Raw genomic sequence first — 288,358 nt, 5'->3', positions numbered from 1 at the left:
CACCCACAGCACGCCAGGGGACACCCACAGCACATAAAGTAAGAAAAGGCTCTATGACCTAGAACAAGGGTAGGCAATTCTGGTCCTTGAGAGCCGGAGCCAGGTCAGGTTTTCAGGATATCCATAATAAATATGAATGAGATAAATTTGCATCTCAAGGAGGCAGTGCATGCAAATCCATCTCATACATATTCATTGTGGATATCCTGAAAACTTGATCTGGCTCTGGCTCTTGAGGACCGAAATTGCCTGCCCCTGGTCTAGAACATGGGGTACCTATATCTTCCATTGCCAGATCTCTCCCTCACTTCCCTCTTCAGTTCAAACACCAGATCCATTACTGGCCTTAGAACATAAGACCAAAAAAGCTGCCATACTGAGATAGACCAAAGGTCCATCAAGCCTAATATTCTGTTTCCAACAGTGGCCAACGCAGGCAAGATCCCAAGAAGAAAAACAGATTTTTATTCTAGCAATAAGCAGTGGCTTTCCCCCAAGTCCAACAAAGAAAAATGGGGAGACCTAATGATCCACAGTGAAAACAATCCACCGATGAAAACAAAAACTGTGGATACAGATGTTCTGGAGATATTTATTAAACACTTGGATTTTTATCACAGTATTTTTTATCATTGTACTTTTTTAATTGAATTTTTATGGTTTTATATGTTAGTATTTAATAAATTATCTCCAGAACATCTGTATCCACAGTTTTTGTTTTTGTTTTCCCCCAAGTCCAGCTTAATACTGGCCTATGGACTTACTTCTGTTTTAGGAAATTATCCAAACCTTTTTTAAACCCTGCTTTCACTGAATTCTTTGATAATGAATTCCAGAATTAATTACACATTGAGTGAAGAAACATTTTCTCCTATTTGTTTGAAATCTACCACTTACTACCTTGAAAAGAAGCCCCCTAGCCCTAGTATTTAAAAATTGGGGCCCTTTTACTAAGCTACACTAAAAAGTGGCCTGCACTATTTTTTAGCACACGGGTTACCCCATCCCCATGCACTGAGGCCAATTCTTGGGGTGGCTCTAAAATGGGCACATGCCATTTTTGAAATTACCATGTGGCCATTAGCGCATGAGCACTTACCGTTTGTAGGTGGTAAGGGCTGTTGTGCCAATCCTGTGTTAATCACCAATGTCCACATGCTAGCCGATTAGCACAGGGCACGCCAGCTCCCTGCCTCCAAGCATGCTCCCCACACTAAAAAGTAAAATGTATTTTTAGCATGTGGGTGGCACGCACTGAGCCCGCAGTCAGCGCATGGGTCCTGAGCACAGTCCGCTAGCACTGTTTTTAAACAGTGGTGAGCACACATTAGTGCTTACTACCACTTAGTAAAAGGGCCTCTGTGTAGTTTATGGGAACTATAGTACAGCTAGACAGTAATTCCCGTGAAGGTGCTTACTCCCTTCTTATCTAGGACAGTGCATCGCAAACTGTGTGCCATGGCACACTAGTATGCCCTGGCAGATTTCAGGTGGGCCGCGAGATGCTGGTGAGGAGGAGAGGCGCTGGCTGACAGCTTATAGGACATAAGAACATAAGCATTGCTTCCGCTGGGTCAGATCTGAGGTCCATCGTGCCCAGCAGCCAGCTCACGCGGCGGCCCAACAGGTCCAGAACCTGTGCAGTAATCCTCTATATATACCCTTCTATAAACTAAACTAAACTAAACCTTGGGTTTATATACCGCACCATCTCCATGAATGCGGAGCTCGGCACGGTTTACAGGAAGAAGGATGAGAGAGGAACTACAGTGGAGAGATTAAAGAGTTAGGTGTAAAGGGGGAAGGTGAGAGGCCTAAGAGGGGGGAAGTGTTACAGTTTTGAGAATAGCCAGGTTTTTAGGTGTTTGCGGAAGAGTTGGAGGGAGCTTGAGGTTCGGAGTGGGGAGGTGAGGTTATTCCAGATCTCAGTGATTCTAAAGGGGAGGGATGACCCAAGTTTGCCTGCATGGGAAATACCTTTTATGGAAGGGAAGGTTAGTTTAAAAATTTGGGAGGATCTGGAGGAAGTAGGGGTTGGGGAGTTTCAGGATAGAGGGATAACGGCAGGAAGGATGCCATGTAGGATCTTGTAGGCCAGACACGCACATTTGAAGTGGATTCTGGGGATTACTGGGAGCCAATGGAGCTTAGACAGGAGTGGTGAGACGTGATCAAATTTGCTTTTCGCGAAAACAAGCTTAGCTGCGGCGTTCTGAATCCGCTGAAGTCTGTGGAGGCTTTTCTTGGTTAGGCTGAGGTAGATAGAATTGCAATAATCTAATCTGGAGAGGATGATGGATTGTACTAGGACTGCGAAGTGTTTTTGGTGAAAATAGGGTCTGACTTTCCTTAGCATGTGAAGGCTGAAGAAGCATTTCTTCACCAGGGATTGGAGATGTTCGTTGAAGGATAGAGAAGAGTCTAAGGTGACACCCAGAACTTTGCTTGAGAACTCGAGCTGTAATGGGGGGCCGGAGGACAATGGGATGGAGGAAGGTAGATGGTCTAATTTTGGGCCGAGCCAAAGGAGTTTTGTTTTGGACTCGTTTAGTTTCATATGCATTGCGAATGCCCAGGATTGGAGGTTCTTTATGCATAAGGATATGTTCGTGGAGAGGTTAGTGAGGTTCGAGTCGGTCTCAAGGAGGACAAGGATGTCATCAGCGTAAGTGTAAAGAGTTTCAAGGGGGGATAGTTGGAGTAGTTTCAGGGAGGACATGTAAATGTTAAAGAGGATTGGGGAGAGGGGTGAGCCTTGTGGGACACCACAAGTCGGGGTCCAGGGGGAGGATGAGGTGCCGCTCATGTTAACCATGTAAGAGCGGGAGCGCAAGAATTTGGAGAACCAATCAAGAACTATGGAGCTAATGCCTATCTCGGAGAGTTGGAAAATTAGAATGTCGTGGTGGACAACGTCAAAAGCTGCGGAGAGGTCGAATTGTAGAAGGACAGCAAACTTGTTACGAGAATGCAGTTGCTGATTAGAGATTAGAGAGGCCTTCTATCCCCTTTTCCAGCAGGAAATTGTCCTATCCTTTCTTAAACCCTAGTACCGTACTCTGCCCTATTACGCCCTCTGGAAGCGCATTCCAGGTGTCCACCACACGTTGGGTAAAGAAGAACTTCCTAGCATTCATTTTGAATCTGTCCCCTTTCAACTTTTCTGAATGCCCTCACCAGCGCCTCTGCTCCTTCCCCTTACCTCTCCTTCTGCAGCACCCCCCCCCCCCCCTCACAGGCGGTAATGGGAGGCTCAGGGCCACAGCAAGGACATCCGTGCATTTCCGGGTGCCCTCCAGCCACAGCCCCTCACATTAGTGTGGCGAGCTTAAAAAGGTTTGCGACACGCTGATCTAGGAGCTGCCCTGTGCCATTCTGCAGGTCACTAAAACTGCAACTCCTATTGTTTGTCTCAAGAAGCTGTGTGGTGGTGCTTTTTGGGTACACGACTAAATATTTTACAAGGGAGCGATGAAAGGATTTTCACTTTTAAGTGATCTGGTTTATTTTGTTTAAATTGGGAAATACCTCGCACTGTCACACGCCGTACATACTATGTTACATGTTCTCTGAAATGTGCTTATGATAGCAGAGCATCAAAAAATGAACAAGTGACATATCCTGTGGACTGCGATTAGTACTGGCTCCCCAAATCCTCACCAAAGGTGGACCAGACGAGGGGTGCACGGTCTGTCCCACATGCTAAAGAAATAGGGTCTTCTCTGTGGTCTCTTGTCACCATCCAGCAGGTAACCCTTCTGACTAATACAGGCACATCGCTGTCTCACAGCTTCTCTTAGACAGCTTCACTCACACTGAAGAATTTGAGTATTGTCTTTGCCTAAAAATAATTTCCTGTGTTTCTGCACTGTGGAGCCTCCTACGAGTGTCAGAGCAGAACAAACGTCAATTTTAATATTCCAGCTAACTCATAAAAATGCACTTGAAAAAATTGCATCTTATTAAAGAATGAAAATGGTCCGTTATTCACAGAAATACTAAATAAACCGCAGAGAAGTGACATCGGGGTTGCAACAGTCTGACAGTTTTGGCATTGAGAAGCTCTTAAGTCAAGGAACAAAAGGCAACTGTAGCATTCCAACTGGGTAGAAGAAAGATAAGTCTTGTAAAGAAAAAAGTTAAAATTCTGACCTCTCCTTTGGAGCATTGAGACAAAGCAGCAGATTTCTGCATCTCAATGGCCACGAATTTGGAATTGGAGGTTAAGATGTACAGCATCAGCATCTATGAGACAGACTTGGTTTTTCTTATTACATAGATCTTTTTGGACCCCGGTTAGGTTGCAAAGGTTAGATAGTTCCAAATCTAATAGATGCTGGCATTGTCATCTTGATATAGGGACGTTGGATCATTTGCTATACTATTGTCCTTTGATATTCAAATTCTGGAAATCTATTTGGGGTCAAATTACTATGGTATTGGCAGTTCCTTTATCACTATCATATGATATAATATTATTTGGAACAATGTTATTAACTAAGAAACATATAAATGCAGCTGATAATGAAAAATTGGGATAACTTGAATTATAGTTCTTGGTAGGAGTCCTTATGTCAAATTTATAAGTTTGAAAACATTCATTCTATACAGAGAGGGCACCATAGTAAATTTAATAATAATAATAATAATAACAGTTTATATATTTAAGGAAATTTGGGGCCATTAACAAAATTTTGCAAGTTATGAAATATTAATAATATTTCAATTTGATTTAGGAAAGGTTGTTATACACATCCAGGAGGGGAGGGGGGGGAAGGGAGGTGGGATTTAATAACTGTATATTATTTGTTGGAATGGAGTGTAGGTTGAGATATTACTTGGTTGTTTATATGTTTACACTCTATATTTGAATTAAAAACAAATAAAGAATTTATAAAAAAAAATAAAATAAAATTCCGACCTCTCCTTTCTGAGCAATTTACCAAAAATTTTATTTATTTAGGTATTTATATACCGCCTATCAAGGTTATCTAGGTGATTTACAAACAGATAATGAAGTATTTTCCCTATCTGTCCCAGTGGGCTCAAAATCTATCTAACGTACCTGGGGCAATGGAGGATTGAGTGACTTGCCCAGGGTCACAAGAAGCAGTGCGGGGTTTGAACCCATAACTTCAGGGTGCCGAGGCTGTAGCTCTAACCACACTCTCATCACCTCTCACTTAGACTATAGCAATTCGCTTCTCTCAGGTCTTCCACTCAACCATCTCTCTGCCCTCCAATCCATGCAAAATACTCCTCAAGTCACTTCACTGGCTCCCCATCCATTTCCGAATACAGTTCAAACTCTTCTTACTGACCTACAAGTTTGCTCACTCTGCAGACCCTCAATATTTCTCTACACTTCTCTCCCCCTGTGCTCCCCCCTCCCCATGAACTCTGTTCATCGGGCAAGTCCCTCGTATCCATACCCTTCTCCTCCACTGCCATCTCCAGACTCTGTCTCTTCTATCTTGTGCCATATCCATGGAACAAACTGTCTCTGGCAATATTCAAATCCAAGCTAAAAGCCCACTTTTTCAATGCTGCCCAGTAACATAGTAAAGGGGGCAGACCGCCCCAGGTGCCATCTTGATAGAAGCACAGGCACCTCTCTGCCCCCTTATGCCACGCTCATGCCCTCCCGTCTGAAATCTCTTGCTAGTCATGGGGCCAGAAAGTGAAGGTACGTTAGATAGATTGTGAGCCCACCGGGACAGATAGGGAAAATGCTTGAGTACCTGATTGTAAAAACCACTTAAATAACCTTGATAGGCGGTATATAAAATCCGAATAAACTTGAAACTTGATGTCAGAGAGAAAGCCAACACCGACGTGAGCAGCAGGATTTCCCAATCGGAAAATCTGGACCCCCCCTAGACCCGCCCCCAGGCCTGCCCAGTTCCGCCCATCCCTGCCCTGTAATAACCTATTCCCGCCCCCCGCTGCCTGCTCTTGTCGTGCGCGGACTTCCTCTCTGCCCGATGCCGATTTGAGGAGGCTTTTCAAAACCCGGACAAAGTGCCAGGTTTTGAAAAGCCGTCCAGACCCCCTGATATGTCCTCAAAAGGAGGCCGTGTCCGGGAAAATCCGGAAATCTGGTAACCCTGAGCTCGCGTTGGTGAAGATTTAAAGAGGTATGGGGGGAATGAAGAGGGCGCGAGTATGGTGTGGGAGGTGAAGAAGAAAGTGCGGGGGGAGGGGGGGAAGAGAGGAGGGCATGGGGGGGGCGCTTCCTACCCTCACTATATGCCAGTGATGCTGCCTTCAACTCCTAACTCCCACACACCATAAATTACCCATCATTCTCTCTGCAAGAAACTCCCCAATCCCTGTATGTCCTATCTGTCTGCCCAATTAGATTGCAAACTCTTCTGAGTAGGGACCATTTATTACATGTTGATTGTACAGTGCAGTGTACGCTTTTCGGTGCTACAGAAATGATAACTAGTAGTAGTAGCTATAGAAAAACGCTTAGCAGGTTGGTCCTGGTATACATTGCAGTGCATACTCTTGTGGCACTGATGATCAGACTATACTGCCAGAATCAAGACTGCTCTCTGATCGATAGGATTAAATATCTAATATGCCATGATGGTCTGAGAACAGTGAGATTTATGCACTGACTTGTTTCTGAAGGACTTTTTGTTCATATCTTTAAAGGAACGAGTCCTGATGATATGTTTCAAATCATTTTTATTGAGCAAGCTAAAAAGCACCAATAACACAGAGAGAACCACAATATAAAACAAAAACGTGATTCGAGAACTAGAAAACCAGCAGCAGATCACTCACAAAAAGTTTTCAGGTATAGCAAGACCTTCATCCCCCCCCCCCCCACCCCATCCGAGCCAGAGCCAGAGAAGAATAACAAACAATATATAAAACTGGATGCCATTAAAAGATAGTCCGTGTTCTTATCTTTCATTAAGAAAGGCAGCAATGCAAGGGGCTTTTGGCCACAGCATATCCAGAGAAATAGGACACTTCCCTGCCTGCTTTTGAATCATTTTGGGTCAATCAAACTCCAGAAAGCTAAGGAGGTTGTAATGTATATTGTGGTTGCCAGCGCCCCCTAGGGTTGCTCAATGGAAGTGATACCATTCTTGAAACTCCCTAGTCCCTACCAATGTAATTTCTATTTTGCTGGTGTAACAAGTGCATTGATACTCCAGGGTAAGACACAGAGCTGGTGCAAAGGCAGTTGATGCCCTAGGTGTACCTTCAGCCTTACACCCCCCCCCCCCTAATGACTTTCACACCTTTTGCTGCAGTCCCCTCCCCCCCCCCCCATGATTTTGATAACTGAACTCGATGATTATCATCACACGGAAATCCTATAAAATGCAGATTCAAGAATGTGCTGATGGTTCTTTAAGTTTCTGTGGCTGTGAGGACTGATTGTTTTGCTTAGACTGCAGATGCTTTTTGCTATCCCCCAAGAAACCTCTGCCCTAAGAAGCTGCTGCCCTAGGTGGCTGCCTAGTCTTGCCTAAAGGTTGGGCCGGCTTTGATAAGACATTCTAATTTGTAGCCCTCACTTCCTCATTCCTTCAGATCTGTGCAGTGTTCTATATGGAGCCAGGCTTCCTGATGCCCTAAGAAACATGGTTCTTCTTACCGAAAAATATCTCAGGAGAAGCAAAATTCATTTAGTAGATGAGACAGACAAAGATCAAAATAGACCAGTTAGGGAATAAAGAACTTAGGGGTAGATATTCAGCCAGCAGTGGCCAGCGTTTTGAGTTTTTGGGGGGGTCGCTTCTGGCTTTATCCCTGTAAATTCAATGCCCAGGCACCAGCATTGAATATGCAAGTTCAGTATTTGGCTTAGTTAACTTTCCAAAACTCATAAAACTAAGAAACCTGCCTTCATAGACAAACTTCTCATCCCTCATGTTCCCTCCAGGGCTCTCAGATCTATTACCCAACACTTATTATTCTTGTTAAAGATTATTAGCACTCACCGCAAGGCAATATTTTCAATACCGGCCCTCCTCATTTGGAATTCTTTGCCCATTCACATTAATGAAGAGGAAAATGTAGACAAATTTAAAGGGGCATTAAAAATGTTTCCTCTTTAAAGACGCCTTTGAGCATTAATGCTCCCCATCCTATCCAAACTAGTAAGCCACCTTTTCCCCCTCTCTTCCTTCTGTATTTACCTATTTAGAACATAAGAATAGCCTTACTGGGTCAGACCAATGGTCCATCAAGCCCATTCTCACGGTGGCCAATCCAGGTCACTAGTACCTAGCCAAAACCCAAAGAGTAGCAACATTCCATGCTACTGATCCAGGGCAAGCAGCAGCTTCCCCCATGTTTTTCTTAACTGAGGACTGATCTAATTTATTGAAAATTTTTCTATTACCTTCATTATTGTTTTATATTATATTCTTTTAAACGTTGTTTACCGGCTCAAGTCCTTGCTGGAATGATCCGGTATATAAAATGGAAATTAGATTAGATTAGAATAACAGACTATGGACTTTTCCTCCAGGAACTTGTCCATACCTTTCTTAAAACCAGCTACGCTATCCGCTCTTACCACATCTTCTGGCAACTATTCTCTGAATGAAAAAATATTTCCTCCTATAGGTAGGGATTTTTTTGTCTATTAGTTGTATACTTAAAAAGTAAAAATTTTGACAAAAAATACCTATACAATTTGTTATTTATTTAAATATGTCATATGCCTTTTTCAAACCTGACCAGTTGGAAAGATTCCTGATAGATAGAGAGACGGATGTTCCAAACTAAAACTTAAAATAAGAAATTTACAGGCTTTTTTCTTTTTTTCCTGTTGGTTATGACCTATTTCTCTCCCTTGATGTGGACTCATATTACTTTAGAATACTATATGTAATATAAATTGTTATATTTAAATTTTTTTTAAAAAAAGAGTTCTTCTACTCGTATCACAGATATCTGATGTGATTCCACCTAACATTAAGCCAGTGGCGTAGTAAGGCGGGGGCGAGAGGGCGGTCCGCCCCAGACGCCATCTTGGTGGGGGAACTGGCATCCCTCCTCCTCTCCGCCTCTCTACCCCTCCCCATTTCCCCACTCCTCCCCCTTGTCATGCCCCCCTTCCCTTCTCTGTACCTTTAATTGGTCACTGCTGTGACCACCAACTTCAACGCGTTACTTGTGACAGTATCAGCTCTTCCACTGACATCGCTTCTGGGTGTGGCGCAAAGGAAGTGATGTCAGAGGGAGAGCCGCCTGGGTCACGAGGAGCACATTGAAGCTGTTACTTGTGGCAGTTAACAATGGGGGAAGGGAAGGGGGAGGCGCGCACATGGCAGGGAAGATAGGGAAAGGAGGGGGGGCAGATTGTTGCTACCTAATTGTGGACTCAAGGGAAGAAAAAAAAAATCATGCCATCCTGAAAAGAGAAAAGTGAAGGAGTGTTTGTTTGACAAAAGTCATATCTTAGGTGTTCTGAGGATCCTTTCTTTCCCACCTTTCCTGGGGCTTAGGGCAGGGGTCTCAAACTCCCTCCTTGAGGGCTGCAATCCTGTTGGGTTTTCAGGATTTCCCCAATGAATATGCATGAGATCTATGTGCATGCACTGCTTTCAATGCATATTCATTGAGGAAATCCTGAAAACCCAACTGGATTTCGGCCCTCAAGGAAGGACTTTGAGATCCCTGGTTTAGTGGGAGTGTCCAGGCATTGGGGAATGGTTCCCAAGATCAGGATTATTGGGAACAGAGATCCAGGGCTTTTTTTTTTGGGGGGGGGGAGGTTATTGATGTGCAAGAGAAGAATTCTTAGCACAATATTTCTGTCCAGGAAGTTGGAAAACAGACAGATTATGTGAGGACAGTGTCAGCTGAGGACAAGCTGATGTCAGATCAGAAGAGAGAAACAATCAAAGAAAGTAGATCCTCAGGCTCCTTAATCCAGAGTACGAACACCTGGAATACACTGGCTTGGAGGTTGGTGTTCTGTCTCTCTATTTTCTATGAGCTGGATTTGGACTTCTACCAAAGATCACACTGATTGATTTACCTTTGTTTCTACTGCTGTTCTTTCTGCTCTTTCAAGAAGTTAGCAGGAAAATCAATGAGGTCAATATGTAGCCGCACAGAAAACATGCAATTTGAAATGTCTAACTTAGGCAATTTCAAATTATACAGTACTTATAGTCAGTGGCACCACCCTGTAGGCGTACAGCTTAGGACTTTCATATTAGATATTTCAAGTTATACAGTGCCTGTTATTTGGGTAGCCCACCTAGACATTTCATGTAGACCTCTAAGAGGAAATTCCAGAAGAAGCGGTCTAGATTTGGGGAGTTAGAATGTATGTCAATGCCGGCGTTCTAGTCATTTGTGTTTATATGAACTCATGTGTGCATAGATGATCAGTTTCTGGCAAAGTATTAAGTATGCACCTCTGTTCAAGGATGTGTACTTTGCAAGTGGATGCTCACATGGGCAGTATGGGCTGGGTGGAGATGAAAATATGTTATAATCTTTAGCAATCTAGAATATATGACTAGCGTATTTGCTTCTGCCTAAAATTTAGATGTATATTTGACCTGTTGCACTAGAATTGTATAAAGAATAGTAGATGGGTGCTTTTCTTTATAGAATATGTATTTATTTATTCACCATGTTCTATACCGCTATAACTCATAAGACCATTGGGATGAAACAGATAAATTGACAATCACCCACTATAGAATCTGATGTTAAAATGATTACAAATAATATAATATAGCGCATCAGAAGAGAAGCTCTGGGACAGTCGCGCTGGACTTGTGAGAACGGTTACTACGTCTAGACACCTCAGAAAGAGAAAACTCTGAAAAGCACCCATGAAGGTGAGGGGCGGAGAGGGAGATGGGGAAGAGATGCCAGGATTTTTTTTTTTTTTTTGCCACCGGTGATCGTGAGAGAGCGAGCGTCGCGATCATGAGGAGGACTGTTGACCAGGAGGGGTGGGAAGGGGAACAACACGGCAGGTACTTTACTGCGGGGACGAGGCCATTCAAATGGGAACACATCACCCCCTTCTACCACCAATTGCACTGGCTACCCTTCGAATCCCGAGTCCTCTTCAAGTTCGCCTGCATCTGTTACAAGACAGTATTTGGTCTCTCACCAAAATACCTCTCCCCACATTTCAATATGTATTGCACCAACAAGAAATCCCGCAGAATCCAGTTGTTTACCTTCCCCTCCATAAAATCATGCCAGCTAAAAAGATTCATCGACAAAACCTTCGCCTTCCAGGCGGCCAAGCTGAACCCTTGGCTAGCCCAAATGATGCTAGAGGCCCCGACCTACCTAGACTTCAGAAAACTTCTCAAAACACACCTCTTCCGCGAACATGACCCTTAGTCCTTACTCCCCGCATACACTCCAACCCCCCCCCCCCACCCCCACCTTCCTCTCCCCCCCCTCTCCTGGTTTCCCACTCCCTCCTTTTTATCTCCTAACCCAACTATGATAAACCTGTGCTAAAACTACTTTGCCTCCTTCCGCGCTACCTGCAATTCCGACAAAATTTTTGAAAATCCGTGTTCAGACCGGATCCTAATGTAACGGATGTGAACCGCCTAGAACTCTTTGGGTATGGCGGGATATAAGAACCTAATAATAATAATAATAATAATAATTCACGCCTTATCCCCTTACCCGCGGCAACCAGGGTTTTTTTCCTCCCCATTCCTGCGGGTTTCCCGCAGCTACTTGTGGGTAACAGTCACCGTGTCATTCTCTATTTCCAAGCCATTTAAGCTAATTCCCCCCCCCACCTTAAAAAAAACAACAACGCGATAGCAGTTTTTAGCGCAGGGCAGCACACTGAATGCTCTGGGCTGCTCCAGATGCATATGAGCATCAGGAGCAGTGCAGAGTATTCAGCGCACCAGCCTGAACTAAAAATCACTATCACAGTTTTGTAAAAGGGGGGTGGGAGTATTTATTTACAACTTTTTTTGTACCATTTACAAAAAAACTAAACGGTTTACATCAATTAAAACATACATAAGATAGAAACATATCATATCATATCATAAAATCTACATAATTAAACAATTTCTTCTCTTCAACTAGTAAATCACTAATTACAATGGCAAACATGGTTAAGCAGATTCTTCTCTTCAAATGCCGACTAATAAAGCCTAAAAATGCCGTAACAAACAGCTGAGTTTTTAACTGTTTCTTAAACTGAAACCGATTTACACACAGTCGCAATTGGCCCACCCGAGCATTCCACATTTTAACACCAACAATACAGAAAGTCATTGCTCTAGTGTCTGCATAATGTCCCTACACCATTGGAATGACTAGTTTTTGATTTTCGGATCATATAGATTGGTTAGGCTTATAGAGTGCCACAACTTGTCGAAAGTACCATGGTGTTCGATGCTAGATAGACTAACATGCATGCATTAGCATGCACTAAAATGCTTAGCGCACCTTTGTAAAAGTGCCCTGTTTTTTTGCATCTAATTTTTAGTGCTTTTTATAGAATCTTCCTTTAGCTTTCCCTCTCTTCTTATTACACTGACTGGCAAACAAAAGATCTTTGAAGATGATTATTCCCAGGGCAAGTTACCTAGTCTTTTCCTCTTAATTGATGTGGTAAATATGTTTTTGTGCCTCAGATGATTTCATACCTCTCTTTGCACCATTTCTAAGGTCCTGATAATCTTCCAGTTTCTTTCAAATTGCCTCTCGTGGTTTCCTCTCCTCCCTGTAGAATACTGCATGCCATCTGGAAACAGACGTGCTCTATCTGCCTTTGCGTAGTCTCGGTTTTACATTCACTTTTCGCTGTGTTTCTTCTTTTATTTTCACAAATACTTTTTATCTTGACCCTGCCAGCTGTTTGCAGAAATCTCCCTAAGGTTATTTTTCCTGTCCCTGCTCTTGAGGATATTCAGTGCTGGCCCTGTAAAAAAATTAAAAAAACCCCAAAAACCTGCTGGACATTTGCAGCAACTCATAAATTTTCATAGCAATGAGAATCTTTGTGAATCTTTGCAAATGACTGTCAAAATCTAAACCTCAACCCTATTGCTTGGAGTTTGACAAGATCAGATCTGCATAGAGAAGGTGGAGCGGGCATACCTGGAGTTGTCTAGAAAGTCCAATATCTTCAGAAACATTGGCAGCACATTTATATTCTAGAGTTACTAACCAACTCTAGAATATAAATGACTATGGCATTGGGCTTTGAATTAGAGAATGACACAGTGACAGAATTTGTCATCGTTCCTGCCGCCATGGATAATGCGGGAAACTATCCCCATGTCATTCTTTCAAGAGAAGGGGAAGAATCAGAGAATGAATGGGCACAACCAGTGGTGTAGCAAGGGGGGGGGTGGACCCACGCCGGGCACTATCTTGGTAGGTCGTGGCACCCATCCTCCTCTCCACCCCCCCCTGCTCCTTCTCGAACCCCCCTGCCGCATGCCCCTTTTCTCATACCTCTTTAATTTTCCCGGCGTGAGCAGTATCACGAACTTGCTGCCCATGTCAATGTCGGCTCTCTCTGATGTCACTTCTGGGTCCTGCACCTAGGAAGTGATATCGGAGAGCTGACACAACTCAGGCAGCAAATTTGTGATGCTGCTTACATTGGGAAAATTAAAGAGGTATGGGGGAAGGGAACGCACGCAGAAAGGGGGGTCAGGAAGGAGCGTGGGGGTGGAGAAGAGGGTGGGGGAGGGGCACCGCTCACCCACTGGATGCAACCACGGACCCTCAAGCCTTGCATTGAAGGGTGCTGGTGTAGAAGGACTGAGGTTGACATAGTCGCTAAAGAACGAGAAGGGATGATTTCCCGCAGGTATCTGCAGGGACGGGGAACGGTGACAAATTCTGTCACAGTGTCATTGTCTATTTTGAATCTATAGCTGGTGCAAAGACACACCTCCAGCCTTGCACCTCTCCCTCCCCTAGCCCCTGAGATTTGGATCACCCGACTCAACAGCTGTGTTGATGACACACCACATTTTCCAGAACAAGCTTGTAACAACACATCACTAAACAAAGAAAGGATCGTTTTCAAAGCCATTTATGCTAATAACAATTTTCCTGAGTAGAAAGGATTTTTGAAAATTACCCAGAGAGCCTAAACTATGCATGGTTGGAAATGAAATAATAATCTTACTTTCCTATTAAGAAATATTAGGGGTGAGGAGGGAGGGGGGTTATGCCTTTAAATTATTATTTGATTGTAATTTGTTGGTTTTGGTCATTTGTATTACTCTTGCTTATCTTTATATTATATGAAAGGATGGGTGGGCGGGAGGGAAGATATATGCATTTATTATTTTCTTTGATGGAATTAAGTGCTGTTCATTTTGTATGTTGTTTGATTATATGTTGTACTTGGTGTTGGTTTTTAAAATGAATAAAGATATGGGGGGAAAAAAAAGAAATATGTACACAAAAAACAGAACATAAGAATTCCTATACTGGGTCAACTCAAAGGTCCCTCATGTCCAGTGTCTTCTTTCCAATGGTGACCAAGCTAGGGCACAGATACCTGGCAGCGGCTTTTCACAAGTCTGTTTCATAATGGTTTATGGACTTTTCTCCAGGAACTAGTCCAAACCTTTAAAAAAAAAACCCCAAAACAGATAACTGCTTTTACTACATCTCCCAGAGTGCATTGCAGAACGTAAACAATGGATTAACACTTTCCAAACCACACAGGATTTGTAGACCTCTATCATCTTCCCTCAATCATTTCTTTTTCGAGCAGAAGCATCCTAACCTCTTTTGCCCTTCCTCACAGGGGTTTCGGTCCATTCCCTTTACCAGTTTTGTTACACTTCTCTGCCCCTTTTACAGTTTCACTATATTATTTTTGAGACATGATGACCAGAATTGCATACGGTACTTGATGTGAAGTCTCACCATGGAAGAACACAAAGATATTATTACATTCTCCAGTTCATTTCCCTGTTCTTTCTTAATAATTCCTAACTCTATTTGCCTTTTTGACCGCCGCACACAATGAGCCAAGGATTCCAACATATTGTCCACAATGAGACCTGAACTCTTTTCCTGGGTGGAAGCTCAATAAGAAACCTAACATAATATAACATAACACCTATAGCTTAGATTATTTTTCACTACAAGGGGCCGCTGAAAAGTTCTTAGCCCAGCCAAGAAGAGAATGATGTGGAGCCATGAAATGTACAAGTTATTCCACACTTTTCTTGGTACTTTTCGTTTCAATGAGGCAACTGCATCTAGCAAATGGGCACAAGTATAGGGAAACCAAGCCATTGTGACATCACCAATGAGGTTAGCTCTTAGGCATTGCTAGAATGAGGCATTATGACATCACAATACGAGGAGCCACGAAGAAGTTCTCAGCCCAGCCAAGAAGAGAATGATGTGGAGCCATGAAACTTACAAGTTATTCCACACTTTTCTTTCATTTCAATATGAAATGAAAGCTGTCAAGAACAGTGTGGAGCAACTTGTAAGTTTCATGCCCCTGGTTCCTGTGGGGCATCCTTGAGGCAGCTGATCAGGCGAAACATGTTGGAAGAACTTAGTCCCAAGCCGACATCTCTGAACTAATATTCAGAGAAGTCAATTATTTGATATGGTAAAAATATATATATAGAACCAAGTGATAAGAGATATGAAGCAAGATGAGAAATTTGATATCTAAAATGGATCAATGAAAGTGCAGTGCAAACACTCCAAATGGTGCAAGAATAGCCGAATGGTGGCACATCTGAAGATCCAGTTAATAAATAATCTAATATAATAAAATGCTAGGCCGCGCATGCGCACTAAAAAAACGTGTTCCCTGATCTGTCGTGAACATGAGAGTGTGCATGCGCGGCCCCGGCTCTCACTGTGCATGGTTCTGCGTCCATCGCACTTATGCTCAAGCTGCCGCCACGGCTCCTCTCTCAAACTGCACCAGGATCGAGAGGAGCTGCGGCGGCGGCTTTCAACTAAAAAAAAATAAATAAATAATACACAGCTGGGGGTCGCCGCTCTCACCCGGCTCGCACGGTGCTGGCGGCCGGCGAACCCTAATTGCGGCGGCGGCTTTCAACTACAAAAACAAACAAACAAAAAATAAAAACAGCTGAGGGTAGCAGCTCTCACCCGGCTCTCATGGTGCGGCGACCGGCGAACCCTAATGAACATTGAATCAAAGGAAACAACCGGGGCTGCCTAAAGAAACAAAGTTAGGAGCTCTGGCGGCTGCCAATCCACTTCTAAAGCTCCCTCTCACCTACTCCCGCTACGGAACTCGCCTCCCTGCTTGCGCACATCTCCATCAAGGAAAAACAGCATTACCGACCGAAGTTTATTTTAAAGTTTAACGCCGCTGCGGCGGCTCCTCTCATCAGCCACACCTGCGTCGGAGAAGGCTTTCGACGCAGACAGCGATAGTGCGAGGAGCCGCCGCAGCGGCTTTAAACTTTAAAAATAAACTTTGGCCGGTAGTGCTGTTTTTCGTGATGGAGGTCTGCGTGAGCTCTCCCAGAGCCTGGCCCGCACCAAAACGCGCTCCTACGGCAGTAGGCTAGCGTGACTGCGCCTCTGGCCGAGAGCTACGTGGAGCACCGCTGTCCGGGACCCGACTCATTTGCCGCCCCCCCCCTCTTCCATTACCGCGGGCCCGACTGGCGATTTAAGCAGAGTGTCAGCACTCTTCACACGCTGCTTCGAGCCCTTCTACTGCCCTGATTTACTCTGGCACGTCCGGAGCAAATCAGGGCAGTAGAAGGGCCCGAAGCAGCGTGTGAAGACTGCTGACACTCTGCTTAAATCGCCAGTCGGGCCCGCGGTAAGGGAAGAGGGGGGGGCACCAAATGACTCAGGCCCGCGACTGTGGGAAGGGAAAGAAGGTAGAGGAAACGCTAATGCAGACACAGGGAACTGGTGTGGGGAGAGGGAATGCAGCTTTGCACAGACAGACAGAGGGAGGAAGGAAGACAGAAAGACAAGAAGAAAGACACAGGGGCAGGTGCACAGGGAACTGGTGTGGGGGGAGGGAATGCTGCTTTGGACAGACAGACAGGGGGAGGAAGGGACACAGAAAGACAAGAAGAAAGACACAGGGGCAGGTGCACAGGGAACTGGTGTGGGGGGAGGAAATGCTGCTTTGGACAGACAGATGGAGGGAGGGACACAGAAAGACAAGAAGAAAGACACAGGGGCAGGTGCGGGACAGCGGGAGTCGCGTCAGGAGGGGTGCGGGATGCCGCAGAGGGAACTTTTCCAATGGGTGCAACTGGGCGGCTGTCGGGAGCCTCTGATCACGGGCAGAGCAAGGTAAGTGTATCATAGGGATTAAGAAGGAGGAGGGGGGGAGAAAAAGGAACGGACGCCTACTGCTGGACAGGGGGAGAAGGAAAGAGGTGCTGATGGATGGGGTGTGTGTGAAGAAAAAGGAACGGAGGCCTAATGTTGGACAGGGGGAGAAGGAAGGTGCTGCTGGACAGGGGGGAGGTAAAACAAAGGGAGAAGGGCTGCTGCTGCATAAGGAGACCTGTGAAGGGGTGGTGGTGGACACAGGGGAGGTAAAAGGAAGGGAGAATGGACAGGGGGAGCAGGCAAGGGGTGGTGATGGACAGCCAAGGAAAAAGAAAGACAGAAAGAAAGAAAGCGGCTAAGGAGAGAGAGAGAGAGAAAGAAATAAAAAGAGACACACACACATATATTCTAGCACCCGTTATTGTAACGGGCTATAAGACTAGTGAATATATATAAATATATCTAATCTAATCTAATCCTTAGGTTTGTATACCGCATCATCTCTACGTTCGTAGAGCTCGACGCGGTTTACAGTAGGAGAAATAGGAAGGAACTACAACAGAGGGTTAGAGGTAGAAGTGTGAAGAAAATTTAGAGGACTTGGGATGCCAAGATATATGAGTTTCCTTGATCCCTAAGTTGGAGGGAGATTTACATTTTTTGAGAAAAGCCAAGTTTTCAGATGTTTGCGGAAAACTTAGAGAGAGCTCAAGTTCTGAAGAGGGGAGGTAAGGTTGTTCCAGAGCTCAGTGATTTTGAAGTGAAGGGAGGTCCCTAGCTTTCCTGTGTGGGAAATGCCTTTTAGCGAGGGGAAGGATAGTTTTAATTTGTGGGAGGATCTGGTGGTATTAGGGTTTGAGGAATTCCAAGAAAGAGGGATAAAGGGAGGGAGGATACCATATAGGATTTTGAAAGTTAAACAGGCGCATTTATAGTGGATCCTGGCGATTATCGGAAGCCAGTGGAGCTTGGCCAGGAGCGGGGAGACATGGTCAAATTTACTTTTAGCGAAGATGAGCTTGGCCACGGCATTCTGAATCCGTTGGAGTCTGTGGAGGTTTTTCTTAGTTAGGCTTAAGTAGATAGAGTTGCAATAGTCCAATCTGGAGAGGATGATAGATTGGACAATATCCAAAACAATAGGGAAGTGTAGAAACTACTAATCGCCAACCTCAAAAGGGTAAATGCTTATTGAATGAAATTGAAGTAGCACTCAATTAACTCAAACAAAGTTGAACAAACAATTTCGAAGTTCATTCAGAAGCTATGAATGAACTTTGAAATTATTTGTTCATCATTGTTTGAGTGAATTGAGTGCTACTTCAATTTCATTTAATAAGTATATAAATATATATGACAGGGTACACTTTGATAACATTCGTTTTCAAAACCTTCCGTGAAACGATTCCGTACTACATGAAAACTAAACTACAAATCTACTTCCCAAAGCGACCACTGAGGTCCCAAGGAGAAAAATGACTGACCATACCTCCGGGCCGCTCCCTCAAAACAACTGAAACAGCCCGCAAACGCTCCTACTCACATTTCATACCCAGACTTTGGCACACCATCCCCCCATCTGTTAGATCACTAGATGGACTTTGGAGCTCCAGGAGGGCCGTGAAAACCTTCCTCTTTACAAACCCATCGCCTTAAAGTCATGCACCCAGAAATGCCATTCAGTCAACGCACCTACGCCACCTAATCTCACCAGATGCTACTTAGTGCCTATGTTTTACTGTCATGTCTATATTGTAATTTATGTAAATTATGTCATCTCTGTCCTAAATTGATTATTATGGATGTACTTTGTAACCCGTTCTGGGCTCCTTTGGGAGGACGGGCTAAAAAATGGAATAAATAAAGTTCTATTATTGACATCTGTGGTACCAGAGAGTAGAGCCGATTTTAAGACTTAGTCAAATTATAAGGAACATTAGATCTATAAATTGAGAATGGTGACTCCTCTGAGTTTCAATGCAGAGATTGAGTGGATGTCACCGCTGTAATTGAGCATGCTGTGTTTTCTGTGAGATCATTTTGAGAGTATTATAAGATTTATATATGTAAACAGTGATTGATCTTGGTCTCCTATGTGAGACCAAGGGCTCCTTTTACGAAGCCGCATTAGCGGCTTTATCCCACGCAACTTTTTAGCACGCGCTAACCCCTGTGCTAGCCGAAAAACTACCACCTGCTCAAGAGGAGGCGGTAGCGGCTAGAGCAACCAGCAAATTAGCGCGCGCTATTACGTGCGTTATACCGCTAACGCAGCTTGGTAAAAGGAGTCCCAAGTATATGATAGAGCGTTGGTCTAGGGGTGTTAGTGATTGGTGGAAAGAGTCAAGTGGGAGGAGAGTTTAAAAACGAAAGGAATGAAAGTGTAACCGTATAAAATTTAAATAAGTAAGCACGTTAATAAATAAGTGAAAAGAAAATCACTTTATAAAATGACTAATGGCAAAGCTCGCATATAAATCACTGAGCTATGAAATAGTTAAACTATCACTATTGAAGTCCTTAAAATATAAGGAATTAAGTGGACGGAGAAACCCTGAGAAAAGTGGATGTGGGGTTAAAGCATTATCGTTGTGTTTTTGGATCTACAGAATAACAGGGATTGGACGGATTCCTGAGGGATAGGGGGATCGTGGGATACTGAGAGAGGTTCTGGGATGTAACACAGGTATAGAAAGCTAACCAGGAAATAAGTATAGAAATCCAACCAGGTCGTGGATGTGCAAGACCGGAGGGTTAGGACTTCGATGGGAAGATAGGACTCAATGGGAAACCAAGGTGGCAAGGGGGCCCCTTCTGGTGACTCAGACAGGCCGTGACCTGTTCGGGCCGCCGCGGGAGCGGACTGCTGGGCGGGATGGACCTATGGTCTGACCCGGCGGAGGCACTGCTTATGTTCTTATGTTCTTATGCCAGCTTATGCGCAGATGTGGGCTGACACTTTTGTTTTGCTCGGACATATGCCCACTACTTGCTGCACAGAACCATATGCGCAGGTGTCTGCTGTGCCTCCCTAATTAACATACAAGTTCTGGGCAGTGTAAATGCGCATTTAATTATCTTATCGTATCAGCAAGCAAGCTTAGGTGTGTGGCTCTAATGCAAGGCTTTCTATATTAACCCCTGGATTTGGGGAGTAGATTATATCTTTGTTCTGTTTACCCTAGTCTTACCTACCCCTACCCAGGGCAGGTTTAATTTGTCGAGGGCCCCCTGCCCTGCTTCACTCCACCATGCGCCCAGGCGGAAACAGGAAGCTGCGTCAGAGGGAAGCTTTGGGCAAGCAGCACCACTTGCAAGATTACAGTTCCCGTTGCCTTTCTTACCTGCGTTGCTTGCTTGTCTTACTTTCCATCGATTGGGGGGGAGCCGCGTTGCTGATTGGGGGGGGGGCGGGGGGGCCGCGTTGCCAATCGATGCCCTCCTTCATCGGATCCCCGTGATCATTTCGGGCCCTAGGCACGTGCCTACTGGGCCTATTGGTTAATCCTGCCCTGCCCCTCCCCCTTTCTCTGGGAGGAAAGGGTAGGGATGTTTTCTGCTCCTGAGATTTGAGGCACTTGACAACAGTGATCAGGGAAAAATAGGATTACCATATTTTGAAAAAGAAAACCCAGGCCACATAACCCTGCCCCATTCCGCCTCCAGCCTCTGCCTCCAGCCCCGCTCTGCACGTTCCGCCCCCCAGTCATGCCCCGTTCCACCCCCAGCAAGCCTCCTCTCTTCTACAACCAGCTCCAGCTGTGTCTGGAGGGCCTGGAGCATGCGCAGATGTGTGTGACATCATCCAAGCATGCTCAGGGGCCCTCTAAATGCGGCCGGGAACTTGTCAGGGCTTTCCAAAACCCGAACAAATGCTGGGTTTTGGAAAGTCCGTCCGGGCGCCCAGACAGTCCTCTAAATAGAGGACATGTCTGGGTTTTCCCAGACGCCTGGTAAGCCTAGGGAAGAACCGATCTGCTTATGCATAGCAAAGGCCCTAGTGTACTCCCCAAATTGCTTCACTTTGGGCAGTCCCCGAAGTCTACCTAATCAAAGCTTGACTGTTCAACAGGGCCTTACCCTAGATCAGTGTCAGTCCTTGAGGGCCACAACCCGGTTCGATCTTCAGGATTTCCATAATGAATATGCATGAGATCTATTTGCAAAGAAATATATAATATACTAGTCTTTAAGCCCGTTACATTAACGGGTGCTAGAACATATGTGTGTGTGTCTGTCTTTATTTCTTTCTCTCTCTCTCTCCTTAGCCGCTTTCTTTCTTTCTGCCTTTCTTTTTCCTTGGCTGTCCTCTGTTCCTTTTTCTTCACCCCCCCTGTCCATCAGCATCTCTTTCCTTCTCCCCCTGTCCAGCAGTAGGCATGCCTTCCTTTTTTATCACCCCTCCTCCTTCTTATCCCTATGATACTCTTACCTTGCTCTGTCCCTGATCAGAGGTTCCCAACAGCCGCCCTGTTGCACCCATTGGAAAAGTTCCCACTGCCGCATCCCGCACCCCTCCTGACGTGGCTCCCGCTGTCCTTTATGTCTGTCTCTGTCCCTTGCCCCCTTTGCCTGTCTGTCTTTCTGTGTATCTCCCTGCCCCTGTGTCTTTCTTCTTTCTCCCTCTGTCTGTCTGTCCAAACCAGCATTCCATCCCCCTCCATTTCCCTCCCCCCACAACAGTTCCCTGTGCACCTGCCCCTGTGTCTTTCTTATTTTCTTTGTGTTTCCCTTCCTCTCTCTGTCTGTCTGTCCAAAGCAGCATTCTCTCCCCCTCCATTTCCCTCCCCCCTCCACCCGTTCCCTGTGCAACAGCATTAGCGTTTCCTCTACCCCCCCCCTTTCCCTTCCCGCGGTCCGGACTACAAACGTGATGATTCCAGCAGCGCTTGCATCAGTCTCCACACGCTGCTTCGGGTCCTTCTACTGCCCTGATTTACTCTGGCACGTCCCTGATGACATCATCAGAGACACGGCAGAGCAAATCAGGGCAGTAGAAGGGCCCGAAGCAATGTGTGAAGACTGATGCACACGCTGCTGGAATCGCCATTCGGGCCCGTGGGAAGAAAAGGGGGTGGGTGTCAAAGGAGGAACGGAGATCGGCAGCGGCAGGAGGAACGGAGATCGTCATCTGGCTGCGGTCGGGCTTGTGTAGAGCAGGGAGGCTGTGACGTACAAAGCGAGTAGGTAGTGACGTAAAACCCGCGCATGCGCACTCGTATTTTCGCGATGGATCAGGGAACACGTTTTTTTAGTGCGCATGCGCGGCCTATCATTTTATTATATTAGATTAACTCTTTCACCAGCTCAGATTTTCATGGTCTTAACCAACAGAATGCAAATGCTTCAGTACGAGTCTGAATCCATTCCAGGTCCAATGTGTAAGAAATTATAACCCTTAAATATTGTTGCTGATTTTGATTTTTGGATTGTTGTTTTTTGGGGTTTTTTTTTAGCATTTATTATTTTAACAGCTGATAAACAAATGTCATTAGGGAGAGATTGATTAATTCAAGAAACTACTGTACATGGCTTTCAGTGAAGACTAGATAATGCAGCAGGAGAGAGCAACCGAAGCAATGGGGCTGCCATAGACCTGTTTATGCTAATAGGACTAGATAATGAATTGCTAGTAAGTGGCCTCTTTTAGGGAAAATTATTCAAGGGAGCAGGTGAGTATCTGCCACCATTAATCTTCCCAGCATGGTTGTGTGCTGCTGTACACAGAGAAAGGTAAAGAAACTGTGAATCATGTTTTGCTGATCAGTCATAGCTTGCATCTTGTGGCAGATATAGGATGAAGGGCACACGGAAGATAATTTATAGCAGGTTGACGAGTTTGAGAGGCCAAGAAGATGCCTATTTGGAAGCTATTTTATAAATTCACTAAACCTGTATGATTGCGATCCAAATTCATATCCCCCCAATAAATCAAACGCAGCCACGCGCACTGACAGCTGCTGAGAAACAGGCGTAAATGTGCACGGCTAAACTGTGCGATGAAGTTCATATTTCAGGGGAGTCAATATTCAGCCAGCGGTGGTGAGTGTTTTTGCTGACAGCCACCAGCGTTATCCCCAGATAGTCAATGCTGGGCCATGTCTGGACTTCGACACTTAACATCCAGTTTATGTGTAGCCAACTAACAAACAGCCAGCTAAGTCGATTTTCAGCACTTAACCTGCCATGGGTTGCCACACAAATATAGGACTGTGTTGTATGCTGTCCCATTTATGCCGTTGCTCTGGCCGCCGAGTATTCCCTCTAAGCTGAGCAGGAGTCCTCCACCCACAGTCTCACCAATAGAGGGTGCTGTTTTACTGTCACATTTTTCAATTGTGAGGGACAGGCAAGTTCTGCAGGACTCCAGGGAACATACCTGTCCTTAGCGACTGAAAATATTCCACCCCCTAGTGGTAGCAATGCAGCTGGAGGACACCTGCTCAGCTTAGAGGGAACAGACTGCATATAGTAGATATAGATATAGCAGAATTAGAAAAGGTGCAGAGAGGGGTGATGAAAATGATAAAGGGGATGGGATGACTTCCCTATGAGTCCCTCCAGATGCGGCCGGAGCTCGTCGGGGGCTTTCCAAAGCCCGGACAAATGCCGGGTTTTGAAAAGTCCGGCCGGGAGCCCGGACAGTCCTCTAAAAAGAGGACATGTCTGGGTTTTCCCGGACATCTGTTAAACCCCAGTTAGTCCATATCAAGGACCCGCTTACAGGTTTTTAGATTGAGCTTTTGTTTCTAGGTATTCAATTGGACTAACACAGCAACAGTGCTATTTGACTGCAGTCAATAAAATGTTAAGGTAGGATTTTTGGTGCGTGCTGAGCTAATGCAGATGCGTTCTGCAGCATGCTATACTGTATACAGGATAAATATATGGAGAGATTAGGGCGATGTCTCTGTAGAAAGGTAAGTTAATTACGAGATGCAGAGCCCCCTCTTATGACTGCAGCAATCCTTTGGCAAGCGTCCTTGGTAAACACCTCCGAGCCTGCAGCGAGCTGGGGCCTGGTTCAGAGAATAGGAAACAGATGTGAAAATGAACATTAACATAATATGCTTTCCTTCAGTCATTCACACTTAGCGAAGAATTCTCTTCCAAATTCATAAGAAATGACCTTTAAAGCAAATTTTTCTCCAGAAGCAAACACAGCAGCTTTTGGGTACTGATTGAAGCAAAAAGAAAACCTTGAAAAGGGACCAGGCTTTAAACATTCATCAGCATGGCGAATGTGTCATTTGAAACAGCTCAGTGACAATTTCCATTTTAACACCATTGAATATCCATAATAAGTTAAAATGTCCACATTAAACATTTCAAGCCACACCTGCTATTTGTGCAGCCCCACAGCATTTAAGACTAGGGTTACCAGATTTTGCAGCTGGAAAAAGAGGAAGCATGGCTCCGCCCTTTCTGCGCCCGGCCCCGCCCTGTTCCGCCTCCCAACCGCAGCCGCACGCTAACCTCGTCTCTTCAGTCCGAGTCTGGAATGCATCTGCGCATGTGCAGATGCGACGTGATAAATTAGACACCTAAGTGGTGCCATCCCAAACTCAGCCTCCTTTTTCTTTGATTGACTTTTAATGGTGCAGCAATTTGTCCCCTGGATTTTGCCGTATGTACTCGAATATAAACTGAGGTTAGAAATTTGGGTATGCGAGTATTGTAAGTAATGCCGAGTCTTGGAATGTCCGGCCAGTCCTCTAAAAAGAGGACATGTCCGAGTTTTCCCAGATGTCTGCTAACCCTACCCCTAACTGTATCTCCACCCTGGCATCCTGTTTGTCTGTCTGGTTTGTGCAGATTGTAAGCTCTTACGAGAAGGGACTGTCTCCTTTGTGACTCTGTACATCTTGTAGCGCTCAAGAAACAATTAATAGCAGTAGCAGATGTTCAGAGTCCAAACCTAAGTCAGAACCAGTTCAGATGAATAATAAGAGGACATAATTTGAGGTTGAGGGGTGGTAGATTCAGGGGCAATGTTAGGAAATTCTACTTTACGGAGAGGGTAGTGGATGCCTGGAATGCGCTCCCGAGAGAGGTGGTGGAGAGTAAAACTGTGACTGAGTTCAAAGAAGCGTGGGATGAACACAGAAGATTTAGAATCAGAAAATAATATTAAATATTGAACTAGGCCAGTTACTGGGCAGACTTGTACGGTCTGTGTCTGTGCATGGCCGTTTGGAGGAGGATGGGCAGGGGAGGGCTTCAATGGCTGGGAGGGTGTAGATGGGCTGGAGTAAGTCTTAACAGAGATTTCGGCAGTTGGAACCCAAGCACAGTACCGGGTAAAGCTTTGGATTCTTGCCCAGAAATAGCTAAGAAGAAAAAAATTTAAAAAAAAAAAAAAAAATTTAAATTGAATCAGGTTGGGCAGACTGGATGGACCATTCGGGTCTTTATCTGCCGTCATCTACTATGTTACTATGTTACTATATTACTATGGAATCTATTCATGTGTTCCTGTCCTTAGAACAGCCTGAGTTGGTTCCTTCCCATAGCCATATCCAGCAAAGGACAGTGCTTTGGGCACTGCTTCAGCTGCATGTTTAGCGTTCCAATCCTAAACCTGATCTGAATTTTCTGGGTTCTTTTGGATTTGCTTAACATGCCTCTGCCTTCTAGACATCATGTCTCAGATTTTTCTGGTTAGTCAGGTGGGAGCTGAACAGGAAGTTTTCTCATGATTTAAGTATGTCTCCCACCCAAACCATGACTGCTTTTAAGAATGTTACATCAATTATAGTGAAGCAAGTGTATAAATGTATGACTCACCCCCCTATTCAGATTTGCAAACCAAGTGGAAAATGGGACTCGGCATCCAGGGTTATGGTTCTGATTTTATTTAGCTTTGTTACAAGTTACTTCAGCTTATCTCCTGTCTCTTCTGTTAGAGTAAGGCTAGAAACAACTACAGCCCAGGCCTTCCCTTATATCTACCAGAGCTGCCAAGTTACCCAGCCCTAGGAGGGGGATTTTGGCCTGTCCTACTTTGCACTAATACCACAGTGCATGGTGAAATGTTCATCTCTGCTATTACCACTGAAATCAATACTGCAGGTATCAAAATGCATGATAACTGAGCTCTAAAAAAAACCCTGCAGAGTAGCCCAAAATCTCTCTCCTGGAACTGGATAACTTGGCAACTCTAAGCCTGCCACTTTATTTTGTCAAAAGATTGTCCGCTGTCATACATGCATGCTGCACAGTCGTATTTAACCCAAGGTGACACACTGGCTGCAATTGCATTGCCTTGTGTTTGTGGATGATCCTGCAGAGTAGGCCTGTTTATTTGTTCTCACAAAGCTTGGCCTGTGCTGTTCTCATGCTTAACAGCAGCCGGTGCTCTCCTGAATGCTATTAGCCCTGTTACGATCTTGCTTGGAAATGTGGGACGAAAAAGGGTAAAGGCAGTGTAGGCGACACCGTTTTATTGGGCTAACTCAACACCTCCGTGCCCATCTTCGGCTGACCTGCTGAAGACATCGTAGCTCTTGAAAGCTAGTCACAGAGGTACTGAGTTAGTTGAATAAAAAAATGAATCCCGACATTTTCCTGACTCTTAATTCTTCTGAATGCTGTTAGGGACTAACCAGCGTAGCAGGCATGAGCCTCAACCACCCACTGCTCCTCAGGCCTACAATCTTCTGCCTATTTGGACAGACTAGAGACAGCAGAGTGATGGAGCCCAGGTTCTCTGCCTGAGGACCACTTCCTCTAGAAACAGGAAGTTCTGCCCTAAGGAAGAGGAAACAAACAGCCACCGAGGCCCAGGTGTGATACGTAATCCTTGCTGTGTGGCATTGCTCTGCTCTGCCTAGCTCTTTCTTCTTGAGCTAGGGATCTATCCGTTCCTATAGCATCCCTGGGACAAACAGCAGCAGTTTTTCTGATTCACCTGAATAACACAATTGTCATGAAAAGAATCTATTCAAGAGATGCTCATGGATGACAAAAGACTTTCAGCACAGTTTGAATAAAGAGAGCAGAGCAAGGAGCAGGCAGAATCACCATAGACAACGCATTTCCACATGCTTATTTGAGATTTATTTGCTCCTGGAGGTTTTCATCCTGAGTATATTAGCAGAGTAACCATTCCCCTTAACTGTATCCATGGCACCCTGTTTGTCTGTCTTGTCTGTTAGATTGTAAGCTCTTTCGAGCAGGGACTGTCTTGTTCTCTCAGGGTTTCCGCAGCTGGCACTTTGTCCGGGTTATGAAAAGCCTCCTCAAATTGCGTCGGGCAGGGAGGAAATCTGCACATGTGCGGATGCCATGTGATGATGTCACATGCACATGTATGGCATCTGCGCATGCATGGATTTCCTCCCTGCCCGATAAAAGCAGGCAGCGGGGGTGGGGAGGGGGCAGGGCTAGGACAGGGCTGGGGGCAGGATTAGGGCATTACAGGGCAGGGAAGGGTAAAACTGGGCGGGTCTAGGGGGGGTCTGGATTTTCTAGTTGGACAATCTGGCAACCCTAGTATCTCAAAACCTATTGCTGATAGGAGAAAACTGGTGCCATTTTTGGAATCAGCAGGTCAAATATACCCAGAAACGGGTCTAACATTTAAGACACCAAAATGAGCGTTGGCCAGAGTTATGTCAGGGCACCATGGGTGGAGGCCCAAGAGGCACTGTGCTTCTCTGCTCCTGTACTACCCTGTCATGTCATTATTGCACCACTCAGTCCAGACTGGAAGGAGACAGATAGCAGGGGAATGATGCAAGGCTTTGGTAGGGAGGGGAGAGAAGTGAGCATCTACAGGGAAATTATAAAAACAGAAACCTTGAAATAAACCTCACACATGCTTTCACAGATCTGAAATCATGTGAGACTTTGATGCACAGGGCTCTTGATTTTACAGAGGCATATGGCTTCTTTTTTTTTTTTTTCCTTTATCTCCCAGTTAATTCTGATTGATTCAGTTTTTCATTTTTCACTGAGCGCTGATGAGAATGCTAACCAACTCTCCTCTGGCACTTCTGGACGTCCAGTTCCTCTCTACCCCATCTCTCTGCCTCTTCTGTATAGTAATAAGTATTCCACTGCTCAGAGTAATCTCTTCAAGAAGAACCCTGGAGATTGCAGGCTATTATTTAGTAGTAAAATATATATTACTAACTGTGGAAGGAAGGCTGTTTCTGGGAAGGGCTCTTTGCAATCTCTGCTGTAGGGTTATTGTATGCAGAGTCACTGCAAGAGCTTGCATAACGGAGGCGAGTGAGTACATGCTGGGTCATATACAAACTTTCCATGGGTTTAATTGGAAGGAAGTAGTTCACTTTATTAACAGGTTGATGAGTAAGTGATCCTTTGGTGTGTGTTGGAACCAGCTGGATTTTCGAAATCCCCCTTTTCCTTCTTGTATGTTCCCACATCTATGAGACAACAGCAAAGGCAGACAGTCCACTAGGGAATCCAACGTGGAGGACAAAACAACAGATAGACCAAATGAAGATGAATTACATTTATTGAAAACGCTCCTAGGAGCAGTGCCCAACGCATTTCGCCTGCGCAGCTCCAAATGCTCATAGGAGCTCAATGAGCGTAGTAAAATAAAACCGTTTCTTGATCATATGTCTCTTTAGCTATAACTGACAATATTATTATTGAGACTTAGCCAAAAGGAAAGATTTAGAAACTATAATGAGTTTTACCTCATGCAAAATTATCATTTCTTTAATAAGACATTAACTATATTTTCTGAAGCCCTCCAAGTACCTACAAATCCAAATTGTGGCTCTGCAAAGGGTGTGAGTTTGAGACCACTGCTCTAGAAGTTGCATGGTTCAAAGTTGCCCTTGCTTGAAATGTATTGGACCCATCAGATGGGCAACTCACACCCTGGTCCCAGTGCTCCAATAAACCATGTGGCTAGTTTCACCCCGTCAGGCTTCCTTTTCTTCCCTCATCCTCTCTTCCTACCTTTCTTCCTCGCTACTTCCTCTGTTTGGTTTTCTTCTCTCTTGTTTTCTCTTACCAGAGCTCTGACCTTTTCTTTGCTCTTTTGCTGTCTCTTGTCTGCACTTTCAATCTCGTTATTTTTCACTCTCTCTCTTCTTTCTGCATCTTCTTCTCGAGGTTTACAAAGGACACAATTCCCTGGAAAAAAAGAAGATATCTGAATATTTTAAAGAAAAATGAGCCCTTTGTAAGCAGCGGAACATGATGGCAAGTAAGAAAAATGCTTTATAAAGTAATAGCTCAACAGTCAGTAAAATAATGTTAGTCAAACTTCCTGTGATGGGATTTAAAGAAATGCTGTTGGATGGGGTTTTTTTTTTTCTGTTCACACTAAGACGTGCAAGTTGTCATTTCTGTATCTGAAAGCAGAGTCTAGAGTCAGTTTATTAGGGAGCAATTCTTTTTTTCTTTTTTTTTAAACAATTTATATTCTGTACTAGTCTTTAAGCCCGTTACATTAACGGGTGCTAGAATAGATGTGTCTGTCTGTCTGTGTTTCTTTATCTCTCTCTCCTTGGCCGCTGTCTGTATCGTTCTGTCTCCCCCTCCCCCCCCTGAGCAAAGCTGTCTGTCCCCAGCACACCTCCCCCCAAAGCAGCCCCCTTTCCCTATCTCTCCATGGCCCCTTCTGTTTCCCCCCAGCACACACCTTCCCCCAAAGCAGCCCCCTTTCCCTCTCCCTGTCTCTCCATGTCTCCCTCCCTCCCTCCCGCTGTCTGTCTGTCTGTCATTTTTCCCCATTTCCCTGTGCAGCAGCATTTCCATCCCACTTCCCTATGCAGCAGCAACAGCATTTCCCTCCTATCCCCCCCCTTTCCTGTGCAGAAACAGTAGCAGCATTTTCCCCCATCCCCCTTTCCCTTCTCTTACCTTCTCTTCCCTGCTCCGTTCGGCCCCTCCCCCTTCTTTTACTGCCTTGTCCTGCTCGATCTGGCCTGCTCCTGACCCTCCCACCACCGACAAACCTCGAGGCTCCAGCCGCGTAGGCAGCACTTTAAACATGCTGCTCTTCGGCCTTCTACTGCCGATTTCCTCTGCCGCGTCTGTCTCCGATGATGTCATCAGAGATGACGGCAGAGGAAATCGGCAGTAGAAGGGCAAAGCAGCGTGTTTATAATGCTGCCTACGCCGCTGGAGCCGGGAGGTTTGTGGAGGGCTGCTGGAGCCGCCTACGCCGCTGGAGCCAGGTTTGGAGAGCACAGTCGCGCGCCTTCAGCCCCCGCATGCACCCTGAGGTTTAGAATGTTGCCACAGAAGCACACCTCAGGGCGCCAGCGCTCACGAATTTTTAAGAGTGCATGCGCCTCTAGCTTTTTATTATTATTGATATCCTACAATTCTATGCAGGTTATAAATTATTCATGTCCTCAAGCATTTTTCCCTAACTGTCGTGGTGGGATCTCCCTCTGTCTAATGAACCTGGGGTAATGGGGATTGAAGGGCAAATTCTATAAGAAGCGCCCAAAAGTTAGGCGCCTAATTAGGCATTGTTCAATGCAATTCAATTAAAATTAGGTGCGGTTTAATGAATCACGCTGAGTGGAACCTATTTGGAGGTGCCTAAGAAATAGGCCAGCCCTAGGCACAACTAAAAGTGAGGTGCCTAGTAGCCTGTTCTCACGGTGGCCAATCCAGGTCCCTAGTGCCTGGCCAAAACCCAAGGTGTAGCAATATTCCATGCTACCAATTCAGGGCAAGCAGTGGCTTCCCCCATGTCTGTCTCAATAACAGACTATGGACTTTTCCTCCAGGATCTTGTCCAAACCTTTCTTAAAACCAGCTACGCTATCTGCTCTTACCACTTACTCTGGCAACGCGTTCCAGAGCTTAACTATTCTCTTGCGTGAAAAAATATTTCCTCCTATTGGTTTTAAGAGTATTTCCCTGTAACTTCATCGAGTGTCCCCTAGTCTTTGCAATTTTTGACGGAATGAAAAATTGATCCACTTGTACCCGTTCTACTCCACTCAGGATTTTGTAGACTCCAATCATATCTCCCCTCAGCCGTCTCTTTTCCAAGCTGATGAGCCCTAACCGTTTTAGTCTCTCCTCATACGAGAGGAGTTGCATCCCCTTTACCATCTTGGTCGCTCTTCTTTGAACCTTTTCTAGCGCCGCTATATCTTTCTTGAGATAAGGAGACCAGAATTGAATGCAATACTCTAGATAGAGTGGAATCCCGGGCAAAGCTGAGCTGACTGCAGGTCCATTCTTCCTTTGTTCTAGTTCTCCTTTCTCCTAGGACAAGCAGGATGAGTCAGCCACATATACTATCCTGCTGTCCACAGAGAACCTACGTTACAGGTAAGTAACTACACTTTCCCTGTCTAGTTTACTTTCCTGTTTTCTTCCCTTGTCTGTGCCTCACTTTCTTATTATTTTTTTTTTTTCTGTTCTCTTATGTAGGACAAGCAGACAAGCCAGAGTCATCTGAAAATGTCTATAAAATGCATCACCAAAGCCAAGATTCAATTTCCCTCTGACATAATAACAGAATTAGTCGCATAGTGGCATGCACGAATTACCAAGAAGCCTTTTCGCTGGGGAAGATAAAGCTGTGACTGATTCCATGGAAGGCTGGGCTGAGGACAGTAATAGAATAACAATAGAAAAGCAGAGGGTGACTGATAGTCCCTGACAGTCTGGGGAGAAAAGCATCCCCATGCCAAATATGGAAATTACTCAACTTCCTCTTGTCGCAAAGATGGCAGAGACTATAGGACAGTGCAAACAAGGCTTCCATGCTGCAGGGGGGCCCCAAACTTGCCTACACCTGGAGAAGATATAGGGCTCCTTTTACTAAGCCGCGCTAGTGGTTTTAGCGCATGCTTAGCGTGCGCAGAATTGCCACGTGCGCTAGACGCTAACACCAGCATTGAGCTGGCGTTAGTTCTAGCCACCTAGCGCAGGTTTAGCACGTGCTAAAATTCTGTGCTTGCTAAAAACACTATCGCAGAGCCCATAAATCTTCTAAATTTCTTTCTGGACCTGTTTAATGCCAGCCCTCAGAGCAGTTATTCACTGTCAGTCCTTAAGGACACAAATCAGTCAGGTTTTCAGGATATCCCTAATCAATACGCATGAGATAGATTTGCATGTACCCCATCTCCACTGTATGCAAATCTATCTCATGTATATTCTTTAGGGGTAGCCTGAAAACCGGACCCCTTTGGGCCCTCGAAGGTTAGGACTGAATACACTACTGTATGTAGTGAGTGATTCACCTCTGAATACCTCCTCCTTCTAACCTAAAACTATTCTATCATTTTCCGTAATATAGGAATATGGAAGGGTGCGGGTGTGATTACTGATGCTGGATATGCAGAAAGTGCAGGATCCTTAGCTGCTTCGGGTCTGACGAACGCTTCAATGGAGCTGGGAATTGGAGGGTGGGGTTACCGAACAGCTGGAGATGTGAAATGAAAACACCTCGACATTCCATGAAGTCCGTACAAGTCTTTGCAAGGCTGGAGCTGCAGGCCGAACCCCTTTGACTTCCACATGTGGGTTGAAGGGAGAGGCAAGTTACTAAGAGGAGAGGCAACAAAACTTGCAAACGTGTCAGGAAATGATGCTCAGCCTTTCCAACTGATTCATCTATGGAAGAGATTGGGGTGGAGGAAAGCAGGCTGCAGGTGGCTTCATGCATAGAAAATCTAACTCAGTTCTTTGTAGAAACTCTTTATCACTAATATTGTCATTTTGATGGTGCTAACAGCACTCCTCAACTTTTCAGCCTCTTGGTCTCTAGAAATGAAGAAATAAGGTTGAACAAATAAGTTACAGGTCATAGTGTTTTACTGGATTAGTGCAATGCAAGAAAAGGATCTGGGTGTCATTGTAGACAATACGATAAAACCTTCCCCCCCCCCCCATGTGTGGCAGCAGCCAAAAATGCAATTATGATGCAAGGAATTATTAAAAAAGGGATGGTTAACAAGACTAAGAATGTTATAATGCGGACCTCACCTGGAGTATTTTCAACTCTGGTCTCCTTATCTCAAGAAACATATAGCGGCACTAGAAAAGGTTCAAAGAAGAGTGACCATAATGATAAAGGGGTTGGAACTCCTCTCATATAAGGAAAGACTAAAAAGGTTAGGGCTCTTCAGCATGGAAAAAAGACAGCTGAAGGGGAGATATGACTGAAGTCCACAAAATCCTGGATGGAGTAGAACGGGTACAAGTGGATTGATTTTTCACTTCATCAAATATGACAAAGACTAGGGGACACTCGATGAAGGTACAGGGAAATACTTTTAAAACCAATAGGAGGAAATATTTTTTCACTCAGAGAATAGTTAAGCTCTGGAATGCTTTGCCAGAGGTTGTGCTAAGAGCGGATAGTGTAGCTGGTTTTAAGAAGGGTTTGGACAATTTCCTGGAGGAAAAGTCCATAGTCTGTTATTGAGAAAGACATTGCTTGCCCTGGATCAGTAGCATGGAATGTTGCTACTCTTTGGGTTTTTGGCAGGTACTAGTGATCTGGATTGGCCACCATGAAAAACGGGTTACTGGATTTGATGGACCTTTGGTCTGACCTAGTAAGGCTATTCTTATGTTCTTATGATTAGTTTTAGAGAGTTGTGCCCTCTTCTGCAGGTGAAGTCCGCACACAAGCATTAGTCTTTGTTGCAAGAAGTTGAACAGCGTCATAGGTTTCATCCTATCTCAAGAAGACATTGCGGCCCAAATTCTCAATAGTGCACACCATAGGTAGGTACTCTACTACCGCCTAACTTAATTGGTTTTAATCGTCTTAATTGGTGCACTGATTGATTATGCCAATGAAAACCAATTAAACTGCAATTTAAAAAAAAAAAAATTGGAGGCACCTAAGTGCGTTTTTTTTTCTCTTCTTATATGATTGTATAGGTCTTTCCTATATGTCATGGAGTTCCTTTCTTACCTCTTTTGAATATATATTTTAATTGTTAGCCACAGAAAACTGTTGTAAGCTTCTGCGGGATATCAAATTTTAATAAACAAAAAACACCTCCTAATAGGCCACCGATATCCCATCCACAGAGGCATTTTACAATGCCTAAATCCATCGTAACAATTCTATAAGTGAACTCAAGACAGATCACCAAAATACGAAATTTTTTCAGTGATAAGAAATACTGTTTTATGGGGTGTCAGAAAGACCTTTGAAGACAAACTTCAAAAGATTCTTGAGATCTTCATTCATCCCCTATGGCTTTATAAATAGTCCTTTAAATAATTATTATATAAATAAGATCATAACTTAGCTTTTTTCTGTTATTTCTTTTTAACTTCTTTTTTTCTTTTTTTCTATTGAATGAGTTGCATTGCTTTCTCTAGCGGTCAGCGCGTCGGCAGGGGAGCAATATATGCTGACCGCTAGAGAAAGCAATGCAACTCATTCAATAAAAAAAGAAAAAAAGAAGTTAAAAAGAAATAACAGAAAAAAGCTAAGTTATGATCTTATTTATATAATAATTATTTAAAGGACTATTTATAAAGCCATAGGGGATGAATGAAGATCTCAAGAATCTTTTGAAGTTTGTCTTCAAAGGTCTTTCTGACACCCCATAAAACAGTATTTCTTATCACTGAAAAAATTTCGTAAATCCATCGTATGCATGGCTAACGTTGGAAGTGGCATAAGGTGTCATAAAGCATCTCCGTGGATACAATTCTTACGGAAGATAGGTGCCAGAGACGTAGGCCTTTAAAACACCTGGTCTACTTTCCAGCGCCTATCTTCCACATAGCTCTGATTCTGTAAACGGTGCCATTGCATGAATGACATGGGATTGGCGGCCATTTTTAAGGCAGCTGCTGCTATCGGCATGTTTACAGAATCCAGGACTAAATGCTTGAGTGTTTGGAACGCCATTGGTAGATAACTACACCAAAGTGTGTGTGCTTAGCTATTAGCGAAGTATGTTAAATTTCTGTTATTTTCCACAATAAAGAGCAGATATTGAAGGTTCATTTAATAAAATACTACTAGACTTCTTGCATAAAATGTCTTTTTTATCATTATTTGATGGCAGGAGAATGTTTTCCTATTCTTTTGTGGTTGTAGCACTGTGTAGTAGGGGACAAATTTGTCCTCGTTCCCACAGGATCTCAATAGCCCCATCCCATCCCTGTCCTGCAAGCTCTACTTTAACCGCACAAGCCTAGAACACATGATTTTAAAGTGTTCAAGGCTTGTGCAGATGAGGACAGAGCTTGCAGGAATGGGGCAGGGACAGAGTTCATGGGGATGGGACGGGGATAAAGAGATCCCGCAGGGATGGGAAAAATTTTTGCCCGTGTCATTCTCTAGTAGGGTTCTAAGGAATTTGACCCTACTTGTTATAATAAGCATATTGGAGACTCTGTAGTATTATTTCTGTACTGATTCATTGTTCTTTTTCAATAAAACAGACAACATAAAATGTCTTTTTATCAATATATCATTTCTGAGTGTAAAACATAAAAGTTATACAGTAGCTATGATACCAAGAAATTTGCTCCGTTAAACAAAAATAATAGCAATTTTTAGGAAAATTGGAGCTTTAGGTAATCAGTGGCTTTGAAGCGCCCCAGGATGGGCTTTAAAAATTTTTTAAAAATTATTTTCTAATCATGCACAATGAAAATCTTGGGAAAAATTGCAATTTTCACAACCCTAAAGTATATTCACTCCACAGCTCCTCAATATCTCTCTTCTCTAATCTCTCCCTACAGTCCCCCCCACCCCCACCCATGAGTACTCCGCTCATAGGGTAAGTCTCTCTTATCTGTACCCTTCTCCTCTATGGCTAACTCATAAGAATAGCCTTACTGGGTCAGACCAATAGTCCATCAAGCCCAGTAGCCTGTTCTCACGTTGGCTAATCCAGGTCGCTTGTACCTGGCCAAAACCCAAGGAGTAGCAATATTCCATGCTACTGATCCAGGACAAGCAGAGGCTTCCCCCATGTCTTAATAACAGACTATGGACTTTTCCTCCAGGAATTTGTCCAAACCTTTCTTAAAACCAGCTACGCTATCCGCTTTTACCACAACTCTGTCCCTTCTATTTTGCTGCACTGTATGCCTGCAGCAAACTGCCTGACTCGCTATGTCAAGCGCAGTTTTTGGCAGTATTCAAATCCAACTTCTTTGAAGATGCTTTCAATTCCAAACTCCAACCCACCTGCTAAGCACCAATATCTGTCTTAGCACGCCCTCTGTAATTCCCCCACCTCAGCACTATTGTCCAGTTTGTCTGTCTTAACTAGATTGTAAGCTCTTTTGAGCAGGGACTGTCTCTTCCATGTTTTTGGTGTACAGCACTGCATATGTCTGGTAGCACTAGAGAAATGATAAGTCGTAGTAGAAGTTATGAAATACAACACAATTTTTACTTAGATGCCGCCAATACCTATGAAGTTCACAGCGGTTTACATAAATAATTATGAAGATACAAATTATTAAACAGATAAAATTTATCCAGATATCTTAACCCAACCCTTCCCCCTCCTCCTAGATAAATTCTCCCCCAAAATCTCTTCCTCCCCAAAACACCAACCAAGTATTCAGATCCCTGAAATGTAACGTAATCTTATTTGTACTCTAACTGTAATCTATTTGTTATACCACACAGTAATGTACAGTCAATTTAATATCCAATTTGCAAGTTCTTCTGGAATTAATCCAGGTACCTCTCCTCCCTTGTAACCAAAAAAAAACCCCAAAACCCCAAAACTGTTGTAAATTCACTGGAAATGTCCAGTTGGCTCTTTTGTAATCCGCCTTGAACTGCAAGGTATAGGCGGAATAGAAGTCTCTAATGTAATGTAATGTAATATAATGTAAGTATAACAATATTTAGGTATTATTAATAACAAATTCTTGAAATAGATTAGAGAATGACACGGTGACAAAATTCATCACCGTTCCCGTCCCCGCGGATAACCGCGTGAAACCATCTTCATGTCATTCTTTAAGGAAAGAGGGAAGAATCAGAGTATGAATGGCCACAACCACTGTCCCACAAGCTTTGCTTTGAAGAATGCTGGTGTAGAAGGACCGAGGTTGAAACAGACACTACAGAATGACAGTCTCTGGTATCCAGAGCAGATATTGTGATGTCATAATGCCTCATTCCACCAGTGCCTAAGAGCCAATCACATCAGTGATGTCACAATGGCTTCATTATCCTTGGCTCACATAAGAATCAGAGTATGAATGGCCACAACCACTGACCCGCAAGCTTTGCTTTGACGAATGCTGGGGTAGAAGGACTGAGGTTGAAACAGACACTACAGAATGACAGTCTCTGGTATCCAGAGCAGATATTGTGATGTCATAATGCCTCATTCCACCAGTGCCTAAGAGCCAATCACATCAGTGATGTCATAATAGCTTCATTATCCTTGGCTCACATAAGAATCAGAGTATGAATGGCCACAACCACTGACCCGCAAGCTTTGCTCAGAAGAATGCTGGTGTAGAAGGACTGAGGTTGAAATAGACACTAGAAAAGACATGGGATTATTTCCCGCGGTTATCTGCGGGGACAGGAACGGTGATGAATTTTGTCACCGTGTCATTCTCTAAAATAGATAGGTCTTTAGGTCATTTTTTAAAATCTTAAAATTAGATTGCTAGTTAATATTAGTCGGTAAAGTTTTCCAAAGTTTTGCTGCTTGATAAGCTCATGTGGAGTTAAAAGATCTATTGTATCTTACATTCTTAATGACTGGATACTGAAAAGTGTCATTATTTCTCAGATTCAGAGATGGATTATTGGAAAAATGAAAGAGTTTAGTCATAAAGCATGTCCGTTTATACCATACTAGCGCCTTCAATCTTGGCCCATCAGCTTTTGGTACATTAAAGCCCAACTTACTGGAATAACAGACTAAATCATTCCTCCTCAATCAGACACAGAAGAACCCATTCACTATTCTATTACCCACCATCCAAAAATATCAAACGAAAAAAACTTTATGACAACCTAATAGCCTCCAAAGCAGCAAAGTTGGACAAACAATTCACCACTCTGTTATCTTCATCCACAGATTACAAAACCTTCAAGAAAGAAATTAAAACCATACTCTTCAAAAAACACGTTAAACCTATCCAGCACATCAATCCTAACCCCCAACATCCAACACTCTATAAACCCTTAGTACTCTCTAATTTTTCTAGTTACCAAACATTATCTAAAACCCATAATTCTCCCTTAAAATTTTATCTCGTCATTTAATCTATTACTTCAAGTTGAAATGTAATTCTTGTTTTAGTTTGGATGTAATCCGCCTTGAACCGCAAGGTAATGGCGGAATAGAAATCACTAATGTAATGTAATGTAATTAAACCTTTTAATTCTCTCCATCCTGCCATACCTTGGGAAAAGATTGCATAGTATCGTGAGTAAATAATGTCAGATAAAGATCTGAACGGTCCATCCAGTCTGCCCATTAGTTATTCTCATTAGAAATACATGATTAAATTAACTTGCCTCATCCTTGATACTTCTGGGCCGTAGACTAAAGTCCACCTGGTGTTGTCCTAGGTTCCAACTGCTGAAGTTGCCATCTAAGCTCACTGCAGCCTATCCAACCATCCCGTTGTTTGCAGGATATCTACCGTAAAGTCTGGCCAGTAACGTCCTCATGTTCCAAGTTAGTGGAGTTCCCATTGATGCCTTCCCCAGCCCATCCTACACCAAATCACCACATATGGGACACAAACCGTACAAGTCTGTCCAATACCGGCCTCAGTTCTATATATTATTTGTTTGTTTTCTAGAGATCCTTTGTGTTTATCCCACGCTTTGGTTGAATTCCATCACCGTTTTCCTCAACCACCTCCCTCGGTAGGGCGTTCCAGCCATCCACCACCCTCTCCGTGAAAAAGAATTTCCTAATATTACTCCTAAGTCTTCCTCCCTGCAACCTCCGACTATTCTGTTGACTTCTAATCCAAGCCCGTATTGCAGGAACATAATGTCTCCCATCCTACACAGAGTACCTGCATTTCTCCACATGCTGCACTGATTCAGATAGCAGGAAGGAGGATTGCCTTTGAAAGGCCCATTAATCATTGCCAGCATTTCTGGAGACGGCAGACAGACAAAGAAATGCACAAACTCGGAGAAGAAAGAGCCCAATTGAGTCAGTTCCAGGCATTAATGCTCACTGTTTTCTAGTAGCACAGTATATTAAATTCAAGCTAAAAACTTGAGATCATTGTCTGGGGGTGAAGCCTCAGTACCTGTGTAATTTGGTGAATTTGTAGTTCAGATTGTTCAGTTTCAAAAAAATAAACAATAAAAATATGGAGGGAGGGGGGAGGGTGAATATATGTGAATGTCTAATATTAAAGCAAACAATGCCTCATAGGCAAGACATGACACCCACGGAGAACCACGAGGAAGGGATACAGTGCTTACATGAGGACACCCAAAAGGAAGGTACAGAACAGGGATGTCAAAGTCCCTCCTGGAGGGCCGCAATCCAGTCGGGTTTTCAGGATTTCCCCAATGAATATGCATGAGATCTATTTGCATGCACTGCTTTCATTGTATGCTAATAGATCTCATGCATATTCATTGGGGAAATCCTGAAAACCCGACTGGATTGCGGCCCTCCAGGAGGGACTTTGACACCCCTGTTATAGAACAGGAAGGTATCAGCTGTGAGCCCAAACCTGAGCACGGCCCCCCTAAGATGAGTGAGAGGAAAGGCAAGGCAAACGAAATACATTTTAAGCAAGGGCTTAAACTTTTCTAAAGAAGGTTTAGCGCTAATGTTCAGGAGACAATTCCCGAGTGCAGGGGCAGAAACACCAAAGATGGGATGTCAAGTAGTATCAAAATGGAAAAAGGTAGTGGGAAAAGCTTCCTGTTTTCAAAAAAATGGAGAGTAGTAGAGGGAAGGGGGGGGGGGTAAGAGGGATTAATAGGAAAGACCAGCTTATCCAGTGCTAATGCTGGGGCTACAAGGGGAAGAGAATCTCTCCCTGGTAATGTCTTTCTACGTTTGTTTATTGATGTGTAGTTTTCGGTAAGCTTTTCATTGTGTGAAGAAGAGAGACTAACCTGTAGGTAATCCTAGTTTAAACCACAGCAGCTGGGAAATGAAAAGGCCTCTACAGAAACATAGTCAACTGTTGGCAAGACCTGCTGCTTTTTTTTTTTTTATTCTTTTGTTGCTGGTCAGAATTGCAGCAGGATTTCCCAGATCCTCCTGTGATTATCTGTTCAGGTACTCTTCGGAATCCTTCAGGTGTGTACTGGGCCAGGAGTGGAAATATTCAAATGAAAGGGTGACCAAATCCTCTCTCTGGTGGTTCTGATGGCTGGAATCATTATTAGAAATAACTGTAGACCACTATTACTACTACGAATTATTTTTTATAGTGCTACAAGATGTACTCAAGCGTTTAAGAGACAGACCCTGCTCAGCAGAGCTTACAGACTATTCAAGATAGATAGCTGCAAAGCTGTGGCTTCAACAGATCTGACTTTTAGTTATGTACACAGAGAAATATTTGCATTGCTAATTCACAGCTGCAGAGATCCATGTTTCTCTGTGCGAACAAGTGGGTCAGTTTCAGGGCCCCTTTTTCGAGATCAAAGTGTTTGTTACCTTTCTAAACTGGGTTTTTCAAAGTGTGCTGCTCCACAGAAACTTACAAACATCCATCTATTAATGTTTTGGACTGGAGCTTTGAGATCTCAGCTTACACATCTTTAGATATCCTACTCACGGGGCCGACATGGAAATGGACCAAGCTGTCTGAACAACCGCCTAATCTGGAAAAACACATCCAGCCCAAGGAGAACTCAAACACACTTTACCCACCCACCCAATCAAAGGCATGCGAAGCAAAAAAATATATATATGACGGTCTACTAGCCACCAGAGCAGCAAAAATAGACCGCCACCTCTCAAATCTGCTGACCACGACGCCTAACTACAAAACATTCAGGAAAGAACTGAAAAGCATACTATTCAAGAAATGTGTCAAATGATCTAACCCAGTGGTTCTCAACCCTGTCCTGGAGGACCACCAGGCCAATCGGGTTTTCAGGCTAGCCCTAATGAATATGCATGAGAGAGATTTGCATATAATGGAACTGACAGGCAGGCAAATCTGCTCCATGCATATTCATTAGGGCTAGCCTGAAAACCCGATTGGCCTGGTGGTCCTACAGGACAGGGTTGGGAACCAATGATCTAACCAAACCGTATCGACCCTTCCCAGATCCCGACGCATACTATAGCTATCAACCTTGGAATCTCCCTGGGAATGCCCAGGTTAATTTCTTGTAAACCGCCTAGAACTGAAAGGTATTGGCGGGATGGAAGACACCAATGTAACGTAATATAATATGGACTCTGGGCAAACTCCTGTGAATAGGTTTCCCTCCAGCCCAGAGCCACCCCGCCCCCCACCCCCCTCTAGTTCAGCAGCACCCTTCCCCTCTTCGCCTCCCTGTCCAGCTGCACAGCTTCCTTACCCTCTTCCCAACCATGCTGTTTCCCAGGGAAAATGGTGGCATAAATGCATGGAGCAACCAGCAGTCCATTCCACTGATCACTTTGCCTTTTTTTCAGTAATTGGCCCTTAATTATGGAACTCTCTACCATTATCTCTAAGATTATGGAATTCTTTGGAAAAATTTAAACCATTTGATCGTAAAACATTTTTATTTTCAGATAATACATAAAAATAATAAATTTGGTTGAAAAAACACTGGAGGAATACTGCAGAATACAAGATTACCAAATTGTATTTACCATCCCCTCGTTTATAAAACAAATTGTATTTCAATTTTAACCTTGGGTTCTTGTATATGTGTTTTGTCTAACGACCTGTTTACTAACAATACTGTAGAATTTTAGATTGTAAAACGCCCAGAAGGATTACCAATGGTGAGGGATAGTAAGATTTTAATACACTTGGAAACTTATATATCCTGTAAGTATAGCAAATTATACATTTTAAAGTCCACACACACATACAGGCAGTCCCTGAATTACAGACGCCTGAGTTACGACTCGTACTTAAGAATGCAATTGTAGTTTCATTTGATTTCACTGAGCAGTATTTCCAGTGGCATAAACTCCTACACTTCTCCTGTAGCAGATTCAGGAATGATGCATGGCCACATTAAGAACAGTGTGTGGTTGTTCATGCTGTACCTTAGAGGGAACACTGGAGTTGGTCCTTTTGTCAACTGGGAGCAGAGGTAAGCATCAAGAATCTTAAAATCTACAAGTTCTGAGTTACATACAATTTTGACTTACAAATTTGACTTAAGAACAGCTTTAAAAACATAACTCATTCTTAACCCGGGGATTGCCTGTACGTATATACCGAGGCTAGTTTCCCAAAGCCATTTACCCAGGCAAATGGGCTAATTGAAAATTGCTTACCCTCCATTAGGGTTACCAGTTAGATGCAGATTCAGCTGACAGAGTGCATTCAGTCCTGGGTTTACCCTTTTGCATGCTGGGACTTGTAGTTCTGATTTTGCCGTTACATTTCCTAAATAAAGCAAGACTAAGTCCCAGAAGAGGGGTAAACCCAGGACTGGATCCACCCTGTTGGGCAAATCTGGATCCAGTGACAACCTTGCCCTTCTTGATGATTCCTTCAGTTTGTATGTCTATGAGAATCTATCGCTTTACATTGATTACAGCTGCCCTTTGCTGCTTTTTAGAACCTGTGTCATGGTAGAAACCTCTACCGTGGCTTAGTAAAAAAGGGCCAAAGATAGGACTGTTAACATGGCCTGGCTAAGTGCTGACTCCATCCCTGGAATGCCCCCAAAATAGCTGTTTTTCAGTTCGGTGCTAACTGTGTATTTTCAAGGGCACTACCCAATTATGTGCAGCTGAAAAGGGCTGGTTAGCCCCCAGTAGGCGATTTAACCAGCAAGGAGCTGTTTCTGGCCAGTTAAATTGCTTTGAATATTGACTGGGGCTGTTTAATACTGGCCAGTACATTCCTGGTTGTCCCGATCAAGGTCATTCCTTTTTAGTAGAGGTGCACCTCAGGCCTTTCTATTGCTATTTCTTAGCTACCCATTGGAAAGAGAAGAGGTCATGATTTTATGTGGTCCTTTCTTTGAAGCACCTGCTTGTCATCTGTACCATCTTTAATGGGCAAAGGTCAAAGGAGAAGGTGGCCTCTCGGGATTTGGTTAAGGTCCTCCTCTGTTATCAAGTTAAAAGAGTCCCATAAGTCTGTGTGTGGAAGTAGAGAATGACACGGGGCCAAATTTGTCCCTGTCCCGGCGGGATCTATCTCCATTCCCATCCCGTCCCTGCAAGTTCTGTCCTGTCAGCTATTAGGAGACTGGGTGAGACTGCCTGTAGATCCTGGCTGAGACAGGGGTCCATATCATTGCCTATTTTGCTTAACATCTACCTCGGACCAATAGCTGAACTGATTTGGTCAATGGGTTCTCAGTTCTACATCTACACAAATGACATGCAATTACTCATACCCATTGAACCAGATTTACGTACAGCTCTGAATAAAGTGATTGCCTGTCTAACGGTAATTTGAGAATGTTTCTGTGCTTAAGTGAAACACAGCTGCTATGGGTCCCTAGCACAAGCAGCCACATGCTTAACATCACAATCTCTTTTGGGAACGATGAACTCCCTATTGAAATACAGGCCAGGAACTATGGAGTATAGCTGGATCCTCCAAACCAAGTAGCACTCAGGAGCTGTCTCTCTCATCTGTGATAACTACACTGTCTCTCTCTGGACATAGAGAAGATATGTTTTGTTACAGTGGTTCAAGGCCATGATAACATCAAGGCTGGATTACTGTAACGCAGGGGTGTCAAAGTCCCTCCTCGAGGGCCACAATCCAGTCGGGTTTTCAGGATTTCCCCAATGAATATGCATGAGATCTATTAGCATACAATGAAAGCACTGCATGCAAATAGATCTCATGCATATTCATTGGGGAAATCCTGAAAACCCGACTGGATTGCGGCCCTCGAGGAGGGACTTTGACACCCCTGCTGTAACGCATTCTACATTGACAACAAAAGGTTTGCACCAGTCCCAGTAGATTCAGAATGCAAAAACGTCACTGACTATCAGTACAATACAGGGCTACATTTAAAATTCTGGGTGTTGGGGGGATGGATATTATCAGTATGGGCTACTGTTAAGATGTATTATTTTATTGTTAGCCCAGGTTATTAGTCACTAGATGTCATTGCATAGAATTGCATATACTAATTCATCCAAATATCTTAACCCCTCCTCTTTTACCTCCAGAAGATTCACCTACCTTCAGATAACCTTCCCCCAAATTACCCACCTTAACACCTTCCAATTAAACAAATACCATAAATAGATTGTAACCTACCCTCTCTAACTGAATTCCATATGTATTTTTCATACAGTTCTTCACTGTCTGTTTAATTTCCATCCTATAATTCACATAGAATTTTTCTTTTTTCAACCATCTTTATTTTCTCTTCTTTATTAATTTCCAGGTACTTTAGTTAGATTGTGAGCCTTTGGGACAGTAAGGGAATTTTTTAAGTACCTTCTTACTTCTCATTTATAATCTTAATGTATATTTTCTTCAAAACGCTTAGAACCTAACGGATGTAGCGGTATATAAGAAATAAATTACATTACATTACATTACATTACATCAAGGCTTCTCTTTCAATTTAGTGCTGCTTTTTAAGTTGGCAAAAAACCACAGAGCCGAGAAGATCGTCAGAATCTCAAGGGTGAAAAAGATCATATTCTGAGTCAACATCTTCAATTCATAATGCAAAACTTATCTGAGCATTATTGAATCCCTCACCAAGGCAGAACTTTTGAACAAATGGGATCGGTTATGAGGTGACGCTGTTGTAGCTTTTTTTTTTTTCAAATAATGCAAATATGGTTGTCTTGGGTGGCTATGGCCTAGATTCTGTAAAGTGCGCCTAACCCCATATAGATGCCAGATAGACGTCCCTACGATGTTATATATAAAAAGGTGGTTTTTTCTGATTTGTTATCATTATTTCAGGACTGTAAGCTTTAACATAATTAACTCAAAGTATACCATCATTTAAAAGGATAATAAAAACACAGTATGCCATGTTTAAAAGCCTATCTTAAGCCTAACATATGCCTAACTTAACTCCATTGAAATGAAGCAAAAACTACACTTAGACCAGCTTTTCCTACGCCTACATTTTCCACACTGTTTAGACGCTCTCTGTCGCCTAACTAGCATCTATGTGGTGCCTATCCTTAACCACACCCATGTTACGCCCAATGTCAACAAACTTAGACGCTACTATTCCCTAAATCTGCGCCGAAGTCCATCTAAGTTCCAATTAACGCTTGTTAAGACCCTTAAATCGATCAAGATCCACTTAAATTGGTCGCCTCAAGCACGCCTAAAGTTAGGCGCACTTTATAGAATGCCTAAGTGCCAAATTCTTGGTGCTGAGAATTGAATCAGTGGAAAACAAGCCATGGCGAGGAACAGGAAGTCCTGCCACCCAAATACTCATATTCAGAAAGAAGAGATTAGATAAGTGGGTGTCAGGTCAAAAGCGCGCCAGGACAAAGGTGCGCCCAGACAATTGAGCGCAGCGCGCGCCGCAGCGCCGCTCTAAATTACTGTTTTTAGCGCTCCGACGGGGGGTGTGTGGGGGGGAACCCCCCCATTTTACTTAATAGACATCGCGCCGTGTTGTGGGGGTGTTGTGGGGGGTTGTACTGTTCCCTCTAAGCTGAGCAGGTGTCCTCCAGCTGCATTGCTACCACTAGGGGGTGGAATATTTTCAGTCGCTAAGGACAGGTATGTTCCCTGGAGTCCTGCAGAACTTGCCTGTCCCTCACAATTGAAAAATGTGACAGTAAAACAGCACCCTCTATTGGTGAGACTGTGGGTGGAGGACTCCTGCTCAGCTTAGAGGGAACACTTTTACCCCCCACATTTTACTGAAAACTTCACTTTTTCCCTGTTTTTAGGGAAAAAGTTCAGTTTACAGTAAAATGTGGAGGGTTACAACCCCCCAAATCCCCCATAACGCCGGCGCGATGTCTATTAAGTAAACTGGGGGGGTTCCCCAACAAACCCCCCCCATCGGAGCCCCTAAAAACTGTAATTTAGAGCAGCGCGGCGGCGCGCGCTACGCTCAATTGTTGGCATGCGCTTTTGTCTTTCGCGCCGTTGTCTATGAACCGATAAGTGTCATGCTTCCCTGTACTTTATCCTAAAACAGTAAATCAGGCAAGAAAGAAATTCATCCAGAGTGGGTTAAATCTTCAGTTTCAGGGCCCTGAACAAGTTACCTTGCTCCATCAAACATTGACTCCCGAATGCAATTTCTTTTCTTTTTGTAAATATCAAAACATTTTTGCTATCCAGAACCTGACTGTAAATATGGGTGGCAGCCCTATGGAATGGACTCTGTGTAAGGCTGTTGGACAATTTTTTTCTCATGCCCTAAACTTTTCAAGAGAATGACCTCTTCGGTTACCTTCCATAAATTATCTAATTACAGTTATTACAATGGCCACTACTCCTGCAGGAACGGCTGCCGTCTGTTTTAAAGGGCTAGAGATGTCAGTGCCTAAAAGAGATTTTATAGCCGTTTCTGTGCCATTCAAAATTAATATACTTCTTAAGAGAGACATGCTGTTACAATTTAATGGCTTTTTAACAAGGTGAATGCCACAGATCTGAAAGATGCCATAAGGATTTCATTCATTCCATAGACAGAGAACGAAGACAAGCCATTATGAAGAACATCTATGGGAAAATTGATTAGCCAAAGTGTCAAATAGCCACCTAACAAATATGAGACAGTTATACGAGGACTTTGGGGGGGAAAAAACCCACTCCTTGGGTTGGAACAGTGTATATTCATTTGTCCTAGTGAGCATGAAGAGTGAAAAGTGTTTTTGAAAGCATTCATTAGCCATAGAATTTAATAGAAGAAAAAAAAAGAACCAAATATATGTTGTTGGTTAGTAGGAACGAATCTTTTCAACCTACCAAAGCACCTTCTTTGGCTCACTCACATCATCACAACACCAGGAAGAGGTGAGTATCCACTCTCCAAAGAAAGCTTTTGTTGGGATCAGAGCTATTTTAATGGTTTTATTAATAGAATTGTAAACTGGGGGGTGGGGAGGTTAATTGTTTATGCTATGATGTTAATAGATATTGTAGACCACTTTAATACTTTCTAATCATTAGCTGTATATCAAGTAATAAATTAAATCAAAATATGGTAACGATTGCTTTTCTTCAGGAAAGCAAGATGCAGCTCCGTTTCAGTTAGCACCTGCATCAGGAGCACAAACAGATATCCAGTTGTCTTGATCAAACTTATTTCCAAGGGATCAAATTAGTCTGTATTGCAATTATAATAGTGTGGTGCAGTGGTTAGAGTTACAGCCTCAGCCCCCTGAGATTGTGGGTTTCTCCAAGTTTCTTTTTTTTTTTTTTTTTTTTAATTCTTTATTCATTTTAAAAACTTTCTTCAAGTGTACAACGTATCATAATAAACACACTTAATCAGAGCACTTGCATATCTTATCATTATAATCTAAACATACATATGTAACCCTCTCCCCACCCTTCCTCAAATCTCTTCATTCATAATAAGAAACCTATATTTGTATCTCTCCCCCCTCCCATTACTATTTGTTGTATGACTAATAAAAAAAATGGCCTTTAATCATGACAAAAAGACGTTAATGGCTCCCAAATTTTAATAAAATGAAAACACCGGTATTTCCACTGATATTGGACACTACTATGGGTGGAGGAGGTGTACCTGAGGCCACATTTTGTTACATTTGAAATATATGAGAGTATGTTTAACAATTTGTAATTCTACGGAGGCGAACGCTGGATATTTTGGAGGTTGGGTAAAATATCGGAGAGTTGTGTTATATGATTCCCAACCATAAATGAAATAGATTTAAATAGTGCCATCTTTAGTGTGAGCGCACATGTCTGGGCACAGCCATTGAATAGCCAGGCTTATGTGGCCAGCTAACACATATATGATTAAGTGTAACATTCAGCATTTAACTGCATAAGGCGAACCGCGTAGAGATAGTAATGTGCTTTCCGTGGTCCTATTTATGCCGTTACCTTATGCAATCAAGCACTGAATATCAGCATTTAACCTCACAAGTGCCAACCCTGCCTCCGGACTTCTCACAAAATAGCTGGTTTAGATAGGGTTGCCAGATTTTCCAATTGGAAAATCCGGACCCCCCCCCCTAGACCCGCCCACAGACCCGCCCTTCCCCACCCTGTAGCGCCCTAATCCCGCCCTAGCCCCAACCCCCACTGCCTGCTTTGGTCGGTATCGGACTTCCTCCCTGCCCGACGCAATTTGAAGAGGCTTTTCAAAACCCGGACAAAGTGCTGGGTTTGGGGGAAAAGCCGTCCAGATCCCGGACATGTCCGGGGAAATCCAGACATCTGGTAACCCTAGGTTTAGGTGCTAACCAGGCATGTTCAGTGGAATCTGATGAAATGCCACCGAATATGTCCAAGTGATTTGCACGACTGGGAACCTCTCCATTTAAATCGCTTTGAATATCAACCCATGTTTTATTTCTGTTCAGTAACTTAATATGTAAAGGGACGGGACGGTTCGGGACTTTTTTCTGAGTGGCGATGAAGAATTAAGTGACTTGCCCAGAGTCACAAGGAGCTGCCGTGGGAATTGAACTCACAACCTCAGGGTGCTGAGCCAACCACTAGGCCACTCCTCCCCTGTATCAGCAGCAAGTATGCCTCCACTATTCCTTTGGTTTAGGCTTGCCATCCAGGCCTGAACTAAATAGATAACTAATTCATTCAGCAGCCCAACGTTGCCCCTGAACTGGTGCCCCTCTGGCCCCTAATTATACAAATGCCTGTCTGTTTAGTGATTTAAAAGGCACAATATTATCCACATAACTTCTAAAATTCTGTGAAGAAGCAAATTATACACTCTCTGCCTGCTGGTGAATGCATAGCTTGCTTTGAATATTGATTCAATTAATTGTCTCTTTAGTGGACCCCATAGTGTCACCTCTGATCATTGTCTGGGAAGCTCAGACTTAGACTCTTTTGCTTTCCGAGGTCAGAATTTCATTTCAGCCTATGATTTTTCGCTATTGTTTGCATGCACCACGGCCATCACATTTACATTTATCTTCTTGATGGTATAATTATCAGATTTCTTAAGGGATGGCAGAAAATCCATTAGTTCTACAAGTTATTAATGTCCGTCAGCTCCTGGGTGAATACAGTGGAACTCTACTTTAGACTATTTTTCTGATATGATGAACATTTTGCAGGAATGTTATTTCATTATGATGAATGAAACTCTTGCTGTGTAGAACAGGGGTTCTTAACCTGTGGTCTGTGGTCCATGGATGGGTTTCAGGGGGTTCGTGAGGGTCAGATAAAAATTAACATATTCACTATACAGCCCGGTAGCGTAAGCACGTTGGCCAAAAACACACCGAAAATCGCGCTCAGAACGTAACTGTTAGCGCTGTGAGGGGGTTGGGGGGGAGGCGTAAATCCCCACTACACTGAAAACTGCTGTTTTGGCAAGTTTTTTGGGTATTCATCAGTGTTTAATGTAGTGGGGAGGGTTCCTCCCCCCTTGTAGTGGGGAGGGTTCCTTCCCCCCCTCCCCCCCAACAGAAGCGTAAACACCTGTTAGTTTAGTGGGGAGTGTTCCCCCTTACCACCCCTCACAGCGCTAACAGTTACTGTTTTAATCTGGTGCGCATACGTCCTACGCGGGATTGTCTGCACGCTATTGTCAGCGTATTTTTGTCTGGCGTGGGAATGACTGGTCACCATACAGCCCGATACTGTTGATTTTTCTCGCAGATAACGAGAGAGTAGATTTACTAGTAGTAGTAGATCTGTTTTAATTTGCACAAGAGGATTGTATTTCATAATTATAATGAGCGGCCATTACCTTTTGCATATAAAGAAGTTTTTTTGGATTATTTACTTTAAAGTTTAATAATACTTTGTGTATATCTATATAATAAAACCGTAAGCGGCGCATGCGCAGTCTTATCAGCGTGCTTCCGTAATCCGTATGTCCGTGGCCGCCAAGACTGCAGCATGCCCCGCTCTTTCTACGGCCCCACGCGGCACTTCACTACATTTTCTCCAGAGCGGTTTGCCAAGATAGGGGAAGCTGAACAGCTCACTCCCGCCTCTGCTCGACTTCCTGTTCACAACCCCCCCCCCCCCCAAACAACCGCATAGGAAAAACTCACTCCCTGCTCTCCTGCCACGGCGTTTGCTTCCTCTACTCGGCACGGCGCTTTACCCGGCAGACATTGAATAAAAGGTTGCCTCCCCCTGCCGCTCTGAATACCTGACCGCCTAACTTTAAACCCGCGGCTGCAGCTGCTTTGAAGACCTGGCCTGGCCGCCTAACTTTAAAACCACGAGCTAAACAGGTATGTAGTTCTTCCTTTCACCTGAACTCGCCTGCTCCCAGTGGGCCAAGAGAGAGGGGGGAGTGGCTGCCGTGGTGATCTGGCCGACTCCCTGGTGACAGGAGCCGCGGCGGCACCTTTAAAGTGAAAAAATAACTGTGGCAAGGGAGCCGGCCAACTGGCAGTTCAAGTTGGAGCTTCAGTCTGGCCTGCTCCCTACCGTATTGTATTTTTTAGTTGAAAGAAGCGGCGGTGGCTCCTCTCACGATCCCCGCCTGGGTCAGACTTCCGACGCAGGTGGGGATCATGAGAGGAGCCACCGCCGCGTCTTTCAAATAAAAAAATACAATATGGCAAGGCGGGCAGGGAGCAGGTCAGACCAAAGCTCCAACTTGAACTGCCAGTTGGCCGGCTCCCTTGCCACAGTTATTTTTTCACTTTAAAGGTGCCGCCGCGGCTCCTGTCACCAGGGAGTCGGCCAGATCACCACGGCAGCCACTCCCCCCTCTCTCTTGGCCCACTGGGAGCAGGCGAGTGAAGCCCGGTACTTCCGGGTAGCTAAGGGGCGGAGCGCGGCGCGTGCTCAGGGTCCGGGTGGAGAAGCCGGTGCTACAGCCGCTTGCACACATTAGCACTGGCTAACGCAACCCGGGTAAGGGAGGTCAAGTTTGGGAGGATCGCCCAGACTTGGGACTGGCGTTCACCTTCGCCCAGAGGTTTGTCGGCGGTGGGAGGGTCAGGAGCAGGCCAGATCGAGCAGAGCAACGGCACTAAAAGAAGGGGGAGGGGCCAAACGGAGCAGGCCAGATCGTGGTAAGAGAAGGGAAAGGGGGGTGGGGGAAAATGCTGCTACTGCTATACAGGGACTTGGAGGGGAAGGGAAATACCGCTGCTGCTTCTGCACAAGAAAGGGGGGGATAGGAGGGAAATGCTGTTGCTGCTGCATAGGTAAGTGGGATGGAAATGCTGCTGCACAGGAAAATGGGGGAAAATGACAGACAGACAGCGGGAGGGAGGGAGACAGAAAGAAAGAAAGACACAGGGGCAGGGAGAGGAACAGAAAGACAGACAGAGAAAGGGGGCCATGGAGAGAGAAAGAGAGTCAGCGGAAGGGAGACAGACAGACATGTATTCTAGCACCCGTTAATGTAACGGGCTTAATGACTAGTCATATATATGTACGAAACAATCTAATCTCGATAAAGTATATTATATTCATTGCATGCAAAGTTGTATGTATGTGAATATTTCAGGGGAAGGGGGTCCATAGCTTTCTCCAGATTCTTAAAGGGGTCCATGATTCAAAAAAGGTTAAGAACCACTGCTGTAGAATCCTCAGGATTTTCAACTAGGTATGGTTTTGGAAGATCCACAGTCACTGTTCCCTCTAAGCTAAGCGGAAGTCCTCCATGCATAGTCCTGCCAGCAGAGGGTGCAGTTTCACCATCATATTTTCAATAGTGAACAACAGGCAAACTCTGCAGGACTCCAACAAATCTGCCTGTCCCTAGTGATGGAAGACACAATGTTGAAACACCATCCCGCAACGATAGGGTTACCAGATGTCTGGGAAAATCCGGACATGTCCTCTTTTTAGAAGACTGTCTGGTGCCCGGAGTGATTTCCAAAACCTGTCAATTTGTCTGGGTTTTGGAAGTCCCCGAAGTCTGGAGGGTGCCTGCGCATGCGTAGACGTCAACACAATGATATCATATGTATATGCATGACATCACCGCGTCAATGTCCACGCACGTGCGGATGCAGTCCTGAGCTCTGGGAGGTTTGTGTGGTGGCGGGGCTGAGGCAGAACGGGTTGGGACCAGGTGTCCTCTTTTTTATAGAGGAAATCTGGCAATGTCAATAATTCAGTTGGAGGACTCTCACCCAGCTTAGAGGGTAAAGTGCCCACGGTGAATATTTATTTATTTGGTTTTATATCCCATCCTCCCAGGGGAGCTCATAGAAACATAGAATATGACGCCAGAAAAAAGGGCCTTCAGCCCAAGTCTTCCCACACAAGAACCCTCCCCCCTAAGCACTTCCTCGAAGTGAACCCACATGTTTATCCCATCTTTTCTTAAAATCGAGCACGTTGCTGGCCTCAACTACCTGAAGTGGAAGATCATTCCAATGATTAACCACCCTTTCGGTGAAGAAATACTTCCTAATGTCACCATGAAATCTCCCACCCTTGATTTTTAACGGATGCCCTCTTGTTATCTTAGGTCCTGTAAGGAAAAAGATGTCTTCTTCCACCTCAGTACGGTCAGTAATATATTTGAACGTCTCTATCATGTCTCCCCTCTCTTTGCGTTCCTTGAGAGAGTATAGCTGCAACTTATCTCAGAATAGATTACAAGTTTACATATATATTAAAGTGTTTTTATACAAGGTGTTTGCAAACATGCCATGGCAGGACATTGTCTGACAAGGATGGTAAAACAGTTAACAGAGGTTGGTAGCTCCAGCAAACCACACTGCTCCTTGTGACCCTGAGCAAGTCACTTAATCCCCCCATTGCCCCAAGTAAATTAGATAGATTGTGAGCCCACCAGAACAAACATAAGAATAGCCTTACTGGGTCAGACCAATGGTCCATCAAGCCCAATGGCCTGTTCTCACAGTGGCTAATCCAGGTCCCTAGTACCTGGCCAAAACCCAAGGAGTAGCAATATTCCATGGTACCAATCTAGGGCAACCAGTGACTTTCCCCATAACAGACTATAGCAGTGGCTTTCCCCCTAACAGACTATGGACTTTTCCTCCAGGAACTTGTCGAAACCTTTCTTAAAACCAGCTATGCTATACGCTGTTACCACAACCTCTGGCAATGCGTTCCAGAGCTTAACTATTCTCTGAGTGAAAAATATTTCCTCCTATTGGTTTTAAAAGTATTTCCCTGTAACTTCATATAGTGTCCCCTAGTCTTTGTAATTTTGACGGAGTGAAAAATCGATCCACTTGTACCTGTTCTACTTCACTCAGGATTTTGTAAACTTCAATCATATCTCTCCTTAGCCGTCTCTTCTCCAAGCTAAAGAGCTCCTCTCTCCACCCTTGTCAGTCTATATCTCTCTGTCCCTTTCTCCCCATCCCCTAGCATCTTCTTATCCCAACTCTCTTTCTTCCTGCCCTGCCATCTCTTCTTCTTCTCTCTGCACCCCTCCCCCCCCCATGGTTCAACATTTCTCCCTCTCTTTTCTGTTCTTCTTCCCTACCCCCTTGATGCTGAATAAGACAGAACAAATAAAAGAGATACTGCATCTCTCTCTCCCTTCCTCCCCCAGACCTAACATTTCTCTCTCCCTTCCTCCCCCTGACCTAACATTTCTCCCTCATGATACCAACCCCGGGAGCACCCCTTTATGGTCTGCACCTGGGGCAGACACCCCCCCACCGGCATGCCCCCTCGGTACGACACTGGTTCCTTATTTAATTAATTTTAGTATTTTATATTTTATTGTAAGTCACTTTGACATTTTTTATAATGGTGGGATATCAAATATTTTAATAAACATAATCAGAGACTAGAAAATGACACGGGAACAAATTTGTCCTCGTCCCTGCGAGTTCTGTCCGTGCCCCATCTCTGCAAGCTTTGTCCTCATCTGCATGAGCCATGAACACTTTAAAATCATAAGTGTTCGAGGCTTGTACAGATGAGGACAGAGCCTGCAAGGATGGTACAGGGACAGAACTTGAGGGGATGGGATGAGGATGGAGATAGATCCCACAGGGACAAATTTGTCCCTGTATCATTCTCTATCAGAGACCTCAAATTGGTTCTTAGAAGAGAGACTGAATGCCCTACCTGTGCTATCGTATGCATGAAAAAGAACTGCAGAATCACTAATAAGCCAGCTAAAGAGCTTTGAGGCAAGAAATGGCTTTACAGCTTACAGTTATTAATAACCTATAATTGTCTATTAAAAATAATTTGAAGTATCCACTTTCATGATTGCCCGAAACCACATAAAGTCTGCCAGCAATGCCATGCCTATCACTGTACTCTGCTTGTGTTCTGAATCCTGAACCACTGGAAAGGTGGCTTCCCCCTACCCGATGCCATTCCCATACATGGCAGAGACTGAGTCTAACACTTGAAAGATAGAGAGATGAGGCAATCTGATCCAAAAATGGAGAACCTAACCAAAAACATTTGGGGGTCAGTTTTCCAAATGTTTTTTTTAGGTAAGGAAGCACAATGTTTGTCAGCATGAAAAGATGCTTTGAAAATTGCTCCAGCTTAGTCCAGGAAAAATATACTTGAGTACCTGAATAAACTCATGTAAACCGTTCTGAGCTCTTCTGGGAGAACGGTATAGCAAATTGAATAAATAAAAAAAGTGTGTGTGCTGTTTGTGAGAAAAAAAAATGGGAAGATTGTGGTCGGGGAGATAGGAAATCTACACTAGGGTTTTTGTTTTGAATGGAGGTGAAGAGTGCACTCGTGAGTGCAGAAACGCCACAATTTCCTGCCAGCCCACGAATTGTTGCAGGTATTTTAAGATTGCCCTGTCTTGTCTTATGTTACTCGTATTACTGTTGTTTAGCATTCCAAGGGTGCTATTAATCATATGCAGTATTGTACAGACTGGCCCTACTCTATGGTGCTTACGGACTAGTTGACTATTATTTTAATACAATCTTTGAACTGCTTCGTCATATTGAATGCTGTTTAATATTAATGTTCTTTCAAAGTTTCAAGCCGTAAACCTACAATAAGGACTCAAGAAGTATTGACGACATTAGGAAGCCTGAGGCGCCTCAAGCCCCTCCCAAGGGGTGGGGCCTGTGAAGTCTGGGCAAATCAGGGCCTTCCAGATATCCACTTATGTAAAGGGTTCCCATAATCATCAAACCTTACCCAAACACTAGAAACCAAGTGAATATTTTAAGTGTAGTGGGGGAGGAGGGACCCACCCTCAAAAAAGAGGGTGACTTCGTAATCTTCACAAAGACAAAATAGTATCCACCGTCAGAGTGCATTTGGCGGGTCACCTCTCATTCAGTGCACACATTTGTCTTGCATGAAATTGTCGGGGCGCTATTGTCGTGCACGCATTTGATGGGTCACCCCTTAAAGAATACCTCTAAGTGTCAGTTTATATAGTTTCCCTCATATTTCTAAAGGGCAGAAGAACATCTGCACCCCCCACCCCCTCCTTTGGTAAAAGCCTTCTCTTTTCAAGGAGACCTATCTGAATATATTTTTAACTCAGTCTAGGGGGGGGGTCAATATTCAGTGCTGGCAGCATGCACAAACCTAACTGGTTAAAATCCTGGAAGGTTAACTGGTTAAATCTTGTGCAGTCAGATTTAGGAGAGCTGTTTACATGGATGGAGTTGTTTATAAGAAGTTCCTAGACAGAATGTTATCATTCCAGGCAGCCAAACTGAACACATGGCTCGTAAAAACCCATTCTCGAGGCCACTTCTTACGCCGACTTCAGAAAATCACTGAAGACCCGTCTCTTTAACAAATTCTAATTCCTAATTCTTGCCCAATCTCCCTCAGCCATCCTCATCCCAATCCCCAATTCTCTTGATTTTAGATTAACTCATCCTTCTTCCCATTTGTATAGGTATTCCACCCAAATTGTTTTTCCCTTCACCCCAATCTCTGACTAGATACTTCCTTTTGATTGAAACCATCTTGGTTCTCTTCCATTTGCAATTTGTATCCCAGAAAGTACTTTTTCTGTTCCCCTTACATCTCATACACTCATTGTATGCATCTCGTTGTAAACATCTCTTACTTCTTGTTGTAAACATCTCTTACTCTCATTGTATGTAACTTGTTGTAAACCTCTTTGAACTTATGGTATAGCGGTATATAAGAAATAAAATTATTATTATTATTATTTACTAAAATGTAACTGAATGCCACACTAATGAGCACAGGCCCTGGCTTAATGCAAAAGATTTTTCAAAATCCTGCAGCAATCATATGACACATTTTCTTAGATCTGCACATATTGGCATATTAAATTAATTCAAAAATGTATATAAATATCATTTTCTGGTATTTCCTAAGTGCACAATTTATTTATTAGGCCCTTTTCCAGGGGAAAGATCTTAATAATTGTTGCTTGGAGGGGATAGCGGGGGGGGGGGGGGGGGGCGGAATATGGAAAGGACCTGAGGGATGAAGAGGGAGAGGATTTTCAGAAAAAAGGACATTGAGAAGGAATGGACAGAGAGATAGGGGGATTGAAGACTAAATGGGAGTGAAGAGAGAGAGAGTGAGAGAGGAGTGAAGGCGACCGAGAATAATGGAGCAGAGGGAGAAATGGAAGAAGCAGGGGAATGAGGAATGGAAGAAAAAGAGGGAATGCTAGAGAAGAAAAGGTGATCTGGGATCATGGAGCAGAAAAGAATGATCTCTCACATGCCACAGCTCTCCAGCCCCTCGGAGCCTCTTTGATCTCTTCACTCTCTCCCCGCCTCCCACCTCGAATCCCCTCTCACATCCCACAGTGTCACCTGTGATCGGCACATCCCTTGTTCCCTCACTCTGCCTACCTTCCCACACCTCTTTGGATCTTATCACTCTCTTCCTGTATCTGACCTCTAATTTCCGTCTTCCCCACAACCCCCCACCCTCTCCAATCCCCTCACTCACAGCCTGCACCCCCTCCAATGCTCTCTTTCTCAGGCACTTTCTCTCCATGCGCACATCCTACATGTTTCCTGAGTCCATTCCTGCACTTATACCCTCCTATAATCTCCTCGCTCATACTCCATGATCCCCTAATTCATTCCCTGCACCCCTGTACAGCTCCTTTGCACCACCTCCATCCACATAGTCCCCAAGTCATGTTCTTTCTTCACCCTCACTCCCTTACTGCCATTGCCACCACCACCACAAGTCCCTTTCTGATGCCAAAACTACCCCCTCCCCCACCCCCCTTGGTTAAGGGCTTGGAGGAGGTCATTAGACTACATTTTTCTTGTCCTCTGCCCAAAGAATGAACAATGCAACATTCAAGCACTGGGCAGGAGAAGAGGAGGAAGTGACCCATGCATTGTACCATCACTGTCCTCCTTCAAGCCCCCAGGTGGTGTAGAAGGATAGTAATAAGGGAGATGAGTGAGAACCGAGTAGGACTGTCTGCACTGCCACTGCCACTGCCACCACTGCCCACCAGCTTGACCCCCAAAGAACGTGATGATTCCACAGGGACTGGCTAATTCCTTGGCAAGTCAATGGAAAAGAGGGAATTCAAAGCGCAGTAGCGCAAAGCAGCAAAAAGCACGAAGGGCCCGATTGGAATGGAACATGTTTTACTGTCAGACCTGACATGGGCCGTGTTTCGGCAATCGCACCTGCTTCAGGAGTCACGTGTGTAAATGTTTCAAGCTCAGCTATTACTGATGAAGAAACAAGAAACCTATACCATGGCAAAATGATCACAAACAGCGTGTAGCTCAGATATCATACTCATGGCAAGGGTAGAGATCAGGACGGCAGCATCGCGGTAAACTGGTGCCCTGCTAATGGAATGAATTTCTGAAGCCTGCCCAGGCATGCCCAAACCCAGCTCAGTTCTTATCTATTATGCACACAGTGTAGCCGGACAGCAAGGAAAGTATTGAATCAGTTGTATGTGTGCTGTTAACAGCTGGCTTTAACTGCATAAAACTTGTGAACAATGATTCCTAATTGTGTAATCTATAAGCTTGAACAGAGGAGGTTTGTAGCTGCTACTACTACTACAAGTTTCAAGTTTCTTTATTTTTGATATACCGTCTATCAAAACAAATGTCCAGACGGTGTACAATATAAAAAGATTGTAAGGGACAATTAAAATAGGTAAATAAAAGCAATATTTTATCAAATATTAAAAATACTAGACGAATTCGGATTAACGTACATGAGACGGAAGGAAAGTAGGGGAGGGAAAGGTTGTTTAAAATACATCGAAGTAAAATTAATAAAAAAAGGACGGTAAATGGGGAGTGGCAAAAACATTAGGAGGGGAATCATTTCAAAAGAAGTATTAGATGTTTCAAAGCTTCACTTGAATCAAGGAATTAAGAGGCTGCAGCTAATACTAAAGAATAAAGGCATCTTTAAAGAGGAAGGTTTTAAGTTTGGCTTTAAATTTTTCAAGCGAGTTCTCTAATCAAACATCTAATGGGAGGGCATTCCACAGAGAGGGGGGCGGTAACTGAAAAGATATTATTTCTATAGCACTACCAGATGCATGCAGCACTGTACACACGAGGTGGGCCCTGCTCCAAAGAGCTTACAATCTAATTATGAAAGACACACTGGACCAAAATGGCGATAAGCTGTAGCTGTTTAATCATTCATATTTGTTATCATTTCTCATCCATCTGCATGAAGTCATTTACCCAAGATGGGTTAACCCCTTTCCCAAGTTTTCTCTCCCCTCTTCCCTTCCCTTCTTCACCCGCTTTTCTTCCACATCCAGGCAAAAGCACTCAGCCGAAATGCAAATTGTGCACCTCAGAACAAGATCTGGTTCTCCCTCTTCCCCGCCGCCCTCAGCCCGGCAGCTCAAAGCTCTTTTTCCGTGTTAACTCCTGTGTTCCAGAGCTAGATACGGAAGCTAAATGCTTTTGAGAAGTCAGTGAATGGAACAGGAGAAAGAATTAAATTCATACTCATAAATTTCAAATGTGCGCCGACTTGCACATCTCTTTCTGATGCTCTGTGTTCAGTGTCTGCTGTCTAGTTTTCTCTTTAAAAATTCCAGCTGAATTAAACAAGTCCTGGACCTCGCCTACAGGGAATACCTTTATTTATGAAGCCCCAGAAGCTTTTCAAGCATAGATGTTCTATGATAATGGTGCCTTGTTGAACATAGGCGTCTGTTCCAACGTCTCACTTGCTGAGAGCAGAGCTGCCAAGCAGAGGCAGGTTTTTTTTAAGAGGAAGTTTTCAGCTTGTGGCGCAGCGCGACATAGTGCAACTAAAGTTGTCAGCTGGATCCAGATTCACCCAACAGAGTTAATCCAGTCCTGGGTTTAACCCAATGTATGCAGGGACTTGTAGTTTTGCTTTACTTTAATTTAATTAATAATGGACTAATCCAAGGGGGGGGGGGAGTAATAATATGGTGACTATAGCTCATACATGATAGGATTAAGCAGGATATTTAAATGACACCTAAAAGGTTTAGTATGTACCTGTATATTTATAGAGGTTAATGATATAAATAAGTATAATGATTGGATATAGGGTTATTGTATTCTTAATTGTTGATTGCAAAATGATGCTGTGGAGTGGTCTACGTCACGAGGACAGTCCTACCAAGTACAGAAATGGACCTGGGTACCACAAAGATCGGGTAATACTGAAAACAAAATGTGGAACCAGTTCCTGGGCTTCCAAGAGTACAAAACTGTAAAGTCTATTAGCATAGGAACAATTCAAAAATATCACAAATATCCTAAAAATCAAATTGTGATATTTTTGAATTGTTCCTGTATTAATAGACTTTACAATTTTATACTCTTGGAAGCCCAGGAAATGGTTCCACATTTTGTTTTCATTCTTAATTGTTGAGTTAATCAAAGGATAGACTGAGGTAAATAATTTGTATGTGTATATGTACTATATAATGGACATTTTGTATGTAACACCATTACTAAGCTCTTTTGTCATAACTCCAGCAGGACAGTGTTCCTCCTTGTCTATAGTTCAAATAATGTAACTCATATACTGTATCATCATTACTGAAGTTAATATTCTTATGTCTATCAAAGCTGCTTATGTAAATTACTCTGAATTGACTTCATAGTCATTAGTTAGCGGTATAAAAGCTTTAAATATACAACAATGTAATAGGGTACAACCAGGACTAGATCAACCATGTCAGGTAAATTTGGATCCAGTTGGCGATTCTAAGTGCAACCCATTTTTCTCAATCTCCATGTCCTTCCATAAATGCACCTTGTTGACACTAGTGATAACAGGAATCAATGCAAAGGCCCAAATCAGCTATTTCCTCTACCTATGAGAGTCTCTTGCTTTAGACTCCCTCACACGGACGGGACAAATAAGGTAAGAAATGCTTGCCAAAAATATTGGATCAAGATTCAACCACCGTGCGATCAGCATTGGATTTAAAGATCAGTCATGGCGGCTGAAAACATATGGATACTCTATGCTTGTATCTAGATGATGATCAATATCAAATATCCAGATAGTGCTGCAATCATCAGCGAGATCCTTGCAGTGGCAATATGTAGGCTGTTATGCAGATACCTTATCTGGATTACATAGGATGCCTTCATGTGCTGACTTAGGTTATCCAAAACTGTTAAAAATATGGTCTATCCAGTCTGCCCATCCATGGCATCTACTCTCCCTTTGTTCTTTCTCAGAGATCTTATGTACTTGTCCCAAGCTTTCATGAATTCAGATTAAGGCCTAGATTCACTAAACTCACCAATCTGGATCGTTGTTGGGCGATTCATGGCTGAGTTTTGCCGAGCGACCGATTCAAAACAGATTCTGCATGCAAATGATCTGATTGGACGTACCCTGTAGAGTGATCAAGGCGCATGCGCAGATTAACCTTGTTGGTTGTAGATGCAATTTGCGCAGGCGCTTGGTCTTCGCACAAGCGAGTTCAAAATAAAGGGGGAGGGGTGGCTGCAGTTTACTTGCTGGCCCTATGAGTGGACATTTTAAAAGGAACGATTTCAATTTTTGTGCAGCCAGATTATGGAACGGAACATGGGCTCGCACTGCGCTTTATGCAGAATATATAAAAATTCTAAATTCTAAATTCTAAAATCCACTCTAAATTACTGTTCAGCTCAGAGGGAACAGTGATCGCCATCGCTTTCCTAGCAGTGGCCACCACAGTGTACATTAGAGAGTTGCACGGGGACAGAAATCCCACCCGTCCCCGTCACGATCCTCTCCATCCCCACCCAAGGAATTACCTCCATCCCCGCCCGTCCCCATAAAAAGCAGCAATTACTTCTGACAGGATCATCAATTCCACAGTTTCTTTTGCTGTTTTCCTTGTGAAATCTCTTTGATGGAACCCTTTTTTTGTTTTCTGTTCAGGTAATTGACTTATAAACCCCCTCTTTTACTAAGGCTGACGTGTCCATTATATTATATGGATGAACCCTGCTTCCAAAGCCTTCCATCCCCGTGGGAGTCCCGTGGGCCAGAGGGGGGTCCCCGTGGGAGTCCCGTGGGTTATGGGAGGATTCCCGCGGGATCCCCGGGATCCCCATTCCCGTGCAGACCTCTAGTGTACATTGCACCTGCCAAGCTTGCCATTGGCAAAGCTATTCCTGTTGGGCTTACACAGCTACAGTAATGTAGGACCTGCCTATACTGTGTAAGACATCTGCACTAGCTGTTTAGCCTAAGAGAAACCACTGTCTGTCCTCGGAAAAGCCCTGAATAAGTAGCTGAGAAGTGGACATATTCCGACTACTTTGACTTTCTCACTGAAGTATAGCCTTGATAAATCAGTCCTTGCCTTTCTTCTCCTTGACCCTTCAGGGTTGCTTTGGAACTTATCTGCTACTTTCTTCAGAAGCAGTTAAAATAAGTCTTCAGAGTATTAATCATTTTGACATTTTTTTTTCCCAGAGACTCTGCAGGAGTCAATAATCCATCTCTGCACGACATGGTTCTGTCCTCCAGGCCCAGGGTTCAGACGTAAAGGAGATTTATTACCCAAATAGAGCTCCTCTGTAAGTCATTATATTCATTCTTTTGCTACAGGGTGGGTACACAAAATACCAGTATTGAAATGGATCTACTAAGGTCAACCCAATGACTCAATGGCAGTGCTGAGGGGTCTGGGGTTGATCCTTGAGTCAGCAAAGGTTGGGGATACTGCATAGAAACATGATGGCAGATAAAGGCCAAATGGCCCATCCAGTCTGCCCATCTGCAGTAACCATTATCTCTTCCTCTCCCTATTGGCTAAGGCTTTTTACACCTGCATTGTGATGTCATAGAGCTTTATGATTATAGAAACATAGTAACATGATGGCAGATAAAGGACAAATGGCCCATCCAGTCTGTCCATCTGCAGTAACCATTATCTCTTCCACTCTCTAAGAGATCCCACGTGCCTATCTCAGGCTTTCTTGAAATCAGACACAGTCTCTGTCTTCACCACCTCTTTCGGGAGACTGTTCCATGCAGAGACAGTATTCACAGAACGAAGGGGTTGGGGATGGAGGGAATATTACAGTCAATCATCATGCAACAACAACACCTAATTCAGGGGTTGCCAACCTTGTTCTTCAAGGGCTGCAACCCAGTCAGATTTTCAGGATTTCCCCATTTAATATGCAATTCTAACAATTAGACTACATTTTTATTAAATTGACTCTCACTCATTTGAAACAGTAAATAATTTTTAAAAAAATCAAAGTTCTCATTTGCTCACTAGCAGTAATTTTCTCACTTTGGACAATGTGTTTTAATTGACTTTCTCTCATGGAACAGTAAATACTGCATGGTGTGTGGAAATGAAATGACTTCATCAGATCTCAAAGAAAGCATTAGGGGGGGAAGGGGTAAAACACGGACCTTACGGACCTCGCGGATCTAAAACCGCACGTCCTTAAAAATCCGAAGTCCGTGCATTGACAAGTCTGCCTTTGCTTTCCCTGCAGCTCAGCTCAGGCCCCCTCACGGATCTGAACTGCACGTCACATCCTTAAAAATCCGAGGTCCGCGCCACTTTTGAGGTCCCTGTCACTTTTAGTCTCTGGCTCTGACAGAGCTCTATGACAATTTAACTCTGACGGATCCTAGCATAGGGAGGGAAAAGCATTAGGATCTGTCAGAGTTAAATTGTCATAGAGCTCTGTCAGAGCCAGAGACTAAAAGTGGCAGGGACCTCAAAAGTGGCGCGGACCTCGGATTTTTAAGGATTTGACGTCAATGCATGGACCTTGGATTTTTAAGGACATGCGGTTTTAGATCCGCAAGGTCCGTGAGGTCCGCGTTTTACTCCTTCCCGCATTAGGGTGACCTTTATGGAGCAACGATTACAGTCCTATTCAAAAGTAACACAACAGTCTGCTAAGAGGGCAGGGAAGGACCATGGTTGGAACCCAAACTTCAGTGAGCCGCAGGGAGGCTAGAATATTTGTAAAACTGCCTCACTGACATTGCTGGATAAAACAGAATGAAACTGTTTCGGGGGGGGGGGGGGAAGCAAAATTAAAGATGGCAGCATCTGAAATGGTCTAACCATCAAAAGAAGTAGAGACCATCACTTTGACAGAGTTTGGGTAGCATGTATGAGAGTGTTGGGTTGTGTATATAAGGATTTATAAATGCATCTGCTCAAAGTGTATGACTCTCAAGTGAATAGACTGGATGGGGCCATTTTGATCTTTATCTGCTTCGAAAGTTGGTGGTTGTTTGGAACATTATGTGTGACATCGACTTCCCTCTCATAGAACAGGAGATGCTTGTATGGTACAGCATGTCACACATACAACCTCTCATGGAACAGTAATTATCTGTTAGTACAGTCTGTTCCATTGACTCCCTCTGTAGGAATAATAGATAGCTGTTTCGTACAGTCGGTGCTTTTTTTTTTTTTTTTGCTGCTGCTGCTGCTGCTCACATGCATGGTTGTCCTTAAAGAGTGGTGGGATGCACTAGTCAAGCCCCTCCGCTACAAATCCTTAAACAGAAACTTCATCTTGGCATTACATGGATAAAGCCTCACCAGATCCAGACTTAGAAATCTGCGGACCCAAAGTGAGCTTGCAGTTCCGAGAAGCCAGATTCTTTGCACCGTGCGACATGCATTTCTTACTGTACTGTGGAAAGTACAAAGGATACCAGAGATGCTGCTGCAAATTCAGACTGCCAACATACTCAGATCACCAAAGCAGACCTAAGGTGTGTGCTTTCCACCTTCCATGTCTGGACATGTCAGCTTCTGTAGCCCGTGTCTCTCATATTTTGCAGGGGCAGGGCTATTATGAGCTGGTTACGGCATGTTTTCTAGATTCTCCTGAGGCAGACCTGCAATGCCCTCACGTGGGACTCTGGGAGATGCTGCTTCTGTCTGGGGGGGGGGGGGTGGATATTCCCTATGTGTTTGTTTGGGGTGTGCCAAGCCTGGGCTGTTCCATTAGTACTTGGGGACCACGGGTCAATTTTAACAGGAAATAGAAAAGATGTCAATACTATACCAGCAAGTGCCCTTTGAAAAAAGAGACCCGGGTACAGCCTTCATTACAAGGAAGCTGAAAGAACTCGAAGATTTATTGCCCTGCCATTCTTAGTAGTTAGGAAATATATTCTTCTTGACTTGATTCAGGAGTCTCCATATTGATCTTAATCTCCTGAAATCTATAATGCTAGCGTACAACAAAAGAGAAAAGAAAACGGCCTGTATAGAGTCAAAGAAGAAGAGAAACAAATTTGTCGGACACTGCACATTCTCTTATTAGCAGCCTGAAGATGGCAGAATCCCTTTTTTTTATAATTCTTTATTCATTTTATAACTTACATCAAGTACATCAACATTGGTATTAACATTTTAACATAGATATGTAGCACTTGAAATTCTACAATTAATCTTATCAAATTAAATTTATCCCCTTCCCTCCTATCCTTTTATATTTCATAAAAACATTTTCCAATAATAAATACCCCCCTCCCTCTGCCCAATTTCCATTTGTACTAATCAGGGAAGAAAAATATATACTCATTCTTTACAATAATCTGATAATGGCCTCCACACATCCCTGTATACAATGTTAAGACACTTCCTGGGTATCGGCCGGACCATTGTAATCACCCACTATTGACTTTGGATGCATACTGCATACCTTAAAAAGTCTGCACTTGAAATGCTGCTGTGCGGACACCCTTACCACCCAAACCTCTTCCCCTGCTATATCATTTTACAGCAAGAAAAAGTTCAAAAGCATAAAGATGAGAAATGCTTCACCCCGAAATGCCATCAAAGCCTCGGCAGCTTTTATCACTCTGTGCTCCTGAATAATATAGGAGCACATAGAGTGTGGAGGAAAAGCACATTTTTAGACTGGTGGATAAATTTGATTTCTGGCTTTTTGTTTGTTCAGTGAACTCTGTGATCCATTAGAACTGCAGACTCATCTCCAGAGAACACCGAGACAGGTCTAGCCAATTGTTTGCTTGAGGGGGTTGGCATTTGTGGAACGGTGTGGTTCTCAGCGCTGCATCCCTTCAGTAAGGAACTGTGACAAGGTATCACTGTCAGGGTCTGCAGTGCCCGAGTTATCTTTTACCTGTCAGAAGGTGTGGAGGAGTAGTCTAATGCTCAGTGCGGCAACCTGAGGAACTGAGTTTGATGCCCACTGGAGCTTCTTGTGACAAGTCACTTAACCCTCCTTTGCACCCGGTTCAAAATAAGTACCTGAATCCAATATGTAAGCTTAGGGTTACCAGATCTTAGGTACGTAAAATCTGGACCCGTAGACCTGCCCCACTACTGAGCAACGGTGTCAGGTCAAAAGCGCGCCGGGACAAAGACGCGTGCAGACAACTGAGCACAGCGCGGAGTCGCGCGCCGAAGAAAATGATTGTTTTAAAGGGCTCCGATGGGGGGCGTGGGGGGGAACCCCCCCCACACTTTACTTTATACAGATCGCGCCGCATTGGGGGGGGTTTGGGGGTTGTAACCCCCCACATTTTACTGAAAACTTCACTTTTTCCCTAAAAAACAGGGAAACAGTTAAGTTTCCAATATAATGAGGGAGGTTACAATCCCCCAAACCCCCCACAATCTGTATTAAGTAAACTGGGGGGGGGTTCCCCAGCAAAAAACCCCGTCATAGCCCCTAAAAACACTCTTTTTCTTCGGCGCGTGCTTCCGTCTTGCGCTCAGTTGTCGTTGCGCGCCTTTGTCTTCGGCGGTTTTGTCTATAAACCCTGAACAACAATGCCAAATAAAGGGTTAATGTCAGTAAGACAATATTTCATCTTGGTGAAACTGCCTGAGGACAAGGTGAGAATTTCCAAGAGTGCAGTGAGCATGCTCTGCTCCAGTACTGCCTCATTTCCTCTTCTCTGTATCCCCTTTTACTAAGGTATGACAAGTAGAATAACTCTTCATGGAGACAGCAGCCCCAGGGGAGGGGGATGTGGGTGGGGCTAGCCTGTGAATTATATTGGTAGAGGCCACACTGGTGTACTATTGATTACCCCCTCCCCCGAAGCAATAAAAAGAAATTGACCCTATTCTCTCAACAAAAAAACACATAAGGAGCCCAAAACACTTGTGGAGAATCGATGTTCAAGTTCACTTTATTTTTGATGAATCGCCTATTTAAAACATTCTAAGCGATGTACAATTAAGAAAACAGATTATAAGAGAACATACAATCATATTAGTAATACATTAATAACAGCAAAATAAATATTTGTTAAATAATTACATAAAACAGAAAAGATCTCTATACATAATGTTAAAAACAAACATGAAAAGAGGGAAAGGGGGGAAACAAACATGAAAAGAGGGAAAGGGGGGAAAAAGTTACAAGTTTTTCTCTTAATGGAGGAAAAAACATATATTAAGGAAAAAAACAAAGGGAGGGGAAAAAGAAAAAAAAAAAAAAAAAAAAAGAGATTAATTAATCGATAAAGGCATCATTGAATAAGAAAGTTTTTAAAAGTTTTTTAAAAGAGACAAGATCTCTATCCTTTCTAATAAAAAGAGGCAGAGTGTTCCAGAGTTGAGGAGCTAAAACAAGAGAACATATCGTTTCTCCTTGTTCCCACAATTTTTAAAGAAGGGACCAATAATAACTCTTGTTGTGACGATCGAAGGGATCGATTTGAATGATATGGAATAATCATTCTGGATATAAATTGAGGGGTATTATATAGTAGGACCTTAAAGACTAGAAATGCTATGTCCAAGTTGATAGCTTTATTAGGGCAAATGATTAATCCACACAAATACATCCAGGGCCGGAACCTCTAGAAAATATGGACCCTACACGGTCCGTGTTTCGACACAATTGTCTTCTTCAGGGGTCCCTACTGGTCCTAAAATTAAACTTGTGGATTGAAACAAAAGATCTCTATATAAAACCGACACGCTCCAATTGACAGTGTCGTGCTCCAAGCTCCCAGGCTCAAGGCCATCAACTTGGACATTGATTCTCCACAAGTTTTTTGGTCTCGTGCTATGGATTACCACCATGTGCTGCCATGGTTCTGTCCTGAACCTCACCAGGGAGAGCTGGAGCTCCCTCTGGCACTGTGCTGTGCCTCTGGCTGACCTTTGCTGGTGGGAGCTGGGAAACCCCTCTGGCGTACCAGCTAGTTTTGGTTTTACCCAACCAGTCCAGATTTTATCTTATTGCATATAGGGACTTCTAGTTCTGATTTCCAAACTGGAGTCCCCAAGAAAAGCAAGACTACAAGTCCTGCATCCAGTAGGTCAAACCCAGGGCTGGAACAACTTTGTCAGGCGAATCTGGAGCCAGTTGGCAACCCTACACACTACTGGCACAGCTCTGGCTGCAGGACCTAGGGATGCCTCCCGGTACTTCTATTAATTTCATTGGAATATACATGTTGGCTGTTGCATGTGGATGGACAAACAGATGAACTGATCCTTGACATGGGTGACATTACATGATGTGAAATGTCTAAAAAGCTAAGGATTTTTCTTCCTTCCACAGGGAGGTGCTGTCACAAATACCCTGCAGGGGGAAACATCTTTTACAAAGCAGAGCTTGAGTTTTGATAGAAACCAATGACATAGTGGAATGGGGTGGGCTTTGGGGCTATGATCTAACCAATATTTTGCCTAACACAGTATCAGCAACTAGAAACCTTGAGGGTGAGGCCAGAAATTGGTTTGTTTGGCTCCTCCAACCAAAGGTGTTCTATTGCCCCTGGAAGCCAAGGAACTTTTATCTAGACTGCAGAAACTGTTAGAGCAACTTTGGCCTGAATCTGAATTAAAGAGATTTAAAGTATGTTTTCTTGCTATAAAGTGAGAGAGTCTCCTGAGAAGCTGTAGTGGACCTCTTGGGCCAAATCTCATTTACATGGTAATGAAAATTAATGGTGAGCAGATAGCAAGTGGTAAAAATACGACGGTGCTGTGTTATTCCCTCTCGGTGTGGAGCTCCTTCTCATTATGAGATCACAGTTACTAGATTTTAAAACTGCTGGTAATTTACTCACAGCTAATGCCCCCCTGGAGCATACCCAGTGATGCGGTGAGCACAAGGTCACTCTGCGGGGGGTAACCGAGACCACGGAACTGTTTTAAGGTTGAAATGGATTTTTCTGCTGGAGGGGAGAGTTCCGGAGCTGCAGGGAGAACAGTAAGACAGTTGTTATGAGGGAGCTAGGGCACAACAGGGGCTAATGGTGGCAGAAAGCCTAGATAGAGCTCGATGATCAGGGAATCCATGGGGACAGTAGAGCAGGTGACTGTGGGGGGGCCATGTAGAAATAATGAGTGATTTCCTTTCCTTTTATTTATAGGAAAAGCCTCTCACAAGTAGGACTGTTACGAAGAGTAGTAGTATAAATGTGCTTTAATGCTCCCTCCTCTGTGAACACAGGATCCACTAAAGGGCTGTATTCCAGAGAATGACACGGGGATAAATTTTTCCCCGTTCCCGTAGGAACATATTTTCCCCGTCCCTGCAAGTTTTGTCGTTGTTCCTGTCCCTGCCCCATTCCTTCCATAACCATACATGCCTCAAGCATTTATGAAATTACAGTGTTTGAAGCTTGTGCAGATGAGGGCGGAGCTTAGGCATTGGTGGAATGAGGCATTATGACATCACAATCCGAGCTCTAGAATGTTGCTACTTATGATTTTAAAATGTTTGAGGCTTGTGCAGATGAGGACGGAGCTTAGGCATTGGTGGAATGAGGCATTATGACATCACAATCTGAGCTCTAGAATGTTGCTACTTATGATTTTAAAGTGTTTGAGGCTTGTGCAGATGAGGACGGAGCTTAGGCATTGGTGGAATGAGGCATTATGACATCACAATCTGAGCTCTAGAATGTTGCTACTTATGATTTTAAAGTGTTTGAGGCTTGTGCAGACGAGGACAGAGCTTGCAGGAATGGGGCAGGGAGAGGAAAAGAACTCGCCAGGACGGGATGGGAAAACGAGTTCCCGTGGGGATGGAGAAAAATCTGTCCTCATGTCAATCTCTACTGCATACCTCCAATATCATATTCATATTAGAGGTGTGCCCAGGGATAGGGACCATGGGAAATCCTCTGTATTGGTGACAAAAGATTCATTTGTGCCTTGGATGGGGTGAGGATAGATCAAAACTGACAGGACAGGTGGAGATGGGAACTAAATTACATCCTGTGCTCCTTTCTAGTGTCAACTCAATGGAACAGTGAGAATGTTATGGACGTTGATATTTAAGAAAACAGCCTACATACCAGTATGTACTTACTTGTTTACTTAATATTTTTACTTACTTACTTAACATAAAGTGTTAATACCAGAATATGTTTTTCTTGATTTTACAAGATCACTCAAATGGGATAGGGATAGGGGATAGGAAAGAAAAGTGTGGGGGAGATGGTAGCAAAATGATGGGGAATGGGGATAGGGTGGAGATGAATCCAAACTGGGAGTGGGGTGCAGATGAACTAGGTGGTGAATGTCCTGATTCTAATATTGGGGTGCAGATGAATCCGAACTAACTGGGGATGGGGACCAGATGAAGTCCCCGTGTACACTTCATTCATATTGTAGTCAGAAAAATATGTGCATTCTTCCAAGTTTCCAAGTTTATTTACACTTTGATATACCAACCGTCAAACAAATATCTGGACGGTTTACAATTGCTAAAATTGGAGATTTTTTTTAAAAAAAGAAAAATGGGGCAATATAACAACAGGAAGAGGACAAAAATATGGACAAAACTGATATTGTAGTTCTTCCCTTTTTTCCCAATGTTTTCAGGCCATAAGTATGTTTGTTTAGTCGGTGTATGTCTAATTATTTAAAATGTTTGTCTCCCAGCTATTTTAAATTACTATGTACAAGGCTTTGTACCTTTGGATAAGCCTTTAATCACAATTTAAATAAACTATGAAACGATACAAAAGGTACTGGGGGAGGGGAAGATTCAAAATTACATCAAAGTTGAAATAAAGACAATAAAAGGGAGGTAAGGAGGGAGGGGAGAGAACGAATAGGCAGTGAAAGCATGTTAATGTTATCAGCACCACCCCCTCCCCACTGCCAACTCCTCCCCCTATGATAAATGGGCAGTGGCTTCAAGTATTAAGTAACCACCCTGTTGATGCCTGTCTCATTTTGGAGTCCACTTCTACACACCTACAGTGAAAGTTTGAATGGGTTTCTAATCCTGTGCCCTCCAATACCCTCAAGCTTCATGGGAGGGGGTTCTTTACGACTTCAGATCTCTCATCTCATCAGGGGGGGCAAGAGAGATGTTAAATTGCTCCTGCCCCCTGGTGCTGAGATTCAAAATGACATCAGTTGATCATGGATGGGGTAAGAGACGGAGAGCCATTGACTTAAAGATGATAGTGATTGGGGGAGGGGGTCTTGGAGGAACAAGAAAAATTGGGGGAGGAGAGTTTTTTTTTGGGGGGAGGGGCTTACTGCTCCTTTATCCAGCACAGTTCTCTGTTGACATATCAAAACATAAAGTGAAGCAATGTGGTAGGTGTGGAAAAAAATTTAAGGAAACAAAATAATACAAGGAACATAACAAAAGTGTTCCCTACATGCATCCTTTTTTAACAGGCAGGATTTTGGGATGTGCAGGGCTACAAGAATGAATAGATCATGCAAGCACTAGCCTCCCCACCCCCAGTAGCTGAGCAGAATGGACACAAACCTTCCTCTGGTTTTTAACTACATAATCTTGGGAACCGAATACAAATGCATTTTTTTTTTTTTTAATTAATTGATCATGAATAAACATTAAAATTAAAAATGGAAAAAATTATGATAACAGAGTCTAAGATGTCAGGACATAAAGTGGCTATAAGTAGCAGCAAATGGGGGGGTCACGTGATGGCTGGTTCCTGAGCGGACGTCTGCACACTGAGCTCCGCTCTGCTTCCCCCGACTTCCTCCCCTCCCGGCGCACTCCGGACCGGCACGGGCTCTTAAATATGCGGCGCAGCCGTTGCTAAGCAACGGGAACCGGCGGAGGGCTGCACTCGCGGCTTGCACGACCCAGCGGCGAAGTAAGCCGCCAGCAATTTCGCGGCCGACATGGTCCTTGGGGAGCCCGACGCACAAAATGGCGGGAGACCACGTGCTGGCTGGTGAGCTTGCACAATGAGAACCACTGAGAACTGCTCTGCCTCCCTTGTTTTTCACTGACTTCCTCTTCTCCCGGTGTGCCTCTGATCAGCTCTTGTTAGACTTCTGATAGATCCTTACTGGCACAGCTGTCGCTAGGCACCGGGACCGACCGGGGGCTGAGCACCACCGTAACTTGCACTCTTCAGCGGCGGAGTATGCCGCCAAAGGTTTCGCGGCCGACAAAGACCTCTGGGAGCCCGGCGAGTAAGATGGCGGAGACCCAAACGGACGCCGTGACGGCCCAATCCCCGGACGAGGTGATGCAGGTCTCCATGAGGCACCTTTCGCAGCTGCTTGATGAAAAACTGGCAAAGCTGCATGCCTCTATGGATGACCTTAAAGATACCCTGGTGGGGCAGGCTGCACAACTGCAACAAGTAGAGGAGCGACTATCGGCTCAAGAAGACAGGGCTGGAATAGCTGATGGCAGGCTTGCTTCTCTGGAGGCCCGGGTTTCCCAGCTGGAGGAGAAAGTGGAAGATCAGGAAAACCGGGCTCGCAGAAAGAATCTTAGATTTATTGGAATACCAGAGACTGTACCAGATTCTGAGCTTAAGCACTTGATTGAACAGTGGCTGCCCAAGGAGCTTGGCTTTCCGGACGCTGAGGGACCTGTGGTAGTGGAGCGTGTTCATCGGGTGGGGCACAGGCGTGATCCGGATGGTAGACCTCGAGCTGTGCTGGCCCGCTTCCACAATTATGCTGTTAAAGCCCGCTTACTTGATTTGTTTAAGCGGGCGCGACATCTGCTGTATGAGGGTGCTAAGCTACTGATCTTTCAGGATTTCTCTACTAAAGTGGCGGAGTTGAGAAGAACCTTCACGCCTTATTGCTCTCAACTGGTTTCCAGGGGAATCCGATTTGCCTTTCTCTACCCGGCTAAGGTGCGCTTGACCCATGAGAACCGCACCTTTACGGTATCTAAGGCGGAGGAGCTGAAGCGCTTCATCGAGAGTCTCCCTGCTCAGTGATGAACTTGTTCTTCAAGGGGCATCCCTGTCGGAGGATTTGGAGACTTTTGCTTTGGAAGTGAGCCTTCGGGCCTCCTATGCTTTCTCCTGGACTCCTCTAGGACGAAGACTATTCTTGCTTGTTTGGATTACCTTGCTGCCCTGGGGATGGAGCTTCTTGGCTTGGATTTGGTTGCGTTACTGCCGGATGCGTGCTGAGGGGCCTTTGGTGGTTTGCTGGCAAGATACTTGGGGAGAAGATGCTCCTACCCCTTTCAGCCGGCTTTTGAGCAGGACTGGACTTCTGATGACATTATTCTGAATCCCTTTTAGACCTGCCCAGGAGAGCTAGCTGCCTTGTTTTGTGTTAATCTGTGGGGCTGGCTGTCTTGGATCTCTTTTACTATTTTGTGCCCTTTGTGTTTGGTCTTTTTGTCCGGGGGCTGGGATGTTTTCCTGTCCTCTGTTCTCCACTGTTTTATCTTAGGCTGATTTGGGCATGGCTGCGACCGGTGCTTGTGGCGGGGGCTGCGTGGGGGGGGGGGCTGGGGGAGGGGGGGGAGTGTGAGCATCGGTGTTTGAGTGCGGTGGGTGTTGGTGGCATGGGGGTGTGGTCGCCAGTGTGGATGGGGAATAAGGTGGGGGGTTTGTTGGAGGGGAGGAGGGTGGGTTCTTTTGTCTGCAGGGGGGGGGTTTGTTTGAAGAAGTTGAATATTGAGTTGGTGGGTAGTTTGGGGTATGGGGTGCATCCTAGGAATCTGGCTCAGTCTGAACTTTTGTATGAGTGGACGGAGCGCCGGCTCGGCTGGGAGGCTGGTGCTGCCGTCCCGTATGATCTTTGGTCTTTTTTGTGTAGTTTGGGTATAGCTGGTTATTATGCCGGGGGTTAAGATTGCTAGCTTTAATGTAGATGGGTTACACTCTCCTGTTAAGCGTAGTAAGGTACTTCAGTACTGTAGGAAACTACAGGTGGATGTCTTGCTTCTTCAAGAGACACATCTCAACGCGTCTGAGCATGCTAAGCTCCGCAGGGATTGGGTGGGTGAATTTGTTTTTGCTTCCTTTAATAACAGACAGCGGGGTGTAGCTGTGCTTTTCCATAAGAAACATACCTGTACTATGCACAAAATGATTTCGGATTCTGAGGGTCGGTATGTAATTTGGGCAGGGGTGTTTCAGGGAACGAAATATGTTTTTTGCTCTATCTATGCCCCTAATGTGTATTCTCACCGTTTTTTCTCTGTATTAGTTGCTGCCCTTGCTCCCTTTTCTGAGTACCAACTGGTGCTCGGTGGGGATTTCAACATTACTGCTGACCCCCTAATTGACTGTAAACCTCCCAGGCCTCGCTTACATCAAGGGGAACACAAGGGGATCAACTTTGTTGCTTCGCAGTTGGGCCTTGTGGACCTTTGGCGCACGCTCCATCCAGACGAATCTGATTTTACTTTCTATTCACCAGTGCATAAAGCACACAGTAGATTGGATTATTTGCTAGTTGCCCCACCCCTTGTGTCCGGAGTCCGTAGAGTGACGATTGAGGATGGAGTACTCTCCGATCATCACATGGTCTGGATGGAGCTTCTTGATCACCAGGCGCCCCAGAGGACCTTGTCGGGCTGGAGAATGAATCCCACTTTGTATGAGGATAAAGATTTCCGCACTTTTTTGGCGAACCAATGGGATTCTTATCTCACCGATAACTCCTCTGCTGATGTTTCCGAGGTGATATACTGGGAGGCTAGTAAAGCTGTTCTAAGGGGTAAAATTATGGCTTACACCTCCCATAAGCGGAAGGCACAGGATAAGGCACTGCTGGATCTGTCCCGTCAGTTGGGTCAGGTGCGGGGGGAGTTGCATAGAAAGAGTTCCTCAGCCCTCAAGAGTCAATACGTGGAGCTGCGACGTCAAATTAATGATTTACTGGCACAGAGAGCCCTGCGGGATATTCAGATGTATAAATACCGTTTGCATAGGTGGGGCAACAAGGCAGGGAAATTGTTGGCCTCCTTGGTTAATCGCAGGGCCCGCAGGCGACATATTCCCAAAATCTGGGCTCCTGATGGCTCTGAGGCAACTTCGCCCGAGGCTATCCAACAGAGTTTTGTACAGTTTTATCGGGCTCTCTATGATCGGGGGAGCTGTGACACTGAGCAGAGAGCAGAGTTTTTTCGTGGCCTTCCCCTCCCTGAGTTGTCCCAGGACCAGAGGGATGCACTTAACGCTCCAGTGCAGGGCATTGAGATCCAGAGAGCTATACGGGCTTTAAAGCTTGCGAAAGCTCCTGGCCCGGATGGACTGGGCCCCGAATACTACAAATTACTGGGGGAGAGGATTATTGGTCCCTTTCAGGCTTTATGTCAGGCCATGTGTGAGGGGGGTTTGCCTCCGCATCGGCTTACTCACGCTCACATTGTTGTATTACCGAAACCTGGACGGGCGGAAGACCAGCTGGGGTCCTATCGGCCTATATCTCTGTTGAATCAAGATATTAAGCTCTTTGCGGCCATTATGGCTGCACGACTTGGCAAGGTCCTGCCCGGTCTGGTTCACCCGGACCAGGCTGGATTTGTCCCAGGGCGGTATTCTTCAGCTAATGTTTTGCGAGCCCTATCTGTACTTCAGAACCCGGCGCTGCTCCGGAGACACCAGGGTCAGGAGAATGCCCTTATTGTCAGCCTGGATGCGGAAAAGGCATTTGATAAAGTTCTCTGGGATTATCTATTCTGGATTTTACCACAGATGGGTATCATGGGGAGCTTTCTGGCCGGGGTTCGTTCACTATATGAGCAGCCGACTGCACAGATCTTGGTGAATGGGGCGCTCACCTCCTCCTTTTCCCTAGCTCGAGGCACGCGTCAGGGATGCCCGCTCTCTCCTATGCTGTTCGTACTGGCCCTTGAACCTCTAGCGATTAAGATCAGGCACACTACAAAATTGCGGGGTATACATCTGGGGACGCAAGAATTTAGAATCAATTTGTTTGCTGATGACATGCTTATATTTTTGGGGGATGTTATTACGGGAGTGCCTGCACTAATTCAGATTATCCAACAATTTGGCATGTTTTCCGGTTTGAGTATTAATTTTGAAAAGTCGGAAGCTTTGGCGGTTCACTCTCACTGTGTGGCTCACCATGACCCTTCTTTCCCATTAAAATGGTCTGGGGGCACGCTTAAATACCTGGGAGTGTTTCTGCATGCGGATCCTCGTGTGGTATATAGAAAAAATGTGCTTGACAAACTAGATGCGGTTGGAACGCTTTGCAAGCGGTGGATGGACTTTCCGATTTCTTTTCTTGGTCGCGTTGCTCTTTTTAAGATGGTCCTCTTGCCAAAGCTGCTCTATCCTTTGCAGATGGTGCCTCTATGGGTCACATGTAGAGATCTTAGGAAATATAAAGGCATTGTTTCCTCTTTCATATGGCGCTCTAAACGGGCGCGAATTGGTTACCCAAAGCTTATTAGAGAACGGTCTCAGGGAGGGGTAAATCTCCCGGATCTCCGACTCTATAATGTGGCGGCTTTGCTTCGCTGGGTGCACGAAATCTACACAGGGGAAACTAAGTTTGCCCCGAGGGGTTTTTGGTCCATGTTGGCGGACCCGGTATCCGTGTTTAATCTCTTGAGACCCGGGGCTGGCACTTGTGCTTCTTTGTTGCGACCTTTGCGGACTGCTTGGGGGTGGTGGCGCAGAGAAGTGGGGGGCTCGTCGGGCCCCTCCCCTTTCATGGAGTTCGTGGCTAATCCTGCTTTCCCTGCGGGTGCACATGTCTTCTTTGTGCGGGCTAGCCGATCCGGGTGCCGATTTGTTGGCCAGCTTGTGGAGCTGGGCTCGGGGCGACTGCCGGATTTTTTTGCATGTCAGGAGCACTGGGCGTGGACTGCAGGGTCCGTACTGTTCTATCTACAACTACGTAGTTATTGTTCTTCGCTTCGGCTGCCGTCCGGGAAGTTGCCCTCCTTTTCCTCGCTGGATAAGGCTTTCCTTTCCCTCTCCTTTGAATTTAACTCGCTCTCGGCTTGGTACAAACTGGGGAGAGATTGGAGGCCTGCTGAGGTTTTTCTGTCCCGAATGGCGGATGGCTGGAGCTCTGAGTTGGGTGAAGAGGTTACGGGTGCTGAGTTGTCACAATGCTTTGCGGATGGAGCGGGGGCGACTCCCAACGTTGCCTTACATGAAATTCATCTTAAGATCGTGCATAGGGCTTATATCACCCGCAGCGTTGGATACACTATGGGTCTGTGGCCTGATGCCTTTTGTACCAGGTGTCCTGCTCTCAAGGGGACGCTGGTGCATCATTTTTTGGAATGCTCTGTGGTGGGATCGCTGTGGGTACGTGCACTTCAAGAGGTGGAGGATGTTTTGGGGTGCTCCCTGGAATGGTCGTACAAGACTCTGCTGCTTGGTGTCACGGCTCCCCTAACTGAGGCTGGTATTTCTGCGCCTCTGCAACGCTTTGTGCTGGTGGCCCTAGGGCTCGTTAAGAAGCTAATTTTGCAACACTGGGTGGGTAGTGTGTGCCCTACGTTCCAACAATGGAGAGCTAGTATGTCCCAAATGGCGGTCTGGGAGCGGCAACGCAAGAAGGATGCCACTAGCTGGCAATCAGTGGCTTATGTGGAGTGCTGGGACTCGTTCTAAGCTGGGTTAGTTCCTTAGGATGCAAGGGGGGGGGGGACGGGGGGGGGGTTGGGGCGGGGGACGGGAGGGAGGTTTGTTTTCCTGTTGTTCTGTTTTAAACATGAAAATTGCGACCTTTCCTGAGACGGCTATATTTGACTGTATGATCTCTGGCCTAGCTGTATTGTATGCCTGATTATTGTATCTATGCTGTTATTATCTTTTGGCTTGGCTGCTGATTGTCCTTCTCGTGACTGGTTCATTCAATAAAAATATTTTCAAAAAAAAAATAAGTAGCAGCAAATGGGACTCTCTGAGCAGAACCCTCCATGCCAGTACGTGTGTTATCTTGAAATTTGAGGATAAGTCACACAATATTAGAATCAGGACATTCACCACCTAGTTCATAGCTGAATTCAGCTAGATGGCTTTCCTATCTCCCCCTAAGCATTGATGTGATGGAAATATAATAAATACCAGAATTCAAAAAGCCCATGGTGAGCACAGTGGGTTGCCAGCTGCAAAGAAATGAGAGGTAAGCCAGAGGCCGACTGGACTTCTGGCATAGCGACAGAAGTAACACCGGGTAGATTATATGGGTCTTCCCATCATGTCCTCTGTCCTATAAATCTACAGTTTATTAGAGGTTTTCAATCAGAAAATTTTCTTTCCAAATTGTTTCTCTGTCATTATTGGGAATGTTCGTTTTATTTGTTTCTTTTTTTTCCCCTTGTGTTGTGATGGGAGCAATGTCACTAACCCCCCCCCCTCCCCCCCACACACACTTTTACTAAGCCGTGAAAGAGGTTTCTACCACGGCCTGGAGTGCTAAATGCTCAAAGAATTCTTATGAGTGTCAGAGCATTTAGCGATCTGGGCTGCGGTAGAAACATCTATCGCAGCTTAGCAAAAGGAGGTGTAAATTGATAACCTCAATAATTGTTTTGTTTTTATTAATTAGGCGATAGGTGCCGATCCGATTCTATAGAGCTTAGGGGTGCCTAATACCTAAGTGGGCGTTTCAATGGGTGGAGCATGACTTAGGCGCTTCTAAGCGTGATTCTCCAAAAACACAGGTCACCCGAAATGTAGGCCTTTAAAACCCTCACCTACATTTCAGGTGCCTAAGTTTTTACATAAGCTCCGCTAGCCGCAATTCTGTGAACAGTGTCTAAGTGTGAATGACATGCAGCCGGCGCCATTTTTCTAGGTGCCGGCTGATGTAGGCAGCGTTTATAGAATCAGCTCCAAAGAGTACACATTATTGGGAAGGAGTGCGCAGTATTTGTAAAGAGCATATACTATTCACAGATGGCCTAAGCATCAGTTGCTCAAGGCCCAGCGCGAAGGAGGCAGATCTTCGGGCACCGGCATGTCCTGTGCGTTGGTGCCGGTGCCGGTGCCAAACGGGGGTAAGAAATATGATCGGGTGGGTGGGTGGATGCTTAGGGGATGCCGAATCGTGGTGGGGAGGGGGTGCAATGCGAGCGGGAGGGGTTGCTGGATCGCGGGGGGGGGGCGAAACAAGTGGGGGGATGGCGGATCACGCGGGGGGCCTTCATGAGCGGGGGGAGCAATGCCGGTTCTTGGGGGGGAAGCAGCGCCGCTGGCCTCGGGGGGGGGGGGGGGAACGTATCAAAGTTAGTTTCTATTATTTCCTATGGGGAAACTCGCTTTGATATACGAGTATTTTGGTTTACGAGCATGCTTCTGGAACGAATTATGCTCGTAAACCGTATTCACAAAAAGTGTGTGATCTTTGCAAATGGTGCATATTCTTTGAAAAGAGCACACTACTACTACTATTTAGCATTTCTATAGTGCTGAAAGGTATATGCAGCACTGTACATTTAACATTCAATAGACGGTCCCTGCTCAGAAGAGCTTGCAATATAATTTGGACAGACACAAAGGATATCTAAGGGTTGGTGTTTTTAGCAGAAGGAATGATGCGATGGGTAAAGGTAACTGATGGTGAGTGGGAATTAAGAGTAGAAAACAGTTTCAAAAAAGTGGGCTTTTAGCTTGGCTTTGAATGCTGCTAGAGAAGGAGCAAGATATATTGACTCTGGTAGCCTGTTCTAGGCATACGATGCAGCAAGAAAGAAGGGACGGAGTCTGGAGTTGGCAGTGGAGGAGAAAGGTACAGATAAGAGGGGCATTCCTGACAAACAGACTTAATGGGGGGAGCATAGGGGGAGATAAGTGAGGAGAGATGTTGAGGGACTACAGAGTGAATACACTTGTAAGTCAGAGGAACAAGAGGAGCTTGAACTGTATTTGAAAACAGACAGGGAGCCAATGAAGTGACTTGAGCAGAGGTAATGTGAGCATGGTGGCTTTCGCAGACCTGAGCAGAAGGCCTGAGAGAAGTACGTTGCAGTAGTCTAAGCGAGAGGTGATGAGAGCGTGGATAAGGGATTTGGTAGTGTGCTCAGAGAGGAGAGGTCGGATTTTGGTAGTATTATAGAGGAAGTGACAGGTTTTAGCAGTTTGTTGGACCTGAGCGGAGAAGGAGAGAGAGGAGCCAAAGATTACCCCGAGGTTGCGAGTAGACAAGACAGGGAGGATGAGAGTGTTATCTAGAAACATAGAAACATGATGGCAGATAAAGGCCAAATGGCCCATCTGTAGCATCCACTATTTCTTCCTCTCCCTATTGGCTAAGGCTCATTACACCTGCATTGTGATGTCATAGAGTTTATGGTTAGAGAAACATAGAAACATGATGGCAGATAAAGGCCAAATGGCCCATCTGTAGCATCCACTATTTCTTCCTCTCCCTATTGGCTAAGGCTCATTACACCTGCATTGTGATGTCATAGAGTTTTATGGTTAGAGAAACATAGAAACATGATGGCAGATAAAGGCCAAATGGCCCATCTGTAGCATCCACTATTTCTTCCTCTCCCTATTGGCTAAGGCTCATTACACCTGCATTGTGATGTCATAGAGTTTTATGGTTAGAGAAACATAGTAATATGATGGCAGATAAAGGCCAAATGGCCCATCCTGTCTGCCCATCTGTAGCATCCACTATTTCTTCCTCTCCCTATTGGTTAAGGCTCATTACACCTGCATTGTTATGTCATAGAGTTTTATGGTTAGAGAAACAGTAATACGATGGCAGATAAAGGCCAAATGGCCCATCCTGTCTGCCCATCTGTAGCATCCACTATTTCTTCCTCTCACTATTGGCTAAGGCTCATTACACCTGCATTGTGATGTCATAGAGCTTTATGGTTAGAGAAACATAGTAACATGATGGCAAATAAAGGCCTAATGGCCCATCCTGCCTGCCCATCTGTAGCATCCACTATTTCTTCCTCTCCCTATTGGCTAAGGCTCATTACACCTGCATTGTGATGTCATAGAGTTTTATGGTTAGAGAAACATAGTAATACGATGGCAAATAAAGGCCTATTGGCCCATCCAGCCTGTTCATCTGCAGTAACCTTTATCTCTTCCTCTATCTAAGAGATCCCTCGTGCCTATCCCAGGCTTTTGTGAAATCAGACACAGTTTCTGTCTCCACCACCTCTTTTGGGAGGCTATTCCACGTATCTACCACCTTTTCTGTATAAAGTATTTCCTTAGATTATTCCTGAGCCTATCACTTCTTAAGTTCATCCTATGCCCTCTCATTCCAGAGCTTCCTTTCAAATGAAAGAGACTCGACTCATGCGCATTTACATCACATAAGCCCCCCTTTTACTAAACCAAGATAGCGGTTATTAGCACAGAGGGCCGCGCTGAATGTTCCGTGCTGCTCCCGATGCTCATAGGAACTCCCGCCTTTCCTCCAAAGTATACAGATTGAGATTTTTAAATCTGTCCCCATACGCCTTATGATGAAGACCACACACCATTTTAGTAGCCTTCTTCTGGACCGATTCCATCCTTTGTATATCTTTTTGAAACTATTGATGGCACATGAAGAAACAAAATTTCATATTTTTGTTTGCCAGTGTCATAGGAAATAAGATTTTTTTTTTTTCTAATTATCTTTATTAACAACTGCAAAGGAACATATAACCAGGAGCAGAATAATCAGAAACATAAAACAGAGCAGCCAGAAAACAGCACGGGAGACTATGACAACAAATGTTGCTCAATACAAGAAACCCCATGGGTGGATGCCCATCACAATGACATTTTGAAATAGCAAACCCCTCCAGACAAACACACGCAAATCCCAAGCCCTCACCTCAGACCACAACAAGCACACCTCTAGACATCCAAACACCCCGATGCTCACCCCCACACACACACAAGTGCAGCTACCCGATGAAAAAGCAAAACAAAAAACAAACCGAAAGAGAGCATCAGCCCCCTCAAAAAGAAAAATCTGATTTTGAATGAATGCACATTTTTCTTCTATATTTCTATAGATTGTATAGGCTCTGTAGTGACCTATCTGCCAAATCCTCACATCATAGATTTTTGCCTGTTTTCTGAAAGAAGGGATTTCTGGGAGAGAGAAGCATGAAGAATTGCTGCTATTCAGAGTTGCAGCTGGGGAGTCAGAGAATAAAGGCTGGTGGGAAATAGAGGTGGGGGCTGCTAAGACCTAGAGATCAACCGATTTTCATCTGGTCTTCCTTATAAAGCCAAACCTGTCTTAACTTTTACCTAGAGCTGCTGGACAGACATTTTGCAAATGGAAAAAAGTAAAGGGCATCTTCTCTGTCACTACTTCTCTTTTCTCTTGGCCAGTGTTCCCTGCACCGAGGACCTCGACTCCGGGTCTAGAATGCTATAGATGGCTCAGTGTGAGGAAGGGGGCACGTGCAGCTTTCCTGAGAGAGGAGGAATTAAGGACAGAGGCTCTTTCCCCATTGTGCTCTCTGCACAGATGCTTTATTCAGCAATGAAACAGGATGCTTTTTCTCTCCCCACAGAACGCCTGTGACCTAAGCAAGCCAAGCAGCCTTATAATATCTTATTGTTCCTACAGAGAAAACACAGCAGATGGATATTATACTGATGCTAATAATATAATGCAGATTCAGAATGAGTGCTGGTTGAAAAACTGGGGGGAAATGTATTTTCAGGGGCGATTGTGGCGCTGTGTAAAGCAACCTGGGGATAGGCTGGGGCTCTTCTCTCTGGAAAAAAGGAGGCTCAGGGGAGATATGATAGAGACCTTCAAGATCATGAGGGGCATAGAGAGGGTGGATAGGGACAGATTCTTCAGGCTGAAGGGGACAACAGGTACGAGGGGGCATTCGGAGAAACTGAAGGGAGATAGGTTCAAAACAAATGCAAGGAAGTTTTTTTTCACCCAAAGGGTCGTGGACACTTGGAATGCGCTACCGGAGGAAGTGATCAGGCAGAGTACGGTACAAGGATTCAAACAGGGATTGAACATAAGAACATAAGAACATAAGAAGTTGCCTCCGCTGAGGCAGACCATAGGTCCATCCTGCTCAGCGGTCCGCTCCCGCGGCGGCCCATCAGGCCCATTGCCTGAGCAATGGTCTATACCTATCTGTACCCCCCAATCCCTTTTTCTTCTAGGAATCTATCCAAACCTTCTTTGAATCCATTTAGTGTATTCTTGTCCACAACAGCCTCTGGAAGCGCGTTCCATGTATCTACCACCCTCTGAGTGAAAAAGAACTTCCTAGCGTTTGTTCTAAACCTGTCCCCTTTCAATTTCCCCCAATGCCCCCTTGTACTTGTGGTGCCCCTTAATTTGAAAAATCTGTCTCTGTCTACTTTTTCTATGCCCTTCAGGATCTTGAAGGTTTCTATCATGTCTCCTCTAAGTCTTCGCTTCTCCAGGGAGAAAAGTCCCAACTGCTTCAATCTGTCGGTATATGGGAGATTTTCCATTCCCTTTATCAGATTGAACGGATTCCTGAGGGATAAAGGGATCGTGGGATACTGAGAGAGGTGCTGGGATGTAACACAGGTATAGAAAACTAACCAGGTAATAAGTATAGAAACCCAACCAGGTCGTGCATGTGCAAGACCGGAGGGTTAGGACTTCGATGGGAAGCTAGGACTTAAATGGGAAACCAGGGTGGCAAGGGGACCCCCTCTGGGGATTCAGACAGGTCTTGACCTGTTTGGGCCGCCGCAGGAGCGGACGGCTGGGCAGGATGGACCTGTGGTCTGACCCGGCGGAGGCACTGCTTATGTTCTTATGTTCTTAACCCTGAGGTTGTGGATTCAAACCCACGCTGCTCCTTGTGACCCTGGGCAAATCACTTAATCCCCACCCCCATTGCCCCAAGTATATTAGATAGAATGTGAGCCCATCAGGACAGACAGGGAAAAAATGCCTGAGTACCTGAATGAATTCATGTAAACCGTTCTGAGCTCCCCCTGGGAGAACCGTAGAGAAAATTAAATAAATAAGTTTTGCCCAAGCACTAGTGCCTTTTGGAGAAGTCCCAGCAGTCTGTCTGTATGTCTGTCCATATGCATGCGTTCTTTAATCCACCACGCATACACACACACCCCTTCCTGTGTGCTTTTACATGTATTTCATACCCAGTTCCCTTTCACATGCATGAGTTTGCAAATAGAGGAAAGGGGGCCGTGTCCCGTTATGTCACACAAGTGGGCATTTTGCTGCTTGTTTGGTTTCCTGTGCTTTGCTGGGCCTTTAAACCAGAGGCTCCCAACCCTGTCCTGGAAGACCACCGGGCCAGTCGTTTTTTTTTTTGGGACAGCCCTAATGAATATGTATGAGAGTGATTTGCATATAATGGCGGTGGCAGGCATGCAAATCTCTCTCATACATATTCATTAGGGCTTTCCCAAAAACTCGACTGGGCTGGTGGTCCTCCAGGCAGGGTTGGGAACCACTGCTTTAACCTGTGCGTTTTTGACCCTTATTTTCATTCCCCAGATTTGTTTCAGTTTGGACGTAAATGTCTCCTCTGCCCCCAGAAGGTCATGGATACGGATGAGCTACTTTTGTGGAATGTTCCTTAAACTTTGCTTGAAGGGCTTGATCGATACAGACATGGCAGGAGATGTTGCAGCGTTCATATTACAGAGATGTCTGTGTATGATAAATTATTCATTCTCCGGGTACAGCAGAAACGGATTCTCTGATTAAACTCCCAGCAGCAGCAGCCTGTGCTCTCTCTCCTCTGCCTAGTGAACCATGAGCACTGTTCATGGGATGCTTTTCCCGAGGTTTGCAGACTCGTGTCTAAATGTGCTTGAATGAGTGGGGCTGACGCACAGTGTTCTGTAAGCTAAACTGATCAATGGCAGAGCTGCACGTTGTAGGAGCTGCTTTGCAGTCATCCATCTTTGACACTTACACACTGCTGTCACCCCGCAAATGGGAAAACGGATGATGTGAAACAATCTGTCTTGGGCTTTTTAACGCCGTTTACAAATTGCTGTGGTGAATAACTTGTTGCCTGTATTTATCCGTTCTCAAATTGTCTCTTAGCTAAACTCATTCATCTCCATTCCCTGCCAGCTGGTACATACTTCAGGATCTCTTCCTAGCCTGGAACCACATGCGCTGCTTGCAAAGCGGAGACTGAAGAGGCCGGGGAACAGGGGATGAGGGGAAGTGATGGCGGAGGGAAAGGATGAGTTTCGAACGGAGCTCACTGTTTCATGCAGAGATATTCCTCTATGCCAAAAGGAAATATGCTGACTGATTGGATCCTGTGTTGGGCTGGGAAGCGGGACAGAATCAACGAGAATAGATATGTGAAGCTCTTCGTTTTAGTTTATTAGATTTATTCAAGTTTATTAGGATTTTTATATACCGCCTATCAAGGTTATCTAAGAGGTTTTACCAACCAGATATTCAAGTATTTTCCCTCATGTTCCACGACTTAACCATGGGAATGAACTAGAACTAAAGGGGTCTCATAATCGAAATGGAAATACGTCTAAAAACCGGCCTAAATCGGCACTTGGACGATCAGTAAGACAAGTGGTCCGGGTGCCGATAATCGAACTGGATTTTAGAGGCATTTAAAAACAACTTAGGCCTTTTCAGTGCTGCTGTATGCCCAGAGCTAAAAGGGGCATTTTAGGAAGAGTGGTGAGGGCGGGCTTTCGCTACAACCTTTTTGGCCACTTTAAGGTCATCACATACTATGGCACCCAAGTCCCGCTCCTCTTTTGTGCACAAAAGTTCTTTACTCCCTAAACTGTACCGTTCTCTCAGGTTTTTGCAGCCCAAATGCATGACCTTGCATTTCTTAGCATTAAATCGTAGCTGCCAAATTTCAGACCATTCATCCAGCTTCACTAAGTCCTTCCTCGTTTTTTTCACACCATCAGGCGTGTCTACTCTATGGCTGCAGCTTTTAAAAAATTTCCTCAAGACTGCATACATTTAAACTTTACTCAGACAGCAATAAGTTTCAGTGCTGTCCAAAGAAGCTTACCGGATTTCCCCATATATAGGCTGCGGCTTATACATCGATTTTGCAAACCGGCCTAGTGGGTGCAGCTTGCTTAAATGGAGCAGCCTATCTTACAATCATCATCCTCCCCCCCCTCCCCTATAGCTTTTAAAATCCCCCTTAAATTCCTCCCTCGTTGGTAAATACCTACCTCGCTGGACGGCTGCTGGCTGCCTCCTCCAATCTCATGGCCAGTGGTGCAGGGCAGGAGTGATCTTTTCGGCATCCAGCTTCCTGAATGGCTGCCATCAGGTTTTGAAAAGCCGTCCGGACCCCAGACATGTCCTCAAAAAGGAAGATATGGCCAGGGTAATCCTCCAGACATCTGGTAGCCCTAGGAAGACGAGATGAGGTTTGTGTGGGGGTGGGGCTGGAGTTGGAACAGGGTGGGGCCACGAGTCCTCTTCTTTGCATGAACAAATCTGGTAACTCTATGTGAAACCCTATTGTACAACCTCTGGAACCATGATTCAGGAGAGGCTGAGTTAGAAGATCATTTCAGGTAAGAAGACACGCACTTTCAAATCCTGAAGCTTTACTAAGTGGCATTTCTGAAGTCTGAGTAAGTAAGATGCACAAAAGATTTATCTATTGGATTAAGGGCCATGATTCCCAAAGCACCAAGTTAAACCCATACTAGAAGAAAAAATTTCAAGAAGGAGGAATTTGTGAAATCTGTGAAGTGTGAAATAGAATGAAGAAGTGGAACTCAGCACAGAATTTAAATCATTGAAATCCCAAATTGTGCCATGAAGCAGCTAGTAAATGTTTTGATTTTTATGTTTCCTAACCCAATGGAAGCTAAAGAGAATTATTTAAAAAAAAGGGTCAAAATACCTCTCTGAACATTTAGTAGAATCGGATGAAGTGGCATAAGGGAAACCCAGTAAAAATGCACAAAAGGTTTGAAAATAGGCCAATCAGATCTAGGTTTCCAGAGATATAAACAACGCCCCCCCAAAAAAAAAAATAAAAAAAAAATATATATATCTAATGCATTTCTAGGGGAGGAGTTCCATCTTCTGTAGCGTAGAAAAACTAATTGAATGGAATTAAACTTGGCATGTGGGGGGAGGGGACTGGTACAAAATACACACTGAATTTGAAAATGAGGGTGAGCCATGGGTTCTAGATAAATAAGCCTTCCCCCAAATGTAGTCCAATGGATTTCTATAAGAAAAGATCAGCTTCTGTAGCATAGAAACTTGGGAGTGAAATGTAGCTATCAGGGCAGGGCAGTTTAAAAGGAATTCCCTCTTCTTACAGCCTCCAAATTGCCCCACCTCAAAAGCATACCACCGTCAGAGATGCCCCACCCCCAATCGGCTTCTACAGCCCAAGGACTACCCCCCTTTGCAAATATCCCGTTCGCAAACTGTCCCTGCAGCCCAAAAGCTATCCCGTTGCCACTTCACCCTGCAAGCTGCTCCATCTCCAAACTCTACATCCTGCGACTGCCCTATCACCCTGCAAATGGCTAGACCTAGGGTTACCAGATTTTACAATTGTAAAATCCAAACCCATGGCCCTGCACCCCCAGGCCCACCCAGTTCTATCCAGCCCTGCCCCGTTCGCCCAAGTCACGCCATGTTCTGCCCTAGCCTCGCCCCCCTCAACCTGTTCTCATGCTCAGAGGGCATCTGGTATGACACGATGATGTCACACACATAGAAACATAGAAATAGACGGCAGATAAGGGCCATGGCCCATCTAGTCTGCCCACCCTAATGTCCCTCCCCTATCTTTGCCCTGTGAATAGATCCCATGTGCCGATCCCATTTGGCCTTAAAATCAGGCACGCTGCTGGCCTCAATCACCTGTATTGGAAGACTATTCCAGCGATCTTTTTCAGTGAAAAAGAATTTCCTGGTGTCACCTCGTAGTGTCCCGCCCCTGATTTTCCACGGATGCCCTCTTGTTGTAGTGGGACCCTTGAAAAAGAAGATATCTTCCTCTGCCTCGATGCGGCCCGTAAGATACTTGAACGTCTCGATCATGTCCCCCCTTTCTCTGCGCTCCTCGAGCGAGTATAGCTGTAATTTGTCAAGCCGTTCTTCATATGGAAGATCCTTGAGTCCCGAGACTATCCGGGTGGCCATTCTCTGCACCGACTCCAGTCTCAGCACATCCATGCGATAATGCGGCCTCCAGAATTGCACACAGTATTCCAGGTGGGGCCTCACCATGGATCTATACAATGGCATAATGACTTCCGCCTTACGGCTGACGAAACCCCTTCGTATGCAACCCATGATTTGTCTTGCCTTGGACAAAGCCTGCTCCACTTGATTGGCAGACTTCATGTCCTCACTGACGATTACCCCCAAGTCTCGTTCTGCTACCGTTTTTGCATGTACAGATGCCCTCCAGAGCTGGAATCTTTTCAAAACTCAGACAAAGTGCCAGGTTTTGAAAAGCTACCCGGATATATCCGGATGTCTGGTAACCCTAGTTACACCCTAACTCCCTCTTCACACTCAGCAAAGGAAAAATACACACACACAGCACATATGTACACACAGTGTTAATATTTCCATATCCCTTTATTTAATTTTTCTTTGTAATTCTTCGAAAACTACAAGAATTATACAGTTTTCTTATTGCTAACTATATGTACTGCCAAGTAGGATCTGTTATCATGGGCAGGATCAAACTAAACACATGGCAAGCCTTCCATATACTTTATAGTTAGGGGAAGGGGTGGAGCTGTAAGATGTGCTCAGGACTGGATGTAACATCACAGCCATAATAATCTGGCCGCAATGAATTGTACCATTCCAAGAGGGGACGGGACACAGGGAGGAAAGAGGTAGGATTGAATTTAGGAAGGGTTGGGGGGCATCACATTTTGGAGTTGTGGGGAGGCACTGCTCCCCTAAAATGCTGAATCATATAAAACAGGAGGAGAGGGGGAGGGTTGAGTCTCTGCGGTTTGGGGAGTGTTTGCCTGCAATTTGTGGGAGAAATTGAGCTGCATGATTGGTGGTGGGTGACCTCAGGGGGAGACGTGCTGGAACAGTGAAAACGAGAGTCACAGGGACCATGCACCGTGGTTGATTCAGCGCTGAACAGGCTGTGATGTGTGTGTGGGAGGGGGAGGGCACACTGTGGGGAAGGAATATGGGGGATGGCCTTGGAGGAAGAGCACATGGAGTGCTGATGTCGGATGCCAACACCTCCTTCCCTTGCTACACCATTCATAACTGACTAGCTAACTGATTAGCGCAGGAATGCCCTCTCTCTCCAGAGACGCCCCCCAAACTTTTTTTTAAATTATTTTTTTTAAAGCTTATGGTTAGCATGTGCACATTGACCCCCGGATTCTATATGGCGCTTTGAGATGCATACGCAAATTTAGACACATGCCCAATTCATTTGCACAACTTAATTAAATAATGAGCCAATTAGCGCTGATAATTGGCTTCTTAACAAACAATTATCAGTGTTAATTGGATTTAATTTATAATTATGCATGTAATTATGCACGGGATCCACACTTACTGTACTCACAGAATAAGGGGCATTTGCACCTAACTTTAGGTGCAAGGATTACCACCAAATTTCTGTTGGTGCAAATGGATCTGCCTAAAGTTATGAGGGGCCACTGAAAAGTTCTCAGGTCATCCGAGAAAAGAATGATCTGGAGCCATAAAGACACTTTTCACTTCAATGATATGAAATGAAAAGTGTCAAGGAAAGTGTGGAATAACTTGTACGTTTCATGGCTCCACATCATTCTCTTCTTGGCTGGGCTGAAAACTTCTCAGTGGCTCCTCGTATTGTGATGTCATAATGCCTCATTCCACCAGTGCCTAAGAGCCATCCTCATTGGTGATGTCACAATGGCTTGGTTTCCCTATACTTGTGCCCATTTGCTAGATGCATTTGCCCCATTGAAACGAAAAGTGTCAAGAATAGTGTGGAATAACTTGTACGTTTCATGGCTTCACCTCATTCTCTTCTTGGTTGGGCTAATATTTCAGCGGCCCCTCATAGGTATAGCTCTTTGGCATAAGCAATGGTGTAGTAAGGGGGTGGGGGAGGGGGGACGGTATGCCCCGGCACCCCTCCTCCCCTCACCAATTGCGCACCCCCTTCCCTGTACCTCTAGTTGTTCACTGCTGCGAATAACAACTTCAATGTGCTCCTTGCGACTGCATCATTCCTCCTGCTGATGTCACTTCCAGGTGCCCCACATAGGGAAGGAAGGGGGGCTTGCATGCAGCAGGGGGGATTGGGGAAGGAGCAGGGGAGGGCAGAGACGAGGCCTAGGGGCACTGGGCGCCTCTCACCCTCACTACACCACTGGGCCTAAATGCTATTCTATAAATTGGGTCTAACTTTAAGCACCATTTATAGAATAGCAATTAAGCACGATTTTTTTAAGCACCATATTTAGAATTCGGTCCTTGGCATTTAGTGCAGGATGCCTGAGCGCCATTTTAAGCTGCATTAGGCCCATTTTAGTGTCTATTGCAACTTTGCAAACAGGTTCCTAAGTTACTGGAATGGATGATTTTCTCCAAGAGTCTTTCTCTGTGAGTGAAGAGGACATCATTTTCCTCGTCCAAAAAGAGGTGCGTCTCTCGCTTTCTCTCTTAATGAGACACCACCTTCCTTTTCTCCCTCTTTCTTTGTGGGGAAGAGAGTGGGCAATTGATAAACTCCTCTGTTGAGTTTACAGAATGGAGGAGTAGCCTAATCATCAGAGTAAAGTGGTATCTCGGAATCCGAACGCCCCAGAACTTGAACAATTTGGAATCTGAACTTTTTTTTTTTCTTCATTTTTGTCCCGGAGTCTGAATGCTGCTTTGGAATCCGAACTGCAAGCAGTGCTCAGCCCAAAGCTTCCCCTCTGACGCAGCTTCCTGTTTCCGCCTGGGAGGGAAGCTTTGGGCTGAACACCACTTGCAGCTGCCGTTGCCGATCTTGCTGTCTTGCCGCTGGGGATCCCAATCTTGCTGCCTCTGCTTCTGGGGGTCCCGATCTTGCTGCCTCTGCTGCTGGGGGTCCCGATCTTGCTGTTTCTGCCAGGTAGGCCCGATCTTGCAGAGTTTGTGGAACCAAGGAACGGATTAATCCAGTTTCTATTCTTTTCAATGGGAAAAATTGTCTTGGAACGCAAATATTTTGGAACTCGAATGGGGTTCTGGAACGGATTAAGTTCGGATTCCAAGGTACCACTGTATCAGAAAATACTGTTAGAAAAATAAGGGTTCAAATCCTGCTTCTTCCACTAAGGATCCTTGGGCCGATCACTTTGACCAGGGATATTACTTATTTATCTGGAGGAGCTTGTGAAGAAAACTGTATCTGAATTCAAGAAAACTTGGGACAAGTACATTGGATCTCTAGTCTCTAAGGCAGAGGAAGGGATAGCAGGTGGCATGGATAGGCAGACTAGGAAGACCCATATGTAACTCACCTTGAGCTTGGATTCAGAAAAGACAAGTCAGTAAGTTCAATGCTTAGTACTTACTGGAAAAATAGAACTTCTTGGCCACTGTGGAATGAAAATAATATGCAGGTTTTTTTTCAATAAACGCTTTTATTTATTATGTAGTGAAGAAAAATGAAGAACACCAGTAAACACAGACAAAACTAATGAAATGTACAAGAAAGCACAACCAAAAACAACAACAAAAGAACACTATCCAAACCCCAGCGAAAATACAGCAAATATCAAGAAAGCCCCACAGTAAACATTGCATCCCCCCCTCCCCCCCGGGACAGATCCCCTGACACAAACCACAAACCAAGGTAGGTCTCCAAGCACAGAAAGAAAAGCAAGGAAAGGGCAAAAAAAAAGCAATAGAACAATCCCCAACCAGTCCCATTAAACCAAAGATCCCAAGAACCCATACACAACACCCAACTCAAACCCCACTATGGGACCCTACAATGAGCATTCCCGGAAGCGGCGCCAACACCCAACTCAAACCCCACTATGGGACCCTACAATGAGCACTCCCGGAAGCGGCGCCAAATAAACGCATACCAAATGCATCTTCTAATGTTCAGTTTTTGTCCTTGTGCTTTAGAAACACAGAAATGGGGATTTTGCAAAGAGCATAAAGACTCAAAAGGGAAAGTCAGTGACTTTATAGTACTGTTGCATGGTTGTAAGATTCTGTGCTGCCTTCTGCTGCTAACTTCTCTCACTTTGGGTTCCGCATCTTTAACCCTTGTCTGTCCAAGTTGGATTATAAGCGGCGTGCACCTTTCAGTACTATATAGATGATAAATAGTAATAGTACCAACCTGTCATGGATGTTATAGTCACAGTCTTTTCTTGAACTTGCTGAGATGGAGAGATAATAAATTGAAGCTCTAAATAAAAACAAAAATAAGCACACGGCTCCTTTAATTTTAGCATTAAACTAATTTTCATTCTAAAGCCCTTGCAACCAGTTTACAGAGGCGAATGCTGAACACTGATAGGCAATGGAAGGCTGGTATTGATTCTTTCAGATCTCTTCTTGTTTGCATGGATGACTCTGCCTTTAGGTATTTGTGTCTTGGAAATTAATCAAACATTTCTTTATTTATGGAGAGAACAGTAATGACATTCATTTCCACAAGCAATAAACTTTTTACTGGGGAAAACCAGCTCTTTCTAGGTAAAAGAATGAATGCAATGGTATTGTATAAGTGGAGACTTCTGTTGTCATTGTTTTGAGGCATTGCCAAGGGTAACATTTGGCTGGGAAGGAAAAGATGGAATATGAGGGGTGCTGAAAAGTTTTTGGCTCAACCAAGAAGAGAATGATGCGGATATGGTTCAATCAATGATCTCAAACAATGGACTAGATTCACTAACCCGTTTTTCCTGGGCGATCTGTGGCCAATCTTCTCAGGTCCGACGAATTCACAACTTGAAAACATTCAAATGAGGGTTGCTCGGAGGAACGCCCTCATCTGGCCTACACAGATGCTTCAAGACCCCCGTGAGCTGCGAGTTTAAAAAAAAAATTTTTTTTAACTTTTGTAGCCCAGTGAGCCCGTAGTTTTAACCCACTTTAAACCCGCGGGTTAAAACCACGGACTCGCACTGCAGGGAACGGCAAGAGCAGGAGCAGGCAGGACAGATGGGGCAGAGCAGGGTGGCATTCAGGGCGAGCAGACAGATGACAGATTGGGACAGAGCAGGGCAACATTCGGGGAGAGCAGGCAGGAGACAGATCAGGGCAGAGAGCAGGGCTTCTATGGAGCTGGAGAATTGGAAAGACGTTTTCGACTGGTCCCCAGGAGTCGCTTCTTGGGTTGATCGGCCAGCCCAGTCATTTTAAAATTTTAGTTGGTGAATCGCATCCCTGTCCTCTTTGCATGCGTTTCTCCTCATTTGCATGCACGGATACGAAGCGGATCACAGGAGATTTCAGTGAATAGTACAGGAGGGAAATCTGGTCGCAAAACCGATCGGTACATGATCGGTTTGCTTTGTGAACCTAGCCCAATGTCAAAATAGAATTTCATTTCTGCAAATTGGCACTTAACAAAATAAGATAACGCTCTTTTCAGCTACAGTGGCAAAATAACGCTCAGAATTTAGGAAGTTGGTTGTTTGAGCTGAGAACTTTTCAGCACCCCCCTCGTATACTTATCTATAATCAAACATGCAGCATGCATGCTTCTGATGGAAAAACAACCTGCAGAGATAGCAGGCACAAATCTCTGTGGGTAATTTTTCCAGGGAGAAAAAGCAAAGCAAAACCAATCTGGGTCGTTCATGCTTTGATTATTGATATAAACTTCATAGGTAAAAACTAACCATAGGATTCGTAAGAGCATGGTTAGTTTAATTACTTATCCCTAAAGACTTTATCGATGATTCCAAAGAAAAGGGGAGCAGATTGGGCTTTGCTTGGTTTACCCCATAAGGCAAGAATGTTTTTTAAAAAGGTGAACAAAAACATTTGAGTTGGGGTTTTTTTCTGTCTCTCTCTCTCTCTGATAACTGCTAGTGGATGAGTTGCTCATTTTTCTGACAATGCCTGGACATTCAGAGAATCCCCAAATAGATGAAATGATCAGACTTTCTGCAGAGATGATGTTCCCTCGGAGGGAGTGATCAGTCAACATGAGTTCTACTTAGTGCTAAGATTAAGAGACCTGCTAACAGTTTACCTTTCCTAACAGGACTTGTCAAATTCAAGATTTTTATCAAGCTCCTCACAACTCAGTTTCACCTCAGGGGTCTCTGAAGATTTCCAAGGTTTCAAAGTGAACTTTATTTTTGGATTATTCAAAAAGGACTTTTCCTCCTGTGCCTGTAGGAACAAAAAAGAACTGTTACCGCATACAATCTCTGCAATTTAGGACAGAGGAACATAAGAACATAAGAAGTTGCCTCCTCTGAGGCAGACCAGAGGTCCATCTCTCCCAGGGGTCCGCTCCCGCGGCGGCCCATCAGGCCTATTGCCTGATCAGTGGTCCCTGACTATTCCTATAACTTGCCTCTCACTCCTATCCCTATAACCTACCTCTACTCCTATCTGTACCCCTCAATCCCTTTGTCCTCTAGGAACCTATCCAAACCTTCTTTGAAGCCCTGCAACGTGCTCCTGCCTATCACAGCCTCCGGAAGTGCGTTCCATGTATCCACCACCTTCTGGGTGAAAAAGAACTTCCTAGCGTTTATCCTAAACCTGTCCCCTTTCAGTTTCTCTGAGTGCCCCCTTGTACTTGTGGTTCCCCATAATTTGAAAAATCTGTCCCTGTCTACTTTTTCTATGCCCTTCATGATCTTGAAGGTTTCTATCATGTCTCCCCTAAGTCTCCGCTTCTCCAGGGAGAACAGCTCCAGTTTTTTCAATCTGTCAGTATATGAGAGGTTTTCCATACCCTTTATTAGCTTAGTTGCTCTTCTCTGGACTCCCTCAAGTACTGCCATGTCCTTCTTGAGGTACGGCGACCAGTACTGGACACAGTATTCCAGACGCGGGCGCACCATTGCACGATACAGTGGCAGGATGATTTCCTTCGTCCTGGTCGTGATACCCTTCTTAATGATGCCCAACATATTGTTTGCTTTCCTTGAGGCTTGAGGATTGAGGAGCTTGGCAGGGCCAAAGAGGAGAGAATACTTTTTAGGAGGACCAATTAATTGGCTCTGCAGCACCTCCAGCACAGTGATGGATGATGGTGTTAGAACTTGGGTGTCAATAAGGAGAAGTACTGCACTTCATAGCCATCGGGAGATTGGCTGCTGTTCTCCCTTGCTGCTGATCAGCCCTGGATTAACCATTAAGCAAACAAGTGCTGTTTAGGGCACCAAAAGAGTATATTTCCTCCCTTACATATTGTGCCTTTGACTTTTTCATTGCCATCTGCCACACTCATTATCCTTGTTAACTTGTGCCATTTTGTAAAACAATGAAAATTACTGTTGATGTTACTGTTTTCAATCCACAATCATACAATATAAATATCACCAAAGTGCAAAAAAATGTGCATAATGGAGTATGAAAAATTGCTAGTATTTAACCTCAGGGTCTTCAGAAGGCCAGCTGGGTCATAAGAGGTCATAAGAGGTGTTACTGCTAAGCAAGCTAAGTACACGAGTTTTTACAGTATGATGAGCAAGGCATATATTTATATAAGAAATTCAATTTATGAATTGAAGAAATTAAGTATAAAGAAGAAAAAAATAAATGAAACAAAGTAATAATATTTAAACACTCATAAGGACAAACAGAAAAACCAACGGGACTAATGAGGAGTCCAGCCAGCCTCAGTCTTATGACCCAGCTGGCCTTCTGAAGACCCTAAGGTTAAATACTAGCAATTTTTCATACTCCATTATGCACATTTTTTTGCACTTTGGTGATATTTATTTTGTACACTCATTATCCCACATGAATTTCAATGTATTTCTAATCATTACAAATATATATGATGTTTTGTTTCATACAATATTGGAATTTGTTGCAGGAGAATGTGATGAAATCAGTTAGCTTAGCGGTGTTTTAAAAAGGTTTGGATAGTTTCCTAAAAGAGAAGTCCATAGGCTATTATTGAGATGGCTTGGGGAAATCCACTGTTTATTCCTAGGATAAGTAGCGTAAAATCAGTTTTACTACTTGGGATCTACCTAGGTACTAGGGGACCTGGATTGGCCACTGTTGGAAACAGGATACTGGGCTTGATGGACCTTCGGTCTGTCCCAGTGTGGCAATTCTTATGTTTTTATATGAGTCAACTATTGTGACATCACTGATGATGCTGGCTCTTAGGCATTGATAGAATGAGGCTTTATGACATCACAATCTCAGCTCTGGAATGTTGCTACTCTTCAGGTTTCTGCCAAGTACTTGGGACCTGGGTTGGCCACTGTTGGAAACAGGATACTGGGCTTGATGAACCTTCGGTCTGTCCCAGTGTGGCAATTCTTTTGTTCTTATATGAGTCAACTATTGTGACATCACTGATGATGCTGGCTCTTAGGCATTGATAGAATGAGGCTTTATGACATCACAATCTCAGCTCTGGAATGTTGCTACTCTTCAGGTTTCTGCCAAGTACTTGGGACCTGGGTTGGCCACTGTTGGAAACAGGATACTGGGCTTGATGGACCTTCGGTCTGTCCCACTATGGCAATTCTTATGTTCTTATATTTCTCAGCACTTACTGCACTTAATCTTAACATCTTGACAGTTAAGTAATGGAAGGCCCAGGGGCATCATTGTTGGGGCCCTGTCTGGTGTCTCAGCTTTCTCCGTGCTCTTGCTGGTTAAAACCAAAGAAAGTAACACTTGACACTATCTGGACTTTGCTTGAAGCTCTCTCTCAGGTATTCTCAGTTAGTTCCAACTGAATTTTTTTTAGAATCTAGAAAATTCTGTGGCAGCTAAAGTGGGTATGTTGAGGTAAACAGCACAGGTACAAGTGAAACAGGCTCTTAAGGGGGGATATTTAAATAGCTTAATTCTGGATTACCACCTTTACAGAAGATTTATTATATTCCTCTTCCTAAAGCCCAGCCTGCACCAGAAGCAAAATGTTTCTTTAAGGATGTCTCTACACCTAGGCAACGGAACACTGCTTTGTTTGTTGAGGGGGGAGTCCGTCCCAGGTGCAGCCTTAGGGGGGGTGCACAGCTGGATAGGTCCGGAAAATTCCTGGGCTGCGACGGCACTCAGCGGCATCGGCACCCCCACCACCCCCCCCCCCGCCGCCCGCGACAGCAATCAAGTTCGGCCTCCTTCTCCCGGCATCAGCAGAACTTCAGATCGGCAACAGTGCTCAGTCAAAAGCTTCCCCTGACTCAGCTTCCTGTTTCCGCCCAGGCAGTTCAGTCAGGGGAAGCTTTTGACTGAGCACCTGTTGCCGATCTGAAGTTCTGCTGATGCCGGGAAGAGGCCGAACTTGAGTGCTGTCGCGGGGCAGGGGGGGCGCCGATGCAGCTGAGTGCCATCACGGAGGGGGGTGGGGCGTCGATGCCGCTGAGTGCCATCACGGAGGGGTGGTGGGTGCTGATGCCGCTGAGTGCCGTCGCAGCCCAGGAATTTTCTGGACCTGTCTGGCTGTGCATCCCCCCTAAGGCTGCACCCGGGATGGAACGCCCCCCCTCCCCCGCCCCCCTTGGTACGCCACTGTATACAGTACATTAATTTCAAACTGTGTGACAAATAGTTGTGTGGATTATAGAAAAGTAAGCTACCGGTGACATTTCTAAAATTTGAATGCTGTTTTGTGGCTTGGTGAAGACTATCTGTGAATGAAGTGGCACGGCCCCTGAGGAAACTAAGCAGTGAAACGGTCGAGTAACCGTCGGGCTAAAGTTAAGTGCTTCTTCTCATATATAATTTTCTGGATGCACACAACTATTTGTACTTTTCGAAATGTGGGGAAGGCAATTGTCACTCAGTTGTGCAGATAAAGCAACATATTTTAATGTAGAAATGGAGAGTTTGGGAAGATAATTGGGGAGAAAAAACCAAAATGGCGATGGAGAAGGTCGCATAGTTGGAGGCTCCCCGCTCTAGGCTTTAAAGACTAAAGTTACCTGATTACCTTCTTTGAAATACCTTTTTCAGAGCATGCCGAAGAGAAGAGGGAGGCAGAGGACAGTTTTTCCCGCTTCAGCTGCTACTTCAACATCGCGGCAAACAGCAATCACCACCTTTGCTGTGCCTGTTACTCAGGGTGTATCTGCTGCCGGGGGTGGGCAGACCCCCGTCTTGGATGACGAGATTTCATTGAGCCCGGCAGGACCAGGAATCCCTCCACGGCCCAGAGGAATGCAGGATGATCCGACAGAGTGTTGGGAGTTTTTTCCCTGATGGCACTGCCGGTATCCCCTCTGACCCCGGAAGGACTAACACCGCAGAGGAGCGCCTCGCGGGAGACGCTCTTGCGTGTAGGTTCGGGCTCTCAGTTGGCATTGGGAGAGGTGGAAGACTCTCAGAATATGGAATTGAATTCAGCATCAGGATTTCCTATTATTCCACCCCTAAAGCCGCTTGTGAAGCCCGTTGTCATGGACATGGAGGCGCTCTGGGCAGCTATTGAAAATTTGCATCAGGTATGCTCCCTGTTTATTGTTCCTCTCATTGACTCCACAAAAAAATTAAAACTTTAGAGGAAAAACTACAGCAACATTCAGTTAGATTAGATCAAGCTGAAGAGTCAGTCTCTGAAGTTAAAAATCAATCTGGTCAACATTTAAGAGATAGGAATATGTTAATTAGGAAAATAGAAAATCTGGAGAATGCTAATCGGAATCTCAATTTGCGCCTCCTTAACTTTCCTGTCTCCAGATTGTATTCTCCTAAGGAAATGTTTCAATTATTTTTGACCTCAGTCTTGAAATATTCAGAGACAAATATGTCTCACTTCAGAAACTGTATTATCTTAACTTAAGCAAGGAAGAAGATAGTGGCTGAAGAACCAATTGGACTGGACATTACTGGATTCCTGGAATCTTCCCAGGTAGAAATTAATGCTAGAGACACACTGTTAGTGACATTTGTCTTTTTTCAAGACAAAGAAGCAATTCTTCGACTATTCTATAAAACTGAAAAAGCTGAGTTTTTTTGGCTCTAAGGTTGCTATATTTCCAGATGTTTCTAAATGGACAGAATCTCGACGAAATAAGTTTTTAACCTTTCATCAAGCAGTTTTGAATTTGGAGGCTGCCTTTCAACTACGTTTTCCATGTAAATGTTGTATTTCCTATCAAAGTAATTGTTATGTTTTTTATGAACCTGAACAATTACAATTTTTCCTGGAAGGCAAGGCAGTTTCCCAAAAAACGGATAGTGAACCCATTGCCCACGAACCTGATCGAACATAAATTTGATTTAATTAACAGTCTCCATATTTCCTTTTGCCTTTTCTAAGTTCCAACTTCCCTTGGTTGTGAAAGGTTTTTTCTCCCTCTTTTCTTTTTTATTTTTTGTGGACTGTATTGTTGTAACTAAGATATGGAAAAATTTGCTTTCAGGAGTTGTATTTTAATTTCTTTTTCAAAGTTTGTTTGCTTTGATGTAAATAAAAGACAATAAATAGAAAAAAAAAGAAAAGAAATTGAGAGTTTGAAAATTGTCCCTTCTCCCCTTCCCTCCCGCCATTGCAGATAAACTAAACTAAACTAAACCTTAGGTTTGTATACCGCGCCATCTCCACAAGCGTAGAGCTCGGCACGGTTTACAGGGTTAGGTTGAAAAGGAGCTACAATGAAGGGTTATAGGAAAGGAGTTAGGAAGATAAAGAGGGACAGGGTACCAAAGAGCGGGAGGTGTTAGATTTTTGAAAAGAGCCAAGTTTTCAGGTGTTTGCGGAAGGATTGAAGGGAGCTTGAAATTCTGAGCGGGGATGTGAGGTTGTTCCAGAGGTCTGTGGTTCTAAAGTGGAGGGATGTTCCTAGTTTTCCTACGCGAGATATACCTTTTGCAGAGGGGAATGATAGTTTCAGTTTTTGAGAGGATCTAGTGGAATTAGGGTTAGAGGAGTTCCAGAAGAGTGGGATAACGGGAGGGAGGATGCCATGTAGGATCTTGAAAGCTAAACAGGCACATTTAAAGAGGACTCTGGAGTGAACTGGGAGCCAGTGAAGTTTGGACAAGAGTGGGGAGACGTGGTCAAACTTGCCTTTAGCAAAAAATAAGCTTGGCCGCGGCGTTCTGGATTAGCTGAAGTCTATGGAGTCTTTTTTTAGTTAGGCTTAAATAGATGGAATTGCAATAATCCAGTCTAGAGAGGATGGTGGATTGAACAAGGACGACGAAGTGAGAATGATGAAAGTACGATCTCACTTTCCTCAGTATATGAAGACTAAAGAAGCATTTTTTTACCAAGAAGTTGAGGTGGTCATTGAAGGAGAGAGAGGAGTCTATGATGATGCCAGGACTTTGCTTGAGAACTCAAGCTGAAGAATGGAGCCGGAAGATAATGGGATGGAGGTGGTTAAATGACCTAATATTGGGCCGAGCCAAAGTAGTTTTGTTTTGGACTCGTTCAATTTCATTTGTACAGAATGTGCCCAGGATTGAAGGTTCATTATACATGCGGATATGTTCTCAGCAAGGTTAGTGAGGTTCGAGTCGGTCTCAAGGAGGATGAGGATATCGTCAGCATAGGTGTAGAGAGTTTCCAGGGGGGATAGATGAAGGAGTTTCAAAGAGGACATGTAAATATTGAAAAGGATAGGAGAGAGGGGTGAGCCTTGCGGGACTCCACATATCGGCTTCAAGGGAGGGGATGAAATCATGCAGATCCGTTACAGAACTGCCACTTTCACCTGAGCAAAAAAGGATGTAGTTAACTGGAAGGCAGGAACAAATGTGTGCGTGTACAAGAGCCCACTTTCCCATGGTTTGCCGGAATTTTTGGGCAGAAAGTCCTCAGGCAATTTCATTACAGCTCCCATGGGGCAATTTTCAACTTGTCCATGCTGGAACAAAATCCATTGATACTTTGACACTCGTCCTGACTTTGTACCCATTTTCAGAATGAAAGTACATATGCATACTCTCACTGTGAGGCATTTGCTCTTGCTTTTTCTCTGGGTACCTTTCCCATGGAAAATAATGGATATAGATGTGAAAATGCAATCTACACCCATAATTCCTCTTCTTCCTGGTCTAAATACAATAAAATGCTTTCTTTAAATGCCATTAAAAGAACATACATCATGAAACACCAGGTATACCTTTTAATCATATTAAGGGAGGGTAATTTTTAGAGGGCAAATATATGTGCATATATCACTATCTATCCATGTAAATGGCTTTGAACTTGACCTTTCCCTATAGCTTTAACCAGGATGCACAGAAACATTAATATTTATTTTTTTCTGATGTTCTGAGGGCTTCAGCTGCTTTGAGAGATAATTGTGACATATTTCATGGGGAAATGGAATGTAATTGAAAGGGTCTCTCTGTTATGAGGCAAGTCCTGACGAGAGCTTGGGAATGAATATTGGGTTGTCCCTACTTTGCATTCACATTTCAACACACCGCTGATACATTTGTGTATAAAACAATGTGAAAAGATTGGAATGCAGACATAGTGTTGCAGTATTCTTGGGTTTGTCAAAGAGTAATCTTTAAGGTAGCGGGGTGGAAAATTAGATTGATACCTTCAGAGCAAAATGACCAGCTTTATTGAACAAGAGGAAAGGCAAAAGGTTTGCAAAAGGAATGAGGCAATTTCCACCTTTTGCATGCAAAAATGTGCTTTGGCTCAGGGAGCATTCTGCTCTAGTTGACAGATTTAAGGATTGTCGGGGACAAAGGTTGACACCATTTGCCTTCTAAAATTAAATTTTAGGAATTTGCTACTCTTTTATTTTTTGGGGGGGAGGGATAGTATATGATTTTTTTTTCAATTGTAGCTCAAGGCAAATTACATTCAGATATTTTCCTGTCCCCAGAGGTCTTGCAATGTAAATTTGCATAAGAAGCAATGAAGGGTTAAGTAACTTGGCCAAGATAACATACCGCTATAGTGGGATTTGAATTAAGCTTGCACTTACTAGGGGATGCACTAAACTTACCTATCATCGCTAAACCAGTTTGACCGGTTTTGTGACTGATCGGATTCCTCGACCCGACGCACAAAACTGCTGTCCGTGTGTTTTTCTGAGCAATCACTCATTCTCCAATCCAAGCATGCAAATGAGGGGATTAGTATTGAAATGCCAAGAAAACTAGGTGAAGTGATCGATGCACAAAATGGCTTCTGCCAGCAGAAGAAATACCGATTGTGTTTGCCGATCCAAAAAAGAGCGATTGGTGAAGACACACTTTCCTTTAGTTCTGCAAAGCTGATGCTGAGAAGCTGGCGCAGTCGTCACCTGATAAGGGGGCCTTGTTTTGCTGAGGCTGCGTCGAGAGCTACGTTGCTTCAATCTAAATCCAAAATGGCACCTAAACCTAACAACGGATTCCACAGTTGGCAATTCGTTAATAGTAGGAGGTTTTGGTTTTCCTTGTCTATTATACTCCGTCTCCTACTGCCTCCAGTACTAATATATTGAAAGACTATGTGACCCATCTTCTCAATTGCCTCTTGGTATTTCGTGCTATGCAAGGTTTAACATTGTCACATTGCAATCAAATGTCTTTCTTGTGCTACCAACCTCTTCTCAATCATTCTTTCAAAGTTTTCAAGATTACAATGTAACATTTTGAGTGATCCTTCGATTGTTCTTTACAACTTCATCTACTTGTGTAACCCTCGTCCATTGCTATCATGGGTTGTCCTATTTGCTTTTGAGCCCTTTCTGCTTCACAACCTGTACATGTTTTGGCCCAGCAATGCAGAGTATTCGCATCCACACAATCGTCGCCAGAAACAACATGCATGCGGCGGTGAATTTCAATTGGAGAGATTCGTTAAACAGTCAGAAAGTCTATCGAGGCAGGTTGCATAGCAAAATAGCCTCTTCACACAGACACTTCTCGCCAAACGAGGCGAAGGCAGAGATTTCAGGAACAAGTGAATATGTGTTGTGCATCAGTGCTGCCGGCTGTTGGTGAATTATGGAAGCAGAGGCATTACTTTTCATTCAACACTCATATAAATGTCTAAGAATGACTTGCGATAATTTCATAAAGGCCAGAGAGAGAAGGCACAACAGAAAAAAAAACTGTGAAATAAGGGATTTTTTTTTTTTTTAAACCACATAACTTTGACAGAAATTTGCTCAGTGCATGTGTTTCCTATTAGAGAATAACATGGTGACAAAATTCATCACCGTTCCCGTCCCCGTGGATAACCGCGGGAAATAATCCCATGTCATTTTCTAGTGTCTGTTTCAACCTCAGTCCTTCTACACCAGCATTCTTCAAAGCAAAGCTTGCGGGTCAGTGGTTGTGGCCATTCATACTCTGATTCTTATGTGAGCCAAGGATAATGAAGCCATTGTGACATCACTGATGTGATTGGCTCTTAGGCACTGGTAGAATGAGGCATTATGACATCACAATATCTGCTCTGGATACCAGAGACTGTCATTCTGTAGTGTCTGTTTCAACCTCAGTCCTTCTACACCAGCATTCTTCAAAGCAAAGCTTGCGGGTCAGTGGTTGTGGCCATTCATACTCTGATTCTTTCCTCTCTCCTTAAAGAATGACATGAAGTTGATTTCCCGTGGTTATCCGCGAGGACGGGAATGGTGATGAATTTTGTCACCGTGTCATTCTCTATTTCCTATCTATATAACCCACAAAAGCATTTGTTATAATAAACTCTGTTAACTCTGTTAACCGGAACTCAAGTAACCAGAACTCTCAAGCAACCAGCAAAAAATAAATAAAATCAAAGAAATACTGTAATACTTTAAATAAAAATGAAAATCCATTTCTGGTGGAAATTTAAGTGTAAACTTGGTATGTCACACCTGAGTATACCCAAACTTTGTCTGGAACAGTTTATGGTATGGCATAGTATGGGGCATTGTATTAGTTAGGCCTATTTTTAATAGTAACTTTAAAGCAACCAGAAACTACATTTATCCAGCATCTACCAATCCCCATGGGTGTCACTGAGGGTCTACTGTCATATGACCAAATTGTTATAGCTTTGGTTATAGGGTTTGGGGTTCCATAAGTCCTTGCAGGATCCAATTAATGTGTATTATTAGACTGTTTTAATTTGTTCCTTGTTCTCTTGAGATAGGTATATGTTGATCTTGGTGACTCATAAATGTAACTAGTTAATTAAAGTGCAAACAAAAAACTTGGACACCTGACTCATCCAAATTTTGATCCAGAAGGGTCTGTCTCAAGGGGAAATCAAAATAACCTGTTTAATGGTTGCACTTAAGATTCTTGGATTTAATTATTCAGGTACTGAAGTTCCAAGCCTTGGAATCTATCTGTTGCACACTCATTTTCTTCCAGATGAAATTAGTGGCAAAGCTGCGTTGATTGATATATTTGTCATCTGTAGCTCTCTCTGCAGCTTTCATCAGAGCATCGAAAAGAATGACAGTCTGCAAAATCAGGGCCCAGTTCCCATCCATCTAACAATCCTTGCTGTTAAAAGGAATTGGATTTTGGTTTTACACATGTAATCTGAATGATATAGTATGGTTGTCATATCAGTCCACTAGAATTGAAGGTCAGCAGAACCTCTCCAGTACACGTTTGATTACTGCTACATCTGGAATAAGTGAGGAAAATAATTGGCCTAATATTCAAAGCCACTTATCTGGATGGGAGTATCTGGGGCAGGATTAAGCCTAGGCAAACTAGGCACATGCCTAAGGCCAAAAATTTGACAGAGGCACTCTCAGATGTCCTAATCTAATGGCTCCCAAATAATACAGATATTTTCCTGCTAATTAATCTGTAGGTCAAAAGAAGAGTGTTTGTACTGTATGTGTTTGTGTATGTATGGGATAGGGGGAGTAAGGGAGGGACCAGTATCACTGCTGCCCACAGAGGTCTCTCTATTCTCCCTATCCTATGCCCATTCTTTGCCAGTAGGCAGGGGGAGTCAGTGAGCAGCGCTTTTTACTGGCTGCTTCCTCCTCTGTTGGTTTCATTTCACTTAGAATCATTTGGAGTCCTGTTTGTGGGAATTTATAATGTACTAGTGTTTAAGGCTGTTAGATTAACGGGTGCTAGATGATCACCTCTCCTGCTTTTGAACCTGGGTAGGGGCAGATGCAGAGCCGGGGTGGGAGGGAGTGACGGTGGGAGAGCAATTTCAAAGCCTCGGCAGCGGCAGCTCCTTGACCAATCCGCGCTTACAGCGGCCCCACACTCGCGGTCTGGCTGGCTCCCCCACCAAAGCCCTTCGCAGCGGCAGCCCCTCCCGCATCCGTCCCCGCGTCCCAAGCCTCTCCGAAGGCCGGCTCCCACGAAAATGGTACCCCTCTGTCCAAAGCCGCCGCGGCAGCCTCCCTCAAGACACATTTCAAATCTGACATATTGTAATCACAAAACAGAAAATAAAATTATTTTTCTTACCTTTTGTTGTCTGGTCATTATTCATATCATGTAGGGGTCCCAGGCTATGGTTGGCTTTTGATAACTCGCTTGCCAGGGCCCCTTCTTTCTTCTTCCCTCCCTCCATCCCGGCAGCTGAAGACAGGCACCTCCCCCCAGTGGTCTGAGACAGGAGGGAGCATCCACAATGCGCAGATAGTGAGTTAGGAGAGGGGCTGAGGGCAAAGAGGGGCTCAACAGCGTACAACCACCTTTCCTTCCCTCCCTCCATCAGGTGCAGTGCAGCTCCACCAATGTTAAAAGGAGCCACGTCGAAATCGGAGCCCTGCCACTGCCGTAGCACTTTCCCCTCTGCCTTGGTCCTGCCCCTTCTCTGACATATGGGACCGCGGCAGAGGGAACGTGTTACGGTGGCGGCAGGGCTCCAATTTCAAAGCAGCTCCTTTTAACATAGGCAGAGCTGAACTGTACCTGATGGAGGAAGGGAAGGAACGATGGGGCAAATTTCGGCAACGGTAGGAATTGTTTGGCGGGCCAAATTTTTGTACCCTGTAGGCCACATTTGGCCCATGGACCAGAGTTTGACATGTCTGCTTTATGTCTAGTAAGTACACAGGGCCAGACGCAAGAGGAGCCGCCACCGCGATAAACCCCAGCAAGGGAGCCAGCGAGACCGCGAGTGCGGGGCCATTGCAAACATCTGACTTCTTCGGCTTCCCCCATTATCTGCACCGCCGTAGTCTCTTTTTTAATTTGGGGAAACCGCCATGCCATTGCTGGAGAGCAGGGAGTGTCGCACACTGAGAGCATGAAGTCCAGCTCTGGCGGTGAGTGGTAGGTGCTGGAAAGTAAAGCTGGGGACTCGCGCATGCGCATTCCTGCGGCCACGGAACTACTGATCATGGAAGCACGCAGATAGGAATGCGCATGCGCGAGTTAGCCTTTTATTATATAGGATTTATGTTATAATGGAGGGGGGGGAGGCAATGTGCTTGTTTGCAAGTGGATCGATTTTTCACTCCGTCAAAAATTACAAAGACTAGGGGACATTTGATGAAGTTACAGGGAAATACTTTTAAAACCAATAGGAGGAAATATTTTTTCACTCAGAGAATAGTTAAGCTCTGGGACGCGGTACCAGAGGATGTGGTTAGAGTGGATAGCGTAGCTGGTTTTAAGAAAGGTTTGGACAAGTTCCTGGAGGAAAAGTCCATAGTCTGTTATTGAGGAAGACATGGGGGACTGCTTGCCCTGTATTGGTAGCATGGAATGTCGCTACTCCTTGAGTTTTAGCCAGGTACTAGTGATCTGGATTGGCCACCTTGAGAACGGGCTACTGGGCTTGATGGACCATTGGTCTGACCAGTAAGGCTATTCGTATGTTCTTATCCTAGGGAACCTCAAAGGGTTAATCTTGCTATAGTAATACCTGCTTTTACTTATCTAGATGCTGCTGCTGAAAATTACTCAAGACCACCCCAGCACTACCTGGATAGGGCCAGGGTGGTTCATGAGTAGAGCAAAGATGGTCCCAAGACGTATCCAGTTAACAGTGATATTCAGCCCACTTACCAGATATCTATCTGGATAAAGGAAGGATCCAGATACCAGTGCTAAATATTTGAATTTATTTCAGCTATGGCTGCAAGCTTTAAAAAAAAAAAAAAAAAAAAAAAGACCCCCCCCCCCAACAACAAAACTTTGACTGCCCTAGCTGAATGCCGACTTGAATATCTCAAAGTCCCTTTGTGCATGTACCACTGCTATTTTAATTTCAAATGTCTTGCGTGCTCTGTTGCAGTTTTGCAGATCCCTTTTAGTATTCTGCTCAGAATGTAACTGATGCAATTGTCTGACCTAGAAAAAATGTTCCCCCCACAACAATGTCATCCTGTTCTGTGACGTGCAATCTTATGTGTGTGTAGGTTTATTCTGGTCTTTATCCTCTGACCCAGTTCGCTTGTGTAGCATTCCTTGTCACATTTTCTGCACTGGATAATATAATGTATACTATATCCCTTTGTGCTGAATATAGAATTCAGCTAGATATAATTTTGGAGGCAAAAAGCCCTGTGGTTACTATGGAAAGAATTTCTGCTCTCCAACATAAAGAATGTCTGAAACAATTATGTAAAAGGGATCCATATCTGCCTATCTGTCTGTAGATATAATTAATCTCCAAAAAAAAGACAAAGTCACCAAAAGAGAGCAAAATGGGAATACCCCAGTATAATTCAATGTTGTCGCTGTTGTTGAATCAAACACGATCCTCCGCTTCCAACCTGTCCACCTTGGGAGGCCCTGCTGGAAAGTAGAGCTGATATTGTGATGTCATAATGCCTCATTCCACCAATAAGAGCCAACCTGATCAGTGATGTTGCAATGGCTTGATTGCCCTATACTTGGCTCACCTTTATTACATAAAGCAGTGATTTCAATTTCTACAGACATTTCTTTTTTCTTAATAAAGGGAGGGGGCATCATTATTGTGGGCTACCATTAAAATGGGTTATTTTACTGTTAACTATAGTTATTAATAACTAGGTCTCATTGCATAAAATGGGAGCTGTGCTAACAAAGCACAAGTTAATGGTAAAATAACCCATCTTTGTGGTAGCCCATGTTGATAACTTCCTCCTTAAGTGCAAGGGTGGTCTGAGGGCGGAGTTAATGTGGAGCAAGGGAAATGCCTAGACTCCAAATAACTACCGTGTTTCCCTGAAAATAAGACCTACCCCAAAAATAAGACCTAGCATGTCTTATTATATGCCCTATCCCAAAAATAAGCCCTAGTTAGATTGACCCTGAAACCCCTCCTGAATGTCCCCGGCTCCATCCCTGGATTCACCAGCAGCAGCACTCCCACCCCCTTCCTACCTCCCCCCGCCAAACTCCCACTGATCATCCCATCTTTCCATCTCTCCCTCCCATCCAAACCCCACCAACCCTCCCACCACGAGACAACCGACATACCTGCCTCCTAACCGACATACCACCCTCCTAACAGCAGATGTCATCAGCAACACTGCATAGGGAAGGCCCCGGCGGGGAAGGCCATGAAGCAGCCTGTTTAGAGTGCTGCCGACACTGCTGTTAGGAGGGAGGTATGTCAGTTGTCTCATGGTGGGAGAGTTGGTGGGAGGGTTCGGATGGGAGAGAGAGATGGAAAGATGGGAGGGTCAGCAGGGATTCAGCTGCGTGGTGGGGGGGAGAAAGAAAGATGCTGCTCGAGGGTTCTACTGCATGGGGGGTGGGAGGGATAGAAGCTGTGCAAGGGTTCTGATGCATAGGGGATGAGAGGGAGGGATAGAAAGATGTTGCAGAGGGAAGTCACAAGGGGATGGGTGAGAGGGGAGGAAAGATGCTGTACATGTGGGGGAGAGAAAGGAAAGAGGGAGAATTGGGGTGGAGGAGAGGAAGGGAGAGATGATCATTGTAAATGAAAAAAAATAAGACATCCCCTGAAAATAGGTAAACCCTAGTATGTTTTTGGGCCCCAAAATTAATATGACACTCTTATTTGGGGGGAAACACGGTATTCAGGAAAGTGGGTAAGACAAAGCTTGTCCAGGTACCTATCCAGGTACGAGTTCAATAGTACCTGAATAATATCTGGCAGCCACTGAAGACCTGGATATTCAAGTCTAAAACAGACACAGAGGTCAATGCGTAAAATAACTCTTACTGCTAAGGGCTTATGTATGAGCGGTTTTGAGAGCTATTTCCTTAGCTGAATAGATCATTTCTAAGTGGAACATACTGTATGTTTTACAAAGTGAAGCAAACTGATAAAACACCTTCCAGATACAACAAGAATGCTTTAATGGGAAAAGAAATGAAGCAGGAAGGGAGCACTGGTTTCTACAGTAGGGGTAGCACTCAGTAAGAGGCACAGTGTGTGTTTTTGGTAAAAGGAGAATGAGGAAAGCAGAGAAAGAGACAGGGTGAGAAAACAGGAGATGAATGGAGAAGAGAGAAAATAGGGGGAAACAAGCCAGGAGAAGACAATTTATTCTCAAATGCATTTCATTTACATTTTGATAACAAAACTTGTGATTGATCATGAGGGTTCTGTGTAGAGCAAAATACTGGATGATTGAGGGAAGCCATAGATTGCAAGCTTGAACACTGGAATGAATTCTCTTTTTTTGCTGCTGCTGATAAGATGATTTCCACTAAATTCACACCTTCTGTACCCATAACAATCCTCAGGATGGTGTATATTTATATAATTCTTTGCACAATTTTTGGGATCTTACTGGCTGTGTTTTGTGGATGTGCTTTCCATGTTGCAAACACAAATACTGATATATCAACAAAGAAAAAAAGTATAGGCAATGTATATACACTTCTCCCTCCATATCTGGGTTCCATATCCGTGGATTCGCTTATTCGTGATTTTTCGGCTGCTGACTCTGCCCCCTAATTTTCATCACTGAACCCGGCATTTCACATTGGAAACCGCTGCTCCCGCTGGTTCCTGAAGGAAACCGCTGCTCCTGGCGTTGTATGGAGCAAATCGCAGGTCGGGTTATTCGTGGTTTATTTCAGGTTTATTTTACTGAAACCGCGAATAACATGAAAAAAGTTATTCATGGTTTTTCCGTATTCACGGCTATGTTCTGCCCGCACCCCCCACGAATACGGAGGGAGTCGTGTATAGGAATAAATTATCAATGACATATCAATAATGGATGAATGTAAACACGCATGCAGGATAGAAATATGCGTACGTGAACTGGCTGCCATACGGTGATAACTGACTTAACAGTGGTCTCACCTTGGATCTTTTCCAGATAAGCCCCGCCAGAAAATTAACCCCCGTCACCCCAAAAAAATTATAAAAAAGAGGCACGATCTGTAGAAAGTAAAGTGGGGGGGGGTCCCCCCACGCCTCCCTGTCGGAGCCCTTAAAAAAATGGTCGACAGTTTATCCCATTTTTTGATAATGTTAAGTTTCATATCCTCTTTTTTATAATCTTTTTTGGGTGCTCTGATGGGGGGGCATGGGGGGAACCCCCCACACACTTTACTTTATACACATTGCGCCGCGTTGTGTGGCCATTGTGCTGAGAACTTCACTGGTCAAGGTGGCGTGTGCTGGCAAAAGGTGGCAGGGCTTAACTTTTGGCGCGTCCACTTTTTCCATTAGTGGCGGGGCTTATCTGGAAAAGATCCAGACGGATCTTTTCCAGATAAGCCCAACCAAAAAGTTAACCCCCGCCACCCAAAAAAAATTATAAAAAATAGATGCGATCTGTAGAAAGTAAAGTGGGGGGGGTTTCCCCCCCCACGCCCCCCCCCCACGCCGGAGCCCTTAAAAAAATGGTCCACAGTTTCCATTTTCACTGATCAAGGTGGCATGCGCTGGCAAAAGGTGGCGGGGCTTAACTTTCGGCGCGTCCACTTTTTCCATTAGTGGCGGGTCTTATCTGGAAAAGATCCCTCACCTTTATGTCGTCACATATGATTTTTAGTTCTCTACCAAAATAGGTACCAATACCTTCAAATCAGGGGTCTCAAAGTCCCGCCTTGAGGTCCGCAATCCAGTCGGGTTTTCAGAATTTCTCCAATGAATATGCATGAGATCTATGTGCATGCACTGCTTTCAATATATATTCATTGGGGAAATCCTGAAAACCCTACTGGATTGCGGACCTCAAGGAGGGACTTTGAGATCCCTGGTCAAAAAGCCCCCCCCCCCTATAAAACAGACTAGAAGCCTAAGGAAGAGGTCAAGAAGGGGTGATGTTCTGTTGAATGAGAAGAAAGAGAAGGCAGCACACACAGAGAAAGAGACCACATTTTAAATTCCCCACATTTCATCAGCTGTATTTCAAAATCCCCTTGTCATATATCAACATTTCCCATATCTGTGCATGAAATAATTTTAAACTGATTTCAGCAACATCATTTCGTGTCACTGTTCATTTCATTTTAAGGCAAGAGAAATGCCTAAACTGCTCTTGAGAGGCTCTGCCCACAGAGACCATGAGCCCATGGAAAGCGCCATCAGCACCTCCCAAAGCACAGCGGCTCTGTAGTGCTGTTACGGAACTTGCAAAAACGCTCTAATGGCTTTGAATCCCGAAAGTGGCGCTGAGCCCAGAAAAGAAAGAGAGCCGCGAGCTCAGCACAAATCACTGAATACGCTAATGCAAAAAATATTCTGGTCTAGCCGAGTTTTTATTCTGCAATCTTGCAAAATGGCCAAGTCAAGTTTTCAACTTTCGGCAGCCCTCCTGGACCAAGGCCCGAACCCAATTTTCATAAACTTGCCTTTCTGGACTGGACGTTAAATAACAATATTGTAAACGTATTTTAAGATAATTCAGTCAAAGCAGTTGGATCAAGCAAACATTTTAAATATTTTACGAAGCTATATTTCATGAAGATTTTTTTTTTTACAGAAAAAGTGTCGGAAAATGCTTGAAAACATTCACTTCCTATAGAATTTATCACCTAGCCAACCTACCGCTATACTATCTCAGTGACTGGTGCGGTGGTGGTGGTGGTGTTGGTTCAGTCAAATGATAAAGACAGTTTATCCTCAAATCTCCAATATAACAAAGAAAGTAATTGCCAGCTGGCCTACTACCTGCTGGGAAATGTACTATATAGCGGTAGGGTACGGTCACGGTGCTGGAAAATATTCTCGACAAGGAGGAGCTGTTTATGGTGCTGAAATCAGTTGGTAAAAACCAATAACCCGGCAGCAGAGTTTGGGCTTGAGCCTACTTTTCTATTTAAAAAGCAAAGCATGAGTTTTATACTTCTCACACTTTGTTTTTATTTGTATTTGTATTTTTTTGTTGTTGTTGTTTATAGCGTTTTTTCCGCTTCTTTTTATTTTTTGCACTGGTTTACCTCATATTCTTTCTTTCCCTGTAACGTTCTTTATTGGTACTGCACAGACCTTTACCCAGTACAGACATTAACTATTCCGAGCACTGCTTTGCTGCTGCATGTACAGTTTTATGCTGTTTAATTACAGAACAGAGATTAGAAATAGTAAACCAAGAGAATGCCAGCTGTTTTACCACACAGAGCATTGCCATCCTAAGCGACTTGGAAAGGGGAGCAGTTACTGTTGAAGAAATCTTGCTGTAGGCTTTTCAACCATAGAGAAATGTTATCCAGCACTAGTCCTGTGTACAGTCAATGATAAGCCCTTTTGCAGAGATCCTTGATAGGGCTACTTCCCTATGTATTATCATGTAATAGTAGTCCAAACCGATCTCTGAGAAAGTCCATTTATTATGATGTTACAATTGGATTATGTGATCTATGATTTGTTGATAAGTTCTACTAGTGTCTTACTTATTTACACATAAATATTCTTTCTCAACATCATCTTCCAACTTTGAAAATGAGCTATCCTATCAGAATAAACGACAATTTTATCTATTTTTGATAGTTTAATGGTCAACCTTCACAAAAATCCGATGAGGTTCATCTGCCAGGACTTCCTGCTCCTGACTCCTTTGAGCCCATGCTTGTTCCTAATAATTATTCACTTTCTCTAGTCCTTTATTTGCACAACTGGTTCCCTAAAATAATAATAATAATAATTCCAGCAATTGTATTTGAAATGCTCTTGAAACATTTTATTATGGAAGTTGGTGTTTTGTTTTGTTTTGTTTTTAAAGTGTTTTATTATGGAACTGTACGATCACTGCCAATAAGAATTATCCCCACTTCTTCCTTCCCTTTTCCATACCCTGCACTTTCCCTTCTATGTTCCTTTTCCATTGGTCCCATTCCCTCTTTTATGGTCACTGCATCACTCACCCTCCTCCCCTTCCTTACTATTAACATCTTTTCTGTCCTCTGTTATATGTCAGATTAATTTTATCCATCAGGGCATGGAGGATGGAGAAAGGAGTGTGGAGCAACCTAGCACTTTTAAAATCAAAAGAGGTCCACCAAAGTAGAAATACAAACCTAAGTTTTCCGTTTTTCAAAGTTAAATTTCATGGGTATGGTTGAAGAACATAGATACACAGTAGAGAATGACACGGTGACAAAATTCATCATCGTTCCCGTCCCTGCGGATAACCGCGGGAAATAATCCCATGTCATTTTCTAGTGTCTATTTCAACCTCAGTCCTTCTACACCAGCATTCTTCAAAGCAAAGCTTGCGGGTCAGTGGTTGTGCCCAATTATACTCTGATTCTTCCCTCTTTCCTTAAAGAATGACATGAAGATGGTTTCCCGCGGTTATCCGCGGGGACGGGGACGGTGATGAATTTTGTCACCGTGTCATTCTCTAATACACAGGAGCTATTGATAGGCTGAGTTGCACTTCAAAAAGCAATTTAGGTGAAAGGAATCATGAAGCAATCATTTCTAATTTGATCTCAGAGAGAGTTGCAAGAGAAGGGGGTCACAAACACTTCTCTATTGGGGTTTGTCTGTTCAAAACCCCATGCTGACCTTCATTCATTCTTTCTAGAATTTTGAAGAAGAAAAAAAAAAAGTATGGTCAAAAGTTATTCAACCATGCACAGTCACAAGATTTGGATTAGGCCAGAGAAACCACATGAAGCAGTCTCATAATATGTCAAACCAACAAAAGACAAGAGGAGAAAACCCAAGTTTCCACAGAGGAAATGGCAAACCCAACCAAACAGAACTGTGGAAACAACAATGTTCTAGACCTTCGTGGGTTTTTTTTCTTCAAAAAACCTTTAAAACACTGTCCAAATTTGTATTAAACAGACCCAACACGGGCAGTGTTTCGGTAAAACACTTTCCTCAAGGGACCGATGAAGGAAAAAAGTCTTTGTAAATGTAAAATAGAATAGCTAACCAGTTAACATAAAAGTCTTAGTGCGTGCTAAGTACATGGACAACTCATGAAGGGTTTTAAAGGTTTTTGAAAAAAATAAAATGAAGGTCTGGAACAGTGTTTTTCAACCTTTTTACATCTATGGATCGGTATAAATAAAACAATTATTCTGTGGACCGGCGGTTGAAGAACACTGGACTAAGTCGTGGGCCAGACCCCGCCCATCTCTACCCATTGTCCACCACAGACCCCGCCCCCATAATAGTACTAATTGCACCTTGCGCGTCTCTTGCCTCATCTGGAAGCCTTCCCTCTGACATTGCAACATCAGAGAGAAGGCTTTCGGTTCAGGCGCAGGATGCCCGTAGGAGCCACTGCCCGTGGCTTTGTGCACTGAATCAGGGAGCTGGCTCGAAGATAACGCCGCATCGATCACACCGTGGACTAGCGGTTGAAGAACACTGTTTTGGGCCTGATGCATGTGCTGGCCCTGTGGACCGGCAGGAAATTTCTGTGGACCGGCACTGGTCCATGGACCGGTGGTTGAAGAACACTGGTCTAGAACATTGTTGTTTCCACTCATAATATGACATGCGTGTGAACTAAGGGCTTGTCCCCCATTTCAGTATTACATAACTATCCTCTGAAGCAGTTGTGCAGCTTACTCTGAAGGAAAATATTGAAAAGTTCATTATGATGAAGACCATAAAGTCAAGCAGCCTTGTATCATGATATTTAATGAATATATACATGTAACAGCCTAATCACAATAACAGGAGATTTCAATGCTGATATCAAAGACCCCCCCCCCCTATATAGGGAGACAAATGCAGGGCACCCTAGCCATTCAAGAGTGAATCATTTGTGTGCAGCAGCCTAGACTTTACTCAGTCCTCAGGCTCTAAGTCTCATGGGTCCCATTCTCAAATACATGGCCAGAGGTTGTTAAAACACTTACAATGCACCATCCTAAGATGGTTTTTTAATGCATCTTTTGACTATAATTGTGCATTGGAGGAGAGATGATGCGAGTACTGAAATCTGTACCAACCTAGATATTAAAGTGGTTTTCCTGGGGTCTGGTTGCCAAGACTGTCTAGTAGACACAACATCATTCTTGGCTGCCAAGAATGTCTTGGGTGAGATGCTTTGCCTTCAAAGCTGTTCTCCTGGATATACCTATAATAGGCTGGTGTGGTCATTGTAATAGAGAAAAACAGACCGACACGCTGTAAAGGCACAATCTGAATGAGTACTTTGAATGTGAAAAGAGAGCTTTGTGGCTTGCATGTGATGGGGCATGCAGCCAGGAGAAAGGATTTTGCAAATTCCTTAAATTCTGTTGTTGTGTTCAATCTTATATACTCGTACTACTTCTATCTATCATTTTTATGGCACTGAAAATCATATGCAGTGCTGTACATTTAACATGTAACAGATGGTCCCTGCTTAAAAGAGCTTACAATCTAATTTGGACAGACAGAACATACGGGGAGTTGGGGAGCTTCTTGCAGAGAATGATAGGATATACTACTGAATCCTCACAAATCAGAGTTCTAGACGGGTTCAATACTGTGTTCAATACTGGTCGCCGTACCTCAAGAAGGACATGGCGGTACTCGAGGGAGTGCAGAGGAGGGCGACTAAACTGATAAAAGGTATGGAAAATTTCTCATATGCTGACAGGTTAAAAACGCTGGGGCTGTTCTCCCTGGAGAAGAGGAGACTTAGAGGGGACATGATAGAAACCTTCAAAATCCTAAAGGGCATAGAGAAAGTGAATAAGGACAGATTCTTCAAACTGTGGGGAGCCACAAGCACTAGGGGTCACTCGGAGAAATTGAAAGGGGACAGGTTTAGAACAAATGCCAGGAAGTTCTTTTTTACCCAGAGGGTGGTGAACACATGGAACAAGCTTCCGGAGGAGGTGATAAGCCAGAACTCTGTACAGGGGTTCAAGGAAGGTTTGGATAGGTTCCTGGAGGACAAGGGGATAGAGGGGTACAGATAGAACTTGAGGTAGGTTATAGAAGTGGTCAGAAACCACTTCTCAGGTCGCGGATCTGATGGGCCACCGCGGGAGCGGACCGCTGAGAGGGATGGACCTCTGGTCTGACCCAGTGGAGGCAACTTCTTATGTTCTTAAAAGTACTATAAAGAAGTGCTGTGTAGGATAAAACATGTTACATAAGGTTATTCATAGAAACATAGAATATGACGGCAGAAAAGGTCCGACGGCCCAACAAGTCTGCCCAATCATGATCCCTTCCACCCTCGAGAAACTATCCTCTGTCATACCTCTGTAGCGACCCCACATGTTTGTCCCATCGTCTCTTGAAGTCGAGCATGCTACTAGACTCGACTACCTGACGTGGAAGACCATTCCATCTATCAATCACCCTCTCGGTAAAGAAGTATTTCCTGGTGTCCCCATGAAATCTTCCTCCCCTAAGTTTTAGCGGATGTCCTCTTGTCACCGTGGGACCCGTAAGAGTGAAGATTTCCTCCTCCTCCTCTTCATATCACCTGGAATTATCAACCTGTTACAGCAATATAGGGTAGCACAAGAAATAGGAGCTAATTCTTAACATAAAGTTGTACAGATTGAATAGGGTTATCCATCTAGGAGCTGATTCTTAACACTGTCTTTATTCCTGTTGTGTGCCAGCAAGAAAGAAATTGCTGATATGATGCTTCCCTGGAGGTAAGTTGTCAGGAAAAGCCTAGACAGCCTTAACGATATGGCTTTTAGATTCAGAAAATATTGGCATTTCAGGAAAAGTTTACAATTAGGGTCAGCTTTCGTTCCAATTGTGAAAAACACATTATTGGCATGCAGGACCTAATAGTAGAAAATTACAAGACGGAGAATTAGGATGTTAAAACATCAAAGCAAGTTTTACAAAGATGACTATTCAGGCCTATTATGGAAAATATGGTCCTGTCTCCTTTGTACAGTGATTTTTTATTTTATTTTTTTAACATGAGAATGTGCTGCTAAATGTTTGCAGAGAACTGAAGGGGCTTCACGTTTCTCTCGCTGCATGTGAAATAATCAAGGGGTTCTTTTACGAAGGTGCGCTAGCCGAGCTAGCGCATGCTAAATAACGCGTCCGTTATATTCTATGGACGCGTTGGCAGTTAGCATGCGCTAAATCGGCCAGTGCACCTTAGCAAAAGACCCAGAAAATGGTAGGGAGAGGGATGTGTTAGAAAGGTTTGACAATTATGATATAAGAGAGAGAGAAAGAGAATAAAAAGAAAAATGGCATTCACTCCAATCAGATACAACGAAGACTACGCAGCTTCCACGAGAGATCTTCCAGAGATATAGCATCTCAGGTAGGAGTCAATGCATTTAACTTTTAGAGGGCTGGAAGGCAAATAAAAAGTGTTAAGTTATTGGAACACGACGACATGATATGTTTTCAGTGATGGCACCGCAGCTTTGGAACGCCATGCCTCAGCATTTAAGAGAGGGTAAACTAGAGTGGCATAGAGTGATATGGGTAAGGGTAAATAAGATGCACATCAGAGAATGACACGGTGACAAAATTCATCACCGTTCCCATCCCCGCGGATAACCGCGGGAAATAATCCCATGTCATTTTCTAGTGTCTATTTCAACCTCAGTCCTTCTACACCAGCATTCTTCTGAGCAAAGCTTGCGGGTCAGTGGTTGTGGCCATTCATACTCTGATTCTTATATGAGCCAAGGATAATGAAGCCATTGTGACTTCACTGATGCGATTGGCTCTTAGGCACTGGTGGAATGAGGCATTATGACATCACAATATCTGCTCTGGAAACCAGAGACTGTCATTCTGTAGTGTCTGTTTCAACCTCAGTCCTTCTACACCAGCATTCTTCAAAGCAAAGCTTGCGGGTCAGTGGTTGTGGCCATTCATACTCTGATTCTTCCCTCTCTCCTTAAAGAATGACATGAAGATGGTTTCCCGCGGTTATCCGCGGGGACGGGAACGGTGATGAATTTTGTCACCGTGTCATTCTCTAATGCACATCTCCCTTGAGAAGCATACAGTGATTTGGGGACTAAAACTAGGCCAGGGTACACCTGGCGGGGCCTCCGCGTGTGCGGATCACCGGACTTGGTGGACCCAGGGTCTGATCCAGAGATGGCAATTCTTATGTTCTTAATATTTGCATGTCCTCTCCCTATAGGCTAAGGCTCTTTACACCTGCATTATGATGTCATAGAGCCTTATGGTTATATAAACATAGAAACATGATGGCAGCTAAAGGCCAAATGGACCATCCAGTATTCCCATCTGCAGCATCCACTATCTCCTCCTCTCCCTATTGGTTAAGGTTCTTAATATTTGCATGTCCTCTCCCTATAGGCTAAGGCTCTTTACACCTGCATTATGATGTCATAGAGCCTTATGGTTAAAGAAACATAGAAAGTGTAAATTAGATGCACATCTCCCTTGAGAAGCAAACAGTGATATGGGGACTAAAAGTATGCCAGGGTACACCTGGCGGGGCCTCCGCGTGTGCAGATCACCTGACTTGGTGGACCCAGGGTCTGATCCAGAGATGGCAATTCTTATGTTCTTATGCTTTTAATCTTTAAATTAGGTTTAAACCTTATATTAGTTTCTTTCTTTGATTGCACTCTTCCCTCCCTATGGTTCTCCTCTGTACTTTAAAACACTGAATTGCAGTTCTGTTCCCTCTTACCTTGTGTATTAGTCGGTCTGTAAGTCTATTTGTCTAGCCCATTATTCTAACTTTTAAATTGTATGGCTAAAAAACTAACGCCCGCTCAATGCAGGCGTTAGCGGCAAGCGCGGCAGGCGGTTTAACACACGGAATTACGCGCGTTAAACCCCTACCGCAGCTTGAGAAAAGGACCCCTAAATAAGCGATTCATCAAACTCAAATGAAACTTAAAACTTGAAACTACTGTAGGAGGAGGATGTTTGAGTTGCTGAGATGAGTTTCTTCATAAAGGTGATTAATAAAGCCCAACAAATAATGCATATGCCCAGGTCAGTCCTGTAATTTTTAACTTATGACAATCGCACTGCTTCATTCACACCAACAATCGCTTCTACCTTAAGAACGATAACAAAATATTGGAAGAAACTGCTTAGCTGCAGCTTTATTTAACAACTAGTATTTTAGCCCTTTACATTAACGGATGCTAGAATATATGTCTGTTTGACTTTATTTCTGTCTCTCTCTCTGTCCCGCTGTCTTTCTTTCTGTCTGTCTCTCTCCCTGGCCCCCTTTATCTGTCTGTCTTTCTGTGTCTCTCCCTGTCCCTGTGTCTTTCTTCTTTTCTTTCTGTCTCCCTTCCTCCCGTTGGTGCTAGAATATATTTCTTTCTGTTTCTCTCCCTACCCCTGTCTTTTTCTTTCTGTCTCTCTTCCTCCTGCTGTCTTTCTTTCTGTCTCTCTCCCTCCCTGGCCCCCTTTGTCTGTCTGTCTTTCTGTCTCTCTCCCTACCCCTGTCCCTGTGTCTTTCTTCCTATCTCCTTCTCTACTTCCCTGTGCAACAGCCGCAGCATTCCCTCTCCCTCCATTTCCCTGTGCATAATCATTTTTTTCCTCAGTCTAGCTTCTCCTGCCCCTCCATACACTCAGTACTTTAAACTTCGGCCCAGCCAGTAGGCCAACAGCCGCCACGGCCGACATCCTCCTCGGGGGGAAGAGAGAAAGAGAGAGAGAGATTTGCGTGCATGCGCACTCCTACCTGCGGTGCCCTACAGCTCACAGAAAATGGGAGCACGCAGGTGGGAGTGCGCATGCACGGCTTAGGGTTTTATTATATTAGATTCTTGAAATAGCAGTACAACAAACTTGCGCAAACTTAACCCTTCTTCCAGTTCAGCCTTGCAATAAATCTTTACTGTCAGCTAGCGACCCAGCTGCATTGTCAAAGTCATAGATGAATTCAATGGTCATACCACACAATATCCCCCTCCCATGAGACCTGTGGCATCACCTGGCCTCATCTACCCACGGCAGTATCACACACAAGTATTCCGTACCTCATAATTCCTTATAACACCTTTATCCCAAATGCCATGGCCTTTTGGAAGCATACTCCTTTTGCGCCTAAGCTTGTCACCACTCCTCTCCCCCCCCAATTAATCTCAGCTGTGGCCAGCAACACCTCTAAAAGGAAATTTGAACAAATCCTAAACCGTACTAAAGAACATATCAAGGCCAAATGTCTGATAAATGAATACCATCAGGACGGTACAGACCAGGACAGTCCGCTGTCAACAAATCATGCATCAGTATCAAACTCCCCGAAGACTCCACAGTTTTAGATACGTCAACATTAACATACCTCCTAAGGCGCTCCACACCCTTTACACTTCTAGCCTCCCTCCGCACCAAACGGGGAATAATATGGGACCACACCACCCTGGTACAAAGAAAAGAACACGACGATAAAATTAAATACCACATCATTTGCCAAATTAAAATCAGTCTCCTTAACCCGACACAAATCATTGCCTCCCAAATGTTCATAAATTACATCAGGGTAAGAAAAACGCTGAGCAGCATACAAAGTTGGTAGCAATTGGTCCCAGGGCATTCCATGAAGTCCCAGCCATTGGATGGTGATGCCGTCTTGAAAGGCCAAGATTGGACCCCCACCGCGATTCTGCTGCATGCTTCCCAGCCCAAAATATGAAGGATTACCCTCACAACCATATGCAGAGGTCCGCCAGTAAACTAGGAAGCACAGAAACTGCATAGCTCCAAAAATGGCCACTGAAAAAAACTATCCAGCCCCATAAATAGAGGAACATACCCTCTATGAAAAGGAAGGAGCCCCTCCCTGAACATACCCTGACAACAGCTTACGAACTAAAAAGTAGGATTAGGCCTACTCAATAACTTGAATACAAAAGCCACCCCTGCTACAGACTGAGTCACCAACCCATGAGACCACCCAGCCTCTTTTGCAAACAAAATAAAATTAATAACAGACTGTTCGTCAGAAGCAGAGAACAAACTTCCACCAAATTGCTGCAAAAACCACTAAAATAATAGCCATCCAGCGCTATACACTCTCCAAGCACTTATTGCTAAAGAATCCTTCAAGAGTGCTGCAAGGAGTCTCAGAATCTGGTCAACTCTGCACACACCAAACACCCTAAAAATAAATCCCAAAGCCCGAACTCTCCACCGGAGGCGGAGGCCACACGCATACACCATTAAAGCGTGACAAAAAGCTCTGCCATGGTTGAAAAATCTTCCCGCACTCCCCTAGGTGTGTGAATCCTAGTCTGACGTCGGTGCCGGGCAAAATAGTAGAGCCTATTATAACCAAACAGAATGAGAAAACATATACATATGCATGGATAAATGAGAGAAAGTCACCAGGGTTGTAGTCTAGGGAAATCTTGCCTCATCAATCTCCTGCATTCCTTTGAAGGGGCGAATGAACATGTGGATAAAGGTGAACCGGTTGATATTGTGTATTTATTTATTTAAAAATTTATATACCGCGTACAACTATGCGGTTTCCAAGTCACATACATAAAATCTTGTTTCCCTACAATTTCCACATATAACGTACACATGTCTGGACAACATCATATTGCAAATATATATTTTCAGTGGACCGGATCATAAAGATCACTAGCATTTATGGGTTAGCCTCAGCCCTACCACTCCACCGCTGTGCTATCTCATGACCGCGGGGATTTATGTGGTTACAAAGATAAAACGACATTGGTACATCGTACAGACTCACCAAATTTTACAACAATTCCCTAGGATGGCATACTCTAGACGCACCATGCTGGGACAGAAATGTAATTTCCAAAAATATGGGGTGGCACCTAGGAAAGATGGGGTTCAACACAGGAGATGTGGCAAATGTCAATGGTGTTCATCTACCATTGAAGGGAAATCATGGAAGGTCCCCGGGAGGGATATTATTTTGTGTTCTATGACTGACACGGACTGCACCTCACAAGATGTGATATATGTTATTGTGTGCCCATGTGATTTGTTATACATAGGGCAATCCGTGTCAGACTAACAGAACACAAATCACGGATTTTGAATGGAGTCACTAATGCCCCTCTGGTAGACCACTGGATTGCACATAACCATAAACTTGATGAGATTAAATGGCGGGTCATAAGCAGAGTGACTGGGAGGGATGGTGGGAAAGACCATAAAAAGCTGAATGAAAGTGAACAGAGATACATTTTTTCATTGAATACAGTTGAACCTCATGGATTGAATGGGGAGATTGAGTGGATTTCGGTGATTGGTTAATGGCTTAACCAATGAGCCCTGGGGGGGAGGGATTTGATTATGAATTATAGCTGAGAGTATATTAACCCCGGGGTCGGCCGCCGCCGCCATCTTTCTCTAGATACTGAACTTGAGTCGGATGACACGCGCGACCTCGGTAAGCACTAGTGTTGTTAAAATGAACGGGAATTGAAGAGATATTGTTCATATAAAGGAGGGGGGGGGGGTTAGATAAGAATGATGCTAACGGCCTCCTTTTTACTATACACAGCACCGGAGGGTGCGAAACATGCCATGTCGGGTCAGACTCCCAGGCGGTGGCTGATATAAGCTAAGTACATATACTATTACTTGCGTTAAATTAGAATTACAGAATATACTTTCCAAAATATTAAAAAATAAGGAATATAACATATTAAACTATAACATGGACAGCCAGTGATGAAGCGCCACATAAATCTCCCCGCGGTCACGAGATAGCACAGCGGTGGAGTGGTGGGGCTGAGGCTAACCCATAAATGCTAGTGATCTTTATGATCCAGTCCACTGAAAATATATATTTGCAATACGTACATTTGGGACTGGTAGAAGCTTACCAATAAGGTGTTTGCCATACAATTAGAAGGGCTTACAGTGGGCAACATCATAGACATCCCCCAATATAAAATATCAAAAAATCAAGGCAAAACCATATACACATCAAATCAAATGATAGCCACACCAATTCACATTAGGATGCAAAGTAAGTCTAATACCATCAATTCAGAAATACAACATGCTTTAAATCATACTTAAAAATCATATTTAAAAAAAGGTTTGGATAATTTCCTAAAATAGAAGTCCGTAGGCCGTTATTGAGATTGCTTGGGGAAATCCACGGAAACAAAAAAACAATCCAACTGGTCTGCAGTAAAAAAAACAGTCAGAACAAAGAAAGAAAAACTGCAGACAATACCCTGTACGGCATTACTGCTACGGCGACTAATTCGTTTTTTTTACACAGGACTAAGGGCTCCTTTTACGAAGCTGCGTTAGGGCTTTAACGCGTGGAATAGCGCTCGCTACATTGCCGCGCGTGCTAGACATTAACGCCAGCATTGAGCTGGCGTTAGTTATTCCACGTAGCGCACGGTAATTTCCTGCATGCGCTAAAAACGCTAGCACGCCTTAGTAAAAGGAGCCCCAAGTTTATTTTAGTTGCGGTTTTATGTGCTACCGTTCAAATTAGGGACCCCCCGATGAAGGCATGTCAACCGAAACACGGACCGTGTCGGGTCCCCTGGTTTGTAAAAAGGTGGTGATCGAGGCAAACAGCGTGCAAGAATTTAAGAGCAAATGGGATGCCCATGTGGGATCCCTTAGAGGGTTAAGCCAAGGGAACCTGTCACCAGGAGTGGGATCCCTAGGATAGTAGACTTGGGGGTGGGTCAGTAGAGTGGGCAGACCTGATGGGCTATGGCCCTTATCTGACGTCATCTTCTATGTTTCTATGTAACCGCAATTTATATTTGTTTTAATAAACTTAGGGGTCCTTTTACAAAGGCGCGGTAGCGGTTTAACACGGGGAATACCGCACGTTAAACCGCCTGCCACGCTAGTATCTAATGCCTCCATTGATGAGGCATTAGGATTTTAGGCTGCCGCGGGGGTTAGCGCATGATGACATGTCCGACGCACTAACCCCCATAGCGCGCCTTGATAAAAGGAGCCCTTAGCCTGCATCTTGCACTCTTGTCTGCAGTTTTTCTTTGTTTGTTGGGGAAATCCACTGCTTATTCCTAGGATAAGCAGTATAAAATCTATTTTACTACTTGGGATCTAGATAGGACCTGGGTTGGCTACTGTTGGGAACAGGATACTGGGCTTGATGGACCTTCAGTCTGTCCCAGAATAGCAATTCTTATGTTCTTATGATACAAGGTTCTTGATGTCAAGTGTATTATAGTAGTTCTTCACAAATATTCAAATGGTGCAGATAATGACAATCCATACAACGTACATCAATGAAATGTGGTGCGGACTCTACACGGTCCGTGTTTCGGCAGTTGAGCCTTCGCCATCTCGCTTCAATTTTCCCTTCTTGCGCATTGACACACCATTGTATGCTGTTATTGCATTACTAACCCCTTCTTCTACGAAACCGCGCTAGCGTTTTTTAGCGCAGAGAGCCACATTGAATGGTCCGCACTGCTCCTGACACTCATGGAGTTCCTATGAGCGTTGGAAGCAGCGCGGGCCATTCAGCGCGGCTCTCTGCGCTAAAAACAGCTAGTACGGTTTCGTAGAAGAGGAGGTAAGTATTGTGGTATTTGGCAACTGGACCCCTGAAGAAGGCATTCAAAGACGAAACACGGAAATTGTCGGGTCTGCACCACATTTCATTGACAGGTGTTGTATGGATTGACATTGTCTGCACCATTTTGAATATTTGTGAAGAATTACTATAATACATTTTTGACATCAAGAACCTCGTATTCATAGTTTTGTTTTTTTGGTTTCCCCTGTGTTTCTGTAGAATTTGTTTGTTTCTTTTGTTGTGGGATTTCACAAAGGACACCTAGCGATTGATTGATAACTGCAGGTGCTTAGGTACTGTTTATAAAATCTGGCTCTTAGCGCTCAATTTTTTTAGGTGCCAGTGTTTTGGTGGCATATACAGAATTTAGTCCAAATTGTCTGTGGTCGCTCCCCTTCTCCTTCCTACACACCTTTTTTGAGCCCTGCTATGTGTCTTTTTCAACACTTGGAAATAATCCCTTTTATGACATTTCTTATTCAGCCATATCTGAATAACCAGAGCTCAAAATTGACGGTGGTAATATGAAACTGCTTTGATTTTTCTTTGGCATATCTTTCAGAAAGGAGAATTTCTGTATCAATTAAGCTTTAAAGGAGGCTCAATTTATTCTAATAAAATGTTATTACCGATTTAAGTTTGAGCAATGCCTAAATCATTGGTAATATGCAAATGGCATATTTAACCAGTAATAGATGGCACACAGGAGGCCTGTACTCCGGAGATTCCTTTATAATGCTTCTCCTTAAATGGAGGCAGCACTGCTCAGATTATCTTCTAAGCTTCTGGGTGAATATTAATACATTTTATGATGTTAATGGTCCCCTAAGGCAGACAGATCAGGCTGAATACCCATTCTCCTAATTCTTAGGGTAAACAGAGCAATTTTGGGATTACAAGTACAGCTGATCTTTGGAAAATACTGTGGACTTTGAAGGAGAGAGAATCCCTAGGGTTTCAGGAGAGTCCAAGAAATGTTAATTATTCAGCTCCGGCTTTCTTTTCTGCAGTTGTGATTATGTTCAAATGAGATTATGTATATTTGTAATTGTGCAACATGCTCTCCTCTGCTGTAGGTGTGAATAAACATGTGGATAAAGGTGAACCAGTTGATTTAGTGTTTCTAGATTTTCAGAAAGCTTTTGACTAAGTTCCTCATGAGAGGCTCCTGAGAAAATTAAAGAGTCATGGGATAGGTGGCAAAGTTCAGTTGTAAATTAGGAATTGGTTATCGGATAGAAAACAAAGGGTAGGGTTAAATGGTCATTTTTCTCAATGGAGGAGAGTAAACAGTGGAGTGCCACAGGGTTCTGTGCTGGGACCAGTGCTATTTAATTTATTTATAAAAGATCTGGAAATTGGAACGATGAGTGAGGGAATTACATTTGCAGATGACACTAAACTGTTCAAAGTTGTTGAAACGCATGGGGATTGTGAAAAATTGCAGGCAGACCATAGGAAATCGGAAGACTGGGCAAATGTGGACAAATGCAAAGTGATGCAAATTGGGAAGAATAGCCCAAATCACAGTTACCAGATGTTAGGGTCCATCTTGGGAGTTTGCACCCAAGAAAAGGATCTGGGTGTCATTGTAGACAATGCAATGAAACCTTCCACCTAATGTGCGTCAGTGGCCAAGAAAGCAAACAGGGTGGTAGGAATTATATAAAATGGGATGGTTAACAAGACTAAGAATGTTTTAATGCCTCTGTATCGTTCCATGGTGTGACCTCACCTGGAGTATTACATTCAATTTTGGTCTCCTTATCTCAAGAAAGATATAGTGGCACTAGAAAAGGGTCAAAGAAGAGCAACTAAGATGATAAAGGGGATGCAACGCCTCTCATATGAAGAAAGACTAAAAGAGTTAGGGCTCTTCAGCTTGAAGAGACAGCTGTGGGGAGATTTGATGAAAGTCTACAAAATCCTGAGTGGAGTAGAACAGGTACAAGTGGATTGATTTTTCACTCCATCAAAAATTGCAAAGACTAGGGGGACACTTGATGAATTTGCAGGGAAATATTTTTAAAACCAATAGGAGGAAATATTTTTTCATTCAGAGAATAATTAAGCTCTGGAACGCATTGCCAGAGGTTGTGGTAAGAGCAGATGGCGTAGCTTGTTTTAAGAAGGGTTTGGACAATTTCCTGGAGGACAAGTCCATAGTCTATTATTGAGAAAGACATGGGGGAAGCCACTGCATGCCCTGGATCAGTAGCATGGAATGTTGCTATTCTTTGGGTTTTGGCCCGATACTAGTGACTAGCTACCATGAGAACGGCCTATTGAGCTTGATGGACCATTGGTCTGATCCAGTAAAGCTATTCTTATCTTCTTATGTAAATGATTAGCCTAGCTGGCAAAAACTAGAGTTCAAATCCCACTGCTGCTCTTTATGATCTTGGGCAAGTCATTAACCTTCCATTGACTCAGGTGTAATTCTCTGTCTGTCCCACTGATGAACTTCTCATTTCTTACTTGGTTTAAATGAGTCATGCCTTCTGGGAAAGGTGTTGAGATGGAAATGTGCAATGTGGAAAGGGTTTTGCTTTTACAACATGATATAAAATTCAGTATGGACAAATTATGATTAAGCTATGTTTTGTAAACCATTCTGAGCTCTCCTAGGAGAACGGTATAGAAAATTGAATGAATAAATAAATATTTGGCCAGAGTCTGCAGTATTAGCATTGGCCACACTGAATATGTATAATGAAGTAATCAGAGGCTGCAATACCAGTAGTGCCCACAAGATGTCAATATATTTTTTATTGCTTTCTCTTTTCCATTGATTTCAGTGGGATTTTAGTACACATCCCTAAATGAAATGAATACCAAAGAAGAGTTATTTTTTACAACCAGAGCAAAAATGGCTTTAGCACTGGTAAGATTTGCTTAAGGGCACACATAGGCCAATTTTTACAGCAGCTTTATAAAAAGAAAACCATAATTTGCTAGGTCTAGGTGCTGATGACTCTCTGTCAGTGACATTGCAAAAAAGCATATTTCTGATGCCTTTCTGTTATAACTGACATCTTTCCATAGGGTGTCCTTTTGGTATCCTGCCAAAAATTGTGCCTTAATAACTAATGCAAAATGAAATGCAATAAAACTGATTTTCTAAAGACCCATAATGATGATAATTTCCTGGCTATTTCATATGGGTAAAAAAACAAACAAACCCGTTTACATGCATAACATGGCATTTTTACCATTGTGAAGTCTTTGGCACTTAAAGGAGCTGCAATGTGTAACAGGAAGTGTACTTTTAACTATTGGGAAAATTATATAAGCTGATTAAACACACGTCTGTCTGTCCTCTGGGTAAAGCACATATAAGAACATAAGAATTGCCGCTGCTGGGTCAAACCAGTGGTCCATCGTAACCAGCAGTCTGCTCATGTGGCGGCTCTTAGGTCAAAGACCAGTCAGGTTTTCAGGATTTCCCTAATGAATATGCATGAGATCTATTAACATACAATGAAAGCAGTGCATGCAAATAGATCTCATGCATATTCATTGGGGAAATCCTGAAAACTCAACTGGATTGCGGCCCTCGAGGACCAACATTTGACACTCCTGGCTAATGCAATGTGACAACTTCCTCCTATACTTTGTTATGAATATCTTATGTCAATTTAAGCATCGCTGACAATAGCCCTTCAAGGCATTTATTCACACCTTCTACAGAAGAGAGAGCACAGCTGGGGGACAGAAACCCCAGCCCCTCCTTGAATAAAATCACTTCAGCTGCAGCAGCGATGAGATAAGGAAGAAAAGGTCATCAGAATTCTGTTCAAAGTGCACTGGAAGCCCAAAGCCCTAAATTATTCCCCTACAGTTAGGCACCAATAGTTTATAAGCAGTGTCTGGAAAAAAAAGAGACCCCAACATTTTTCCAAATAACCCCAAAACATCCTACTGCAGCAGAAACTTCTGCCTGAAATTCAAAACATTTCCAAGTACTTTAATTTTGAACAGGATGGCGCTCCAGCGCATCGAGCTTACAAAACAGTTGAGCTCTTAATTAACAAAATCCCAGAATTCATTCAGCCAATAGCTCAGTGGCCTTGAAGACTTTGGCCTAGATTCACTAAACTCACCAATCTGTGCAATCCGTGGGCGATCCGTGGCCGAGTCTTTCTGGGCGACCGATTCACTAAAGAGTCCCCATGCAAGCTAAGTGATCAGATGCACGCCCTACAGGGACCCCACGGATCGCTGCAGAGTGATCCAGACGCATGCGCAGACCATCCTCTTTGCCTATAGATGTAATCCGCGCAAGCACTTGCTCTCCACACAAGCTTGAGGTCAAAACTGCACTCGCTGGCCCCACGAGTGGACTTCAGGAATCGTTTCAATGGAATAGAACACGCTTTGCAGCCAGACTACAGAACAACACGGAACAGAACACGCCGTAGTGCAGCCCCATTTTAAACCCGCGGTTTAAACCCACGGGCTCACACTACGCTTTTTGCACAAGGGAGATATTTTATTTTGATGGTTTTATTTTTGATACTGGGATTTCAGTACTGCAAGGCTGAGATTTCAGGGTGGCAGAGAGCAGGACAGTCGGCAAGGACGTGAGTGACTGGTCCTCAGCAGTCGCTTCTTTTTGGATTGGCAAACCCAATCACTTTCCTTCTTCTGTTTAGTGAATCGCTGCCTTCCTACTTATGCAGGCAATTTCCCCTCATTTGCATGTGCGGATCAGATCGGGTCGGAGATTGATCGCACAGCTGTTTAGCGAATCGGGTCGGGGATATAATCTGGTCGGGAAACGATTGCAATACCATCGGTACAGGAATGGTAAGTTTAGTGAATCTAGGCCTTTGTGAATGTGTCACGGTTGAAGGAGGAAACTGCTGTCCAAGGAGAATCTCTGTTACAGGTAAGTAACTGTTTTATGCACAGCTGTCAGGGTGTATTGTTTTGTTTGGACTCTAGCTGCTTTTGGCTGCCTCCCTAGAAGCTGTTGCAGTAGGTGTTTATATAGTCTTGCCTAGTTGTGCCAGCCCTTAATCAGGGGTCATTGAAAGTTTTAAAAATCTGTGTTTATCAGTGTTTTTGCAGCCTGGATACTGTTGCTAGATACCTTTCCCAGTACAATCAAATAAATGTAATATATCGCTTAGGAATCTTTCTCAAATGACTGGAGGACACATACCAAGTCAAAGACAGGATGACAGAGTACTAGGAGAGAATGTGTTTTTCCCTTGTTATCAATAAACACCTTTTTTATTTTTTTTTCTCTTTTGTATAGGGTGGGGTGTTTTTATCAGTTATAATCTAAAATCAGAAGGCCTAATTAAGCATTCATAGAGCAATTAACATTTAAAGAAGACACTTGGGAGAGGCAGGATATTGCTCTTCAGAAAATTTATTGCAGGTACATATCCTACCACTGACATGTTCAAACTTTTGCTAATTCAACAACTTTTCTCTATGTCCCTTTCATATTATTAATTCTACTATACATAAACAACAGAAAAATATTTTTTTTGTTGCTGGATGAAACAAAACATTTTCCCCTCACTTTCATATCAGAAAGCTTTTGACAAATTCCATCATGATAAAGAAAGGAATCTCGAGTAGATCGGAGAAAGTTATAATGCCGCTTTATAGGGCAATGGTCAGACCACACTTGGAATACTGCGTCCAACATTGGTCTCCCTACCTAAAGAAGGATATAAAACTGCTGGAGAGGGTGCAGAGACGAGCAACAAAACTGGTGAAGGGTATGGAGAAACTGGAATACGAGGATAGACTTATAACACTAGGATTGTTCTCCCTTGAGAAACTGCGTGGGGATATGATCGAGACCTTCAAAATACTGAAAGGAATCGACAAAATAGAGCAGAGAAGATTATTTACATTGTCCAATTTGACACGGACTAGAGGACATGTAATGAAGCTAAGGGGAGACAGGTTCAGGACTAATGTCAGGAAGTTCTGCTTCACTCAGAGAGTGGTTGACACCTGGAATGCCCTCCCAGAGGAGATTATTGCGGAATCGACCGTCCTAGGCTTCAAGAGCAAACTAGATGCATATCTCCTTAAGAGAGGCATATAAAGATATGGTGGACTATAAATTACGCCAGGTGTACACCTGGCAGGGCCTCCGCGTGTGCGGATCGCCGGACTTGATGGACCGAAGGTCTGATCCGGAGATGGCAGTTCTTATGTTCTTATGTTCTTATGAGAGACTCCTGAGTAAATGGAAAAGCTCTACAATAAGAAGTTAAAAAGTAGACGACAGAGAATAGAGTTAAAAGGAAAATGTTCTCAATGAAGAAAGGTGAAAGGCAGAGTACCCCAGGGATCTGTATAGGGCCTATGTTTATTTGTTTTTAAAATATATTTAGAAATGTTCTGGAAATTAGAATACCCTATCACTGTGATATAATTTGTAGCCTGGTATGATAGTGTCCTATTGGTTTTCTTCCTTCCACCAGGTTGCAGAGACTAGGAACTCAATTTCCCCGCAAGCTTTGTCATCGTCACTGTCCCTGCCCCATTCCTGTAAGCTCTGCCTAACTGCACAAGCCTCAAATACTTATGATTTTAAAGTGTTTGAGGCTTATGCAGATGAGGACGGAGCTTAGGCATTGGTGGAATGAGGCATTATGACATCACAATCTGAGCTCTAGAATGTTGCTACTTATGATTTTAAAGTGTTTGAGGCTTGTGCAGATGAGGATAGAGCTTAGGCATTGGTGGAATGAGGCATTATGACATCACAATCCGAGCTCTAGAATGTTGCTACTTATGATTTAAAGTGTTTGAGGCTTGTGCAGATGAGGACGGAGCTTAGGCATTGGTGGAATGAGGCATTATGACATCACAATCTGAGCTCTAGAATGTTGCTACTTATGATTTTAAAGTGTTTGAGGCTTGTTGCAGGTGAGAACAGAGGTTGTAGGAATGGGGCAGCAACAGGAAAAGAACTCGCCGGGACGGGAAAAAATTTGTCCCTGTGTCATTCTCTAGCAGAGATACAACATAGGCATGCTTAGCACACAGTGCTTCTACTTATCCCTCAAATATAATAATCTACCTACAAACTCCCCCCCCCCACCGTTATGTGCAGATGTACATATATAACTATAGAGGGGGCACTCAGTTCAATAACCTGAGTAATTCAAGAACAGTACAATACAATAGTGCTGGAAAAAAAATTTATACATACATATATTTAAAATGATTGAATAATATTTTTCAAAATTAAATAATATGGTGCAATGTGCCTGCATTTTTGTGTGTCCGAGTTTGGCATGCAGACACTTACCATATTTTCACGCATATAACATGCGCGTTATACACGATTTTACAAACCATGCATAACCGTGCGCGTTACACGTGTGAGTGCGTTTTACAACTTTTTTTTTTCAATCCGATCGGCATCCCCTCTGCGAACCGGCATCCTCCCCCCCGCTTGCATCACCCCCCCTCCCCCACGATCCTACATCCCCCCCAGCACCGCAAAACATCTCTTACCCGATTGGGCACCGGCACCAGCACCAGCACCAATGCACAGGATGTGCCAGTGCCAGTGCCCAAAGATCCTCCCTCGTTGGTTTGGGCTGGGCTGGGCTGGGCGGTGCGGTGCGGGAGAGATCCTCCTTCTTCCTGCGCCGGGCTGGACTAGGCTTTGAGCACTTTGAACATGCGCAAATGCTCAAAGCCTAGTCCAGCCCGGCGCAGGAAGAAGGAGGATCTCTCCCGCACCGCACCGCCCAGCCCAGCCCAGCCCAAACCAACGAGGGAGGATCTTCGGGCACTGGCACTGGCACATCCTGTGCATTGGTGCTGGTGCCAGTGCCCAATCGGGTAAGAGATGTTTTGCGGTGCTGGGGGGATGTAGGATCGCGGGGGAGGGGGGTGATGCGAGCGGGGGGGGAGGAGGATGCCGGTTTGCAGGGGGATGTCGGATCGGATTGAAAAAAAAAGTTGTAAAACGCGGGTAAGCGAGCGGGGGGGAGGATGCTAGTTCGTAGTAGGCGGGAGGAGGTTTTTTTAACATAAATTTGTATTCCCCGCGCGCTATACCCGTGTGCGCGTTTTACACGGGTGCGCGGTATATGGGTGAAAATACGGTAACCCTATTATTCCATGTTTCCTGTTCTAACTGATGAAGCGCTGTGAAACTCTGCCGGAGTTGGAGAACAAAGGATTATTTGGAACAATATTTGCATAATTAAAGAAATTTGTGAACATTGTTTTTTGAATATTATTATCATGGTGTACGGTTGAGGTTTTGGAAAACCAGAGCCAGACTTTGTAGAGCACATCCCATCAGTTCCCGGATAAAAGATTCTTCAGATAAGTGATTGGGTTTTGGGGTTTTTTGGATTTTTTTGTAATCATCATTGACATTACTGACATTGTCTTAACTGCCTAGTATATTTCACCTGTACTTCGCCGTGGTATAATCTGGTGGTGTTATAATGTGTGATAATAATACTAAATTGGCAGATGCTGTGAACAAAATGATGTGATAATGGTTCCCAAAACAATTAGTCTTATTATTCACTTGTGACCTTTCAATTGGAGCACGGAGCACATTGCACAATATTTTTCAATTGTGAAATATTTTGAAATATTTTTTAATAATTTTAAATATATATTTAAAATTATTAAAAATATATACACACACATTGGGTGCTAGAAAGAGCCTCCTTTCCCTCTCCCCCCCTCCAGTTCCTCCCTGACTGTCTCTCCGTGGCCCCCTTCTGTCTCCCCCCCAAGCAAAGCTGTCTGCCTCCCAGCACACTCTCCCCCCCAAAGCAGCCTCCTTTCCCTCTCCTCCTCTAGTTCCTCCCTGACTGTCTCTCCGTGGCCCCCTTCTGTATCCCTCCCCAAGCAAAGCTGTCTGCCTCCCAGCACACCCCTCCACCAAAGCAGCCCCCTTTCCCTCTCCCCCTCCAGTTCATCTGCCCCAGCTCATCCTCTTCCCTTTGATCAAGGTCTCTCCCTACCCCTTAAGATGCATTATCTCTCACCTCCCAGTTCTGGCCCCCGTAATTTAGCATAGCTGCCTCATTACCTCTTCCCTCAGGTAAAAGATCGGCCCTCTCCCTTGCTTTTCCCTCGATTTCATACCCTCTTCTCCCCCTCCCCTTCCGCGGGTTGTGCGTCATCCTTACATTGTCCGCTCCCCACCGGTATGCAGGTCAGCGAGTCACCGGCAGAGCCAACAAAATACAGGCTGCTTCCGGGAAGCATGGAAGAGAGGCCGCTGCTATTCCTCCTCGCCTGCGGTGGCGACAGCGGTTTGTTTCGCAGTGAGTGAGGGCGGGAGGGGGGAAGCTCCAGAGTGTTCCCTGCCGCCGCATTCTAAAATAGAATCCGTCCACGGATCACACACCACAGTGGCAGGGAACACAAAACCCTAAGTGCGCATGCGCGCTTAGGGTTTTATTATATAGGATATATATAAATTCAGCACTATTATATTGTGGTATTTAATTGTGAGCGCTGTAGTTAGTAATACATTTCCCAAATGATTGAAGGGATAATTCAAGTACAGGTCATATTGCAGAGCTCTCAATTATCAGCCAAATGAACAGGCTAATTAAAATTTGCTCATATCATATCACATCATCTGCTCCCCGTCCATAACAATAGAAATAAAAGTGACAATGTGCATCAAATGCACGTACGGTGTTAATCAACGGGTCCAAAACAATCAAATCCCCTCCCTTAAATGGCTCTTTTTCCTACTTTGAAATGTACTTCTTATCTCCATCCCCATCGTTTCACTATATCTTTTTTGTCACAATGTTCATTACCCAGCCTAGAAGTTTGATAGGCGGTATATCAAATTTTAGTATAACTTGAAACTTGAAACCGTAAAAAAACCCCACAAAAAAACAACCATCAAAAATACAAAATCACACATTTCAAAAAGATGTAGATCAGGGCTGCCTAAGTCCGGTCCTCGAGATCTACTGGTAGGCCAGGTTTTTCAGGATATCCACGATGAATATGCATGGAGAGGGTGCAGAGGCGAGCCACCAAACTAGTCAAAGGTATGGAAAATTTGAGCTACAAAGAACGCCTGAGAAAACTGGGACTATTCACCCTCGAGAAGAGAAGATTGCGAGGGGATTTGATAGAGACTTTTTAAAATATTAAAAGGATTTGATAAAATAGACCAGGAAACAGCATTACTAACATTTTCGGAGGTGACACGGACACGGGGGTCATAGCCTGAAACTAAGTGGCAGCAGGTTTAGGACAAATGTTAGGAAGTTCTGTTTCACACAGCGAGTGGTTGGCGCTTGGAATGCTCTCCCGGAGGAGGTTGTGGCGGAGACTACTGTTCCGAGTTTCAAGCGCAAGTTGGATGCACGCCTTCTTGCAAATCATATTGAGGGATACGGGAAATCCGGGTCTCCAAAAAGGAGTACCTAACTGGGCCACCGCGTGCGCGGATCGCCGGACAAGATGGACCTCGGTCTGATCCGGTGAAGGCATTTCTTATGTTCTTATGAGAGATTTGCCTGCACTGCCTTCTTGGTATGCAAATCTCTCTCATGCATGTTCATTGTGGATACCCTGAAAACCTGGCCTGCCAGTAGATCTCGAGGACCGGACTTGGGCAGCCCTGATGTAGTTAGTGCTGTTGCAAATGTCACTCAGGGACAAATTCTATAAATGGATGCCTATAAACAACAACAACAACTTTATTCTTATATACCGCCAGACCTTGGCGGTTCTAGGCGGTTTACAATGAAAGAAAGCTGATCGTCAGCAAATTTGTACAAGTCATAAGAAATACATAAGAAAGGAAAGGAGAGACAGGGGAGATATGATTCAGACGTTCAAATACTTAAAGGGTATTAACGTAGAACAAAATCTTTTCCAGAGAAAGGAAAATGGTAAAACCAGAGGACATAATTTGAGGTTGAGGGGTGGTAGATTCAGGGGCAATGTTAGGAAATTCTACTTTACGGAGAGGGTGGTGGATGCCTGGAATGCGCTCCCGAGAGAGGTGGTGGAGAGGAAAACGGTGACTGAGTTCAAAGAAGCGTGGGATGAACACAGAGGATCTAGAATCAGAAAATAATATTAAAAATTGAACTAAGGCCAGTTACTGGGCAGACTTGTACGGTCTGTGTCTGTGCATGGCCGTTTGGAGGAGGATGGGCAGGGGAGGGCTTCAATGGCTGGGAGGGTGTAGATGGGCTGGAGTAAGTCTTAACAGAGATTTCGGCAGTTGGAACCCAAGCATAGTACCGGGTAAAGCTTTGGATTCTCGCCCAGAAATAGCTAAGAAGAAAAAAAAAAAAAAAAAAAAATTTAAATTGAATCAGGTTGGGCAGACTGGATGGACCATTCGGGTCTTTATCTGCCGTCATCTACTATAATTATAATTGATAAAAACCATAAAAAACTTAAGTTACAAATCTATCAAATAATTGTGTCTTTACTGATTTTTCTAAAAGAAACAACTGAAATAATTTTACCAGTCATTCACGGCAGAGAGTCGGGGCAGAGAGCAGGAGATGCAGTCGGAAAGGACGTGAGCAACCGGTCCCCAGAAGTCGCTCGTTTCTTGATCGGCCAGCCCAGGTGGTGTCCCAGTTTTGGTTTAGTGAATCGCTGCCTGTCTACATTGCATGCTGTTTCCCCTCATTTGTATATGCAGATTGGATCGGAGGATGATCGGCCATGAGGTTAGTGAATCGGGTCAGAGGAAAAAACGGGTCGCAAAGGGGTCACAAACCGATCGGTACACGATGGGTTTGCTTAGTGAATCTAGCCCTTAGTATGCCTTTGATAAAGCCTCGGCATTGAACCAAAACACCTCCGATGACCTAAAGCAATCTCAAAGCTCCTCTTCTCATTATGAGATGAATGTTTGGAATAAGCAAATGTGACTGTGGGGTTTGGGCTTTCAGACAAATGCAGAAAAGGAGGAAAAAAGCTTGCCAGGATGAGAAGGAAGGCAGAGCAGCTCAATGAAATCCTCCCAGAATCTGGCATCTGCCTCTTCCATCAGCCCATGCAACCAAACGGAGCAGGAATGGAAAACATCCTGATGTCCGCTCACTTGGGTCAAAAGCAGAGGAGTCCCATTTCTTTCATTTGAGCATTCTACTGTGCCACTGTATGTATTTCATTTCTCTATAAAAATGTAATTGACTGCCCCTTGAACTCAGAGAGCACCAAGGCAGTTATTCCTATTATAATTAAATCTGGCTTTCCAAGTTCTTTCACTGTTCTCTGTGTCACAGTGACATTTGCTGATTTTATTATGTATAACTGTGCTATATTACTACAATATACATTACCTGTGTCAAGCAGCACCTGTTGTCCACTGCCTTGAGTGGATTTCTTATTAAAGGCAATTAAGGGTGGAGGAAATGGAAGCAGCTGCTTTGAGAAGGCGAGGGATAGTTGAGACAGAGTAGTAGGTCAGTGATGGCCAGCAGCAAAGCCTGAATATTTTAATTTGCTATGTCCTCATTCTTATTTGCTGTACTGGGAGTTGAAAGTATGGCCTGTGTTATAATATTTCTGACAAAACCCAAAAAAAACTCTGTGGAGTGACGATGTTCCTAAATGGACTTTATTTGAAAGTGTCAAAGTTCCAAAGGTACACTGAAATCATCCTCATAAAATAATTCCATCCACATAAAAATAAATCATCCACATAAGAGCCTTAAAGGACCTAGTCCGCTAGGGATACAGGACCCAACACGGTCCGCGTTTCGACAAAAAGTCTTCTTCAGGGGGTCTCACTTCCGGCTCACCACACAATTGTTTCCCACGTATTCACCTTTTTAGGACCCCCAGGGACCCCTGAAGAAGACTTTTTGTCGAAACGCGGACTGTGTTGGGTCCTGTATCCCAAGTGGACTAGGTCCTTTAACGCTCTTATGTGGATGATTTATTTTTATGTGGATGATTTCAGTGTACCTTTCGAACTTTGACATTTTCAAATAAAGTCCATTTAGGAACATCGTCACTCCACAGAGTTATTTTTTGGTTTTCTCTGGATTTTCTTCTTTGTGGATATTTTGGGGTCAATTCATATTTCTGACTACACGTGCAAATTTTTCCTCCCGTTAATCATTCTTGTCACTGGAGTTCTTGCTTTATCTTATCTGTTTATATGCTTCACTTCTACTTGTCCCCTATGCTGTCTATTAAGATGTTTTAATGTATATTGTGTTGCGTTGTGAGTAGTTTACTGTGTCATAATGTATACTGATATTTGGATATTTTCCTGTTGTAGAGTGTGGCGCAGTGGTTAAAGCTACAGCCCCCTGGGGTTGTGGGTTCAAGCCCACGCTTCTCCTTGTCACCCTGGGCAAGTCACTTAGGCCCAAATTCTGTAACCAATGCCTAAAGCTAGGCTCCAATTTCAGAGGCGCCCAGCTAGACAGGCGCCTATCTAAATTGAACAGCAAGCTTAATTAAGCTTTTTAATCGGCACTGATTGAAACCTAGGCGCCTATCAAGAAAGCGCGATTCTGTAACAAGGCGCCTCTAAAAATTTAGGCGGCCTTCAAAATAATAGGCGCTATGCACGTTAGACGTGGGCTTGGCTACGTGTTAGGCACCTTCTTACAGAATCACCGCTCTTAAGCGTGCTTATGCGCTCAGCTAGGCGCTTACCTTTTAGTTGTGCCTAGAGCTGGCCTATTTCTTGGGCACCTCCAAAATAGGTTCCGCTCAGCCTGATTCATTCACTTATGAGCATGAATCATTAAACCCAATTGTACTTGAATCGCACTGAACAGTGCCTAATTAGGCGCCTACCTGTTGGGCTCTTATAGAATTTGCCCTTAAATCCTCTCCCCCCCCCCCCCATTGCCCCAGGTACATTAGATAGATTGTGAGCCCACAGCGAAAATATGCTGGAGTACCTGAATAAACTCATGTAAACCGTTTTGAGCTTTCCTGGGAGAACGGTATAGAAAACGGAATATATAATGTGTACTGATATTTGAATATTTTGCTGTTGTAATTGTATGTTGCGGTGTATTGCAAACTTTGTGCCCGGGTAGATTCTAGATGTGCCGCTTACAGAACATAAGAATTGCCGCTGCTGGGTCAGACCAGTGGTCCGTCGTGCCCAGCAGTTCGCTCACGTGGCGGCCCTCTGGTCAAAGACCAGCGCCCTAACTGAAACTAGCCCTACCTGCTTACGTTACGGTCATCAGTACACGGACGGCCCCAGCGAGAAGGCCGCGAAGCAGCCTGTGAGTGCTGCCGGCCCGACGTTCCTCTGCAGCAAGGTATTTATGGTCGCGGTCGGCGGGGGATCGGTTGGGAAGGAAGGATTTGAGGGTCATCGGCAGTTCGGCTGTATGGCGGGTGCTCAAGGGTTCTGCTGCACGAGGGATGGGAGGGAGGGAAGGATGGAAGATGGGCAAAGTGTTTTGCTGCACAGGGGGATGGGAGGGATGGAGGGAAAGAAAGATGCTGCAGATGGAAGGCACAAGGGGATGGGTGAGAGGGGAGGAAAGATGTTGCACATGTGGGGGAAAGGAAAGAGGAAGAACTGGGGTGAAGGAGGGGAAGGGAGAGATGATCATGTATATGAAAAAAAATAAGCCCTACCCAAAAATAAGACATAGTACCTTTATTGGGCCCCAAATAAATATAAGACACTGTCTTATTTTTGGGGAAACACAATATTTAAATGTGTAAATGCTTTTAAAATAGAGGTCAATGTGCAGTCAAGTAGTAAAGGGGGGAGGCAGGGCGGTCTGTCCCGCACGCCATCTTGGTGGGGGCACCAGCACCCGTCCCCCTCTCCGCCTCCCTCCCTCCCATATTTCTTCCCCGCCCTCCCACTACCGTGCGCATGTGCCCTTTCTTTTCCCCTGAACCTCTTTAACGTTTTCCAGCGTGAGCAGCAGCGTCAGTTCTTCCTCCGACGTCATTTCCTGGACTCACGCCTAGGAAGTTGCATCAGAGGAAGAGCCAAAGCTGGTGTGAGCAGCAGGTTAGGGTTGATGCTCGTGCCGGGAACATTAAAGAGATATGGGGAGGAGGGAAGGGAACAGGGGCACACACATGCAGCGGCGGGGGGGGGAAGGAAGAGCAGATGGGTTTGGCGGAGGAGAAGAGTGGGGGAGGAGGTGCGCCATTGCCCCAGGCACCTCTTACCCTCGCTACATCCTCCAGCCAAGTTCAGCCACTTTGGCTGCGGTTCAGGGATTCTAAATAACAGTGAAGTCACTCTTTTTTTGGGGGGGGGGGATGAGTCTTGCATAAAGTGCATGCCACATAATCTCAGTGATCTCCAGGTAACTTCATCTGAATTAAAGTAACTATTTGAATCAAGATCTTGCATAGCTTAAAGGAGTCACATAATTTTCATTGTCCCAGTGTTCCTGCTGCAACATGGAGTTATAAAATCCTGCCGAAATATTTAGCACACCAAGAGGAAGCAGATAGGAGAGATGGCATTATAGAAATGATTTTCAAATTGCCCACATATCAACAAAGCCCAAGCGCAATCTTAGCTGTGGATTTTGCACCAGTTTTCTAAGTGAAAATATACGTAGACTTTCACACTGAATATCGTTCAAGAACAACAGAATTTACTTGGGCTCTAATGTACGAATTTTTCCTGATTTAGCTCAAAAAAACCAGAGACGTAGAAAAGAATTCTTGGCCTTAAAACCAAGAGTTCTTGCTCTAGGGGCTACATTTCTTGTTAAATTTCCCTCAAAATGTTATGTGCTATTTCAAAATAAGAATTTTTTATTTTTTGAGCCCAAACAGTTATTAGAATTTATTACTTCTAAAGAAGGTGTGGTTACCATGACTAATTAGATATGACCTTCCACCTGGTTGTGAAATGGGTTATCTTATGTCATTACTCTAATGATCTAAATAGTTGATTTGAAATTTATTTCCTTTCTTGATCTCCAAATAATGTGGGCTAAATAAGAGTTAAATATTACTTGTCTATATCTTATTTTGTTAATTTTAATTTCTTCATCTCTGATCTGTATCAAGTTATCATTGTATACTTGTATTATTATAAAAATTTAATAAATAAAATAATTAAAAAAAAAAGAATCTGCACACAGTTGTACCTCCTTTTTCTGTGGTTGGTTGCCCAAGTAAATATGAAAATTCAAAAAGTGCACGTATTTTCAAACCTCCACCCCACTCACCTCCCTCTATTGTGGGTAAAATAATGCATGTGGTTGGGTCATTTTTGAAACTCCCCTTTGCCTGGGTAAAACACTGTTTTACCTGCAGACACGACTGAAAATTCCTTTCTCCTGAGTAATAAAATCAATCCTGACTTTGAAATAAATTCACCTCGCTACTGAAGAAAGATTAATAATCTGAAAAAGTGTAAAGGACACTTTTTCTATTAATATCCAGAGATGTATTTATGGTAACTGGTAGGAAAATGATAAATCAGGTTCCTTTGGAAGTCGACAGTCTGCTGGGTAACTCGGGAGCTTTAATTGCACCTTCTAGGGGGGAGGGGGGAGCTTCATCTCTTTCCTCCTCCCCAGCTGCTGCCAGGAGCTGCTTTCCTTGTTACCAATCACTCATGAAAGAAATCTGTGTGGGCTCCAAAGCATATCATGACAGCATCCAAAAAAGGACTGTGCCTCATTTTATGCCTACAATGGCTTACAGGGAAATTCTGTAAGTTGGGCTTAAGTGCAACTTAAGTGCAACTTTTTGCACATAGGGCCTGATTCTCTAGAGCGTGCCTACATTGTAGGCATACAGGCGCATGTAGGAGAATCGCGCCTATAGTTTTGTATAGGCATGTGAAATGTATGGCGGCATTTTGCTGGCTTACATTTCAGAAGCCTACCATGTGCATTCAGAGGTGCATAGCAATGCCTAAGCACGCTTAAGGCAACTTCCAGTGCAAGCCATGCCTCTGCCTGCCTTACGCGTGCTTAGGAATCCCTGTGCGCCTTTTTACGCCTGAGAGAGGCGCATTAGTGCAGCGCACCTAATTTTTTTTTTATGTGCTCTGCCATTGGTTAGTTAGGGGATAGCAGTGCACCTACTGCCATCTAACTTGGTGACAGGATAATCGCACGCCAGACACCAGCGCACCGACAATCGAGCACTGACAATTCGCCGCAAGAAAGAAGCGCGCTGCGGGAAAACTTAGTTTTAAAGAGCTCCGTCAGGGGGTATGGGGAGAAACCCCCCCACACACACTTTACTGCATAGTGTTCACGCTGCCATTGGGGGGGTGCAACCCCCCACAGTATAGAGAAAATGGAACTTTTCCCAAAAAAATTTGGAGAAAGTTCCGTTTTCACTATAATGGAGGGCTCCAACCCCCCAACCCCCCTCCCCCCAACAGCAGTGCGAACACTATACAGTAAAATGGGGGGGTTCCCCACTCACACCCCGGTTCGGAGCTCTTTAAAACTAAGTTTTCCCGCGGCGTGCTTCTTTCTTGCGCTGAACTGTCAGCGCTCGATTGTCGGCGCGCTGATGTCTCGCACGCGACTAACTATGAACCTCTAACTTTAGCACACGCTATAGAGAATCAGGCCCTCACTGTATTTATAAAATACAGTAATAGTATTTCTGCAGGTGATTGGGACCAATAACTGGCATTTACTATATTAAGTAGTAAGCGCTCTTTATAAAGTGTGCCTAAATCCCTTGGCATGCACATGCATGGGGTGGATCAGAGTTGTGTCATGGGTGTTTCACCGAGCAACATGAGAACTTATGGAATAATATAAGTTGTGCGTGTGGCATGGTACATTTAGGCATGCCCACTTATACCTGCCAATGAGTTGCCATAAGTAGCCATACCTTTAATTTTGTGCACAATGTATTGAGTGGTCTTCGTGATAAGGCGTATGGGGACAGACTTAAAGATCTCAATCTGTATACTCTGAAGGAAAGGCAGGAGAGGGGAGATATGATAGAGACGTTTAAATACCTACGTAATATAAATGTGCATGAGTCGAGCCTCTTTCATTTGAAAGGAATCTCTGCAATGAGAGGGTATAGGATGAAGTTAAGAGGTGATAGGCTCCGGAGTAATCTGAGGAAATATTTTTTTACAGAAAGGGTGGTAGATGCGTGGAACAGTCTCCTGGAAGAGGTGGTGGAGACAGAGACTGTCTGAATTCAAAAGGGCCTGGGATAGGCACGTGGAATCTCTTGGAGAGAGAAAGAGATAATGGTTACTGTGAATGGGCAGACTAGGTGGGCCATTTGGCCTTTATCTGCCGTCATGTTTCTATGTTTCAATATAACATAGTAATTGACAGCAGATAAAGACCTAAATCGTCCATCCAGTCTGCTCAGTAGGTGCATGCATTACAAATCCATGATTAAGTTCAATTATCTTTGTTCATTGATATTTCTGGGTTATAGGCTGTATAAGTCTGCCCAGTAATGTGCTTAGGTTCCAACTACTGGAGTTGATGTCGAAGCTTACTCCTGCCTCTCTGGACCATCTCAAATTACTGGAGTTCTTATCAAAGCCTTCCCCAGCCCATCCTAAGCCAAATAGCCATATACAGGACACAAATCGTTCAAGTCTGTCCAGTACCGGCCTTGTTTCTTCCAATTATACACTTCATTTTCTGATTAGAGATCAGTAGAATGGTTTTTGGCCAGGTACTAGTGGATTGGCCACTATGAAGACAGGCTACTGGGTTCGATGGACCATTGGTCTGGCCCAGCGAGGCTATTCTTAAGTTCTTATCTGTTCTGTGTTCATCCCACGATCTTTTGAATTCTGTCACTGTTTTCTTCTCCACCACCTCCCTCAGGAGGGCATTCCAGGCATCCACCACCCTCTCCATGAAAAATAATTTCCTAACATTTCCTAAGAATTTCCAAAGTCTGCCACCCCACAACTTCAGTTCATGCCCTCTAGTTCTACCATTTTCCTTTCTCCAGAAAAGATTTGGTTCTATATTAATACCTTTTAAGTATTTAAACGTCTATATCATATCTCCCCTGTTCCTCCTCTCCTCTATGCGTATACATATTCAGGTCTTCTTCATTTACGGTGCAAATTTATAGAATTATCACCTAAGGTCCTAAATACTCTGCCAAAAGAAGGAGTGACCTAGTAGTAACAACAATAGCCAGAGACCTATTCTCCCATTGACGCTCTTTGTGGTTGTGGTATGAGTCTCCTTTCTTGTGGGATAAACAGAAAGAATCCTTAAATGATAAAGAGGAAGTATATCCACTCAAAACAAATGGTCAATAAACTTTTTTGGACTTCAGAACTAAGAACATGAAGTGAAATTGCAGGGTGGTTGACTAAAGCATAATCAACAGGTGATTCCTTTCCATAGAGAGGATGGTGGATGCCTGGGGGGAGATGGTGGGGACAATAAAGGTGGGGGAATTTTTATTTTTATTTTTATTTTTTTTAATGTGCGGGATAAACACAGAGGATCATTATATAGAAAGAGGATGGAAGCAATGTGCAGCTTAAATAACCATAACAAGAAACAAGTACAACTCCGACCATCTTGCTGGGCAGACTGAATGCACCATAGAAAGGTCTTTTATCTGCCATCATGGTTTGCAAGAAAAAAGCATGAGGGACCGAGTAACCTGCTTGGAGCTGCAGTTACAAACCGAACCACTTTACTGGGCAGACTGCTGTCATTTACATAGAAACACAGAAAATGATAACAATGAAGGACCATATGGCTTATCCAGTCTGCTCATCTTTAGCATCGATCATCCCTTCCTGTCCCTTAAAGATTCTATGTGCTTGTCCCAAGCATTCTTGAATTCAGATATAGGGGGTCTGTCTACTAAGGTGTGCTAATGAATTTAGCACATGTTAAAAATGAGCACATGTTAAATACCCTGTATCCATTCTATTCCTAACATGCACTAAATTCATTAGTACACCTTTAGTAGACAGACTCAGTAACATAGCAAGGAAAGGAGGCACCCAGGGCACTGGCTTGTTACTAGCCGAGGTCTCCATGCAAGATGATGCATTTGTTGTATCCAACTGGTTTCTGCATTCCTGCAGAGAAGAGGTTTTTCGGCTGCTCCTGAAGCCATGTGAGCATCACTTCCTTTACTTCATCACGCTTTGTCTTTTGCTGTCCAGGTCACAGTGATTCACCCATGTCTTGTTGTTATAAGATTATTATTAAATGGATGGATTTATTAGAATGAAACTTCACCCATAAACTATATCATTCTCAAAGAGAGGAATATAATTTACTAGTCTTATAGCCCGTTACATTAACGGGTTCTAGAATATATGTGTGTGTGTCTCTCTTTATTTCTTTCTCTCTCTCTCTCTCCTTAGCCGCTTTCTTTCTTTCTTGGCTGTCCACCACCACCCCTTGCCTGTTCCCCCTGTCCATTCTCCCTTCCTTTTACCTACCCTGTCCTGCAGTTTTCCCCCCTGCTCTGGAGCACTGGGACACTGAATGGTACATCTTTATGTAAATACTTGAAACTTGATTTTTCATTCCCTGCAGCCCTCCCCTGTCTGTCCAGTCTAGTCTCTCTATTTTGTTCCCTTCAGCTATTCCCTTCCTTCTATCTTGCAGATTTCTCTCTACCTCTTTCTTCCTCTCCCTAGCCCACAGTCGTCACTTTGGTACTTCTCTGAAATATCCTGCTCGGATGCCGGTGGTACGGCTCCCCACCCGCCACACCCGCGCTCGGTCCTCCTTGTGGGGGGGGGGTGCAGCGGGGAACGCGGAAGTCATAAGGGCAGAGTGGGGGGGGGAAGAGAAGGCTCCGAACGGGAGAGCCAGCGTTGGTTTGCGTTTGTTCCTTTAGGCAGCATTAGGGTTTCGCCGGCCGCCAGCGGTAGACATAAAACTTTCGCCTCAAGCCGCCGCCTCAAGCTCCTCCCAGCAGCTGCCGCTTTAGCCTCGAGAGCAGGGAAGGGCGTGCATGCACACTTGTCTTGCGTAGCGTGAGGCCAGACCGTAAGCCGCGCATGCGCACTTCCTAGCTACAGCTCACGGAAAACAGACGCACACAAAGGAAGTGCGCATGCAAGCTTACCGTTTTATTATATTAGATAAAGAAAAATTAATGTGCCTGTTTCTAACTTAGCTCTGTAATATATATATTAAGTATAATATATATGAATATTTATTCAAGAACTAAGACTCAGAATATTTATAAACAAACTGAAAATTTATTTCTTTTAGAGCAGAATTAATGATTTTTAAAAAAAATCATTAAAATCAAGCAGGTAAAACAAGTAGGATCGTTAAGCAAGGAAAAATAATACCACACAAGACAAAATTTTGCTATGGTCAAATGATTAAAGTTACTCACAAATGCTGGTTGAAAAGTCCTTAGAAGACTGCATGGCCTAGTTGGAGAGTTAAGCACGTGGTTGCAGAGAGATGTTGCAGCTTGATCCAGGGTTGTGAGAGAGAAGGCGGAGCCTGGGTCTGGCTTTATAGATGTGGGTGGTTCCCAAGAGGCATCAGAATTCAGGGGCAGTCTCTGGCATTGCATCCAATTATAGAGCAGTCCAGTCTTTCCCTCGATGATGTCATGATTAATTTTTCTTGCAGACAGGGGGGGAGGGGGGTTATTTCCTTTACTGGCATACCCAGCCATGCTTTTGTTGATTAGCCTAAGCTGCATCTGGCCATGTCTTTGTCATGTATTTAACACTGTCTGAAGGTAAATGGCTCAGTCCTTTCAGAATCCTAGTTAGAAATCATTTTCACTTTAAGTCCATCGAATTAATATACTTTAACTCATAAAATCATATCATGCTTACATATTTTAACTCCAAGCAGAAATATAAAATCATATCATGCTTACATAGTCACCGGTGACAATTCTCTCAGTTCTTCATACCGTCTCAGGAACTGGGTTGCAACTTCCACACGCTATTGTATAGAAACATAAGGGCCATAGCCCATCAGGTCTGCCCACACTACTGACCCACCCCCAAGTCTATTATCCTAGGGATCCCACTCCTGGTGACAGGTTCCCTTGGCTGAACCCTCTAAGGGATCCCACATGGGCATCCCATTTGTATATCAATAAGCTGTTTGGGAACCCATCGTGCGCAGACTTTCCTGTATCCTAAGTCATCATGCATTACGGCAGCTGCAGCCAAATGAGACACCATTTTCTGTTGGTCTTCTCTAATCAAGGCATCCGCCTTGTCAAAGTGCTCTTGTGTGCGCAGTGTTGATAGGTGACCAGAACGACCTTCGTCACTTACACCTGTTCTTCCCGCTTTAAATCTATTTACTTACTCATAAACATTTCATTGATTTCTGGTGCTAGATCCATACTGAGTCAATATCCGACGGTGACTGACCACAGGTTTCACTTAGAGAATGACACGGTGACAAAATTCATCACCGTTCCCGTCCCCACGGATAACCGCAGGAAATAATTCCATGTCATTTTCTAGTGTCTATTTCAATCTCAAGCCTTCTACACCAGTATTCTTCAAAGCAAAGCTTGAGGGTTAATGGTTGTGGCCATTCATGCTCTGATTCTTATGTGAGCCAAGGATAATGAAGCCATTGTGACTTCACTGATGTGATTGGCTCTTAGGCACTGGTGGAATGAGGCATTATGACATCACAATATCTGCTCTGGATACCAGAGACTGTCATTCTGTAGTGTCTATTTCAACCTCGGTCCTTCTACGCCAGCATTCTTCAAAGCAAAGCTTGCGGGTCAGTGGTTGTGGCCATTCGTACTCTGATTCTTATGTGAGCCAAGGATAATGAAGCCATTGTGACATCACTGATGTGATTGGCTCTTAGGCACTGGTGGAATGAGGCATTATGACATCACAATATCTGCTCTGGATACCAGAGACTGTCATTCTGTAGTGTCTGTTTCAACCTCAGTCCTTCTACACCAGCATTCTTCAAAGCAAAGCTTAAGGGTCAGTGGTTGTGGCCATTCATACTCTGATTCTTCCTTCTTTCTTTAAAGAATGACATGAAGATGGTTTCCCGTGGTTATCCGCGGGGATGGGAACGGTGATGAATTTTGTCATCGTGTCATTCTCTAGTTTCATTCCCTTTGCCCAAAGAAAGCGTACTATTGCATATTGTTCTTTGATGATGGAATCTTGCAATGGAGCATCCGTGTTTCTGACCTTATGGTCTCCACACGACTAAAGGCCAAGTGTTGCACTGTGTGGGGATGTATGAGTACATATGTTGAATTTTGCTAGCTCTGTTCTGGTTATCATGTAATTTAACATTTTGCCTTTCATTTTTGATTCGCCCTCGTACCTGCACCAAACTTGTGGGTGGATGAGACATATTCTATAACACTGTGCATAAATTTGGGGAATGCCCATGCCCCTTGTCTGGCCATGCCCCCTTTTCAGATTCATGCACTAGAAATGAGGTGCAGTACTTTGTAGAGTGTGCCTACCAAATTGTGCACGTAATTTATAATTACTGCCAATTAACATCAATTATGAGGTATTAATTGCCAATTATTGGCACCAATTAGGCTCATTAAACAATTAAGTTGTGCATGCAAATCGCTCTGAAGGAAAGACAGAAGAGAAGGGATATGACAAGAGATGTTTAAATATCTCCATAGTGTTTGGAGGTGAATCTTTTTCAAATGAGGAAAACTCCGGAAGGAGAGGGCATAGGGTGACGTTAAGAGGTGATAGGCTCAGGAATAACGTAAGAAAATACTTCTTTACAGAAAGGGTGGTAGATGCATGGAATAGTCACCCGATGGAGGCAGGGCAGGATTAACCAATAGGCCAAATAGGCACGTGGCTAGGGCCCAAAATGGTCAGGGGGGCCCAATGAAGGAGGGCGTCAACACTGTTTTTTCCAAACGTCGATGGGCCCCTCCAGCATCAATCGGCAATGCGGGCCCCCCCCACCCCCCGATTGGCAATGTGGCCCCCCATTGACGGAAAGTAAGACAAGCAAGCAACGCGGGTAAGAAAGGCAACAGGAACTGTAATTGTGCAAGCGGTGCTGCTTGCCCAAAGCTTCCCTCTGACGCAGCTTCCTGTTTCCGCCTGGGCGCAAGATGGGGTGGGGCGGGGCAGGGGGCCCAGTGTACTTGTGTGCCTAGGGGCCCTCGACGAATTAATCCTGGCCTGGATGGAGGTGGTGGAAATGAAGACTATCTGAAATCAAAATAGCACGGGACAGGCATGTGGGATCTCTTAGGGAGAAGAGGAGATAGCGGATGTTGTGGATGGGCAGACTGGATGGGCCATTGGGCCTTTACCTGCAGTCATGTTTCTATGTTCTATCTACATTGGTAACAATGCACAGTAAGGTACCGTGCATTAAATGCAATACACAGTCCACAGCCATTCTGTACCCATAACCCGGCCATTACCTGCTCCATAATATGCTATGTGGCTACTGTGGCTATGCGCTAACTTCCTAATTCTAGAAAGTTGCATGGCCAAATTTGTGATTAGGGCGCACATTTGCTCAAACAAATTATAGAATAGGGTCAGCTGAGTGCATAACAATTTAAAAATGAGCTGATTGGCGTTAATGAGCATTAATCTCGCAAGGATGTGCTGAGACTGGAGTCGGTGCAGAGAATGGCCACCCGGATGGTCTCGGGACTCAAGGATCTTCCATATGAAGAACGGCTTGACAAATTACAGCTATACTCGCTCGAGGAGCGCAGAGAGAGGGGAGACATGATCGAGACGTTCAAGTATCTTACGGGCCGCATCGAGGCGGAGGAAGATATCTTCTTTTTCAAGGGTCCCACGACAACAAGAGGGCATCCGTGGAAAATCAGGGGCGGGAAACTGCGAGGTGACACCAGGAAATTCTTTTTCACTGAAAGAGTGGTTGATCGCTGGAACAGTCTTCCACTACAGGTGATTGAGGCCAGCAGCGTGCCTAATTTTAAGGCCAAATGGGATAGACACGTGGGATCTATTCACAGAGAAAGGTAGGGGAGGGTCATTAGGGTGGGCAGACTAGATGGGCCGTGGCCCTTATCTGCCATCTATTTCTATGTTTCTATGTTTAATGGGCCATATTGGCCTTATATGATGCTCATTGGTACCAGCTAGCAATTACGCACATAACTGCCCTTATATGTTCTACAAGTTGCACGCTCACATTCCAAAGTACACAGCTTCAAGGGCTGTGCGCGCTGGAGAGACATGGGCAGGTCAGGGGCATGTCAGGCAGTAATGCGCGTGGGATATAGAATACTAGGATTTATGTGTCTATTTACGGTTAAGTACATAAATGCAGACCGACACTACACAACTGCCATTAAAGAATCCACACAGCATTCTGGTGCTTAACTTTCACTGACCTTTTGAGAATTTACTTCTAACAGTGCACACTAAATTCACACACCAATTGCTTAACATACATCCAAAAAAGCCTAAAAATGGTCTTAGGGATATTTGGAGCATTGAGATTAAGCATCAGATTTCAGCTTCTCAATGGCCACAAATTTGGTCTTGGAGGATGAGATGTACAATGTCGGCATCTATGAGACAAACATGTTTTTTTCTTTTGGAGTATTTTGGACCCCGGATAGATTACAGAAGTTAAATAGTTCAAAGTCTAATAGATGCTGGCATTGTAACCTTGAAGTAGAGACTTTAGATCATCTTTTGTTTCACTGTCCCTATATTTTAGCCTTTTGGAATTCAATCTGGAATCAAGTAAATTGTTTATTGGAAAATTACGTAGCATTATCTTATGATACCGTAATATTTGGAATGTCGATGAGAAAAAAGAGCCAGATATCAGCGAATAACAATAAACTTTAATTGATAATGACAGGAGTCACCATTCAACATATTACTAGGAATTGGAAAGATCATAGTAGACTAAGTTATAAGTTTTGGTGGAATTCACTTTGTCACATATATAAAATGGAAAGATCATTAGCTATACAACATGGTAATTATAAGAATTTTATTAAAATTTGGGAGCCATTAATGAATTATTGTAATGATTAAATGCCATTTTTTTCTATTGAAAGATACACCATCTAATGCTGGGAGGGGGGAGGGTCACATTTTATTGTTTATCTCAGAAAAGAATATTGGGTAGGGGGGGTGGGATGAGGGTTAATTATAATTATACATATTATAAGATACAGTAATATGAGTTGCAAGTGTTGTACTTTTTAATGTTGTTTATTTAATGCCTGTACACGTGATGAAAGTTTGAAAATGAATAAAGAATTAAAAATAAATAAATAAATAAAAGAGCCTCTGTATCTCTTTATTTTCTAAGCATCAGGTACCCACTTAGGCTAAGCTCTTTAGAACGGGGGCTTTATTAATAAAATTTTGCATATCACCTCATGGATTAAAGATCATTCCAAGAGGTTAACAATGAAATTAAAATGCTCACTTACTGCGCCTGGATATTAATAATGCTATGAGCTACCTTTGAATTTTATTTGGAAAAGTGATTAAAAATACAGATTCTTGGCTGCTGTAACTGGGAAGAATCTGACAGGAAAAGCAATTTAATGGATAGTGAAAGTGAATAGCAATTTGAAAGAATATTAAAATTAGCTGCCTTATTGAAAAGTGTGGTATTTTAGCATACAGATAGGGAGAAATATAATTCCACACATTCAGTTTCAAATTAAAATATGTCATGCTTTTAAAATTAATCTGAGCAGGATTAAATCTATTTTCATATGCTGGTCATATGCACAGGAACAGATGGAGGATGGGCAGAGCGAGCCTCTGCCCCTCTCCCTCCCATTGTGGCTTCATGTGTGCCTGATAGGTTAACCCAGTCCTGGATTTACCCCACTGCATGTTGGACCTTGTATTTCTAATTTCCCTTTCGTATGCCATTAAAAAAGGCACAACGATGTGCAGAAGGGACAAACACCGTCCTAGGCAGCTGTCTGTTTAGTACACTTACCAGAGGGATCAGGTGTAGCGCATTTCAAAGACACTAGGTGGCACTAAATAGTTGTGTCTTTGTGGTGTGCCAGGGCGGCTCTGTACTCGCGTTTTGCACATCACCCGCTCACTAGCTCGCCGAAAGCTTTTCACACTCAGCCAGGCACAAGGGCTGCTGCTGCTGGAGCTCTCAACTTGCATTCACTATTATTTGTATTTTATTTATTGATTTTGGAAAAACATAGTTATATATAACTTGCATTCACTGTTGATTTCTCTAGTTAGCCCGCAATATGGATTTATGAATTGGACTGTCTGTTAGAGAGATGGAGGAAAAGGGAGAGAGGAGGAACCCAAAAAAAGTAAAGTGGGTGGATCGGGGGAAAAAAATGGGAGGAGGGGTTTTGGAAAGAAAAGCATTGATATCGAAATGTGAGCTTGTTATATTTGCTTTTTCCAAAGTAATACGAGCCTTTTTTTAAACTAACTTTGATCTAGATCTCTTTACTGGTCTTTACCACATCTGATCTCAAAATGTGTTACTATTCTCTACCGAGACCCGGGGGGTTTATAGTCTAATTGTATCTGAGGGAATAAAAGAAAGTGACTCTCCCAAAGTGTATCAGTCCTTGAGAATTAAGAGTGATGCATTAAAGTACAGTAGAATTTTCCCTATCCAAAGAGACATACAATCTAAGGCACTGGTCTCAAACTTTGCAGGGCCACATTTTGGATTTGTAGGTACTTGGAGGGCCTCAGAAAAAATAGTTAATGTTTTTTTTAAAGAAATGACAATTTTGCATGAGGTAAAACTCTTTATAGTTTATAAATCTTTCCTTTTGGCTAAGTCTTAATAATAATATTGTCATTTATAGCTAAAGAGACATTTGATCAAGAAACTGTTTTATTTTACTTTTGTGATTATGATAAACATGCCGAGGGCTTCAAAATAGCATCTGGTGGGCTGCGAGTTTGAGGCCACTAAATTAAGGAGAACGGTTAATCTGTTGGCTGGGTTGGAGGGCAGAGGGGAGAACAGGACAGTCAAGCCATTGTGACATCACTGATGAGGTTGGCTCTTATTGGTGGAATGAGGCATTATGACATCACAATCTTGGCTCTGCTTCCCAAAGACAAACAGGATGTCATGGATACAGTTAAGGAGTGGTCTCAAACTCAAACCCTTTGCAGGGCCACATTTTGAATTTGTAGGTACTTGGAGGGCCTCAGAAAAAAAAATAGTTAATGTCTTATTAAAGAAATGACAATTTTGCATGATGTAAAATTCTTTATAGTTTATAAATCTTTCCTTTTGGCTAAGTTTTAATAATAATACAGTGGTACCTCGGTTTACGAGTCCACCGGTTTGCGAGTGTTTTGCAAGACGAGCAAAACATTCGCAAACTTGGTGCCTCGTAAACCGAGCTTGCCTCGCTGTACGAGAGCCCCCCCCCTCGCGATCCGGCACCCCCCCCTGCCGCAACCTGAGATCCCCCATCCCACCCGAACCCTCTTCTTACTTCCAGTGTAGCCTCCGCATCGGCACCGGCACCGACCGGCACCAGCATGTCCTGTACGTTGGTGCCGGTGCCCGAAAATCTGCTTCCTGTGCCGGGCTTTGATATACGAGCATTTTGGATTACGAGCATGCTCCTGGAACGGATTATGCTCGTAATCCAAGGTACCACTGTATTGTCATTTATAACTAAAAAGACATATAATCAAGAAACTGTTTTATTTTACTTTTGTGATTATGATAAACATACCGAGGGCCTTAACCCTTTCAGGACCAAGGGACATATTTGTCCCATAACTTTAAAATCCTATCAATTTTGATTGGGATAGTCTACAGTTCTAAATTTGATATGTACGGATTCCATATGATACTGCCTTTATGTAAACAAACTGGTTCCGACATTCATTCATTAGCGTCGTTGCCAGATTGACGAGAAGATTCACTTGCCACACTGTCCATAAGCCAGAAGTGTGATTTTTTTTAAAAAAAATAATGATATTTCACAAAAAAAATCAATATTTTGGCATCTGCAAGCCCTTTTTACCATAAAAATGTCGTCAAAACCACAAAAATTGGCCTACGATCCTTATGGTCCTGAAAGGGTTAAAATAGTAGCTGGTGGGCCGCATGTGCCCCCCCCTCCCCTGGGCCACAAGTTTGAGACCTCTGATCTAAGGCAGGGGTGTCCAACCTTTTGGCTTCCCTGGGCTGCATTGGCTGAAAAAGATGTTTCTGGAGCCGCACAAACATGCAAATGCTGCAGCAAGACAGAGGAGGGAGCCGGCAAGATGGTAAACACCCAGGGGCAGCAGAGGAAAACACCGCATCGCCCTCGACCGGGGCCGCACAAAATACTTCACGGGTCCGCATGTGGTCCTTGGGCCGCAGGTTGGACACTCCTGATCTAAGGCATTAGGAGGCCTGCCTGGGTTTTAGAGCTCCTTTTACGAAGCCGCAGTAGCGGCTTCAGCGCGTATAACTTTTCATCACGCGCTAACCCAAAAACTACCACCTGCTCAAGAGGCGGCGGTAGCGGCTAGCGCGGCCGGCGGTATTACGTGCGTTAAACTGCTACCGAGCCTTCGTAAAAGGAACCCTTGGTCTATTCGCCTTCTTTTTGCGTCTTGGTAGCAGTGATCCAATCTCTCCTCATCTCCCACCACCCTTTTCCTTCTCCCATCCTTCGTCACGGGTATCTTTCCAGTAAAGCCACAGCTAGATTAAATCCTCATGTTCCAGATGTGCTCGTCTCCGCCTTCTTGGAACGACCTCGGTTGTTCATCTGATGACCCGCGTGATTTTAATTCTTGCTGCCAATACCTCTACCACTGAGAGGTTAGAAATTGGGGGCCAATTACTCTTGAAAGAAGGGGGCGGGGTGAGGTTTAATTTATCAGTTTAATTACTGGCTCTTTCTGGAATAAAAATAAAACATGTAGACTTCCAGACTGTCACCTCAGATTCATTTATCTCAGTTTAGTAAACTTCTGTTCATCCATGTCTCCCCCTCCCCCATCAAAAAAGGCCATCTAGGTCTCTCTTCTTGTGCTGTCCCCCTGCCCTAAAACTGACTTTGAAATGTGGTGAAGGGGTAAAACGCGGACCTCGCGGACCTGACGGACCTCGCGGATCTAAACCCGCACGTCCTTAAAAATCTGAGGTCCGTGCCGCTTGTAGTTAGTTTCTGACTCTGACAGACCTCGGTGACAATTTAGCGCTGACGGATCCACCTCAGCATAGGGAGGGGAAAGTATTAGGATCCGTCAGCGCTACAATGTCATCAAGGTCTGTCAGAGCCGCGGACCTCAGATTTTTTAATTTACTGGGGCTGCAGGAAACCGGTTTAAAGGATTCGTTTTAGAGCCACTCCAGCACTAGTCTCTGGCTCTGACAGACCTCGGTGACATTTTAGCGCTGACGGATCCTATTATTATTATTATTATTAGGATTTTTTTTATATATACCGCCTATCAAGGTTATCTAAGCGGTTTTTACAATCAGGTACTCAAGCATTTTTCCCTCTCTGTCCCGGTGGGCTCACAATCTATCTAACGTACCTGGGGCTATGGAGGATTAAGTGACTTGCCCAGGGTCACAAGGAGCAGCGCGGGGTTTGAACCCACAACCCCAGGGGGCTGAGGCTGTAGATCCAACCACTGCGCCACACACTCCTCAATACTGTTCCCTCCCTATGCTGAGACGGATCCGTCAGCACTAAATTGTCACCGAGGTCTGTCAGAGCCAGAAACTAACTACAGGCGGCACGGACCTCAGATTTTTAAGGACGTGCGGGTTTAGATCCGCGAGGTCCGCGTTTTACCCCTTCCCCAAAAAACACAGTTCTATATAAAGTTCAACATCCATTTCATAGATAACAACTACCAACTTTTGTTCCCTTCTGCAGCATACCCCAATCATTACTAACTTTTAAAAAGTGGAAAAAGTCAGAGCCCCCCCCCCCCCCGCCAACGTAGAAGGAGGAGTGATTTTTGGGGGTCTCACGTTTATGTTTTCTTTTCTTTGCCAGTAGTAAGATTTGAATTTAGGTCTGATTATTGATCCTTCTACATCCAGGCTCAAGGTGAGATGCATTAAAGCACAGTAGAATTGTCCCTATCCAAAGGGGCATACAATCTAAGTTGCGCATCCAAGAGGAGGTTAAGTGACAAGGTCACAAGGAGGTCAGTGAGAAAAAGCTGAATTTGAATCCTGGGGTTCTCGCTTTCAGTCCGCGACTCTAACCATGGGGGCATCTCTCTGCCACAATACTACCATCCAGACTAATTGCCCGGGAGGGCTTTGCTGGTGAAAGGATTAGGTTCAGGTTATCAGAGCTTCTAATAGAAGACCTACATTGCAGCGTTCTTCCTTCAGGCAATCCAGGAAGTGAGGTGGGGGAGGGGGGCACTAACAGAGCACTAAGCTGGCAGCAGCTGGGTACGACAGGGTGAGGTGGCAGCGTTTCTCACAGAACTGGGTGCAGCAGGGTGAGGCACCAGGGACTTTTTTTTTCCCCTCCCTCACACAGAGCTCTAGTACTGCAGTGCTTCATCCCTAGCTTAATATTTTGCTGTTTGGGCTTTACATTACATTACATTAGAGACTTCTATTCCGCCTGTACCTTGCAGTTCTAAGCGGATTACAATTGAAGATGGCTGGACATTTCCAGGAAGTTACAAATTTTAAGGAAAGATACATAGAGATGCTAGAGTAAGAGATTCAGGGATCTCAAAGTCCCTCCTTGAGGGCCGCAATCCAGTCGGGTTTTCAGGATTTCCCCAATGAATATGCATTGAAAGCAGTGTATGTAATAATAATAATAATTTTATTCATATATACCACCATACCCGGCGAGTTCTAGGCGGTTTACATCAGTTAGCATAGGATCCGCGTTGACAGCAGATTTACAACGATTTATCAGCTAAATAACAAATTTTAACCGAACTTGATGAAGGAGGGGGGGAGATTGGGGGAGGTCGGGAATAGATCTCATGCATATTCATTGAGGAAATCCTGAAAACCCGACTGGATTGCGGCCCTCAATGAGGGACTTTGAGACCCCCTGGACATAGTGGAGGCTAAGAGGGTGAATTTAAGGAAGGGGGGACATTTGAGGAAACTTGTAGGGAGGGAGGAGATTAGGGTTGGTTATATGGTGGGGTATGCAGGGAGGGGGGACAAGATAGTTTCTTTGAATAACAGAGCTTTTGGGGCTAGTTAACCGTATTTCTTTTCCAGTAACTTGTTCGAGTCAGTGTTGACACAGCACTGAAAGCCAAACTCCCAGTCCCAGCTTCTCATTGCTTCGCTGTTGAGGGACGAATTAAAAAAAAAAAAACAAAAAAAAAACCCGATGAACTTCTTTTTTTTTTTTTTTTTTTGTAATAAGAATATTGTCCCCGTAACGCTCCTGTGAAACCATGTGATAAGCAAGGAGTGAGCTCATGCAACCGCAGCTGGAGCCAGGCCAGAGTCAGCTCAACCTGCCTGGAAGCTGCTTGGGACGGGGGAAGGAAAGGGTTAAGGCTGAGAGCCCTCCCTCCCCCTCCCCCCGCCTCTGACCTCACAGCGCGGCGGCTGAGAGCTCGGCTCCGGCTTTCAGTGGACTAGAGCAAGGGGGGCCGAGAAGAGTGCGAGATCCCGGCCTCTGAGCAGCCAGCGCTGGGAGCTGGGCACCCCCGGAGCCCCCGCCAGAGCCTCCGAGCACGAGCCCGGCGCCTGCCGCTGCGGCACCGGGGCTCGAGCCGGACTCAGCCGGGCTCGCAGGGCCGGAACAAGGGGGAGCCGTGCACGTTGCGGGGATTTAACCCCCCCCCTCCCCCGAGGAGAGGATTTGAGATTCCCGGGGAAAAAGGATCAGCCGCCCCCCGAGAGAGGACCTGCGATCCGTGGGAGAAAGGATCTGGGGGTCCCCCGGGAGAGGATCGGGAAAGTCCCTGGACAGAGGAGCTGAGCTCTCCCGGCCCTGGATCTCTGGATTTGCCCCTGCTCCGGTGAGCGGGGCTGCGCTTTGGCGTTTGCTGGCTTTCTGCTTCGGGCGTTGGACGATTGCCGCTAGGAGTCGCCCAGCTGGATTTTCTGGTGCCTACGGGACCGATGGCTTTGGGACGGGGGGCATCCTGTCCGTCTCGGACCGGCACATGCTGGACTCTGGCCCTCTGCCTGCTGGCTGGATCCTTGCCCGGTGAGTACTTTCTGCCCTGCTCTGGAGGTGGTGGTTCCAGTGCAGAAGAGCTGAGCCCAAGGCAGGTGTGAGCTTCACCGTGTTTTAACAGGTGTGCACCTTTTTTTTTTTTTACTGTATGCATCCTCTTCTGCTGTCAGAGCAGAGCTTTGCCTCCTGGAACCGGGTAACAGTATGTAAAATGAAAGAACTTCTTCCAGCAGGGGTTTAATATATGCTTTTAGTTCAGCAAGTGCCTGGCAGCCTCTGTACCCATCTTAACTCCTGCAGAATGGGCTGGGGAGGGGGGGGGGGGGAGGGGAGAATCTGAAAGCGGGAAGAGCCTGGTGAGCAAATTGCATTTCAGTTCTGTGCCCCTCGCAGAAGGACGTTGGGGTGGGAGTTTTCAGGTGGCAGGGCTTGAGGTGGTTTTGAACCCCGGCCTCTGTGCCCTGAGGCAAAGAGGCTTTTCTAGAATATGCGAGTATTCATGTGCTATAAAGTTGGCTGCAGTTCCTCTCCAGCATGCAGAGGGTTAATGCAGTTCCGGGAGCTGTCAGTTTAACATTCAAATAGGGGAGAGAGTGGAATCATTGTGCTGCTGAATGAAGGAGGAAAGGGGAGGGGGGAGCCTGAACTCTCTGCGCTGTTCGGGATTAACTCTCTGCCACCTGACCTCTTCTTTCCCACTTAGCCCCCCTCGTCTGAGGTAAATACCCTGCAGACCTGTTGGAGGCAGTAGAGAGTCAGGGGGTATTTGAGTCAGAGCCAGACAGAGAGGAATAAGGAGAGGCAGAAGAAAAGCTGAAGGGTATGGGGGGGGGAGAGAAAAGTGGACACATAATTAAGAGAAACCCCGGTACAGTTTGGAGAAAAAGGGGGCACAGGTTAAGGTGCGGGATAGACAGGGGTGGCCTGAAAGAGCCGATCTCTTACTTCCAGATATTGGGCTCATCTGCGGCATCCAGAAAACCACTAAAAATTTTCACTTCGAAGCCCCTAGACCAGGGGTGTCAAAGTCCCTCCTCGAGGGCCGCAATCCAGTCGGATTTTCAGGATTTTCCCCACTGAATATGCGTGAGATCTATTTGCGTGCACTGCTCTCATTGTATGCTAATAAGATCTCATGCATATTCAGTGGGGAAATCCTGAAAACCCGACTGGATGGCGGCCCTCGAGGATAGGGCTTCGACACCCCTGCCCAAGACCGGCTCACAGCACTGCGCTGTGAATCTTAGGTTCCACTGACTAAGCCAAAAAAAAGCGTGGCATAAAAGCCAGTCCTGGCCCCGCAGAATAAACCCCAGTCCCAGGCACTGAATCCCTTTTCTGGGGTGAAGTCGCTAGTGCTGCAGTGCTGAGCCAGAGAACAGCGGGGAGACTGGGCTGCAGGAGGCATGTGAATGGGACACCTACGCTTGGCACGGCTCCAGCGCGCTCAGTTACCGAGCCGAAAGCAGAGGTCCCAGTGCTTATATTACATTTCACACTTATGCCGCTTCCCCCTCCCCCTTCCCAGTCTGCTGGGGATTTCCAGTGGAAAACAAGCTCTTCCTCGGTTCCCTCAGCATCAAGGGTCCCCCTTCCTCATTTCATCCATCCTGTTGCAGAAGCTGTTACTTTGTCAACATACCTGCAAAATTGATCCTAATCTTATGGATGTGATGGATCCTCGATGCCCCATCTATCTAAATGGGCCTCTTGGTGTGTGAATCGCCTTGAACCTGTACTGGATTAAGTGCAGTGCAGAAATTCAGATTAGATTTGGAATTAGATATACTGGACAGGACAAGTGACATATGTCCCTTTTTACTGAACCTAGGAAAACCTGGACTTACCTGCTGCAAGTCTGGTCCAGTGTTTTCCTTTGTGTTCGTAATCAGTCCTCCTTTCTGATACGAGCGGTGTCGGGTCAAAAGCGTGCCGGGACAAAGGCGTGCCCAGACAATTGAGCGCAGCGTGCGCCGCCGCGCCGCTATAAATTACTGTTTTTAGTGCTCCGACGGGGGGGGGGCGGGGGGGAACCCCCCCACTTTACTTAATAGACATCGTGCCGCGTTGTGGGGGCGTTGTGGGGGGTGTGGGTCACTTTTTCCCTGTTTTTAGGGAAAAAGTTCAGTTTACAGTAAAATGTGGGGGGTTACAACCCCCCAAACCCCCCATAACGCCATAATGTCTATTAAGTAAACTGGGGGGGTTCCCCAAGAAAACCCCCCGTCGGAGCCCCTAAAAACTGTAATTTAGAGCGGCGCAGCGGTGTGCGCTGCGCTCAATTGTCAGCGCGCACTTTTGTCTTTCGCGCCGTTGTCTATGAACCGATACGAGCTGTTGGTCCCGGGCTTCCAGCATAGTGTTGTGTGTGTGTGTGCGTTATGTGGGAGCGTTTGCAAACAGGTTCTGTTACTGCAGCTGCATCTGTTCTTCTCCGTGCCTGTTCCTTCTATCTATTTCTGTGCTTTCATGCCTATCTACCCATTTATTTATTTAATTTTCCACACTGTTCTCAACAGGGGAGCTCAGAATGGTTTACATGAATTTATCCCTCTCTGTCCTGGTAGGCTCACAATCTATCTAATGTACCTGGGGCAATGGGGGGGATTAAGTGACTTGCCCAGGGTCACAAGGAGCAGCATGAATTTGAACCCACAACCTCAGGGTGCTGAGGCTGTAGCTTTAACCACTGTGATACTCTAGAAATCAAAATGTAGTAAAAGTGAGCAAAGTATAGGACAATCAAGCCATTGTGACATCACTGCTGAGGCTGGCTCTTAGGCATTGGTGGAATGAGGCATTATGATGTCACAATACCAGCTCTGGTTATCAGAGGCTGAACCTTTTCACACTATTTATTCATTCAGTTTTCTATACCATTGTCCCAGTGGGCTCACAATCTATCTAATGTACCTGAGGCAATGGGGGGATTAAGTGACTTGCCAAGGGTCAGAAGGAGCAGTGTGGGTTTGAACCCACAACCTTAAGGTACTGAGGCTGTAGCTTTAATCACTGCACCACACTAGAAATCAAAATGTAGCCAAGTATAGGACAGTCAAGTCATTGTGACATCCCTGATGAGGTTGGCTCTTAGGCATTGGTGGAATGAGGCATTATGACATCACAATACCAGCTCTGGTTATCAGAGGCTGAAACTTGTCACACTATTTACTTATTCAATTTTCTATACTGTTCTCCCAGGGGAGCTCAGAACAGTTTACATGAATTTATTCAGGTACTCAAGCATTTTTCCCTGTCTGTCCTGGCGAGCTCACGATCTGGGACAATGGAGGGATTAAGTGACTTGCCCAGGGTCACAAGGAGCAGTGTGGGTGCTGAGGCAGTAGCTTTAATCCCTGCACCATACTCCCCCCCCCCCCCCACACACACACCTCGTTCTTGGGTTTAATTCATTAGCATCTGTATTTCTAAAACTACCTTTCCACTTTTAGCCGAGGGCATGTTACAACATTTTTCCAAGAGCTTCCACTCTTAAGTGGGCACCAGTGGTTGGAAAGCATACCTGCTCGCTATCTCTCTCTCACACGCACTATTTTGTCAGAGCAATTTTGATTTCATTAGGACACTTAGCGAGCAGACAGCGTTAGCCCTGTTGTTCTGAGAAAAGTTAAGGAAGGGCCTGTGGCCGAACTTTGACAGGGCATTGATCACGGTTTGGGGTCTGCATGGCCACAAGATGTTCCTAGGGGAGCACAGAGCAGAGAAAGGTTTGCTGGCGGTGCTACACTATCGATCCAGAAGTGAACAGCAGAAACCACAAAATTGGCAGCAAGGAGGCATCCATTTCTCCAAAGGCAGCGTCTGGGTACCTTTTGCACATTAGGGTCTGGTCATACTAGAGTTCCGATAGCTTACTGTTCGTTTGGGGCGCCAGGAGGTCAGCGATATCCAGACTAGTAGAGAAAGTAGCATAGCGGTTAGAGCAAGCGTCACACAAATTTTGTCGAGCCGCAGCACAGTAAACGTAGTGGCTGTGGCTCGAGGCATCCGGAAGCGCACCGACATCGACGCATTGACATCATGTCAATGCATGCGCGAAGGCCCTCCAGACGGGCCCTGAACCGCCAGTGTGTGTGTGTGTGTGTTTGGGGGGGGGGAGGGGTGACGGCGTGGAGAGAAGGAGAGGCGCTGGTGCCGGCTGATTGCCTCGCGGTGAGAGGCACGTCAGCCAATGCTGGCTCTTCTCCTCCCCCTCAGCGTCTCGCGGCACACCTCAAATCTCGGGAGACGCACCAGTGTGCCGTGACACACAGTTTGCGATACACTGGGTTAGAGCGTGGGATGAGAGCCAGGGAAACCGAGTTCAAATCCTACTCCCATTCTTTGCGATAGGAACATAACCCCCTCCTTTACTAACAGATAGCGCGGGTTTTAGCGTCGGCAGCGGCTAACTGCTCCGACGCTTATAGTAATTCTATGAGCGTTGGAGCAGTTACCATCGCTGCTGGCGCTAAAACCCACGCTACGCATTAGTAAAGAAGGCGGATAGTAAGTGACAGCTGCCCTAGCATTACATTTCATGATTAAATTCAAGTGTTTTTCTTTTTTTTTTCTTTGTTATTTCTGGGCTATAGACCTTAGAAGTCCGCCCGGTACTATCCTTAAGTTCCAACGACTGGCATTGCTGTTGAATCTCACTCCAGCCTATCCAAACCAAACACGAGGACAGATATAAGGCCACTTAGCCCATCCAGACTGCCCATCCACAGCTGCCATTATCTCCTCCTCTCCCTAAGAGATCCCACGTGCAAGTCCGACGCTTTCTTAAATTCAGACATAGTCTTTGTCTCTGCCACCTCTATGGGGAGACTATTCCATGCATCTACTACCCTTTCTGTAAAGCATTTCCTTAGATTACTCCTGAGCCTATCACCTCTTAAGCTCATTCTATGCCCGCTCACTCAGGAGTGTCCTTTAAATTGAGACTCGCCTCATGCGTATTTATGCCACATAGATACATAAATGTGTCTATCTTATCTCCCCTCTCTCGCCTTTCCTCCAAAGTATTGGGGATCTTTAAGCTTATACCTTATGACAAAGACCACCGACCATTTTAGTAGCCTTCCTCTGGACCAATTCCATCCTGTTTGTATTTTTTTTGAAGGTGTGGTTTCCAGAATTGTACACAATATTCTAAATGAGGTATTACCAGAGTCTTATATAGGGGCATCAATACCTCCTTTTTCTTACTGGCCATTCCTCTTCCTATGTACCCAAGCATCCTTTTAGTTTTCGCGGTCACCTTTTCTACCTGTTTGGCCACTTTAAAATCATCACATACTATCATACCCAAGTCTCGCTCCTCTTTCTTGCACGAAAGTTCTTCACCCCGTAAACTGTAGTTCCCTCGGTTTTTTTTGGTTCACAGTCATAAACGCACAGGTCAAAGGAGTGCCGACATTTGAGAGCAGACAATTGAGCGTAAGAAGCTAGTGCGCCGCCGTAAAAGCTAATTTTAAAGGGCTTCGACGGGGGGTGTAAGGAGGGAACCCCCCATGTTTACTTAATAGCGTTCACGCTGCCATTGGGGGTGGTTTTGGGGGGTTGTAACCCCCCATTATAGAGGAAACTTAACTTTTTACCTATTTTTTAGGGGAAAAGTTAAGTTTTCTGTATAATGGGGGTTACACCCCAAACGCAGCGCGAACATTATTAAGTAAAGTGGGGGGTTCCCCCATACCCCCTGTCGGAGCCCTTTAAAATAAGCTTTTACGGCGGCGCGCTGGAGTCTTGCGCTCAGTTGTCTGCTCTCAAATGTCGGCGCGCCTTTGTCCCGCGTGCTTTTGTCCCGTCACTATTTTTTTGCATGACCTTGCATTTCTTAGCTTAAAAATTTTAGCTGCCAAATTTCAGACCATTCCTCAAGCTTCACGAAGAACATAAGAAGCACCATCTCCGGATCAGACCTTCGGTCCATCTAGTCCGGCGATCCCCACATGCGGAGGCCCTTCCAGGCGTACACCTGGCGTAATTTTTAGTCGCCCATATCCTTCTATGTCTCTCGTAAGGAGATGTGCATCTAGTTTGCTTTTGAATCCTAGGATGGTCGATTCCGCAATAACCTCCTCTGGGAGAACATCCCAGGTGTCAACCACTCTCTGCGTGAAGCAGGACTTCCTGATATTTGTCCTGGACTTGTCCCCCCTTAGCTTCAGTCCATGTTCTCTTGTCCGTGTCACAATCTCAGCTCTGGAATGTTGCTACTCTTTGGGTTCTGGAATCTTGCTATTCTTTGAGATTCTGCCTGGAATCTTGATACTGTTTGGGGTTCTAGAATCTTTTGTTACTCTTCGGGATTCTGGAATGTTGCTACTCCATTGTAACATCACTGATGAGGTTGGCTCTGAGGCACTGTAGAATGAGGCATTATAAGAACATAAGAACTGCCATCTCCGGATCAGACCTTCAGTCCATCAAGTGCGGCGATCCACACACACGGAGGCCCAGCCAGAGATACACCTGGCATAATTTTAGTCACCCGTATCCCTCTATGCCTCTCGTAAGGAGATGTGCATCTAGTTTGCTTTTAAATCCTAGAACGGTCGATTCCGCAATAACCTCCTCTGGGAGAGCATTCCAGGAGTCTACCACTCGTTGCATGAAGCAGAACTTCCTGATATTTGTCCTGGACTTGTCCCCCCTTAGCTTCAGTACATGTCCTCTTGTCCATGTCACGATCTCAGCTCTGGAATGTTGCTATTCTTTGGGATTTTCTGGAATCTTTTGTTACTCTTTTGGATTCTGGAATGTTGCTACTCCATTGTAACATCACTGATGAGGTTGGCTCTACTGTGGAATGAGGCAACATAAGAAGCGCCATCTCCAGATCAGAGCTTCGGTCCATCAAGTCCGGCGATCCACACACGCGGAGGCCCAGCCAGGTGTACACCTGGCGTAATTTTTAGTCACCCATATCCTTCTATGCCTCTCGTAAGGAGATGTGCATCTAGTTTGCTTTTGAATCCTAGGACGGTCGATTCCGCAATAACCTCCTCTGGAAGAGCATCCCAGGTGTCAACCACTGTCTGCGTGAAGCAGAACTTCCTGATATTTGTCCTGAACTTGTCCCCCCTTAGCTTCATTCCGCGTCCTCTTGTCTGTGTCAAATTGGCCAATGTAAATAATTTTTTCTGCTCTACTTTGTCGATTCCTTTCAGTACTTTGAAGGTCTCGATCATATTCCCTCGCAGTCTCCTTTTCTCAAGGGAGAACAATCCCAGTCTCTTAAGTCGATCCTCGTATTCCAGTTTCTCCATCCCTTCTACTAGTTTCATTGCTCGTCTCGGAACCCTCTCCAGCAGTTTTATATCCTTCACTAGGTCCTTCCTCATGTTTTCCACACCTTCAGAGGTATCTATTCCATTGCAGATTTTGCTATTTTCTCCAAAGAGACAAATCTTACTAGTCAGCCCTTCAGCAATATCACTTACAAAAATGTTAAAAAGAACAGGCCCAAGAACCGAACTTTGAGGCACACCACTGGTAACATCCCTTTCTTCAGAGCGATCTCCCATGACTACTACCTTCTATCACTATCCACTTACCCAGTTCCTGACCCAACCCATCACTTTGGGACCCATTCCAAGGGCACTCAGTTTATTTATTAGATGCCTGTGTGGAACACTGTCAAAGGCTTTGCTAAAATCTATCTACACCACATCTAGCACTCTTTCTGTCTAATTCTCTGGTCACCCAGTCAAAGAAATTGATCAGATTTGTCTGACAAAACCTGCCTCTAGTAAATCCATGTTACTTCAGGACCTGTAATCCACCATATTCCAGAAACTGCAGTTTTCTGTGGTACGTTCCTCAGGTGAAAACATGAAAGGTAATTCTGTAACTGCATGCGAGTGAGTGCATGCACTTTGCTCACACAAGTGGCGCTTGAATGGGCATTTATGCATGCAAGTGCACTCCATGCTATCCTATAAGGTAACATGTAAGGGCAAGGGGGGCATACGTGTGAGTACAGCACAGACGGAAACATAGAAACATGATGGCAGATAACGGCCAAATGGCCCATCCAGTCTACCCATCCACAATAACCTTTATCTCTTCCTCTCTTCCTTTATCTCTTCCTATCCCAGGCTTTCTTGAATTCAGACACAGTCTCTGTCTCCACCACCTCCGGGAGACTGTTCCACACATCTACCACCCTTTCTGTAATCAGTATTTCCTCAGATTACTCCTGAGCCTGTCACCTCTTAACTTCATCTTATGTCCTCTAATTCCAGAGCTTCCTTTCAAATGAAAGAGACTTGACTCATTTACGCCACATAGATGTTTAAACGTCTCTATCATATCTCCCCTCTCCCGCCATTCCTCCAAAGTATACTTATTGAAATCTTTAAGTCTGTCCTTATGACGAAGACCACACACCATTTTAGTAGCCTTCCTCTGGACTGACTCCATCCTTTTTTATATCTTTTTGAAGATGTGGTCTCCAGAATTGTACGCAATATTCTAAATGAAGTCTCACGAGAGTCTTATTCAGGGGCATCAATACCGCCTTTTTGATGCCCCTGTATCTCCTACTTACCTTTATAGACTGCTAGAATTTATACGTGCTTAAGCGTGCCAACTTACAACAAACATAGGTTTATCAAGTTTATCAATCAAGTTTATTTGAGTATTTGATTAAACGCTTATCCTAAGGTACAAAGTGTTGTACAATAAATTTATAGGATTTCAAGGAGACAAACACTTTTAATTGATTAGACGTACATAACTTCTCAAGACTAAAGAGACATTGGGAATGAAGGGAGAACTACAATTTTTATATAGGAAAAGTACATGAAAGGGAAACACAATAGGGAGAGGGGGAGTTAAAATTTGCTGGACTTGTTTCGAATATTCAGTTAAAGGCGTCTTTGAAAAGGAAACATTTTAAATTGCTTTTAAAACTTCTGCAGATTACATTCAGATCTTAAATATATAGGAAGAGAATTCCAGATCATTGGGGCAGTCACTGAAAAGATGAAGGTACGACGAGTACCAATTAATCTCAAAGAAGGAAATTAATCTAAAAACTTTCCTGTTTAAAGATGCTTTTACCCTCTGAATGGAATAGTCACAGTGCAGTAGACCCTTTATCAAAAATAATAAAAAAAAAGATACCCTTCCTAATGTTTTTTCCCTTTATTGTTTCCCTCTTTTTAAAATTATTAATATTGTAACCTTATCCCCTCATCCCTCCACATCCAGTTATGTCTGTTGGTTTGTAGGTCTAACTCCTTTTTCGATTTGTTATTATCATTCTTTTGTATTTTAATGTATGTATAAATTTGGATTTTAATGTAATTCGCTTAGTATTTCACATATAAGCGATTCATCAAATTTCTAATTAAACTTAAAACTTGAAACTTGAAGGAACATTAAGGGTGTGCTGTGAAGTTGATCTAAGGGCTCTCGGGGGATCGTTTGGAATCAAAAGTGTATCGACGAATGCTGGGGCGTTGGTTTGTAGAGTTTTAAAAGCCAAAAGAGCAATTTTATATGTTATCCTGTCTATGACAGGTAACCAGTGGCTTTTTGTAATAGTGGGGTAACATGGTCATATTTATTGGAGCCAGATATGAGCTTGATAGCTGTGTTTTGGATTAATTGAAGACGTTTTATATCTTTTAGACATATCCCTTTTAATAGGTCTGGTGTAAGTGAATGTTCTAAATAGAAGCGTGCCAAAGCCAACTTATGCTCTATAACAAAATCTTGGCACCAAGTTCCAGTTATAGAATTTGGCACTCGGCACAGAATCAAAAGCGCCTCACTTGAGGTGCCAAACCGTAGAATTGCCCTTTTATATTGTAAGCCCCTCAGGGGAAGGAACCTACTCTACCTGAATGTAACTCACCTTGAACTTTTCAGAAAGGGGTGAGCTAAATCCAAGCCAGACTAAAGATACTCCACATCTGTGGCATTCCAAGGTTCATTTACAGCTGCTTACCAAAGTAACACAGAAAAATTGAAAAATGAAGGCAGACAAAGATCATGTGGCCTAACTAGTCTGTCTATCCATACCATCTACTATCCTTTCCTCTCCCTTAGAGATCCAATGTACTTCTCCCAAGCTTTCCAGAATTCAGATACATTTTTCGTCTCTACCACCTCCACCTTCCCGTGAAAAAAGTATTTTCTGAGGTTACTTTTGAGTCTATCCCCTTTCACCTTCATCCTATGTCCCCTCATTCTAGAGTTTTCTTTCAATTGAAAGAGACTCACCTCAGGCGCATTTATGCCGCATAGGTATTTATAAGTCACTATCACATGTCCCGTCTCCCTCCTTTCCTCCAAAGTATCCAATCTATCCAAAGTATGAGATCTTTAAGTCTGTCCCTATAAGCTATGTGATGAAGACCACCGACCATTTTGGTAGCTGTCCTCTGGACCAACTCCATCCTGTTTATATCTTTTTGAAGGTGTGGTCTCTAGAATTGTACACAATATTCTAAATGAGGTCTCAACAGACTCTTATACAAGGGCACCAATACCTCCGTTTTCCTACTGGCCATTCCTCTTCCTATGTGCCCAAGCATCCTTCTAGCTTACGCTGTCACCTTTTCTGTATGTTTGACCACCTTAAGATCATCACATATGATCACACCCAAGTCTACTCCTTTTTTATGCAAAAAGGTTCTTCAACCCCTAAAAAGGATCAGTTTTGGAGACATCTCAAAACTGAATGAATTTACCCTGCAGTGAAAGAGAACATAAGAATAGCCTTACTGGGGAGGAAGTGACGTCATGCTACTGAATGGCTGCCTGAATTGAGAGCTTTTCAGCCAACCAAAGTGTGCATCTGGTGTGTTCAGGCCAGTTTTCCATTCCTAAGCATGGCAGCGAAGAAAAAGCTTGACAAATTTAGGTTTCTGGCAGGAGACGATGATCGGGCAGAAGGCGCTGCAGGAGGGCCTCAGACAAGTGCTCCAAGAAAAAAAAAATGGCGCCGGTGCTTTCGGAGTCGGACGAGGAGGAGACGAGTGCCGACTCTTTGGCAGAGCAGGAGATTACACCCTTAATTCCGCGGGCCTGGTTTAAAGATATTAAAAATGAACTTGTTGGAGTTCGCACAGATCTGAAGGCTACCATGGCGGAAATTCGAGTGGAGGTCACGGAATTGGGTGGAAGGGTGGCGGCTACGGAGGAACATGTATCGGAACTCACTCAAGATGTTATCAAGACGCGGGCAGCTCTGGCTCAGACTGATACCACGGTACAGGCTTTGCAACTTCAGGTGGAAGACCTAGAAAACCGATCCCGTCGCTGCAATTTACGATTAAAGGTGTACTTGATAGTGAGGACTGTAAGGACTGTGCAGCCCTGGTTCAGGACATATGCGCAGCACTGCTATTGGAATCGGGGAGATCGGCTCCTGAGCAAATTGTCCTGGTCCGGGCTCATAGAAGTTTAGGGCCTGCACGTAGTTCCGGCCCCCAAAGATATAATGGCATGCTTTGCTGATTTTGCCCTCAAAGAATCTATATTGCAGGCGGCCCGACGTAAACAAGACTTTACATGGAAGAATCTTAGAGTGGGTATATTTCAAGACTTGTCTTGGGCCACTTTACAGAAGCGTCGGAATTTCAGGGAGGTAACACAGCTACTTCATGCAGAGGGACATAGATACAAATGGCTTTTCCCATTTGGAGTTTGGATTACCAGTAATGGCAAGTCCGGAAAGATCCAAGAAGTAGAAGAGGCGTGGGCCGTATTGAAGGAGCTGGGATGTAAGAATATACTTAACATGCCGGGACTGGCACCCAAAGTGGCAGAAAAGATATCAATGGGTTTATGGACCACTGTCACACGTTCCGGCGCTAAGCAAATGCGTGGTACTACCTGACTTGTCATGACGATACTGGATTCTGAATCTGAATGGTGGTACCTGTATATGTAGTGTGCTTGATGTATACAACTTATGCTCTTGGACAGTGTTTGGGACTTATACTTTTCAGTGTTCTTTCTGTTCTCTTTGGATTTTTTTATGACTGATGGGTGGAGGGCGGGACGGGGATAATGGGTACTTATTGGTGAATGGTAAGGAGCTTCGGGGGGGGGAGTTTATTTATTTATTTATTTTGGTAGGGATTGGGTTGGCTCTTGGTTGGGGGGTTTTTTGGTGGCCTTCGGGAGGGACTTCACTTCTTCTTTCTGGCTGACCGGAGAGTGGATCAGTCAGCGGTTGGGGGGGGGGGCGGGGGATGGGAAAGGGAGGGGGAGGGAACATGGGGGACAGAGGGTGCAAGCTGGTGGGGGAAGGTGCGGGAGAAAGAAAACTATTGATTGGTTCTTGGAATGTCAATGGGCTTAACAATCCAGGGAAGAGAAGTATCGCGTATAGAGAATTACAGCGGTTGCATTGGGATATTTGTCTTTTACAGGAGACTCACTTGAGGCCGAGAGATGAGCGGCTATTACGCTATGCCCAATTTAACATGGCATGGACACATCAAGTTAATAGTCCTCAGAGGGTCGGGGGATTGGTGATTTTGATGCGTACAGGATTGGGGGCGGTGATAGAACAAGTATATAAGGATCCTGAAGGGAGATGTTTGGGCTATAAAGGGGTGTTTGAAAGGGAATTTGTTTACAGTAATAAATGTATATGGGCCTAATTCGTCACAAGCGGCCTTTTATTCTGGTCTGACTGGGCTGAGTGATTTTGTAAAGGGGGCCAATCCTCTCCACACGACGTCAATTCTAATGTCGGGGAGGAAGTTCCAGGCCAGGCAATCCTGTGTGACCCCTCCAGAGCAGCTCCAAGCCAAGGGAAGTTTGAATCCCTCAGGATAGCCTATATCAGTGATTCCCAACCCTGTCCTGGAGGAACACCAGGCCAATCGGGTTTTCAGGCTAGCCCTAATGAATATGCATGAGAGAGATTTGCATATGATGGAAGTGATAGGCATGCAAATTTGCTTCATGCATATTCATTAGGGCTAGCCTGAAAACTCAATTGGCCTGGTGTTCCTCCAGGACAGGGTTGGGAACCACTGGCCTATATCATTCAGTCAAGGAGGATGCCAAGCATGCCAGGGGCAGTGCCTCTTCTCATGGAAAGTGGCTAGAACAGATGCACTTTGAATAACAACTATTAAAGGCATTAACACCTAATGCATACAGAGCTTCTCAGAGTGAGAGGCCCGTCTTCTCAGCTCCAGGTGGAGATTCATAACACAGTATTTAAGAAAAATCTTACAAGGCTTTAGTGGAATAGAATAGTCTTAAGGCTTTAATTCCATCTCAGTGTTAGCACAGCCGCAGTGCCACTAAACATCTGTACAGTAGTTTGCTAAAACTTGCAGGGATTTATTTGTCGTCTTTGTAGCCTGTAATTCCTTTTATTTAACCAGCAAAAAGAATTAGCTGTAGTGGGTGAGTTACATGAGCCTCCGAGACCACACAGATCTCTGAAATCAGGTGTCCTACATCATCTGTGGGGAATTTCTCTAGCTCCAATACCTGTCCAGATCTAGACCTCCCCACTCCGGACATTTGCAGTGTGGCCTCCGGCAGGACATCTCTAACATTTGGATTCAGGTGTAGGCTCACAGCTGGGTTGGAAGGGAGGGGAATGAGAGAGTTTTAGGGTCCTGCAGCTAGATGTAATGTGAATAATATGTAAATACATTCCTGTATAGAGCAAAACGTATTTCAGGGGAAGAAAGTTCAAATGCAAAATCATATGAAATAGAAAACATTGCAGAGAAGCAAGGGTGTAGACAACTGAAGGAGTTTTATTTGTAATTAGAAGAGACAAACAGAATAGAGATGTGCAGGCTGAGAAAACGCTGTGGGGAGACTGAGGATAAGAGGGGATGGATGGCCAGTCTGGGATAATAGTGCCCAGAATAAGACTGGGAGAACTACGGTACTCCATTAAAATAGGTGGGGGACACTGCCTATGATATTAAGATGGAGGGGGGTGGAATAAGCCAATAATAAGGGGAGATTTGCTGAGATAAGCGGCAGATTCTGGATCAGTATAATGGTGGGATCCCAAACCAGAACTACAGTGGAGGATAATGAGTTTCTTAACCTGGGGAAATAAAAAGAAGGAGAACTCAACCAAACAGAAGAGATATAAAGTGATGGTCACCCAACCCATCATAATAAGTGGTGATAGGGAGAGGGACCTGGCTCAGAATAATAAGGAGGCAAATTGGGTTAATAGAGGTAAAGGCTGACTTAACCCAGAAAAATGGGAGAGGGGGAATGGCACACAGTTGTGTTGTCTTCCAAAAGATAAGGCCAGGGCCAGGGGTAGGCAATTCCGTTCCTCGAGAGCCGGAGCCAGGTCAGGCTTTCAGGATATCCGCAATAAATACGCATGAGATAGATTTGCATCTCAAGGAGGCAGTGCATGCAGATCCATCTCGCCCATATTCATTGTGGATATTCTGAAAACCTAACCTGGCTCCGGCTCTCAAGGAACGGAATTGCCTACCCCTGGCCTGGGGGAGGGGGGGCTGTCCTGAATAATCTGAGAAAAAAAGACAAAGTGTTCTTATCCCTGTATCAAGCCTTGTGTAAGTCTCTTAGCTGCATTACAGGTCCACCGTCCAGGGCTGCGGTTTTTGTATTCTGGTTGATGTCTCTTCTCATACAGGAGAAGACCTGTGATTCCTGTGGCCCAGGAACCACAGGTCATGACAACAAGAGGCTTCAGTTGCTAAGAGAAGGATGAGATCTGTGCTATGACAAGCAATAAGGGGTTTATGGTTCCTCTGATTAAGGACTGGTTTTACTACTCTGTGATCAGTTTGATGCCAGTGACAGGGGAATAATTTACAGTTCACCTTGTCAAGGTGAGATTCGTGCTGTGACAAGGCGTAGGGTCTGTGGTTCCTGTGATCAGGGAGTGGCTTCACTATTTTTTTTCCGATTAGGTTGATGTCGGTGACAGGGAAGGTTTACAGTTCACCTAGGCACCGTGCGATCGGTGCTTTTCATCTCCGCCTGCGATGCTCTCCACTTTGGCCTGCACCTGTTCCCCGGCTTTCATTTGGGAGAGGCGGTTTCTTTCCCAGACTCATCACTCATGGTCCTGTTTCTCTTTAAGTGGATTCTGGCTCGTTGAGACCATCTGTTTCATTTGTGCTGTTGCCATGGTGAGGAAATGGCTTGAGACCGAGCTGCAGTGGGAAGCGACTCGGGGAAGATGGAGAAAGAAAGGTCCTCACCCAGCAAACAAAGCAAGTTCAGCTTCCTGTGGGAGGGAGGGAAGGACTTTTTCATCCAGTCCCCCCTCCCTCCTCTGGGTCTCCCTTGTTCCCCTCATGCCTTCCTCCACCCCGCAGAGAGCTGTCAGAACCACCAAACCTCAGAGCATCTCCTTTCTCATTTCCCTGCTTTGCATCTCTCTCTCCCTTTTTGCCTCTTGCCCTCTCTTCCTCTTCTAATGAACCAGTCAAGCTCCAGCAACCACACTTTCAGATACAACTATCTAAAGGTAGGGAAATTTTCAAAAGTATCCACATTGGTGCCTGTGTGGCTACTTTTTACCTGTGGCTTTTGTACCAATTCCAAACAGCCTGTTCAGCTTGGCATTTTCTTTTGAAAGTAGCCACCTAGATTTAACATAAGAACATAAGAATTGCCGCTGCTGGGTCAGACCAGTGGTCCATCGCGCCAAACAGACTGCTCACGCAGCGGCCCCCAGGTCAAAGACCAGTGCCCTAACCGAGACCAGCCTCACCTGCGTACATTCCGGTTCAGCAGAAACTTGTCTAGCCTTGTCTTGAATCCCTAGAGGGTGTTTTCCCCTATAACAGACTCTGGAAGAGCATTCCAGTTCTCCACCATTCTCTGGGTGAAGAACTTCCTTAGGTTTGTACGGAATCTATCCCCTTTTAACTTTAGAGAGTGCCCTCTCGTTCTCCCCACCTTGGAGAGGGTGAACAACCTGTCCTTATCTACTAAATCTATTCCCTTCATTATCTTGAATGTTTCGATTATGTCCCCTCTCAGTCTCCTCTTTTCAAGGGAGAAGAGGCCCAGCTTCTCTAATCTCTTGCTGTACGGCAACTCTCCAACCCCTTAGCCATTTTAGTCACTCTTCTCTGGACCCTTTCGAGTAGTACCGTGTCCTTCTTCATGTACAGCGACCAGTGCTGGACGCAGTATTCCAAGTGAGGGTGTACAGCGGTACAGCGGCATGATAACCTTTGAAAATGCAGAACTGTGCACATTATTGTATATGCATATACCCTCGGAAAAGGATGGGCAGGTTTCAGGCAGTAAGTTTACTGGGTTAAATAACTTTGATATTGCTCTGATAAAAGTGAAATCAAACTGGAATTACTTTATTACCATATAACATTGTTCTGTGCTTCCACCTACTCATTCACCTCAGAAGAGAGAGAGAGAGAGATACACAGACACACACGTAAAGGAAGAGAGGGTAAAAGCACATGGGGTGGATTCTGCAAAGAGCGCCAATTCTGTAATGTCAAAGGCTTGTTAAATGCTGGCACCAAAAGTTGGCAGTTCACGTAATTGATAGTGGTCTACAATTTCCATGTGCAACTGCAAGCCACGCCCCTGGCCTGCCCATGGGCGTGACTATTTGTAGTTGCGTACTACAGCATGTAGGCAATATGGGGTAGATATTGAGATCGCGGGAGGGAGGCTGGCTCATTGCCACAGTTGGCGCTGATCGCTGATTTTCAATGCCAGGCCATTTCTAGTGAACTGGCATTGAATATCCAGCCTATCTTTGGCTGTCTCAAACTTAGCAGCTAAGTCAATTTTAAGAGCTGGCTGGCTAAGTTCTAATGGGCAAAGATAGCCCTGCTTTTTGCATGACCCAATTTGTCCACTAAACTTGGCTAGTCAGCTCTCGTACGATGTAGCCATTGAATGTTAGCGGTTAGCTGGTCAAACACTATTTAATTGGATAGGAGCCATTCCTGACCAGTTAAAGAGCGCTGAATATCAGGCGATATGTTTATAGAATAACACAGCAGTTCCCAAACTATGCGCCCTGGTGTGCTGCCGTGAACTCAACAGGGGTGATGAAGCATAAACCCCTCCAAAATTGTGGCTGGCTGGTGAAGATGCCCAGGACCCCTTGAGCTGAAGAGGTCCGCTGTCCGAGGCCTGTCCTCCGTGCCGCCTGAGCCCTGAGGAAGTGGCGCTCGCGCGCGTGCTCAGTACAACTGAAGTGAGCATGCGCGGGAGTGCCGGCTTCAGCGACGCCCTGGCAGTGCCCTAGAACAGGGGTAGGCAATTCCGGTCCTCGAGAGCCGGAGCCGGGTCAGGTTTTCAGGATATCCACAATGAATGTGCATGAGATAGATTTGCATCTCAAGGAGGCAGTGCATGCAGATCTATCTCATACATATTCATGGTGGAGATCCTGAAAACCTGACCTGGCTCCGGCTCTCGAGGACCGGAATTGCCTACCCCTGAACTAGAATATAAGTGTGTGCATTCATATCACTGCCTGCACTTTACAACTGCCGTTATTAAGAACCAAGTGTGATATTGTCACCTATAGTATGTGTGAAAATGACTTTAGAAAAATTACTTCCAGAGGGACCAGGGTATTCATCTTTCCCTCATTAGCATTTTCTGTTTTTTTTTTTTTGTTTTTTTTTACTAGGAAAAGAGACCTTCACAAGGTTTATTAACCTTATTGCAAAAGAACAGGGCAAACAAAAGGCAGGTTCTGTAGTGTGTCTAAGAATTCACAGCAGGCAAAAATGTTTGATTAGCACAAGAGAGACGAGATAGAAAAGAATTTCAGAGCAATTTGTAGCAGTGCTTTTCTCTCTGTGTGTCTCACGTTTTTGAGGTGTTTTGTTTTTTTCCCCCATGTGAGAGTATTTCATAATTTTTCATGGAAAAATAGAGGGCCAGCATTAGGAGGTGACAACCAGGCACTTGCCTAGAGTCCCCATGTCACAAAGGAGTCCAAGTCTACCGCAATCTGAAGGATGCACAGCTTGAAGGGAGGGGGGGGTTCCTCTTCCTCAGTTTCTGCCCCGAGCCTCTGCATCTCTTAACACCTGCCCTGGAAAAACATTATTTAACCTTCATATTCTGAGACTCCAGTAAATACACCTACGGTGCATTCCGAAAATCAATTAAAACCGTTCTATTTGACAAATGGTTCAAAGACAACCCCGCGAAAGCCAAAGGCGCGCGCCGACAACTGAGCGCAAGATGGAGGCGCATGCCGAAGAAAATTACAGTTTTTAGGGGCTCCGACGGGGTGTTTTGTTGGGGAGCCCCCCCAGTTTACTTAATAGATATCGCGCCGGCGTTGTAGGGGGTTTGGGGGGTTGTAACCCTGCACATTTTACTGTAAACTTAACTTTTTCCCTAAAAACATGGAAAAAGTGAAGTTTTCAGTAAAATGTGGGGGGGTTATAACCCCCCACACCCCCCACAACGCGGCGCGATCTCTATTAAGTAAAGTGGGGGGGGTTCCCCCCCACGCCCCCCCCCGTCGGAGCCGTAAAAACAGTAATTTTTGCGGCGCGCGCCTCCGCGCTGCGCTCAATTGTCTGGGCGCGCCTTTGTCCCGGCGCGCTTCTGACCTGACACCTTGACAAATTCATCTCCTAAACAGATGCCCTTCACTCACTATGATATTTCCCCTTTACCAACCTTGATATAATTTCTTATGTAACTCCTATTTCTTACGTTACATTTCTCTTCTTGCATTCTGTAATTCGCTGATTGTCCAGCCTTCTCTCAGTGTGAACCGCCTAGAAGTCTTTCGACTATGGCGATATAGAAAAATAAAGTTATTATTATTATTATTATTTTCTATTCTAACCATGCAGTGATGCTTGGAAGATAATTCTCTAACTTGGTACTTACACTTATGTACCATTTACGCATGTTAGAGACACTAAAACTGGCAAATATTTATTTATTAACCACCTCTATAAAGAGATTCACCCAAGGCAGTGTACAGCAGGTATAATTCAACATAAAACTTACAATTTTGTTAATAGCAGTAGCAAAAAGACCAAATATAAACAGCAATACAATGTATGAGGTAAAGTCAAAATCAGTAAATTGCAACTTATAATAGGACAGTTAAAATATATATACTTATTAACAACATTGAAATTCAAATTAGAGAGATATAATATATACTAAAAGGGAGACATAATACTTATGAAGCATTTAATACACACGAATCAGAACATTCAGTAACATAGGGCACCTTTTACAAAGGTTCGCTAGCGTTTTTAGCGCACGCACCAGATTAGCGTGTGCTATAGTGCTGAAAAACTACTGCCTGCTCAAGAGGAGGCGGTAGCGGCTAGCCCGCGCGGCATTGTGGCGCGCGCTATTCTGCGCGTTAAGGCCCTAACGCACCTTTGTAAAAGGAGCCCGTAGATATAATGCTTAGTGACATCACTGGACGGTGGCTTCCCTCCCCTGCCCTTATCTTCGCCCCACCCGCTCCTTTCCCAATCTCGCCTTCTGCGCACGCCCCTTCCTTTATACCTCTAGTTCAGGGGTAGGGAACTCCGGTCCTCGAGAGCCGTATTCCAGTCGGGTTTTCAGGATTTCCCCCAATGAATATGCATTGAAAGCAGTGCATGCAAATAGATCTCATGTATATTCATTGGGGAAATCCTGAAAACCCGATTGGAATACGGCTCTCAAGGACCGGAGTTCCCTACCCCTGCTTTAGTTGAAGATGTTGCTCGCGGTTCGTTGGCTCTCCCTGTAACATCACCTTCTGTGCGCGGCACCCGGAAGTGATGTCGGCGGGAGAGCCGCCGAGGTCGCGAAGAGCACGATGACCACCGTGAACAACAACTTCAATCAGAGGTATGGGGGAAGGGAAGGAGGGGTGCGTGCATCGAGGGGAGGAATGAGAAGAGGAGGAGGGATGCCGGCACCCGCATTCCCCCCAACATGGTGCCCAGGACAGACCACCTCCCTTGCCCCACCTCCACTTACTATGCCACGGATAATGCTAATGTTTCTATAATACAGCTTACCCTAGAGCTGAGGGGTCAAATGCACATAATATTTGGGGACAAGATGGGTGGTACAGAGTGCGTTGGGATAAACAGATGGGAGGCTAAACTCATAGCAATTAACGGTACTTTAAAAAAAATAATAATTTATATTCCACATATCCTACAATTCTATGCGGATTACAAATTATTCAGGTACTCGAGCATTATTTCCTAACTGTCCCGGCGGGCTCCCACTCTTATCTAATGTACCGGGCAAATGGGGATTAAGTGACTTGCCCAGGGTCACAAGGAGCGTGCGGGATTTGAACCCACAACCTCAGGGTCACAACGAGAGGTGCGGGATTTGAATCCACAACCTGAGGGTGCTGAGGTTGTAGCTCTAACCGCTGCACCACACATTCCCACCTTTGTGAGCACACTAGGTGCCATTACATAGGATGGTACTTGAACACTATAGTGTGTAAGTGCAAGAGGGTGTGTGTGTGAGCAGAGCTTTGGTGGGCCATGGGGATGTTTCCAAACAGAAAATGACACGGGATCAAATTTGTCCCCGCCCATTGCCGGGATCTCAATAACCCCGTCTCCACGAGTTCTGTCTCTGTCCCATCCCTGCAAGCTCTGCCTTAACTGCACAAGCCTCAAATACTTATGATTTTAAAGTGTTTGAGGCTTGTGCAGATGAGGACGGAGCTTAGGCATTGGTGGAATGAGGCATTATGACATCACAATCTGAGCTCTAGAATGTTGCTACGTATGATTTTAAAGTGTTTGAGGCTTCTGCAGATGAAGACGGAGCTTAGGCATTGGTGGAATGAAGCATTATGACATCACAATCTGAGCTCTAGAATGTTGCTACGTATGATTTTAAAGTGTTTGAGGCTTGTGCAGATGAGGACGGAGCTTAGGCATTGGTGGAATGAGGCATTATGACATCACAATCTGAGCTCTAGAATGTTGCTACGTATGATTTTAAAGTGTTTAAGGCTTGTGCAGATGAGGACAGAGCTTGCAGGAATGGGATGGGGATAGAGAGAGCCTGCAGGGACGGTGAAAATTTGTCCCTAAGTCAGTCTCTACAAGTACAGCTTATACACATAGGGGGTGGGGGGAGTCAATATTCAAAGTAATTTAACTGACCAGAAATGGCTCCTGGCTGGTTAAATTGCCAGTTTGGGGCTAACTGGTCATTTTCAGCGGCATTTAACCATTTAGATTTGCTGAAAATGACCACTTGGCGCCTAAAGCATAACCAACTCGTTTGGAGGCATTCCAGAAGTGGAGTCAGCACTTGGCCAGATAAGTGGCGATATTGAGCCGTAAGCCAGCCAGGTTAACCACTTCAGTAGGATCGCACAGAAGTCAGCCTTGTTTTTAATGCTGGATATTGACTTTAACCAGCGATGTTTTCACTGGCTCCTTAAACCTGGAAACCTAATACCGGAGATTAGACATGGCCTGGCATTGACTTTCCAGGTGTTACCGGCTGAATATCGACCCCCATAACTTATAGAATACTATAAGTTACATCTATTAGACATGCCTATTTATATGCCTCTCATTGGCCTGGTGTAAATTGTAGCACATACGTTTTTGGCACATCTGTTTGGGCTTACTGTATTATTTTATAACTAGTCTTTAAGCCTGTTACATTAATGGGTGCTAGAATCCCTCTCCCTAACTGTCTCTCCATGGCCCTCTTCTGTCTTCCCCCTCCCCCCCCCGAGCAAAGCTGTCTGTCCCCAGCACACCTATCCCCAAAGTAGCCCTCTTTCCCTCTCCCTATCTCTCCATGGCCCCTTCTGTCTCCTCTCAGAGCAAAGCTGTCCCCAGCACACCTCCCCCCCCCAAAGCAGCCCCCTTTCCCTCTCCCTATCCATGGCCCCTTCTGTCTCCCCCCAGCACACCCCTCCCCCCAAAGCAGCCACCTTTCCCTTTCCCTCTCCCCCTGGCTCCCGGTATTGATCCCCTTCTTACCCTCCCCTCCATCCCGGCGTCTTCTGGCCTGCTCCTCTTCAAAGCAGCCTGCGATCGTGGTGGCCGGCTTTAGCGAACCTCGCAGGCTGCTCTCCAACTCGGTAGCACGTTCCCTCTGACGCGATCCTGTGCGTCAGAGGGAGCGTGCTACTGAGGTTGGAGAGCGGCCTGCGAGGTTCTTTAAAAGCCGGCCACGATCGCAGGCTGCTCTGAAGAGGATCGGCGGCGGCGAGTGAGGTGACACGGCGAGGACGCGGGCAGGCAGCGAGTGAGAGGCAGCGGTGAGTGAGGGCGGGCAGTGACGCGCCGAGGCAGGGAGAGAGCACAGTCACGCGCCTTCAGCCCCCGCATGCGCCGTGAGGTTAGAATGTTGCCACAGAAGCACACCTCACGGCGCCACACCGCACGAATTTTCGAGAGCGCATGTGCGCTCTAGCATTTTATTATATATGATGGCAGCTTGCTTAAATGGAGACACATTGTATCACATGATTCTTCTTTTAAATCTTTTTATCTATACAAGTCTATAATAATAACATGAAGTAAATACACAAACTGAAAAAGAGAGAGAGACATCGCCGGCATTAAACACTATCGCACATTGAGACACTAACCCAAATGTTACTGGTATGAACCCCAAATACTTGTACTGTATGTCTTCCTAAGTTGCCTTTAAGAACCTGTGTTACTTGTTCCATGTCGGCTGCTTTGGGTACGTTCTGCTCCCAAAACTCTACTTGAGGACTGATTTCCAGCAAAAGGCTAGAGTAATCCTTGAAGCACAGATCAGATGATTTTAATTAGCTGCTGGTGATGGTTCTGTACAATGTCTGCGTCGGCAAACACAGCCCTGGAGATAAACGGGAGTTTTGTTCCAGCAGTTGCGGGTTAGTTCTGCCTTTTCTTTTGTTTTTGTTTTTTTTAAATTAGTGGATCAAAACTTGAATGTAACACTCCCACCACATCCCGGGACTCCGTGTTGCTTTTCTTTGTATCTTTCTCTTCACATTGCCTTATGCAGGGGTGGAAATATTTTTTCAAAACTTAGGTGCCAGCTCAAAATTTTTAGGAGCTGAGGAAATGTTTTCCTTTGCTTTCAGATTTTTTTTTTTTTTTTTTCTTGTTCTTTTTCTCTGGCTGTTTTGTTCTTCCCTTTTGGTCTGCTTTTGATTTCTTTTCTTTTTTTACCTTTATGGGGTTTTTTTTTGTATGTTTTGTCCTCCTCTCTTTCCATTCTGCTTCTACATACGCTTTCTCCACCTCGCCTCATGTTTCATGTTTATTAAAATTTGATGCATATGCTTATAACATAGTTTCAAAGCGAATTACAAATGTAAAAAAAGGAGGTAACAAAAACAATTTTGCACATATATTTACCAAGACAAACAGACTTACAGACAACGATAGGATAGTGGGTGGAGCTACATAATTTTTAGAAAAAAAAGCAACGTTGAAGGATCACATAATGGGAGGGGGCTAAAAAGCAGGAACAGAATGCTAAAAACAGGAAGTCTGCAGAGATGCCTGAATGGCTGCCGTCAGTTCTTGCGGAACTCACGAAAACTGACGGCAGCCATTCAGGCAGCTGCACGGGACCAGGCAGGAGCGTGAATAGCTCACGCATACTTTGTGCGCCGCTCTGCTGCAAGAGAAGAGGACTCAGAGGCAGCCGTCTAGTGAGGAAGGGACAGGAGCACGGAAAGCTCCTAGCGATACAGCGCTGGACCGCCAGAATTTTAAAAAAGGTACCGGGGTGGGCTGCCTGCCTCCTGTATGTTTTACAGACCGAGGCTTTACTGAGCTGTTACTGCACAGATAGCAAAAGAATTTGGGACCTTTTTTCTAAAGTACATTTGATATTTAACACGCTTTTGGTTTTTTTTTAACTAGGCGGTGTCGGAGGCGGCTGGGTATTTTTTTTCCTTTTCATTTTCTTTGAAGAACCTCCCCCCCACCCCCCCTTTTCCTCGGTCGCAATGGACCCGATCTGTTTACCTGTCGCCCGGCCCCTCTGTCAAATTTAAGAACCCATTGTGGCCCACGAGTCAAAAAGTTTGCCCACTGGTCTAGGCGCTGCCGATCTAGCTGCCTAATGGCACTTAGCCTAGGCATTGCTTATAAAATCATGCCCAAAGAGCCAAGGGCTGAGCTAGAGGCCTGCTGAATTTTAAAGTAACCTTTAATTAGCCTTTTCATTCTTTTTTTTCATCTTGTCCAGAGATTCTGCTCCTTGAAATCTGTTCTTCTCGCCACATTATGCTGTTATTTATTTTCTGCACAGAAAGTGCCATTCTGGGACCTATTAATGCTCCATGGAGCTCTGCATCTTTCCCTGACCTTAGCAGGGCCCAGATTGCTTGAGGTTCTGGGCAGATCCAAATTGTGGGATCCGTTCTCTGTTGTTTACTCCCAGAAGTAAGAGGAGGTAAACCTAACATCTGTCTGCCTGATAATTGTTACTCATCTGCATGAAGCAGGAAGGATGGGAACTAAACATTTAATTATTTATTTATTTATTAGGAATGTTTACCATCTTTCTGAAGGAATTCACTTCAGGTGGTGTACAGCAAGATTTTGAGTGTTTCAGCTCCGAAGAGCAATGTAAGGCCTGAACGGGATAGGGGGTAGTAACCTCACTGGATTGGCCATACTACTGTGTTACTCTGTTAATAACAAGCTACACTACCTCCATTTTCCTAGAAGCTATTTATAAAAATATGCCAGGTGAGAGAAGATTTGCAGGTCACTGCTGTTCAGTAGATAGAGTTATTCGGAGCTGTGAGTTACAGTCGCAGATCAGAAAAACTTCTTGTTCTACTAACAAATAGAATAATAATAACTGTGCTTTTAACTTGTTCCTTCTGAGGATTGATTGCATGTAATGTGGGGGCAGACTGAATGGATTGTACAGGTCATTAGTTGTTATGTTAGAAACTGGGGTTTTTTTGTGTTTTTTTTAAATCTTTATTGATTTTCAAACTTTGACAGTGCAATACAATTAATTGAACATAAAATACTGCATAAAACGCATTATTAACCACACAAGTAATACGTAAAAAAATCATTTTCTGCCATCCTCCTCCCAATAATTAATACAATAAGACATAAGATGTGATTACAATATTATTTAAATCCTCAAAATACATTTCCCTCCCCCCACCCTGGATGTGTAAGGAAATCTAAGAAAAGGAAAGATACATGACCCTTATTGCGAGGTAACAAACATATTCAATGGGCTCCACACTTTATTAAATGAGCTACTAAACCCCATACGTTCCACATTCCGCATTCATTCTCTCATATTTATATGTGGTACACACATTTGCCCACCAAAATGTGTAATTTATTTTGTCCTGGCTCTTCCAGTTATGTGTGACCATTTGGATGGCTGTTCCCGTCATGATCGAGAAAAGACGGCTTTTATATTTATCCAAAGTAAGCTTAACGTGTAGAATATGTTAGAAACTGTTGTCCTATTTAGGACATCTGAAGAATCAGCTTGTAGCTGTCCATATTGCATGGAGATCCAAATCCCGTTTTTAAAGCCAGGATGTGGATGTCTAAAACTGCAGAAGGTCCATATGACAAGGGTGTGTGGTCTGGCTATGTTTTGGGTGGGACTAGGAAAAGGCCAACAGATGGACAACTCTACTTGCAGAAGATGGACATCTGTATTTAGACCTAGTACTTGGCATGTCCAGGTTACTGAAAGGTGCTCCAACGAAGTGGTTCACCATTGGAGGGAGCAAGGAAAATTACTGTAGGTAATTTTTTTTGCCCCCAGCTGCAAAAGAAAATTACAAACAGTTATAATGGAATTTGAACCAGGCGTAGCGAGGGAGATTGGTACCCAGGGCGGTGGCGCGTGGCATAGCTGCGCCATGCGTCCCTCGACTCTTCTCTGCGACCAAGAAGTGGCATCAGAAGGGAGCCGAGGCCAGTACGAGCAGCGAGTGGAAGATGCTTATGCCAGTGAACATTTAAAGAGGTACACGGCCCTCCTGACGCCCTTCCCCCACAAAGATGGGGCTCGTGGTGATCTGCCCCCCGGCCCTCCTACTCTAATTATTAGGGTACTTTACATGGAGAGCAGACATCCATGGCCCTTGTTTTGCCTCATTCATAGTCTGGACATTTTAGTTTCCTAAAATGGCTGTTCAAGCTGGATATAGCCACACTTGGTCTACCATTTCTCATGTAACAATTAATAGGTGTATCCATTATGCCAGTTTTATAAGGAGGCCAATGCCATACTAATGTTTTTAGCCATTGAAAACACTTGGCTAACAAACTGGCACTTCTGAAGGCCTTAGAAAAATAAATAAAAAAAGAAAGAATGTAAATAAGAACATAAGAACATAAGCAGTGCCTCTGCCGGGTCAGACCACAGGTCCATCCTGCCCAGCAGTCCGCTCCCGCGGTGGCCCAAACAGGTCAAGACCTGTCTGAATCATCAGAAGGGGCTCCCTTGCCACCTTGGTTTCCCATTTAAGTCCTGCCTTCCTATCGAAGTCCTAGCCCTCCGGTCTTGCACATGCACGACCTGGTTGGTTTATACTCATTACCTGGTTAACTTCCTATACTTGTGTTACATCCCAGCTCCTCCCTCAGTATCCCACGATCCCTTTATCCCTCAGAAATCCGTCCAATCCCTGTTTGAATCCCTGTACCGTACTCTGCCTGATCACTTCCTCCGGTAGCTCATTCCAAGTGTCCACGACCCTTTGTGTGAAAAAAAATTTCCTTGCATTTGTTTTGAACCTGTCTCCCTTCAGTTTCTCCGAATGCCCCCTCGTACTTGTTGTCCCCTTCAGTCTGAAGAATCTGTCCCTATCCACCCTCTCTATGCCCCTCATGATCTTGAAGGTCTCTATCATATCTCCCCTGAGCTTCCTTTTCTCCAGAGAGAAGAGCCCCAGCCTATCCAGCCTCTCGGCGTATGAGCAGTGTTCCAGCCCTCTTACCAATTTCGTTGCTCTCCTTTGGACTCTCTCAAGTACCGCCATGTCCTTCTTGAGGTGTGGCGACCAATACTGAACGCAGTATTCTAGATGTGGACGCACCATCGCTCGATACAATGGCATGATGACTTCCCGTGATCTGGTTACTATGCCCTTCTTTATGATTCCCAGCATCCTGTTGGCTTTTTTCGAGGCTGCTGCGCACTGTGCAGATGGCTTCAGTGATGCATCCACCAGCACACCCAAGTCTCTCTCGAGTCTGCTGTCTCCCAACAATATCCCCCCCAATTTGTAGTTGAACAACGGGTTCTTTTTCCCTATATGCATGACCTTGCATTTGTCCACGTTGAAGCGCATTTGCCATTTGTTTGCCCAGTCTTCCAGCTTGTCCAGGTCCCTTTGCATGTCCTCACACTCCTCCCTGGTCCTAACTCTGCCGCACAGTTTGGTATCGTCTGCGAATTTTATAACCTCACATTTTGCCTCCTTTTCCAGGTCATTGATGAATATGTTAAAGAGTAAAGGCCCCAGCACCGATCCCTGTGGCACACCGCTCGTGACTCCCCGCCAGTCAGAATATTGACCCTTTACTCCAACCCTCTGCAGTCTACCCGACAACCAGTGCTTGATCCATCTGTGCACATCCCCTCCCACCCCGTGGTTCCACAGCTTCTTAAGTAGCCTTTCATGTGGCACCTTGTCGAAAGCCTTTTGAAAGTCGAGGTAAATGATGTCTATGGGCTCCCCATTGTCCACCCGAATGCTTATTCCCTCAAAGAAGTACAGAAGGTTCGTTAGGCACGACCTTCCCTTACAGAATCCATGCTGGCTTGTTCTCAGTAGGCCATTCCTCTCGATGTGCTCGCAAATGTCGTCCTTGATCATAGCTTCCACCATCTTCCCTATAATTGAAGTCAGGCTCACCGGCCTGTAGTTCCCAGGGTCACCCCTCGATCCCTTCTTGAAGATGGGTGTGACATTTGCCAATTTCCAGTCCTCTGGTACCTCACCAGTTTTCAAGGATAGGTTGCAAACATGTTGGATTGTGCCCGCTATTTCCTGTCTTAGTTCTTTCAGAACCCTTGGGTGGATCCCGTCCGGGCCTGGTGATTTGCCACATTTTAACCTGTCTATCTGTTTGAGGACATCCTCCCTACTTACCTCTATGTGCTCTAATTTTTCAGCCTGTTCCCCACTCATGAGCTCCTCTGAGTCTGGTATATTAGATGTGTCTTCGCTCGTGAAGACCGACGAGAAGAACGTGTTCAACCTCTCAGCTACCTCTTTTTCCTCCTTAATCACTCCCTTCCTGTCCCCATCGTCCAACGGCCCTACCTCCTCTCTCGCTGGTCGTTTCCCCTTAACGTAACTGAAGAATGCCTTGAAGTTTTTCGCCTCCCTGGCCAGCCCCTCTTCGTACTTCCCCTTTGCTTGTCTAACCTCCCGATGGCATTCCTTTTGGCATTTCCTATGCGCCTGGTGATTTTCCTCTGTTGGGTCCTTTTTCCATCTCCGGAAGGATACTTTTTTGTCCTTTATCGCCCTCATTACTTCTATTGACATCCAAACCGGGTCCTTTGATCGCTTGTTCTTGCTGTTGTTAACTTCAGTATCTTACTCTTGACTGCAAGATATACTGTTTTGTAAAGGCAATCAAAGGGAGCCCTCAGTTTATACATATACTTATAAAGAAAAGATTTTGATGACCATCATACAACTCGCTTCTCCTTAACAATACAGGGAAAGCCGGGAGATATCATCACAGTCCAGTTAAACAGTGTCTTAATTATTCACTCAACATAAATAACAACCCTAATATAATTGTGATTGAGGCTGTGAAGAAAATAGTTGTTTTTTTTTGTTGTTGTTGTTGTTTTTTTGCTGGGTCCAAGTTTATTTAGAATTTCTTTTTTTTTTTTTTTTAATTCTTTATTCATTTTAAAACTTTCATCAAGTGTACAAATATTATATAATAAACACATTTAGCATTGAGCACTTGAACATCTTATCATTATATCTTATAAATAAAAATTTACCCCTCATCCCACCCTCCCTCAAAACCCTCTATTCATTATAAGATCATATAATTTGAATCCCACCCCCCACCCAATACTGAATGATGTGTAATTAATAGAAAAATGGCATTTAATCATGACTGAAAGATGTTAATGGCTCCCATATTTTAATAAAATTTTTATAATTTCCATTCTCTACCGCTATTGATCTTTCCATTCTATATATGTGACATACTGAGTTCCACCAAAAATTAAAATTAAGCCTACTGTGATCCTTCCAGTTATTAGTAATATGTTGGATGGCAACTCCAGTCAAAATCATTAAAAGTTGTTTTTTTTTAAAAATGATTCTTGAATTCATATTAGGGGGTGCTGAAAAGTTTTTTGCCCAACCAACTTCTTAAATTCTGACCATTATTTTGCCGCTGTAGCTGAAAAGAGTGTTATCTTATTTTGTGAAGTGCCAATTTGCAGAAACAAAATTCTCTGTTCTGACATTGTTTTAGATCAGTGTCTCGCCAACTTCCAGAAGCCGCGGCACACTGAACCCGGTGCCTAGGCTGGAGGGCATCTGGAAATGCGCGGATATCGATGCAATCATGTCACGCGTGTGTGTGATGTCATCATGTTGACTTCTGTGCATGGGAGAAGGTCCTCCAGACAGGGCCTTGAGCTGCCGGTGGGGGGGGAGGGGAGGGGGGAGGGGGGGGCTGCTACAAAAAGAAAAGCACATAGAAAAAAAGAGGCATTGACGAGGAGGAGAGGTGCCAGTGCCAGCTGACTGCCTACAGAATGTGCCTCTCTCCGCAAGAGCCACTTCCTATAGGCAGTCAATTGACCCCTCTTCTCCTCGCCGACGTCTCACGGCACACCTGGAATCTGCACAGTTTGTGATATACTGTTTTAGATAATTGATTGAACCATATTCACATCATTCTCTTCTTGGTTGGGCTCAGAACTTTTCAGTAGAGAATGACACGGGACAAATTTTTCCCCGTCCCCGCGGGAACTCATTTTCCTGTCCTGTCCCTGTGAGTTCTTTTCCTGCCTCTGCCCCATTCTTGCAAGCTCTGTCCTCATCTGCACAAGCCTCAACCACTTTAAAATCATAAGTAGCAACATTCTAGAGCTCAGATTGTGATGTCATAATGCCTCATTCCACCAATGCCTAAGCTCCGTCCTCATCTGCACAAGCCTCAAACACTTTAAAATCATAAGTAGCAACATTCTAGAGCTCCGATTGTGATGTCATAATGCCTCATTCCGCCAATGCCTAAGCTCTGTCCTCATCTGCGCAAGCCTCAAACACTTTAAAATCATAAGTAGCAACATTCTAGAGCTCCGATTGTGATGTCATAATGCCTCATTCCGCCAATGCCTAAGCTCCGTCCTCATCTGCACAAGCCTCAAACACTTTAAAATCATAAGTAGCAACATTTTAGGGCTCAGATTGTGATGTCATCATAATGCCTCATTCCACCAATGCCTAAGCTCCGTCCTCATCTGCACAAGCCTCTAAAATCATAAGCGCTCAAGGCTGGTGCGGTTAAAGCAGAGCTTGCAGGAATGGGACTGGGACAGTGAGAAAACTCGCGGGGACGGGACGGGGAAATTGAGTTCCTGCCGAGAGGGGGACAAATTTATCCCCATGTCATTCTCTACTTTTCAACACCCCCTCCCTCGTCTATTTTTTGAAATTTTTTTTTCACACTTAACAATCACCGTTGTCCATCTAGGTCAGCGGTCTCAAACTCGCAGCCCTCCAGGGACTATTTGGCGGCCCACGGTTTGTCCTCTCCACTTCACAAGTTTTCCAATTGTGGAGAAGACAATCGCGTACAGACTGCGACTGCTGTATTGGACTTGCGCCTCTCTGGAGGGAATTTCGGCAAATGGCTCACGGCTCGCCTAAAGCAGGGGTCCCCAATCTGCTTCCCTTCTCTTCTCACTGCCCTCCCCCAAGCCACCACAATCGGGGAACAGGCCAGCGCCGAGGTCTTAGCGCTCCCTGCTTATCTTCCCCAGCTCGGAGCCGACCAACTCTCGCCTCCCAATGTCAATTCTAACGTCGGAGAGGAAGTTCCGGGCCAGCCAATCACTGCTTGGCTGGCTCGGAACTTCCTCTCGGATGGCAGAATTGACGTCGGGTGTTGAGAATTGGTCAGCCCCGCGATGAGGAAGATAAGCAGGGAGAGCTAAGACCTCGGTGCTGGCCTGTTCCCCTATTGCGGCGGTGGTGGCCTGTTCCCCAATGGTGGTGGCTTGGGGGAGGGCAGGGTGAAATAAAGAAAAAAAGGGGGTGACAAGGAGACAGAAAGAAAGAAGGGAGATGGGACACAGACAGAAAGGGGCATGGAGAGAGAAAGACAGAAAGAAAGAAAGAAAGGGCATGGAGAAAGAAAGAAAGGGGTCAAGGAGAGAGAGAGAAAGACAGACATATAGAAAGAAAGGGGACAAGGAGAGAGAGAGAGAAAGAAGGGGGGCAGGGTGAAAGAAATAAAAAGTTGGGGGAGGGAAGAAGACAGATGCCAGATCAGGGGAAAGGAAGGAAGGAAGGAGGGAGGGAGAGAAAGGAAAGAAAGAGATGTCAGACCATGGAAATAGGGACGGAAGAAGAGAGAGATAGAAGGGAAGGTAAGACACGGAAACGTAGATTTTGAAAAGAAAGCAGAAAAATTGAATATTAAGTTAATACCATAGATGGATGCAAGGCAAGAAGGCCCTGGAAACATAGTTAAAAGCACAGAAAAATAAAGTCACCAGCCAACAAAGGTAGGGAAAATGATTTTATTTTCAATATAGTGATTGAAATGTGTCAGTTTTGAGAAAGGAAAGATATTAAACTTTAAATGTGAGGGCTGCAGAAAAAATAGGGTACTTGGAGGGCCGCAGAAAAAATAGTTAATGACAATTTTGCATAAGGTAAAACTCTTTATAGTTTATAAATCTTTCCTTTAACTGTTAAAGGAAAGATTTATAAACTATAAAGAGTTTTACCTCATGCAAAGTTGTCATTTCTTTAATAAGACATTAACTATTTTTTCTGTGGCCCTTCAAGTACCTAAAAATCCAAATTGTGGCCCCACTAAGGGTTTGAGTTTGAGACCACTGATCTAAGTGAATGGCTTGCAGATGCTGCCTGTACAGATGCATCGTCCACACAGACACACCACCTAGCTGTAACTAAGCAATTCTGGTTACTGCAGCTCAAGAAAAGCTAGCGCAGAATTAGAAAAGGTACAGAGCAGTGATGTAGCCATGGGCACCCTGGAAACCTGGGGCCTCCCTTCTCAGTTGTAACACCATAGCTATGGCTAGTGGAGATCCCCATGCCCCACCAGCAGGAAGTCCTCCTTTGGTGGCCAGAAGCTCCCCAATGCTCCTAGTTGGCAGCAGTTTCCATGGGCCACCACCACAGTGGTTCCCCTCATACATGCTCATTTTATGTATATTTGTGGGGGTGAGGTGGTGGACCAGGGAGAGTGTCACCAAAAGAGGCCTTTTCAACTGGCAGGGTTTGAAGGTCTCCATCATCTTAGGTATTTAATGGTTGAGGTGGAAGTCGTGGGGTTGGGCGAGGGAGGGACAAGAGTAGGGTTTAGGGATAGAGTGTGGGAGAATGGGGAAAGGTTTGTATCTCCCTCGCTTACTTTGGTCTCAGGCCCCTCCCCCCCTCTCCCCAAACCTGAAGGTCTAACTGTGTCACTGGTAAAGAGAAAGGTGCCCAAAATGATAATAGAATGGAATGACTCCTTATGAAGAAAGGCTAATGAGGTCAGGGCTCTTCAGCTTGATGTGACAAAGTTCTATAAAATCCTGAATGGAGTAAAACAGCTAAATGCAAAATGATTGCTTATTCTTCAGAAAATACAAAGTCAAAGGAACACAATAGAAGTGATATACGGTACAGTGAAAACAAATAGGAGAAAATATTTTTTTCACTTAACACATTATAAAGCTGTAGAATTGGCTGCCAGAGGACGTGGTATAAGCTGGGCTTAAAAAATGCTTTTGACAAGTTCAAGGAGTTAAAGCCCCTGAGCTGTTATTAATGTAGACCTGGGGAAATCACTGCTTATCCCTTGGGAAATGGGGAGGGGGAGGGGGAGGGGAGGAGGCGACATAGCACCTGTCTGCTCTTCTGGAATCCTGCCCAGGTATCTGCGACATGGATTGGACAATGCAGGAAACGAGATACTGTGCTTTAAGGACCTTTGCTCTGACCCAGAATGGCAATTCTTATGCTTTTAGGGGGGTTTTTTTGGGTTGTTTTTTTTTTTTTTTTTAGCAGCTTGGACAGTCAAGCACTGAATCCCATTCCAGTCTTCTTCCATCTCTGTCCACTCTGTTCCCGATCCCTCTTTCCTCTTTGTACTCTTTCTGGCTTTCCACCCACTGCTGGGTACATACTTGCATTTCAGACCTTTCTCTACTCCACGCAGACAATGCTTTTTACTTGGAAAGGAAACATAACTTCAAAAACACCATTCATATTAGACAACTCTCCTCTTGAATCCGTATCCCAAATGAAAATTCTTGGAGTAATTATAGACGTGGATCTCTCATTTCATAGCCATATTAGCGAAACAGTTAAATCCTGTTTTTTCAGACTACGGCTTCTGCGTTCGATTTCCACCTTTTTAGACCCCAAATCAATTAATATTTTGGTTCATTCTCTAATTATCTCAAAATTAGACTACTGTAATTCCCTCTTAATTAACATAACCCAGAAAGAAAAGAGACGGCTTCAAATTATCCAAAACACCGCAATTAAATTAATTCACAAAGCAAAAAAATACGATCATGTTACCCCTTTATTTATCAAATCACATTGGCTCCCCATCTCTCACCGAATCACTTTCAAAACCATATTTTTGGTTTATAAAACATTAATCTTTAATGAACCCCAATTTATATCAAAAACGATTGTCCCATACAACCCTTCTCGCTCTTTAAGATCATCCTCGTCAAATCTGCTTTCAGTTCCATCGTTAAGAATAATCGGCACTAGACGAAATGATATGTTCTCAGTGGTGGCCCCTTCACTGTGGAACTCTCTTCCAAATTTTATTAAAAATGAAAAAGATCTCATCTCTTTTAAAAAATTTCTAAAAACTTATTTATTTCAAGACGCATTTGATTTATGATATGACCTATCTAGATTTTTATATCCTTCTAATATTTTCTTCTCGCCTCACCCTATTTATACCTAATGTATTTTCCGTTTTATGTAAATTTTAACAAACAATGTAATTGTAACTTTCCCCCTCCTTCCTACTTATTCATGTTTGTCCAAATTGTTTTGTCAATTGTTTAACTCATATAAACTATATGTATTACCACAATCTGTTGGTTTTTAAATTGTACATCGCTTAGATATTGTAATAAGCGATACATCAAATGTAAATAAACTTGAAACTTGAAACTTGACTTGCAGTTTCTGCAGCTGCCCCTCTCGCCCACGTCTCATTACGATCCTGCACACACACATACATCAAGTTTCAAGTTTATTAGGATTTTATATACCACCTATCAAGGTTATCTAAGTGGTTTTTACAATCAGGTACTCAAGCATTTTCCCTCTCTGTCCCGGTGGGCTCACAATCTATCTAACGTACCTGGAGCTATGGAGGATTAAGTGACTTGCGCAAGGTCACAAGGAGCAGCGCGGGGTTTGAACCCACAACCCCAGGGTGCTGAGGCTGTAGATCCAACCACTGCGCCACACACTCCTCCATGCTGGTTGCCCAACGCTTGGAATGGATTACAGGAAGAAAGTTGGAAGATCTGCAACAATTCTTGGAGCGGATTTCTTGCCAGAAATCCGTGACCAGATCGGAGTAAAATCCAAGGCTAGCATGTTACGTGTGGTGTGGCAGTCCCGCCATTAAAACTTGAAAAAGTACTTTGAACTAGATGAATTGTTTACAGAGCAGAAACGATGGTCATTGCCATAACTAAATTAGGTGAGGGTAGCATAGTACGCTGTGCAAAGTTTAGGGCAAAAGGAAGTGGCTCTCCTCCCCTTGCGTCACACCCACAAAGAGGTCCAGACTAGAGAATGACACGGGGACAAATTGTTCCCCATCCCCGCAGGAACTCGTTTTCCACGTCCCATCCCGGCTAGTTTTGTCGCTATCCCTGTCCCATTCCTGTAAGCTCTGCCTTAACCGCAGAAGTCTCAAACACTTATGATTTAAAGTGTTTGAGGCTTGTACAGATGAGGACGGAGCTTAGGCATTGGTGGAATGAGGCATTATGACATCACAATCTGAGCTCTAGAATGTTGCTACTTATGATTTTAAAATGTTTGAGGCTTGTGCAGATGAGGATGGAGCTTAGGCATTGGTGGGATGAGGCATTATGACATCACAATCTGAGCTCTAGAATGTTGCTACTTATGATTTTAAAGTGTTTAAGGCTTGTGCAAATGAGGACGGAGCTTAGGCATTGGTGGAATGAGGCATTATGACATCACAATCTGAGCTCTAGAATGTTGCTACTTATGATTTTAAAGTGTTTGAGGCTTGTGCAGATGAGGACAGAGCTTAGGCATTGGTGGGATGAGGCATTATGACATCACAATCTGAGCTCTAGAATGTTGCTACTTATGATTTTAAAGTGTTTGAGGCTTGTGCAGATGAGGATGGAGCTTAGGCATTGGTGGGATGAGGCATTATGACATCACAATCTGAGCTCTAGAATGTTGCTACTTATGATTTTAAAGTGTTTAAGGCTTGTGCAAATGAGGACGGAGCTTAGGCATTGGTGGAATGAGGCATTATGACATCACAATCTGAGCTCTAGAATGTTGCTACTTATGATTTTAAAGTGTTTGAGGCTTGTGCAGATGAGGACAGAGCTTAGGCATTGGCGGAATGAGGCATTATGACATCACAATCTGAGCTCTAGAATGTTGCTACTTATGATTTTAAAATGTTTGAGGCTTGTGCAGATGAGGATGGAGCTTAGGCATTGGTGGGATGAGGCATTATGACATCACAATCTGAGCTCTAGAATGTTGCTACTTATGATTTTAAAGTGTTTAAGGCTTGTGCAAATGAGGACGGAGCTTAGGCATTGGTGGAATGAGGCATTATGACATCACAATCTGAGCTCTAGAATGTTGCTACTTATGATTTTAAAGTGTTTGAGGCTTGTGCAGATGAGGACGAAGCTTACAGTAATGGGGCAGGGGCAGGAAAAGAACTTGCTGGGATAGGAAAATGAGTTCCCATGGGGACAGGGAAAAATTTGTCCCTGTGTCATTCTCTAGTCCAGACACATCAGCACACGTTCATATATACTGTATATATAGACACCAGATCACTTGAATCTTGATATATTCTGTACATGCACACAGAGACACAGCAAAACACACACATAACAGTATTTCCACATTCATGAAAACAGACGTATATACAGTCATTCAACCACACACATAGAATAAGACAGAATGACAGAAAATGCATAAGAGAAACCTCACCTTGTGACAAAGAATACAAGCACCAGTCAGCCTTTTTGCCCCAACATAAATGGTATGATCTAATTTTTTTTTTAAAGGCGGCGGAACCATGATGTTTCTTCACTGACCTGAAGTAGGAAGCAGACCTCTCAAATGCCAATCAGAGGTATTAGTTGAGTCCAGTAACAAAGCATCAGCTTGTTTCTTGACACTTATTTCTAAACGCCAATATGAAAAACGATGTGTAAGACATTTTCTTAAAAGACAGAACCGATATATTTTCTTGAGAAGCATTTTTATGAGCTGGGCTTTGTCCTGTTCTATGGCTTAATCCGTAGCTTCTACAGAGTCTGGTGAACAGATCCTTCTTCAGGCAGCAGCTAGGAGTGTTGACTCTAGGAAACAGCAGTTCACATCCATCCTGGTTGAGGGCTTACTGTCCTTCACACCTTCCTTTTTCCATGCTAGTAAAACTGGTATGGGATTCAGACATGGTAAAACAAGCCCACTCATAGGTCTTTATCTTTATAAGGGTCCATCACAGAGTTAGATAATAATATTTGCCTTCCATTTTCAGTCTTAACAAACTACACTTCCCCCTCCCTACTCATGGTTCCGACGTTCGCGGTTTCGCTTATTCGCGATTGTTTTTCCCCAGCCCCTCCCCCCCCCCCGAGAAACTGGAAAAAACCAGCCCCAGGACTTGGATCGGGGCGAGGAGGGAGGGGATTGGAGGCAGAGGGGGGCCTCATCACAATAACAGACCGGTTTAACTTCGCGGCGATGTGAGAGAAACGAAGAGCACCAAGGAGCCTGACCCTGGGGAGAGCAGTCGGGGCCCGCACAGACTTAAACACACGCACGCAAGCAGGCTCCAGCCGCTCCCCGGCCTTTCCCGACACAGGCTTCCCGGACTAGGTCCTATGAACTCGGAGAGGAACGATCTCCGCTCTCAGCGTCCTATAACCCCGGCTATCAACCCCCTCCCCCCCCGGGCAAGCGCCTCTTACCTGCAACCTCCTGCCACCGCCGCAGCCTCTTCGCTCCTCCAGCCCGACACCGAAGCAGGGAAAGAGGAGACCGAAGCACCCGCACTGGCTCCCCCCCCCTCCGCAAACACGCAACACGCACGGAGGGAGGCGATCGGAGGCGGAGACCCCAGGTAAGGTCTGGAGGTGGGTCAGAGCCGGCACAAAGTCATCACATCGACATCCGCGCATTTCCAGGTGCCCTCCAGACACAGCCGGGAGTTTACTGTGCCGCCCAGTAAAAAAAAAGTTTGCAGGACACTGCCCTAGTGGATGTACACTTAAGAACATACGTGCTAGTAGAATGCTCAGGGTATTCTCTAATGTATACTTGCGCACATGCCTTATAAGGGGGCATTCGCTGGGGAGGAGAAAAGGGTGAAGCATAGGCAGGGCTACAATCGACAGGCATAATTTACAGAATACGGTTAAGTTGCCTGCAAACCTACCACATTGAACCTCGGCGTAGACATGGTGTAAGGACAGGCGCTTAACTTTAGGCAAACTGATGTGGGATTTTGCTAGGATTCTATAACGGAATTTGGGTGCTCATTATTGAATAGGCCTCACTGTACCACATCGGGGCACACAGTTATAGGATGGCATGTCTGGCATTCAGTGGGACCTGGGCAGGAAGTCCAAGGTATACCTTCCCTCATCCCGCACCCGCTGGGTCCTCCAAATGCTGCAGTGGCAGAGACAACAGTAAAGGCTGCTTGTCTGGCCAGCCGGGCCTTTCCTCTGCTGCGACCCGCTCACAGGAAGTCACATCAGAGAGGTGGGACGTAGCCAGACAGACAGGCAACCTTTAGCACTAGGTCTGCTACTGTAGTGTTTGGAAGACCCAGTGGGCGGGTAAGTAGCTGGGCGTGGGAGAGAGGTGCCAGACTCGGTCAGGCAGAAGGAAGGCAGCCCCTACCAGTGGGTGGCCCTGGACATTTCGCCAGGCTCACTGAATGGTAGCTACGCCCGTAGCCCCTGTATGATGATGAGTGAGTCAAACAGAGTCCATATTTTGAGCTTTGAATGGGTTTGCTGTTACTAGTGAGACAGTGAACTTGTTTGAGTTACCGTATTGTTCTCCCAAAGGTGATGGTCCTCACAAGCAGTTCCACATTTGAGGACTTTTCACTGGAGAAGGGCAGGTGCTGGGGATGCTGCCTTTCCCCTTGGTCATTGGACCACAGACCTTACTTACCCCATTTCAGGGTATGCTGGCATGTTTTCAGGAGCTTAGCATTATATTTGCTGTCCATGATGATATCCTGCTTTTATCTGTAATCCTTTTGAACTGTTTGATAAAGATTCAGGGCTGAAATCAATTTGGAAGGATGTGAAGCGTGACCTGTTTGCTGAAACCTCTGGGCAGGTTGGGTTGGACCTTTTCCACCGAAGTGGGTCACAAGTCATGCCAAATAATATGGGGTTATTCTAGAAGATCTGGGGAGTTTGTGTGGCTTTAAAGTTAAACCAGCAGCTGCCTAACAGCTGACAAGATGAAAGATACTCCCCTTGACACTGTATGATGAGTGCTTGCAATTCAAAATGGCTATTTTACTTAATTTTGCTGTAAAGAAAAATGTCTCCTTAAGTACTTATCTACAAGATTTTTACAGAAGAGGTTGTTTATAATTTTTTGGTTGGTTCCATCTAAAATGACATAGGTGACTCATATAAAACAGATATGCCAAGTTAGCCAGTTCCAGCAAAGAGACTTTTGACCAATCCTAGTTCTGACCTTACACCCCAAAGGAGTGTGGGATTTATAGTCCCTGATTCTACCCAATGAATTTCATGCTGCAGGTTCCATCTGTCATGGTAGGGGTGTCGGAGAGCATGGACTGGTCTGAAACCTTCCCTCCTAGAGCTGGATAACTTGGCAACTCTGAGAAAGTGGATGTTAGAGTTGGTTGCTAGTGCTTACTAGCACTTTAATCTCCGCTCCTGACGAAGATACCAAAACGGGGCTCTGTCAAGTGGTGATACAAACCTTGATGGGATTTAGCTAAGTATTTCTCCGTAACGGTTATAGTTTCTTCATGACTTTTTACTACCAGCACAATGCACTTTAATGGTTCTTATAAAGTTTTTGATGAACTTCAGATGAATTTTTTAATTAACTTTTGATGAATTTTGATACCGGGGATTAAAACGTTGTTAATGTTTTTTCACCTAGTTTGATTTTATGCCTATATTTTGGTTTTTCTCATTTGCCAATTGCGTTTTGTATATTCAGAGTTGGTTGCTGCCATGAGCTGTTAGTTTTTATAGTTTGGGTAGGATTTCTTTTGTTCAATCACATACAAATCTGGAAATAAAATAAAAAGTCAAAAGCAAAGGACGAACCAGTAGCCATGCCATGAAATGTTCTGTTTCATGTTTGGTTTTCTTTGTTTGCCAATAAGGGAGACATTAAAAAATTCATATGTATTGGATCACAGACAGACCAAGAAATGGACTATGCCCAAAATGAGAGTAAACATAGAAACATAGAAGATGACGGCAGATAAGGGCCCACTCTACTGACCCACCCCCAAGCCTACTATCTTAGGGATCCCACACCTGATGGCAGGTTTCCTTAGTTTAACCCTCTAAGGGATCCCATATGGGCATCCCATTTGCTCTTAAATTCTTGCATGCTGTTTGCCTCGACAACCGTCACCGGGAGCTCGTTCCAAGGATTGACCACTCTCTCGGTGAAGAAATATTTCTTGGTGTCGCCATGAAATTTCCCGCCCCTGAGTTTGAGCGGATGACCTCTTGTGGCCGAGGGTCCCTTGAGAAAGAGAATCTCTTCTTCCATCTCGATGCGGCCAGTGATATACTTAAACGTCTCGATCATGTCTCCTCTCTCCCTACGTTCCTCGAGTGAGTAGAGCCGCAAAGTTTTCAGCCTTTCCTCGTACGTGAGATCCTTGAGCCCCGAGACCATCCTGGTGGCCATCCGTTGCACCGACTCTATTCTCAGCACATCTTTTCGGTAGTGTGGCCTCCAGAATTGCACACAGTATTCCAAATGAGGTCTCACCATGGTTCTGTACAATGGCATTATGACTTCAGGCTTCCTGCTGATGAAATTCCTGCGGATGCAGCCTAACAACTGTCTTGCCTTAGATGAAGCCTTCTCCACATGATCAGCAGTTTTCATGTCTGAGCTGATGATCACTCCCAAGTCTCGTTCTTTTGAAGTTCTAGCTATGATCTCACCATTTAAGGTGTAGGTTCTGCACGGATTTCTGCTGCCGAGGTGCATGATCTTGCATTTCTTAGCGTTGAAGCCCAGCTGCCATGTCGAGGACCAAAGCTCCAACAAATGTAGATCCTGCGTCATACTATCGGGTGAAGGGTGAATTGCCGTCGCTCACTATATTGCTATTCACCCAACAGTATGACGCAGGATCTACATTTGTTGGAGCTTTGGTCCTCGACATGGCAGCTGGGTTTCAACGCTAAGAAATGCAAGATCATGCACCATCTGTGCCAGCCAGTCTTGTTTCAAGTTTCAAATTTATTATGGTTTACTATACCGCTTTAATACCAACGCGGTTTACAATATAAAACAATTTTAAAACAAACAAAAATAGTTGAAAACAAGGGAAAGGACATATATATGTGAATTTGAATTGTCACGACATGGCACAAGAGGAAAAAAAAAGGAGAGGGTTTACAATTTATAACATAAAACATTGAAAAGGTAATGGGAAGAACGATATGGAGAGGGGGAAGACTTAGGTGATCCATTTATCTAAATCTCAAAAGCATCTTTAAAGAGAAAAGTTTTAAGATTAATTTTAAAATGATTTGAGTCAGTTTCCAGTCTTAATGCTAAGGGGAGGCTCATTCCACAGAGTGGGAGCGACTACAGAATAAATGGTTTTGCGAGTTGTGTCATAAACTAACTGACGAACAGATGGAACCGTAAGAAGACGTTGCTGAGATGATTGTAAAATCCGCGAGGTTTTGAACGGGATTAGAAGTCTGCCGATAAATGAAGGAGAGTGATTGGCCTGAACATTGAACGTAAGAAAGAGACTTTTAAATGTGATTCTATGGGAGACGGGCAACCAGTGGGCCTTTTTCGAAAGAGTTGTGACGTGCCCAGATACAGAGACTGCAAGTTACCCAGTTCCAAGCTGGAGATTTTGGGACACTGCTGGATTTCTGACCGCCCGTCCTCTTGAATTGTGAGACTTGCAGTACCGCTTTCAATGGGCAGGTTCCGGCACTACGAAATTTCCACACATCATTGTGATGTAAGTACAAAAACAAGACTGTTCCAAAATCTCCAGCCTGAACCTGAGGGCCAGATTCTCAAAACTTAAGGTTGACTTTAACGCGGTCGCTAAACCGGTTCCAGCCGGTTTAGCCTGCAGGCATTATAGCGGCGGATTATCAAAACGTCTTATTGCGGTGTTTTGCGAGCTTTCTAGCAGTCTCTGACACTGCCATGAGCATTCTCCAGGCGCAGCGCCGGCTTTTGGCGACAAGAATTCAGTGACTGGTCCGGTGGGGGGTGCTGGTACAGTGCCAGCACTGTGAAAGTGCATATCATGGTGTGTGTTTTGATTGTGGCTAATGAAACAAAATAGAAATTACATGATTCACATAAATTATAGTCTTTTTTTTTTAAGGGGGAGTGGTTAAAGTACACTTCTTGAGCGTGTATATTATAGCCGTGTCTTATAAATTATAGTAGTTTTTGTAGGAGAAAAGGCATGTCTTATGCATGCTTGTTAAAAGCCAATGTTGCAACTCCTCTCCACCCCCAACAACCCCCACCCACCCTGTCAGAAGGCCACCTGGTGATCCAGTGGGCCTCCCTACCCCCACTCCCACCTAGCTATGGCCCCCAAACCCCCCCCTCCCCCATACTCGTGAAGACCGGCAGGAGGGATGGCCACTCCCTCCTTCCAGCAGGCCCACCTCTTCAAAATGGCGGGCTTTCCCCTTCCTGGTGCCATCCATTATGGAGGAATTTTATCAGTGCCCTGATCTTAACAAGCAGAGGATGTTAAGATCTTTATCATTGCCCTGAGTGGTGTCAGGTCAAAAGCGCGCCGGGACAAAGGCGCGCGCAGACAATTGAGCGCAGCGCGGAGGTGCGCGCCGCACAAAATTACTGTTTTTACGGCTCCGACGGGGGGGGGGGGCGTGGGGGGAACCCCCCCCCCACTTTACTTAATAGAGATTGCGCCGCGTTGTGGGGAGTGTGGGGGGTTGTAACCCCCCACATTTTACTGAAAACTTAACTTTTTCCCTGTTTTTAGGGAAAAAGTTAAGTTTACAGTAAAATATGGAGGGTTACAACCCCCCAAACCCCCCACAACGCCGGTGCGATCTCTATTAAGTAAACTGGGGGGGGGGATCCCCAACAAAAACCCCCGTCGGAGCCCCTAAAAACTGTAATTTTCTTCGGCGCGCGCCTTTGTCTTTCGCCCACTTGTCTATGAACCGCCCTGAGTCAGTGTGCAGAAAATGTCCTGATATGGCAATGTCGCGCAAACCTTCTGGCCGGCGGCACACTAAATCCAGTGCCCCGGCCAGAAGGCACCCGGAAGTGTGCGGACATCGACGTGATGTTATCTCGTCGATGTCCAAGCATGCGCGGAGGCCCATCTAGCTGCCGTGCCTCTCGCCAGGCAGCCGGCGTGGACGACTGTCCTCCTTGCCAGTGTGTCGCGGCACACCAGAAATCTCAGGAGGCACGCAGTTTGTAATACGCTGTGATATGGGGTTCCTTTAGAAGGGGGGAACTTAAATTAGTGACTCGTATTGGGCAAGGAATGTCCTGACCTCGGATTCCTGTTAAGGAAGTTCAATTTCTTTCATGCGTTTTCTTTCGTTGGTGTGAATTTGCTCTTCTCATGCTTGAATCATCCAACGTGATTAATGTAGCACATTCAAGTTTATTTTTCCATAAACAACTTCCCGGGAAGGGTGTTTCAACTGACAGCACAAAATGGCAGATAATTTTGCCAGCACAGTTGCTGCCTTAATCCACAGTCAGAGAACACTATAATTGAGATGTCTCCTGACAGCATCATGTCTGAATCTTGCCTTGTAAAGTGATGGCCTGACTTGGGGGAGGGCATATTGTCTGCTACCCCCAGCAGCACATCAGTCAGATCTGCAGAGTGTAGGAGGGATGTGGTCTTCATTAATTTGTCTTGATTAACTTCTTGTAGCAGCTTTCCACCGTGTTGCTTTTACAGAGAGATTGATGTCGGCCGCAGATGAGAGGAGAGGCAGCAGTTCTAAGCATCTGTCTTGCGGCCCATAATAAGTAAGCTGGTGTTTTGGTCCTGTTCCTGAGGGCAGGAGGACACATCATGGTTATTATTAGTTGGAGCAAATTCAATAGAGACGCCAGAGCTTGACAGACTGCAGAAGCAGAATGGCCTTTTTGCTGTACAGCTCATCCCTCCAGAGGAGGACTGAGGAACCTGGGAAGGGTGTGTGTGGGAAACTTGTGCCACTGCTAAGTGTGTGTGTGTATGAAAGGGGAGGGACAGGGCAGAGAAAAGCTTGCTCTACTTATACTGTACGTGTTCAGTGGTGAGACAATTTGTGTATGCACGTGCATATATGTGGAGGGGGAGCAAGAGTGGACGTCTTTATTGCTGCAGCCTGTGCTGTGTGTGAGAAAGAAGCTTGCACTGCTGCTGCTTGTGCTGCCTCTACTCTGTGATGAGGCTGTGGTTGTGTGCAGGAAATAGAGAATGGCGCGGGGACAAATTTTTCCCCATCCCCGTGGGAACTTATTTTCCGTCCCATCCCAGCGAGTTCTTTTCCTGTCCCTGCAAGCTCCGTCCTCATCTGCACAAGCCTGAAACACTTTAAAATCATAAGTAGCAACATTCTAGACTCAGATTGTGATGTCATAATGCCTCATTCCACCAATGCCTAAGCTGCGTCCTCGTCTGCACAAGCCCCAAACACTTTAAAATCATAAGTAGCAACATTCTAGACTCAGATTGTGATGTCATAATGCCTCATTCCACCAATGCCTAAGCTGCGTCCTCGTCTGCACAAGCCCCAAACACTTTAAAATCATAAGTAGCAACATTCTAGACTCAGATTGTGATGTCATAATGCCTCATTCCACCAATGCCTAAGCTGCGTCCTCGTCTGCACAAGCCCCAAACACTTTAAAATCATAAGTAGCAACATTCTAGACTCAGATTGTGATGTCATAATGCCTCATTCCACCAATGCCTAAGCTGCGTCCTCGTCTGCACAAGCCCCAAACACTTTAAAATCATAAGTAGCAACATTCTAGACTCAGATTGTGATGTCATAATGCCTCATTCCACCAATGCCTAAGCTGCGTCCTCGTCTGCACAAGCCCCAAACACTTTAAAATCATAAGTAGCAACATTCTAGACTCAGATTGTGATGTCATAATGCCTCATTCCACCAATGCCTAAGCTGCGTCCTCGTCTGCACAAGCCCCAAACACTTTAAAATCATAAGTAGCAACATTCTAGACTCAGATTGTGATGTCATAATGCCTCATTCCACCAATGCCTAAGCTGCGTCCTCGTCTGCACAAGCCCCAAACACTTTAAAATCATAAGTAGCAACATTCTAGACTCAGATTGTGATGTCATAATGCCTCATTCCACCAATGCCTAAGCTGCGTCCTCGTCTGCACAAGCCCCAAACACTTTAAAATCATAAGTAGCAACATTCTAGACTCAGATTGTGATGTCATAATGCCTCATTCCACCAATGCCTAAGCTGCGTCCTCGTCTGCACAAGCCCCAAACACTTTAAAATCATAAGTAGCAACATTCTAGACTCAGATTGTGATGTCATAATGCCTCATTCCACCAATGCCTAAGCTGCGTCCTCGTCTGCACAAGCCCCAAACACTTTAAAATCATAAGTAGCAACATTCTAGAGCTCAGATTGTGATGTCATAATGCCTCATTCCACCAATGCCTAAGCTCCGTCCTCATCTGCACAAGCCCCAAACACTTTAAAATCATAAGTGTCCGAGGCTTGTGTGGTTAAGGCAGAGCTTACAGGAATGGGACAGGGAGAACGACAAAACTCACGGGGACTGGGAAATTGACTTCCTGCGGGAATGGGGACAAATTTCTCCATATGTCATTCTCTAGTAGGAAGCCTGGGCTAGCATTGCCTATACTGCTCCCTTTTTCCAACACTTCCCCTCTCCCTCCACGCCCTCTCTCTTTTCTTCCCCTCTCTCCACCTTCCTTTCACCCCTTTCAAGCCCCCCATCGATGTCTCTCCCTCTGTCTCCATATTTCCTTTGCTATTTCAATATTGTCTCCATGCCCACCTTACTGCACCAGTGACAACAGGAGTGGGACAGTGCTGAGAATATGCAATGCTGCATGACACACCCAGGACTTAACTCTAAGACAAAGGGAATGCCAAATTACAACAGAAGGTTGTTCTAGGGCTGTCAGTTTACCATGCCCCAATGTCTGTGGTAGAGTTCCAGGTCTGTGGATATCTATAATAAGACTGTGATTAACATAAGAACATAAGCATTGCCCCTGCCGGGTCAGACCAGGGGTCCTTCGTGCCCGGCAGTCTGCTCCCGCAGCGGCCCCCCAGGTTCATGGCCTGTAAGTGCTTCTAACCTAAAACGTTCATACCCTATTCGCCTAATGTCCTGTAAGTAACCCTCTATCTGTACCCTGCAATCCCCTTCGCTTCCAGGAAATCATCCAGTCCCTTTTTGAACTCCAGGATTGTACTCTGTCCTATCACCTCTCCTGGAAGCGCGTTCCAGGTATCCACCACCCACTGAGTGAAGAAAAACTTATTTGCATTCGTTTTGAATCTGTCTCCTCTCAGTTTTTCTGAATGACTTCTTGATTTTGTTGTCCCCGCTAGTCTAAAGAATCTGTCCCTCTCCATCTTCTCTACGCCTTTCATGATTTTATAAGTCTCTATCATGTCCCCTCTCAGTTTCCGCTTTTCCAGGGTAAAGAGCCCCAGCTTGTCCAACCTTTCAGCATATGAAAGGTTCTCCATGCCCTTCATCGTCCTTGTTGCTCTCCTCTGGACCCTCTCGAGTATCGCCATGTCCTTCTTAAGGTACGGCAACCAATATTGGACACAGTACTCCAGATGTGGGCGCACCATTGCTCGATACAGTGGCAGGATAAGTTCCTTCGTTCTGATAGTGATGCCTTTTTTGATAATGCCCAACATTCTGTTCGCTTTCTTTGAGGCCGCTGCACATTGTGCCGCCGGCTTCATTGTTTTATCCACCAATACCCCCAGGTCTTTTTCTAGGTTGCCTTCCCCCAGTATCCTCCCTCCCATTGTATAGCTGTACATGGGGTTCCCCTTCCCTATGTGTGGTAAAGTTGGGGTCTTTGGTATGCTGGGAAGTCTGTGCTATAGTTGAAGATCTGTGATACTCTTGAGAGCAGAGCCTGTGCTAGGGCTGGAAGTCTGTGGTAGGACTGGAGGTCTGTCGTACTCTTGATAATCTGTGGTAAGGTTCATGGTTTTCACAAGAGCTTGTGGTAGAGGAACTTCTGTGGTAGGACTGGAGGTCTGTCGTACTCTTGATAATCTGTGGTAAGGCTTAAGGTTTATGGTTCATGGTTTTCACAAGAGCTTGTGGTAGAGGAACTTCTGTGGTAGGACTGGAGGTCTGTCGTACTCTTGATAATCTGTGGTAAGGCTTAAGGTTTATGGTTCATGGTTTTCACAAGAGCTTGTGGCAGAGGAACTTCTGTGGTAGGACTGGAGGTCTGTCGTACTCTTGATAATCTGTGGTAAGGCTTAAGGTTATGGTTCATGGTTTTCACAAGAGCTTGTTGCAGAGGAACTTCTGTGGTAGGACTGGAGGTGTGTCGTACTCTTGATAATCTGTGGTAAGGTTTATGGTTCATGGTTTTCACAAGAGCTTGTGGCAGAGGAACTTCTGTGGTAGGACTGGAGGTCTGTGTTGCTCTTGGAAATCTGTGGTAAGATTGAAGGTTTGTGGTAATGCTGGAGGATCTATGGTATTCTAGAGAAATTCCAGCATTATACTTACTAAGTATTATTAGAGCTGATGTAAAGTGAGCAGCTGCCATAGACTGAGGGAACTGAAGCCCTTTGCTGCGCTTTGTAAACGCTTAATTTTTTCCAGCTTGTGCAAGAACCGGAAAAAAGGGGAGGGACTGTTCTGTCCTAGCTGGAAGCAATTCCTGAACCCCTCTCTCTAGTCTTGCTGCTGTGGGTGAGACTACATTCCTTAACAAGCTTCAGCAAGGCCAGTCATTGCCTCAGCCACTTTACCATCCTCTGCATTTCCTTTGGAACCTTACCCATCTCCCCCCATTCCTCACGTACACATATATACAGTCAAAGCAGTACACAGGCAGTGTATGTGGCACACTGTTATACAGGCAATTTCATTAAAAAATTTATATACCGCCTAGGCAGTTTACAAAACAACATACACAATAAAAATTAGCATAAATGCCCGCACAGTACATCTAGTATGCATACATGCACAGTCAATTGCTTACATACCAGAAGCACACATGTACATGCAGACCGATTTACATATGCACGCATATGCATGCAGACATATTCATGAGCTCAATAGTTTGGATGTGGACACTCCTCTGCTGTTTCCAGCATAGCTGACTACAGGCAAGTTTGCAAAGGCAAGTTGGAGCAGGAAGAGGCTTTTTTACTGGTTGGGCAACCCGGTGGTTGTGTTGTATAGAGTAGAAAAGGAGGCTGGGCCGGGGGAGGCTACCCCTCCCTAAGTGGGACCAGGAAGGAGAAAAGGAGGGGACCACAGGTCTAAACCTGTCTGTGAGACTGAGAGATATACAAAGGGAAAGAGAGCTTGGAAAGAAAGGAAGGAGAGAGCTTATGAACTGTGTTCTGCCTCTGGCCACATTCAATCCCTCCTTTAAAAAAACCCTCCTTGTTGAAGCTGCTTTTAAGTCTTAAACCCGGCCTATTTCCGAACAGAGCTCTGTAGATTTTCACCAGGTATTGTGCAATACATAGATTCCCTTCAGTCTTATTTGCCTTTTGTTTGTGCCTCTTGACAGTAAGCTCTATAGAGAAGGGACTCTCGCCCTGTGTGCCAGAGCAAAGTGTAGTGTCTTGCCAGTAATGCAACAGAGAAATGAACGATAGCAGGGAGATGCAAACACGAGTAGGGAAAGCGAGAAGAGAGAGAGGGAGAGACTGGGGCACTGCCACGGGGCAGTGCGAGTGGCCTCCTATCAGTGGGTTTGAGACAAGGGATATTGGCTCTTAGTTCAGCCTCCTTCAGCAGCCCCAACACTCTCCCTTTTCTGCTCGCACCCCTCCCTTCTTCCTCTTTCCGTGTTCCAGACATTCTGTCCTCTGGCAGTCGAAAGCTCCTGAAACATTTCAAATTTTAATATGTTGCCATTAATTGCCTTAGTAATTATGCATACGAGGAGAAAGCTATGTTCCTAGCCTTGCTGAGGGTGACTAGCTGTGTTTCTAAGTGGTAATGTCCCAATGGAGGCTCTTGTTTTGGAAGGCTCAAGATGGGACTCGGAGTGACAGGGAAAAGGTTGAAATGCACACGCTGCAGTCTAGCGCTTTCACTGCCACTGATGCACGCTACAATTTTCTTCCCCATAGCCCTTCCTTAGCGCAGGTCTATTTGTCCTGTTTGTCTGTTTTAATTAGATTGTACGTTCTATTGAGCAGGGAAGGTCTCTTAAATGTTAATGTACAGCGAAGCATACGTCTGGCAGCACGATAGACATGATTAAGTAGTAGCAATAGTAGGTCTTGAGATGTTCTCTGTTGTAATCCATCGGATCGATATTCAACGACTTCTGGCTGGTTAAAATGCTTGTTTGGGACTAATCGGCCATATTCAGCAGCCCTTAACTGGACAGTGCAGCTGAAAATGTCAGATCCAGCTATTTTGGGACTATTCCGGGGGGGGGGGGCAGAGTCGGCACATGGCTGGCTAAGCGTCCACAATCAGCACTTAACCTGCCACGGTAACTGCCTAAATAGGATCATATTGCAAAAGTCAGTCCTATCTTTATTTATTTAATTTCCTATAGTGTTCTCCCAGGGGAGCTCAGAATGGTTTACATGAATTTATTCAGGTACTCAAGCATTTTTCTCTGTCTGTCCCGGCGGGCTCACAATCTATCTAATGTCCCTGGGGCAATGGGGGGGATTAAGTGACTTGCCCAGGGTCACAAGGAGCAGCGTGGGTTTGAACCCACAACCTCAGGGTGCTGAGGCTGTAGCTTTAACTGTGATACTCTAGAAATCAAAATGTGGTAAAAGTGAGCAAAGTATAGGACAATCAAGCCATTGTGACATCACTGCTGAGGTTGGCTCTTAGGCATGGGTGGAATGAGGCATTATGACATCACAATACCAGCTCTGGTTATCAGAGGCTGAAACTTGTCACACTATTTACTTATTCAATTCTCTATACTGTTCTCCCAGGAAAACTCAGAATGGTTTACATGAATTTATTCAGGTACTCAAGCATTTCTCCCTCTCTGTCCCGGTGGGCTCACAATCTATCTAATGTCCCTGGGGCAATGGGGGGATTAAGTGACTTGCCCAGGATCACAAGGAGCAGCGTGGGTTTGAACCCACAACCTCAGGGTGCTGAGGCTGTAGCTTTAACCACTGTGCCACACTCTCTACTTGCCACACTCTCTCAGTTCATCATAGCCAGTTAAATGCCAAATATTGCCCTTCACCGGCTCCGTTTTCACTGGCTCCGTAAACTCGGAAACTCGGTGCCGGAGCCGTGGCGGTCAGCAAAATGCTGACTCTTCGTGGGCTGAATGTTAGGCCCGGTGTATGCTAGTCTTCCCACTGCCACATTATCCAGTGCACCTAGCAGTGTGCTGACACAGCTGACCATTAACGTGAAGCTGAGGAGAGTTTGAGCTGCTTTCTGGGATTTTCCACGAGGATCAGAACCATTTCTGAAGGGCGCTAAGCTCCAGCTGGACTCATGGATTAACATCCGATCCTGCTGCTGTATGTTGTCTTCAGTTTTCCAAAGGCAAAATTGCTTGTTCATCCAATCATTTAGTTTAGTAAACACTATGGGGCTCATAATCGAAACTTAAATACGTCTCAAAACCTACCCAAGTCAACACGATATAAAAGACAGTTTGTCCAAGGGCCGATAATCAAAATGGCTTCTTGGACGCATCCAGGGACATTTTAGGCCTCTGAAGCCCGCTGTGCGCCCAGAGCTGAAAAGGGACATTTTTGGAAGTTAGGGTGGGACACGGGGAGGATGGGGGCCGACCTAGACTTAGGGTTCCTTTTATCAAGCCGCGCTAGCGGTTTAATGCGCATAATAGCGCGCGTTAAACCGTCGGCCGCGCTAGCCGCTACCACCTCCTCTTGAGCAGGTGATAGTTTTTGGCCAGCGCGGGGGTTAGCGCGTGATGAAAAGTCGCGCGCGTTAACCCCGCTAGCGCAGCTTGATAAAAGGAGCCCTTAGTCGTTCTGCAGGGATAATCGAATGTTTGATGAGACTGCCTAGACGAAACTTTGACGTTGTGAGTCAGGCGATGTAAACACAGGTACAAATGCCCCAAAGGTATCAAAAGTGACCAGATAACCACTGCAGAGACCAAATAAAGACCCCCCCCAAACACTCCCCACCTGGCATAGGAAAGCCTAGCTAGAGCTGCACAAAAGTGGCTTAACCCTTTCAGGACCAAGGGACATATTTGTCCCATAACTTTAAAATCCTATAAATTTTGATTGGGATAGTCTACAGTTCTAAATTTGATATGTACGGATTCCATATGATACTGCCTTTATGTAAACAAACTGGTTCCGACATTCATTCATTAGCGTCGTTGCCAGATTGACGAGAAGATTCACTTGCCACACTGTCCATAAGCCAGAAGTGTGATTTTTTTTAAAAAAAATAATGATATTTCACAAAAAAAATCAATTTTTTGGCATCTGCAAGCCCTTTTTACCATAAAAATGTCGTCAAAACCACAAAAATTGGCCTACAATCCTTATGGTCCTGAAAGGGTTAACTAGTCTGGGGGGTGGGCTAGTGAACCCTAGAGAGGAGGACCCAGGCTCATAAGCCACCCAAAAACCCCAAAACCCTAATGTACTGCCATATAGGTGGCACCTGCAGCCATAAGGGCTATTGGAGAGTTGTGATGAGATGTATTTGTGAATTTCACAGCAGTGCCCTGTAAGGTGACCCACTGCTCTGTTGTCATGTCTGGGTGGCCAGTCCATCATAATACTGGCCCCTCGCGTGTTCAAAAGGTCTTGGTCTGGGTGTTTGAAACTTGGACAAAGTTTTGGTTGAGAATGTGGTATGAAGATAGACGTAGTGGCGGTCTGGACGTACAGATAGACAATTTTCGAAAAACAGAATAGTTTAGACATACTTTTCGAGAATGGACATTTTACCGGTGCAACTTTGGGCGACTTAATCTAAATTGGACTTAAGACATATCTTTCCATGTGCTGTTTATTCCCTAATCTTCTGTTTGATTCTAATTTCCTATTATTTTAAACATTGTTTCCTCATTTCTATTGCTTTTAGGTATAGTTTGCATCTGCCTAACTTTCAAGATCCTCCACGGCATCCTTCCTCCATTAATTCCACTTTCTTGGAATTCCTCAAATCTTAATACCACCAGACCTACCCAAAAATCAAAATTATCCTTCCCCTCACTAAAAGGCATTTCCCACCCAGGAAAACTGGGGACTTCCCTCCCCTTCAGATTCATCAAGCTCTGGAACAACCTTACCTCCCCTCTTTGGAACCTGAGTGCTCTCCAACCCTTCCGTAAACATCTGAAAACCTGGCTTTTCTCAAAAACCTAACACTCCCTCCTCTTCTGACATCCTAGCCCTCTAATCATTCTTCTTTCTCCGATCCTCACCCAACCCTTCCTTGGAGTTCCTTTCTCATTACAATTCCTGTAAACCGTATCGAGCTCCACAAATATGGAGATGGCGCGGTATACAAACCCAAGATTTAGTTTAGTTTAGTTTAGTTTGTCGTGTTTATCATACCCTGAATTTTGTAAATCGCCCTGGCATATGATTGTGTAATGTCGATATAACAAATGTTCAATAAATAAGTTTTCAACGTTTCAAGCCTTTGTGCAAAAGAAGAACAGAATAGAACCTTCTTGCACCATTTCATGGTGATAATTATGGTTTGTCTTTGTACAGTACATCTTTCAGGGCAGCTACCTCTGGGTAACAAGTCACTGCCTTCTGCTTGCACAAGGAGGGAAGAACCATGCCATTCCCAATGATATGAATGGTGGTGGTGCTAGGGGACTTCTGTATTACAGCAGCTTCCTGATCACATTCTCTTGTTTTACCATCATCAATGTCCAGTTGATTAAATTACTTGATGGACCATCCACCCCGGAGGTGGCTGTATACATCGCTATAGTGCTGTAATTCCAAGATACTTCAATTTGTAGTGTGAACATAAGGTGTTATATCACAATGTAGATTTTGTGATTAGGCAGGAAAGCAGATGGACAGCAGCTCGGGGGTGGGGGGGGTGGGGGGGAGGTACCAAGTGTCTGCCTTAGCTGAGACTACACTGTCTTTGCTGAATCAATTAATTAGGAACAAATCAGAGGGTTTAATTAAAAATGCTTCTGAAATTGAAAGTGGGGGAAAGGAGGGGCATGCACTTATCTGGGAGCCTGTCAGAAGGCCCTACAAATAAAACACAGTTATCCAATTTACATATGTAAATGAGTACTGATTGGAGTGCAGGATTAAAGAAACCCTGAAGCCTTCCTGGAGCACCTCATATTTCCTCTTCTACATCAGTCGGCCGTGGCGCAGGCTAAAATCTGTAGAATGAGCGCGGAGCAGATGTGGTCATATGCTGTTTGTGAGGATGAAAGGACAGATGTGAATGTGTTTGAGAAGACAGGGCAATGCTGTTTGGAGGGGGGCTGGACAAATATGGTATTGTGTTGTGTTTAGGTAAGCTTGTAAACTGGGTCCAGAGTCACTCAACAGGGTTGATCCAGGCCTGGTTTTCTCCCTATTGCATGCAGGGACTCGTAGTTCAGATTTTCCCTTTGTATTCCCTAAGAAAAGCGAGAATGTCCACAGTCAACGCTGACCGTGGGAGTTATCCAGGCTGCCTCCTCGTGGCTGAATATCATCAGGCCCAGTTGTATTTAGCAGAACAGTACAGATGAAGCTCTGTGTTTGGGATAACAGAACAGATTTGGTCCATTGTTGTATCTGTGGGTTAAAATTGGTGTTGCATTTGTGTTTGAGGGACAGGGTAGTTGTCCTGTGCTGTGTTGGTGTACTTGTAGCAGGTGGACATTTCTTTTTTTTAGCATTTCAAACATTATTCACAAGACAAACCCTCTTGTTACCAGAAACTCAGATATGAACTATCATATAGGAAAAGAAAGAAAGGGGAAGTTCAAAAGTAAGCCCCCCCCCCCTCAGAATATAAATGAAGCAACAAAGTTATCTCTTCATCAGACCACTCTTAATAGGGAGTGGTCAAAGATAGAGAAAGCACTCACTTATATTCAATTTGACTAATCAAAGGGAAAGGCCTAATGTGAAAAAACCGTTCACTACTATAGGATACCCCCACGAAGTCGTGGTTCAGAGTTCGCGGATTTTTCCTCCACAATTTTTTAATGACTTTTTTCTTGGCGATTAAATAATTTTAACGCTAATTTATTTAGAACAGTATAATTTACTAATTTTGCAACATAGATATTAACGTAAATTCAGCTAAATTTCCATATACAGTAAAGGTTTGGAAGTAGCCAATCGGGAGGTTTTGAAAGTAGGCCTTTTTTGGACCACATCCAATATTTGTGGTTTTTCACAATTCGCGGGTCCTCTAAGAACATAACCCTTGCGAATTTCAGGTGTCGACTATATTCTAATTCCAATTTTGCTCTTCAAACAGTTTTCTTTAGTTCAAGAGTCAAGGAAATGTGTGAACATTTCTAATAATGAGAAAATATTTCACTTTTTTCAAGGAAGGGAGATGTCTTTTCAACAAAAAATAAAGTCATTCTTTAAAATGCTGGTCCCAACAAGGATCCCTGTTTCGACTTATAGGAAACACCTTTATCAGGGGACACTTATACTTGAAAGACTCTGGAAACAAAAATCACGTGTGCAGTCGAGCAGCCCACGTGATTTGTTTCCAGCGTCTTTCAAATATGTGTCCCCCCGAGGAAGGCGTTTCCTATATGCCGAAACAGGGATCCTTGTTGCCACCACTGTTTTAAATAAAGACTTTATTTTTGGTTGAAAAGACACCTCCCTTCCCTGAAAAAAGTGAAATATTTTCTCAATATTAGAAATGTTCACACATTTCCTGGAACCTTGAACTAAAGAAAACTGTTTGAAGAGCAAAATTGGAATTAGAATATAGTCGACCCCTGAAATTCGCAAGGGTTATGCTCTTAGAGTACCTGCAAATTGTGAAAAACCATGAACATTGGATGTGGTTCAAAAAAATGCCTACTTTCAAACCTCCCGATTGGCTACTTCCAAACCTTTACTGTATATGGAAATTTTGCTGAATTTACGTTAATATTTATGTTACAAAATTAGTAAATTATAATGTTCTAAATAAATTAGCGTTAAAATTATATATCGCCAAGAAAAAAGTCATTAAAAATTGTGGAGGAAAAATCCGCAAACTGTCTGTACTCTAAGGCGAGGTGTTCGTCTGTCTTTTTGTTTACTTTTTTCAGGGAGACATAACTGGTGATGAGTTCAGCACTTCAGCCCCAGCCATTTTTGAAAACGGTGCTCCCATGTGGTCCTATGTTGTGCTGGAGAAAATAATAGCATTGGCCCCGCGCTGTGTTTGCTGGATAGGATAACTGTGATGTGATAAAGAGCTAGGTTGGCTGCGATTCTAGAAACTAGATACTAACATTTGTGCACCCATTATGCATTTATAGTATATGCATATAAGCCACTATGCCACCTCAGTTCTATTCTGCAAATTCCTGCTTCACTTATAACATAAGATAATTCTTTATTTATATACCACGCATATGCCTTTGAGTTCATGGTGGTGTACAAAAGAATACAAGAAGGAGAAATTATTAACATTAAAACTAGTTAAACCATGAGGAAGTACAGCACACAAAATCTGTGCGAAGGTGCCTGGAAAGTAATGAAGAGAACTTTGTACAAATAAGAGAAAAAAAGAGCAGACAGTATTAAGTTCAAATTAAAAGAAAGAGAAGAGAATAAGAGCAGGAAGAGAATCAGAGTGTAGGGGAAAAATATATATATTTGCAGTGTTCCCAAGGGCAGAGCTTGGGCGGGGCTCCCACTTAAGCACATAACTTGAGCGTAAGTTAAATGTGTCCCTGCCGCAGTAAGGCTCTGTGCCTATATGTTTGGCACACCACTACCGGCTCACACCAATGTTCTATAATGGATCCCGAGGTTCCTTTAAAAATTACACTCCTGCCATGTGCCTTTGGGATGCCTAAACGGAGACATCCAATTATAGAATTGCACCTTTATTGTATATATGGTCAAAATATTTGTGTCTCTTCTTTTGATTGGGACATGGGACAGATATGTCACTTGTCAGAATGGGACGACTCATTGCAGCCGGTTCATCACAGGATGTTTCATTGCAGCTGCGCTGAGAAACAGCTGCGCTGAATCGTCCCATTTAGCTGGGCAGCAATGGAAGGCTGGTGGCCCAAAGCCGAGGGGTTGCAGCACCCAGGACTGCACAAAAACCCCAGTCACCGGGAGAGGTGCCAAGGAACTGCCAGGAACAACTTGAGCAGGACGGCGCAAGAGGTCCGTTGACCCATCTGGCCCTGCCCCACAGGAGCAGAGCAGAACGGCAGACAGGAGGTGGTAATGGGAGAGGACAAGTTGGGCGAGGACGCTGGGGTGCCAACAGCTGAAGGCTCAGATTAGAAGGAGAGGAGGAGGGCATAATTGGGGGGAATTGCTCCCCAAAACTAATCGTTAAGCTCTAGATTGAATAGGACGATCATCGTGGCCAGCTTATTGCGTTGAAACACCTGCGATAAATCATCCTAGACCCTCCCAAATTGAGTCTGTGGGTCACACAGAGAAAGTTCTGCTTTTCAGCCATGGGGCTCGACGGATGTGGTTCTTTGCTGTGTCTGAGTATGCAGAAATCATATTTATTGACAGAGGATTGTGCGGTGTTGAATAGCACAGGAGGACGAGAGGGCAGGCTAGAACCTGTCTAGCGAGCTGACTTGTCCTGCCCAAAATCATGCAGGTCTGGACCAGAGCAGGTAGGGTGTGGCAAAGCTCATTACTGAACAGCTGCCAGGTGAAGCAGCAGTGGTCACCGCTCAGGGAATGAGGGGGAAACTGTGAATAATAGTCAAGTCAAAGAAGTGGGGAAAGAGAACAAGGAAGGGGAGAGGGCAAGAAAGAGGCAAAAGATATGAAACTCTGTGTGAGAGCGAAAAGAATAAATAAGACAGACATGAAAAATCAGAGAGCGAGCGAGGGAGCAATGGAGCTATCACTCAGGTCTGATTCATCAAGGTCTTTTTCCATAGACAGCAAATAGGAGAAAAGCCTTCACAAATCAAGTGCTCAATGTATGACTTCGGCAGCATATGTAACAGGCACAAATTGTCATGCCAAAAAAAATTCATGAGTTATGAGAATGATAGAAAGGATGAGAGAGAGAGCAGAAAATACCGAAAGAGATAGATTACAAAGAACAAAGAAGGCAGAGAGGAAAGAAACAGATATTTACAAATTAATGTAAGTGAGGGAGCAGGGAATTCTGGGACCATCTGCATTGGGGGGTCTTTACACATAGGCCAATGTTCCTTTTCACGCATCTAGGAAAGGAGGCTGTGCTCATCGAAGCCAGGATGTCTTTTACCAACTTCCTGAGGAAGGGACATGTTAAGGCCTGTCATGACCCCTGATGTCAGGAATGAATTAGGGGAGCTTATGGTCCACCTCCTCTTCACTCTTCTCCTGTCCTCATCCTCCTCTCCCCAGGGCCGACTCTGGGGGGGATGCAGGGCTTTGGTTGAATTCATAGAGCTGGCCTCGCATGTGCTTGACTGAGCCAGTATGTGGCGTGAAAACTTTCTACCAGGAGCGATGCTGTGTGGCAGCATAGGGGGCCCCCAGAACAAACAACCTGATTTTTCCCCCCCCCTCTCTGGGCCCCCTTCTCCCTGCACAGGGATGGTGCTAGTTATGGAAGGGGGCCCCAGGGCTCGCAGTGCGGGCGATACAGGGGCAGCGCTGGGCTCACTGTGCCTTCCTCAGCACCCAGGCACTAGGATAGCTGTCACTGCCTGGCCGCCGCTGTGAACTGTGGCAATTTTCACAGGAGGGCGCAAATGAATGACAGCGTACGTAAAAATGATTTTATGGCCCTGAGGTATCATTGCGATGGAGCAGTAACCAATTATTTATTTATTTAATTAGTTTTCTATCCCGTTTTCCCCAAGGAGCTCAGAACTGGTTACAGGCTAGACCAGACATGGACAACTCCAGTCCTCAAGGGCCGGAATCCAATCAGGTTTTCAGGATTTCCCCAATGAATATCCATGAGATCTATTTGCATGCACTGCTTTCAATGCATATTCATTGGGGAAATCCTGAAAACCCGATTGGATTCTGGCCCTTGAGGACTGGAGTTGCCCATGTCTGGGTTAGACATACATAAAATAGGCTGCAATATGACAGTTACCGTTCAATTTTACGATACAAGGTTGTGTCCTACTTCGATACACACTAGGGGTCTAATACCAATAAACATAATATACAGGATACAATTTGCCATAGTTATCCTTAACAGTGTAAGTTTTTCAATACAAGCAACACACACTAGGGCAGGGGTGTCAAAGTCCCTCCTCGAGAGCCGCGATCCAGTCGGGTTTTCAGGATTTCCCCAATGAATATGCATGAGATCTGTTTGCATGCACTGCTTTCATTGTATGCTAATAGATCTTATGCATATTAATTGGGGAAATCCTGAAAACCCGACTGAATTGCGGCCCTCGAGGAGGGACTTTGACACCCCTGCACTAGGGAGCTAATTAAAGGAGTTCACATTGAGACTGGAGGGCTGTAAAAGGGGATAAGGGAGGCGTAGCCTAATAGTGCAGTGGGCTGAAAGGACCTGCGGACGTGGGTTTGATTCGCACTGTGAACCTCCCTTGCCCCAGGTACAAATCTTAGATTGTGAGCTCACTAGGGGCAGAAAAAGAACCTTCATATAATACATTTAAACTATTATGGTTGTGCTGTATATCAAATCCAGTACGCTTTATAGGTTTCGCAGCTGACGTTTCATCTCCACAGTCCTAGTGTGCACAGAAGTGGCTTTTCTTCATGCTATTTCATATAACTGTAGGGTTACCAGATGGCACTTTGTCCGGGTTTTGAAAAGCTTCCAACAAATCGCCGTCAGGCAGGAGGGCATCCGCGCTTGATGTCAAGCGCTGGTGCCCTCTTGCCCGACAACAGCGGGGAGCAGGGCTGGGGCAGGACTGGGGGGGGGGGGATGGGTTGAACTGGGCGGACCTGGGTGTGGGTCTAGGGTAGGGATCTCAAAGTCCCACCTTGAGGGCCGCAATCCAGTCGGGTTTTCAGGATTTCCCCAATGAATATGCATTGAAAGCAGTGCATGCACATAGGATCTCATGCATATTCATTGGGGAAATCCTGAAAACCCGACTGGATTGCGGCCCTCAAGGAGGGACTTTGAGACCCCTGGTCTAGGGGGTCCAGATTTTCTATTTGGAAAATCTGGTAACCATATATAAATGGTAATTCTATAAAGTGTGTTTGGGGGGGAGGGGGGGCTGTTTTTAGGCTCCAAGAAGGCACTTATTAGGAGCCTATTCTTAAAGGTAAGTAGGCACATGGTATCTGAAAAAAAACAGGTCCCCTTACATAGTTTCGAGCTAAATGCTGAGCTACCGACCCTATTACTATGGGCAGTTCGGCATCTAACTTGCGCTGCTCGGCAGCGCAGCTTGAAAAAAGAGGGGGGGAGGATTGTTGGCAAATGCATTGCACTGTACGCCTTATTTTGTTTCAGAAATTTAATGGCAACTTTTATCTTCTTCACTAAACGCCGTTTTGCTAAAACAGATCTTAGTGGTCACTTCCTGAATGGCATCACATTGAAAACAGGAATCATCCTGCCATAACACTTGTCAGTGGGAAGTGGTGGAGAGGAAAACGGCGCTGGAATTCACAAAGAGCGTGGGATAAAAATAGAGGATCTCTAATTAGAAAATGAAGGATGTAAAGTAAGGAACTAAGGCCGGTATTGGACAGACCTGCATGGTCTATGTTCAATATATGATGATTCGGTGTAGGGTGGGCTGGAGTGGGCATCAATGTGAACCCCACTAATATGGAACAGGAGGATGTTACTGACCAGACTTTACGGTAGATGTCCTGCAAACAACGGGATGGTTGGGTAGGCTGGAGTGAGCTTGGTCGGCAACTTCAGCATTTGGAACCTAGGACAGTCTACGGCCCAGAAATATCAAAGAAGAGACAAATTAATCTAATCATGTATTCTTTAATAGGTATAACTTATGGGCAGACTGGATGGACCGTTCAGGGCTTTATCTGCCGTCATTTACTATGTTACTAAATAGTAATAATTTTTAAAATAATAGTACATTTGTGTTTGTTTGTTTTTTGGAGGGAGGAATGTTGGGGCCTTGTTTTGTTCCAGACACCGCAGCAGCCATAGAGCTGGGGTAAATACTCACACTTAGATCGCTAAGATATGTGCAAAAATTATAGTATACTATCATTTACACACATAGTTGTGTGCCTCAGTCATTCTCCACTCAGACTCCACATTTAGCGCTGTTTTATAGAATATTGGCATAAAAGCACACATACACACGTGTGCTGGTCTTCTAATTATTTATGAGCATTTTAGTTGCCTAAACATTGGGGTTCCCTTATACAATTGCCCCATAGAGGGCAATTCCGTAACTGGGTGGCTACAACTAGGGGCCAGAAGGGCTCCTGATAGGAGCCTGTTCCTTTACAAAATAATGGCGTAACTGCTTAAATATACTGTACACTTAAAATTAGGAGCTGCCACTTTCACTAGCCAAAGAGTCGGCGTGTTAATGCCTAAATGCTAAAGGGCATAGAACAATACTTAAAGAAGAGCGTACAAATTGGAATTGAGATGTCCAGGTTGGGATGTCTCAAGTTCCGCTAATATTTTAGAACACATTCTGCCGATGTGGAGGCCTGTTTTAAAATTCATGCAGAAATGGACAGGAGCGGCCATTTTAGAAATCTAAATGTCTAAAAAATTATCAACAAGTCAAAATGGGCACAAAACCATTAATGGTATGAAACAGCTACATAAAAGTTTATGTGCCGGAACATAAATGGTTATATCAGCCATTTTAGAAATGTTTATGTTTTCTGAAGCTATTGCAGCGTTCAGTAGCCTTTTTAAGATCTAGTTTTTTTAGGGGGGGGAGGTAGGACATCAAGAAAATCAGACACCGTCAATCGTCCAGTGCAGCACTGTTCAATGTGAGCACTTTTCTGAAACGTAGACATCCTGGGTCTAAATCCCCATGGCATCTTTCTGAACATAAAGGTGCATGTTCATTCTGAAATACAGATTTATCTTTTATGTCCGTCTAGAACCTGCCCCATTGCCAGATGCATGTATTTCAATTTTAGACATGTATATCCGAGCTTTGTAAAATTAGGATTCATATGTTTTGCCAATATAAACATCTCAATGTTCATTTGTACACATCTAAAACCCAAATAGCGTTGCTAGAATATTATAAATGACATGAATAAATTTGATTCCTGCCCATATGTTGCCTAGACTTTGCCTATGTGTCTGACCTCTTGCGAATATGCACTATGGCCCGGATTCTCATCGGCAGCCATCTAAAAAGCAGCTGGGATGCGATTCACAACACCAAATTTCCGATCCGACTGGGCTGGCCGATCACCTGAAGAAGTGACTGCTGGGGACCAGTCGAAAACGTCTTTCCAACTGCAAGCCCTGCTCCCTGCCCTGCAATCTCTCCTGCCTGCTCGCCCCGAATGCTGCCCTGCTCTGCCTCAATCTTCCCCGAATCTCTCCTGCTGCATCGCCATTCTCTTTCCCTTCCCTGAAGCTCTCCTGCCGCATCGCTGTTCTCCTGCCCTTCCCCGAAGCTCTGCTTCCCTTCCCCGCCCAGCGAGCCCGTGGTTTTAACCCGTGGGTGTAAAGCGGGTTAAAACCACGGACTCACAGGGCTAAAAACTAACCCAAAAAAGTTTTCAAGTTAAAAAAAAAAAAGGTCACGTCTCAGACGGGCATGCGCAGACCATCTACAGATGATCTGCGCATGCGCGGGGGATCGCTATAAAGCGATTTCTGCAGGCAGATGGGGGCGTTCCTCCGATCGCCCCCATCTGCATAGTTTTCGTTCCTGAATTCATCGGACCTGCCCGGATCGGGCCCGATCGGTCAGGTTAGTGAATCCTAGCCAGAGTGACTTGAGAAGAAGGATAACAGGAGCATAGTGACATTGGTGGAATATAAGCCATGCAGCACAATTCTGAACAGATTGAAGGAAAGAGAGATGTTTTAGTGGAAGACCTATGAAAAGCAGGTTGAAGCAATCTAGGCGAGAGGTGATGAGAGTGTTAGCTCCGAATAGATAATTTAACCAACCAGGAGCCAGTTAAAAGATAGACAGCAGAAAGTAGGGTTAAACGGTCAATATTCTCAGTGGAGAAGGGTAAATAGTGGGGTTTCCTATTTTTAGACTAGCACAAGGGACTGGCTATGTTGAATTGTGGGGGAGGGGGAAGATGCTGGATAGTACCAAGGATAGGGATTGGGAGCGGAAAAGAGCAAAAGAAATGTTTGGAGGAGTCAGGAGATGCTGCAATGGGATTAATTTTCTTAATCACGATTAAATGCATTAATTTCGGAGTTAACTGCCATTAACTTGCAACCTTAATTATAAAGTGTGGTAGAAAGCACTAAGGGGGAACTTCATCAGTGGGCGCTAAGCGATTTAGCATGTGCTAAACACTAGCCCCCTCTTCTACGAAACCACGCAAGCGTTTTTTTTGCACAGAGAGCCGCGCTGAATGGCCTGCGCTGCTCCCGACGCTCATTGAATCCCTTTGAGCTTCGGGAGCAGCACGGGCCATTCAGCGTGGCTTCCCGCCCTAGAAACCGCTAGAGTGGGTTCGTAGAAGAGGGGGGTAAAACACCCATAGGAATATAATGGGTGCCCTACGACTTAACGTGTGCTAAATCACTTATTGCCCATTGATGAATTCCCCTCTAAATTTTTTAAGGCACACTAATGAGACAGATGTGTTTTCGAGTGCACAGTTCTTCTGTACAGGACATGCAGCGAGTTGAAAATGATATTACTGTGCACGTTTTCATTTCTCAGACCAAAGCCCATCCTATTTCCCCTGTGGATAAAAGCATACATTCTGTCAAACTGCACTCATAGTTTATTTCCTTCTTGTGTTTAAGATTTATTTACCACATTTGAAGAAATTCACCTTAGGTAGTATACAGCTGAACACGGACAATTTACAATTCCCTCGTAAAGTGACAATGTGACTGTACTGAAACACTCAGATATCAGCATAGTGCACAGTTAGAACACATAGTAAAAACTTGGAAATAGTTATATTAAATCAAAATAAATACAGTGCTCCCATGAAATTTGCGGGGGTTCCGTTCCAGGAACCCCCCCGCAAAGTTTGAAAAACCACGAATACGGTTAAGAGGCAGGAGAGGGCAGCTGGGGCGCTGGCAGGTGCAAAATCACTCGTGGTATGCTCCGACCGCCTCTTCCTGTTACTACAATCAGGCTACACCAATCAGGAGTTGCTTTGACATGCAGCTTCCTGATTGGCGTAGCCTGAATTTAGTAAAGGAAGAGGCGGTTAGAGAATACCGCAAATTAGTGAGTCTGCGATTCGCGAACCGCAAATTCACGGGGGAAGACTGTAATCATTTTGACTGGAGTTTCTGTTTTTAGGTGCTTATTTGTAGGTATTTAGGATGATTTTGAGGGCTAAGCTCCTAAAGTTGTACTCCTAAGTTAGGTTCTTAAATTTTTGTCCTGTTTTCAGTCAAACAGAGGAGCCTATGTTTTCAGCTGGAAGTTCCGCTTATTTGGGGGACTTAAAATTTAGATATTTCATTCATTTGCTTAGATTTATGAGCCTAGTGCTGAAAATCAGTGCTAACCTAAAATTGGAAGCCCTTCTTATGTGGCACAGTGTCAGCTTAGGGCACATTAAAACCAATAAAACATTCATATAATAGAGGCATGATAGAACATCAAAACAATAAGGGAATATGCAGAGGTGGAGCATATAGACAGACAAGACGGACCGCTGGGCAGGATGGACCTCTGGTCTGACCCAGTGGAGGCAACTTCTTATGTTCTTATGTTCTTAAGTTAGGGTATAACAAAGGAGTTGAGACAGATCACTACTTTGGATGAATTTCTTCTAAAAGGCTTTAAATAAATAACTGTAAGTGACTAGCTTGAAAGAATAAATTGCACATGCATTTGGAGAAGATGCATACACCTATCTCAGATGTGATCGTATATGATGATCTTAAGGTGACCAAACAGATTGGAAAGGCAACAGCAAAATCTAGAAAGATGTTTGAGTGCATAGGAAGAAGAAGGACCAGTAGGAAAAAGGATGCCCCTGTATAAGACTCTGATGAGACCTCATTTAGAATATTGTGTACAATTCTGGAGATCACACCTTCAAAAAGATATAAACAGGATGGAGTCGGTCCAGAGGAAGGTTACTAAAACGATAAAGAGTAAAGGGGATGGGACTTAATATAACACTTTATCAAAGCGGTTTATAATGGGGCATTGAAATGTTAAGTGAGTTGCCCAGAGTCACAAGGAGCTGCAGGGGGAATCGAATTCACAACCTCAGGGTGCTGGGGCAGCTGCTCTAACCACTAGGCCACTCCTCCACTTGTCTTCATCATAAAGCTTATAGGGACAGACTTAAAGTTCTCAGTTTGGAGGTAAGGCGGGAGAAGGGAGATATGATAAAGATGTTTAAATACCTACTTGGCACAAATATGCATGAGGCAATTCTCTTTCAATTGAAAGGAAATTCTGGAATGAGGGGGCATAGGATGAAGGTGAAAGGGGAAAGATTCAGAAGTAACCTCACAAAATACTTTTTCAAAGAAAGGGTGGTGAATGTATGAATGACCTCCCAGTGGAGGTGGTAGAGACAAAATTGAATCTGAATTCAAGAAAGTTTGGATCAAGTATGTTGGATCTCTAAGGGAGAGGAGGGGGATGGTAGACCCTATGGTTAGGTAGATTAGATAAGCCATATGATCTTCATCTGCCTTCATTTTTCTATATTTCTAAGTTAGCATGCATTTGATTTTTATTTATTTGATTTATTTCCCAAACCTTATCTACTGCCGTTGACCCCGGAAGGGTATAGCATAGCAGTTTACAAATGCAAATCAAATGGTAAGCACAAGTAAGTAGGAGAGACAAGAAGGTGAGAGCAAAACAAAACCAGAAGAGAACTTAGGGAAGAAACAAAATTTATTTATTTAGATTTTTATCCCGTCCTCCCAGTAGCTCAGAACGGTTTGCAAGTAAACATTCACAATGGAGTGAATTGGACATGCAAGATTATAAAGTAGATTTAAATACTTGGACAAACAAGACTGTGCAACAGTTTAGATATCGGGACTATACAGCAAATTAAGAACAGTAGTTTAAATATAAGTAGTTTAGTTTAGATACAAGTTATTTGAGTATAGGCTGAGAGTGGACTATACAGAAATTTAGGCAGAAGATTAGAATGGAGAAAGAAGGGGTTTAAGGGGGTTGGGTGTAGACTGAGGGTGACCTTTAGTTGAAGAGGAGGGTCTTTACCATATCCTGGAATGTCATTAGTGAGTTCTGTAGTCTGAGTTGAGGGGGGAGTTGGTTCCAGAGTTGGGGAATGAAGTGGCTGTAGAAGTGTTTGCGGGCGGTTTCTGAGAGGAGGGAACTTCCGGGGGAATGCATAGGCGTATAGTGTGCAAATACAGAAGGAGAGATCAGCCAAAAGGCAAGCTAAAGAGCCAGGTATTAACCTCTTTTTAAAATATAGGCATGGATTGTTCATTTTGGATGTGAAGGTGCAGTGAATTTTAGAAGGAGGTCCCAGATATGAAAAGTGTTGCCACAAAAGATCTCAAAACTGATCCTGGAAGGAGTGACGAATGATTAAACAACTGGGAAGTGCAAAGGACAAGGGAGGGTGCATAAGGAAAGATAAGAAATGGTTCACGATGCACCAACAGTAGGGTCTTGAACTTCATCTGGGCAGAAACAGTGAGCTAGTGTTCTCTAGTCAAAAGAAGGAGACACATGATTGTCATGCCAAGCTTTCTAAATAAGTTTGACAGAAGTAGATTGAAAAAGCTATAGACGTGTCAAAGAAATGAGTAGAAGACCATTGTAAAGTGCATTACAGTAATCGATGTGCGGCATCTCAAGAAGGATAAGGACCATCTGGAGTAAGGAAAGGACCAAGGAAGGTTTGAGAACTTAGCAAAATCAGAAAAAGAAAGGAATAAAAACAAGTGCAAATCAAACAGCACAAATAAAACAGTACAAAGAGCTGGATTCTGTAACTGGTGCCAACGTCGGTGGCCACCAAAAAAGCGGCTGCCAATCATGTGTCACCTACATGATAGCGCCAGTTACAGAATCATGCCTAAATTCAGCCAAGATAGGTAGCTAAAATGTAGGCCCGGAAAACCCAGGCCTACATTTCAACCGCCTATCTATGCCACTGAGGGATTCTAAAGTCAGGCCACAACAACCATAAACTGATTGCGGCAGGGGAAATTATCCCTGATCAGCTGAGCCGGCAGTGCTCCTTGAAGCTGCGGCATTGGGGAGTCCTGCTAGTTCAGCTGATCGGGAGGGATGGGGGGAGAGAAATACCCCTGCTGCGATTAGCTGAGCAGCTGCAGGAGGGATGCACACTCCCTCCTGCCAGAACCCCCGAAACACCCCCCCCCAACCACGAAAAGCAGGAGGGATGCCCACTCCCTCCTGCCTGCAGGCCCCCCTCCCTCCCTGAACCCATGACCCACCCCAACTGCATAGTGTGGCTTAGGAGAGAAAGCATATGTGCAGGAAGAAGCAGGCAAAGTAAGATCAGAAAGTGACCAGTCCAGGCCAAGGGAAGTATAGAAACAGGAAGAGGGAAAAGGGGCCCTGCACACAAGTGAAGACCGGGTTCAAGGTATGGCTCTAAGAATGAGTGGGAGCCAGAAGGTGCTGAAAAAAATCCATGTCAACCCCAGTGTATATAACTAGCTAGTCAACTGCTTCACCCATTAAAGGCTTTGGAGAACAGCTAGACATTCACCTGTCTAGCCCTTCTGGAAATGAGTTCCAGAATGTGGGGTTTGCCCCTGAGAAGGCTTCCTGTCAGGAATCATGTTGCGTGATTTCCTTTGTCATGGTCTGGTTAGGGATGCTCTTAGAGAGGACCTTAAGGACCCAGAAGTTGCCTAATGGGAAACCATGTTCTTCAGCTGCTGTGATCCATTTACTTTGACCTTGAAGATTACATTACATTACAGATTTCTATTCCGCCATTACCTTTCGGTTCAAAGCGGATTACAAAAAGAGTTATGGAAGAAGGGTTACAACGTTAGATCAGAGAAGGTTTCCAAGAGAGGGAAAAGTAGGATCTGGGGTTAGGGAGGGGATGGTAAGAGGGGGGTTAAGCTTTATTAAGGGATTTCTTGAAGAGTATAGTTTTTATTTCCTTTCTGAACATCTTGTAGTCTGGGGTTGTTGTCAATAGGTTGGAGACTTGGTTGTCTATCTTCGCTGCCTGAGTGGCCAGTAGTCCGTTGTATAGTTTTTTTCGTTTTACAGTGATGTTTTAAAATTGGCCTGTAGTGTACTTGTAGAAAGTGAATTTTTTTGTAGGATCAATGTGACACAGTCATGTGGCTGCAGCTCTTTGAGGCACCTAGTCCATGTCAATCACACTTGGATGCCCGTTACAGAATCGTGTCTAACTAACCCCCCCCTTTTATGAAGCCTGGTTAGCCTTTTTAATTTGCCGGCAGCAGATAAAAGGCAGGGTAAAAGCCCCGATGCTCATAGAATTCCTATGAACGTCGGAACTTTTACTGCAGCAACCGGTGACAAAAAACTCTTAATGCGGCTTCATAAAAAGGGTGAGGAGGGTGGCAGTAAAACTTAGATGCCTACATTGTAGGCCAGGGTTTTAATAGCCTACATTATAGTTGCCTACGTACTTTAGAGAATTGTGCCTAATACTCAAAACACACCTCTTCCAACGCCACGACACTTAAAGGCCCCCTCCCCAAAGAATCCCCACCCCCCCTTTTCTATCATCTCACCCCCCCGACCCACCTTATCCTTCTCCCCAATTTCATCTTCTTCGCTGCCTACATCCCTGCTCTTTTTAACACCTAACTCTATGCAATTCTGTTCAATTATTACTTAACTGCATATAACTATGTTTAATTAATGTGAACCGCATGTAACGATGCATGTAATTTTATTTCATTAATGTAAATCTGTTCAACTAATTCTTAACCGCATGTAATCCATGTTTAACTAATGTGAACCGCCTAGAACTCACTGGGTATGGCGGTATACAAGAATAAAGTTATTATTATTATTATTATTATTATTAATAGTGTCTGTCCTTCTCTGCCCCTAAACATGCCTATTTTGGAGTTAGGCACCTAGCTTATGTAGAATCACGCCTAAGAAGATAGGTGCTTATCACCCAATTATATATTTTTTTCAATTATGAGCTTATTAAAGCCCATATACTGCCCATATACTAATTAAATTAGGTTCTTAACTTAGGCACCTATTTATAAAATTTCCCTTAAAGTACTTAGGGCTCCTTTTATGAAGGTGCGCTAGGGCCTCAACGCGCGGTATAACGTGCGTTAAATTGCCACACACGCTAGCCGCTACCGCCTCCTTTTGAGCAGGCGGTAGATTTTCGGCTAGCGCACCCTAATCTGCTGTGTGCGATAAAACCGCCCTTAGTATGCCTGTGTGCTTTGAAAAGGAGCCTCTAAGTCTCTTTTTGCCACTAGTTAGTAAAAACATTGACTGATTCTGAATTTTTAAAATATTTTATTAATTTATGCAGATTCCTTTTGGCATGTGTTATTGAACAGACAATTATAAATAAATGCTTTACCACATTTAGACTTTGCAGGGCTAAATTTGAAAGCCTTTTCTATATGTAAAACCTAGTTTATACACAGAAGAGATCCTTTTAAAATTGCCTGACTGCATGTATGCATAACAAGTACACGCAGACAGCATGTACCTTCGTTTACAAGATTTTGTAAGCATGTAGACACATAAGAAGTAATTCTAGGTACGTGGTACTGTTGGAAACAGGATACTGGGCTTGACGGACCTTCAGTCTGTCCCAGTATGGCAATTCTTATATACAGTGTTCCCCTGTGAATTCGTGGTTCGTGAATCGCAGATTCAGTAATTCGCGGCTTGCTCCGACTGCCTCTTCCGGTACTAAAAAGTCAGGCTCCTGATTGGTGTAGCTTGACTTTGGTAACAGGAACAGGCGGTTGGAGCGTACCGCGAATGATTTTCTGCACCCGCCGGCACCCCAGCTGCCCTCTCCTGCCTTTTGACAGATGCAAAACCGCATTCGCAGTTTTTTTTTTAAAATTCGCGGGTGTTCCTGGAATGGAACCCCTTTGAATTTGAGGGGAGTATTGTACTGTGTACCTATAAAAAGGTGCCAGAGGACACCTATTAGGAGTCCTATAAGGGAACATAGGTTCCTACCTTCCTTTAAAAATTACATTACATTACATTACAGATTTCTATTCCGCCATTACCTTTCAGTTCAAAGCGAATTACAAAAAGAGTTATGGAAGAAGAGTTACAACGTTAGATCAGAGAAGGTTTCCAAGAGAGGGAAAAGTAGGATCTGGGGTTAGGGAGGGGATGGTAAGGGGTTAAGCATTTATAGCAGTGTATCGTGACCAGGAAGTGATGTCAATAGGGAGCCAACCCAAATACACCCAAAAAGGCAAGTGAGATGTCTCAGTCCAACCAAATATGCTACATTTATTAGTCCATAAAACAGTCCAATGAAGAGACACGTTCTCTTCTATTTTGGTCCCAACTAGGATCCCAGTTTCGGCAAATGCCTCTTTCAGGGGGACTAGTAAGGTACTAAAACAACATAGAAATAATATTCGAATACATAACATTTAAAGTGACATAAAAGCAATATATATATGGTATATAACATATAATAAAAATAATTTTCATCTAAAAAGAGATATAAAATATGAGCACAAATTGCAAAAATAAGCATTAAAAAAAAAATACAACAAAGGCTAAAAGATGTATGTACCCAAGCTAAAAACTATATACAATTATAGGGAGCCAACACCAGTGCGAGCAGCAAGCAGAAAATGCTGCTTGAGCCGGCAAACATTTAAAGAGGTATGCGGGGAAGGGGGAGGGGGGGCGTACCCTCATGGCACTCGGGACAGTCCGCCACCTCTACCTTTCCTACACCACTGCTTTCTAAGCTGAAGAGGCAATGAATTCCACCGTCTCGTCATCACGAACTGAAATGTAACCGAATGAACAGATTTGTACCTAATGCCCCTGATTCTCTATACGTTGGCACTGACAAATGCGATGCCTAGTGCAATTTTATAAAAGTTAGGTCCACTGTATGGTATCATGCTTAGTGCAACCTAAGTGGCGTTAGGTATCGCTAGGCATCCTAACGTTTTGGTGCCCTGTATTTATGCCAGGGTTTTCTTGGCCTAAATGTGTGTGCCTAACTCTGAAACACACCCAAATTCCACCCCCTAATTGCACCCACTTATAGGCAGGTGCTTTGGAATAGGTGTCTAACTTTCAATTAAGTCCAATTAAAATCAGTTTTGAGGTGTTAAGTGCCAGTCATCTCTACTATTAACTGGTTAATACCTAAGTTCTGTTGGAGCTCACTTCCATTGCTCAGTCCGCCTCTTTTGAAAATAGCTTAGAACCAAAAGGCTTTTGAGATATATAAATAAAAATTTATGTTTTCAGCACTGATTTAGCCTATTAATCAAATAAATTAAGCACCTAACTTTAAGCAGACTTTACAGAATTTGAGGGTCAGTTTTTAAGACTGGGAAATGTGAATTGCAAATAGCAACCTAGATGCGCAAATGTAGGCATAGAAACATAGAAAAAGCGGCAGAAAAGGGCTATAGCCCATCAAGTCTGCCCATCCCAAGTATCCCCCCCCCCTGAATTTACTCCCTTAAAGATCCCACGTGAGTATCCCATTTTCTCTTAAAATCCGTCACGCTGCTGGCCTTTATCACCTGGAGTGGGAGTCTGTTCCAATGATCTACCACTCTTTCGGTAAAGAAGTACTTCCTGGAGTCGCCATGAAACTTCCCTCCCCTGATTTTCAGCGGATGCCCTCTGGTGGTCGAGGGTCCCATGAGCCAGAAGATATCATCTTCTGACTCGATGCGTCCCGTGATGTACTTATACGTTTCAATCATATCTCCCCGTTCTCTTCTTTCCTCAAGTGAGTACAGCCGCAATTTCTTTAGTCTTTCTTCATACGTGAGATCCTTGAGCCCCATGACCATCCTGGTGGCCGTTCGCTGAACCGACTCGATCCTCAGCATGTCCTTTCGGTAGTGTGGGTTCATAGTGGGTTCATAGTCAAAAGCGCGCGCCGACAAAGGTGCGCCAAGATAACTGAGCGCAAGGCGGAAGCCCGCACCGAAGAAAAACAGTGTTTTAAGGGGCTCCGACGGGGGGTGTTGGTGGGGAACCCCCCCAATTTATTGAATATAGATCGCGCCGGCGTTGTGGGGGATTTGGGGGGTTGTAACCCCCCTCATTATACTGGAAACTGAACTTTTTCCCTGTTTTTTAGGGAAAAAGTGAAGTTTTCAGTATAATGTGGGGGGTTACAACTCCCCACAACACCGGGGCTATCTGTATTCAGTAAAGTGGGGGGGTTCCCCCCACATACCCCCCGTCGGAGCCCCTTAAAACACTGTTTTTCTTCGGCGCGGGCTTCCGCCTTGCGCTCAGTTGTCTCTGCGCGCTTTTGACCTGTCACCGGCATAATGTTATAGAATAACTCCCCTCCCCCCAGCTACCAAGGTGTGCATTAAAAATGCCTGTTGGATTTAGCTGAGAGGTGCCCCCCTAACTAGCGATGGGTTCAGCTCATTTTTTTTATTCTTCCAGGTCTTTCCTCTTATTTTCTGTTTCACATACGATTCATTCTAATCAGATTTTTAATGCACATTAGACTTTCTAATGTGCACAGATGAATTGTTTATACATTAATGCATGGGTTAACGTGTATTGCATTCATTTTGCACTAAAATGTTTAAGACATATTAACAAATGCAGGCTAATGAATGCACATCCAAATCCCTGGAATAATTAGCTGATCTGGTCTCTGAAGATGAAGGCTGGTTACTGGATTTCTGTGCAATTGGCAAATAAGCAGCCATCAAATAAAGTGTGTTAGAACATAAAGGCAGAAACCTTTTTTCCTTTCAGTTAATGACATGTTTCTGTTATTACAACAGAAGCAGTTATGTGAACTCTAAAAGTATTTGATCAACATTCTTAATGACATAGTGTTACTGCTGATCAAGAAGAAGCATTTTCCAAATCTAGGAGCACATCCCTTGGATCTCATTTCATTTAGTGGGAACTAAAGGAGGTGAAGTCGCTTTGCAGATTTCAGATCTGGTTGGAAAGAGCTACGTGAGCCGTTGAATAGAAACATAGAAACAGGATGGCAGATAAAAGCCAAATGTCAGTTAGAGAAATGGGCGGAGAAATGGCAGATGAAGTTTAATGTGGAGAAATGCAAAGTAATGCATTTAGGCAGAAAGAATTAAGGAACACGAGTATAGAATGTCAGGTGCCACTCTGGGTAAGAGCGAACAAGAAAAGGACCTGGGTGTACTGATAGATAGGACCCTGAAACCATCAGTACAATGTGTGGTGGCGGCAAAGAAAGCAAATAGAGTGTTTGGCATGATAAAGAAGGGAATCACGAGTAGATCAGAGAGGGTCATAATGCCGCTTTATAGAGCAATGGTCAGACCCCACTTGGAATACTGCGTCCAACATTGGTCTCCCAACCTAAAGAAGGATATAAAACTGCTGGAGAGGGTGCAGAGACGAGCAACAAAACTAGTAAAAGGAATGGAGAAACTGGAATATGAGGATCGACTTAAGAGACTGGGATTGTTCTCCCTGAAGAAAAGGAGACTGTGAGGGGATATGATCGAGACCTTCAAAATACTGAAAGGAATCGACAAAATAGAGCAGAAAAAACTATTGACATTGTCCAATTTGACACGGACAAGAGGACACGGAATGAAGCTAAGTGGGGACAAGTTCAGGACAAATATCAGGAAGTTCTGCTTCATGCAGAGAGTGGTTGACACCTGGAATGCTCTCCCAGAGGAGGTTATTGCGGAATCGACCGTCCTAGGATTCAAAAGCAAACTAGATGCACATCTCCTTACGAGAAGCATAGAAGGATATGGGTGACTAAAAATTACGCCGGAGTAGATGGACCGAAGGTCTGATCCGGAGATGGCGCTTCTTATGTTCTTATGGCCCATCTGCAGCATCCACTATCTCCTCCTCTCCCTATTGGCTAGGGCTCTTAACATTTGCATCTCCTCTTCCTGTAGGCTAAGGCTCTTTATACCTGCATTGTGATGTCATAGAGCTTTATGGTTATAGAAACATAGTAACATGATGGCAGATAAAGGCCAAATTGCCCATCTAGTCAGCCTATCCGCAGTAACCATTATCTCGACTCGTGCGCATTTACATTACATAGGTATTTAAATGTCTCTATCATATCTCCCCTCTCCTGCCTTTCCTCCAAAGTATACAGATTGAGATCTTTAAGTCTGTCCCTATACTCCTTATGTATTTCTCTTCTGAGCAATTGCTCACACTAGGTTTGCCTGAGGAAGTTTTCCACACAAGAAGAAAGATAAGGAGAAAAGATAAGAGAGGGCAGAAGACAGAATGGGAGGAGAGAGAAGAAAATATATGGAAGAGAACAGAAAAAGAGGAGGAAGAGAGAAAAAGGGGAACAAGCAGAGGCTTACTCCATGGAAGCATTAGTTTTATTCCTGCATTTTCAAGGCTCCTCTCTCTCTTGATTTTATATAAACAAACTAAGAGTTGCCATACTGGGATAGACTGAAGATCCATTAAGCCTAGAATACTGTCTCCAACAGTGGCCAATCCAGGATCACAAGTACCTGGTAAGATTCCAAGAGTAACAAAGATTTTATGCTGTTTATCCTAAGAATAAGTAGTGGATTTTCCCGAGTCCGTCTTAATAATGGCTTATGGACGTTTAGGAAATTATCCAAACTTTTTAAAACCCTTCTAAGCTAAATGTTTTCACCACATTCTCTAGCAATAAGAACATAAGAATTGCCACTGCTGGGTCAGACCAGTGGTCCAGTTTTTAATCATACAATGAGTGAAGAAATATTTTCTCTGGTTTGTTTTAAATTTACGACTTAGTAAATTCATTGCATGCCCTCTAGTCCTAGCATTTTGGGAGAAAGTAAACAAGCGATTCATATCTACCTGTTCCACTCCACTCAGTACTGTTGATACAAAAATGGCACATGCCCCAAATCTGACAGAGAAAAGAAAGTCTGCACCCAAAAAATAAGAAAAACTCTATATAATCTTTGGGGAAACGAGAAAGAGAATCTATAGCAGAAAACTATATAGTGTCCTGCCAACAGGCCAGAGATATAACCCAATTAGAGACAATCCTGAACATAGGCAGAACCCAAAAATGTCTTCAGGATATTTCACAGAATTATCTGGTGAATCTGTCACAGAGGATATATTCAAGGTGGCTCACATAGGGAGATTTAAAAGAGGTTTGGTCAGGTTTCTGGAAGAAATGCACAGTATGTAAAATCTTACCCAGTAGACTACTACTTCTACTATGAGGAGGTGCTGAAAAGTGCTCAGCCCAACCAAGTAGAGAATGATGTGGATATGGTTCAGTCACTGATTGGCACTTAACAAAATAAGAAAACACCTCTTTTCAGCTATAGTGGCAAAATAACGCTCAGAATTCAGGAAGATGGTTGGTTGGGCTAAGAACTTTTCAGTACCCCCGTCATATGTAATAAAAGTGAGCCAAGTCTAGGACAGTGAAGCCGTTGCGACATCACTGAGGAGGTTGGCTCTTATTGGTGGAATGAGGCATTATGACATCACAATCTCAGCTCTGGAATGTTGCTATGAGGGGGTGCTGAAAAGTGCTCAGCCCAACCAAGAAGAGAATGATGTGGATATGGTTCAGTCACTGATTGGCACTTAACAAAATAAGAAAACACCTCTTTTCAGCTATAGTGGCAAAATAACGCTCAGAATTCAGGAAGATGGTTGGTTGGGCTAAGAACTTTTCAGTACCCCCGTCATATGTAATAAAAGTGAGCCAAGTCTAGGACAGTGAAGCCGTTGCGACATCACTGAGGAGGTTGGCTCTTATTGGTGGAATGAGGCATTATGACATCACAATCTCAGCTCTGGAATGTTGCTATGAGGGGGTGCTGAAAAGTGCTCAGCCTAACCAAGAAGAGAATGACGTGGATATGGTTCGATCAATGATCTGAAACAATGTCAAAACAGATTGGCACTTAACAAAATAAGATAACACTTCTTTTCAGCTATAGTGGCAAAATAACGCTCAGAATTCAGGAAAATGATTGGTTGGGCTGATGACCTTTCATCACCTCCTCATACTACTACTACTACTGATCATTCCTATAATGTTGCTTGACACAGCACTGTGTGGCGCAGGGGTTAGAGCTACAGCCTCAGCACCCTGAGGTTGTGGGTTCAAATCCCTCGCTGCTCCTTGTGACCCTGGGCAAGTCACTTAATCCCCTCATTGCCCCAGGTACACTAGATAGAGTTTGAGCCCACCGGGACAGATAGGGAAATATGATAAAGGACCTGAATGTGAAACCACGTAGGATATAAGTGGTATATAAATGATTAAATGAATAAATATAAGAGACAATCCTTGCTCAATAGAGTTTACAATCAAATTAAAATTTCTCACAGAGGGAATGATAAAACAGACATGGGTACTTTACAAGTTAGTGGGAGTTAAGAGTTAAAAGCAGCCTCAAAAAAAGTGGGCTTTTAGCCTAAATTTAAATACTGCCAGAGACGGAGGTTGACATACCGACTCAAGCAGTCTGTTCCAGGCATGTGGTGCAGCAAGACAGAAGGGATGGAGTCTGGAACTGACAGTAGAAGAGAAGGGTACAGAAAAGACAGACATGGGGGTGCCTTTTACTAAGGTGTGCTAGCGTTTTTACCGCATGCTGTAGATTAGGGCGTGCTGCCCCCTGCCCTATGCGTGAAAACTAACGCCAGCTCAATGGTGGATATTGGGTTGGGATTGATTGTGCTGGATAGATTTTATGTGTTTTTTGAAGAGTATGGTTTTAATGTCTCTCCTGAAGGCTTTGTAGTCTGTAGTCGAAGATAACAGGGTGGTGATTTGTCTGTCCAGTTTAGCTGCTTTGGAGGCTATTAGGTTATCATAAAGTTTTTTTCATTTGACATCTTTGGATGATGGGTGGGTGAATAGTGAGTGGAATCATCCTTAGAAATGGGTTATGGGATCAAATGTTTGGAATTTCTGAGCTACTTATGACCCAGACTGGCCTGTATCAGAGAGAGGATGCTGGGCTCTATGGACTTTGGTCTGTCTTCTTGTATTCTATACCCGTATATATTTTTATTTTATTCCTAAGCCACTTTGAGGAATAAATTCTCATATGGCTTTTATCTGAGTTAGATAGCCCTGATTGAAAATTGTCCCTTCTCTTCCCATTAGTGCTAAAAGTAACATAGAAACCTAAAGTATGACGGCAGAAAAGGGCCGTCGGCCCAACAAGTCTGCCCACTCAAAGAACCCTCCCCCTAACTTGCACAAACTATGCCCAAACTTTCAGAACTCACGTACTTTTAGCCAGTTTCTAGAGATATTCAGTCAGTCTGGTTTTCAGGAGATCCAAAATGAATATGCATGCGTATCTTTATTGTAAACCGTTTCTATCCCATGTACTGTCAAATATATCTTTATTGTAAACCACTTCGAACTTCACAGTATAGCGGTATATAAGAAATAAATTATTATTATTATGATATAATGAGGCAGTGCATGCAGATCTGCTTCATGCATGTTCATGTGGGGATATCCTCCATCACCAACCTACTGACAGCATCAACTGACCTCAAGGCTTTCCGCAAAGAAATCAAGACCCTACTATTCAAGAAATTCACCCAAACGTCCTAATCCCTTCCTTTTCCCCTCTCTCCCCCTCTTAGAATCTACTCATCAAAATTGCTTTAGACCTTACGCCTTAATTGTAATTTGTATTTATCTTCCTGGAAATGTCCAGTTATCGTTCTGATGTAATCCGCTTAGAACTGAAAGGTACAGGCGGAATATAAGCCAGTTATGTAATGTAATGTAATATCCTGAAATTTAGACTGCCTGGGTCCATTAAAACCATACTCTTCAAAAAACACATAAAACCTATCCAGCACAACCAATCCCAACCCAATATCCAACACCCTTAGATCTCTCTAATACTCTTTTATCTACCAAACGTTATCTAAAACCCATAATTTCACCCTATTCTTATCTCCTAAAGACCTCCACTCCACATCGCTTATTCTATTCCTGAGCCACTTCAGTCTTGTATATTCAGTGCCAGGGCCCAGATGGAAATCAACACTGAATATTCAGCCAGAGTCAGGTAGCATTTAAGGAAATATTGACTGCCACCAGCTGAATATCGCCCCCCCCCCCCCCCCATGTCGTTTGCTTCCATTCCTCTGTCTTCAGAAATTACAGGAGTACTCAGCACTCTTTATCTGCATACATTGGAGGCAGTTTTTCAAGATCGAAAGATCCGGAAGTACTGTGAAACATAATAGCTGTTAAAAACTGGCCTGTCCAATGACAATTTTGAAATTTCTCGCTCGACAACTAGATTCAACAAGACAGAAAATTCCCCCTCCCCCCCAACCAATATAGTGGTGACATTTAACTGATGAATTACGAGATGTAGTATGGAGAAAGAAATGCATGCACGTTACACAGGGCTGGAAAACCCCCTGGGAGCAAAGGTCACTTGGGCGCCTAAAATTTGCCATCTGAAGCCAAAAATCTAGAAACCAAAATGTCGAATGCATAAGTGTTTTCCAATATTGACTCAGACATCTGTCTGTAATTTTTAATACATAAATTATTATTTATTGCAGCTTATGCAGTTTCAAAATGAGCAAACTTAATCGGAAGGTGAAAAAACTGTGGACACCTTTTCAGTCGGTGCTTCATAACACCTCCTTTGGCAGAAATAACAGCTTGCAAATGTTTCCTGTAGCCAGCTAAGAGTCTTTCAGTTCTCTCTTTTGGAATTTTTTTCCCTCCTCTTTCTAGCAGAGCTCTCGTAACTCGGAAATATTGCTAGGTCTCTTTTCATGTACTGTATGTTTGAGATATCCTCACAGATGTTCAATAATATTCAATGCTGGGGATACTGAAGGGCATTCCAAAACCTCAAGCTTTCTTTTCTGAAAGTATTTTGTGGTTGATTTTTGTGGTGTGTTTTGGATTGTTTGTCTTCCTGAAATACCAACCCGTTTTCAGCTTTAAATGATTCACTGGCTGTGGGAACTCAGTCTCTAGAGAATATATTTATATTTAATTAAATTCATTCTCCCTTCTGCCTGGCTACCAGAGAACCCCAAAACATACCATGTTTAATGGCTGGCAAGGAATTCTGTTGTTTAAATGCTTCACTCTTTTTTTTTTGTTTCCAACTGTATCTTGCATGGTTGTGGATTAAACAGCCCCAATGTTTATCAGTCTAAAGCACTTTGTGCCCAAATGTTTCAAGCTTACCAAGGTTTTCCTTTGCATACCTTTCAATTCTCCCATGTAGATGGTTGTATAATCAACACAGACTACTCCAGTGTTAGCTAAACTTTCCAGAAGGCCATTTGCAGAGATCTGTGGTCCTGTCTTGCAAATCTGACCAATTTTAGAGTACTTCTCTCAGAGTTTTTTGTTGTTGTTGTTGTTTTTTTGGTTTTCCAGATATTGCCTTGACATAACAATTCCATGTAACTTCCATTTCCTAATAATATTTCTAATGATCAAAATTGCTAGCTGGAAACATTTAGAGATTTTTTTTGTAGTTTTCCCTGCTTTGACAGGAAGAATTATCTTCATTTTCAAGTGCTGGCAGCTGCTTAGAAATAACCCTTGGTTGTTCAAAAGTATTCAGAACAGTCACTATCCGAGATGTTAGAAAAAACTGGAATGTTCTACTATGGAATACTCTTCACCTGAAGACCTAACAAGTCAATAAGCTTTATAAGCCCTATTAACAATAAAAAAAAAAAGTTTAGCAACCACGTTAAAAGCAACCTTAAGTTTTGAGAATCTGGCCCTGACGTTTAGGTGTCGATATTCACAAATTGATTTAAACAGGTAGGAGAAGCTCCTGGCTGTTTAAATCACCTGTCTGGTGCTGACTAAGAATTTTCAGGGGTGTTTAACCTGATAGCGCCACTGAAAATGCCCAGTTAGCCCCCAAGTTGAAAACTTTGTACCCTCATCACGCCCTTTCCCTCTCTCACACCCTCTACCATCTCTCTCTGACCCTGTTTCACCCCTTTGGCCATCTTTTCCTTTCAGGTCCCCTTTGTCCTTCCCCAAGCCAATATGTCTTTCTTCTACCCCCTCCATCCTTCCTGAAGTCCCGTGTCCAGTAGCACCCCTTCCCTGCTCCCCCCCTCCCCCCCACACACACCTGTCCAGGAGTAACAGCATCCATAATCCAGCAGTTCACGTTCACCCTTTTTTTAATATCCATTCTATTCACGATTTTCACCAATTGCTATATATGTAAACCCCCCCCCCCACCTCAAATCCACCGCATTCATGTTTGCCACTACCAACTCCTTCTTTTTTTTCCCCCTTAGGAACCTTTCAGTCATGGCGCCACAGCCTACTGTCCACTGTAGCCGGCTCATGTCCGCATGCCGTATCCATTGAAACCTGCTCCCTCCTTCCCTGTCTGGTGCTGACTAAGAATTTTCAGGGGTGTTTAACCTGATAGTGCCACTAAAAATGCCCAGTTAGCCCCCAAGTTGAAAACAGCTATTTTGGGTGCATTCCAATGGTGGTCAGAACCCAGCTGGATAAGTGTCGATTTTCATCACTGGCTAAGATTCCGTAACCAAATAAATAGGACTGCATAAAGGAAAGGCCCGTCTTTATGCAATTCTTCATAGCTGGTTAAGTTTTGTCTGGTTCTATATGCCCAAATGTTCAATTCCAAAGCCTGGAAATGACCCTGCACTGAATATTCAAGGATAAAGCCACTGGCAGTCAGCAAAACACTGACCACCGCCAGCTGAATTTTGGATCCTTAGGCCCATATTTTATAAATGGCACCTTAATTTAGGTTCTGGTAGGCGCCCTACTGGCACCTAAGTTAAGTCCAAAACACCGTTTAAAACTGGACTTAAGAGAAATTACAAGGCGCCAGAATCACACCTCCGGAGGCACCTACTGGTGCCCGATACCACTGTCGGCGTGGCTAACGCTGGAAGTATTAAACCATCAAAAACAAAATGGCCACCTTTATATCTATAGTATTGTCACACTTGTTCCTCAGAATGCCACACAATAAAGTAGTGTGGTAGCCGTCCTCACAGGAACTGAATGCAGTGTGAATTTTTAGTTGAATATTAAATATTAGATACTTTCTTTTATATTATACTAATAATTTATAAAGTGCTAGTGCCAGTACTTTGTTTAAAAGGACTAACATAGTTGTAAACTAGTTGTGAACTAGCAAATGCATGTTTGTTACTTAGCTTTTGCTTCAGAACGGGTTTGCCTCGGTCCTCACCGACGCGTTTCAAGATTTCATCAGGGTCAGGGACAGAACAAGCAGAACGGTTCAGAGCTTTAGCAAAACGCTAATTCCCTGCATATTTGCCGAGGCAGACCCGTTCTGAAGCAAAAGCTAAGTAGCAAACATGCATTTGCTAGTTCACAACTAGTTTACAACTATGTTAGTCCTTTTAAACAAAGTACTGGCACTAGCACTTTATAAATTATTAGTATAATATAAAAGAAAGTATCTAATATTTAATATTCAACTAAAAAATCACACTGCATTCAGTTCCTGTGAGGACGGCTACCACACTACTTTATTGTGTGGCATTCTGAGGAACAAGTGTGGCAATACTATAGATATAAAGGTGGCCATTTTGTTTTTGATGGTTTAATACATTCAAAACTTTTGTGCTTATACTGAGCTTGTAACGCTGGAAGTGGCATTAGACGCTGGTAAGCACCGCCGGAGGCACAATTCACATCAAAGGCAGGCGCCAGAAATGTAGACCTTGGAAACCCTGGCCTACATTTCTGGCACCTATCTTTGTGATTCCTTAAACAGCGCCACTTGCATGATTGACACGCGATCCGCGGCTCCTTTTAAGGCAGCCATCGATAACGGCGCCATTTAGAGAATCCAGGCCTTAGTGACCGCCACTACCAAATATAAGCTCATCATTATTTGTGGATTTTCAATACACTATCCAAATAGCACCACTGAAAATCTCCACGGGGGAATTCTATATATGGTGACAAACATTGGGTACCACTTCTGTTCCGAGGAAGTGTTTTTTATGGGAATGAAAAGAGGGAAAAGACCCTCTAGGGTTACCATATGGCTCCAGAAAAAGGAAATTCTCCGACAGAGTTCTGAAAGGCTATATTACTGTATCCTGTAACTGGCCCTGAAGCAACAGACAGACTAGCGGTCCGCAAAACGCCGGCCGCGTCAGCCCTGGCTTTGGTTCCGGGACGTGGAACAACCCCAGCCCTGGCCCAGATAGCCAGACTATTGAAAAAACAAAAAGAAAAAGAAACAGAATACTGAAGGTAAGTAATGTTCTGTTAGCTTTTTTCAAACCATTGAAGCGGTCTGTAGTTAAAAATACACAAGATTAGTTAATAGTCACAAGTTAATATCAAGAAAAGTTCAAAAATGATATGATAAAAAAAAATTAAATAGTAAGAGCATAGTGAGCAGGTTTTTGGCCAGTGATTGAAGTACAGAGTAGCTATATGCATGGCATCTAAGCTGACAGTGCAAATCGATGTGACAACAAAAGCGTAGTACTCCTTGATTCTGAGGCCTTTTTCCTGCATAGTAACTACTTAGTAATTATTCAGTAACTAGATTTGAAAAAACATGTTCAAAAAATACGATTAATAACAGTCGGTATAGACCTCTTCATTGAAGTGTTTTATTTGACAGTTTTTGTATATTGATTATTAGTACCACTTAGTTAGGATTTTCCAGAAAAAGGAGGATAGATTGAGACATCCGGATTTTACTTCCAAGTACAAGGGGTGTGGAGAGGTTCTTCCAGTGAATTTCACCAGGTGTTAGCTAGTTATATGGTATAAACTGAACCAAATAGGTGAAGACCTTCAATTAGTGTTCAATATCAACCAATCCGTAGATAAACAAACTAAGTAGAACACTAAAAACACTCCTTGGTGCACAATGAAGTTCAAATCGGAGGAAAAAAGACCTCAAAGAACCCTTGGAGTCAAGTCAATAGAGTGACACCAGTTTAGGGTTTAGGGTACTATCATAGGTCAAAACCTCTGTTTGAATTCACCAATTTTTTAGGAAAATTTTTGTAATTATTTTTTATGATATGTTTTTGTATCAGTTTAGTAAATCCACCTATATTGACCTATGATAGTACCCCAAACCCTAAACTGGTGTCTCTCTATTGACTTGACCCCAAGGGTTCTTTGAGGTCTTTTTTCCTCTGATTTGAACTTTATTGAGCACCATAGAGTGTTTGTAATGTTCTGCTTAGTTTGTTTAGCTAGTTATATGCACATTCGTTGTAGATATTCTGTAAATCTGATCAACTGGGTGTGTCTTGAGGCCAGGGCTGAGAACCACTTGTTTAGAAATCTGTCATCTGAAGGAAAGACATCTCATGCTAGTGTAAATATCTCCAGGGCAGAAACAGGGAAAGGTGGGGGAGGGTAACAGGAGCAGGTGAGTCAGTCCTGGTTTTATGCCTGTCAGGAAATTTCTCAATATAGGATAACATGAGCTAGATTCCCTTGTTTTTTCTTGACATCAGAGCGTGGTGGTCCATGGGGGAGGGGGGAAGAAAAGAAAGGGAATGACTCACATTATGTATCAATGATTTTGTTCAGTGACAAACATCAAGAAACTTGCTATACAGCTACCCTCTTAACTGAGAGAGATTCGGGGCCATGTGTATTTCTAACAACCACCATTTACCTCAAAATGCACCCTAAATCGAACATTCAAGGGTCTTATTGGACACTGCAAGGCCACCCACACATCACACATACACCCACAGTCTGAAAAAAAGTGGAGAAAAAGCCTCAGTTAAGCTTCATATGGCTAAAAAAAAAACTCCACTTATGTGTCTTCACTATATCAAAAACAGTGGTGAAAAAATGAGGTACAATAGCAGCCCCCCAAAAAACACCTCACATCCAGCACGCCAAAATCTCACATACAAACATTGTGTGAAAAAAGATTGCAGTGCAGAGGCACAGTCAGAAATATTGCAACTTTTTTCACACAATGTTTGTATGTGAGATTTTGGCGTGCTGGATGTGAGGTGTTTTTTGGGGGGGCTGCTATTGTACCTCATTTTTTCACCACTGTTTTTGATATACACTTCCCCTCCCCATTCGCGGTTCCTGCACTCGCGGGTTCATATAATCGCAATTTTTTTCTGGGGAGGGGGAAAATTTAAAAAAGTCTTAATGTAAAAAAAAATCCATCGTTTTTTTTCTCCCTGCCGCCTTCCCGGCCTTACCTGGTGGTCTAGAGGGTTTTAGGGGCAGGAGCGATCTTCCTACGTTCCTGCCCCGTGCAGATCGCCATGAGGAAATGGCTGCTGGGAGTTCCCGCAGCCTCTCGAGACTACGTCGGGAACTCCCTACAGCCATTTCCTGATGGCAATCTGCACGGGGCAGGAGCGTAGGAAGATCGCTCCTGCCCCAAAAACCCTCTAGACCACCAGGTAAGGCCGGGAAGGCGGCAGGGAGGTGGGGGTGGGTCAGAGCCGGATAATCATGGTTTTTCGGCATTCGCGGTCCGGCTCTGTCCGTATCCCCCACGAATGACGAGGGAGAAGTGTAGTGAAAACACATAAGTGGAGTTTTTTAGCCATATGAAGCTTAACTGAGGCTTTTTCTCCACTTTTTTTCTGTCTTCTTTTTTTCAGACTGAGGGTGTATGGGTGATGTGTGGGTGGCCTTGCAGTGTCCCATAAGACCCTTGAATGTTCAATTTAGGGTGCATTTTGAGGTAAATGGTGATTGTTTGTGTCCCTATCCTTAGTTAGTTTGAAGTAGGATTTCTAACAACCCCATAATGGTGTATTCTTACACCTTCAGGGCAAATTTCAGTAGTAGAAGCAGGGACTACATTGGGATATGAGGTTGAAACCCAGGACTGGTCAAAAGTCTTTCTCTTCAACCTGGGTGATTAGGCATCTCTGCATTCAAAGACTACACAGTTATCATTCTGAGGGTGTGTTCACATGTGAGCTTCACATGCATGTTTTACATGTGTGTGTCTATGCCCATATATTTGAGTGCAGGCTACTTTTGTTTGTGTGCATGTGGGTATTCGTGAAGGCCTCCAAACTCAAACCATGTCAGTGCCGATTCCCAGATCAGCAAACACTCCTTTGTCAATGATGAACCTCAAAGGGGAAAAGCCTGACAAACTGCCAGTGCACCTGGTACTGCGGTGGGCCAGGGAAGGTGTCTGCCTGCTCGGGACCTAGGATTAAATGCAGGTCACAGGGCTGGTAATGTTTGCTTTGTGTGGTGATGGGTGACTCATTTCCACGTTGCCGCTTGCTGCGGCTCATTTCTGCAAACTCAGGAGATAAAGTCTCAGTTGTTTTCTCAATGAAGTCGTCGTGCCTTTGTCTGCTTTTGTCTCCCAGAGGAAGCAGAAAAGGGGCTGTTGCCTACCCGAAGCTTTACAGGAACCTGCCTCTCGTTCTCTCTTTTCCCTTCAGGAGCCAGGAGACATGTTTTTGGGATGTATGAGAAGTACTGGGGGCTGGGGGGGGAAGTCTCAATACTTTTAGCCTGGATAAGGGATGGATAGACAGTGTGACTTCCTTGAGTGCCAAGGTGGTGGTGTTGGTGGTGGGGGGTGAGGTATGCTTTTCTTTTAAGTCAATCTGTGAGCAAGAATACCACCTTTTTGTAGTTTTAATAATAACAATAACACAAGCACACTCAAAGCAGTTTTACATACAGGTACTGCAGCATTTTCCCTATCTGTCCTGGTGGGCTCACAATCTATCAATGGGTGACTTGCCTAGGGTCACAAGGAGCAGTGTGGGGTTTGGAACCCAGAACCTCATGGTGCTGAGACTGTAGCTCTAACCACTTTGCCACACTCTCCTCCAATACAGTATCAGAAATGAGCCAAGTATAGAGCGGTGAAGCCATTGTGACATCACTACTGAGGTTGGCTTTTATTGGTTGAATGAGGCATTATGATATCAGGGAAAGAGACTGGGAGGGACTTGTATACCACCTTTTTGTAGTTTTACAACCACACTTAAAGCAGTTTACATACTGGTACTTCAAGAATTTTCCCTATCTGTCCCAGCGGGCTCACACTCTATCTAATGTACCTGGGGCAGTGGAGGATTAAGTGACTTGCCCAGGTTCACAAAGAGCAGCGTGGGGTTTGAACCCACAACCTCAATGCTGAGACTGTAGCTCTAACCACTACGCCACACTCTCCTCAAGTGGGTAGATGATGAATTTGGGCACTTATGCAGTTGAATGCCACCCCCACCCTACCGATCACCCACAAAATAGCCAGCTTTGGGCCCGATATTCAGCCAACAGTGATCAAAATCGCCAGCATTAAACCTGAAAAGTCAGTGCTGGGCCATGTCTGGACTCCAGCATAGAAATTCTGGGTATAAGGAACCAGCTAAAACAGGGGTGCCGACACGTTTTGGGCTTGCAAGCTACTTTTAAAATGACCAAGTCAAAATGATCTACCAACAATAAAATAAAAAAAAAACCCACAAATCGCACCGTACGCAGAGAAAATGTTAATTATCATTCCTATTCCGGGGTTTTTTCAAAGAGGTCAAGGCAGATGACTCTATGCACTGTCACCTCAGTAACAACCATACAAAAATAAACAAATATACTCCCCTCCCTTTTTACTAAACCACAATAGCAGTTTTTAGCGCAGGGAGCTGCGCTGAATGCCCAGCGCTGCTCTCGACGCTCATAGGCTCCCTGCGCTAAAAAACACTTGCGGTTTAGTAAAAGGGGGCCATAGTGCAAAATATAGACAGCAGATATAAATTCAGACACATTTTGATCACTAAATTTAAAATAAAATCATTTTTCCTACCTTTATTGTCTGGTGATTTCATGAGTCTCTGGTTGCACTTTCTTCTTCTGACTGTGCATCCAATCTTTCTTCCCTGCTTTCAGCCTGAATGCTTCCATCTTCTCCAGCCCTCATTCCCTCCCCCAACTTTTTATTCCTCTCTCCCTGCCCTTTCTTTCTTTCTCTTTTAATGCCCCCTTTCTTTTTTTCTGTTTCCCTTCTTTCCTTCTGTCTCCCTGCCTGCCCCCTTTCTTTCTTTTTTCATGCCCTCCCCCAATCCACTGCCGCCGCCATCGGGGATCAGACCCCCAAGCCGCCACTGCCATCGGGGAACAAGCTGCAAAGCTGCCGCTGCCCCAAGCTCTCCCTGTGTCGAGCCGACCAGCATTGCTCTCCCCGACATCAATTCTGCCGTTGGAGAGGAAGTTCCGGCCCAGCCAGACTGCAATTGGCTGGCCTGAACTTCCTCTCAGACGGCAGAATTGACGTCGGGGAGAAGAAGGCTGATCGGCTGGGTAGATCGCCAAGGCAAAGTGAGTCTATCATGGAGCCCGGGATGGGCTCCGCGATCAACTCACTTTGCCTTGGCGATCTACCGGTCGATCGCGATCGACCTATTGGGCACCCCTGAGCTAAAACATAGTCGCTTAAGTGCAATATTCGGCACTTAACTGGTAATGGAGAACTGCGTAAAGATAGGACCGCATTTTAGGTGGTCCTATGTATGTGATCATCTTAACCAGTTAAGTTCAAATATCGGCACTTAATTAGCTAAGAGCTGACTCCATCCCTGGAATGCCCCCAGAATAGCTGGTTTCGGCATGAGCACTAAATGGGCAGTTTAGTGCCGCAGAAAATGCCCCAGAAAGGTGATTTAAATGGTCAGGAGTTTCTCAGCTCTTTAAATTGAATTTTGGGTCCTTTGAGCTTGGCTGTCTCTAGTGATAGACAGCAGCAGTAACCAATTAAGTGCCTCTAAAAATGACCACTTAGCCCCACACAAGCCATTTAACCAGCCAGCAGCTTTTATAGGGGCCAGTTAAATTGCTTCAAATGTTTCCTTAGTTTCCACCTGTGTACAAGCAAAGAACCTTTCTTTCTTCCTGCCACATTCGGTGAATCCTCCGTGACATCACCTCGTCAGCTTTGGAGCTTCAGCATGTGCGTCATGAAGGGCCATCATTTGGAAATTACCCTCTAACTGTGTGGCATACCCCTGAACCTGACACCCCTTTCCCCACATCCTGCCCCCAGTGATCAACCCCACCGGAGACTGCAGCTGTGGAGAGCATTGTAAGATTTCAAGGTGGGGGAGGGGGGGAGCTCTGTCAGGATTGTCAAGTTAAGGGACAAGGAGAGAGGAATTTGATTATTTGTCCCCCCCCCCCACCACCATTTTGATATGTACTAGTGTTGCTCCGTGCTCAGCTGAGCTTGCTGGAACTGCCATGGCCTCCGCCCCACTGCTTTCTCAGAAAGGGTGGGGGTGACAGCTGTGCTGTATTGTGCAGGAGCTGCTCTTACTTGGCCGGTTTGGTGGGAACCTGTCGTGTTTGCAGAAGGATTTGCTGTTGGGTGGAAGCTGCCTGGAGAGCTGGATTGTAGAGGCTTTGTGCTTTCTGGCAGAGGTTTGGCTTCTGTGGTTTCTGGCGAATGTTATTTGGAACCGATGGGAGTGAAAGGGTAAATCAGGAGTCAATGCAGTGCCTGCAGCCAGATGAGTTTCTTCTGTCCCGGGATGTCACATACTGTATACCATGTGATAGCCTGGTCAGGTTCTGGTGTTGCTACAAATTATGCATTTTGCTGGTGACTGCAATACATTATTTTGGCACTGGTCTGTTGTTGGTCTGGGGCAGTGTTTTGCAAACTTTTTCAAGCCGGGGTTACACTAAATCTAGTGTCCCTGGGAAGTGCGCTGGCGTCAGCGAGATAACATCACACCCAGGTGTGGCATCAGCATGCCACTGTCAGCGCACGTGCAAAGGCCCTTCAAACGGGCCTTGCGCCGAGAGAAGGACCTGCGCTGGAGAGAAGGGCCAGCAGAGAAGAGGTGCCGCGTCGGGAGATTGCTTACAGGACGCGCCTCTCTTCGCGAGAGGCACGTCCTGTAGACAGTAGGCGCCGGCACCTCTCCTCTTCCCCAGTATACCGAGGCACACCTGAAATCTCAGGAGGCACAGTTTGTGATACACGGGTCTGGGGTCTCCTGACATTGCTTTAGTGCATGTGCTTTTCTGTCAGCCCCGCTATGAGCTTTCTGCTGGCACTTGTGTCTGTCTCCAGTCTGGCTTCAGATATTGCCACTTTTAGCCACATTACCCTGAGTTTTCTAGCCCTAGCCCACTGGTCTTACAGAGTAGCCATTCTGCTGACAAACACTTCCTGCATCTTTCAGCGAAGCACGTTGACTGATGCTGCCCCTCCCTCTGAATTCTGTGGTCACTCAGGGACCTACACAGAAAGGCTCATAGTAGAGCCACGCGCAGATGTCCGAGTTCCTGGCTTCTACTGCTAGCGCAATACCGTGCTATGCAGAATTTTATGAATGGGAGATTTGTGGCTAATTGGGAGGGGGGGGAGAGGAGCTGCCAGATGCATGTGTCAAAATGTTTCGTTGTAAGTGCAGGTTCTTGTGCACATGTCCAAAAGAAAACACCAGTACACATTGGCACCTCTTCTTCCTTGCTTGAATCTGAACTTCACAAAAATTTACGTTCAAGTACATTTTGCAGTATACCCCCACAAATTCACGGTTCGGACTTAGCGAACTCAGTCATTCGAGGTTTTTTTCCGTGTGTGCTTTTAAACTAGAATGACTCCAGAGAAAGTCCCGGGGCTTACAGGAGACACAGACTAACAGCCAATGACAGACCGAAAAGTGTGCCAAAATTCTTTCCGGCTCGGTTTCCTGTGCTTAGCAGGATGAGGAAGTGAGAAATTCCAAACCCCCCCCCCCCTCACACACACACACACACACACACACACAAACACACTGTTCTGCAGCCCTCTCCCCCCTCCGATCCCCGCATCCAATACAGTAGAGCATTCGCAGTTTTTTTTTAATTCGCAGGTGCTCCAGGAACGTAACCCCCGTGAATTTGGGGGGATTACCGTACAGGAGCAGGTGTCAATGTGTGCTTTCACTTTTGATATTACTCAGATAGGGAAGGGATTTTTTTACCCTCTGGAAGCTTCGTTCTATCAGGGTTTACTCTGATACCTCATCGTTCAGACTTTTAGTGCAATCCATGATTCTTAGTCAACTTGATTATTGAAACACTAATATTTTAGCCCGTTACATTTCTTTATTTCTGTCTCTCTCTCCCTCCTGCTGTCTTTGTTTCTGTCTGTCTCTCTCCCTGGCCCTCTTTGTCTGTCTGTCTTTCTGTGTCTCTCCCTGCCCCTGTGTCTTTCTTCTTTTCTTTCTGTCTGCCTTCCTCCCGCTGTCTGTCTTTCTTTCCCCCCCACTTCCCTGTGCAACAGCCACAGCAGCATTCCCTCCCCCTCCATGTCCCTGTGCAGCAGCATTTCCCCCCACCTTACTTCCCTGTATAGCAGCATTTCGATCCCCCCCCACTTCCCTGTGCAGCAGCCACAGAAGCAGCATTCCCTCCCCCCACACCACTTCCCTGTGCAGCAGTAGCGTTTCCCTTACCCCCCTTCCCTTCCCGCGGTCCCGACAACCCTGATTTACTCTGGCACGTCCCTGATGACATCATCAGAAACGCAGCAGAGCAAATCAGGGCAGTAGAAGGCCCCGAAGCAGCGTGTGTAGAGTGCTGCACACGCTGCTGGAATCGGCAGGTTTGGAGTCAGGACCGCGAAGAACGTAGCGGCTGAAGTGTTTTGTTGGCGCTTCCCTTCCCGCTAGGTGTCACCGCGGCTCCTCTTGATCCCCGCCAGCGTCGGAAGCCTTCTCCGACGCTGGTGCGGCTTGTGAGAGGAGCCGAATATTGTGGAGAGCAGGGAGTCCAGCGCTGGCGGCCAGTCCTGCCGGCGAGTGTAGGTCGGTGCTTGGAAGAAGTAAGGCTGGGGACTCGCGCATGCGCACTCCTGTGGCCACAGACCTGCGGATCATGGAAGCACGCAGTTAAGAGTGCGCATGCGCGGCTAGGGTTTCATTATATAGGATTATTTACCTGACAATCTCTCAAAGAAATACGCAGCGACTGCGTACGGTTCAAAATGCTGCTGTCAGACTGATCTTTGGGTTAAAAGAAGTTTGACCATATAACACCTTTCTTTCATGAGTTACACTGGTTGCCAGTAGAGGCATGGGTGAAGTTACTTTTGCTACAAGCTTCTGTTTGGACTTACCCCTAAATATTTAACTGATCTCTTCTTTCTCACCACTAATAAACATAAGAGACGCTCACATTTGAACTTTATCTTCCCGCTTGTAAAAGGTTGTAAACTCAAAAAAAATCACTTTTATTTGAACTTTATCTTCCCGCCTGTAAAAGGCTGTAAACTCAAAAAAAATCGCTTGCGTTTGAACTTTATCTTCCCGTCTGTAAAAGGCTGTAAACTCAAAAAAAAAAAAAAACCTCCCGCCAACATTTATTGTCCTATCAGGCAGCTTCATGGGATAAGTACTTAGATCAAATGATTGTGACTGCTAACACTTACTTATGTTTTTAAATGCCCCCTAAATTATGTTTGCTAAGTACCTGGGTATCTAATTCTGTTCATTCAATTGTGCATTTTATCTTTTGTAAACCGCATAGAGCTTCACGGTCCTGCGTTATATAAGCTGATTGTTATGTTATGTACTCTCCTTCAGGTTGGAAAAACAGACAAAACTGGCAGTTAAATCTCAAAAATTGGCATGAAATCCTCTCCATGAACCCTTGAACACAGCTATGGACCTAGTGAAAAAATCAAAAACCTCTGTCTACCTCTCTGCATTGTTGTGGAATTCTCAGTGCAAACAGAAAGCAAAAATGGGCTGATAAATAGGGACCAAGATGATTTTTATAGGAATGACCCAACTCGGCCCATGTTTCGGTGGTAAATCTGCATCACGGGTCTACAGAGCTGAAGCTAAACTAAAAAAAAGAGGATGCATGACCCGCCCCTGCTACTACCAAAGTGCCCTTCCCCGCTTCTGCTTCTCACTAATCTCACCCCTACCTCTCCTCCAGGACAGCCTCTATCTATCTCTCTCCAGCCCCCCACCTGAGTCTCCCCTGTGTCTCGATGTACCTCCTCAGCGCTGCAATTTCAAACTTCAGGCAGCCAACAACCAGCAGCATTAGCAACACGATCCTGCCGCCGTCAACCTGCCCAGGAAGCCCTCACTCTTCAGCGTCCCACCTACACGGGAACAGGAAGTCACTGTAGAGTGAAGGCTTCACAGGGCAGGCTGACGGCAGCAGGATCATATTGCTAACACTGCCGGTTGTTGGCTGCCCGAAGTTTGGAAATTGTAACACTGGAAGAGATATGTGGGCATGGGAACAGCCAACAGGAGAGCCGTATTTATTTTCAAGGTGGGGGCTGGACTCGAAAGAGGGAGTCTAGACCCTGGGCAAACTCCCCCCCAGTCTAGGAAATCATCCGGACATCTGGTTAGTCCTCTAAAAAGAGGACAAGTCCAGGTAAATCCAGGTAAGACCAGATAACCCCAGGTGAAACATCCCTTTTTCCATCTGACTATAATTGGCAGATGGTGAAACGGCCGCTTTATGTAACTTGATGTTGAATGAGGGCAACAGTGCCAAGTAAGTGGCATTTGGAAATGCAGATCTCCCATAACAACCTTAGAAACTCATGTTGCTTCTGAGCAACAATGCCAAATAAAGGGTTAAAAACAATAGCAAAATTTTATACTCTCGATATCCTTTGAATTAAGAGCAAACGCTAGAATTGAAAGCCATGTCTACTCATGCAGGGCGCACAACATGTCCACAGAGCAACAAGATGTGCGGTGCACTCTGCATGAGTAGACATGGCTTTCAATTCTAGCGTTTGCTCTTAATTCAAAGGATATCGAGACTATAAGACTTGGCTATCGTTTTAAAAATCAAAAAGACGAAGGGACGTTTCAGCTCTATAGACCTCTGATGCAGGCTTACCGCCGAAACACGGGCCGTGTCGGATCAATCCAATAAAAGTCATCTTGCTCCCTATTCATGCCACTTGTGTTCTTTCTGTTTGCATATCATTTATCTGGGCACTTTTGTTATCCCTTTCTTCTTGTCACGGAATACAGTGGTGCCTCGCATAACGGACGCCTCGCACAGCGAACGCTGCGCACAACGAACTTTTTGTCGTGCTCCCCACAACGAACTTCGTTTCACACAACGAAGTCGCCCGAGGGGCCCGGGGGGGGGGGGGCGGAACTACTCTCGCCGAAGCCGGGAACAGCAGCACCCATGCAGAGAAGGAGAAGACGGCGTGTAGGGGACTCCAGTAAATGCAGAGCAGCAGCTGTGGCAATCAAAAAAAGAGGAGGTCTGCTGTTAAGGTGGACCAGGGTCCTGGAAAATTCGTGAAATCCTGCAATATTACCAGGATCTCAATACAAGTCCATGAGGATCCTGGAGATCCTGCAAATCCTGGTTTTACCCAGACCCGATTCTCTGGTCCTATCTTACGAGACCTGACCCATTTACAGCAAGTTAAGCCATGTTTAAGCTAACGAAAAAAAATCCAGAAAACATCAAAAGATTATTTCCTTTTTAACAAATAGTAATACTGTACCATGAAATACTGCTCCATCATCTCCCTCCACCTTACCCTGGATGCCGAGTTCTCCGGCCCTCTTTCTCGGCCAGCCGCACGCTTTCAGGGAGCAGCGCACGCGCGCATGCTCTGTTGCTCAATCTTCTCCTCTGACGCAACCGGAAACCGGAAGTTGCAGGAGAGTAGAACATTGACCAACTCCAGCAGCTGCGCGTGCACAGCTTTCTGGAAGCGTGCGGCTGGGTGAGGGAGAGGGCCGGCAGACTCCGCATACAAGGTGAGGTGGAGGGAGGGAAATGTAGGGCTGCAGAACGAATTATTGTGTTTTAAATGTATTCTTATGGGAAAACGCGTTTCACACAACGAACGTTTCACATAACAAACTTGCTCCTGGAACGGATTAAGTTCGTTGTGTGAGGCACCACTGTACTCAGTAGCCTCATTAGCATTCACATATTCCACGTGAATTAACACTTGTGCTCGAGGCCTTTCTGCATTGTTCCCTGAGTGCAACCCTTGTTCAACCCTTGGCAACAGCATCCTTAAGCCTGCAGTAGCTTTCTGCATTAGCCTCTCGCTGTCGTCCCAGCCCTGTAACAGAGCCAGCAGTAACAGAAACATAGCAGATAACAGAATATTTATTTCTTTATTACCTATACAGTGGTGCCTCACACAACGAACTTAATCCGTTCCAGGAGCAAGTTTGTTATGTGAAACGTTCGTTGTGTGAAACGCGTTTTCCCATAAGAATACCTGTAAAACAAAATAATTCGTTCTGCAGCCCTACATTTCCCTCCCTCCACCTCACCTCACATGCAGAGCCTGCCAGCCTTCTCCCTCACCCAGCCGCACGATCTCAAAAAGCTGTGCACGCGCAGCTGCTGGAGTTGATCAATGTTCTCCTCTCCTGCAACTTCCGGTTTCCGGTTGCGTCAGAGGAGAAGATTGAACAACAGAGCATGCGGCGCATGTGCTGCTCTTTGAAAGTGTGTGGCTGGCCGAAAAAGAAAGCCGGAAAACTCGGTTTTTAAGGTAAGGTGGAGGGAGATGATGGAACACTGCATTCAGACAGGAGGGTGCTGCTGTTCCCGGCTCACATTAGGAAGCGGCGAGAGTAGTTCCGCCCCCCCCCCCCCCCCGGGCCCCTCGGGCGACTTCTTTGTGTGAAACGAAGTTCGTTATAGGGAGCAAGACAAAAAGTTCGTTATGCGCAGCGTTCGCTGTACGAGGCGTCCGTTATGCGAGGCACCACTGTATATACTTTTGATATTTCTTAGTTGGATCTCTCAGGAGATCTAAGGGTCATTTTCAAACACACATATGCATGCAAAGTGTGCAGCTATTTTCGCCTTACGCACTTCGTACCTCATTTTCAAAGACAGTTAACTAGTAATCCAATACATGTGTGCTAAAAATTGTAGATGCACATTCCTCCTGCTGTTTGTACGGACAGCAGGGCAGAGGGAGATGCATTTGAAAACATCAGAGACGCATGCCAATTTTCTCTCCTTCCCTAAACACGCCCCGAGAGTGCCTGTTTTAATCCGGCTAAAAATGTGCGCTTTGAAAACCTGTGCATACTTTTCCTCTGGGCCTAACAATTTCTTGCTGCACAGTTGGGATTCTAGCTGTGTTCTGGTGCTGTGAGACTTTCTTTAAATCTAACCAGGGCTTTTCTGTTTTATGCCCCTTGTAACTTGTTTACGGTCATTGCAGTGACAGCCCTCAGCTGGAGACTTTGCAACAAGATTCATTCCAGAACCCTGCAGTCAAAGGACTTAAATCCAGCCAGAAATGACAATGATTCACCCATCAGTTTCCCCCTTCCCAAAGGATTAGGAATGCTGCTTCCTCAACACCAGCAGCATTGTGGAAGACCTAAACCAGAAGTCAAACCCAGGGGCATCAGACCGCTGTTCAGTTGTATTCCTGGATTAACGGTTTTCCTCTTTGAGTCAATGCGTCTGTCACCATTCTTGGGGTACACTTTGATTGCCTGCTAACCTTTGCTAGTCACTTTTCAGCTGCAGTTCACTCATGCCAAATTTGCTCTCTTAGATGTTTTCCAGACTTGAATGATCAGTGATACACGTTCTTGTTTGGAGCCACCTCAGTTATTGTAACTCTCTTCTCCATGGTGTTAACTGTTAAGTGTTTATAGTTTGCACAGAACACCGCCAGTCGGATTATCCATAGTGCTGGAAGGTTAGATCATGTTTCTCTACTTACGGTGTCCCAGCACTGGCTTCCTGTCTTTTATAAAATTTTCATATTTTAAAACTTTACTTGTCAAAACGTCTTGTCCATATTGTCCAATGATCAATCGCCTTGCTGCTGGTCTGATAATTTGCTTGTTTTTCCTTCCCTAGCTATTCTTTGACTCAAGCTTACCTGCTGTAGCGTCTTCTCTTACCTGGCCCCATCACTGTGAACCTCTCTATTACATCGGAATGACCTCACAGAAACAGCCAGAACAAAACCTAACTACACCATATTCCGGAAGAAACTGAAACCCATCTCTTCGACACCTAATCTCCTCTTCTCTCCCTTCTTCCACCTCCCCCTCTTTACCTTTCCTATCCCCCTCGTCCCCCCTTCCTCCCCCTCCCCCTCCATCCCCATCCCCTCTCTCCTCTCGTTATGTCGCCTTGAGCCTGCGCGGCGCCCAAATTGAAGATTAGATTAGATTATTCAATCCAGTAACCCTAAGAACTTTATAGCTTTCACATTCTTTATTATGTAAGATTGTATTGCTGACTTTGATTGTAACCTCTTCGCTGGATTGTCCAGCGCCTCTTGCTGTAAACCGCCTCGAACTTATATGGCTTTGGCAGTATATAAGAATAAAATTATTATTATTATCTCCAGATTGAGCCCTCTCTGATTAAATTCAAGACTGATTTGTTTTATTCAGGTCGACTCTCTTTCTGAGCCTTTGCACGTGATGATATTGGTCTGGATTGGGCTGTAATTTTCTGTCTCCCCTTTCCATAGATTCTACTTTTCTCCTTTTTCCCTATTTTTATCTGTCTGATGCTGTTAGCCTTTGCTCTTTTATTGAATTTTGTCTTGCTGTTTCACATCAAAAGGCAGTATAGAAAGTTGTCCAATAAAGTAAACTTAACATGGAGTTGTCCCTGCATGGGCTTTTAGCCAGACGCTTTTTTTACGCAGTCCAACTCAACTGGATTTAAAGAGTTTTGAAAATTGCATCTGATAATATGTACTGTCTTGGGCAAATTTTCAAAGAGGCTAATCGAAAAGAAATGTCCAAAAACTGGCCTCAGTCGGTACTTGGACGATCAAAAAGGCAGGTCATCAAAGTACGGATAATCGAAACTGGTTTTAGACGTATCTAAAATCAACTTAGGTCTTTTCACTACCTTTGTGCGCCCAGAGCGAAAAGGGGTGTTTTCAGAAGAGTGGATAGGGCGGGAGGTGGGCGGGATGTGGGCCAATCTAGACTTAGTCATCTGGCATCCATAATTAAAAAGTTTGATAGGTTGCCAGACAGAACTTACACTTGTTTTGACTTAGACAAAGTCAAAACAGATATAAGTTCTGGATCGGGCCACTGGGCTGATCGCAGCTGCCGCAATCAGCAGCCCAGGCAACCTGTAATAATCGCGGCAGGAGAGATGCCCAATCTCTCCTGCTGCCACCTGCCATGACCCCCGCTGATGGATCGCGGCAGCAGAAATCCCAGTCTCTCCTGCCAGGCACCCCTCGAACCTGCGCGATCTTCACCGGCAGGAGAGATGCCCTGTCCCTCCTGCTGGACACCCCCCCCTCGAACCCACGCGAGAACAATCTTCACCGGCAGGAGGGATACCCAGTCCCTTCGGCCGGATACCCCTCCACCCCCCTGCCGGACCGCCCAGCCCACCCCTCGCAGATTTGGGTTTCTAAATGTAGGCTGTTGTTGATGGTGGCCAGGAGGTTCACTTGATAACTTCCTTGCGAGGTGTGAAGATAATAGATCTCACAGACTGCCCAGATAAAATTTTGGAAAGTGCTTAAGAGTTAGCTGTTGTGCAGGGGAGACATTTTAGATTCTCTGTTTAGATTCCTAAACTCAAGAACGTTCAAAGTAGCGTTCTCAGAAATGTTTCAGTTCAAATATCCCTGAGGAATATGTGGCTAGAAAGCTCTAGATCCAGAATTTGTGGGATAAGAATGAAAGGTGGAAGATTAAGGAGTAATCTAAGAAAATAAATGTCTTCACAGAAAGGGTGCTAGATGCATGGAATGGCCTCCCAATGGAAGTTGTAGAGATGAGAACAGTGTTGGAGTTAAAGAAGACATACAATAAAGAAAGGGGATCTCTAAGGGAGGGAAAGGGATAGTAGTGCTAAGTGGGAAGTGGAACTGGGTAAACTCTGGGCTTTGTGATCTTTTTCTGCTCTGGTTCTTCAGAACCCCTGAAGCAGGCTGAGAACCAGAGTCTCAATGCATGCATGAAATGATGGTGCTGAGATGAAGGTTTCCAATTTATTAGAAGCTGTTTAGGAAGGAGTAGGGTTTCCAGACGTCCGGGAAAACCTGGACATGTCCTCTTTTTAGAGGACTGTTTTCCAAAACCTGACAATTTGTCTGAGCTTTGGAAAGCCCCGACGAGCTCTTGCCATATCTGGAGGGCCTCTGAGCATGCGTGGATGACATCACACACATCTGCACATGCTCCAGGTCCTCCAGACGTAGCCGGAGCTCGCCAGGGAAGAAGAGAGGAGGTTTGTGGGGACAGGGCTGGTGGCAGAACTGGGCGGAGATGGGGCGAGGCCAGAGGCAGAACAGGGCAGGGCCATGTGTCCTTGGATTTTGCGGCCCAAAATATTGCATCCCTAGGAAGGAGGAAATTCATTCTGTTGGGATGGGCTCCACCTTAATCAGAATGAAACGTGCTGAAATGCAGTGGAGAGAGGAATTTTTAGAACAGATCAGGGAGGAAGCCCACAATTACCCAAGAGCACCTGGTTCTCAATACCATGTTTTCTAAGCATTTCCCCATAGATATAGAACAGGAGAAAATCTTTAGTAAATAGGGTCTGTGAGGTGTCTTCAAACAATACTGTTAAAACATGTAAAGTATCCTGACAGTGAAGGTTAGGTATAGCCTGAACTAGCTCATGTGGATTCAAACAGAGTAGACAAATATTAATGATTCCCAATTACCTGAGTCAACTGCTAATAGGCAGGTTGCAAAAATAAAGACACAGGTGCAAAAATAAAGACACTTAAGTGCAAAAATAAAGACACTTAGGTGTCTGTATGCAAATGCCAGAAGTCTAAAATTATCAAAGAATTAGAGTGCATGATTCTAAATGAAGCTGTAGATATAGTAAGCCAGATATTCAAAGCCCACTGAGCTACAGGCACTTTCTACCTACACATTTTCAAGTCCATTTTCAAAGGGAAACTCGCACCTGCCAGATTTTTGGGGTGCAAACTCCCCATCAGGAAGTATTTGTGAGGAGTTAAAAGAACAGTCCCCTGGACTGATTTACTAGGATGCTTTTGACACTGCCCTGGTTCTATCTTAGCACTATCCTTTTCCCCTCCAATCCCTGCCCCCTTTTCCTCCCCCCCCCCCAACTATTCATGCTTTTCCTGCACTGAAGAAGGGGGGGGGCAGGGATCATTGAAGGAGACTTTCTCTGCAGATAAAACACCTGTTAACCAATGAAGAATTTCTTTAAACAACCTGCTGAAAATGGAACATGGTGATAGAGTAGTTGAAGAAGAGCCATGGTAACATAGTAAATGATGGCAGATAAAGACCTAAATCGTCCATCCAGCCTGCCCATAAGTTATACCCATTAAAAAATACATGATTAATTTAACTTGTCTCTTCTTTGATATTTCTGGGCCATAGATTGTAAAGTCCACCTGGTATTGTCCTAGGTTCAAACTGCTGAAGCTGCCATCTAATCAAGCCATTGTGACATCACTGCTGAGGCTGGCTCTTGGGCATTGGTGGAATGAGGCATTATGACATCACAATCTAAGATCTGGAATGTTGCTACTCTTTGGGTTTCTGCCAGTAACATAGTAAATGACAGCAGATAAAAACTTGAACGGTCCATCCAGTCTGCCCACAAGTTATACCCATTAAAAATATATGATTAGATTAACTTGTCTCTTCTTTGATATTTCTGAGCCGTAGACCATGGTGACCAAGGGGAGAGAAAATAGACAACTCAGGGGTCCACCAGGATTCAAAAGTTTTATTATGCGGCCCAAATATAACAACAAATTGACTCAAGGTGTTTCGACATAGTATACCGGCATCGAGAGTCCAGAACTGTGATAAGCCAAATGTTCTTCACTGACTAGTTGAAGTGCTTGACTGCCCTTAGGCTTCGCTTTTACTGGAACTCACACTGCAAAAGCGTCGGCTTATAAAAAATGCTTCTAAATTTTGCGGTCCTAACTTATCCAAATAGTTATCCAGATACTAGGGCTCAATATTGCCGGCATCTGGCTATTTTCCAGCTCTGTCCTTGGACTACCCTGCGTGCAAGACAATCATAAGAACATGCTATACTGGGACAGTCCGAAGGTCCATCAAGCCCAGCATCTGTTTCCAACAGTTCTAAGCAGGGTACATATCATTAATACTTACACAATAAAACAAGACTAAAGGCAAGACTTACCAAAAAAAAAAAAAAAAACCAACCAAAAATTACATACTGCTTCAGATAACTAATACTTAAATAGATCATGCAGTCATTAATCACATACCAAAATACTATAATAAAAATATAGGCATGTATCTAATGCTTAAGTGCAATAAACTTGAGTGAATAATAATAGTTTTTAGTTGCTTACGAAAATGTAACAGATCTACCGAAGCACATAAATCCTAAGGCAGTTCATTCCACCTCCTTGCTCCTTCAATCTGGAACATTGACTCTCTATAAATAAATAACCTAACTTGTCTAAAAGAAGGAATATCCAACACTTGGTTTTGGTTAGTGCAAAGGCTTGTACACACATAATGTAGTTGTATGAATCACAGGACCATCATCATTCAAAAGTATTTGAGGACATGGAGGACAATTCTTTATAGGGGCACCTATATTTACCGTAGAAGCCTATTGGGATCTTTTATAAAGGAAAATAGGCATTGACTTTCCTTTATAGCAGCCATTCCCAACCCAGTCCTCTAGCCCCATTGGGTTTTTAAGATATCCATAATGAATATTCATGAGATAGAATTGCATGCAAATCAAACTTATGAATATTTAATGTGGATATCTAGAAAGCTCGATGGGACTAGAGGACTGGGTTGGAAATGGCTGCTTTCTAGAACAGATTAATACCACAATCTGCCTCTCCACAACATCAGAAAACTCATCGGTTAAATTATGGTTTCAAAAATTGGAGAAAAAGGACCTCCGTGCAAAATAACAGAGGAGACGTCTCATACAATAGCTCAAAACTCCTCCAAACATAGTACCATCATTAGCTCTAAAAAAAAAAAAAATCCATCTCCCCTGAAAATGCAATATTCGAATATATTTTTATATGGGGAATGTGTGGCGCAGTGGTTAGAGCTACAGCCTCAGCACCCTGAGGTTGTGGGTTCAAATCCCTCACTGCTTCTTGTGACCTTGAGCAAGTCACTTAATCCCCCCCATTATCCCAGGTACACCAGGTAGAGTTTGAAGCCACTGAGACAGATAGGGAAATATGATAAAGTACCTGAATGTAAAACCACTTAGGCTATAGGTGGTATATAAATAAATAAATAAAAATATACTATTCAAATGTATTGTCCCAAATATATGTCATCTATGAGTTGTAACTTTGTGGGGGACATTGAAAGCTCTTATAGCCTGTTACTTAATAAAACTGTTGTTTGGACCTCTTCCCCTCTTTTTTTTTTTTTTTTGGAAGACCATTTGTCTGACACCAATTATGTTTATTCATTTATTGGGATTTATTAACCACCTTTATGAAGAGATTCATCCATCTTGCATTTATCTTCAAAAGAAATCCTTCAAACGGTCCATTGTGCCAGATGAGAAATCAGAACTCTGACGTAATTCAAATACTGCTGGTATAGTTCAAGTTTCAGGCCGGAGTCACTTCTAAATGTTGACACTACACTTGCTGCAAGGCACTAAGATTCTGACAAGGTCTCCTTGTTTCATCCTGACGGCTGTTTCAGGGGACTAGAAATCAAAACAGAAACCATTAACTCATCAAAAGATGAGAGAGGATAACTCATATTGCCCAATATTGAATAAAGTCATTTACTGTGACCAACTGCTGTTGATTTTAACACCCCCAATCATTTTGAAAAGTTGACTCCCATGCTAGCAGAAATCAAAAAAGCAAACAGAAGGTAAATGTAGGTCTTGATACCTGCCCCGTGGCTCAGCCACCGAGTGCAGTGCATGCATTTCCATGCAGATGGTTCCTGGTTCCGCTCCTTGTTTGAGACTTCTACATAGGGTAGATCATGGTTAGGGATGCTGCACAAACACCATTCAGAGGACTAGAACATGGGAAGTACTGTGCCATTATGTGGGGGTGACACCGGGGAAGATTAGAGGCTCCAGACAGGGAGCGATACGATGGAATTCTCTTCCAGCCGGTCTGCGAAATGTTAACAGTCTGATTCAGTTTAGAAGGCAGGTGAAAATGACTCTATTCCAGAGATATTTGGCCTGATAAACCCCCTCTTCTATTAGACTGCGTTAGCAGTTTCTAGCACCAGGAGCCGCGTTGCTCCCGACGCTCATCGAGTTCCTGTGAGCATCGAAAGCAGCGCGGGCCATTCAGCACGGATCCCTACGCTAGAAACTGCTATTGCAGTTTCGTAAAAGAGGGGGAAAGTTTTGTATTTTTCAGCATGAGAACAGTCAAATAGTTTGACCGTAGAAATACTTTAAATTTGTGGATGGTGACTTCAGCCAGCGAAGGCTAATGATGATATATAGTTGTACGATGTGTCTTGTGTCTTTGTGTAGACATTATGTATGTTTTATAGTGTGACTCACTCATAATAGTGGGATGGAGCGAGTATTACATTTATAAATAAATAAAAATGGCGTAGCGAGGTTAGGAGCCACTCAGATCAGTGGCGACCCCGTGCACCCTCCTCTCTGCCCCCCCCCTACTCCTTCCGCACCACACTCGTGCCCTCCCATCCCACCCCATACCTCTTTAAAACTTCACTAGCGCAAGCGCAAGCAGCTTCTCCAGTCTGCTGATCGCACTGGCTTTCCCTCTGATGTCACTTCCTGGCCCCCTCAACCCAGAAGTGATTTCATAGGGGGCCAGGCCAGCGCGAACAGCAGGCTAGAAGTTGTTGCTCGCGCTGGCGAAGATTTTAAATAGGTATGGGGAAGGGAGGGGGGTAGAGAGGTGCCTGCACCCCCACCAAGACAGCGCCTGGGGCAGTCCACCCCTCATCCCCCTTACTACACCACTGGTGTGGAATTCTCTAACCCCATCTTTCTAGGCATCAATCTGTTTTAAACTGGGGCATGGCCACAGGGGCCTTGGGGATGGGAATGATGCCAGCACTCTCGCACATGCTCAGTTCAGCAATTGAACTGAGCATGCTCAGGAATGCTGGCAATCAGTGGCTGAAGCATGCTACTGCCTTCCACCCTGCTAAGGCAGCACAAGCAGGAGATCTCTTCAGTTGACGGGGCTTGGGTATCCCCCCCCCCCCCAGCAAAGGTGCATTATAAATGAAGTGTGTGGGGGGGAAGGGGAGATGAGAGGAACTACTGTATGTGGCCCACTCAGTCTACCTCTGGCCCCCTTAAAATGAACTTCTGCCTATGCCCATAGTTTTAAATATAGTGGAAACAAGCAGTGTCCCAGCCTGTTCCTAGGGCATATGCACTGCTTTTGTGGGGGGTCCTGATGGGCTGCCGTGTGAGCGGACTGCTGGGCATGATGGACCTCTGGTCTGACCCAACAGAGGCAATGCTTATGTTCTTATGTTCAGAGTAGCCTAATGGTTAGTGCAGTGGACTGAGAACCTGGGGAACTGGGTTCATTTCCCACAGTGGAGCCTTGTGACCCTGGACAAGTCACTTAACCCTCCTTTCTCCCAGATACAAAAACTTGTTTATGAGCCCACTAGGGACAGAGAAAATACCTGAATGTGGCATCTATACCGCTTTGATTGTACCACATAAAGACGGTAAACCAAATCTGTGACCCCCTTTACTTATGATCTGGATTGGAAACAGAATAACTAGGCTGGATGGACTTTTGGTCTGTTCCAGTGCAGCAGTTCTTATGTTCGTATGCTCTTTATAATGAGGACATGTTCTGTGTCCTGATACTCCTACATAGGCTCTGTACTATTGCCCTTTATAATGAGAACAGAATGTCTCCCGGCACATCAATTATCTCCTGGGACTCTGTCTTTTAAAAGGGGAATATGCTGCGTCTCTCATCATGCTCTCACTGCTCCCTTTATAATAGAGACACGTGCTGTCTCCCAGCACCCTAGCTCTTGACCATGTTGTTTTTTTAGTCTTCCTTTGCATTGTACGTTGAAGGTGTGGCACAGGATAGAGAGCCAGTGGTTACATCTGCCTGTTACTGAAAGCAATAAGAGCCTATACGACTGTAATTGGGCTCTGTGGTAATGATTAACGTGGTCTCTCCCTGGATATAGACAGTGACTGCGGTTGGATAGTTAAGAGTTTCTCTAGTATTGAGAAAGAAATGGCACCGGAGAGATTGGCAGGTCTGTCTCCTGTGTATGAAAGATGGCAGATAATTTCTGCTCTGTTCTCCTTTCCTGGCTTCATCTTCTGTTTCAGTCACTGTTGTTGTTGTTGTTGTTTTTCTCACTTCTCTCCTCCTTCTTATGTTCTTTTCTCCACCTCTCCTTTCCTTTCCCCAAGTTTCTTGTGCTGCCCTCCCATCTTCAAGCCCGTTCACATTCTTCTCGTACCTCATGCTTTCAAGTTTCAAGTTTCAAGTTTATTAAGTCTTGATGAATCGCCTATATAATTTGCTAGGCGATGTACAATAAAAATGACATGTATTAATAAATGAAACAAGTACAATGTTAAAAATGACATAAAAACAAATTTGTTGTGTAAACATATAACATACTTTACAAACTGATCAAAAACTTGATTTCACAATAATGTGAGGGTAAAACATACAAGACATGTGAGGCTAAATGGGGAAATAGTTACAATTTTGATAGAAGAGAAGAAGAAACATAAAAGGGAAAAACAAAAGGTGGGTAAAGGATGGCTGTTTTAATAAAAAAAAAAAAAAAAAAAGAAGAAGAAAAAAAAAAGAAAAAACCGAAAATGTATATAAGATTATCAATTTTTACTACTCATAATAACCATACGCATCTTTAAAAAGAAAAGTTTTTAGCATTTTTTTAAACTGTGTTAGGTCTTTTAATTCTCTGATGTGTTGGGGTAAAAGATTCCACGATTGAGGTGCATTAACTGAGAACATGTCCTGTCTTCTGGTTCCTATCATTTTAATAGATGGAACTGTAAGAAGATTAGTTGAGGATGAACGAAGTGAGCGTGTTGTACTATATGGGATAAGCCATCTGTTAATAAATTGGGGTTCATTGTAATTTAAAGCTTTGAACACCAAAGCTTGTTGCCCCCTCCCTATGGAATACTCTACCCACTGAATTGTCTCCTATACTACGTGAACTGCGTTGGCTGCCAGTACAATTCAGGACTCAATTTAAAATTAATTGCATTATCTTAAAGGCGTTGGCTGGCCAAAGTCCATCATCTATGCGAAAACTGTCATCTGCTTCACAATAGAGGCACCATGAGACTTAACAAGAATGAGATCTTACTCTTTCCAACATTAAAACATGTCAAATATAAAAGACATCACGAATACTTAGGAGCTGAAATCTGGAATGATCTATTGGCGGAAATCAGAATTACATCTTCATATTGTTCATTTTGCAAAGTACTGAAAACCTATCTGTTTGAGAAATGGGCCTCTCCCACCTTTCAATGCTCTAGTTAGTAATGTTATAATAATCTCAAGTTCTGTTTTCTTTAATTCATCTATTTGTAATCTGCTCTGAATCCAGAAGGAGATAAAGTGGAATATAAGATACCATGAGCATAGCAACTTTCTTTTCTAAAATTCAAGGCTACATTCAAGACTTATCTCTTTCCCAAGGATTTTCCCAAACCTGATTCTTTGTGTCTACAGACTTTTCCTGTCCTATATTCTTCAACCCCTGATAGCAGAGCTTCATTCTTTTTTACTTCCTCCCCTCCTTATGTGTTTTACAGTAATTTTATTTCTGTTTAGTTTCTATTATATTGAATAATTTACTTTTATAGGTATTATTGTTAATTAGGCCCCCTTTTGTTTCTTTACTTTCCTGTCTTTTCATTCCCCAAATATTTTGCAATACAAACTGCTTAGCTATTTTTTTTTTAATGTGTGGTATACCAAATAAATGTGAAATGTTTCTTTTCTTGTCCTTGATTTTCTCACTCTTTTACTCTCCCCCCTCCCAGTTTCTGTCACCATGATTTGTCCCGAGGAGTGGAGCCATATGGAACTGGATTTTCCAGTCCACTGTTTTTGTTATATTTTAAACACAAAAAGTATATAATTATAAATGTAGTATCTACAAACACATATGTGACACAGAGATAGTAGCAAGGAGAGAAGAACTGAGGAGAGAGTCCTTGCTTGTGGGTATACTTCTGGAAGAAACTTACCTAGAAGGGCACGACATCTCCCCCTGGTTCTCACTGCCATTCAGATTACAACTTTAATACTAGAAAGCGTGACTGAGGATAAAGGGTCAACTTTACACAAAGTAAGACCAGGACATAGGTACAGAGTATAATTTCTGTGTTTCCATAATATCACCCCAGTGAATAACTCTGTTGGGTATTAATAGTTTGTGAAAGAAATTTATGAAAGGGACTATAGAAGCTGTAAGCAGAGGCCGACCGAAACCAATCCAAAATCCGAGTTCGGGTTTCAGCCAAAAATGCCTCTGCAAGTTTGGCAGAAACCTAAAATTATAGCACCGCCTCCATAAGCCAGCATCCCTTACCTCACCTGATAGAAAACATGTCGTCCGCAACCCCACCCCTCCAGGCTGCCCACCACTATGCACTATGTTATAATGCGGATGCTGCTGCCTCAGACACCACTAGGTCCTTTGCAAGGTAGGCCTGGGAAGTCCTATGGGAGTGGGGAGGGCAGAGTGCTGAATGGCCGAAGACAGGTAGAAGACATATTTTCTGTCTGAGGGGTGGGGGAAGCTAGCGTACAGCAGTGGTGGAGAGGTTGGTGCCAGTTTCAGTTACGATTCCGGTTCCAGCTGAAACTGAGCTGTGGATTTCAGCTGCCACCAAACCGCCAGTTTTGGTCTGTCTGTAACTGAAAGTGTGTCTATTAAGAACAGAAGAATGAAATCTGATATTTGTGGGCATTGAAGTACTTGAGGGCTTCATATGTATTGGATTCTATATGTCATGTCTGTTTATTGAAGGTGTATAACATTGTTTATATTAATTAAAGTGTATTATGTATCTGTCGATGAGATTATGAATGTATTGAAGTTTATGAGGGCAGATGAGCATGTGTGTATTTGGCTGTCGAAAAGTAGATGAAGGAGGATGTATTTCAGTATATGAGGGTGTGTGAAGCAGTGGTCTCAAGCTTGCGGGCCGCCAGGTACTATTTTGAGGCCCTCGGTATGTTTATCATAATCACAAAAGTGAAATAAAGCAGTTTTTTGATCATATGTCTCTTTAGCTATAAATTACAATATCATTATTAAGACTTAGCCAAAAGGAAAGATTTATAAACTCTAAAAGTTTTACCCCATGCAAAGTTGTTTCTTTAATAAGACATTAACTATTTTTTTTCTGAGGCTCTTCAAGTACCTACAAATCCTAAATGTGGCCCTGCAAAGGTTTGATTTTGAGACCACTGGTGTGAAGGAAAGCGTATTTAGGTATATGAGGTAGAATAATGTGTATTTAGGAGTTTGCAGGTAGCTAAAGGAATATTATTTGGGAGTAGAAAAGTAGATAACGTGTATTTGGGTTGATAAATGAGTGTGTGAGGGGGTGTATTTTGATGTGTGATGGTAGGGGACAAAGCATGTGTTTGGGTTTGTAAGGAGAGGTGAAGGTGAAAGTAGGTTAGGATGTAAGAGCATTTGCTTGGAGGAAGTTTCTGGTAGAGTTTGGGGTAATGAGTTTTGAAATAGGACCAATGGACTCCTTTTCTCATCCTCTCTTCCTGGATTTTTTTTTTTTTTATTTATACTTTATAAACTTACTTTCAAGTATAACATGAATGAAAAGAAAATTTCTAACATTCAAAGATAAATATTTTTCAAGGAAATAATATAGACCACCATAATCTCTCATCCTGGATTAAATCCTTGATTCTCTGTTTCCTAGGTCTGCAGGCTCAGCTGGTCCAGGTGAACGACACAATTTCGGGTTTTGTTGGTTCAGATGTGGTTCTGTACTGCAGCTTTACAAATCCCCACCCCAATGTCAAAATCACACAGGTAACCTGGCAGAAGGCCACAAACGGCTCCAAGCAAAATGTGGCCATCTTTAATCCTACCATGGGTTTATCTATCCTGCCTCCCTATAAGGATCGTGTGGTGTTCCAAAATCCGTCTTTCAGCGATGGCACCATTCAGCTGTCACGGATCCAGCTCCAGGATGAGGGTTTGTACATATGTGAATTTGCAACATTTCCCCAGGGTAACCGAGAGAGTCAACTGAATCTGACTGTGCTGGGTGAGTTTAATGTCCATTAATCTGACTGTGCCTGGCGGGAGTAAATATCCATTAATTTGACTGTGCTGAGTGGTATGAGCTTTTTGCTCCATGATTTCTGTATTCACACACCATTGTATGCTTTAGTGCAGTGTATCACAAACGGTGTGCCTCCTGAGATTTCAGGTGTGCCACAACACGCTGGCGAGGAGGAGAGTCGACCATGCTAGCTGACTGCCTACAGCCACAAGTGGCACATCCTGTAGGAAGTCGGCCAGCACAGATGACTCTCCTCCTGGCCGGCATCTCTCCTCCTCTCCCCGCACCTCCCGGATCCCTCCAACGAAGTGGGTCGTGGCCAGATGGGCCTCCATACATGTGCGGATGTTGACACGATGACGTCCACGCACTTCCGATTATTACCCTTCCGGAAGGGGCACTGGATTTAGTGTGCCACCTTCCAGAAAGTTTGCGAGACACTGCTTTAGAGCATAAATAAGTCTTGTGGTATTCGGCCGAAACACGGATCCTGTTGGGTCCGCACCACAATTCAATGATGTGTGTTGTATGGATTAATTATTGACTTTCATGCACCGTTTGAATTGTGAAGAATCGTTCCAATAAACATTGACATCAGGTACATTGATTCCACAGTTTTGCATTTATGAGTGGGTATAATGTCCATTAATCTGACTGTGCCTGGTGGGTTTAATATCCAGTAATCTGTGCTGGTTGGGTATATTGCCTAATTTCCTGCATATGTAGTACTTAAAATTGGACATGCAATTTCATTGCTTAATAAGTCAGCACTAATAATTGAGCACTAGCCATTAATTATTGGTAATAATTGGAATTTACATGCACATCGTTATAGTCACTATTCTATAGAAATGTGCACATAATTTTTCCACGTGGATCTGAAAATGGGGCATGGTAATGGGACGGGCATGAGCAGGTCAGGGGCAGCGCTAGGATTTGTGCAGAGTGTTATAGAATTCAGGGGGGTCCTTACTTAATTTAGGTACGGGGATTTACACCGGGGTTCAGTTTCATGTGCCGGGAGGGAATGCTGGGGGGTCTACAGGTGGGGGAGCTCTGGAGAGGGGGTGTCGCTGGATGGGTGAAGAAGTTCCAGGGGTGTAGCAGCAAGAGGGGAGTAGGCATCCCTCCTGCCAGGGGATTTGTCGGGGGGAGGGGCTGTTGGCGATTCCAGTAGGAGGGAGTGGGCATCCCTCCTTCCAGGGGATTTGTTTTGGGGGGAGGGGTGGCAAGAGGAGGGAATGGGCATTCCTCCTGCCATGAACATTTGCAGGGGGAGGGGGTGGCGGCAGGCGGGAGTGGGCATCCTTCCTGCCACAGACATTTGCGGGGGGTTTGGAGGTGGTAGCGGGAGGGGAGTGGGCATTCCTCCTGCCAGTCAACTTCATGGAGGGGGGCGGTTCCCCTGCTGTAGCCACTCAGCTTATCCTGGCAGGGAGATTTCCTTGCTGCGATCAGCTGATGGCAAGGGATCAGGCACGATTCCTTAACAGGCACCTGTGACATGGGTGCCGGTTAGAGAATCGGGGTGGTTAGGCAGGGTTAGGCATCTATCTATTAGGGCAAACGTGATTCTGTATAGGACGCCAGTCTGCAATTCTCAGCCGCTTCTTAAGTCTAGCTTCCTATATAGAATTTTCCAACAAGAGCTCTGTTTCCACTTTGATATGAACTCGGCTACTTTCTCTAATCTTTTTCTTGCAACATTCACCATTCTCTTTTCTTTGTTTTTTTTTCTTACAGCAAAGCCCACCAATAAAATGGAGGGCCCATCAAGTACCCTGATAGTTACTCCCGGTAAATCAGAGAAAGTAACTGTGGCAACTTGCATCTCAGCCAGTGGGAAACCCCCGAGCACTATTACCTGGGAGACCAAACTAAAAGGGGAAACGGAGTTTGAAGAGAACAAAAACAGCAACGGAACAGTGACAGTAATTAGCCGGTATCGCTTGAACCCAGGCCGAGAGGTCCACGGCCAGGAGCTTACCTGTGTAGTCAACTATCAACTTGATCGCTTCACAAACACCACTGTCCTGGATGTGCAGTGTAAGAGAGCGGAGAAAGAGATGTACAGTATTTCTGTTTTGAATATGTGGGCAGACAGCATCAGAAAGAGGACGCAGGGCTGGCCCACTGCAATCACTGCCATGTGGTCGAGCCCGAGTTCAGTTTCCAGATCATATCTTCTGCTCTCTGACTGGTTCTGCACAAGCCACCAAGACGGTGTTGGCAACTTATGAGGGAGTCGCAATCATCGTACAATGTGAACAGATTTAGGGTTGCTTGGTCCTTCAGTGACAGCTGACACTGGGATACAGAATGACAGAGGAGGGACCTGGTGCCAGATCCCAGACCTGGTTCTAAGTGAACTGGACGGCCAAAGAAAGTGTCAGGTTAAAAAAAAAAAAAAAGAGCCAGAGCCAGATAGGGAGATTGAAAAGTAAAGACGGGTAAAAAAACCAAAGGATAGTTTTAAAGTACACCTCTTCCCCCTCTCCTCAATAATTACGCTTCTTTTAACCCTCTTGAATCATGTCAGGCCAGATTTTTTTCTTCTCCCTCATGTAATTCTATCTTTACTGGAAATACAGTAGAATACAGGAAGGTAGGTTAAAGCGGGTGAGATTTAGTGAGGGAAAGAAGCAGATGCAGGAGATAAGGAGAAAAAAGACTAGGGGAAAGAGAGAGGGGAGGAAATTGAAGGAGGGAGATAAAGAAACTAGGGAGAGGCAGGGAGGGAGGAAGATGTGCAGTGAGAGGGATGTGGTTATGTTGTGTAAATAATCCCTGTTACTGTGGGTCCTTTAATACTATCTGTAAACACTTGGGAAGCAGAGCATGAGTGATCACTTTTTCCCAGGTTCTTTCATCAGATCATTCCTCACACCCTGTTCCAATCACTCTGACACACCAGATCACTCCTCAGCTGCTATAACATGTCTTATTGTTACTGATATTATAAGCCCAGGTGATATGGAGGGATATCATCTGGGGAGAGAACTAAGGACTTAACCCAGCTAACTCTGACGGGTTGAAAATTGCCCTCTTAGATGGGTGAACATGTCCCCCTAAGTTGATGCATGAAAGAAGTAAGTCACCCTTCTTGCCCCCCTTTTGGGCTCTGGATTCTCCTGGCCATTTAAATCGCTTTTAATATCAACCCCTTGATGTCCATATGCCATTATAGACTAGGCTCTAACCACATAACATTGGGGGGGCCTGAATGATGGCGCCTAATTATTCAACTGCTTTCCTTGTGCTGAGCTCTAAATCAGCCCCTTTTAGGCTCTGAAATTAAGAAGCCTACTGAAACTAGAAACATAAATTTAGGAACTCGGCCATAAGAACATAAGCATCGCCTTTGCCGAGTCAGACCATAAGTCCATCGTGCCCAGCAGTCCGCTTCCGTGGCGGCCCCCCAGGTCCATGACCTGTAAGTGATCCTTTACTTAAGACATTTTGTCCTGCATAGTACCCCTCTAACTATACCCTTCAATCCCCTTTTCCTTCAGGAACTTGTCCAACCCCTTTTTGAAACCCAAAATCGTACTCTGCTCTACCACCTCCTCTGGAAGCGCATTCCAGGTATCCACCACCCTCTGAGTGAAGAAGAACTTCCTAGCATTTGTTCTGAATCTGTCTCCCTTCAATTTTCTTGAGTGCCCTCTCGTTTTTGTTTCCCCCGCCAGTCTAAAGAATCTGTCCTTCTCTATATCCTTTATGATCTTATAAGTTTCTATCATGGCCCTAGTGAATTTACCAAAGACGCCAATATAGGAGCTTAAGGATGTCACTTTTAAATGACATTTACAAATCTAGACTGACTACATGTGTAACTAATGCTTTCAGAAAGCCACTATTAACATATGGAGCCAGGTAAGACACTGAAACTTTGAGGGCCGTGTGCTGGGCATGGTTTGGGCAAGCCAAAAAAAGTATACATCTATTCCCTTTGTTACATTGGAAATACATGGATATGTCAACAAATGTTCCTGTCCTGGTTTTGCTCCAGCTCAGAAGTACATATAGAATTTTAAAAAGTTCTTGTTTTGACCACAAATTAAAACGTTTTAGAAAAGAACATTAGTGGCTCCAATGCTAAATTACCACCATTTAAGTAGCAGGATCAAGGGACTGAACATGTAAGAGCCAGCGCCCATCTGTGAAGGTTGCAAAATAGCCACTTTCACCTATAAGTGCCGTTGTAGGCAAGAGACTAGAATTTGTGAACAGGGTTCCTAAATTGGGCACTGTTTATAGTTGCGTGCAGCTTCGGGATCCATGCCCAGCTTTGGATGTGTGGTTTTACATCAAAAGAAACCTGGTGGAAATCCTTGCACATACATTTGGCACAGATCCTCCATGTTCTATAGCTCTGTGTGCATCTTTAGTGTATTCTGACCCACTCATTCTCCTCCCAGGCACTCTAAAAGATTTAGGCGCACATCTTTATAGCTTAGCAAGATGTCTGTGTAAATCCAAATTGCTGCCAATTAACTGAAATAATTGGGCTGTTAGCTCGTTGCTCAATTGGATTGTATGAGCAAATCAGGCATAACTTCCAAATGTCAGTGTGCCCATTGAGCACCTTATATAGAACCCAAAAGATAGTACCTAGATGCCAGTATTCTAATCATTTATGCGCATAACTGTTGCCTAATTTATACAATTACCTGCTTACGGGACGATTCTCTAACAGGGTTTCTTTGGTCAGGTGCCCCAATAACATGGCACCAGTAAATGCCCATTTCTTAGCCTATGCCTTGTAAACCCCCCCTCTTTTACAAAGCTGTGCGGCAAAAGCTTTGGGCTTTGGGGCAGTTACCGCAGCGGCAGCCACTAATGCGGCTTTGTAAAAGTGGGGAATATTAGTTCCATTACCCATCAGCCCCCATTCCTCTTCAGCCCTCTTCTCCCTTGTCTTCGCTCCAGGGCTCTACACACGTCCGGTCAGAACTTAATGCTAGTCCCTTCACATCAACAGATCTGTTCAGATGTTATTAGGCATGCCTGCTCTGAAACAATCTACCCCTGGGTATCCATCTTGAGCTGTCATTCCGGAAAGTCAAAGCCTCACTCAAAATGTAATACTTTAATTTAGCATTCTAACAAATGTAATTTTTTTTTTTCTTTTATTCTGTGGGTCTATTGCCGCTGAAGGTTTCCAGCAATGCTGCCTAATGTGACTTAGACATTTATTTTTAGCTGCCCAGGCCTTACGGGCTTAGAAAGCTTTTGAATTTGTTTTTGTAATCTAGGCTTCCTATCATGGTTGTCTTGCCTGGCGTTTAGTTTCTCTTCTTAGAATTTAGTTTTACGTTGTGCATCACCTAGATATTATTTAATTATTGGTATATCAAACATTGAAAAATGAAGACAGATAAAGACCATATGGCCTGTCTAGTCTGCTTATCCATGTTGTTTACCACACCCTCCTCTCCCTTAGAGATCTAACACACATGTCTCAAGCTTACTTGTATTCGGATACACATTTCATCACCACCTCCACCGGGAGGCCATTCCATGCATTCACCACCCTTTCCATGAAAAAGTATTTTCCAAGGTTATTTCTAAGTCTATCCTCTTTTATCTTAACCCTATGCCACCCCCCCCCCCCACACACACACACACACTCCATTCTAGAGCTTCTTTTCAATTGAAAGAGACTTGTCTCATGCACAGTACATTTATGCCACCTAGATTTTTATCATATCTCCCCTCTATCACCTTTTCTCCAAAGTATATACATTGAGATCAGTGAGTCTATCTCCATAAGCCTTAAGACGCAGACCACCAACCATTTTAGTAGCCTTCCTGTGGACTGACTCCATCCTATTTATATCTTTTTGAAGGTGCGGTCTCCAGAATTGTACACAATATTCTAAATGAGGTCTCATCAGAGTCTTATACAAGGGCATCAATGCCTCCTTTTTCCTACTGGCCATTCCTCTCCCCATGTACCCAAGCATCCTTCTGGCTTTCGCCGTCACTGTTTCTACCGGTTTGGCTACCTTAAGATCTTCACATACGATCATAACCAAGTCCCATTCCTAAAAAGTACCTTTCCGTCAGGGTTTTACCGCTCAAATGCATAACCCTACATTTCTTTGCATTAAAAGTTAGTTGTGAAATTCCAGACCATTCTTCAAGTTTGCCAAGTTCTTCCTCATGTTATCCACACCTTTAGGGGTGTCCTATTGAAGATTTTGATATTATTCACAAAGAGGCAAAACTTACAGGCAACCTTTCAGCGATATAACAGTAGACTCTTTGTTACACGGAACTCAAGCAACCAGCAAAAAAAAATCAGTCAGTGATATAGCTTCAAGTACAGAAAGTAAAGAAATAACATAACAAAACATAACCCAACTAACAAACTGATCAGCTGTGTGTACAGATCATTAATGATCACATGAGATTAAGAGAATATAAGACCACTTACGTGGTCACTGTCTGTTATATTCTGTAACAAAAATATTAATAAAAATGATTGAACTAAAAAAAAAGTCAAAGAAATGCTGTAAATACTTTAAATAAAAATGAAAATAAAATCAATTTCTGGCAGAAATTTAAGTGAAAACTTGCCATGCCACACCTGAGGATGCCCACGCTTTGCCTACCAAACGTCCAGTAGCTTGTCTGGAACAGTTTATGATATGGCATAGTATGGGGTATAGTATTAGTTAGGCCTAAGTATAATAGTAACTCTCAAGCAACCAGAAACTGCATATATCCTGCATCTTATCAATCCCCATGGGTGCTGGTTAACTGAGAGTCTATTGTACTTAGAAATATATTCCAAAAGAACAGGCCCAATAATCAAATCTTATGGCACACCTGCATACCTAGGCGTCATTACACAATGCTAGTGTAATCTGGCATTGGTGTGTCTATATACCCACACTTACACCAGCCATATATACTTGGCATTATAGCAGGTACTTAACGAGGGGTCTTCAAAACGTTTTCCCACTTTTATTTTTTTTAAACATTATTAAATATATCAGAGGCAAATTACCTCATTTTTCCACAAAATCGCCCTGTTTTGTGATACATTTTTCCCAGCGTCCTACTAACTTCTTAATGCCATCAGAAAAAAATATGAAAGTTCAGAAACTTTTTAAAGAACCCTCGTACATGTAGCAAGAGCAGAGGCAACATACAGCATTCTGGAACTTGCAGCCCCGATATTCAGCCAGTGGCAATTAGCGTTTTGCTGACTTCCACCAGCGCTAAACTCAAAAATTCGGTGTCACGCCTTGTCTGGGCACCAGCATTGAATTTCTGGGTTTCTAGAGCCGGTTAAGTGCGATATTCATTTCCTTAACCGGCTATGAGTTACCGTATAAACATAGGACTGGCTTTTTGCAGATCTATTTATTCAGTTAATCTGTCTGTGTCTGCCATGCACCCCCCCCCACTTCCCCCCACCTCCTTGCAGTTTTGTACTATAGCACTTAGAACACAAGAACATAAGAGTTGCCATACTGGGACAGACCAAAGGTCCCTCAATCCCAGTTAAGGGGCTGGAGGAGATTAGAGAAACTGGGCCTCTTCTCCCTTGGAAAGAGGAGACTGAGAGGGAGCATGATTTAAATCTTCAAGATAATGATGGGACTAGACTTAGTAGATAAAGACAGGTTGTTCACCCTCTCCAAGGTAGAGAGAACGAGAGGGCACTCTCTAAAGTTAAAAGGGGATAGATTCTGTACAAACTTAAGGAAGTTCTTCTTCACCCAGAGAGGGTAGAAAACTGTAACGCTCTTCTGGAGGCTGTTGTAGGGGAAAACACCCTCCAGGGATTCAAGACAAAATAAAGAAAGACAGGTTGTTCACCCTCTCCAAAGTAGGGAGAACGAGAGGGCACTCTCTAAAGTTGAAAGGGGATAGATTCCGTACGAACGTAAGGAAGTTCTTCACCCAGAGAGTGGTAGAAAACTGTAACGCTCTTCTGGAGGCTGTTGTAGGGGAAAACACCCTCCAGGGATTCAAGACAAAGTTAAACAAGTTCCTGCTAGACCAGAACATACGCAGGTAAAGCTAGACTCAGTTAGGGCTCAGGTCCTTGACCTAGGGGCCGCCGTGGGAGCGGACTGCTGAACACAACAGCAATTCTTATGTTCTTATATTAACAGTGGCTATCCCAGATCATCAAGTACCTGACAGGATCCCAAAGAGTAGAACAGATGTTATGCTGCTTATCCTAGAAATAAGCAATGGATTTTCCCAGGTCCGTTTTAATAATGGCTTATGAACTTTTCTTTTAGGAAGTTAACCAAACTTTTTTTAAACCCTGTTAAGCTGGAGGTGAAGAGCGGTCTAGAAATTGTGGGATTAAATTTCAGTGCTGCTTCTTGTGACCCTTGGCAAGTCACTTAATCTTCCATTGACCCAGATGCAAAATAAGTATCTGTATACATGTAAACCGCTTTGAATATGTAACCACAAAAAAGCAGTATACAAGTCCCATTCCCCCTCCCCCCCCCTTTGTAACTGCTTTCACCACATTCTCTGACAATGAATTCCATAGTTTAATTACATGTTGAGTGATGAGATATTGACACTTTGGTTTGTTCTAAATCTATAACTTAGTAGCTTCATTGCATACCCCTTAGTCCAGGGTTAGGCAATTCTGGTCCTCGAGAGCCGGAGCCAGGTCAGGTTTTCAGGATATCCATAATATATATGCATGAGATAGATTTGCATCTCAAGGAGGCAGTGCATGCAAATCCACCTCATGCATATTCATTGTGGATATCCTGAAAACCTGACCTGGCTCCAGCTCTCGAGGACTGGAATTGCCTACCCCTGCCCTAGTCCAAGTATATTTGGAAAGGACACATATTGCACATGCTCATTTTCTCCACATTCATGCTTGCAAGGGGTGTGGAAATGTGGGTATCCTGTTATACAGTTATACTTTTACCATGCGTACTTTGTGCTAGCGAATTTCAAGAGAGAAGTGACACAGGTAGGTCTGTTTTTTTGAAAAAATTGTACAAAGTGCAGGCTTTGAAACCAGACATTTCCTTTACAGCTCTAAGGGCTCTTTGAAAATTTCCTCTGTTGAAAGGCTTGATGTGAGTGAAGTGACTTGCTGAAGTTCGCACACTGTGCATAGAGGGACTGGCCTGCAACTTTTGCTTGGCTTCACTTATATCTTATGCTTTAAAGGCTGTTTAAAGAAGTATTCACTACCAGACTTTGGGTGAACAAAAGGGTGAGAGGTTCTGGGATGCTGATGAGAAAGCGTGACCCTTTACACCTCTTTCCTTATCAATATTGTTCCCCTAGATTTCTGCCTATGTTATCCCTTCTTTTTCCTGCTTCACTCTTATGATCCAGTCCTTTTTCCTCCCTTCTCTACAGATGAGCCTGAAGTTACAATTGAAGGCTTTGATGGAAACTGGTATTTGAAGCGAGTGGATGTGAAACTGATGTGTACCTCTGATGCCAACCCTCCTGCCACCAAGTATTCCTGGCGGATGTACGTATTTCCCACACCCTCTGACCCCTCTCTTTGGACAACACAAGTGTCATCCTTCTGATGTAGACAGGACATGCCACTAACCTTCCTGAAACATTAATATATACAGTCCCTCTGTGGATTATACTCTAGGGGGCCTGATATTCGAATGATTTGTGCTCTGAACTGTAAGAGTTATGCTCATAAATTGGCCTCTTTGAAAATTTACTAGGGGTGAGTGCATACATTTGTGTTCAAAAATGTCACTAAACTCGTAAATTAAGGAGCATAAAAAGTGGGTGGTAACAGGGACAGATTTAGGGCGGGGGAAAAATTAAGATTTTGCTCATAAATCTAGGCAAATGAATCAGAGGCGTAGCCAGACCTCAAATTTTGGGTGGGCCTCTGGGCAAACTGGGTGGGCACATGTCTCCACATCCCCTTCTTCTTCTTCCAGGACAACTCAAAGCAATAAAATAAGCTGAGCTGGTGGAGATCCCCAAACCCCATCAACTGCAAGAGTCCTCTGGTGATAAGAACGCCTCCCTCTCCCACTTGCTTCAGCCTGTAGCTCTGTCCTTGTGCAGGCCAGTCCCTCGGTTTTCATGCATTCAGTAGGGAAAGGCTAGTGCGATGCCAGCGCTTGGACAGTGCTACAGGCTGGAGCAAGTGAGAGAGAGAGGAGTTCTTGCCGCCAGAGGATCCTTGCAGCTGATGGGGTTGAGGATTCTTACCAGCTGTAACATAGGCACAAGAATTTTGGGTTAGCCTGAGCCTAAAATGGATGGTCCTGGGCCCATTCATTGCTACACCACTGAAACTGATAGCCTTTATTTCCAGGCTAAGGAGCCTGGCTCTATACCACAGGATATAGCGTGTTTCTGTGAGGGAATGTTGTTAGAGGAACCAGCAACTTCCTGTAGAATTCCATCACACTTACATTGAGTCTGAATTTGAAAAGGCGAGTAATAAGTCCACATATTCACAGATACCACTTTCTACAGAGAACCCTGGAGGGGCAGGCGCCACTAAGTGCTCTATGGGCATATAATTCTTGCCTTGCACTCATTTGCAACGGGCAATCATACTTGAGACCAACTCCTCGAGCTGCTTTTGGGAGATGAAGTGGGTTGTGTAGGAGGGATGGGCTGAAGAACCTAAGGAGGAACTAGAAAGTTGCATAGAAATGGGAATTGCGGGAATTCCGCAGAACCCATGGGATTCCTGCAGGTATGGAAGAAGTTGCCACAGGATTTTGATTGGAGATGGAAAAACTTACCATGGGATTCCCCTGGGGATGGAAGACATTGCCATGGAATTCTCATGGGAGTGTAGTCAAAATCTTCAGTGACCCCAGAATGAGGTTTGAAATGTATAGAGAAGAGCAGTTGGTGTGCCAGAATGAAACTTGGAATGCCCAGAGAGGCAGCTGGAACACTCAACTGAGGTTTAGAACACTCATTGGTTGAATACCAACCAAAAAAACCATGGGAGGCTATTGGGGTTGGGAGGAGAGGGCTGCAAGCAAGGGAAAAATAATGTCCTGTGGGCATGGGTGGGGAAGGGGGGGCAATTAATTGTGGGTATGGAATGGATCTTAGCAGGTATGGGTTAGATTATATTGGAAATGGGCAAGGATGGGTGAGATTTCTTTCCACGTACAACTTTCTAGGAGGGACTGGACGTCTAAACGAGAGGAGAAGGAGGGTGGCAAGCAAACAGGGAGCAAAGATGCTGATTGAGTGGGTCCAGCAAAGAAATACTGTATAGCCTAATAGGAAGTGGGACATCCACTGCTCAGGTTTCAGATGGTCAGCAGATTACTGCAATCATTGGCCTGTCTTAATTAAAACTTCTGGTTGGCAACCCTACTCTGACCCCAGGTATCCCATAAAAGTCAGTTTAGCACAGTATATCTTGGGGGATGGAATATGCAAGCAATAACCATTTAGGAACAAAGAAATCTGAGTCAGACATGTAGAATAGAAATGGCAGCAAGATATTAGGAAGGAGTACCACAGTGAGGAGCCTTAAAAGTGAGGATGAGAAGATTGAACTGTAAACGGTGGTAAAAGATGAAGAGTGGTGTTATGCTTAGCGCTAGGGTTTTGTAATGTTTGAGTAAAATAATTGCTGCTTATTAACTACTCCCACATCACTTATAATTTTATAAATGTAGGCCTAGATTCTCTGTACGGCATCGATATCAGCGGCCACCGATCGCGTGTCAATCACGTGACAGCGCTGTATAGAGAATCATGCCTCCGGGAAAGATAGCCACTGGAAATGTAGGCCAAGGTTTTCCAGGTCTACATTTCCGCCGCCTATCTTTGTCGTGAATCACGCCTATGTAGGTACTCTAGGCCATGCTACAACACTTCCGGTGTTAGCCGTGCCCACAATGGTGTTGAGGTGGCCTAAAGCGCCTATGGAGGCGCGATTCCAGTGTCTATTTTTAGGCGCCAATAGGTGCCTTGAAACTCAGTTTAAAAAAAAACATTGTTTAAACAGCGTTTTCTTACTGAGCTTGGGCACCTAAAAAATCAACACCAGTTAGAGAATCCAGACCTTAGTGACTGATATTCAGAATGATGTGACCAGACAGGTTAAATCGAACTGTACGGGTTGGGCGTGGCTATTCAGCAACATTTAACCAGACAGTGGCCACGGATTATCTGCTCGTACCGCTGTGGCACTATGGGGGATATTTAATAAATGGCGCCGAAACTTAGGTTCCAGTAGACGCCCTACCAACACCTAAGTGAATTCAGAAACACCATTTAAAACAGCAAAAAAAAAAAAAAAAACAGTTAAAAAAAATAAAGTGCCTACCGGTGCTAGAACTGCACCTACCTAGGCGCTTTACGGCGCTTAATGCCACTCTGGGTGTGGCTAACACTGGAAGTGCTGTTAGTCACCATAGAGTGCCTACGTAGGTGCGATTCATAGGTAGGCACCGGAAATGTAGGCCCGGAAAACCCTGGCCTAGATTTCTGGTGCCTGTCTTTCACAGAGCTGCGATTCTCTATAGGGCCCTATTGTAACGGAGGGACTGGAGCAGGGCTGCCCAAGTTCGGTCCTCGAGATCTACTGACAGGCCAAGTTTTCAGGATATCCACAATGCCTATGCATGGAGAGAGATTTTCAAACCAAGAAGGCAGTGCAGGCTAATCTCTCTCATGCATATGCATTGTGCATATCCTAAAAACCTGGCCTGCCAGTAGATCTCGAGGACCAGACTTGGGCAGCCCTGGACTGGAGTTTCAAAATGCAAATAATAAATCCAAACGCCAGTGAAAAACAGTCCTGTTTGTATTCCAACTACAATCAATCATGGAGGAAAAAGGCCTCAGAAGCCTCAGGAAGCAAACACTGTCCTTTGGCAATAGGAGAGAGAGCCGTACAATTTACCAGCTCCTCTACTTGCTTCTATCATTGGCCTGTAAAAACCCTCCGATATTTTAATTCAATTATTTTTTATATATGTAATGCATTAACACTAATAAACCAAACAGAAAAGTGAAATAGTGCTTATCTGAATAGCGTCCTACTCTTTCATTCAGGGGTCAGCTTTCTTTAGTCCGCTAAACTCATACAAAACTGTGCTCTTCGCAGCCAACGATGGCCATCATTTCACGGTCCAACGATAGTGACATAGAGCTGTCAGTTGGAAACTCTGTAGGGCGCCACCGCGTGATTGACACGCGATCAGTGGCCGATATCAGTGTCCTACAGAGAATCCAGGCCTATATAGTTGGCTGATTCAGGGTTGAGTCATGAGTAATGGCGATAGATAGCTGTGCAGAGCGGTTTCCAGGTGTCGCCAAAGACTTGGTTATTCAGTACTGGTGACTGGATAGGGCCCAGCACTCCATATCTAATTTAAGCAATGGCAGCATTTCAAGAACTGAATACTGACCCCTTAAGTTTCTCTCTTCTTGGGCTTGGTCTTTATTTATGTATCTCTTTAATTTGTGACCCAGAGTGTCTGCTTTTTCTTCAGGCTGAATGGGACATTACCCGAGACCGCGGAGATACAGAATAGTACCCTTTTCTTCAAAGGACCCGTGACCTACAGCCTGGCTGGAACTTACATCTGCGAGGCTACGAATGCCATCGGTACCAGATCTGGCCTAGTAGAAGTGAATGTCACAGGTAAGATGGGCTCAGGTGACTGAGTCTGTGTGCTCTGCTTGCATCCACCTCATGGGAACGATAGGCAAGGACAGTGATTCTGTGCTTTGCTCTCTTGAGACCACCTCATTCTCAGAGGAAAAACGAGAGCAATAAATGTGTGAACACATGGCTCATTTCTGGAAAGAGGAGTGCATGTAACTTTTAAACCCAGGCATTAGTTCTGACTAGGGTTACCATATGGCTCCAGAAAAAAAAGAGGACAGATTGAGACATCCGGGTTTTACTTCCATTGCTTTCAGTGGAAGTAAAATCCGGATGTCTCAATCCGTCCTCCTTTTTCTGACACCATAGGCACTGCTAAGATACCTGTCCTTTCCTATGTAAATCTTCCAGCATCTGAAGCTTTATTTATCCCCCGTGTTGCTATTTCTGCTTTTTTCCCCTTTAAGCATCATTTAAACACACAGTTCTAGTTTCCACTCCATTTTTTCTCATTTGACTTTCATCTTCCTGCAGAAGTTTTACCCTGCCTTTGATCTCATTCTCTCACCATTTTCCTTCATTGATTTCATCTCTAACCTGGGCAGTCTATTTCCTGTACCCATGTGCTGAATTTTTCTCACATACCTGCAGTCTTTATTGATGATGCAAATATATTCTCAGGCCCACTCAAATAAATCTAATGTAATCAGTCAGAGAAGTGTGAGCTGTTGGTGCCCTCTTGTGTTGTGGTAGTGCGGGAATTCCAAGATAGGACTGGTAGAAAAGACCCATTGCATGCAGAGAATTGAAAGCATGCAGCTTCTAACCATAAAGAGGTCTTTGCAGTCTGAGAGGGTGGCCTGAGAGGGATGCAGGACCTTGTGGAGAGACTGATTGTGGGGTCTTATTTGCATAAATTGAAAAGTGGGGCCATATGTAAAGAAAGAGAGTTAGTATAGGGTCAGCCCTGTGTCAGCAAACCCAATGTGTAGGTACATTGTACTATTAGTTGAACCTAAGCTGGTTCCACTGGAGGGTTCACTTTCCTCCCTGTTCATAGTCCTCTGAAGGCAGCGTGCCCTTCCCCATCAATATTCCCCATGGATGTTCCCTCCAGCATAGTCCCTTTAGCATAGTCTGTTCTGCATCTCTGCTTCTGGACTTCCTCTGTAATAGGTGGAGACAGTTGGTATTGGGGAGGGCAGGTCCTCATTGACTGGTAAAAATGATCAGTTACAGGTACAGGCACACTGAGCTTATCTCATGCTTCAAAGGTGCCAGAAGGACCTTGGTTGGAGTAGCTGAAGTTGCTAAGGAATGGGTCAGTTGCAGCCAGGAGCCCAGATGGAGTTGTTGGGAGGGGGGGGGAGGAAGATCGATCTACTTCCAGATCTGTTTCAATCCAGTCACCTGGACTTCTGTGTTTTATGTCTGCTTGTTAGTTGGTTGGGTCTGGTGTCAGCCTGCTGAGTGGTTGAGTTCTATGGTCTTCATGCCTGGTTATGTGCTGGTTTCTGCTTTCTGACTGGTTGGCTTCTGGTGTCTGCTAGCTGATTGGTTAATACTTCAGTGAGACATCTGGTGCTTTTATGTTGTTGGGACTGTATTAACATAGAGATTCCTGCTTTTCTGCTTTATCCCTTCCTTCAGAGATATGCTATGTACTGACATTCTCCTCTCCATCTGTCTTTTCCTACCCAGAGTTCCCCTTCATTCCAACTCCACCAGGGCAGCAAGAGTCCGGTATACAGCTGTCCCCCACAATCATGTGGGTTCTAATCTGCCTGGGCCTACTACTGGTGCTGGGGGCCATCATAATTGTCATCGTGATCAAGCGGCGGCATCACACCTTCAAGGGCGATTACAGCACCAAAAAGCACGTCTACGGCAACGGGTACAGCAAGGCAGGCGTGCCACAGCCCCCACTGCCAACGCACAGTCTGCACTATCCCGACGATTCGGACGATGAGAAGAAACCAGGCCCGCTGGGTGGCAGCAGCTATGAGGAGGATGAGGATGAGCGCAAGCCAGGGCCTCGATATGATGAGGAGGCCAAGAGGCCCTACTTCACAGTAGAGGAGGACACTCAAGAGTATGGCGAGGATGGGACCCTGGGCTTTCAGTACGAACCTGAGCCTGTGGACATAGCTGAGAACATGGTATCTCAGAATGACGGCTCCTTCATCTCCAAAAAGGAGTGGTACGTGTAGAGTAGGTAACGGCCTCTGTGCAGGGGTGAGACATGTGCACACGCATGCTACCCATACATATACACACACACACACATACACACATGCCCCTCCATATATGCATACATAACATCCATCTATAATATCCATATATTCTTTCACATATGCTCTAGTAATGATTTTCCCTACACACATACATACACATACACACAAACATACATTCCCACAGATGCGTGTATGCACACAGTCGCCTGGCCCAGGAAAGGGACTTATCTGGAACAATGACCGGAGGAGTATAGCTTAATTGGTATATGAATTTTTGAAACACATTTGCATAACTTTGTGAAGTTCCATGGACCACAACACTCACCTCTGAACATTTATCCTTGTGACACTGCTGCCGCACTTGCAGCCTCCCCCAGACACTGGAATTTGTTGGTTTACTTGTATATTTTGTGTTTTTATTTGGGGGGGGGGGTGCGGGGAGATTAAGGCACAACATGCTTTTGGGTAATTCAGGCACCGTGTGGCTTTCTAACTACAGTTCACCTGCCAAAAAATGGTCACGCCCTTAACACATGTGAAAGGGGAGAGAGATGCAGGATTTGTCCAGAGACAGGTCCTCCATGGTGTTTATATTTTTTAATGACTTGGAATGTTATTTATCATTTTTACTTCTTTCAAAGGCTCGGTTGTTTTGTTTACTTTTGATGTGTGTTGTTGGTTGTTTTGGTTTTTTTTAACTGAATGACGAAGGGTTAACCTAGTTCTGAATTTTTCATCTAGGGTTTGGCTTTTGCACAGTTTTGTGCCATGGCATGCACCAGAAAAGCATTCGCTAGTCCAGGCTTTTTTCCTAACTCTTTTAAGTCACAGCTGGATGTTTCTCCGGTGACAGGCAATCTTTAGCCCAATATCTGCCGCTGTGCCCCCCTGTGTCTCACAACCCCAGTTCAGGCTCTGTCTGAAGTGGCTCTGAGATAGATGTATGTACTTCTCTGCCACGTTCTTATTGCGCATGCCCCAGAGTATGGAAGGATTTTCACAAACTAATGAGGTTTCCAGACTTACATGTTAAGGTGGTGTATGCATTGAACAGCCTCCCGGTGGAGACGAAGACTATATCTGAATTCAAGAAAGCTTGGGACAAACACAGAGGATCTGTAAGGGAGAGGAACGGAAAGTACATATTTGTAGATGGTATGAGTGGGTAGGCTGGAGAGCCCATATGGTCTTTAGCTGCCGTAATTTTCTCTGTTTCTATACGACATTGCTGGAAGCTGTATCTGAATGAACCTCTACAGCTCATTATAATATTTAATTAGCATCACATTATAAAATGATTACTACATGCACAGCTTTTTAGATTGTTATAATTGACACACCTGTATGGCTAATGATAAGATTTCAATTAATGCATCTGTATAGCTCATTGTAATTAACAGTACCGGTGTCGTAATATAATCAGTGCCTGTGCAGTTACAGTCAGAATCATACAGACCCTGGGCATCTCTTCAGACTCCAGACTTGGAGAAGAGGGAGCGTCCAGACGGTGACCTGAAAAGGGAATCTGCTGGGTGTGGTGTTCAGCGCAGTTCTCATTGCCTGTGATGTGACTGACAGGTATTGCTTTGCTCAGCTTGTTTTTCACATACAGGTCATTCTTATTTGGCAGCATTTTTTTTTTTTTCCTAAATCTGAATTTATTCAGAATTCAAGAACAAAATGTAATACATTCAGATACTGCAAACTTATGTACGCATGAGATGTTACTCCAACAAACACTTGAGTGTATTTTATGGTGTCTCTATATAGGAGCACTGCAAAGGCAACAAGGTAGAAGAGAGCTTTGGGGTTATGGGGGGGGGGGGGAAGAACCACTTGTAATGAAAGAACTGAAACGGCTGAGTGTCCAAAACCCAAGGAGTAGCAACATTCCATGCTACCGATCCAGGGCAAGCAGTGGCTTCCCCCATGTCTTTCTCAAAAACAGACTATGGACTTTTCCTCCAGGAACTTGTCCAAACCTTATGCTTAATATGAGAAGAATACTGGATATGCAAGAAACTAAAGGTAACACTTGAGAACTAACAGTGTATGGGGGATGGCGCTGTAGGCAATGGTGGAGGAGTGCTGTCTCGGAGGGGGGGCATTGTGGAAGAATGCTAGTGTGGGGAAAGGGTGCTCTAGGACAGTGTTTCTCAACTCAGGATAGCCACAATGAATATGCATGAAAGAAATGTGCATATAATGGAAGCAGTGTATGCAAATCAAGTTTATACATATACTGAAAACCTGACTGGCAAGAGGCTACTCCAGGCCCGAGTTGAGAAATACAGCTCTAGAGCAGTGTTCTTCAACCTTTTTGCACCTATGGACTGGCGGAAATAAAAGAATTATTTTGTGGACCAGCAAACTACTAAGACTGAAATTTTAAAAAAACGTCTCTGCCCCATCCCCGCAGCTCGGTCCCCGTCTCCATCCCGTATACAGGGAGTGGGGAAAGAGAGAGAGAAATCCATGGTGCATCTCTCCCACTCCCTCTACTGCCATATCCAATATTTTTTCCCTCTCTTATCCCCCGGATCATGTGCAGCATTTTTCACTATCGCCCACCAGCCCCATGCCCAACATTTCTCCTATCGCCCCTCTCCAGCACCATACTACACCTCTCCCTCCATCACTATGTCCAACATTCCTCCCCCTTGCAGCCCCTTCAATCTGTCCCTCTGTTCCCTCTCATCCTTCTCTTCCCCATGCATCTCTACCTCACTCCTCGCTCTCTCTCTATCTCTATGCCCAACAATTTTCCTCTTTCTTCCTTTCCCCATGTGCACCATCTTTCCCTCTCACTTACACTCATCCCCAACAATTCTCCTTTTCTATCCCTTCCCTTGTGTCCCAAGTTCATGCCTCCTCCCTTCCTTCTGTGTCCTGAGTTCGTGTCCCTCCTCCCTGCCTTCCAACCTTTGTCCCAAATTCATGCCCCTCTCATGTCCCAATGTGCTCCTCCCCCCCCCCTTTTCTCCCTTTGTCCCATGTTATCCCTTCTCTCCCTTACTTGTTCGGGGCCATCCACCTGGGCATGCCCCCCCCTCTGCTGAAGCCAGATCAGCACTGGCAGCTCCCCTTGCGCTTACAGCTGCCTGTGAGTCCAACAGGCACCCACCTTCCCTATTGCCTGCAAGTCCGGGTCAGCCACTTGCAGTGTGCAAGAGCCGCTGTGCGCTGTCCCGGCAAACAAGTGCAGCTGGCACTGAAGATAAGGAGCAGCCAAGCCAGAAGGAAGACGGTGTCCAACGGTCAAGGTAATTGCCTGGAGGGGACCGTTTGCAGGGGACACAAATTCTTCAAGGACCGGCAGGAAATTTTTGCGGACCGGCACCAGTCCGCGGACCACCAGTTGAACACTGCTCTAGAGAATAGTGGAGGAATGTTAGCCTTAGGAAGCACTGTCGGGAATAATGCAAGAGCGCTGGCTGTGGGGGGGCAGTGTAAGGAATGTTATTGGATAAGTTCACAGATGCAGCAGAAAAGCGCCAAATGTGCATCAGAGCCCGTTCTTGATCTGTATGTAACTGGTTATTACATTTGTCTTCTAGTCTGATTCAAGACTTTGCCTTCACAAGCACTGAATCATTTTGGATCGTGCTGATTTGAGTATTAACGAGTCAGAGCAGGTTCCTTCGGAACAACATCCAAGCTCATGATCTCTGCCCTGCGTGTGCACACGCATACCAATCTGTCCCATGCAGCTGGGCAAGTCAGTATCCTGGATATTAATAAAGCCGTAGTGCCAAATACTCCATTCTGCTGTAATTTGCATGAAACATAAGAGCCTTTCTACCCCTCTTCCTCAGAAATCCAGACAGCGCTCTCACACCCACGCTCCTCAGAATCTGAATACTGATGAGATGCTTTTTAGAGCTCATCTGAATAGTTCCCTGCTAGTGCTCTACTCAGATTCCCTCTACTCTACAAGCAAGTCTCTGCTTTGCTATGGAAAATGAGACTGTAACAGGATGCTGGAGGAAGAAAATCCCTCTCAAATTAAGAATGGAAAATATTTGAGGAAAGAAATCCAGATAACTTCTGCAGTGGGTGAGGAAAGGCATCTTAGCAGTTTCACAAAATACTTTTTTTTTTTTTTTTAAGTATACCCCATTCCTAGGGAAGATACGAGAGACCTGCTTTGGAAGGGGCAGCCTCTCACATTTTGGTTACAAAATTGTTAACTAATGTTTGCATCGTCCTGCAGTGTATTCTTTCAGAAGTTACTGACAAGCCTCTGATGAATTGGTCTCAGGCACTCCCCACGGAGCAGACTAGATAGGTCTTATCTGTTTTGTTGTATGGTTTCATTTTACTGGGGTGTTTAAAAAATGCCTCTGAGACCCGTCGTCTGTTCTTCCTCAGCGCCTGGTTTCCCGTTCTGCCTCTTCACTCTCTTTTGGTTTGGTCAGTGTCACTGTTGGATCTCTTCTGTCTAATGTGACTCATAGTCTGCACTGAGGACAAATGTTTCCATTCTTCGATCTGTTGTTTTGGTTGGAGGGGAGAAAGGGGAGGGTGTAATTCTTGATTATATTTTTGGGCTATTGACCCACCTGTGTTAGACTTGTATAAAGATTGTGGCTCAAACTGTGGAAAGAAATTGTACATTTTTTTTTATAAATAAATAAATTACCAAAAGATTGTATTCTGCTCTTCTGATTGGACGTACCCTAGTTAGGAATCACGTGTAGAGATTGTTAAAGCTGATTGAATAAACAGGCCTCCCTCTAGAACAATCCTGAATATGCATCAAAGAAATTTGCATATAATGCAGACAGTGTATGCAAATCAAGTTTATGCATATTCATTGTGGATATCCTGAAAACCTGACTGGCAAGAGGGTACTCCAGGACTAAGTTGAGAAACATTGCCTAGTTTCTCTTCTTCTTCCTTCTATGTCAGGGGACTCGGTTCCAGAACTCAAGGTCCACAGGCAAGCCAGGTTTCCGGGTTATCCATAATGAATATGCATGAGAGAAATTTGCATACTCTGCCTCTTTGGTATGCAAATCTCTCTCATTTATATCAATTGTGGATATCCTGAAAACCTGGCCTGTGTGTGGACCTTGAGAACCAGAATTGAGACCTGTTCTATGCCTTCACTCCACACATTCCTCCTTTCTGTCCTTCCATTTCATTCTATCCCCCTTTACTTTTTTTTTTTCTTTGCTACTTCCTCTTTCCACGGATTTGTCCTGCTGGAATCCTTCCTCCTACTGTCCTTCCTATTTCCATTCTAAGGTTCCTAGTTCTTTCTCACATTATTTGGGAGGCTGCACCTATCTGATTCTCTGCTTCAGAGCAGGGGTTCTCAACCCATTCCTCAAGACACACCAAGCCAGTCAGGTTTTTAGGATATCCACAATGAATATGCATGAGTTAGATTGCATACAATGGTGGTAGTGCAGGCAAATTTATGTCATGCATACTCGTTATGGATGTCCTGAAAACCTGAGTGCTGGGCATGTCCCAAGGACTGGATTGAGAAACTCTGCTCCAAAGGATTTAATAATAATTCTGCAGTCCTAGATGGGTTTTTTTCTGAAAGTCCTCCTGTCCTTAGTGTCTGTCTGTTGATCAGACTGTAAGCTCCACTGAGCCAGGGACTGTCTCTTCTATGTGTCTGTAAAGTGTTGGATGCAAATCTGTCTGATGTGCATTAGATAAATTTGCATCCAATAGAGGTAGTGCATGCAAAATTTATCTCATGCATATTCATTGCGGCATCCTGAAGACCTGACTGGCTAGGTGTGTCCTCAGGACTGGGTTGAGAACCCCTGCAGTAGGGTGGGTGACCTCTCCTGATTATAAGGACCTGGGTCAGTTAATTCTAGTTTTTCAACTTCTATGTTATGTGATTTGGAGACTTTCTGGTATGAAATCTCCATAATAGTCCTTTGCTGCTTTTTGCCTATTCTCTCCTGGTTCCCTAATGAACTTCTCCTGTGGGTTATTTTTCATCTGATTTCAGTGAGTCAGTCTGTATAGCTCAGGGGTGTCAAAGTCCCTCCTCGAGGGCTGCAATCCAGGAGGGTTTTCAGGATTTCCCCAATGAATATGCATTAGATCTATTAGCATACAATGAAAGCAGTGCATGCAAATAGATCTCATGCATATTCATTGTGGAAATCCTGAAAATCCGACTGGATTGCGGCCCTCAAGGAGGGACTTTGACACTCCTGGTATAGCTCTTGAGCTATAGATAGGCCCGGAGTCAGGTCAAAAGCGCGACGGGACAAAGGCGCGCCCAGACAATTGAGCGCAGCGCGGAGGCGCGCGCCGCTCAAAATTACTGTTTTTAGGGCTCCGACGGGGAGAGGGCGTGGGGGGAACCCCCCCCACACTTTACTTAATAGACATCGTGCCGCGTTGTGGGGGGTTTGGGGGGTTGTAACCCCCCACATTTTAATGAAAACTTCACTTTTTCCCTGTTGTTAGGGAAAAAGTTAAGTTTACAGTAAAATGTGGAGGGTTACAACCCCTCAAACCCCCCATAACGCCGGCGCGATGTCTATTCAGTAAAGTGGGGAGGTTCCCCAACAAAACCCCCTTCGGAGCCCCTAAAAACTGTAATTTTCTTCGGCGCGCGCCTCCATCTTACGCTCAGTGGTTGGCGCGCGTTTGTCTTTCGCGCCATTGTCTATGAACCGATAGGCCCTCATGATACATTTTTTGAAAGTTTTTTTTATTTTTGATAAAGTTTCAGAAACTTTGATAGGAGATAAAGGTTGCGTTTAGGCGCGGTGCTGGCCCTGAAGCAAGGAGCAGAGAGCGTCGCGCCATGAACACTACATTTCAAAGAAGACAAAAGAAGCTTGGATCCTCAGCAGTCTTCAGCCGACATAAGCAACAGAACCTGCACCAGCGCTGACATTCTCAGTCAGGAGAGGTAACATTGCCTTACCACCTTACACTGACCGGCACAAGCCTCAAAGTAGGGAATGTGGCATTGTCTGACCTCCTTAAATGGATGAACATTAACAGCAGCATCTACGGGCAGGAGAGTTGGCATCGTCTTAAGGAGCCCAGTGACAATACAAGTGAGTGTTCCCAGCAACCTTTTGGAAAAACACGGCCTTCCTCTGCTTCAATCAACTTTGAAATTTCATTTAAATGATACCTTTTGGTGGAATTTTTTTATGCCACATTTACAAACTGGAACGTATTCTGGCCATACAGCAGGGACAATTAAAGAAATTTAGGCTGGTTTGGGGACCATTAGAAAGATACTGTAATGATTGCTAATATTTTTCTTTTCCTATACTGATTG

General features: G+C 44.4%; 1 protein-coding gene across 1 annotated transcript; it reads left to right on the top strand.

Moving 5' to 3' along the window:
- Positions 1–157,033: 157,033 nt before the first annotated feature.
- NECTIN1 (nectin cell adhesion molecule 1) lies at positions 157,034–281,109 on the top strand. Its single transcript, XM_033919199.1, has 6 exons — positions 157,034–157,725; positions 264,892–265,242; positions 267,004–267,306; positions 274,630–274,747; positions 278,730–278,881; positions 280,547–281,109. The coding sequence occupies exons 1-6, from the start codon at positions 157,638–157,640 to the stop codon at positions 281,053–281,055; spliced, it is 1,521 nt and encodes a 506-aa protein (XP_033775090.1). The 5' UTR covers positions 157,034–157,637; the 3' UTR covers positions 281,056–281,109.
- The last annotated feature ends 7,249 nt before the right edge of the window (positions 281,110–288,358 follow it).

This window comes from Geotrypetes seraphini, chromosome 13 (genome assembly GCF_902459505.1).
Source record: "Geotrypetes seraphini chromosome 13, aGeoSer1.1, whole genome shotgun sequence".
NCBI lineage: Eukaryota > Metazoa > Chordata > Amphibia > Gymnophiona > Dermophiidae > Geotrypetes > Geotrypetes seraphini.
The sequence above is the reverse complement of the archived record's forward strand: the minus strand, read 5'-3'. Positions and strand labels throughout refer to the sequence as shown.

Coding starts and splice junctions, on each gene's coding strand:
- NECTIN1 (XM_033919199.1), top strand. CDS start 157,638: ATGGCTTTGGGACGGGGGGCATCCTGTCCGTCTCGGACCGGCACATGC. Junction 157,726..264,891: donor GCTGGCTGGATCCTTGCCCG/GTGAGTACTTTC, acceptor TCTGTTTCCTAG/GTCTGCAGGCTCAGCTGGTC. Junction 278,882..280,546: donor AGTAGAAGTGAATGTCACAG/GTAAGATGGGCT, acceptor TTTCCTACCCAG/AGTTCCCCTTCATTCCAACT.